The following is a 247,060-nucleotide window of genomic DNA, read 5'->3' on the forward strand; positions in this document are numbered from 1 at the left end:
TCACTAGGCCAAATGGAAAAATTTAAGCTGAAAGCTGAGTCACGCAAGCAACTGCCTTTCCTTTAGTTCCTAAGCAAATAGCTACAGATAAAGGTCAAATATCTCCACTCTATCACCTTATCTTGTGTACAGCACAGATTTATTGAGCATAAGACGAATACATAATTCACTATTCCCGTATGTGGTTTTATCTTGCAACCTGTGGATTCAGTAATGTGACCCTACACTCCCTATTTCCCCTCCAGCCTGCTTTGCCCCTTTAAATATTGAAGCCCTCAAAATCATCTTTGGAGAAAGGCACAGATCTGTCTCCTGGGTGTGTCTTCAATCGTGGCACAATAAGCTTCTAAACTGATTTGAGATTTGTCTCACATACTTTTTGTTTTACATGAGATTGAAAAAACAAACTCTCTTCTTAAATACTTAGTTCACCTTTAGCTTGAAATAGTACATTCTCTTATGTTTCAGTTAATAAAGATTTAAAATTGGCCATATTTTGTTTTCATAAATTTATTATATTAAACCTATTGATATTAAACAATTTTTAAATGCTAGAGCTATCTTTAAAAACGTTTATATATGAAAATATTAGTTTCAAATGCTTAACTTTTAAAAACACTAAATCAACCCACAGCATAAAATGACACAACAATTTATCATGTTAAGTTCATTTAATTTCAATATTGAAAAATCGTTTAGAAATCAACTTGTCTAATGCCCTCACTTTATAAAGAAATGTAAAACCACTTAGGTGGGCACAGTGGCTCACGCCTGTAATCCCAGCACTTTGGGAGGCCAAAACGGGCAGATCACTTGAGGCCAGGAGTTGGAGACCAGCCCGGCCAACGTGGCAAAACCCCATCTCTACTAAAAATACAAAAATTAGCTGGGCATGGTGGCGGGCACCTGTAATCCCAGCTACTCAGGAGGCTGAGGCAGGAGAATCACTTGAGCCTAGGAGGTGGAGGTTGCAGTGAGCTGAGATTGTGCCACTGCACTCCAGCCTGGGCAACAGAGCCAAGTCTTGTCTAAAAATAAAAATTAAAATTAAAAAATCAATTTTTCACTTTTTGCTTTAGGTTACCAAAAAAAGCTATATAACTAAAATAACAATATCCTACTTTAAAAAGCTCATGAGACTAGTTTTTCTCTAAACAAGATTCATAATTTCAGTAGCTTATGAAAGATGAACTCCAGTTACATGATTTTGTTCAGTGAAGCAATAACAAAATATTAATTTTCGGGTTGTTCCTTGAACTTCTCATCTCTCAAGTGGATCCACAATCTTTTTTTGTTTTGTTTTTAAAGACAGACTCTTGCTCTGTCACACAGGCTGGAGTGTAGTGGCCTGATTTCCACTCACTGCAACTTCTGTCTCCCGGGTTCAAGCAATTCTCTTGCCTTGGCCTCCCGAGTAGCTGGGATTACAGACATGTGCCACGATGTCTGACTAATTTTTTGTATTTTTAGTAGAGACAGGGTTTCGCCATGTTGGCCAGGCTGGTCTCGAACTTCTGAGCTCAGGCAATCCATCTGCCTCGTCCTCCCAAAGTGCTGGGATTACAGGTGTGAGCCACCATGCCTGGCCTGGATCCACAACTTTTAATGCTCTCATTTTACAAGGTTTCTAAAAGCTTTACCATTTCAGGCTGAACTTAACATGGCAAAAACTCTATCCAAGGTAAATAATGAATAAAGTATGAACTAATGATAACATTCTCAGTAATACCATTAAAAATATTAGAAAGGCAACTTTAATCAACAGAGCCAATTATTCATCTGCCTAGCCAATTCCTTAGAATTGAAGGAATAGCTTTGTCCATAAATGAAAAACAATCTAGAAAACAGAAGGCTCTTAAGTTTTCATTGGGAGCACATGTTTCTCCCTTACTAACAAGCAGCAGGAAGAATATTTATTTCCTGATTACGCATTTCCTTTACCTCATACCAATCCAAGTCTAATCCCTGGTTTTCTTTGCCACGTCCAAATCTTCATAACTCAGAACTGAAAAATGAAGCACACTCTGAAAGCTTTAAAGCACATCATCATCAGCCAGTTTTAGTTATAAAACCCAATTTAAAAGAGCTGCTTCCTAAGGTTTTATCTAAAATGAGAATTCAAATACCTGCCTTAACTCCTTCACAGGATTGTTTTGAAAAATATGAAGTATTACATGCAAAATGAGTTTCTCATATTACTAACATCCAGAGATGTTATTGGAAGTAATCCCAGAGGCTACTGGGTCAGTCTCAATACAAAAACATCCCTCAGACCTGTTAAATAGCTGCCCAATTTCCATGTGAACACATACCTTGACAGGAAGAGGACAGCCTCCTCTAACTGCCTGTCTGAATATTAGACAAGATCTCATGGGATGAACACACACTGGCCCTGGTTAAGCAAAATATTTACTCTGTATCTACAGAAATGAACTGAGTCATTTTTCAGTCTTCTCCAACCCCAAGATTATCTGATGTTTTGCCTTGTGAAAGATCACGTTCCCTTTTTCCAAAAAAAGACAGCCATAATCATGTCTGTTCTCAAAGTTAATATTTTATCACTCATTGAGCATTTAGCATGTGTTAGCATCTGTATATACATAATTTTGGACCTGTATCATTACTGATGAGAAGGCTATTAGTTTGCTGTTTATAGGTAATTTGTCCTGCTGGTTGCTTTCAAATTTCCTTAGTATTCTGTAGATTTCCAATGGCATGAACTTAACTGTAGATATACTTTTATTTATCTGCTTTGGACTCAAAGTGCTTCTGCAATCTGAGGAATTACATTTTTCATCAACTCTGAGAAATTCTCAGCTACCATTTCTCTGAATGTTGCTGCTCTTCCAGTCTTCACTCTGGAACTCCTACAAGGCTCATATTGGACTTTTCATTCTGTGTTCTGTCCCTTAACCTCCCCCATAATTTCCATTTATTTATCTGTTAATATACTCTGGTAATTTCACATATTCTCTTTTTAGCTAGGTCCAGTCTCACACCTTGAGTTTGCTTGTTGAGACAGTCTTGCTATGTTGCCCAGGCTGGAAGAGACTCCTGGGCTCAGGTGATTCTCCCATCTTGGACTCCCAAAGTGCTGTGATTACAAGCATGAACCACTGCACCTGGCCAGAGATTGTTTTTTTTTTATGACTGTTTTCTCATTTTTTATTTTTTATTTTTAGACGAACTCTTGCTCTGTCATGCAGGCTGGAGTGCAATGGCATGATCTCAGCTCACTGCAACCTCTGCTTCCCAGGTTCAAGTGATTCTCATGCCTCGGCCTCCCAAGTAGCTGGGATTACAGGTGCACACCACCATGCCCAGCTAATTTTTGTATTTTTAGTAGAGACGAGGTTTCACCATGTTGGCCAGGCTGGTCTCGAACTCCTGACCTCCGGTGATCCGCCACCTTGGCCTCCCAAAGTGCTGGCATTACAGGCATGAGCCACCAATTTTCTCATTTCTACACATCCTAGTTGATTATCAATGATACCTCAGCCTTTTTCATAATGCTGTGCTCTTTGTGGCTTTTATTCTTTTATCTTTCAAATTATTTTTAAAATATACTTTAAAATCTCATTCAAGTTTTTCTTTTAATTCAATTACGTAGGTTGCTAATTTTCCAGTCTATTATGTCTTCTGGTTTTCCCTCAGTGGCATGCTTACTTTTTTTTTTTTTTTTGGCCAAGAATTTTTTGCTTTTTAACATAGAAAGCCAGTATGTATTTACATTGATAAAGCAATTACAGATACATACACTTAAAAAGACATGACATGCTGGAATATTTTCTTAGTGATATCCTAAAACCATAATTAAATCCTTTTTCACTTCATTGAAACACAATAAATGTACATATTTAGGGTACATGTGCTAATTTAATATGTTCATGTAGTTCAAGATCAAATCCATGTAATTGGGATATCCATCACCTTAAATATTTGTCTTTTCTTTGTGCTAGGGATGGCTCTAACTCTTCTGTCTTGGGGTAAATTTCCATCTCTAAACCCAATCCCCTTGAACATTTGAATTACCCTCTTCTATCTGTTTTGAAATATACAATACACACACTTTTTATTGAGTCCTCAATTTCAGTAGGAATTGCATGTCTATGGACAAGCTGTGAGTCACAACTAGTCTTAAGTATTACTACAGTACAGTTTCTGCCAAGTACTCCAGATATGTTACATTCAGTTTTTAGCACTCCTTTAAAAGTCCTAGCTTTGTGCAGGAATCTCTATATCCATTTATACATTAAAACATTAGTCCATACAACTTATATCTGGTTTTAATATCCTTTTATCATTTTTCATTAAAAAGGTTTTAATATCCTTTTTCTAATTCTGGCACCAAGGATATTTTCCTTTCCTATACTCTTAGATTCCTCTTCTCAACTAAACATACGCTCAAGTTATTTAAAATTTACGAAGTTCATGCAATCTGCAAGCACGTTTAACATATGGCACCCAGAATAGAACAAAGTTTTCCAAAAACTGCTGCCTGGTCCGATACTGAACTTCTATTATATACATGCTTAATTGTTCTAGCTTCCACATTATACTGTTGACTCACCTTATGCTCTACTCACTTATAACTCATAGATCTTTGATGTAAGAACAACTTCTAAAATAATTTAAATTGAAAAATGAGACTTCATATTTATCCTGCATCAACTTTTTTTTTTTACGTTTTCACACAAAACTGAGTCAATACTAATCAGCAAGTGGGAACCTTTAAAACACACACCTGGCTTTCTAGGAAAAGAGGAATAAGCTTATTCCTATGTGAAATAGACCCTACTGTTTCTGCCTATGCAGTACTCCATTCTTATAACAGAATCTCTCTATTTATAAGAAATTTATTCCACATAATTCAGATGAGGATTACCCTGCCCAGCCACAGGAGGAAGCTCCCGATCCCATATCCCAGCCAAGGGGATTTGTTCAGAGATGGAAATTTACCCCAAGACAGAAGAGTTAGAGCCATCCCTAAGACTTTTCCTAAAATTTTCCAATTTAAAAAAAAAAAATGAAAAAAGGACTCTCTCCCCCTTCTGAAGTAAACACTAAATACCATGTGAGCTTAGAGATGCTGCCCCTACATAGAAAGACAATGTGCCTGAAATTAACAGAGAAAAAGTAGAGCCCAAGAGACTAGGACAGAAAGACCATGTTTTCATAATATAATTTAAGTCATTAGATGTAACTGTGAAACCTTGAAACTCTTAGTCAGAAAAAACAATATTCAGTTATTTTTCTCAAACCAGTTTGAGTCGTATTTCCGTCTTGCAAGCAAGAAACCTAACACAATGTATAACACGCTTAACTGCTCTTCATACAAAATTATCAGAGCATTATCCTATTAAACAAAAAACCCATCATCTCTTTTATAGCACTCATATCAAAATGTGTAAAAGTAGCTGCTACTTTGAAAAAGCAGGAGGTTTAGTTTGTCATGATTATAACACTGGATTCTCGTCTAAACAGACACACAATGAACGCTGAACCACATCTGCAAAAACAGACTAAAAATCACTCACTATGTTCACAAAATAATTTTGTAGCATCTAACCAAGTCTACAAATTGGCCCTAAAAAAGTCTTATCTTTTTTTGCAACCAACCTGGTTCCAAAGAATATGATCTTCTCCTTTTTTCTTAACTAACCTCTCTCCCCTTCCCCAAATTCTGGCCCGAATTCTGGGAATACATTCCTAAACTTATCCTAAATCCAGAAAACAAAAGTGATATTATATAAAGATATTTAATATTACATCATCATATATATTTTAAAATCCTTTTTAAAAATGAAAACAGCTTAAGTGCTCACCAAGAAAAGAAGAGTCAAGTAAACTATATTCACAAAATGGACCATTTACAAACACTAAAAGTGAAGTTTACAAAAGACTACGTAACATAAAAATGATTTACGTTAGAGGATTAAGTTTCAGGAAAAAAAATTACAGACACACATAATTACAACAATTCAAAAGATACCTGAATAAAAGCTTGAAGGAAATATGTAAATGCAAAATGCAATTCTGCTTTGGTGATGGCCTTGGATTACTGATTTTTCTTCTATCTTTGACCATTTTCCAACTTTTCTTCAAGGACCACGTGTTAGTTTTCTATTTAAAAGATTATAAGATCAAAGCAACGGGAAAAATTATCCAAATAGAATCCAGAAGTAGTCTTTCTTGAAATTTTCAAGTCTACTGTATATCAGTTCAAAATAATGCTCGAGGGCCTGGGCCATTGTGGGCTCCAGCAAACGTGTGGGGATGAGCAGCGAAGTGGTGGCCCTGCTGTGCTGGGCATGCAGCACGTGCGACAGACTCGGGCAGCAGAGAGGCGCTGGTGAAGGACAAGGTGCTGGACTTCCTCAAGAGGACGCCGGCGCAGCCCCAGTGCAGCTTCAGAAACGCAGTGGTGCATATCCTACAACTGCGCAGTCTCCATGACTACCTGGCCTACAAAGAGATGGACGACCTCGAGCTCCGACAGGGCATTAAGACTATTCCAACCGGCCCACCATCCCACAAGCGTACCTCAATGGAGAGTTTGTCAGGGGCTGTAACATTCTTCTACAGACGTGCCAGAATGAGGACCTGGTGGGAGAACTGAGAAAGCTGGGGATCTACTCCACCCTTTTAGATAAAAAGAAAGACCAAGATTCAAAGTGTGGCTGCCCAGGTCCTCACTGAGCAGAGATGGAGCGTTCATGTCAGAGACTGCCAGAAAAGCCTTATCGATTTTGCTTTTCGCTATTGAGGCAACAACTGCTTGCACTGATCACTTCGGTTTGTAAGCAGTCGGGTGATTTTAGTTTGTCCAGTGTTTGGGCTAGAAATATTTTATTTTGAAAACTGCAACCACTTCACTGCAGTAATTCAATGTTGTATTATAATATTGCTGTAAACAGAATTCATTCTTATATTGTCATTTATTCTTTGTCTGATTCAGGAGCTAATGGGGCTTTGGAATCATTATTCGTGACTCCTCTGCAAATGACAGTCTGCAAAGACAATATATCCCCCCAAATTTTGTGTAACTTCTGTTAAGCAAAATGATGAACAAAGAAGAAACTAATAAACGGGGTGTTGTTTTTTTAAAACAACTGCCAAGACGGGGGAGAAAAACAAAACAAAATAATGCTCAGTTCAACTTTTACCTATTCATGTCACTATCACTTCAGAAGGTGGTAACAACAATAGAAAACTTAAGCTTCAAGATGGCAGACAAAGCACATGCATTTACCATCTGCCCCTCCTGAGACCCCACTGAAAAAAACACAAAGAGCTGACCGAAATCCCGTAACAGTAAAAAGAATAAAGGAGGCCACCAACAAATAAGAGGTTTTCCATTTTTTTGGAGGAAAGGAGGATTAGAGAGGATTAGGTTGAAGATAAAATAACTAGAGAAAGCCACAGCCTAGAATCTGTTACCAGGGGCTGGAAGCCAGTCTACTTGATGGAACCTGAAGATGTGTACCCTATACTATACACAGAATTAAGGATGAGTGTGAAAAGAGGGAGATTAAAGATCTGTATATAGAATACCTAATTGTTGGTACTACCATTCTAGTCCTATAATCCCAAGCACGAGGCAGTGACCCTGGATTTGCCTCTAGCTAAAACACCAGACAGATCTTCCCTAAAGAAATCAAACTGGAACAAGCAAGGGCTTCTAGAACGACTAGATCTCTTTCTGGCATCTGAACGGCCTTCAGCCTGCCAACCAGATCCCTATCTGCTCAACCCAAGGCAAACCCTGTCAGTCACAGATTCCCCTCCCCAAGCCCTACCCACAAGAAAAAAGATCTCCCAGTCTGAATTCTCACTTGAGAAAGCCATCTAACAGGAAAACAGTCCATCTTACATTTAAAAAAATATGAGCCAGTACTAGTTAACTAGTTTGTCTTTTGAAACATGGATAACTTCAGGCTTAGCAAGCATGGTGAGGACAGAAGACCCAAGAGAAGCAAATGGAATTTAACTATTAACTCCACAGGAAACAGATAATTTAGAAGACAACTTTTAGAAAGCTCTAATATAGAGAGATTGAAGAAGATAATAAATCTTTACAAAAAGGACATCTGTGAAACAACGTATGAACTAAAGAAACAAGTATAAAAATGTTCTTGAAGATTAAACATATGTTTACTGAAAAAAATTTCAAGAGAATGACTGGAATATATAATTGAAAAAAAATTTCAGAATAAAAGTTGAAAGATTAAATTACCTATAGGTCAAAAATCACCAAAAAAAAAAAAGAAAAGAAAAAGAAAAAAAGTAGAGATTAAAAATATAAGAAAAGTAGAAAAGGAATTTTCCAAAGATTAAAAAAAAAAAAATTCACAGAATTTCAGAACATGAGTCTTCAGAGTAAGTGCCTTTACACAAGGTGGCAGCCACGGTACACCAAATCATGTTTCTCCTCTGCAAAAAGCCTGCTATGAGGAGCACAGTTCTTTAGCCTTCAGCACTCACACAAAAACCAGGTTCCTCCTGGGAGATTCTCCAAGCCAAGGACAGAACACAGCAGGGGAACCAGAAGAGAGCCATTCCTACCTAACGAGGGACTATTCTAATTTTTACCCTGGGAATTGCCACTGCCCTGCCTGAGACTTTCTCAGACATGCACTAAGACTGTTTACACCCAATCTTTCTTCCTTCTCTCTCTCCATTCACTGATGACAGACCTGAATCACTGTCCGAAGGTCCTCTCCAATCTAATCCTGCACTCTCGCCCCTTAATCCTTCACAGGTGTTCTTCCTCAATAAGTCTCTTCATTGTCTAATTCCATCTTGGAATCTGTTTCTCAGAGAACCTTAACAAAACAATAACTGAAAAGAGTCTTACATGTAAATGCATTATATTGTGATTGTCAGAACACCAAAGATAAAGGGGGGAAAAAAAGCAAGTTTCCATAGGAAAAAAATCAGGTTACCAACAAAGGGAACAAAATGAAATTTCCTTCAGACTTCTCACCAACAACATTAAAAGATAATACACTGATATTAATTGATACTTAGAAAGCAATATGCAGTAGTTCCTCTGTAACTGTGAGTTCTGAATCCACAGAATCAATCAACCACAGATCACAATATTTGGGAAAAAAAACAGACAACAATAAAAAATAATACAAATAGAGAAGAGAAGGGGCTTCAAGACAGCAGACTAGAGGCATCTGACATTTGCCTCCTACACAAAGAACCAAAATAGCACGTAGATAATCACACTTTGAATAGACCACCTAAGAGAGAACACTGGAATTGAACAGAGAAGTGACAGGAAATACCTGAGGCATGGAAGGAGAAGGAAGTCTGGCAGCCAGCTCAGCTGGGTGCCCAAAGAGGCTCTCCAGTGTAGGAAAATGGTGAGGGATCCCCAGGCATCCACATTCCCACTGCAAACTCCTGCAACATTAGCCACAGGACAGAACCCTCAGACTAGCTAGCATAAAGAGCTGCCTAGATATAGCACGTTAGCATTGCTCTAGAGAGGGAGCTCATGCCGAGTACCACACAGCCTCTGAAATCCAAGCTGTGCAGCACAGCACCATTTCAAAATCCAGCCCCACCAGACTAGGCCTTCTGCTCTAGGGCTCAACAGCCCCTGCATCTCCACACCCCTGAAGCTGCACTGATATTCCCCTGCATTCACCAGGATGACTGCAGTGGCACAGTATCAACTGGACTCAGTGGAATGACAGGGTCGCCAGCACTCTAGCACATATAGTATCCTGCACCCCAAGAATAGGGCACTGTAGCACACAAGGGAGGCTGCCCCCAGGACAAATGGAGCCAAAGTGCTGCAGGTTCCCCAGAGCCCGAAACCTGCCTGCCTAAAGCTACTGCCATTGATAAAAACCCTGCCTCCATCAACAGCAGGGCCACAGCACAACTGCGTGGCTTTCCAGTGTGCCACACTGCTGCTGCCACCAGGGACCCAAGCGTGCGCCACTGGCAGCAACTCTCTGCCCCTCAGCAGCACAGCTGCCATGCACTTGCACGCACTTTGAGAACTATTTCTGCTGTTGCCACCAATGCCAGAGGTTGAAGTTTGTCCTCCCTAGAGCCTAAGAGTTGCCTACCTGCAGCTGTGGGCACTGACAGCAACCCCATCCCCACCACCAAAAGGACAACAGTGCACTAGTGTGTGCCCTGAGGATGGGCTCTCTCCGCTCACCACAATGCAGCTGCTACCATCCAAGTGCTCTGCCAGGAAACCTAAGGGTCACCCCAATCTGTCCACCACAAACTGCACCCATGCATACCACAGGACAGACTGAGGACAGGCTATTTCCAAACACACCATCCAAGGGCATGGGGATCAGCCCATCCCATCCACCACTGCTGGCATCTGTGCACTCCTCCTAGGGGCCTGAAGATGGGCTCACTTAGCCTGCCACTAACATCACAGCTGGTACCCACTGGCACATGCCCTGAGGGCCTGGGAAATGGCCCACCCAGCCCAACACAGCCATTTCCAAAACAAGCGTGTGCCACCTGGAAACTCAAAAGTTGTCTTACCACCACTACAGACATTGCTCATGATACACACACTGCCCAGGGGCACAACGACCCACCCGCCTGGCCCACCAATGCAACTACCAGCACTCAAGAAAGTCACCCAGAAGCCCAAGAATAGGCTACTTGGACCTGTTAATACCTGTACCCGTGTATGGACACCCAGAGGCCCAAGGACAGGCACACTCAGCTCAATGTTCCCACTACTGGGCCCTGAGGACGGCCTGGCCCACCTGGCATCCCTACATGCAGCAAAACCTCACCACAGTCTCCACTAACAACTACAGCCTAAGCGACTGATGAAATCACAAACACCACTGAAGCTGCTTAAAGTCTAAGAAACTGCATAGAGACTACACTACTGCATGCACCCAGAATCAAAGCCAAAGCGCCCTACCCAACTAACAACACAGGCACACTTTTAGGAAAAAGTCTGGCCCTACAAAAGCCAATACAAAAAATCAGAAGAAGTGATTGCTATACCAGACATACAAATATCAATGTAAAGGAGACAAAAAACATAAAAAAGAAAGAAAATGTGACACAGGCAGAGAAACAAAATAATTCTCCAGCATTATATTCCAATAAAAATGAAATTTATTAAGATGCTGGAGAAATAATTCAAAATAATGTTATTAAAGCTCAGTGAGATGCAAGAGAACACAGATGAACAATACAAAGAAATCAGAAACGCAATTCAGGATATAAATGAGAAATTACCAGATAGATAGGTATGTTTAAAAACCCAGATATCCTAGAATAAAAGAATTCAATACATGAAATTACAAATACATTTGAAAGCTTCAACAATAGACTAGATCAAGCAGAGGAAAGAATTTCAGAACCTAAACACAGGCCTTTTGAAATAACTCAGTATCACACACATGCAAAAAAAAGAAAAAATAAGAAGAATGAACAAAGCCTAGGTGACGTACACAGCACCATAGTGTAACCAAATATTTGAATTCTGGGTATTCCAGAAAAAAGAAGAGAAGGCTAAAGGCACCGAAAACCTATTTAATGGCCGGGTGCAGTGGCTCACGCCTGTACCACTTTGAGAGTCTGAGGCAGGCAGATCACTTGAGGTCAGAAGTTCGAGACCAGCCTGGACAACATGGTGAAACCCCGTCTCTACTAAAGATACAAAAATCAGCCAGGCTTGGTGGCGCATGCCTGTAATCCCAGCTACTTGGGGTGCTGAGGTAGGAGGATTGCTTGAACTTGGGAGGTGGAAGTTGCAGTGAACTAAGATCATGCCACTGCACTCCAGCCTGTGCAACAGAGTGAGATTCCAACACAAAAAACAAATGAACAAAAAACCCAATTATTTTAAAAAAAGAAAAAGAAAACCTATTTAATAAAATAATGGCTGAAAAGTTCTCACATACAACAAGAGACTTAAACATCCAGATACAGGAAATTCAGAGTTCTCAAATGCGTAAAACCCAAAAAGGTATTCTCCACAGCGCATTACAGTCAAACTGTTTAAAGCCAAAACCAAAGAGAGGATTCCAAGAACAGCAAGAAAAAAAAAATCTAGTTATATAAAAGGGAATCCCCATCAAAATAACCACAGATTTCTCAGCAGAAACTTTATAGCCCAGGAGACAATGAGATAGTATATTGCAGTGCTAAAACAAAACAAAAACAAAACAAAAAAACCAAGCTATCAGCCAAGAATACTATACCCAGCAAAGCATTCCTTTGTAACTAAAGGGAAAATAAAGTCTTTTCTAGATAAGCAAAAACTGAGAAAATTCATCACCACTAGAACAGACCTACAAGAAATGCTTAAGGGAGTCCTATACATGGAAGGGAAAGGACAATATCTACCACCATGAAAATACAAAAGTATGAAACTGACTGGTAAAGCAAATACAAATAAGGAACAAAAAGGATTCAAATGTTACCACTACAAAAAAAAAAAAAAAAAAAAGCAACAAACCACAATAAACTAGAAAGAAACATGAGATATACAAAATAACCAGAAAATAATTTTTTTTTTTGAGAGTCTTGCTCTGTCGCTAGGCTGCAGTGCAGTGGCACGATGATGTTGATGATGTCGGCTCACTGCAACTTCTGCCTCTTGGGTTCAAGCGATTCTCCTGCCTCAGCCTCCTGAGTAGCTGAGACTACAGGCGCGCGCCACCACACCCAGCTAATTTTTGTATTTTTAGTAGAGATGGGGTTTCACCATGTTGGCCAGGATGGTATCGATCTCTTGACCTCATGATCCACCCCCCTCAGACTCCCAAAGTGCTGGGATTACAGGCATGAGCCACCACACCCGGCCCCAGAAAACAATTTTTTAAATGCCAAAAATAAGTTCACCACATATGAACAATGACCTAGAACAGAGAGATTAAACTTTCCATTTAAAAGGCGCAGACTGGCTGAACGAATTAGAAACCAGAACCCAACTATATACTGCCTACAAGAAAATCACATCACCTGTAAAGACACATAGACTGAAAGCTTTACTCTCCAGCTTTTTAAGCTGGAAAAAGATACTCCATGTGAAGAGAAACCAAAAGCGAGCAAGAGTACTTACATGAGATAAAACAGACTTTAAGTCAAACACAGTATACAGAGGCAAAGAAGAACATTATAAAACAAAGGAATCAATTCAGCAAGAGATTATAACAATTCTAAATACATATGTACCCAACAATGAAGCACCTAGAAGAAATATCTGAAGCAAATATTATTAGATCCAAAGGGAGAGACAGACTCCAATGCAGTAATAGTTACGGACTTAAACAAAATATTGCTCTCCCAGCATCAGACAGATCATCCAGACAGAAAATTAACAAACAAACATCAGATTTTTTTTTTTTTTTTTTTTGAGACAGGGTCTCGCTGTGTCACCCAGGCTGGAGAACAAAGGCACAATCTCAGCTCACCGCAACCTCCACATCCCAGACTCAAGCAATTCTCATGCCTCAGCCTCCAAGTAGCTGGGACTACAGGCACATTCCACCACACCCAGCTAATTTTTGTATTTTTTGTGGAGACAGGATTTTGCCATGTTGGCCAGGCTGGTCTCGAACTCCTGGTCTCAAGAAAACCTCCCACCTTGGCCTCCCGAAGTGCTGGGATTACAGGTGTGAGCCACAGCACCTGGCCAGAAACATCAGACTTAAACTGTACTTTAGACCAAATAGACCTAACAGATATTTACAGAAAATCTTATCCAACAGCTGTAGAATATACATTCTTCTCACTGGCATAGAATATTCTCCAGGTTACACCATATATTAGGCCACAAATTTCAAATACTTGAAACTATACCAAATATCTTATCAGAAGACAATGGAATAAAACTAGAAATCAATAATACTTTGGAAACTATACAAATACATGGAAACTTTAAAAAGGAACTCTGGAAACTATACAAATACATGGAAATTAAATGACATGTTCCTAAATGACAGACCACTGGGTCAGAGTAGAAATTAAGAAGGAAATAAAGAAGTTTCTTGAAACAAGTGAAAACACAAACACAACACAACAAACCCCATGTAATACAACAAAAGCAGTGCTGAGAGGGAATTTTATAGCAACAGACATCTATATAAAAGTAGTAGAAAAATTTCAAATAATCTAACAATGAACCTCAAGAAAACAGAAAAGGAAGAACAAACCAAACCCAAAATTAGAAGGAAATAAATAATAAAGATCAGAGCAGAACTAAACAAAATAGAGACTAGAAAAACAATACAAAGATTAGTGAAACAAAAAGTTGGGTATTTGAAAAGATAAACAAAATTGATAAACTACTAGCTAGACTAACCGAGAAAAAAAAGACCCAAATAAAGAAAACCAGAAATGAAAAAGGAGAAATTACAACCGATAGCACAGAAATATAAAAGATCGTCAGAGGCTATTATGAACAATATGCTAACGAACTGAAAAAACCTAGAGGAAATGGATAAATTCCTAGGCAAATACAATCTACCAAGGTTGAATGAGAAAGAAAGCAAAAATGTGAACAGACCAATAACAAGTACCAAAATTAAATCAGTAATAAAAAGTCTCCAAACAGAGAAAAGCCCAGAATGAGACAGCTTTACTGCCAAATTCTAGCAAACTTATAAAGAATTAACACCAATTCTCCTTAAACTATTCCCAAAAAAATGAAGAAGAGGAAATTCTCCCTAACTCATTCTATAAGGTCAGCATTAATCTGATACCAAACCAGACAAAAACACAACAAAAAAAGAAAACTATAGGCCAATATCTCTGATAAACATGGACGTAAAACTCAATAAATATTAATACTAGCAAACTGAATCAAAAAGCACATCAAAAAGTAATAAACTATATTCAAGTGGGTTTTATCCCACAGGTAAAAGGATGGTTCAACATATGCAAATCAATAAATGTGATACATCATATGAACAGAATAAAGGACAAAAAACAGATCATCTCAATAGATGAAGATAAAATTAAACATCCCTTCACAATAAAAACACTCAAAACACTAAATATAGAAGGAACATTCTTCAACATCATAAAGGCTATTTCTGACAGACCCACAGCTAACATCATACCAAAACGAAATTGTAAACCTTTCCTCTAAGAACTGGAACAAGACAATTTTATGACTCCTATCAAATAGAGTACTAAAAAGCCAGATGTGGTGGCTCAAGCCTGTAATCCCAGCAGTTTAGGAGGCCAAGGCGGGTGGATCACCAGAGGTCAGGAGTTCGAGATCAGCCTGACTAACATGGTGAAACCCCATTTCTACTAAAAATACACAAAATTAGCCGGGCGTGGTGGTGCACATCTGTAATCCCAGATACTCGCATGGCTGAGGCAGGGGAATCGCTTGAATCCGGGAGGCAGAGGTTGCAGTGAGCCGAGATGGTGTTATTGCACTCCAGCTTAGGCAACAAGAGCAAAACTCTGCCTCAGGAAAAAAAAAAAAACACACATAGTCCTAAAAGTCCTAGTCAGAGCAATAGCCACAAAGAAAAAAGTAAAACACCAAAGAATAAATTTAAACAAGGAGGTGAAAGGCCTTCCCAGGGAAAACTACAAAACACCAATAAAAGAAGTTAAAGAGGCTATAAACAGAAAGATCCCATACCACCATCACGGGATTGGAATAATATTGTTAAAATGTCCATATTACCTAAAGCAATCTATAAATTCAAAGCAATTGCTATCAAAATACCAACATAATTTTTCACAGAAATAGAAAAACAATCCTAAAATTCATACGAAACCAAAGAAGAGCCAGAACTAGCCAAAGCAATCCTGAGCAAGAAGAATCAAGGTGGGGGCATCACATTATCCAACTTCAAAATATATTACAAGGCTACAGTAACCAAAACAGCATAGTATTGGTATAAAAATAGACACACAGACCAATAAAACAGAGTAGAGAACCCAGAAATAAATCCATGTATTTACAGCCAACTGATTTTCAAGGTTTCCAAGAACATACATTGGAAGAAAGAACACTCTCAAAAAATCGAGTTGGGAAAACTGGATATCCATATGCAGAAGAATGAAACCAGACCCTTATCTCTCACCATATGGATTAAACTCAAGATGGGTTAAATACCTAAACATAAGGCCCAAAACTATAAAACTACTAGAAGAAAATATAAGGGGAACACTATAGGGCATTGGTCTAGGCAAAGATTTTCTGGTTAAGACTTCAAAAGCACAGGTAACAAAAACAAAAATGGACAGATGGGACTATATTAAACTAACAGGCTTCTGCACAGCAGAAGGGCAGAAGGAAACAATCAACAATTAAGAGAAAACTGGTTGAATGGGAGAAAATATATGCAAACTATTCATTCAACAAAGGGCTAATATAAAGAATACACAAGAATACACATGGCACTCAATGGTTAAAAAAAAAAAAAAAAGACAACAACAAAAACAAAAACCACAAAAGAAAAAACATTAAAACATGGGCAAAGGACATGAATTCATATTCTCAAAGACATACAAATGGCCAACAGGTATATGAAACAATGTCCAACCTCACTAATCATCAAAGAAATGGAAATCAAAGCCACAGTGAGATATCATCTTACCACAGTTAGAATGGCTTTCTTTTGGAGAAGGCTCTATTGCCCAGGCTGGACTTCAGTGGCACTATCTTGGCTCACTGCAACCTCTGCCTCCCAGGTTCAAGTGATTCTCATCCCTCAGCCTCCCGAGTAGCTAGGACTACAGGCAGGCACCACCATGCCCAGATAATTTTTGTATTTTTAGTAGACACAGGGTTTCATCATGTTGGCCATGCGGTCTCCAACTCCTGAGCTCATCCTCAGTCTCCCAAAGTGCTGGGATTACAGGCATGAGCCACTGTGCCTGGCCACAATGGCTATTAATAAGACAAAAAAAAAAAAAAAAAAAAAAAACATGCTGCAGAGGATCCAGAGAAAAAGGAACTTTTATACACTGTTGGTAGGAATGTAAATTAGTATAACCACTATGGCAAAGAGTATGGAGATTTCTCAGAAAACTAAAAATGGAACTACTGTATGATCCAGCAATGCCACCAACTGGGTCTTTATAAAAAGGAAAAGAAATAAGCATATCAAAAGAAGGCCTGCACTTGTGTGTTTATCACAGCACTATTGACAATAGCAAAGATACGTCATCAACCTAAGCGTCTATCAGTGGACATAAGAATGAAGAAAATGTGGTATAGGGGGCTGGGGCAAGATAGCCGAATAGAAACAGCTCCAGTCTAGAGCTCCCAGTGTGAGCGATGCAGAACACGGGTGATTTCTGCATTTCCAAATGAGGTACCAGGTTCATCTCACTGGGGATTGTCGGACAGTGGGTGCAGGACAGTGGGTGCAGCACACGGATTGTGAGCCAAAGAAGGGCGAGGCATCGCCTCACCTGGGAAGCGCAAAGAGGTCAGGGAATTCCCTTTCCTAGCCAAGGAAAGGGGTGACAGATGGCACCTGGAAAATCGGGTCACTCCCATGCTAATACTGCACTTTTCCAACAGTCTTAGCAAACGGCACACCAGAAGATTATATCCCACATCTGGCTCAGAGGGTCCTACGCCCACGGAGCCTCGCTCATTGCTAGCACAGGAGTCTAAGATCAAACTGCAAGGTGGCAGCGAGGCTGGGGGAGGGGCGCCCGCCATTGCTGAGGCTTGAGCAGGTAAACAAATCTGCCTGGAAGCTCGAACTGGGTGGAGCCCACCACAGCTCAAGGAGGCCTGCCTGCCAGCCTCTGTAGACTCCACCTCTGGGGGCAGGGCACAGCCAAACAAAAGGCAACAGAAACCTCTGCAGACTTAAATGTCCCTGTCTGACAGCTTTGAAGAGAGTAGTGGCTCTCCCAGCATGCAGCTGGAGATCTGAGAACGGACAGACTGCCTCCTCAAGTGGGTCCCTGACCCCCAAGTAGCCTAACTGGGAGGCATCCCCCAGTAGGGGCAGACTGACACCTCACACGGCCAGGTACTCCTCTGAGACAAAAATTCCAGAGGAACGATCAGGCAGCAACATTTGCTGTTCACCAATATCTGCTGTTCTGCAGCCTCTGCTGCTGATACCCAGGCAAACAGGGTCTGGGGTGGACCTCCAGCAAATTCCAGCAGACCTGCAGCTGAGGGTCCTGACTGTTAGAAGGAAAACTAACAAACAGAAAGGACATACACAACAAAACCCCATCTGTACGTCACCATCATCAAAGACCAAAGGTAGATAAAACCACAAAGATGGGGAAAAAACAGACCAGAAAAACTGAAAATTCTAAAAATCAGAGAGGCTCTCCTCCTCCAGAGGAACACAGCTCCTCAACAGCAACAGAACAAAGCTGGACGGAGAATGACTTTAACAAGTTGAGAGCAGGCTTCAGACGATCAAACTTCTCCGAGCTAAAGGATGAAGTTCGAACCCATGGCAAAGAAGTTAAAAACCTTGAAAAAAAGATTAGACGAATGGCGAACTAGAATAACCAATGCAGAGAAGTCCTTAAAAAACCTGACGGAGCTGAAAACCACGGCACAAGAACTACGTGACGAATGCACAAGCTTCAGTAGCCGATTTGATCAATGGGAAGAAAGGGTATCAGTGATGGAAGATCAAATGAATGAAATGAAGCGAGAAAAGAAGCTTAGGGAAAAAAGAATAAAAAGAAATAAACAAAGCCTCCAAGAAATATGGGACTATGTGAAATGACCAAATCAACGTCTGATTGATGTACCTGAAAGTGACGGGGAGAATGGAACCAAGTTGGAAAACACTCTGCAGGATATTATACAGGAGAACTTCCCCAATCTAGCAAGGCAAGCCAACATTCAAATTCAGGAAATACAGAGACCACCACAAAGATACTCCTCGAGAAGAGCAACTCCAAGACACATAATCATCAGATTCACCAAAGTTGAAATGAGGGAAAAATGTTAAGGGCAGCCAGAGAGAAAGGTCGGGTTACCCACAAAGGGAAGCCCATCAGACTAACAGCTGATCCCTCTACAGAAACTCTACAAGCCAGAAGAGTGGGGGCCAACATTCAACATTCTTAAAGAAAAGAATTTTCAACCCAGAATTTCATATCCAGCCAAACTAAGCTTCATAAGTGAAGGAGAAATAAAATACTTTACAGAGAAGCAAACGCTGAGGGATTCTGTCACCACAAGGCCTGCCCTACAGGAGCTCCTGAAGGAAGCACTAAACATGGAAATGAACAACTGGTACCAGCCCCTGCAAAAACATGCCAACTTGTAAAGATCATCAAGGCTAGGAAGAAACTGCATCAACTAACGAGCAAAATAACCAGCCAACATCATAATGACAGGATCAAATTCACACATAACAATATTAACCTTAAATGTAAATGGGCTAAATGCTCCAGTTAAAAGACACAGACCAGCAAACTGAATGAAGAGTCAAGATCCGTCAGTGTGCTGTATTCAGGAAACCCATCTCATGTGCAGAGACATATATAGGCTCAAAATAAAGGGATGGAGGATGATCTACCAAGCAAATGGAAAACAAAAAACCGCAGGGGTTGCAATCCTAGTCTCTGATAAAACAGACTTTAAACCAACAAAGATCAAAAGAGACAAAAAAGGCCATTACATAATGGTAAAGGGATCAATTCAACAAGAAGAGCTTACTATCCTAAATATGTATGTACCCAATACAGGAGCACCCAGATTGATAAAGCAAGTCCTTAGAGACCTACGAAGGGACTTAGACTCCCACACAATAATAATGGGAGACTTTAACACCCCACTGTCAACATTAGACAGATCAATGAGACAGAGAGTTAACAAGGATATCCAGGAACTGAACTCAGCTCTGCACCAAGTGGACCTAATAGACATCTACAGAACTCTCCACCCCAAATCAACAGCATATATATGGTTCTCAGCACCATACCACACCTATTCCAAAATTGACCACACAGTTGGAAGTAAAGCACTCCTCAGCAAATGTAAAAGAACAGAAATTATAACAATCTGTCTCTCAGACCACAGTGCAATCAAACTAGAACTCAGGATTAAGAAACTCACTCAAAACCACTCAACTACATGGAAACTGAACAACCTGCTCCTGAATGACTACTGGGTACATAACGAAATAAAGGCAGAAATAAAGATCTTCTTAGAAAGCAACGAGAACAAAGACACAATACACCAGAATCTCTGGGACACATTCAAAGCAGTGTGTAGAGGGAAATTTATAGCACTAAATGCCCACCAGGCAATACCATTCAGGACATAGGCATGGGCTAGGACTTCATGTCTAAAACACCAAAAGCAATGGCAATAAAAGCCAAAATTGACAAATGGGATCTAATTAAACTAAAGAGCTTCTGCACAGCAAAAGAAACTACCATCAGAGTGAACAGGCAACCTACAGAATGGGAGAAAATTTTTGCAATCTACTCATCTGACAAGGGCTAATATCCAGAGTCTACAATGAACTCAAACAAATGTACAAGAAAAAAACAACCTGATCACCAAGTGGGCGAAGGATATGAACAGACACTTCTCAAAAGAAGACATTTATGCAGCCAAAAAACACGTGAAAAAATGCTCATCATCACTGGCCATCAGAGAAATGCAAATCAAAACCACAATGAGATACCATCTTACACCAGTTAGAATGGCAATCATTAAAAAGTCAGGAAACAACAGGTGCTGGAGAGGTTGTGGAGAAATAGGAACACTTTTACACTGTTGGTGGGACTGTAAACTAGTTCAACCATTGTGGAAGTCAGTGTGGCGATTCCTCAGGGATCTAGAACTAGAAATACCATTTGATCCAGCCATCCCATTACTGGGTTACTGGGTATATACCCAAAGGATTATAAATCATGCTGCTATAAAGGCACATGCACATGTATGTTTACTGCGGCACTATTCACAATAGCAAAGACTTGGAACAAAGCCAGCTGTCCAACAATGATAGACTGGATTAAGAAAATGTGGCACATATACACCATGGAATACTATGCAGCCATAAAAAATGATGAGTTCATGTCCTTTGTAGGGACATGGATGAAGTTGGAAACCAACATTCTCAGCAAACTATCGCAAGGACAGAAAACCAGACACCGCATGTTCTGACTCATAGGTGGGAACTGAACAATGAGAACACTTGGACACAAGAAGGGGAACATCACAAACCAGGGCCCATTGTAGGGTGGGGGGGTGGGGATAGGAGATATATCTAATGTAAATGACAAGTTAATGGGTGCAGCACACCAACATGGCACATGTATACATATGTAACAAACCTGCACATTGTGCACATGTACCCTAAAACTTGAAGTATAATTTTAAAAAAAGAAAATGTGGTATATATACACAAAGGAATACTATTCAGTCATAAAAAATGAAATCACATCATTTGCAGCAACATGGATGGAAATGTTCATTAAGCGAAATAAGGCAGGCACAGAATGATAAATACCACATGTTCTCACTCACATGGGGGAGTTAAAAAACTTAACCTCATGTACACAGAGAATAGAATGATAGATACCAGAGACTGGAAAGGGTTGTTGGGTGTGAGGGGAACATGAAGAGAGGTTGGTTATGGGTACAAACATACAGTTAGATAAAATAAATTCTAATCTTTGATAATTTTGATAGTGATGACACTTAGTAACAATATTTTATATATTTCAAAGTAATCACAAAAGAGGACTTGAAATAATACCATATGTACAGAAACGACAAATACTCAAGATGGTGGATACCCCCAAATACCCTGACTTGATCATTACACAGTCTATGCAAGTAACACTCACATGTACCTCACTAATATGTAAAATATTATGTGTCGATAAAAGAAAAAGAATCAGTGGAAGAGGATGGGGTGGGGTGAAGGGGGACTGGGGAGATATTGGTCAAAGGATACAAAATTTCAGTCATGCAGGAGGAATAAGTTCAAGAGATCTATTGTACAACTTGAAGACCCTAATAGTAATATCTTAATACTTGAAAAATCACTAAAAAGATTAAATTTGAAATATTCTCAATATAAAAAATGAGTATCCAAGGTAAAATATATGTCAACTAGCTCAACTTAGCCATTCTACATGCATACATACTTCAAAATATCTTTCTGTGTACAACATATACACTTCTAGTCAATTTAAATAACCTTAAAAATGTAATTTAAAAACACAGTATAACAACTATTTATATAGCATTAATAAGTAAAATAGACATGATTTAAAATATATGGGAAGAAGTACAGTTATAGCCAAATACTAAGCCATTTTACATAAGAGACTTGAGCATCCATGGATTTTGGTATCTGTGGAGGTCCTGGAACCAATCCCCCACAGATACCAAAGAGATGACTATCCTCCAAATTCTGACCTACAATTTCATACCCTGATAAACTAACACCAATAAAAGGAAGAAGGGGTATTGAGATTTTCAGACATCAAAGGATTCACATTTTATATTCCATATACCCTTTTTTAGGATTTTACTTGAGAGTGAACTCCGACAAAACCAAAGACAAAATAAATAAAATAGAATAAAGAAATAAAAACACCAAGATAGATCAAAATTCTACAATTCACCATTAGATAATATCCTGGTTTTCTTTAAAATATAATCAATTTTGACTTTTAAAAGTGTATTAATTTGTTGCTTTGGGCCACTAATGTCCATTTACAAGAAAGAAAACACATTTGTCATAACATAATTGAACACAAAAGACCCACATAAGTTTGAGTCTTGCACCTCAAAGTTATTGGTAAAAGGAAAAAAGTTAATTAATTGAGCCATAGTTATAGAAAAACTAGCTTATTTTATTATTATCAATGCCAAACAAATCTTTAAATCAACTAAAATTTATTTAAGCATAAAGTTACTTTCACATTTGTCTACAACCACAGTAAATACAGTTCCTGGCATAAAGACACAGATTTCAGAATTTAAAGCCTCCCCATCTGCAAGATTACATATATAAAACTCCCACTATTGTTTATATAATAGTGAATTAATCAAATTGAAATAGTTATACCATCTAAAATAAAATTGAAATAATTTACTCATAAGATTCATATTTAAATCATCTTTATTTACAAAATACTATCCTGAGAATTATAATTCCATTAAGCTTCAATTTGAGCAAAAGTGTAATCACTTAAGTAACAGCAGTTACTTAAACTGAAAATGAGATCAGTCAAAATTACTTTTGAAGAGGGCAAAAATATTGTCAGGTTTCTTGCTGTCGTTCTGGATGTTCAGTAGCAGGCTCATTTGAAGGTGGAATCAAACCTGAAGGGAACTCACTTCTACCTTCAGAATGTGGGGGTGGGGGGAAAAATCCAGGTCTTGGGGGAAGGTAAGGAGGAAAACCCCTTGATGGATAGACATTTCTCACTGTTCAAAGAGATTGGTAAAAGACATTTTTTAACTTTAAGAACCTATACTATGCCCTAATAAATCATTAAGTTTATAACTTCCATTACCTATTCTGTTATTTGAGAATTGACACTAGATAATTACTTGATCTAACAAATTAATTTTTACATTGAGAAAAATATACCTCTTCAAATACAGATGACTAAAGGAAATATCATTAATTTTTAACATAATTTTTGTCGTAGCTTAACAACTGTTTTTTAAAAAAGAGGAATTATTTCAAAATATGTAAAACTTACTGTAAAAATAACATTTTTTTCTTTCATTATCAAAGTCCTTCTCAAAAAACATTTTCAAGTAATACAATTTTCAACAAACTTAAAATTCGTATCAGTGATTCCCAATTCTAATTTGATATTATAGTAAAACATTTCCAGTAATATCAAAGGCCACCTTAAAATTCCCCCAAACAAAATTCATTTTAATTCACCTTTAACTTTAAAAAGAGAAGAGGAACAAGGGAAGGAAAGACTATATGAGACATTCATAGGCATAGCCTAGTATTTGGTTACCACAAATTTATTCTGCAGAACCCTATAGTTCAAAACAGTGAAGTATGAATATAAAAGCAACATATTATTCCCTTTTTCTTATGTGAAGCTTTAAAAGAATTCAATAAATCCAAAAATTAGGTCAAACATAATACATTTTAAGTTTTAAATAAGTAGGACTACATCAGAACTACTTATGAAAAAGACTTTAAAAAATATCTTAGCCAGTAATTTTAATGCTAGAATATAAGTTTTAATTATTTTCACTAACTGCCAGAATAACCAGTTGCTACCAAATAAGGTACAGATAATTTCAGTTTTATCATAAGACCTGCAAAAAGTCAATTATTTTCTTGACTACCAAAATACAGAAATAATTCTATATTATTAAGATGAATCAAGCTGAAACCTCATTACAGTCCTCTTACGGCTGGCTGCCTTCCCAATTCAGAAAAGTAATGGTACACTCACAGAATGCTAGAAAAATTTTTCCTCCACTGTGTTACTACATTAACAGATAGTAAAATTAAATCTCTGATTAATAAAACACATATTGAGATTTTAAAAAAAAGTTTAAAAAAGCATACTTGCAAATGGAGCATGTGGTGGACCTGGGAAATCCCTTGGTGGAAAATAATCTCGAGAAGCTCCAAACATGGCTCCTGGAGGAGGTGGGGGGAAAGGAGGTCCTCTTCTCAAGAATGGGCCTCTTGTATCCACTGGAAACAATGGACCTCTGATTGGAGCAAGAGGTGGAGGAACAAAGCCAGGGCCAGTGGCTTCATTTTCAGCAGGGAGAGATGAATCAGGCACATTTAAATTCTACAACAAATTGACATATGGCAGTCACTAAAACAGCAAATTTGCAATTGTTTTCCTGAAAATCTCAGCTTAGAAGAAATCATCTCGACAGAAAGCATTCCATGCTAGTCTTAGAAAGCTCTAGAGAAAGATTCAAACAGCTTTCCACATTAATGTATCAGCTGTCACATTTTAGTTATCATAAATATTTTATTAAGTCAACAGAAAACAGCTTTAACCAACAAAGTAATAGTCTGGCTAAAGATAAAACAGAAATATAACCCAAGAGCACTAAAATATATACTATTTTATCAAATATACACTGGAAAAAAAGAAAAAGCAAGATGTCTACGTTTATATTTTCCAAAAATCAATATCTTAATAAACAAAAATATACTTTAAAATATTCAAATAAAAATCCAAGGGGGGGGAACTAAAATCTTGTTTAACTACTAAACTAACTCAAACTCCTAGTCTGCAAATTGTATTTTATCACCATAGGTTACCATCTACAAAAGAAACAGCTTTCATGCTAAGTAGAAAGTATACTAATCAAAACGAGAAAATCAGCTTTATATCAAAACCTAGATTATTAGCTCTATTTCTATTCTAGTACCATGAGATTAGAAGGATCAGGCCAGGCACGGTGGCTCAGCACCGGGCGCAGTAGCTCACACCTGTAATCCCAGCACTTTGGGAGGCCAAGGCGAGCGGATCACCTGAGGTCAGGAGTTCAAGACCAGCCTGGCCAACATGGTGAAACTCCATCTCTACTAAATATACAAAAATTAGTTAGGTGTGGTGGCACATGCCTGTAGTCCCAGCTACTCAGGAGGCTGAGGCAGGAGAACTGCTTGAACTCGGGCTGCAGTGAACCGAGATAGCGCCACTGCACTCCAGCCTGGGCAACAATAGTGAAACTCCATTTCAAAAAAAAAAAAGAAGGCTTCTGAATACATGGATACAATTCCACTCTTTCAATACTTACACCAAGATCATCTTTGGTATCATTTCTACTGGGTTCCATTTCTGAAGGCATTGACCCATCTAGACATAAAAGTTAAACCATGAAAAGTACATGATTTATCACTTTATTCCTAGAGTATTTCCAGATCACAAAATTGGTATTTTCCCACTCCCCTTATTGGCACATAAACCAGTTGGACACCAATATCCTATATTGCGGCCACAAGAACAGCTTGAGGTCCCTAGAAATTCTGGCAGACTCAGAGTTCTATGATGGCATGTGGCAGTGATTTCTCTGGCTAGTTCCTAAGCAATCCTGCTGGAGCAGCATGCTAAGAAGACATCTGGGAGGAAGCATCTCCCTCCTTCCTTCTTTTCCTCCTCCCTCCTTTTATGTTTCCCTCCTATCGTCTTCTCCTTCCTCCCCTTCTTCCTTCTGTCCTTATTCCTCCATTAAGTAAGAGAGACTAGCTACTGGAATTTAGCTACTGTTCCTAAATAAATGTTCCCGAACTTTGTTATCATCAAGAAATGCAATCCTCTCTGACCACAACTACCTCTCCTCTTGTAGCTTTCTCATTTATTCTCACTACATCTGTCCTTGGAAGTCACTGATGCTTCTGACCACTGAGTTTCCTCCCTCACTTCCTTCCCCAATTAACTAGACTCCAAAGTCCATGACTTCAGCCAGTTATAAATGTCCTTGTCTTACTGGTCATTTTTCACTTGTGCTTGACAACATTCAACTACAAACAGTAGCACTTAAAAATTATTATGCCATATTAGGTATTGGTGAACCAGTATTAAAAAATGGAAACATAAAAATTTTTAAATAGCATAGAAATGGATGTTTAATCACACATTACTTTCATTCCATTAAACCTGATTTAATGGGGGGAAAACAATTTCTAAAGCCAAACTGAAAGAATTAATTATAATTGTGTAAGACCTTGGGACTGCTTTCTTTGCTTGTTATTTTTACAGTCTGATTTTTGGCCAGACGCAGTGGCTCATGCCTCTAATCCCAGCACCCTGGAAGGCCAAAGAGGGTGGATTACTTGAGGTCAGGAGTTTGAGACCAGCCTGGCCAACATGGTGAAACCCCATCTCTACTAAAAATACAAAAATTAGCTGGGCGTGGTGGTGGGTGCCTGTAGTCCCAGCTACTCAGGAGGCTGACGCAAGAGAATCTCTTGAATCCAGGAGGCGAAGGTTGCAGTGGAGCTGAGATGGAGCCACTGCACTCTAGCCTGGGCAACAGAGACTCTGTCTCAAAAATAATAATTAAAAAAAAATAAAATAAAATACTGATTTTCCAGGCTGAGCAAGGTGTCTCACGCCTGTAATCCCAGCGCTTTGGGAGACCAAGGCAGGTGGATTGCTTGAGCCCAGGAGTTCAAGACCAGCCTCAACAACATGTCAAAACCTCATCTTTACAAAAAATTAGCCATGGGTGGTGGTGCACACCTGTAGTCCCAGCTATACTATATAGTTTACTATGTCAGAAAATCAATATTATTTTTAAAATTATACATTTAACATTATATATATTTATATATATACACACACATATATATTTAATAATATATAAATATATATGTCCTTTCCTGAGGAAACCTTTTACCAATACATTTAAATCTTGACTTTAAAAAAAATTCTATTTTCTTAATGTTGTGTACTTCTGGTTGATATACTGCATACATCTATTTCTCAACTTTAATGGGTTGCTATGAGGTAGTTTAAGTAAAACAGAGCCTGACAAATAGTAGATTGCTCAGTACATGTTAGCTATATCTAAGCATGAAATGTTTAAATAATATAACTGATTACCATATCAACAGAGCATGCATCTAAATTGTTTTCTGGTGGGTTTTTATGTATCCATTCACATTTGCCTGGCTTATTTCCCTGATTACTAAACAGGACACATGCAAGTGGACTAGAAAAATTAGAAAATTAGTCACAGAACAGAGTAAAATTTATCATCATAGGTATATGGAGTAAACCTATTTCCATGGTGCTCAAACCAACCCACCAACATATATTTGGATGCCATGTCTGTGTACAATATAAGAAGAAACATAAAACCAGGACATTTTCAGGAAAGAGATTTTGGCCTTAGGAACTACTAGAGATAGCAATTATATTCGTCTTTATTCTAACTTCCAGTTCTTTAGTGTGCCACCAAAATTTTTAAAGAAGAAAAGCACAAAGTACTTCTTACCCATTTTATCCAAAGAAGGCATATTAAAACTTCTGAGTTCTGCTGGTCCAGACAGTCTACCAGAATTAGAACAAAATCTGTCTTGCCTTTGTGGAGGAAGGGCTGAATCAGGATATGATTGTCCTAGAAAATAAGTTTTTAAAATGTCTTCATTAATGTAAATATAAATCAAGTTTACTTAAGTTTAACGTATTGAACTTAAGACTTTTGACCTGTATTCTAACACTTAAACTCATCATCTTCTTGGTTGACAACAGTAGACAATTTCAGAAGAATTGCATATTTTACTATAGGCAATAACTTTTATAGTAAACACAAGCATAATCTGCTACTTTGGATTTTGAAAGTTTCAATTACTATGTGTAAATTAGAATATGTGAAAACAGATTTTAGTTTTATATATATGTAAATTAACTTTCCATTTTAATAATGCAGGTAAGTAAATACATCAATATATCAAAAAAGACCCAGGAAACAGCTACTAAAATAAGGAAAAAGTAAAGAGAAAAAACGTAAGCACAGCAAGAAATTTACCAGAACAGGTGATAATTTGTCATCAAAGCAGAAAGAGTATCATTCAGAGGTCATCACTGTCAAACTTTTAGTAATACTGACATTTTGGAATTTAGTATCTAATACAAACCAAATGGAAAGAGACGGGTATGGTGGCTCACACCTGTAATCCCAGCACTTTGAGAGGCCGAAGCAGGTGGATCACCTAAGGTCGGGAGTTCAAGACCAGCCTGGCCAACATGGTGAAACCCTGTCTCTATTAAAAATATAAAATTTAGCCAGGCATGGTGGTGCACATCTGTAATCCCAGCTACTCGGGAGGCTGAGGCAGGAGAATCACCTGAACCCGGTGGGGCAGAGGTTGCAGTGAGCCGAGATCATGCCACTGCACTCCAACCGGGGTGACAGAGCAAGACTCCATCTCAAAATAAATAAATGAATAAATGAAAATAAATAAAAAACAAACTAAATGGAAAGCTCTCTCTGACTCAACAGATGAGTACCACTGCTGAAATGAAGAACATCTGGAGAGACACAAATTTGGACACCAACTATCTCAAGTGCTTCTACAGCCACCCTCCTTTGTCCCCAGGGGTGATTTATGATGACAATATGGTATTAGGTTGATGCAAAAGTAATTGTGGTTTAATAATTCCTGGGTCCTTGTGGAACTCATCACTCTTGAAAAAGTATAGGTAGTTTCTCATTCTTGAAAGGTGATGGCAGACTCCTAGATTAGGTATGCGTGTGTCCAACGCCAAAAATAAGGAGAACATCAAAGAAGGTGAATTGTGTAACTTTCCCCTATCCTATTACAGATATACAGGAACAACCCCAAATTGCCTCTAATTGACTTTATAGAATGAGTGTTGGATATATCACTCCTCAACTGACTCTGCCACAGGGGACCTTATTGACACATCATCTCTCCTATACAAAACCAAAGAAACCACCTGGCATCAACCAGAGTCAATAAAAAGAATTATATTTAATGAGTTCCCAATGCTCGGGAGATGTGACTGAGGAGAGAAAGATCCAGATAGTTTGAAGGCTCATTTACACTCCCTTTCAAAATCCTAGGGAGGAGCTGTTTCAAAGGGTTTGAGTTCGCCTAATAAAAGAAAAGGTCAATACCAATCACTGAGATCTAAACTCAGTTTTCCCTTTCTACTTCAAACACAAGATTAATTAAATGGTGGAGCTGGACGAGGGGATGAAATACGGAAACCTGAACACCAACTCTTTTTTAATCAGGTCTCAAGATACTACATCACTATTTTGCTTCTAAATTATATCCCCACACATCAACAACCTCAGAAATAAAAAATTTTGTTATAAATTTACTACTTTATAAACTACATGGCTATGTTGCCCTCCACTGGCAAAAGCAATTCATTCCTTAAATCTTACCAAGGCCTACTATGTGTCAGGCACAAACAATACAATGTTGGTCTTGATAAACCTCATGTCCTTGCAGTCTAATTCTGATAGAAACACATAAATACCATGTGATTAATGTCTTAATAAAAGGAAATATACATAATATAAGAGGTAGCCTATCTATTTCTGATTGCAGGAATCAGAAATGGAGTCAGAGGCAGTAAAGCTTGCCCTGAAAGAAAAGTAAAGATGAACAAGTAATCAAGGGTATTCTGGTCAATGCACATATACATATACACACATACACACACACATACACACACCCTCATATACACATATACACATACACATATACACATAATAAGATACAGCTATGTGGAAAGCATATGACCAATTAAAGACTGAACTAAACTACAGAAAGTAAGGACGTGAAAGTTCCCTTTCTTTTTTTTTTTCAAACTTTTGTTTTCTATAATAGTATTCTACCCTTGTAACAGAAGACACGATTAGAAAGAAAGAATGGAAGAAAAAAAGATAAGAAAAAAACGAATAAGGAGTGGGAATAAGTGTACAGGGCATTCTGAAGCAGTTTTGCAAACTAAGAATTATACTGCAGAAAGCAGCTACTCTCATACACTTCATTCACAGCTTCTGTTGAGGACGATGGGGAGGTATCTATTAAAACCAAAAACAGGCCGGGCATGGTGGCTCACGCCTGTAATCCCAGCACTTTGGGAGGCCAAGGCAGGTGGACTGCTTGAGGCCAAGAGTTCAAGATCGGCCTGGCCAACATGGTGAAATCCCATCTCTACTAAAAACACAAAAAAATTAGCCAGGTGTGGTGGCACAGGCCTGTGTCCCAGCTACTCAGGAGGCTGAGACACAAGAATCGCTTGAACCCAGGAGGCAGAGGTTGCAGTGAGCCAAGATCATACCACTGCACCCCAGCCTGGGCGACAAAGCAAGGTCCCGTCCCAAAAAAATAAAAATTAAAAATAAGACCAAAAGTGTGCATACCCTATTACCTAGTAATTCCATTTCCTGGACTAATCTTGAAAGAACATATGTACAAAAAGGGTGTTAGCTGCAGCACTGTTAGTAATGGTGAGATACTGGAGACACTCTAAATGCTCACCAACAGGAACTGGATAAACATATTGTGGTTTCTTTTACACTGAAATACCATACCACAATTAAGGTGATAAACTCTATATACACTAACATGGAAAGAATTCAAGTAGGTAAGGCTGATAAGGAAAGTTGATAAAACAGAACTTTTATTTGTTAAAAATCATTATTAGAACTGAAAGTTTTTTGGCTGCATAAATGTCTTCTTTTGAGAAGTATCTGTTCATGTCCTTCGCCCACTTTTTGATGGGGTTGTTTGTTTTTTTCTTGTAAATTTGTATGAGTTCATTGTAGATTCTGGTTATTAGCCCTTTGTCAGATGAGTAGGTTGCAAAAATTTTCTCCCATTCTGTAGGTTGCCTGTTCACTCTGATGGTAGTTTCTTTTGCTGTTTTAGTTTAATTAGATCCCATTTGTCAATTTTGGCTTTTGTTGCCATTGCTTTTGGTGTTTTAGACATGAAGTCCTTGCCCACGCCTATGTCTTGAATGGTATTGCCTAGGTTTTCTTCTAGGGTTTTTATGGTTTTAGGTCTAACATGTAAGTCTTTAATTCATCTTGAATTAATTTTTGTATAAGGTGTAAGGAAGGGATCCAGTTTCAGCTTTCTACATATGGCTAGCCAGTTTTCCCAGCACCATTTATTAAATAGGGAATCCTTTCCCCATTGCTTGTTTTTGTCAGGTTTGTCAAAGATCAGATAGTTGTAGATATGCGGCATTATTTCTGAGGGCTCTGTTCTTTTACACACACTAAACCCATGAATAGCTGCTTCTAGGAAAGGAAGGTAATATGCCCACGAAAGGAAGTATAATAATGTTCAATACATTTACATAGTGTGCTTTTTCTTTTTATGTTTTATTTACACATTTACACACACAAACACATATATATCTGAAGCAAATATTAATATGTAAATTCTCAAGGGTGATATCCAGGATTGTGCTATAATATCTCAATTTGTTTCAACCATTGTGGAAGTCAGTGTGGCGATTCCTCAGGGATCTAGAACTACAAATACCATTTGACCCAGCCATCCCATTACTGGGTATATACCCAAAGGATTATAAATCATGCTGCTATAAAGACACATGCACATGTATGTTTATTGTGGCACTATTCACAATAGCTAAGACTTGGAACCAACCCAAATGTCCATCAATGATAGACTGGATTAAGAAAATGTGGCACATATACACCATGGAATACTATGCAGCCATAAAGAAGGATGAGTTCATGTCCTTTGTAGGGACATGGATGAAGCTGGAAACCATCATTCTCAACAAACTATCGCGAGGACAAAAAAGCAAACACCGCATGTTCTCACTCATACGTGGGAATTGAACAATGAGAACTCATGGGTACAGGAAGGGGAACATCACACACCGGGGACTGTTGTGGGGTGGAGGAAGCGGGGAGGGACAGCATTAGGAGATATACCTAATGCTAAATGACTAGTTAATGGGTGCAGCACACCAACATGGCACATGTAGACATATGTAACAAATCTGCAGGTTGTGCACATGTACCCTGAAACTTAAAGTATAATAATAAAAGTAAAAAAAAAAAAATCTCAGTTTGTGTTGTTCACCAAGCTACCCAACCTTTCTGTGGTTTTGTTTCTTCATCTGTAAAATGGGAATAACAGAATAACACTCTTAAGAGTGTTAGAATGATTAATAAAAGGCATTTAGTCTGACACAAATACATTCTATATACAGCTTTATCAATATCTGATGATAAACTAAGCTTATTATGATGATTATAAACTATATTAAAAATATAGTATTGACTGCTTTTCATTCAAATTTATGACCATAAATTTCAAACTTATGCTCAACAATGCCCTATAATCATACTACACTTTACTAATGTTTGAGTTCTTCCACTCTCCTAAATAGCTACTGCATACCTTTTTTTCTCTTCAGATCTGACAGTCCTCTCCTCTACCACCTGCTTCAGCTAATGATCTTGCCACATCAAGAAAATTGAAACAACTGGACACCTCCACTTACCCTCCACCCAATCGCCACATCTGTACTCACTTGCTCTGCCTTCCTTCTTTTTAGAATGGATAAAGTGACCCAGCTACCACAATTTCTGCAAGTACACTCTGGATAGCATCTTTTGTGCTTAATATTCCAGGGTTTCACTTTTATAACCAGACCTTCTCCAAATATCATTAATTTCCCCTTCTAGCCTGAATTATTCCCATCAGCAAATAAATATATTATCCATCTTTTATTTATTTATTTATTTATTTATTTATTTTTGAGACAGAGTCTCACTCCGTTGCCCAGGCTGGAGTGCAATGGTGTGGTCTCGGCTCACCGTAACCTCTGCCTCCCAGGTTCAAGCAATTCTCCCGCCTCAGCCTCCCGAGTAGCTGGGACTACAGGCGCATGCCACCACACCCGGCTAATTTTTGTATTTTTAGTAGAGACGGAGTTTCACCATGTTGGCCAGGCTGGTCTTGAACTTCTGACCTCAGGTGATCTGCCTGCCTCAGCCTCCCAAAGTGCTGGGATTACAAGCATAAGCCACCATGCCCTGCCAATATTATCCATCTTTAAAAACCAAAACACCTCTCCCTCCAGCTACCATCTCTTTTTCATTCAAAGCGAAATTTTTCAAAAAGCTGTCTACATTTGTCCCTGGATCTTAATCTCTCCTCAACCTAGTCTCTTCAGGAAGACTGACAAATTAAACACAGATTTTTAAAGTTTATAAAAACACATACGGTGGCAATTTATCAACTGAATAATCATTAGAATTTATAAAGGATCATTATATAAGACATAAGTGATTAAGATATATATATTCCTAAAAAAGCGGTAGCCTAAAATTTAGGAACAACTTTAAGTAAATATCATCCTCTGAGAGGATAAAAGCATATATACAACAACTTTAGAACACCTTATTAAGTTTGTGAAGACCACAAGTTTTCATCAAAGAGATCAAAATGAGCCTTAAGACAAACTATAATTCTACCAAATGAGTCCTGTCTGAAAAAACTGTTCAGAATGTAGGACAATGGTCAGCATAAATGTCTATGAATCAGAGCCAGTGAAGTAAAAATCTACGCCTATGCCTTCAAAGCTATCCAAGGTATTTTGATCTGCTTAGCACACTTTTGTTTCCCAAGGAAAGAGTCAAAACTGTTATCAATTTAGCTGTACACTATACGTCTCTTATTTGTTCAGCTCTTTAAGAAAAAGAGTTTTTAAACATGCCAGGCTAGCGACCACACTTAACTCATGATTACACCCTCAAGGTATAGTTGCTTAGTCTCTTTGCTATGCTTACATAAAATATATTATCCAAATCAGTAAAAGACAAGCACCAACAAAAATAAGGAGAAACCACATACACACTCCTTGTTCTTTTAAACAATGAAAACTAGGAATACTAAAGCTCAAAAAGGTACGGAGGAGGGTGTGGTGGCTCACGTCTGTAATCCCAGCACTTTGGGAGGCCAAGATGGGAGGACTGCTTGAGCCAAGGATTTCGAAACCTGCCTGGGCAACATAGTGAGGTCCCGTCTCTACAGAAAATTTAAAAATTAGGCATTAGTGGTGCATGCCTATAGTCCCAGCTACTTGGGAGGCTAAAGCAGGAGGATCACTTGAGCCCAGGAGGTCGAGGCTGTAGTAAGCTGTGTTCATGCCACTGCACTCCAGCCTGGATGACAGAGTGAGATTCTGTCTCAAAACAAAACAAAATAATAAAGAAAATAAATTTTAACTGACAATTAAAATTCAATAAAATTAAAAATTCTGTTTCTCAAGTTGTACTAGACACATTTTAGGTATTTACCAGCCACATGTGCCTAGTGGCTACTGTACTGCACAGTATAGATATAAAATGTTTCTATTATTACAGAAAGCTCTATTGCACAGAGCTGATATAGAAAAAGATCTGTTTCAGTATTACATTCATTTCATTATATTAACTCATCATTGAAATACATAACTACACCTTTTTAATAATTTATTCTTTTTTATCCCAACATCTTGAATAAGATGTTCAGTAGAAATTCTTGTAAAAATGAAACAAACTATAGCACATAGATCCTAAAAATACATTTAGAACGAAAAATATAGAGTTAACATTTTAACTCCTTCCCCTTGGGAAAGCTACTAACCCACTGTATCTCTCTATCTAAATATATGCCAACAATTTTCAAACTATATATCCCAACCTGAGCTACAGTAGAAGTAGTTATCAATCAGCACCATAAGACAGGGAAATAAATAAATAAATGTATGTAGTCATCTACAGTAGGGGTCCCTAACCCCTGGGCTGCGGGCCAGTACCTTTCCGTGGGCTGTCAGGAACCGTTTGCACAGCAGGAGGTGAGGAGGGCAAGCGAGCATTACCACCTAAGCTCCACCTCCTGTCAGCTGAGGCATTCTATTCTCATAGGAGTGCAAACCCTAATGTGAACTGCGCATGTAAGGGATCTAGCTTGTGCATTCCTTGTGAGAATCTAACTAATGCCTGATGATCTGAAGTGAACACTTTCATCCCGAAACCATCCCCCTCCGTGCAACCTCCGTGGAAAAACTGGGCTCCATGAAACCAGTCCTTGGTGCCCAAAAGGTTAGGGACTGCTGATCTACAGGATAGTGACATTATCTACTTAATAAATTATGATACCTCACTTTCATTTCTAAAAGTGAAGACAAAACAAGCCAACACATACAACTTGAAAGTTTTTATGAGAATCACCTTGTTACAGTTAACCCTGGCAAAAGAATTATGTGAACAATTTAAACTACTTTCTTACCAAGCTTCTTTGATCTATAATATTCTCATTCTAGATATGAAAACACTTTTGTGTTTTTTCTTAACAACTGGAGCGCTGAGCAAGGTAAGTCACATTGATAAATTTTTGTTGCAGGTTAGTATTTATAAAGAATTTATAATGAACTGGTTATTCCCAGGACATATTTCTGTTAAAATTTTAATTGTGATTACTATACGATATGTGAATATTATCAACTCACTTATATTATTCAAGAACATTTTTTCTGCTAAAATTATAAATAAGATTTCTAATTAAACTTATGAAAAACCAAACTGAAAACTATCCCTTTATCTGAGTGTTAGTTATATCACTGTGCTCAAATTGTGAAAAAAAATCACATTATATGCTTAATACTTGTACTTTCCTGTATGTGTATGATATACAGTAAGATTTTTACTTTTTTATTTTAAAATAGATTCACAGAAAGACGCAAAAATACTACAGAGAGATCCTGCACACCCTTTACTCAATGTTTACGTCTTTCATAACTATAGTGTATTGTAACAGACAGAAAACTGACATTGGTACAACTCGTGTATAGTTCTACAACATTTTACAGCATATGTAGATTTATGTAATCACTCTCAAGATACAGAATTATTGTGCCACCAAAAACATCTCCGTCATGCCACCCCTTTATAGTCATACCCACTCCCCTCCCCACTACTATCTCAAACTCTTGCATCCACCAATCTGTTTTCTGTTTCTATACTGTCATTTCAAGAATGTTATATATGGCCAGGCACAGTGGCTCACGCCTGTAATCCCAGCACTTTGGGAGGCCGAGGTGGATGGATCACTTGAGGTCAGAAGTTCGAGACCAGCCTGGCTAAAATGGCGAAACCCTGTCTCTACTAAAAATTTAAAAATTAGCCTAGCTGGGCATGGTGGCGTGTGCCTCAAGTCCCAGCTACTCGGGAGGCTGAGGCAGGAGGACAGTTTGAATCCAGGAGGCAGAGGTTGCAGTAAGCCAAGATTACACCACAGCACTCCAGCCTGGGTGACAGAGTGAGACTCCATCTCAAAAAAAAAAGAATGTTATATACATGGAATAACACAGGATGTAAACTTTTGAGACTGGTTTTCTTCACTCAACCATTGAGATACGTCCAAATTGTTGCATGTATCAATAGTTTATTATTTATAGTTTGATTCCATTGTGATCAAAGAACATACTGTATATTATTCACTTCTTTTAAATGTGTTGAGGTTTGCTTTATGGCCCAGGATACAATCTGTCTTGTAAAATGTTCCACTGCTACTTGAAAAGCACATGTATTCTGCTGCTGTTGGGTAACTTGTTCTATAAATGTCAATTAGGTCTTGTTGATTGAGGGCACTGTTCAGTTCTTCTATATACTTGCTGAATTTTCTCTTCAGTTGTTCCATCAATTGCCAAGAGAGGGGTGTTGAAGTCTCCAGTTATAACTGGATTTGTCTTTGTTCCTCTCAGTGCTATCACTTTTTGTTTCCCATACTTTGTAGCTGCTGTTGGCATACACACATTTAACATTTGCTCTATCTTCTTGACCTCATTTTCTTTCCATTAATGTTTGCATGGTGTATCTTTTCTATCCTTTTATTTCCCACCTACTTATACTATTATATTTGAATGAGTTTCTTATAGACTGTATATGGTTATGTCACTATATAACATATAAGGTCCAAAGAAATGAAACAAGTTTTAAAAATCACACTAAAAGCCAGGCACGATGGCTCATGCCTGTAATCCCCCACTATTCAGGAGGCTGAGGAGGGAGGACCACTTGAGGCCAAGAGTTTGAGACCAGCCTGGGTAACATAGAGAAACCTTATCTCCAAAAACAATTTAAAATAAAATAAAAATTACCCAGGCATTGTGGCATGTGCCTACAGTCCCAGTTACTTGGGAGGCTGAGAGGGAAGGATTGCTTGAGACCAGGAGTTCAACGCTACAGTGAGCTATAATCACACCACAGCACTCTAGCTGGGTGACAAAGTGAGACTCTGTCTCTAAAAAAAATTTTTAATAAATTTTTAAAATCACACTAAAAGATAAAGGAGTGAAAACCAGAAAGCAAATCTCTTGATTTCCAGTCCAAATGCTTTTTCACCTAAGCCAGTCTTGTTCTAAACATGCAAACTAATTAATAGCACATATAAGAATGTTAGATGAACAGATACATTGTAGACTGTTCAACACTGTACAAAACTTTGTACACATATTATGCTTCACAGCAGAATTAGCTCTGTCCTAGTAAGGTAGCCAAATTTGTGTACTAACCTTTAATAACCATTTACATTCCAAAGAGTTTTAAAAGAAAACTTAAATAATTTAAAATCCTTATTAGTTTATAAGATTGAATCTGCTACTAAAAATAATGAGAATAAAATGTTGATTACTTGAAGAAACTAGGTGTATACTTGCTAGTAAAACCTTTAAGTAATAAGAATGTTTGGATCAAAACCACAATGAGACTCCACCTCACACTAGTCAGAATGGCCACTATTAAAAAGTCAAAATAACAGATGTTGCCAAGGTTGTAGAGAAAAGGGAATGCTTATACACTGTTGGTGGGAATGTAAATTATTAGGCCACTGTGGAAATCAGTTTGAAGATTTCTCAAATAACTTAAAACAGAACTACCATTTGACCCAGCAATCCCATTACTGGGTATATATCCAAAAGAAACTAAGTTGTTCTACAAAAAAGGCACAAGCACTCGTATGTTTATCGTAACACTATTCACAACAGCAAAGACATGAAATCAACCCAGATACCCACCAACGGTGGACTGGATAAAGAAAATGCAGTACATATACACCATAGAATACTACACAGCCATAAGAAAGAATAAAATTATGTCCTTTGCAACAACATGGATGCAGCTAGAGGCCATTATCCTAAGTGAATTAAGGCAGAAACATAAAACTAACACATTCTTACTTATTAGTGGTAGCTAAACACTGGGTACACATGGATATAAAGATGGCAACAAGAGACACTGGGGACTACCAGAGTAGAGCGAGGAGAGACAAAGGGAGGCAAGGGCTGAAAAACTGTGGGCACTATGCTCACTTTCTGGGTGATGAATTCAGTCACGCCCCAAACCTCAATATCACGCGATATACCCATGTAACAAACCTGCACATGTACCTTGTGAATCTCAAATAAAAGTTAACATTATTAAAATATTTTCTAAAAGAATGTCTGGAATAGGGCACATGAGAAAAGAGATAAGTTACAGCAGTTTTTTCTGACTATATAAGCTAAGTAAAGTTTTCTCCTTTTTCAAAGTATTTAACAGTGCAAAAATAAATGATTCCTTGTAAATATGGAACTATTTACAATCATTTCTGCTAACTCATCTTAAGTCAATAGAAATCTAAGACACTTCTTCCAAGTAGAAACATGTTAAGAAAATATATACATTTTATAAATTATGCCTAACAGACTAAATGACAGATAATCTCAAATGCAGAATCCATATTCTTCAGAAACTTAGTTATTTTAGTTGTCATTTTTTTAATGTAAGTATTTTAAACTACAATTTTTTAAAATTTAAGAAGAATCTTAAAGACAATTATTAGTGAGAAGGACTCTTCACGAGTCCCAATAAGTCAACCTTACATAAAAGAGAGGCAGATTACTTTAGAACATCACCATCTCTGTTTTACAGAAGTCATTATTTTGTTTGTTTTTTTGTGGAGACAGAATCTCACTATTTTGGCCAGCTTGCTCTAGAACTCCTGGCCTCAAGCAATCCTCCTGCCTCATCCTCCCAAACTGCTAGGATTACAGGCGTGAGCCACTGCACCCAGCCAGAAGATCATACTTTGAAAGAGAGAAAACCATGACAGGTAAAATTTATTGCTCAAGGTTACACAAAAAAGTAACAGCAATGATAAGGTTTAAAAAGCCTAGGCCAGGCGTGGTGGCTGACACCTATCCCAGCACTTTGGGAGGCCAAGGCAGGTGGATCACCTGAGGTCAGGAGTTCGAGACAAGCCTGGCCAACATGGTGAAACCTTGTCTCTACTAAAAATACAAATAGTAGCTGGGCATGGTGGCACATGCCCTGTAATCCCGGGTACTCGGGAGGCTGAGGCAGGAGAATCGCTTGAATCCAGGAGGCAGAGGTTGCAGTGAGCCGAGATAGCACCATTTCACCACAGCCTGGATGACAAAGGCGAAACTCCACCTCAAAAAAAAAAAAAGCCTAACACCCCTCATTATCATTTCATTAACTGAAACAAGACATAAAAGAAAGGAACCCTGAAATCTGTTCAGTGACCTTTTTTTTTTTTTTTTTGAGACAGTCTCTCTCTGTTGCCAGACTACAGTGCAGTGGTGCAATCTCGGCTCACTGCAACCTCTGTCTCCCAGGTTCAAGCAATTCTCCTGCCTCAGCCTCCCGAATAGCTGAGATTACAGGCGCCCGCCACCACGGCCAGCTAATTTTTGTATTTTTCGTAGGAACAGGGTTTTGCCATGTTAGCCAGGCTGGTCTTGAACTCCTGGCCTCAGGTGATCCACCTGCCTTGGCCTCCCAAAGTGCTGGGATTACAGGCGTAAGCCACCACACCTGGCCTGTTCAGTGACTATTTAAATGGCATGTACCAATGTACCAAGAGCAAACACAGAATATTTTGTAACTTTAGGTAGGAATGAAGCTAACTGAGAAATACATTTATCAGCATTACTCTAATTCATGCTAGAGCCTCAGGAGTCATTTAGCCCTTCTCACTCATCGTAAATTTTGGAACAATAATGAAAATTCCTTTACTGTGTCTGTAGAATTACCCTTGTCTATGACATTGAGATTATAGTTGACACAGGTTGGCCCTCTGTCAAACCAAAGGGATCAGATTCATTATTTGGAGATACTCTGTAGAATAGACCATATCTCTTCTATGAAGTTATCAATTTAGAAGCTCACAAATTATTGAAAAGTATGGAGACCAGGTTCCATTTCTAGTATGGTAGAGTAAACTCAGACTGACTCTCCTACACATAACTATAAACTCCAGACAATATGCAAAAAAATAACTGCCTGAAGCCCTTAAGCATGAACAAAAGCAGGAGGACTTAGAAAAGAACAGGGAGCTTGGAAGAAGAAAGGAGTAACAACCACGTATGGGGTCAGTTTTCCATTTTTATGTTTTAGCCTGATGGAAGACCACAGTGAGCTGCAGCACATAGCAGTCAAAACTCGATAAAACTTTCTTGCCTGAAGAACAAGTACACAGAGCCCAAGCCTGAGGCAATGGGATTGGGATATCCTAGAAAGGAGAAAGCTGGAAAGGTAGAGCCCAATATTCTGGGTACAATCTCTGCCCAAGTCTATGGCTGACTCCTGAGCAACACATGTGTATGGCAAATTTAAGCAGTTTTCAGCTAAGGCAAAAATAACCGAACTAATATTTGAGTCGTTTCCCACCACAGAAGGGAAAAGGTTGCAGTCTGAGCCCATCCAAGCTAATGGTCTTCTACAGCAAGACCAGTAACACTCTTAGAGGAATAGAATAGAATCCAGAATTGCCGCAATGTCTAGTATCCAATACAAACTCATCAAGAAAGAGAATGTGACCCATCCTTAAGGGAAAATATCATCACTAGAGGCCAACCTCAAGATGACCCTGATATTAGAATTACCATACAATGACTTTAAAGCAGTTATTATAAAACTAATATACTCAATGGTTTAAAAAAAATGCTTAACGAATAATTAGGTAAAAAACTCAGCAGAGAAATCAAATTATAAAAAAGGAACCAAATGATAATTTTAGACCTGAAAAATATATCTAAAATAAAACTTTTACTAGATAAGCTTAATAGCAGAATGGAGGTGACAAGGAAAGAGTCGGTAAACCTGAAGATAGATCAAAAGAAATTGTTGATTCCCAGGCAAGACGGCCAAATAGGAATAGCTCTGGTCTTCACCTCCCAGTGAGACCAAAGCAGAAGGCGGGTAATGTCTTCATTTCCAACTGAGGTACCTGGTTCATCTCATTGGGACTGGTTAGACAGTGGGTGCAGCCCACGGACAGCAAGCAGAAGTAGGGTGCGCGTCACCTCACCTGGGCAGCACAAGCGTTCAGGAAATTTCCTCCCCTAGCCAAGGGAAGCCGTGAGGGACTGTGCCGTGAAGGACCATGCAAAAACTCCATCTGAAGGTCACCAACAGCAAAGACCAATGGTAAATAAATCCAGGAAGATGAGGAAAAAACAGGCAAAAAGGCTAAAAATTCCAAAAACCAGGATGCCTCGTCTTTCAAAGGATCACAACTCCTTGTCAGCAAGGGAACAAAACCGGACAGACAATGAGTTTGACAAACGGACAGGAGTAGGCTTCAGAAGGTGAGTAATAAACTCCTCCAAGCTAAAGGAGCATATTCTAACCCAATGCAAGGAAGCTAAGAACATTGACAAAAGGTCTGAGGAATTGCAAACTAGAATAACCAATTTAGAGAAGAACATAAATGACCTGATGCAGCCAAAAAACAAGGCACAAGAACTTCATGAAGCATACACAAGTATCAATATAGCCAAAATGATCAATCGGAAGAAAGGATATCAGAGATTGAACACCAACTTACTAAAATAAAGCGTGAAGACAAGATTAGAGAAAAAAGAATAAAATGGAATGAACAAAGCCTCCAAGAAATATGGGACTGTGTGAAAAGACCAAACCTACATTTGATTGGTGTACCTGAAAGTGACGGGGAGAATGGAATCAAGTTGGAAAACTCTCTTATCCAGGAGAACTTCCCCAAACTAGCAAGATAGGCCAACATTCAAATTCACGAAATACAAAGACACTCTTCGAGAAGAACAACCCCAAGATACATAATCGTCAGACTCACCAATATTGAAATGAAGGAAAAAACGTTAACGGCAGCCAGAGAGAAAGGTCGGGTTACCCACAAAGGGAAGCCCATCAGACTAACAGCAGATCTCTCTACAGAAACCCTACAAGCCATAAGAGAGTGGGGGCCAATATGAAATATTCTTAAAGAATTTTCAACCCAGAATTTCATATCCAGCCAAACTAAGCTTCATAAGTAAAGGAAAAATAAAATCCTTTACAGAAAAGCAAATGCTGAGGGATTTTGGCACCACCAGGTCTGTCTTACAAGGGCTCCTGAAGGAAGCACTAAATATGGAAAGGAAAAACCGGTACCAGCCACTGCAAAAACACACCAAAATGTAAAAGACCACCAACATGATGAAGAAACTGTATCAACTAATGGGCAAAATAACCAGCTAGCATCATAATAACAGGATCAAATTCACACATAACAATATTAACCTTAAATGTAAATAGGCTAAATGCCCCAATTAAAAGACAGAGACTGGCAAATCGGATAAAGAGTCAAGACCCATCGGTGTACTGTATTCAGGAGACCCATCTCACGTGCATAGACACACACAGGCTCAAAATAAAGGGATGGAGGAAGATTTACCAAGCAAATGGAAAACCAAACGAAAAAAAAAGCAAGGGTTGCAATCCTAGCCTCTGATAAAACAGACTTGAAACGAACAAAGATCAAAAACGACAAAGAAGGGCATTACATAATGGTAAAGGGATCAATGCAACACGAAGAGCTAACTATCCTAAATATATATGCACCCAATACAGGAGCACTCAGATTCATAAAGCAAGTTCTTAGAGACCTACAAAGACACTTAGACTCCCACACAATAATAGTGGGAGACTTTCACACCCCACTGTCAATATTAGACAGATCAACGAGACAGAAAATTAACAACAATATTCAGGACTTGAATTCAGCTCTGGACCAAGTGGACCTAATAGACATCTACAGAAATCTCCACCCCAAATCAACAAAATATACATTTTTCTCAGTGCCACAAAGCACTTATTCTAAAATCGACCACATAATTGGAAGTAAAACACTCCTCAGCAAATGCAAAAGGACGGAAATCATAACAGTCTCTCAGACCACAGTGCAATCAAATTAGAACTCAGGATTAAGAAACTCACTCAAAACCGCACAGCTACATGGAAACTGAACAACCTGCTCCTGAATGACTACTAGGTAAATAACAAAATTAAGGCAGAAATAAATAAGTTATTTGAAACCAATGAGAACAAAGACACAACATACCAGAATCTCTGGGACACAGCTAAAGCAGTGTTTAGAGGGAAATTTACAGCACTAAAATGCCCACAGGAGATCACGCGGGAAAAATCTAAAATCAACACCCTAACATCACAATTAAAACAACTACAGAAGTAAGAGCAAACAAATTAAAAAGCTAGCAGAAGACAAGAAATAACTAAAAAGAGGGCAGAACTGAAGGAGATAAAGACACAAAAAACCCTTAAAAAAATCCATGAGTCCAGGAGCTGGTGTTCCGAAAAGATTAACAAAATAAATAGACCGCTAGCCAGACTAATAAGAAAAGAGAGAAGAATCAAATAGACGCAAGAAAAAATGATAAAGGGGATATCACCACTGATCTCACAGAAATACAAACTACCATCAGAGAATACTATAAACAACTCCATGTGAACAAACTAGAAAATCTAGAAGAAATGGATAAATTCCTGGACACACACACCCTCACAAGACTAAACCAGGAAGAAGTCGAATTCCTGAATAAATCAATAACAAGTTCTGAAATTGAGGTAGTAATTAATAGCCTACCAACGAAAAAAAACCCAGGACCAGATGGATTCACAGCAGAATTCTACCAGAAGTACAAAGAGGAGCTGGTACCATTCCTTCTGAAACTATTCCAAACAGAAAAAGAGGGACTCCTCCCTAACTCATTTTACGAGGTCAGCATCATCCTGATACCAAAACCTGGCAGAGACACAACAAAAAAAGAAAATTTCAGGCCAATATCTCTGATGAACATTGATGCAAAAATCCTCAATAAAATACTGGCAAACCAAATCAAGCAGCATATTAAAAAGCTTACCCACCACGATCAAGTCGGCTTCATTCCTGGGATGCAAGGCTGGTTCAACATATGCAAATCAATAAATGTAATTCATCACATAAACAGAACCAAAGACAAAAACCGTATGATTATCTCAACAAATGCAGAAAAGGCCTTTGATAAAATCCAACACCACTTCATGCTAAAAAAACTCAATAAACTAGGTAGTGATGGAACATATCTCAAAATAATAAGAGCTATTTATGACAAACTCAAAGGTAATATCATACTAAATGGGCAAAAGTTGGAAGCATTCCCTTTGAAAACCAAGACAAGACAAGGATGCCCTCTCTCACCACCCCTATTCAACATAGTATTGGAAGTTCTGGCCAGGGCAATCATGCAAGAGAAATAAATAAAGGGTATTCAAACAGGAAGAGAGGAAGTCAAGTTGTCTCTGTTTGCAGATGACATGATTGTGTATTTAGAAAACCCCATCATCTCAGCCCAAACACTCCTTAAGCTAATAAGCAACTTCAGCAAAGTCTCAGGATACAAAATCAATGTGCAAAAATCACAAGCATTCCTATACACCAATAATAGAGAGCCAAATCATGACCAAACTCCCATTCGCAATTACTACAAAGAGAATAAAATATCCAGGAATACAACTTACAAGGGATGTGAAGGAGGTCTTCAAGGAGAACTACAAACCACTGCTCGAGGAAATAAGAGAGGACACAAATAAAAGAAGAAACATTCCATGCTCATGGATATGAAGAATCAATATCGTGAAAATGGCCATACTACCCAAAGTAATTTATAGATTCAATGCTATTCCCATCAAGCTACCATTGACTTTCTTCAAAGAATTAGAAAAAACTACTTTAAATTTCATATAGAAGCAAAAAAGAGCCCATATATCCAAGACAATCCTAAGTAAAAAATACAAAGCTGGAGACATCACGCCACCTGACTTCAAGCTATACTACAAGGCTACGGTAGCCAAAACAGCACGGTACTGGTACAAAACAGACATATAGAACAACGGAACAAAACAGAGGCCTCAGAAATAACACCACACATCTACAACCATCTGATCTTTGACAAATCTGACAAAATCAACCAATGGGGAAAGGATTCCCTATTTAATAAATTGCACTGGGAAAAACAGTTAGCCTTATGCAGAGAACTGAAACTGGACCCCTCCCCCTACACCTTATACAAAAATAAACTCAAGATGGATTAAGGATTTAAATGTAAGAACTAAAACCATAAAAACCCTAAAAGAAAACCTAGGCAATACCATTCAGGACACAGGCATAGGCAAAGACTTCAAGACTAAAACAAAAAAAGCAATGGCAACAAAAGCAAAAATTGACAAATGAGATATAATTAAACTGAAGAGCTTCTGCACAGCAAAAGAAACTACCATCAAAGTGAACAGGCAACCTACAGAATGGGAGAAAATTTTTGCAATCTATCCATCTGACAAAGGGCTAATATCCACAATCTACAAGCAACTTAAATTTACAAGAAAAAAACAAACAACCCCATCAAAAAGTGGGCAAAGGATATGAACAGACACTTCTCAAAAGAAGACATTTATGCAGCCAACACACATATGAAAAAAAGCTCATCATCACTGGTCATTAGAGAAATACAAATCAAAACCACAATGAGATACCATCTCACGCCAGTCAGAATGGTGATCACTAAAAAGTCAGGAAACAACAGATGCTGGAGAGGATATGGAGAAATAGGAACGCTTTACGCTTTACACCGTTGGTGGGAGCGTAAGTTAGTTCAACCACTGTGGAAGACTGTGCGGCGATTCCTCAAGCATCTAGAACTAGAAATACCATTTGACCCAGCCATCCCATTACTGGGTACATATCCAAAGGATTATAAATCATTCTACTATAAAGACACATGCACACGTATATTTATTGCAGCACTGTTCATGACAGTAAAGACTTGGAACCAACCCAAATGCCCATCAATGTCAGACTGGATAAAGAAAATGTGGCACATACACACTAGGCAGCCATAAAAAAGAATGAGTTCATGTCCTTTGCAGGGAAATGGATGAAGCTGGAAACCATCATTCTCAGCAAACTAACACAAGAACAGAAAACCAAACACCGCATGTTCTCACTCATAAGTGGGAGGTGAATAATGAGAACATACGGGCACAGAGAGGGGAACATCACACACCAGGGCCTGTCTGGGGGTGGGGGGCCAGGGGAGGGATAGCATTAGGAGAAACACCTAATGTAGATGATGCAGCTGTTGAACGGCAGTTATTACCTTATTTCAAGATATTCTGCTGTGACTCTTCTGGTAAATATATGTATTTTGGTGAGATAAAATGGTCAGTGAAAAAAGACAATTACAAAAGACGGTGAATGGTACAACTGCACAGAGTGATTAAAAGAATTTGAACAGCTATGTGTGTAAGTGTATGCCCAAAAAAATCTCTAAAAGATATATACCTACAACTAAATTCTGGGAAGGACACGCTAAGGTGACAAAAGGGATTTTTCACTTCTTTACACATTTCTGTGTTGTTTGGATTTTCTAAAGTAAACATGCATTATTACCTCTATAAGTAACAAAAACAATAAAAACATTCCATTTAGGGAGAAAACAGCTTTCTATAATATGAACAATTATCTCAAATCATTCTGTCTAGATTATTTATCATTGTTGTTTTCAAAAATGTACAATGATTTTTCTTAAGAGAGAACAAACATATACTCCTCTCTTCTCCCATTCCTGGGTATCCCACATCCCAGCTGCCTTTCAAAGAGAAATAATAACTATTGTCTTTACATACCTGGCGGAGGAAACATCATCCTACGGTCCTGTTCCCATGGAGGTGACAGAGACCCAGTGTCAGAGGGAGCCCTATGAGGATCAGTTAACCTATCACAGCTTGATTCTCCTCTTTCATTGGTAATCTGATGGTCCAGAGGATTCCCTGGGCCTCGTGAGCCTAATTAAAGAAAAAAACATACAAATCTGTTTCATCTTAAAAAGTCTTATATACTTGTTTTACACATAAAATCAGTGGTTAAATCATAAATTATAAATACAAAGTCTGAAAAATAACAGTGTAGAAAGTAAATTGCTATGATTCCTATGCTTGATGTAACAGGATAATTATAAAGTAATTATAAGAACTGATTAAATAAAAAATATAATATAAAATAAATATAAAATATTTAAAATAAATATAAAATACAATAAATGATTAAATAAAAATATAAATGATTTTGTTGCTTAAACTAATACATCAGTAGTCCAAATGAGCATGATTCCTTTAAAACAATCATCTTAGCAGTTCTATATCTATTCTAGTAATTTTGCTACTAAAGTATTTTTCAGAAAAACTCTTTTGGAAATGCACTCAGATTAACTTAAGAGCCACGTAAAAAAACTGCATCTCAAAGTTAAAACGTGACTCTCTACTTCTGCCCAAATTCACTGAATAATGTTAGGAGTCAATGAGAAGATAAAAAAGATAAATACTTCGGCCCCAAAATGATTTTAAATAGCCTGATTTAAAACATTATGTACAACAGATAAACTGGCACTAAATGGCTTTTAGTAATTTCAAAATATCAAATTCACATTCAAAAGAAGAATTCGTAAGTTCTGAAGACAAGTCTAAAACGATAGTTTCAAAAACAACAGCACTGTTGAAATAATCACTTTAAATGAGCTAACATTCATTTGGATAAGAAAATCTGGTATGTTTACATTTACAAAGGGGAGTAATTTTAAAGTTTCCTTCTTACGACCACAGAAAAGATAGCACCTTAATTAAAAACCCATATACAGGGCTGGGCGCAGTGGCCCACGCCTGTAATCCCAGCACTTTGGGAGGCTGAGAAGGGTGGATCACCTGAGATCAGGAATTTGAGACAAGCCTGGCCAACATGGTGAAACCCTGTCTCTACTAAAAGTGTAAAAGTCAGCCAGGCATAGTGGCAGGTGCCTGTAATCCCAGCAACTAGGGAGGCTGAGGCAGAAGAATGGCTTGAACTCAAGAGGAGGAGGTTGCAGTGAGCCAAGATCGTGACACCGCACTCCAGCCTGGGTGACAGAGTGAGACCCCATCTCAACAAAAAACAAAACCAATATTCAATTAAAATGGAAAAGACAAATATAAAAAAATTTTGGCCAGGCACGGTGGCTCACGCCTGTAATCCCAGCACTTTGGGAGGTCAAGGCAGGTGGATCACAAGGTCAGGAGATCGAGACCATCCTGGCTAACAGGGTGAAACCCCATCTCTACTAAAAATACAAAAAATTAGCCGGGCATGGTGGCAGGTGCCTGTAGTCCCAGCTACTCAGGAGGCTGAGGCAGGAGAATGGCTTGAACTCAGCAGGAGGAGGTTGCAGTGAGCCAAGATCACGCCACTGCACACCAGTCTGGGGGAAAGAGTGAGACTCCATCTCAAAAAAAAAAAAAAAAAATTAACATTCAATAAAATATATTAATACCTCATTTATCTGTCATTGAGAGGGAAAAGGGGGTCTTCTCAAAATTATATTGTTCAGAAAACAAAAGCTTATTATTCTCAAGGAATAGCTTAAAAATAATTTTTTTTTTTTTGAGACAAGGTCTCACTCACTCTGTTATCCAGACTGGAGTGCAGTGGTGCGATTCTCAGCTCACTGCAACCTCCGCCTCCTAGGCTCAAGCAATTCTCCCACCTCAGCCTTACAAGTAGCTGGGACAACAGGCATGTGCCACCACACTTCGCTAATTGTTGTATTTTTTATAGATACAGGGTTTTGCCATGTTGCCCGGGCTGGTCTTGAACTCCTGGGCTCAAACAATCCCACCACCTTGACCTCCCAAAGTACTAGGATTATAGGTGTAAGCCACTGCACCCAGTGAACAATTTTTTTTCCATAGAAGCCTAACTAAAATAGCCAGGCGTGATGGCCATGCCTGTAATCCTAGCACTCTGGGAGGCCGAGGTGGGCAGATCACCTGAGGTAAGGAGTTCGAAACCAGCCTGGCCAACACGGTGAAACCCCATCTCTACTGAAAATACAAAAATTAGCTGGGTATAGTGGCACATGCCTGTAATCCCAGCTACTCGGGAAGCTAAGGAACAAGAATCGTTTGAACCTGAGAGGAAGGGGTTGCAGTGAACCAAGATCGTGCCACTGCACTCCAGCCTGGGCAACACAGTGAGACTGTATCTCAAAAAAAAAAATAAAAAAAAAAGAAGTCTAACAAAAATGCTTACTCTATTTCAGTACCTCCTTTAAGAGAACAAACCAAAATTAATTTTAACTTTTCTTGGTAATTTGTACAAATCAGCATAAGCATTCACATTTAATATATAGTAATCTTTAAAACAAATTTTCCATTTACTCCCTTTAGTAGAATCAGATCAACTGGCTTTTACATCAGGAGGTAACTATCATTTTTCCTTATGAGTATACATTCTATTAAATTCTATTAAATTCCCCAAATCTTTCCTTCTTGCTTCTTCATCCTAATAATTAGCTCATTAGAAGAAGAAGTCTGGGAAAGCAGAAAATGTGCAAGTCGTCAGTTAGGCTGAGTTCATCTGGAATGAAGCACAGAGATTTAAAGGAGACATTCAAAGGCTTTCCTTCCTGATTGCTTACTTCCAGAAGACCAAAGCTACAGGCCAACTGACTACCCAGTGAATATTACAAACCTAAAAATTCTAATGGTTAAAGTTTTCTATTCAAATCCAGTTACATACAATTTACTCTAAGAAGAAATTGTTTTACTTGTACTCAATATCATTCAGATATACCAGTCATCCAAACTTCAAATTAAAAAGATAATAAAAGTAAGGAAAAACAACGGGTACTCTCCAACTTCCTTTGGTGGATCATAGAAACTTTTAGTTCAGATCAACTCTGTAAGACCCGATGACAACTTACCTAGAACTTCTGTAGCTTTTTAAACAAATAGTAAAACACCCTTGCAGATAATCTAAACACACTGTATCTTTAAATTAAATAGGAGAGGAAATAGAAGAGGAGAAATCAAATGTAAATTTTAATCATTCCAAATATTCAATTGACTATAAGCAATCCTTGACTTATGTAATTCAATTTCCAGTGACTCATATTTGCAGTTTCGCCAGTTATACCCTTATTTCTAGGGCACTGTTTTTTCAGACTGCTAGCTCCTACTCATTTGTGATGTGTGAAGTTTAAAAAATAATGCTAATTAAGATTAAATTAATGAAGTGGGATAAAACTGAATAGAAAGCATCAAAACTGTAATGGTAACTACTATTTCATGTAGCTGGTTTCAATTATATTTCAATCATATTTATGTTAGTGTACAATATGACATGATATAAAATACATTTCTTAGTGTAAGCCAAGGTAAAAAATAGAGGGGTGGGGTGGACTTAGAGAACTAAGTCATAAGCTTGCAGCAGACATGTCAATGTCAAAATCAGTCTCTTTCCTGAAGTGATCAATGCAAAGCCTCCCTAAGGCTCTAAGTATCAGTCTATAGGGCAGTCCCTTTCCCTAGGAGCTTCCAGTTCAAAATCAACACAAGCAGAGGCTCTGTAGCGACCCCAGGCTGTGGCCCAATCTACTGGGGGGACTGGGAGGTGAACAGGAACAGTTCTAAGTGAAGCAAAATGAGGGTGGAGAAAGAGGATACAAACAGGATATGGGCAAAGGGAGAATATCTCATGACCATACAGTAGTAAGTTGATTTTCTCATATTCTTTGAAGGCAATTCCAAAGGAAGAGTTCCAAAAATATTTGTAGTAATGGCAGCTTCAACTAACAAGTACATAGACTTCCTGAGATACTATTTAGATGAGTAATATCCATCTGAGTATATGAACTTTGATTTGTTGGATTTAATTTGGTGTTTTTATTTAGATTCATTATGTTCCTATCTCAAATTCAATCTGTTAAAATCACTGATATAAAGGGTAAGAATGTTTCACTGGTGAAGAATGCCATCACCTCTTATAAAACACATACTTGGAACTGAAAATGTAAGACTTTTGATTTTGAAATAAACAGGGCCCTATATCTTTGAATTTCGCCACAAATTAAGGGAAACCTTTAAAGGAACTTGACAAAGAAAGTACGGTGAGAGATCAAAAAAGGAAAACTCCAGGTACACAGGAGTTTTCAAAGGTACTAGGGCCTTTTGTAACACCAGGGTGATGCTGATGAGATAAATGTAGAATAGCTAATGATTAGGCCTGAGGTACCTACAGAAATTCTCAACAACATATAAGGGGGTGACAGCAGACAATTGTGGCTTGGTTTCCCAATTTTTTTTTTTTTTTTTTTTTTGACACAGAGTCTCGCTCTGTTGCCAGGCTGGAGTGCAGTGGCACTATCTCGGCTCACTGCAATCTCCGCCCCCCGGCGTTCAAGCAATTCTCCTGCTTCAGCCTCCCAAGTAGCTGGGACTACAGGCGCCCACCACCACACCCAGCTTATTTCTGTATTTTTAGTAGAGACAGGGTTTCACCATGTTGGCCAGGATGGTCTTGATCTCTTGACCTCATGATCTGCACCCCTCGGCCTCCCAAAATACTGGGATTATAGGCATGAGCCACCACGCCCGGCCCCCAGTGTATTAACAAATGATGTACACCACAGTAAAGGTTATCATCAAAAATCTGCCTACAAGAGCACTACTGATTTCCTTGAGTCTATAAAAAGATTATTTCACTTTCTAATTTTCTACAATAAAAAGATCATGGTACTAATGTAAATTTTTTTAATTCCAAATTCTAATGCTTCATCAAAATATAATTTTATGGTGTTTCACACTTGTAATCCCAGCACTTTTGGAGGCTGAGGCGGGTGGATCACCTAAGGTGAGGAGTTCGAGACCAGCCTGGCCAGCCAATGTGGCAAAACCGGTTTCTACTAAAAATACAAAAAAAAAATTAGCCAGGTGTGGTGGTGTGCGCCTGTAATCCCAGCTACTCAGGAGGCTAAGGCAGGAGAATCGTTTGAACCTGGGAGGCGGAGGTTGCAGTGAGCCAAGATCACACCACTGTATCCCAGCCTGAGCAACAAGAGTGAAAATAGTCTCAAAAAAAAAAAAAAAATTACGTATATATATATATACATACACATATATAATTTTATGCTAGGTTATACTGTTATTGTATTTCATGCAGTCTTATAAAATTTTATATTACATCATGTAATATATAGCTTTTAAGAAGTCAAAAATATGGTTTAAAAAGATACATATCAGGCTGGGCGTGGTGGCTCACGCCTGTAATCCCAGCACTTTGGGAGGCCAACGAGGGTGGATCACCAGGTCAGGAGATCGAGATCATCCTGGCTAACACGGTGAAACCCTGTCTCTACTAAAAAGACGAAAAAAAATTAGCCGGGCGTGGTGGTGGGTGCCTGTAGTCCCAGCTACTCGGGAGGCTGAGGCAGGAGAATCGCATGAACACAGGAGGCAGAGCCTGCAGTGAGCCGAGATAGCACCACTCTACTCCAGCCTGGGTGAAAGAGCGAGACTCCGTCTCAAAAAATAAAAATTAAAATTAAAAAGAAAAATAAATAAAAAATAAAAAGATACACATCAAGTCCTTGATCAAAATGTTATCTAATATAGCATTGTTTCTAAGAGAAAAATACATCAAAATTAGATGTCATAGAGCTCCATTTCCAAATAAAAGTTATTTACAGTAAGTGCAAGGAATGCCTGTATTTTCCAAATGTTTATTTTACAGATCATTTTTAAGGTAAGTTGAGATGAAAATATAAAGTAAGGAAGAAATCTAGAGTAATAAAGATGTTTAAACAATATACCTCTTCCTCCTCCCCCTGGAAGCAAAGGTGAGAGTCTGAGTGGACCCTCCAACAAAGTTGGAGGAGAGAGAAAAGCTCTTGTTTCAGATGAAGGCCAACCCAATGGTGAAGGACCATATGGGGAATGCTCTGGAATAATTAAAACAGCATATTTAAATTCATAGTTTCACTTAGCTACACTATACAGTTAGAATCCCATTTCAACAATTACCATCAGGTCCTCCTATTGCCAATTTAAGTTTAATCTATGTCCTGAATGTATCCTTTGATTTTGCTAATACAGAACAGAATTAAATACAGACCCTGGTGTTTTCAATATTTGTCTATCAAATAGACACTTTAAGCAATAAAAACATCAACCAACTGGGAATTAATAAAAAGATCATCATAAATAATCATTTATATTAAGCAAAGGATATTGGAGATGTATCTTAGAGTTATAGGAGCATAAAGTTAGATTTTTTTTGGTTTGTTTTTACTGGCAGTATGCACCCAGACATTTCAGCTGGTGAGAGTTGCAACATAGAAGTACTCAGTTTAAATCAGGGCCAAATAGGCTGTATTGGGCCACGAATTGTTTAAATAATGCTCAGATTATGAAGAGGAGAAAAATGCATAAAATACTCTGAAGCAAGATCACAATTTACTTTTGATTCATTACCAGTAAAAAGTCAGCTTACAAATACTAATTTATCAAATCATTTATCTATAATCTATACAGCCAAGCCACCTACCACTTTACAAACTTCACCACTCTCAAATAATGGTTTTGTTTCCAAAGTCAAAAATCAAAAACAAAATACAAACAAAAACCACCAAATTAACATTTTTAAAACATGTTAAATTTAAAACATGAGTGTAGCTGGTATAATATTCAAACCAGCTACAAGAAAAGATCAAAGCATTATTTACCCTCCTTGAAACTTCTGTGTTGGATTCAGACAAAAAAACAAAATCCTACTATATACTTCACCCCAATCCAAACTTTGTTACTACCTGAAATTCGTAATAATCTAATATTTTTTAAATGTAGAAAGACTTTCATTTTAATGAAATTTTACTCTCAAAAGTGATTTTTATAACTTTCCAAGGTTATTAAAATGGAATTCTACCTATATAGAGATTTATTTTTCACTACCTTAGAAGCTTAATTCCAATTCAGCCAAAATTATTATGAAAAAATCTAAACCGTTTGCAATAGTTTGAGATCACTGTAGATCCTAACTCAACAATGGACAGAAATATTAAATATATCTTACAAAAAAAATTGGTCCTCCCTTGAAGGTAATTAAAGCAATCAAACCTCAGACTTTTTCCCACATTTTAAATTGGTACTTTTAAATAATTAGAAACTATTTTTTAATTATTAAGCAAATTCCAAAGTATAGTTAATATATAAACAGTCACAATGCTATACCATGTAAGCACTCCTTTTTCATTTAATCTCAGAGAAAATTTTTAATGAGTACCTTACTATGTGCCAAGCACTTGGCTTTTCAAGGAGCTCAAGGTACTAAATATATATCATCTTACAAAATCCCACTGAGAAATAAAAGCAACAATAATTTTCATTATTGCACCGGAAACAAAACCTAGAAACTTGTGAGTCTATGAGAAAGCTTAGACTAAAACCTTGGTTCTAAAATCTAAAATATTTATATAAATAACAGTGTTAACTTATACTAATAGAAACTATATGTGCAATATATATATATGTAAAATATGTATTTTAAATGAGGGGTAAAAAAAAAAGACTACCTCTGCCAAATGCTGTATTTGGAACATCAAGTGCATAAGGATCTTTTTCTAAAAGTTCAAATTTAAGCTCTGTTTCAGTTAATCTGCAAATAGAGAACAAACATCTCTAAGTTACCCATCCAAGAGAAGCACAAGAAAAAATGCCTCTACCAACTACAAGCTACTCTTCACTATCTTAACATCTACACAGAAAAAACAGATCCTCTAAAATCATTCTGACCAAAACACCTTTATCTCCCACTGCTTATTAACTAGGGTAATCAGTTTCTTGCTGCCCTAGAGATACTGATGTTTTGTGGAGCCTTACAATTGTTTTATTTCTTCTTCAAAACTAGACTACCATGAGTACTATATCACAGAATCGAAATTTTTGAAATACGCGTCCTCCAAGGTCAACCAGTCTATCCTTTTACAACTAAGGAAACTGAGACTAGGAGTTTAAATGATTTATTCACAATGGAAGTGCCTGGATTAAGACACAGGGTTCCTGGCTTTGAGTCATGTATGCTTTCTATTGTAACGTGACACTCATGATTCCAGTTATAACACTGGAAATCCCATTAGTTTGTCCTACTATCTTACTCGTAAACTTTTTATCCTACAAATGTGACATTTTAAAAGAATCTTATTTCTAGTTCTTTATCAGGAGATATAAAATAAAACATTTAATAATTTGATGTTAATTTCTGAGACTAGAAAAGACAAGCAAGAGGACTAAAAACTAATATTGGATAATGTTAACAGTACATTGTGACAAGAAATTATAACACTCTAGGAAGACTGTTATCATCTTCACAGAAAAGCATACTCTTCCCTGCTATTGTATATTGTAGACTTTTATTCTACCTTTCATTTTATTATTGTAAAACAACGTCACCCAATACTACAAAACCAGGAAATGAGAGATATTAATGAATATTATTCTATCTACTTATCCATTAAAAGAGGCTGATATTCTGGGCATTACTAGGTCAGAGAGATTCATCCTTTCTCTTTCCATCCATTTTTACCTCCATCCATCTACACTGGTTTAAAAAAAAATTTTAGTTACACTTTTTGCAGAATAATCTGTTAACAGTTTCCTCCAAGTGCCACCTCAGTGACCTAAGACAGTACTTCAACAAACAAAAACAACTAGACATTCCTAGTAAAACTAACAGATATCTCACAAGATATGCTGGATGCACTGCAAGTTTTCTTACTTAACCTTATAAAAGTATTACCTAATTAATGAAATAACAGAATAACTAATTTTAAATGTTCCCACTAAGATACTTACTTTTGTCTGTTGTGAGCATTTTCTTTCCTTAAATCATTGAGGTTTCTTTCAGCATTCCGAGCTGCCAACTTGAAGAAAATAACACATTTAAAAAATACATTTATATAAACTTAAAAAATCAGCAAAATATGTCAATATAAACATTCATTAAATTTTTTAAAAATATATATATATCACAGCAATGGTATACAAATCATAATCACTGAAGTAAGAAAAAGCGTAAGACTTAGACTCTGAAAGATCAGAATTTCTATATCCACTCTTTACGTAACCTCTAGTCATACGACCTTAGGCTGTTTCCTCATCTATAAATCCGGGATTATAATACCTACTTTACGGAGTTACTGAGTAGATTGAACAAGTAATGTATGTAAAAGGCCTTTAAGTAGAGTTCCTAGAACACAAGAGATTTTAATAAACACCATTTTTGTGTAGTTGAGACTTTATTATCCCCCTACCCTCAAATCTCTAAAGTTGACAGTTTGAGCCATGTCCTTGTCCCCATCCACCCTGGGGTCAAACGTTCACAGCCTCATGGACTCTAAACTCAGCCAGCCTGGATTCTATCTGATTGGGTGATTAGTTCATTGAAATGAACACTTTTTCCCTAAAAAACAAGTTAAACTCTGTTACCACGTGACTTTTCAGAAACTAATATGAGACTCTCCTATTAACTGTCTTCTGCCCAGACCCCAGTCTGCTCCTGTGGGTAGCTCAGCTCTGGAGCATGTGACAAGCTACTGCTCAGTGTCACTTTCATTCCCTCTACCAATCCCAATTCAGCTAAAAACACATCTTCTCTGTGGAGCTTCTCCCAAGCGACCTTCCTGATATATAATTCTTTAGCCTGTGGTTCCTTGGGTTTTCCTGCCTGCCCTGTGCTCTAGAACACGTGAGGACAGATATATCCTAGGTGTCATCTGGCTGTCCCGATCTTTATATCCAACTGCTTAACTGTCTCTTTGCAGCCTATACCCATGTCGTCTGAGATAACCTTTATCTACCTTAGAATACTTCACTAAATACGCAGGGGTGAGGAAGGCATGTGGAATTGTTACCTCTGGGCCTCAGCGTATTCCCTTCTTGGCCATTGTTGTTTGTGGTTTTCATTCTAATCTTTACAACTCAGTGTCTCTCTAAGATCTGTAAGATGTTCCTGCTGCCCTTCCAGAAACAGCCTGGTTACCATCTTACCCTGGGACTGTGTGTGGACCTCTCCATCTTCAAAGAGTAATCTACATCTAAGTATTTTACAAGTGGTGAGGAGTGGTTAGGTAAACTCATCTCCAAGCCCAGCTTAATTTAGTAACAAATTTTCATTTGAACCCTCAATACCAAAGCATACAGAATCTTACAACTGAGGAGGACCTAGACATTCAACATACCTAATCTCACACCCTAGGCTGGAATCTCCACTCCAACATGTCTAAGAAATATCCACCAAGCTTCACTACAACAATAACAACAGTTAACATTTGCTGGATGTATACTGTGTGTCAGGCATTTAGCAACAACCTTACATGAATGTAATCATCACAATAACCCTATGAAATAGGTACTACTGCTATCTCTATCTTACACATAAGAAAACTGATGATAGATGATGGAGCCAGGACACGAGCCAAGACAACCTAATTCCAGACTCCATGTATTCACCCACTGTGCAAACTGCCTACTGTTGAAGACTCCTAGTGACAAGTACTGCAAAGACCAGCTATTACAACAGTCCTATATGTTAGAGTGTCTTTCTTATAATTAGTCAAAATCTGCATCCTCATCACTTCCTCACACAGTTAGTTCCTCTGGAGCACAAATACACTATTTCTCAAGATGACCCTTTTCTTAATGTGTACCCAGTAATTCAACACTGACAATCAGGTAACAGAATTTTATGACTTTTAGAACTCAAAGGGACTTTCAAGATCACTTAATCTAATCCCACTGTTACACAAATAAGGAAATAGTCCCAAAGAATTTTCAGTAGCTTGTCCACAACTAATTAGTGGCAATCCAGTGCCCTGAAACAATCAATCCATGAACATTATATCACCTTCCCCATGGAGTACAAACTCCTTTCAAAGAAGCAATGCGATAAAAGCAAAGAAGGAAAAATCAGATTTTTCTAATAACTGTGTTGGAACAAACTGTTTAGTTCACAAGGAATATAATGTCACTACTTGTAAAATTAAAAGAAACTGATTTTTCAGAATACTATATTTATTTTCATCTAATTAAAATAAGCAACGTATCTTCTGAAAACAAAATACAATTTGACAAAAGAGACTTAAAGAAATTTAAAACTTACCCAATTCTCATGTGCTTTTTTCTCATGGGAAATAATCTGAAAAAGAAAGTAATTAAAATGCTACTGACAATTATTTTTCTTAAGTAAAAAACATTCACATCTACCACTGGGATGTAGCGCACAACTCAAAACTATCCCAAGCATCTCTGAAGAGTAGGCAACATTTTTAAAGCAAATTTTCATGTCTACATAATCTATTATATTTTAAAACAAAAACTGAATGTAAACACAATTAAATTTTTTGTCTAGTAAACTTTTACTTTAGGAATTGCCAGTTAACATATAACTAGCCTGACTGAGTATGAGACCCCACTGTTGATACACGTTTATGTGATGCAATCTACCTTCCCAAAACAGCAGGAGATATGGCAATTTTATTTATTTATTTATTTTTTGAGACAGAGTCTCACTCTGTCACCCAGGCTGGAGTGCAAGTGACATGATCTCAGCTCACTGCAACCTCCGCCTCCAGGGTTCAAGTGATTCTCCTGCCTTAGCCTCCCAAGCAGCTGAGATTACAGGCATGTATCACCATACCTGGCTAATTTTTGTATTTTTTTTTTTTTTTAGTAGAGACAGGGTTTTACCATGTTAGCCAGGCTGGTCTCGAACTCCTGACCTCAAGTGATCCACCCACTTCGACTTCCCAAAGTGCTGGGATTACAGGCATGAGCTACTGCACCCAGCCAATATGGCAATTTTAAAAAAGATTTCTTATCTCAGAATCTTTGGCTCCTGGGAAATGACCCACAGCCACATGCAACACCTCAAAAGAGGTGTACAACGGGTCAAGTAATTATATTCCTGCACCAGTTCAAAGAAATCAGAATTGTTTTAAATTTTATATATATATATACACACACACACACACACACACACACATATACACACACATATATATATACCTGCCCTTGATAAGAATGAATAGTTCTCTCCAATTCTTCTTCAAGATCTTTGGCTCGCTTTCTAAATGGAATGAATAATCATTCTACTATTAACATGTAATATGAAATGACAGAACATACTCTCTACTAAAAAAGTATTTATTAGAAAACCCAGAATGCTCTATTTCATGAAGGAAAAAAAAAAAACAACTCCAGAACTCCACCTTAAGAAATAATCACCTCTAACAGGTTCTACAGTATATTTTTTCCTAAACTAATTTTAACATTGATTACAACTTAATACTACTACTTGAGTTTACCTAAACCAAAAGTCACACAAATATTTACGTGGTATATTGTGTTGTTGTTTTTTTTATTTTTAAGAAGAATGATCCTAGAAGATTTATTCAGATGTTGGTGGTCATTTTTTTTTTTTTTCTTTAAACAGAGTGTCGCTCTTGTTGCCGAGGATGGGGTGGCACAATCTCGGCTCACTGCAACTTCTATCTCCAGGGTTCAAATGATTCTCCTGCCCCAGTCTCCTGAGTAGCTGGGATTACAGGTGCCCGCCACCATGACCGGCTAATTTTTTGTATTTTTAGTAGATATGGGGTTTCATCATGTTGACCAGGCTGGTCTCGAACTCCTGACCTCAGGTGATCCATCCACCTTGGCCTCCCAAAGTAAAGGGATTATATGCGTCAGCCACCATGCCTGGCCAGATGTGGGTAGTCTTAATAGAATTCTAGGAAATTAGCAATCGTTGTGAAGTAAAATGTTACTTGTTACTTTTATGAGACTAACAAGATAACTTATTTTGGATAAAACTCAAGCTTGCTCAATTTACCATTTACTACATGGTAAAATGAAGTATCACAACTATTTGGGATACTGCTGAATCTTGCCCCTTTTTTTCTCTATATTTTCTATTTCCTGGGATCTAGTAAAGATCAAACCAAGGTAAAATCTAGATTTATAGTCTTTTAAATACTTCAGAATGCTCTATGGCTCACTCTTCTTTTTGTGGCACACCTATTGAGTCACTAATATTACATACATTCTTCTCAATTGGAACCAATGAGGAAAGACCTTAAAATAAATATCTATTTATATTGACACTAACATAAAATAGAATTGTCCATATTCAAAACTGTGAGAAATTTTAAAAATCACACAACCTGAAAGAAAAACATTTTTCCTCTTTATATTTTCTGTATAATTGCTCAAGACCAAGAAATCTGAATGAAAAGTGATGAGACAAAAATACATTTTTTTGTTTGTACCACCTGTTAGATTTTAAAATGTTTTCTATTTTCATTTGATTTATTATTTTTTCTGGCATTAAGTTTTTTAGATACTCTTCCCATCCCAAAAAAGAAACCGGGAAAATGTATTTAATACCTATAGGTCTCCAGCTCTTCAGTGGCATGGCTGATCTTTTCATCTACTTTAGAAAGTTTCTCTTCTTTCTCTAACCGATAATTTTCCTCTACTGTTAATTTCCTTAAAAACAAAAAAGTTATAATTCTCTTAATACATGTCATAAGATAATCAATTCTATCTTTTTAATGTATCAAAACTGATGATTCCTGTAAAATGATTTCTAAAATACCACTGAAAACATCACCTACAAGGAAAAAAAAAGTACCTGTATAAATAAACCTGGTGTGGAATTTAATATTATAAACTGAAATTGTAAAGCACTGTGTCTAATACAGAACTACTAATAGTTTCAAGAGTTTTCTATATAAATTTGTCTTAAAAATAGGATCAAAGATATATTTAATAAAAACTATTATGACTATCACTTATTAAGTCTTTCTGTATAAACAAGCATCACATTTGCTAGTAAGAAGTCACCAATAAAATGTGTTTCGTTCATTTTTATATTGGTTAGTGATTAGGCTTCCAGGTGAGTAAACACACACACACACACATAATTATAATTACAATGAACCCAAAGTAAACAGTAGTAGTAGCAGTCCTATTTACATCTAGTTCTATTAATAATAGATAACTTATTGAGCCATTAGTATGTGCCAAAAACTGTTCTTAGACTTTTACATGTATTATTTAATTACCACAACAGCTCTACAAGAAGGGTGGTACTGTTATTCCCATCTTACAAAAACGAAAATGAAGCACAGAGAAATAATTAAACCAAAGCCTGGAGCTCATAAGCAGTGACTCTTTTATGCTATAATACCCATGTGGTTTCACTTCACATACTATTATTAACAACCTTGGTCACCTAAGAAATATTTATTGAACACCATAGGAAAACACATTTGGAGTCCTAAATGGATATCTACCCTCCTTCATGAACTTTGAGAAGGAACAAGACAAACTACTGAAGAAGTCTTGCAGTGTGGCAGTAAATGTTTTGTATTCTACACACTACATTACCTATTGCTTAGAAAGCATTCCCTAAGGTCAATCACTTTCATGGATGTTGTAACAAAATAAGTCATCTCCTTAGGAAAAGCACAAAAGTGCAACAGGCATGGATATGGAAGAGAGATGTGTTTTTACAGACTGTGTAGACTGAAGATAGCCAGAAATTCTTTGCCACCTCTCCTGATAAAAGGTGAGGTCTATGTACCTTCGCATTGCATTTGGGTGGGCCTATTAATAATATAAATTACATTGTGAAAGGAGACCTGATGATATGACTTAAAAATATCACATCTTGGCCGGGCGCAGAGTCTCATGCTTATAATCTCAGCACTTTGGGAGGCCGAGGTGGGCAGATCATGAGGTCAGGAGTTCGAGACCAGTCTGGCTAACATGGTGAAACCCCATCTCCATTAAAAATACAAAAATTAGCTGGGCATGGTGGCGTGCGCCTGTAATCCCAGCTACTCGGGAGTCTGAGGCAGGAGAATTGCTTGAACTCAGGAGGCAGAGGTTGCAGTGAGCCGAGATCATGCCACTGCACCCCAGCCTGGGCAACAGAGCGAGACTCTATCTCAAAAAAAAAAACAAAAAAAAAAAAACCATCATATATATTTAAAGTAACACATCAAGGGCCAGGCATGGTGGCTCATGCCTGTAATCCCCACATTTTGAGAGGCCAAGGTGGGCAGGATCACTAGAGGTCAGGAGTTTGAGGCCAGCCTGGCCAACATGGTGAAACCCCATCTCTACTAAAAATACAAAAAGAAAAAAAAAAATTAACCAGGAGTGGTGGCGCACACCTGTAGTCCCAGCTACTCAAGAGGCTAAGGCAAGAGAACTGCTTGAACCCGGGAGGCGGAGGTTGCAGTGAGCCGAGATCACACCACTGCACTCCAGCCTGGGCATCGCAGCAAGACTTCAACTCAAAAAAAAAAAAAAAAGGCGACACGTCAAGCTTCTAGGTCCTAACCATTTCATTTGTTTCCATTATTAAATTTGGGAAAATGGTATATCAGTCACGAAAAACATCAAGCCAACATCTAGACTCAACTTAAATTATACTATATGCAGCAAGAATATAAATTTAACACTTCACTGGTACTATCAACTCAATATTCCACTCTCAAGAAGTGCCAATGGCATAATTCATTGAATTTCAGTAACAAGTAGTTAAACTACTTGCTAGTTAATATAAACTACTTGCTAGTTAAATATAAGAAGGAAATGTAAAATATTTTAGGAATTTAAAATAATTTTAACGAATGAAATCATGTGAACAACACACACAACTAGGGTACTACTCGGTTTCCTATCCTTCCTTTAAAAAGCTAAAGAAAATACCTTTTCTTTGAAATGTTAAACATTACTCATCAAAATTCTATAAACAACCATATACTTTTTTTATTCAAAAGATACACTCAAAAATATTTTTCAGGCCGGGCGCGGTGGCTTACGCTTGTAATCCCAGCACTTTGGGAGGCCGAGGCGGGCGGATCACGAGGTCAGGAGATCGAGACCACGGTGAAACCCCGTCTCTACCAAAAATACAAAAAATTAGCCGGGCGTGGTGGCGGGCGCCTGTAGTCCCAGCTACTCGGAGAGGCTGAGGCAGGAGAATGGCGTGAACCCGGGAGGCGGAGCTTGCAGTGAGCCGAGATCACGCCACTGCACTCCAGCCTGGGTGACAGAGCAAGACTCCGTCTCAAAAAAAAAAAACAAAAAACAAAAAACAAAAATATTTTTCAGCTCAATCACTTTTATATCCAAGTTTTACTTTAATACCTTTCATTCTAACTTAAAAAGAAGGGCCCAACTCCTACGTATACTGGCTGAAAAACCCTGAGGTTATACTGTAATTCTTCCATTTTGTCAGGTTTAGTCTCTTGCATACCCTGAGCAGTCCCAAAGGGCCAAAGGTCCATAACAAATAACAACTTTTTAATTGTGAACTGAATCCAAATCATGACTGAAGTATAGAACTTGGCAGTGAATGAGCCAAGCACTACCCAGCATCCTGATCTCAAAGAAGCATTAGTACTCTCTACCAGTTTCCAAATATATAAAGTAGATTCTCATTATTTGTGCTACTTATGTTCCATAAAGTCACTATAAATCGTAAATTAGCAAACACTAGATCACTGCTCCTAAGGGTAATAAAGGGTTAGCTTCCTGCTACAGCCTCTGGTCACAACAATTTTACCAACCAATCAATATATAACCCTGTTTTTCGTGTGCTTCTGTTTAAAGATACCTTATTTAATACATATTGTTAATTTATTGACATTGAACTCACAGCCAAAAGCACTGTAATTCATGCCTAAACAAAGTTTATCTAACACATGTATTTTATCCGTAACACATATCACAGCCTTCTTGTGCTTCAAAACACTACATAGCAGTTCAGCACTATGCTTAGGGGGCATTTTAAACAGCTAAATCACCAGCAAAAAGCATAAAAATGTAAAAAATGAGGTACTAAATATACGTAAAAAGGACACTTGTTTACAGAATGAGAGCTGAAACAAGAAAGCAGAGTGTCACCTTGTTTGACCTCAGCTGGGAACATGCACATTGGGCAACTCAAATTTTTCATCATTCTGAGTATGTCCATGAATGGCTACAAAAGCTCTGCATGTACTGATCTGATTTACAAATACATTTTAGCTAGTAAGTGAATTCACAAATACAGATTCTATAAATAATGAGGAACAACTATAATAACTATCATTAAGAGCCTAAAGGAACCTGAAAGTCTTTTACATTTTATTACCCTTTATGACGAAAACAATATGTGCTATGGTACTATTTGAAAATCTAGAGTCTTCAGATATCTCAAGGGTCTTCAGTGTACTTAGGCATTTAGGCAACAGCATGCATACACACACACACTCCTTCACTCCAATATATAAAGGCACTGAACATATTTGTACATATATTCAACAAACATGTACTGAACAGTTATCACGTGTCTCATGTAGCTTTAGGCACTGGGAATACAGAAGTGAAGAAAATAATTTTCTCTCAGAGCTTATATCTAACATAAGGAAGATAAAAGAAATAAAAGCAATCAATCATCAGAGGACAATAAGAGCTATGAGGCAAAAGAAGCAGATAAAGAGTAGCAGGTATTATTTTAGTTAGAGCAGCCAGGGAAGGATTCTTTGAGGTAACATTTGAACCCAGGCCTAATAACATGAAGAAATGAGCCATTCAAATACATAAGGAAACATCATTCCAGGCAGAAGGAACAAGCACAAAAGACCCTGAGGTAAATGTGCTAAAGAGCATCAAAAAGGCCAGTGCTGGACGGAGGGTACTGAGAGGAAAAAGAACATGAATAAGCTAAAATTAAAGAGGTGGCCAAGGGTCCAATCCTGTACTGTCTCGTACGCCAAGATATAAAAGCTGTGGGTTGAGTGTGATATAAAGGCATTCAGGGATTTTGAGCACGAGAGTGACCATACTCCCAATTCACATTTTAAGGGTCATCCTGCATGTTGCAGAGAAAACACAGTGCAGGAGAAAGGGTGGAAAGAAGGAGACTACTCATAACGCTACTATAATAAGCCAAGTATTAACTGTTGATAACTTGGACTAGGCTAATATGGAAGATGGTAAAAAGTGGTCAGACTCAGGCTATAAAAAAGCTGACAGGATTTAATGACAGAATAAATAGGAGATAAAAAAGCAAGAGAGAAGTCAAAAATGGCTTGACGAGCCACCCTAAGTAACTAAGTAAACGACACTGCCATTTACTAAGACAAGGAACACTTGGGCAGAAGCAACTTGCACAGAACTGAAAAATCAGTTTTACATATATCAGAGATGGAATCAATGGGCAGTTTAATCAAGAGTGTCTACTCAGATTCCCTGCCAGTATTAGGAAGTTTAAGGCAATAATTTTCTGACTACTTACTAGAAGCTAAAGAGGATTCTGTTAACTAGCTTGGAAATTCCACCATCACTTACAATATTTTCTTTGTTGAAAAAAAGTGTTTCCAGATCAAATACCTTTCTTAAAAATAAGTTGATGAAATACAATCTAATCATAAATTGAGAACTGTCAATAATCACTACAGCTAACTATGTAACGTATATCTCTAAAGCTATTTTACTTGCTGTTCAGTGGAGTTAACATAATTTTTATTACCTGTGGAGTTTCATTTCATTTTCTTGATATAATTCAGTCATTACTTTAAGTTTCTGTTGAAGCTTCTGATTCTCATTTTCAAAATGTGTGTTTTCTGACTGCAAAGATGCTTGTTCAGTCTGAAGATTTTTAATATGCTCTATATAAAAATTTTAAGTCATAATTAAAGGAGTAAACATTTTGAGTTGCATATTAACATTTCAGAAAGATAAAAATTACTAAAAATAATAAATTATTAATAATCTAAACTCTTTCCAATAACAGAAAATCTATAAGGTATTTTGTTTACCTAAATGCTTTTATTGTTATTAGTTGATTGACACATAAAAACTGTACATATTTATGTGGTACAGTGTGATATTTCAATACAGGTATTTGATGTGTAATAATCCTATCAGGGTAAATAGCATATCCATCACCTCTAACATTTGTCATTTCTTTATGTTATGAACATTCAAAATCCTCTCTTCTAGCTTTTCAAAAATAACAATATGACAAATAAAGTAGATCTAAGAAAAAGAAATATACCGTAAGTTAACTAGCCAACCTACAGTGCTATAGAACATTAGAAATCATTCCACCTATCTAGTTATAATTCTGTATCTGCTAACTAACCTCTCCCTAACCCCCTACCCTCTATACTTCCCACCCTCATATTACTATTACTATTCCACTCTCTACTTGTATGAGATCAACTTTTTTTAGCTCCCATATATGAGTGAGAACATGCACCATTTCTCTTTCTGGTGTGGCTTATTTCACTTAAAATGGGCTCACTCATGTTGCCACAAAACAGGATCCCATTATTTTTTGATGGCTGAATAGTGTTCCATTGAGTGTATTAATATCTTAATTAAGGAGCTATATAAATTGTTTTAATTTTGGCCAGGCACGGTGGCTCACGCCTGTACGTCTCAGCACTTTGGAAGGCCGAAGTGGGTGGATCACTTGAGGCCAGGTGTTCAAGACCAGCCTGGCCAACATGGCAAAACCCTGTCTCTACTTAAAATACAAAAAATTAGGCATGGTGGGGCTTGCCTGTAATCCCAGCTACTTGGGAGGCCGAGAAAAAAGAATTGCTTGAACCTGGGAGGCAGAGCTTGCAGTGAGCCAAGATCACGCCACTGCACTCCAGCCTGGGTGACAAAGGGAAACCCCGTCTCAAAAAAAAAAAAAAAAATTCTTTTAACTTTTGTTATTATTTATAGGATTCCCAACACCTTCAACATTCTAATTCTAGCATCTAATTTTCAATTTTAGAGCTAAATGCCACTGAAGTTCTCAGGAAGGTTTTGGAGATAAGCGTTTTAAAGGGAGATACTGTAGTTCAACATTCCCTGTAAAACTATTTCCAGGTGATGAATAATGCCTGTTTTTATCCAGTAAAAACTTTATCTCTCAATAATACTTAAATTCTACCTAGCCCTCCCTTTTAAGCTAAAATTTTGACATATAAGTCAAGCCAGAAATCTAGATCTTCTCATAACAAATGCCCAAACATACTCCTAGTTTAAAACAGATCAAGACCAGAGAGAAAAATACCAAATTTAAGCTTTGTTTCAACTGCTAAACCATCTTTAAAAAAATCTATAAAAATGAATCATTCTAAATAATTATGAATGCTTTATAATTTATGCACCAATTTTTTTAAAAACCTCGTTTCTCTTCTAACTAATTACCTCAACTCTGAGCTCCTCTAAAATTGAAGTACCAACTCTGAACATCTCTAACATTAAGGTACCAAGATAATAACCTCAACTCCTCTAAGATGAAGGAAGGCATCATCTCCCATAACATGTATATGAATCACCACCACAAATCTTAAAAGACAAAACTCACTCTGCCTAAAGAGGGGAGTTTTGGAAATAGTATTAACAAGCATGAAAATTTTAGTAATTACATGTAATGGTATTTAATTATTCTAAAACCCTCATGATATGGTTTGGTTTTGTGTCCCCATCCAAATTTCATGTTGAATTGTAATTCCCGATGTTAGAGGTGGGGCCAGATGGGAGGTGATTGGACCAAGCGGGTGGTTTCTAATGGTTTATCACCATCCTCCTAGTGCTGTCTCCCCCTAGGTGATAAGGGTTCTCATGAGATCTGGTTGTTTTAAAGTGTGTAACACCTCCCCCCTTCACTCTCTTCCTCCTGTTCCCACCATGTAAGATGTGCTAGCTTCCCCTTCGCCTTCCATCATGACTGTAAATTTCCTGATGCCTCCCCAGAAGCAGAAGCCTGTACAGCCTGCAAAACCATGAGCCAATTAAACATCTTTTCTTTACAAACTACTCAGTTTCAGGTAGTTCTTTACAGCAATGTGAGAATGAACTAATATAACCCATTAAACATACAAACCAAAAGAACAGTTTACATAAATACCTAAACATTGAATGATTAAATGTATAGGAAATTGTACATAACTATCTTTCCACAGAAATTTTTTAATCTACATGAGAAAAAAAAATTCATTGACCTAGGCTTTAAGCCATTGCCAAGAACAATCACATAAAGAAATGAACGTTGGGTATTATCTCTATTAAAATTTAATCATCCCTATTGTAAAACAAACAAGCAAACTACAACCCAACACTTAGTTCTTTAATATACTTATGTACTTTTTCTTTTCTTTTTTTTTTTTTTTTTTTTGGAGACAAAGTCTCGCTGGGTTGCCTAGGCTGGAGTACAGTGGTGCAACCTTGGCTCACTGCAACCTCCACCTCCCAGGTTCAAGTGATTCTCGTGCCTCAGCCTCCCAAGCAACTGGGACTACAGGCATGTGCCACCACGCCCGACTAATTTTTGTATTTTTAGTAGAGACAGGGTTTCACTATGTTGACCAAGCTGGTCTTGAACTCCCCAGCTCGAGTGATCCACCCACGTTGGCCTCCCAAAGTGCTGGGATTATAGGCGTGAGCCACAAGCCTGGCCATATTTTTGTACTTCTACTCTAGCCATTTTGTTTCAAATTGTAACTTAAAGACCACTGTAAATGATTACCAGAAAAGGAAGAAACAATTTGGAGGAAAATCTTCATGCTATGAATAAAAGATCAATTACAGAAATTTATCTTTCAAGATCCATTAAAAAAACAAAGTTAGATTTGGAAGAAGAGTACGGGTCGACAAAGAGTCTCCAAATATTAGTCTAAGAAAAAAACAAAGATTTGCCAGGAAACTGTATTAAGGAGTGGGATAACTGGTGAACAAATTTCCTTGCTACTCTGGCACTTTCTACACACATTTTTTGAAATACAGCTTCCATGAAAGTAAGCTATCTTTTCCTTCTGTGAATCTCCCATGGTTTTTAGTACAATGCTTTACATATAGCAACATTCTCTTAAACTAATACTAATGTTTCTTGAATTCCAAAAATAATCCAATTACTAAAATCATGTGAGTAGGGATATAATTTTTTAATAACCTCTATCTTTGGTGGTTCAATCTTTTAAAACAATATTATAATTGCAGTTCACTTACTGTAGAAGTTTTTGAAAATACAGATAAGTAAAAAGAATATAAACATCTGCCTATAATCCCATATTCAGAGATAATCATTGTTGACATTTGAGTATGTCCTTCCAGTCTTTTCTGATGCAAATGTATATGGTAAATCTTTATACTTTTTATTTTTTATTTTTACAAAATGAGATGCTATTTATCCCAACTTTAAACATTTTCATACATATTGACATAACTTGTTTACTTTTTGAAAATACAAACACTATCAGCAAAATAAACATAAATGTTTCCAATTAAAACAAAACCTTCTTTTCTGCAGGTCTAACATCACTCTTGTATGTACTAATATATTACGTATGTACGTTAAAGGAACAAATCATACTGCAAATAGTACCACTATTGAAGATCAATTTTTCAATTAACAAAGACTTCAAACATTAAGTTTCAATTTGCTACTTTTTAACATCTAAAACCATTCAAACACATAACACTGTAATTCAAAGATGAATACGGTTTTACATGTTTTTTAAAAAGTTTCCTTAACTTCACATAAATATAGAGGAAATCGATATGCCTTTAGCAACAACGACAACAAAAACCAGGAATAATGTTTCACAAATACCCAACAAGAACAAAAGTTAAAAAAAATAAAACTGGATCTTCCCAAAGTTAATTCAATTAATTTTTGCCATTCTCTGCAAGGAGATGTACTTACTTAGAAAAACATTAAAAGTGTGTATGTCAATGACCTACCTGTAAGCTCTTCCTTTGTTTTATCAACTTCAGATAACTGAATATAAATTTGGTTTCTTTCTCCTTCTAAGGTTTTTAAAGAAGCATTTAACTTTAAAGAAGGGAAGAAGGAAAAAAGTAACATTAATCAGTTATACAAAAAAAAAAACCCATAAAACCTCACTATAACACCCCTTACACTTTTCAAGCGATTTTATTGTTTTGATGAAATTATCACCTGGAATACAGAAACCAATAATGCAGCTTCTATCTTAAAAAAACCAGCAAAGTCATCAATACTTGTAAGTCTCAGAACAAGGGGTAGGGAAAAGTAGTGAATGCTTTTCACTGTATGCTTAAGAAAGTGACTATTTTCATTCTATTTACTTTCAACAAAAGTTTTTATTAAAACAGCCTTCAAACTACATTACCAAGACTTCACATACATCAGCAAAAATGAGGATACCAATACTAGGGTGGAAAAGAGAAGGAATAAGCCAGAAAAAAAGGAATCTAGTATTTACTTAAAATAGGATATAGGGCAGAAGGGGTAAGAAAATACTGAGACTAGAAGAAAAAGAATGCACTGAGGGAAGTACAAGATAAAATACAGGAAACATTTTAAACATATTCTTATCTGAAAAAATGAGTACAGAACTTAGAATTTTTTATTTTGATAAATTCCAAAAATTATATGAATTTCTAAAGTTAATAATTGAAAGTAAAAAGCAATTGATGATGAAAATTCTGATAATTTTTAAATATATTTATATGGGAACAATAAAATGGACTTTTTAAACAGTTACTAAGGAGACATGAGTAATCCACGTTCTCTTTCTTCCTCCTTATTCTTTATATGTATCTAATAGCACAAACCTTAGCAGCATGAATCAGTTTCTTCAAAGCTCCTTTTGGAGGATTATCTACAGCGAAAATCAAAAGCACAACAATGATTTGAGAAAATAGTGCAATACGACAACAGACATCAAAATGATTTTATCAGTTCACTAAACCAGAAACTTATAATCCCTCTTCTTGCTACAATAAAGAATTTGGTATAAAGCAGAATGGCCTTGGACCTGCTCCCAGGAAGCTAAACAATAAAAGCACTGAAGTGTCATACCATTTAACAAGGTTCTTCAGCTCTAACTCCAAGAACAGAGTTATAACAAGGATTAGATATTCATCTAAATATAGACCACAATCGTTAACTATTCTTGGATTCTTACAGCATGCAAAATATAAGTAAAATTATAACCCAAGTTAAAATAACATTAAATAAGCATGAGTTTTCTCAAATAGAGAAAGGATTATTTTATATATAATAAAGTAGAAATGGAAAAGTACAAACAGAACTTTATATACTTATTTTAGGGATGTAATTTTTTCCAACATATTAATGTTATCACAAAAAAAATTTTTAATCACACTTTTTCCTCCTTAATAAATCTGTTAATTATGCAGGGGGCTAGGGAACAGGACATAAAAGTCTGAAGAACTACCACTGGGGTAAAATGAGAGAGGGGTACATGGCACCTCTGTACTAGTTTTAGAACTTCCTATGATGCCATATTTCAAAAAAAAAAAAAAGGTTTTTTTTTAGGTCAAAGGAATTGGTGTGAGAATACAGTAAGGGGCTATAGTGAAACTAAATTTTGCCACTTTTGCCAACTTCAGAGCACAACCAGCAATGGCCAATAACAATTTGAATGGCTAAGATTAAAAGTACTGTAACCGTCTGAACCTCTGACAAAAGCAAAAGAAGTATCCTTAAGTATTCATTTATAGAACACTTGTTTTTCAAACTAGTCATTCATCTGATTAGCTTACAGTACAGGGAAAAACAGGCATTGAAATGATTATGATGTAATTTTGAAAACAGCTATAATAAAGATATGTACAATACACAAAGAAAACAAAGGGAGGAGGCTGCAACTGTGTCTGAGTAGCTGGAAAAGACTTACTGAAAAGGCAGTGCTCCAGCTGAAGCTAAACTATAAGGGATGGTGAGAAAGGACAGTGTGTCTGACAGACAGAATGTGCCAAAGTAAAAGCATATAAAGAACATGGTGCACACAGGGAACAAAAAGGAAATAGAAGAGCTAGTCACCATTTTAGCAAAAGGAGATGAGTCATGACTTAATACCTAAGTAAGCACCATTTTCCGATTCACTGTTCATTTCTAATTCCAAGTTATCATCATCCGTTATGTCTTCTCCAAGCATAGCAGCCCAATCTTTCATCTTTAGCAAGCGTTCAGTCAGAGTCTTCACATTTAACAAACGGGAAAAATAGAGAGGGTAATGCCTTATGCTAACAGCTTTACAACTTCTGAATGTACAGTTATAGTTTAAAAATCAATCCACATAAATAACAACACAAGAGCTCTTATTTTCCACCTCTTATTAAGACATCGTAAAGCCTTGAGAAATGGTAACATTTATTGACTATTCAACTCTGCAAGATGAAAACCAAAACTAGTTATTCCCAAATCAAGTATAGTACATATTAATATTATGCAACTAAAAAGTAGTAAAATATTTTTGTATATGACATTTCTCACATGCCACAACTAACAGTGGCCTAATTAACATGAGTAAATTCTGTGTGACACCAAACACATCTGCAGTGAGATACATAATGTATAAAAAGATCGTACATTTTTACTTGATTTATTCAAGGAAACAATTAGCTGAGGAGTTCAACTGAAATAAAGACATTTATAAAAGAGAATTGGAATGGAACATTAGAGGTTTTCCAAAAGTACTTTTTGAATTTTGTTGAATAAAGAAATATTTTCTAACACTACTGATAATCAAATGACGTGTCACGTATTCCTCTGGAGGGACCCACCTAAAAATAATGTGCTGCTCTACAATTTTCACCCTTCGATCTCCTCCCTCTCTTCAGAGCTCCAGGCACAAATAACACGGTCTGTACCTTTCAGCAGAGCTTGAGGTTAGCATCTCATTCTTGTTATCTTTAAGAGAATCCCAAAGCCTTTAGGAGAGGAAGTTTAGAAAAAATAAATAAAACAATATGCCACAGCCAGGCACGGTGGCTCACGCCTGTAATCCCAACACTTTGGGAGGCTGAGGTGGGCGGATCACCTGAGGTCAGGAGTTCAAGACTAGCCTGGCCAAAATGGTGAAACCCCATCTTTACTAAAAATACAAAAAAAATTGGGCAGGCATAGTGGCACATGCCTGTAGTCCCAGCTACTCAGGAGGCTGAGGCAGAAGAATCACTTGAATCCAGGAGGCAGAGGTTGCAATGAGCCGAGATGGTGCCATTGCACTCCAGCCTAGGTGACAAGATTGAAACTCCATCTCGTGTGTGTGTGTGTGTGTGTGTGTGTGTGTATGCCAAATTCTGAATAAAACTCAGAAAGCTGGAATTTTGAAAATAGCAGCAACTTAACTAGCACAGATGCATCACTTTCTTTTTATATATACATATATTTTTATTATATTTTAAGTTCTAGGGTACATGTGCACAGCATGCAGGTTTGTTACATATGTATACATGTGCCATGTTGGTGTGCTGCACCCACTAACTCATCATTTACATTAGGTGTATCTCCTAATGCTGTCCCTCCCCCTTTCCCCCACCCCACAGCAGGCCCCGGTGTGTGATGTTCCCCTTCCTGTGTCCAAATGTTCTCATTGTTCAATTCCCACCTATGAGTGAGAGCATCACTTTCAATATGACAACATCCACATCACTGTGTAAATTATAGAACGTTAGTTTTACATATCACTGTTTGATATACTTGAGTATCTGTATTTACCAGCATTAAGATTTTTTTAGATGAGTAGGAAAAGAAAAAAAATCAAAAAATCCTTTTGTTCTTACGATTGAAGTTTCAATTAATTTTTTAAAAGTATTCCTCTCCATGGAAGTACATACACCAGTTAAAGATATTCAATTAATATATATAACTATATGTCCAATTTCTCAAACTCTTCCAACCTCCTAACAAGAGCAGATAGCATCCTGAAGAGAAACAGTAAAAACCATTATTTTTATTTCTTTACTAAATATCTAGGCTAAAATACAGAGAAGAAAAAAGGACACATAGAATATTCATATAAGTATGTGTGTGTGCATGTGTATGTACATATGACAAATCAGTAAGTCTTCAAGAAACATTTGACAATCTGGCCAAATATGTTGTGAAAATATGTTGTGAAAATAAAAGCTGCTAAAAACTAGTTTTCAAATTTCAGAGTTAGGGTAAAATTCTAGCCAACTTGGTCACTAAAACCAGTAGAGCCATTTACCTTGATGTGATTTTCTTTATCATTCAGAACTTGTTCTGCGTGTACTTTGGAGTCTTCAAATGTTACTTTCTGTTTATTAAGTTCACTCACTTGTTCTTTCCACACTTCAGCATCTTGCAAAAGCTGAAAATGAAAATTTTTAAAATGCAGCTCATCCCCTGAATCATTAAAAGATACTAAGAAGGCATTATGTAGCTACTTAAAAAAGAAAAACATGGCTCCTATTTTCAAAGAACTTTCAAAATGGGGTAGTGTAAAATAACATACACATTCTTCAACTAGTTTATATCCTATATTTATCTCAAATAAAGGTTTTCTGAGATATACATATCTTAGATTTGGTCATTTCTTACCATTCCTTATATCCCATATAAAATATACCTTACTTGCATTAAAATTTATTTTTTAAATCATTGTGCAATTTTGTACTTAAAATAACTAACCTTTAGAAATACCACCATCCTGGCCAACATGGTGAAACCTCATCTCTACTAAAACACAAAAATTAGCTGGGCACGGTGGCACGCGCTTGTAGTCCCAGCTACTCAGGAAGCTGAGGCAAGAGAATCGCTTGAACCCGGGAGGCAGAGGCTGCAGTGAGCCGAGATTGGGCCACTGCACTCCAGCGTGGCAACAGAGCGAGGCTCCGTCTCAAAAAAAAAAAAAAAAAAAAAGAAATACCATTAATCTAGAACAGATCAGATTTTGCACAAACAGTATTCTACTATATATACTTTTACAGGAAAGGAAAGCCTTTCTGAACACGACAAAAAGATCATTATAAAAGGTAAACTTGACTACAGAAAGCTTAAAAGCTTCACAAATCAAATATAACACAAATGACATTTAAAGACAAATAACTAGAAAGGAATTCTTTCCTTTTTTTTTTCTTTTCTTTTTTTTTTTTTTTAGAGGCAGGGTCTCATTCTGTCATCCAAGCTGGACCACAATCTCAAACTACTGGGTTCAAGATATTCTCTCACCTCAGCCTCCCAAACAACTGGACTACAAGCACATGTCACATACCCTGCTAATTTTTTTATTTTTATTTTTTGTAGAGTCAAGTTCTTGCTATGTTGCCCAGACTGATCTTGAACTCCTGGCCTCAAGTGATCCTCCCACCTGGACCTTCCAAATCACTGAGATTACAGGTGTGACCCACTGCACCCCACCAATAAAGGAATTTTCGTAACATTTGTAGCAAAAGGTTAATAACCTTAGCATGCAAAGAGCTCTTAGATGTCAATAAGAAAAAACAGGCAAAGAAAAAAAAGACTGAGCAGGCAATTCACAAAAGAAATGGCTCATATATATGAAAAAGTCTAAATTTATTTAGTCTTTAAAACTCTGTTCTACCAAACAGTAATTATTGGATTTCTCTGCAAAACTAAGGCTTCATTAGCATATTTCCGAACACACGAAAAACTAATCCTTTTCTATGTATATATAACAGAATCAGATGATACAGGTAAAAACAAATGAGAATTCAAGAAAAAATTCACATTTGGTGATTAGGTCATCTCTCATGAGTTAGTAAAGAGACTTAAGTACACAGTATACAGTATTAAAACATTACAGAAGGAGTGCATTAGAACATGGCATCAGTGAATACAGTTTGTTTCAAGAATTTGGATTATTACAAGGGAGTTAGACGAAAACCGTTGTAAAGAGTAAGACTGATCTAGGTGAAATATTTTCCAAGGTGGAAAAGGCCACTTTTGATCATAATATGGCAAATTTAACACAGGGTTTACCACCACTTTCTACTCAAATCTATTAAAATGCCCGAAAACAGATTTTTTTTCAAAGGCATAAACCCACAAGGAAAAAAGAGAATAGGAGACAAAAAATAATTGTAGAAGTAGAAAATGGGAAGTGTGATAAAAAGACTCGACCAACTAGAGAGAACTAAAATCTAAGCCAGAAGATAGAACACCCAAAAGTAGGCTGATTTGATATACCCTAGAAAGGCACATGATTTGAAGGCACAAATACCAGGGGTATAAGCAGGATTGGAAAAAAGGAGGACTGGCCAAAAGTCTGTATAAAAAGCAGTTGGAAAGCCTCCCATGACATAAATATATACTCATTCTCTCTCATTCATTCTCTATCTCCGTCTCTTTCACACACACACACACAGACACACACACACACACACGCAAAACCCTACAGGGTTATTCTTTGAAGAGGTGGAACCTGAGACTCCAGGACATCTATCCAGGTGAAGGTGGAAGTAACATACTGAAAACATAAAAGTATTAAGAGGAAACTGACTTACTGAACAGTCAGACACCAGCACTCTTTACCTGAGTTGCAAGACTGTTGGCCAACAGGCTTACACCTCCCAAATGGGAAATGTAGAGGACTCATCCCTGTGGAAATGCTCTTCAGATACCAACAACCGAGAATCCTCCAATTAGAAATACTCTAACCTGGCCAGGTGCGGTGGCTCATGCGTGTAATCCCAGCACTTTGGGAGGCCGAGGCAGGCAGATCACTTGAGGTCAAGAGTTCAAGACCAACCTGGCCAACATGGTACACCCCACCTCTACTAAAAACATAAAAATTAGCCAGATGTGGTGGTACAGGCCTGCAATCCCAGCTACTCGGGAGGCTGAGGCAGGAGAATCACTTGAACCCGGGCAGCAGAGGTTATACTGAGCTGAAATAGCACCCTGAACTCCAGACTGGGTGACAAAGTGAGACTGTCTCAAAAAAATATATATCCTATAGAAAAGCCCGCCAATAGCTGGGCACAGTGGCTCGCGCTTGTAATCCCAGCACTTCAGGAGGCCAAAGCGAGTGGATCACCTGAGGTCAGGAGTTCAAGATCAGCCTGGCCAACATGGTGAAACTCTGTCTCTACTAAAAATACAAAAAATTAGCCAGGCATGGTGGCAGACGCCTATAATCCCAGCTACTCGGGAGGCTGAGGCAGGAGAATCACTTGAACCCAGGAGGTGGAGGCTGCAGTGAGCCAAGATCAGGCCATTGCACTCCAGCCTGATCAACAAGGCAAGACTCCATCTCAAAAAAAACAGCAACAACAAAAAAGAAAAGAAAAGAAAACCCTGCCAGTAGCCAGGCGCGGTGGCTCACACCTGTACTCCCAGCACTTTGGGAGCCCGAGGCATGTGGATCATGAGGTCAAGAGATATGTAATGATCTGTAATTTCAGAGAACAGGAAACAATAAAAAGATATTGAAAGCTTCCAGGGAGGAAAAAAGCAGATTTCCAAAAATGTCTAATTATCTGAATAGCTTCTGACTTCTTAAAAGCAATACTAGAAAGTCAAGACAATGGAGTGACAGTGTCAAAATTCTGAGGAAAAAAAAAAAAAAATGCCAGGCCGGGCGCGGTGGCTCATGCCTGTAATCCCAGCACTTTGGGAGGCCGAGGCGGGCGGATCACGAAGTCAGGAGATCGAGACCATCCTGGCTAACACAGTGAAACCCCATCTCTACTAAAAATACAAAAAATTAGCTGGGCGTGATGGCGGGCGCCTGTAGTCCCAGCTACTCGGGAGGCTGAGGCAGGAGAATGGCGTGAACCCTGGGGGGCGGAGCCTGCAGTGAGCCGAGATCACGCCACTGCACTCCAGCCTGGGCGACAGCGAGACTCTGCCTCAAAAAAAAAAAAAAAAAAAAAATGCAAACTCGGAATATATCCAACCAAAATATCAACAAGTATGAGAAACAAGACATTTCCAGGCATGTAAGTTCTAAAAAAATTACCTCCTGTACCTCTTCCGCAGAAAGTTAACCAAAAGAATTAACCGCAAAAGAGCTTACATATGGGAAACAGAAGATATAACACAGGAGAAAGACAAGAGGAATCTTTAGGATGGGGGTAAAGTGAAGTCTTAGGATACAGAACAGAACACACACCTACAGAATAAGTTCTTATTAAACCAAGAGAGGCCCGAGAAAAAACTGCTTCAAGAAAAAAAAAACGAAATTAACAGATTAAACAAAGCATTTGAAGGCATGAGTAAGATATCTGTATCTCTAGAAGACAGCATACAGATGAACCCGGTAAGTATACAAGAAACAAAACAATTATTAACCATAAGGAAAATATTGAATAACACAGAATATGTAATAAGAACAAACCATGAGGCCAGGTGCAGTGGCTCACGCCTGTAATCCCAACACTTTAGGAGGCCGAGGCAGGCGGATCATGAGGTCGAGAGATCGAGACCATCCTGGCCAACATGGTGAAACCCTGTCTCTACTAAAAATACAAAAATTAGCTGGGCATGGAGGTGCGTGCCTGTAGTCCCAGCTACTCAGGAGGCTGAGGCAGGAGAACTGCTTGAACCTGGGAGGCAGAGGTTGCAGTAAGCCAAGATCGCGCCACTGCACTCCAGCCTGGCAACAGAGTGAGACTCCGTCTAAAAAATAAAAAAATAAAAAAAAAAAGAACAAACCATGTTGCTCTGGTGTGAGTAATAGTTGGATAACTATAATAATTTAATCACTGAAAAATTTTCCCACTGAAAAGTTACAATTACATTGGCAAAGCAGAAGAAGAAATACACGTGGGAGTATCTATGTATGTGCGGGAGAAAGAGGGCAAATGTCACATCCTTATGTGATCTGCCACCAGAACTGCTTCTGTCTTTAGACCCCAGATATATAACTTCAATAATCCTCACTCATATTCTCCATACCCTTTCAGTCTGGCTTTAAGAAGTTGGTTATGATTACCAAAATGCTAAATGCCCTGGCTTACTTTCCCTGCCCTGGGGGTAGAAGGTGCCAAAAGTATACACTTTTGTATACTATACAAAAGAGACAGACACTGAAATATGTATGGGAGGCTGTTCGGCTCTCATGCTCTCAAGGAAAAGCCTATACTTGTCCCTAGCATGGGTCAGTCATGAGGATGCCAAGAACATTTATAATTACATATTCATAAGTTGAAGAGTCCCTACAGAGCACAAACCTGTTTCTGGCTTTCCTGAAGTTCAGAATTTTCAGTCAAAGCATCTTTTATTGCTATCTTCAGTCGTTCTTCATTCATTTGAAATATCTTGAAGGTCATTTTGGCCTAAGTAAAACAAAAAATGTCAAGTTTGTAACAATTAATTTAATACATAGCTCATCTTTACACATACTCCCTACAACACAGAATTAAAGGCAAAACCATGCCAATATTAACAGCAGAGACAGCATGGTGGAGCAGAAAAAACGCTTGTCTAGAATCGGGGTCTGGTCCTGCCTCTCCCACTAATGTGCTACGACGTGACCTTGGACAAACCTCTTGTAACTTTCTATGTACTGTGCAGCAAATTTTGATAACTATTTATTCTGCCTCCCCTACTAAAATTTAAACTTCCTAGGGACTTTTTTGTCTATTAATGTTAAGTGTCAAGCAACCAGTCCTCAATATATAGTAACAGCTCAATAAACACTTGTCCATTGAAAAGATGAACTTTTCTGAAGTACTTCATGTAAAAAAAAAAAAAAAAAAAATACAAGCTGGGTGCAGTGGCTCATGCCTGTAATCCCAGCACTTTGGGAGGCTGAGGTGGGCCGATCACCTGAGCTCAGGAGTTCAAGACCAGCCTGGCCAACATGGTGAAACCCTGCCTCTACTAAAAATACAAAACTTAGCCGGGCGTGGTGGCACATGCCTGTAATCCCAGCTATTCAGGAGGCTGAGGCAGGAGAATTGCTTGAACCCAGGAGGTGGAGGTTGCAGTGAGCCAAGACTGTGCCACTATACTCCAGCCTGGGCAACACAGCCATGCTAATTCATTTAGGTATTGTTTAAAAAAAAAAAAAAACAAAATACCTGGGATCCCCTATATCTCAAATCCTATTATTATATCTTATTTCTTAATTTAAAAAAATTAAACTAAAATTATTTTCAAAAGCAACAGACCTACTAGACTAATTCAACTTACTTCAGCTACTTGTGATTTGAGGGATTTTGACTCATCTTCTAGAGACTGTATCCTTTTTGAAATATCCGCCATCTAGAAAGACAGTATCAGGCAATAAATATTTACTAAACTCTAGTTTCAAAATGCCATATGTATTATATATACTGTTAACCTAACACTTTTGCTCCATAAGTGACAGCTCAAATTAAGAAACCTTCTCAGTTTATTTAGCCATATGCTTAAAGGCATTTTATATGAACATTACATAACAATAGTATCTCATAACTTTAATATTCCATAACATTTAAGTTATATAGGCTCAAGATAAGTCCACTAACATGTTTTACTAAATAATCTCACATACATCAAGATTTCCATGAAGACAGGTTTTTTCAAAAGAAAAAGTTATAATGTTAATATACACATTAATTACAAATATACACTATGTACATGATTATTCAGTTTTTATTTACATGAGCTACTTCCATATGCATACAGAAAATTTCTATAAAAATATGCAAGAAATTTAACACAGTAACATCCAGGGGGAAGTGAAAAGAATGGATCTAGAAAATTTTGCTCTCTACAACCTTCTGTATTCTTTACATTTTTTACAATAATGTAATACTTTAACCAGTATCATATATATTTTTTAAAGCTCAGTAAATTTTTCTTATATTCTCCTCAAATAAAAAAGCCTTACCAATTCATCTTGTTCAGAATGTTTAGATTTCTCTTCTTTTAACTCTTTTTCTAGACAGAGTATTTCATCCTCAAGTTCAGAATTGGACCTGTTCAGCTTTTCACAGGTGGCCTAAGAGAGAAAGCCAACTTTATTAAACAGATACAAGAATTTTTCATTAGGGAAATCAGATGAGCATAATAAAAAATATGTACTGTAAGTTAAATAACTTTCATTTATGTATTTGCTCATTTTCATAATATCAAAATAACAGCAATTGTAGCAGTGGTCAACAAAGTTCTATAAAGAGCAAGAGAATAAATATTTTAGGCTCGTAGGCCACGCAGTCTTTGTCGCAATTACTCAACTATGCCACTGTAGTGAGAAACAAAAGCAATACTTAAATGAATGAGCATGGCTGTGTTCCAAAACAATTTTTTACAAAAAAAAGTGGAGAGCCCACTAGGCACAGTTTGCCAACCTCTGCTTAAAAGCACTATAAAGAAAAAAATGAGAAATAAAGCTAATTTAATATAATCAAACACATGACATAAAAAATCAACTAAAAAAAAAAATCAAGGCTGCTTCATGATAATATTCCACATTGAATTAAGACCTATTTTCTATGACCTTTTTAATTTAAAATGATTAGTTATTGGATTATTCCAACTGGACTTTAAATACTATAATAAACATACCTCTGATATTTGTGATCCTTCAACAAACTTGTTAGAGAAAAATAAACCAAAAGATTCAAAGATTTTAATGCAGGCCAAAATAAGAGCAAAAAAAATACATACTACATTACAGTGATTTAAAAACTTGTTTATACATATTACCCCAAATTTGAATATTTCATTCTAGGAATTCCCTGACCTGAATCAAAATTACTCTATTGGTTTGATTTTATCTACAGATTCAGCTATCATATTTTTTTAAATTGCATCACATTATAGTTTGAATTCAATTATGATTACTATTACTGAAAATACTACGCTAAAAAATTACTAAAATTGAAGAAAATTTTCCAAAATGTTGAATGCAGCTAAAAATTCAGCTAATTTTACTCCTATAATAATTCCTTACCTTGAAAATAAATTGGTGTGTAATATTTTATCCTCAGTATTACCAAGCTTGAGTAAATGTCTTTGCTACCTACTTTTTGCTCTTCTGTTAGCATGCCAAATGCCTTCTAAAATTCTTTTATCAAACTAATAAATTATGGCCGGGGGTGGTGGCTCACGCTTGTTAATCCCAGCATCTTGGGAGGCCGAGGTGGGCGGATCACGAGGTCAGGAGATCGAGACCACAGTGAAACCCTGTCTCTACCAAAAATACAAAAAATTAGCCGGGCGTGGTGGCGGGCGCCCGTAGTCCCAGCTACTCGGAGAGGCTGAGGCAGGAGAATGGCGTGAACTTGGGAGGCGGAGCTTGCAGTGAGCCGAGATTGCGCCACTGCACTCCAGCCTGGGAGACAGAGCGAGACTCCGTCTCAAAAAAAAAATAAATAAATAAATAAATTACTACTGGGAGGGTAGTTAAGACAGAGGGTCAGCAAATAAAATATAATTTCAACAAGTTCTTGAAGATAGTAATAGGCAACAAATGAAGAAAATATTAAGAAACTTATTTGGAATCCAATTTATAACTTCCTTTGGACTCTACTAGAAAATTCTGAATCATAACACATAGAGTTTCTGATGATTACAGATAGCAGTGATTGAGAACTGCCACACTGCACTGGACACTTATCAAAGGTACAAGGTCTACTGTTTTTTATTTTAATATCTGCAGACAAAGGTGTCCTCTGCTATCCTTTGTCACTACTGTGCTTTTTACAATACGTCCATATCTAAACAGTAGTAAGGCATTCCCATCACTTACCCTAATCTGTCTTAGTTTAGCTAAATTACAAATTACCATATTTTCCTTCCTTAAAAATCAACCAAATCACACTTGGCTCAGGAAAGCCTACTTTAGGCATTATCTTCCCAGACTCCTCATTCAGTGATATCATGTTGGTAGCTTGAAACTGGCCACGGTGGAAGTATTCATACTACAGAACGCAGCAAATGCTACAAATAAGGCTGCTTTTTTAAAAAAAAGGTGTTAAACATTTACCAACATACCATTACTTATAACGTAAACCTCTGGCCTAATTCTAGTTAGCTCTTAATATCCTCAAGATGAAAACAAAGCAAATATTGTCATAATTTACATAAGTTATTGTTGCCAACTATTCCTAAGTTTGTAAAAATGAATCTTATTTCTCCTTTCTAGAGCAAACTCAGTCAAAAAAGGAATGATCTCCTTAATACGTTTCCCAGGAACGACCGAATGAAGTTTCTATATAGTTCTTGATTCCTTAACATAAACATGCCTGACTCAAAACAAGTTAGCAATAAAAGCTCAAATTTTTATAATATTTTATGCTACCTACTACTGTCCCATTTCCTATATTAATCTTCTTCTTTAAGTTTTAACATCCAGAGATGCTCTTTCACATTTCTTTCAAATAGTTTTCAGAAGATACATTTTTTAAGTTTTTGTTACTTAGTACTTTTTCCCCAACTTTTAAAATTATACCATTTGATTTTTTACCTCCAAACTTTGTGCTTCTGTTGCCTCCTTCTCAAAGCTGGCATCCTTTAAAGATGACTCTACTTCATAGCCTTCATACTGAAACAGAGCAACAACACAAGTAAAAACTCTACCAATTTTATTCTAAATCTTATCTGGATAGATGCCTAAGAAGCAGACAGAATCCATTTCCACATGTACATTAAATTTACTTGGATTTACTTAGCTTTAAGTTTTTTAAATCTGACCACTATAACAAACAATGCCAGAGCAGCTAATACATCACAAACCACTAGCTCAGGCAACAAATGCCAGAACTTCACCTCTAAGAGTAAAGTCTGCTTCACAGAGAACATAGGACTATAACTCATATTAGCATCTTTTACTAAAAATGAGGTAAAAATTCTAACGGTAAGATTGCACTAAAGATTATCCAAAGATTTACTCAAAGAGTGTATTTTTATGTAAGCTGTCTAATTATGCCCCAAACAAGTAAGCCTCTTCTTTAAGCCTATTCATTAAAGAGAAATTTATAGTAACTGACCATCAAAACTTTTCACTTTTAATTCATACCATACAACAAATAAACCAAGTGGGGAATATAAAAATCTTTAAAAGGTAGGGAACAACCATCAAAAAATGAAAAGAACAATAAAACATATAATGCTATAAGATTTGGCAAAATGCACTTCAATTATTCAAAAAAAAGTGATTAAATTGAAGACTAGGTTGTTCGGGATCCACCTTTCTGGCGAGAACAAGAAAAGCTTGATGAAAAATACCAAAAAAAAAAAAAAATTATCTGTCTGAAAGCCTCAGAGAGCTATCAAAACAGTGAGAATTTGTGAGAGAAGTGGGAATCCCCAGAAAGGCAAGTCTAGTATTTGACATTTCTATTCCCCCTAGAAGAAGAGGCTGATGGGCTAAGAAACTAAGCAGAGATTTCAAGAGAATCAGAAGCTGAGAAAAAAAACTTGGAGTTCAGGACCTGCCAAGTCAGGTGAACCCTGTGCTTGGCTAAACAATGATCTGTCCAAAGATGTCTATGTTCTGCTCCCCAGAATGTCCAGGTGTGATAAAGTACCTTAAGATGGAAAGAGCATCCAGAATTATTTTGGTGGGCCCAATATAATGCCAAGGGTCCTTAAAAGGAGGAGGCAAGAGGACCAAACTTAGAAAAGAATGATATAAGATAGAAGCAGAAATTGGGGTGATGCAGTTAGGAGCCAAGGAATGTTGGTAGATTCCATATAAGACACAAGACACAGATTCTCTCCTAGAACATGCATAAAGAAACAGACTTGCTGCTATCTTAATTTTTGCCCCCAAGATTGGTTTTAAGGCTGGGCATAGTAGCTCACATCTGTAATCCCAGCACTTCGGGAGGCCAACGTGGGATCACTTGAGGCCAAGAGTTCAAGGCCAGCCTGGGCAACATAGTGAGACCCCATCTCTACAACAAAATATTTTTAAAAAGATCAGTTCTAGACTTCTGACCTTCAAAATTGTAAGAGAATAAATGTGTATTGTTTTACACCACTAAGTTTGCACTAATTTGTTACAGCAGCAAAAGGAAATCGATGTCCTTACCAACCAAAATTGGTACCTTGGAAGGGCGCAGTGGCTCACACCTCTAATCCTAGCACTTTAAGAGGCTGGATCACGAGGTCAGGAGTTCAAGACCAGCCTAGCCAACATGGTGAAATTCTGTCTCTACTAAAAATACAAAAATTAGCTGGGCGTGGTGACATGTGCTTGTAATCTCAGCTATTCGGGAGGCTGAGGCACAAGAATCACTTGAGCCCAGGAGGTGGAAATTGCAGTGAGCCGAGATCATGCCACTGCACTCCAGCCTGAGTGACATAGCAAGACTGTAAAAAAAAAAAAAAAAAAAAAAAGAAAGAAAGAAAACCTGCCTACCTTATAACAAAGTCGAAACCAAAAACAGACTAATCCTCTGAACTGAGGCCTAGCTTCCAAATATCTCAATCTGTTATTAAAGTAATCTGACCTCCCAACAAAGAAAAGCCCAGGAAGAGATGGCTTCATGGCTGAATTTTACCAAATTTTTAAAGTAGAATTATTACCAATACTTCTTAAACTCTTCCAAGAAAAACGACAGGAGGGAATATTTCTAACACATTTTATGAGTCCGGCATCACCTTGATACCTAAGCCAGACCAAGAAACCACAAAAAATAAATAAATAAATAAACAAACAAACAAACCTACAGGTCAGTATCTCTGATGAACACTGATGCAAAAATCATAAATAAAGTATCAGCAAATTGAAATTAACAATACATCAAAAAGATTATGCATTGTGATCAAGTGGGATTTATCCCTGGCATGCAAAGCTGGTTTAATATACGCAAATTGGCGGGGCACAGTGGCTCACGCCTGCAATCCCAGCACTTTGGGAGGCCGAGGCGGGCAGATCACAAGGTCAGGAGTTCCAGACCATCCTGGCCAACATGGTGAAACCCTGACTCTAATAAGAATACAAAAATTAGCCGGGCACCTGTGGTCCTAGCTACTCAGGTGGCTGAGGCAGGAGAATCGCTTGAACCCAGGAGGCGGAGGTTGCAGTGAGCTGAGATCGCGCCATTCCACTCCAGCCCAGGCAACAGAGCAAGACTCCGTCACAAAAAAATATATATATATATACACATATATATACACGCAAATCAATTAATGTGATACATCACATTCACAGACTGAAAGACAAAAACCACATGATCATACCAATTGACAAAGAAAAAACATTCAATAAAGTTCAACATCCATTTTTTTTTTCTTTTGAGAGATAGGTTCTCCCTATGTTGCCCTGGTTGGACTTGAATTCCTGGGCTCAGGCCATCCTCCCACCTCAGGCTCCCAAGTAGGTGGGACTATAGGCACACACCCTCATGTCCAGCCCAACATCATTTCTTGATAAAAACCCTTAACAGTTTAAGTACAGAAGTAAAGTTCTGGCCAGGTGTGGTGGCTCACGCCTGTAATCCCAACACTTTGGGAAGTCCGAGGAGTTCAAAACCAGCCTGGGCAACATGGCAAAACCACGTCTCTACCAAAAATACACAAATTAGCCAGGCTTGGTGGCACACACACTCCCTACTCTAGGGAGGCTAAGGTGGGAGAATCACTTGACCCCAGGAGGTTGAGGCTGCAGTGAGCCATGAGCAGGCCACTGCACTCCATCCTGGGCAACAAAGTGAGACCCTGTCTCAAAAAACTAAGTAATAGTGGCTCATGCCTGTAATCCCAGCATTTTGAGAGGCTGAGGTGGGCAGATCGTGAGGTCAGGAGATCGAGACCATCCTGGCCAACATGGTGAAACCCCATCTCTACCAAAATACAAAAAATTAGCCAGCCGTGGTGGCGCACGACTGTAGTCCCAGCTACTCAGGAGGCTGACGCAGAAGAATTGCTTGAACCCAGCAGGCAGACTTGCAGTGAGCCACTGCATTCCAGCCTGGTGAAAGAGCAAGACTTCATCTCAAAAAAATAAATAAATAAATAAATAAATAATAAAATTTAAAAAATAATGAAAAAAATAAAAAGAAAGTTCCTCAACATAACAAAAGCCATTTATGAAAAACTTACAGCAAATATCATCACCAGTGGGGAGAAACTGAAACCTTTTCCATTAAGATCTGGTACAAAGCAAGGATGTCCACAACCACCACTTCTATTCAAAAGAGTACTGGAAGGGCTGGGTGTGGTGGCTCACACCTGTAATCCCAGCACTTTGGGAGGCTGAGACAAGCGGATCACTTGAGCCCCAGAGTTTGACACCAGCCTGGGCCACTTGACCAAACACCATCTCTACAAAAAAAATACAAGAAATGAACTGGGTGTGGTGGTGCACATCTGTAGTCCCAGCTACTTGGGAGGCTAAGGTGGGAGAAACACCTGAACCTGGGAGGTTGAGGATGCAGTGAGCCATGACCATGCCACTGCACTCCAGCCTGGGCAACAGAGTGAGAACTTGTCTCAAAAAAACAAAAACAAAATACTACTGGAAGTACTATCGAGCAATTAGACAAGAAAAAGAAATAAAAGGCCTGGCATGGTGGCTCATGCCTGTAATCCCAGCACTTTGGGAGGCCAAGGTGGGCAGATCACTTGAGGTCAGAAGTTCGAGACCAGCCTGTCCAACATGGTGAAACCCTGTCTCTACCAAAAAATACACACACACACACACACACACAAACAGCCAGGCACGGTGGTGCACACCTGTAATCCCAGCAATATGGGAGGCTGAGGTGGGAGAATCACTTGAACCTGGGAAGCAGAGGTTGCAGTGAGCTGAGATTGCACTGCTGCAATCCAGCCTGGGCAACAGAGTGAGACCCTGTCTCAAAAAAAAAAAAAAAAGTAAGAAGGAAGGAAGAGAAGGATAAGGAAAGAAAAGGAAAGATATCCAAATCAGAGAAGTAAAATTATCTGTTTGGAGATGACATGATCCTGTATGTAGAAAACCCAAAAGATGTCATCAAAAATACAGATCTAATAACTGAATTCGGTAAAGATGCAGGATATAACATCAAAACAAAACTATGTCATTTCTATACACAAATAAAGATCTAGCCAAAAACGAAATCTAGAAAACAATCCTATTTACACAGCATCAAAAAAAATAAAATACTTAGGAACAAATTCAACCAAGAAGGTGAAAGATCCATACATTGAAAAGTATAAAACATTGATGAAAGAAATTGAGGCGCACACAAACGGAAAGGCAGCCAAAATCTCAATGGCATTCTTAACAGAAATTTTTTTAATCTAAATTTAATATGGAATAACAAAAGATCCCAAATAGTCAAAGCAATTCTGAGAAAAAATACAGTTGGCAGCATCAGACTAACTCATATTAAATTATATTCCAAAGCTATAATAATAAAAACAGTGTGGTACCAGTATAAAAACAAATACACAGACCAGTGGAACAGAATAGAGAGCCTAGAAATAAATCCAAATAGATATGGTCAAATTATCAATAGGGCACCAAGAATACACAATGCAGGAAGAATAGTCTCATCAATAAATGGTACTGAGAAAACTGGATTTCACATGCAAAAGAATGAAATTGAACTCTTATTTTATATAATACATAGAAATCAACTCAAAGTGGATAAAAGACCTAAACACAAAACCTGAAACTACAAAACTCCTAGAAGAAAACACAGGGAAAAAGCTCCCTGACACTGGTCTTGGCAATAATTTATTGAATATCACATCAAAAACTTAGGCTACAAAAGCAAAAAATAAGTGAACAGGACTATATCAAACTAAAAAGCTTTTGCACAGCAAAAGAAAAAATAAAATGAAAGTTCCTTTGAGGTGAAGCTGCAAGGTAAAAAAATAAAAATATACACAAGTAAACACAATAAAAAGGCAACCTACAGATTTAGAAAAAATATATCAGATAAGGGGTTAATATTCAATATTTTAAAAGACCTCATACAACTCAACAGCAAGCAAACATATAACCTGATTTAAAAACAGGCAAAGGACTTAAATAGATATTTCTCTGAAGATGACATAAAAATAGCCAACAGGTATATGAAATGGTGTTCAATATCACCAATCATCAAGGATATGCAAATCAAAAACACAATGAGATACTACCTCGTATCTGTTAGAATAGCTATTATCAAAAAGACAAGAGAGATGACGAGCATTTGTGAAGGTGTGGAGAAAAGGGAACCCTGGTACAACAAACCCCCAGGACGCAAGTTTACCTATGTAACAAAACTGCACTTGTACCCCTGAACTTAAAAGTTACAAAAAAAAAAAAAAAGGGAACCCTTTTTCTAGACAAGAAAAGAGAAAGGCATAGAACAGGTCCTTTGTCCTTTGAATAACATTGTTTTCTTCAACATTGTTTCATCATAACATAGATGAGAAAAAAAAACTGAATTCAGTATACATTGTTTCACTTAAAGTCAATTTTCAACAATCTATCAAGGACATTGAGGGCTTGCTGTACACTATTGGCAGGGATGTAGATGGGTACAGTCATTACAGAAAATAGTATGGAGACTCCTAAAGAAATTTAGAGCTACTATATCCAGCAAACCTTCTTCCAGATATTTATCCGAAAAAAATGAAACTGGCACCTTGTACAGACAGCTGCATGCCCATGTTCACTGCAGCATTACTCATAGTAGCCAATATGGAGACAATCTAGGTATCCATCAATGAACAAATGAATAAAGAAACTGTGGTATATATTTACAATGGAATATTACTCAGCATAAAAAGGTGGAGATCCTGCCATTTGCTACAACATGGATGGACCTAGAAGGCATTTTGATAAGTAAAATAAGCCAGATATAGAAAGAAAAATATTGCATGATCTCACTTATATGCGGAATTTTTGTAAAGGTCAAATACATAGAGATAGAGAACAAAACAGTGGTTAGCAGTGTTGGGTAGGAGGGAAGAAACACGTAGGTCAGAAAATACAAAGCAGAAAATACGGCCGGGCATGGTGGCTCACGCCTGTAATCCCAACACTTTGGGAGGATGAGGCGAGCGGATCACCTGAGCCCAGAAGCTTGAGACCATCCTGGGCAACATAGGGAGACCCCATTTCTACAAAAAATTTAAAAATCAGGCAAGCATGTATCATGTGCCTGTAGCCACAGCTACGCAGGAGTCTGAGTGGGAGGATTACTTGAGCCCAGGAGATAGAGGCTGCAATGAGCCAAGGTCACACCACTGCACCCCAGCCTGGGTGACAGAATGAGACCCCGTCTCAATAAAAGAAAAGAAAATATATGCGATGAACAACTTAAAAGATCTCATGTACAACATGAGATCCATAGTTAATAATAGTGTATTGCATTCAGGATTTTTGTTATATGAGTACATTATAGCTGCCCTTGAGGGGTGGGCAGGGAATGGGTAACTATGAGAGATAAAGAATACATTAATCTGTTTCACTATAGTAACCATTTTACTATACACGTATCTCATCATGTTTATACCTTAAATATATACAATAAAACTTATTTTACAGAAAAGAAACAAAGTTATCTGAAATTTCTATACCTTAAATATACACAATAAAACTTATTTTACAAAAAAGAAACTCAAATAAATAAAGCTATCTGAAATTTCCAATGTCCCTAGCCTAGCTGCCTATGAAAAGCAATAGTAGCCGGGCGCGGTGGCTCACGCTTGTAATCCCAGCACTTTGGGAGGCCGAGGCGGGCGGATCACGAGGTCAGGAGATCGAGACCGCGGAGAAACCCCGTCTCTACTAAAAATACAAAAAATTAGCCGGGCGTGGTGGCGGGCGCCTGTAGTCCCAGCTACTGGGAGAGGCTGAGGCAGGAGAATGGCGTGAACCCGGGAGGCGGAGTTTGCAGTGAGCCGAGACTGCGCCACTGCACTCCAGCCTGGGCGACAGAGCGAGACTCCGTCTCAAAAAAAAAAAAAAAAAGAGAAAAAAAAAGAAAAGCAATAGTAAATCCTCACTGAAGAGAGACGACAGCACCCACAGCTTCAAAATTATCTCTACAATTTTTATTATATTATCACTGACACCTGATATAAAATAACCTGGCATTCAAAAGGACAAGACTTGACTGAGAAACAAGAGAAAAAATGAGCACCAGAAATAGACTACTGGATAATACAGTAGTCATTAAAATAAGAAAGCATATTTGTCGGCAGCATATATTCTGAAAATCAGAAAATATAAATAACACATAAATAAAATAAGAGAGCATAGGCCAGGCATGGTGGCTCACGCCTGTAATCTCAGCACTTTGGGAGGCCAGGGTGAGTGGATTGCCTGAGCTCAGGAGTTTGAGACCAGCCTGAGCAACACAGTGAAACCCATCCCTACTAAAATACAAAAAATTAGCCAGGCGTGGCGGCGTGTGCCTGTAGTCCTAGCTACTCGGGGGGCTGAGGCAGGAGAATCACTTGAACCTGGAAGGCGGAGGTTGTAGTGAGCCCAGATCGCGCTATTGCACTCCACTCCAGCTTGGGCAACAGAGGGAGACTCCGTCTCCAAAAAAAAAAAAACCAAAACAAAACAAAACAAAAATAAGACAGCATAATGTGTAAGTGGAATTAAAAAATAAAATTGTACCAGAGAAAAAGAACTACAAAAAGAGCCACAATAAAACTGCAGAACTGAAAAAGGAAAGAGATGAAATTAAGATCTTAATGGATGGCTTAAAAGATGATTAGACATAAATGAAAACAATTGGTAACATGGAAGTTAAAGAAGAATATGTCTAGACTGAAGTGTGGGCAAACAAAAAGATGGAAACCCCAGAAAAGAACATAAGAGACAGATGAAATATAATAAAAAGTTAAACTACCCATTTTTATAGTCCCAGAAAGAAAGAACAAAAAAGGGCAAAAATAATACGTGGAAAAGTAACAATCAAGAGTGTTTCAAAACTAATAAAAGGTAGAGCACAGTGGCTCACAGCTGTAATCCCAGCACTTTGGGAAGCCAAGGAAGGAGGATCGCTTGAACCCAGGAATTCGAGACCAGCCTGGACAACATGGCAAAACCCCATCTCTACAAGAAATTTTTAAAAATTAGCTGGACTTGGTGGCGCATGCCTGTAGTCCCAGCTACCGAGGAGGCTGAGGCGGGAGGATCACCTGAGTCCAGGAAGTGGAGGTTGAAGTGAGCCAAAATCACACCACTGTACTGCAGCCTGGACAACAGAGAAAGACACTGTCTCAAAAAAAAAAAAAAAAAAAAAAACTAAACTAATAGAAGACATTAAGCCAGATTCTAAAAGCATCATAAACCCCAATAAGGACAAATAGAAAAACACCACACCTAGACAAATCATAGTAACACTGCTGAAAGCCAAAACCAAGAAAAAATGATAAAAATAGCCAGTAGGTTTCTTTTTTTTTTTTTTTTTTTTTTTTTTTTTTTTTTTTGAGAAGGAGTCTCGCTCTGCTGCCCAGGCTGGAGTGCAGTGGCACCATCTCGGCTCACTGCAAGCTCCACCTCCCGGATTCACGCCATTCTCCTGCCTCAGCCTCCCGAGGAGCTGGGACTACAGCTACCCAGCACCATGCCTGGCTAATTTTCTTGTATTTTTAGTAGAGACGGGGTTTCACCATGTTAGCCAGGATAGTCTCAATCTCCTGACCTTGTGATCCTACCGCCTCAGCCTCCCAAACTGCTGGGATTACAAGCATGAGCCACCATGCCCAGCCAGTTTCTTATCTTATACAGTTAAACTACACCTGCCTTAATGCCCTAATGACTTACCAATTCCAATACTACTTACTGAAGAGAAATGAAAATACATGCCCACAAAAAAAACTTGTAGAAGAATGTTCACAGTAACTTTATTCATAATAGCCAAGAACTGTAAATTAACATACCAGATACTAAGACTTGTTATAAAACTACAGGATATAAAAAAGCATGTTATTGGCAAAAAACAAACAAGAAAAAGCCCAACAAAATAGAAGATTTAACAGAAACAGACTCACATATATTCAGTGACTTAAGAAGATGACAGTACAGAACAACAGAGAAAAGATGGTCCTTCCAATAAATGGCATTAACTCAACACGCCCAGGAAAAAAAATGAATCTTCACACACACAAACACCCTCGACTGCCCCGTCACAGATCTGATTTCAAATGTATTAAAGACTATTATGGACTGAATTGTGTCCGCACAAATTCATATGTTGAAGCTCCAACCCCAGTACCTCAGAATGTGATTGTATTTGGAGACAAGGCCTTTGGAGGTGGTGAAAATAAAATAAGGTTGTTAGGGTGGGCCCTAATCCAATCTGACTGGCGTCTTTATAAAAAGAGAACATTTGGATACACAGATACCAGAAATGTGCAAATGCAGAGGATGTGTTTGTGTGCTCGACCTCATCAGTCAGGAAAACTCAAAAGGAAAGCACAAGGAGACACCATTGCACACCTACTACGATGGTTAAAATTAGTAAGACTGGTTAAGTGTTGAATATGAAGAGCAAGAGAACTCTCATACTCTGCAAACAAAGCATTCATAATCTTAAATTTACACAGAAGTACCTACAGTGAGAAGTATAAAGTTCTCTGACTCTAACATGAATATTATTTTCAAAAATATCTTACCTCTTTTTGAACAAGGCTAAATTTTTCAAGTAGTTTACTTTTTTCTTCAATTAGTCCAGAAAGCATTACAGCAAGCTTTTTCTCTCTTCCTAAAAAAGTCAAGTCAATATTACCACGAGTAAATTATTATAAGTTTTTACATCACAACGAGAGTTAAAGCAGAAAAAAGAACTTACCCACATAAAGCCGACTCCTAACCTGAAACAAATTTTTAACAAAAATTACATTAAAACAAATATGTTCTCAAATACATCAATTTATTTAACTTCTACTGCCAACTTAGAAATATGGGTTTCTTATTGCCTTTGTATAAATACAAGCCAAAAGTATTCTGTTTCCAATAAGAAAATAAATGCTTTTTTTTTTTTTTTTTTTGAAGACAGAGCCTTGCTCTGTCTCCCAGGCTGGAGCGCAATGACGCGATCTCAGCTCACTGCAACCTCCACCTCCTGGGTTCAAGCAATTCCTCTGCCTCAGCCTCCTGAGTAGCTGGGATTACAGGTGGTGGCACCATGCCTAGCCAATTTTCATATTTTTAGTAGAGACCGGGTTTCACCATGTTGGCCAGGCTGGTCTGGAACTCCTGACCTCAGGTGATCCACCTGCCTGGGTCCCCCAAAGTGCTGGGATTACAGGCGTGAACCACCACGTCCAGCCTAAATACTACTTATTAAAGACTCCCTATTGAAGATTCACATTGTGAATTAGCATATTAAAGGCTCTGAAATAACTTTAGTCTAAAGATATTTGTTTAATTTCATTTAACCCATTGCTCCCCAAACATATCTGACCCTAAAAAAATAATTTCAAGAAGCCCCTATTATCATATCCCCTGATGCTAATATCCAAAATAAAACACCCTGAGAAATGTCACCATAGGGCCATAGATCTGAACTGACTAAAGAAACGGTAAACCAAACCTTTTTCTTCCTTAACCTCTCTCTCAAATAATGAAGCAGGTGGGAATTCATTTGTAAAAGGATCAGCCTTAGGGCTGAGGTAACACAAACAAGTAGAAAAGAAATGAGGACTTCAATCATCTACAGAATATGGACAGACATAAAAGGGAAAACCTTTAAAAGACAAGATACTCTACAATGAGTGTAGATGAAGAATAGATTTCAGTTCCTCAGATTAAGGAACTCTCAAAAGGTATAGAAAACCATAAAGAAATTGAAAAATAGAAGTTAAGAGATAGGGAGGTCAGAAGTAAAAGGGGCAACAACTGAAAAATAGCAGTCCCAAAAATGCATTAAAAATTTCCCAAAATTAGGCCAGGCGTGGTGATTAATGCCTATAATCCCAGAACTTTCGGAGACCAAGGCAGGCAGATCACTTGAGGCCAGGAGTTCTGAGCAACACAGTGAAACCCGTCTCTACAAAAAAATACAAAAATTAGCCAAGCATGGTAGTGCACGCCTTAGTCCCAGCTGCTCAGGAGGCTGAGGCAGGAGAATTGCTTGAGCAGAGGAAGCAGAGATTGCAGTGAGCCGAGGTCGTGCCACTGCACTCCAGCCCGGGCGACAGGAGTGAAACCCTGTCTCAGATAAAATTTCCCAGAATTAAAAAAAAGATGAAGCTGGGCAGAGTGACATGGACCTGTGTAGTCCCAACTACTCAGAAGGGTGAGAAAGGATTGCTTAAGCCCAGGAGTTTGAGGCCGTAGTGCACTATAATTGCATCTGCGAATAGCAACTGCACTACAGCCTAGGCAACATAGTGAGACCCCATCTCTTTAAATAAATAAATATATATATATATATACACACACATATAAAAGATCTTACATTAAAAGATTCCAGTTGAGCATGGTGGCTCGCACCTGCAATTTCAAGACTTTGGGAGGCTGAGGCAGGAGGACCACTTGAGCCCAGGAGTTTGAGACCAGCCTGAGCAACACGAGACCCTCATCTCTTTATTTTTGAGACAGGGTCTCTCTCTGTCACCCAGGCTGGAGTACAGTGTCGCAATCATGGCTCACTGCAGCCTCGACTTCCCAGGATCACGCAATCCTCCCACCTCAGCCTCCTGAGTAGCCAGGACCACAGACGGGTGTCCTCATGTCCAGCTAATTTTTGTATTTTTTGTAGTGATGGGGTCTCACTGTGTTGCCCAGGCTGGTCACAAACCCCTAAGCTCAAGTGATCTTTCTGCCTTGGCCTCCCAAAGTGCTGGGATTAGAGGTGGGAGCCACAGCACTGGGCCTGACTCTGATTCCCGACCCTCATCTCTTTTTTTTTTAAAAAAAAAAAAAAAAAAAAAAAAAAAAAACCTCTGAATCCCTATGTAGCTTCTAACTTGTTTACTTAAAATAACAAATATGTTTCTCATATTATTCCTTCAGCCCAGTGACAAAATGAACATTCTTAGTATAGCACTGGTTACTTACCGATCTAAAACTTCTCCACAAAAAAAAGAGAACAGCAAAAAATCCAACAACAGCTGCACATATCACCAATTCCCATGGAAAACCATAAGGATTAGAATTTGGTCTCATACCTTCAGGCAGTGCTGCCACAACCTTCAAGATAAAGAAAAGTAAGTTCTTAAAAATGCACTTTTGTTAAAAATATTGATTACAAACATAGGTACAAGTTTATGTGGTCAACACAAAATGGGCTGCCAGACTAACACCAAACAGAAGGTATCAGAGTACATTTTTTTGTCAACTTTCAATCACTATCGCCAAGTAAAGAACAGCAGTATGGTGAAATGCAATTATCTTCAAACTGGAGTTCTACAGAGGTGACTTAAAGCTTCCAAGGATGACAATAAGAGAAGGCCAAGGAAAAAAACTGCGTGAACTGGGGTTCAGGTACTCTTACCCTGATTTCAACCAGTTCAGGTTTTATCTGTAAAGTATAATCAGTTCCCCAATATACAATTTCCCTACAGGAAGAAAAAATCAATTTGCAGCTTTAAAAATAAAAAGTTTGATTCAAAGCCAGCCTGGGCAACAAAGTAAGACCTGTCTCAAAAAATAAAAAAAAGTTTTGAACACCACTGGATAGAGCTTTGGGTTTGGAGTTTGAATGTCTCCACCCTACCTCTGTGAGTCCCTTCTCTTATGTGTAATGAGAATAACGCTGTCTGAACATGCCAGATAGGTGCTCAATAAAGGGTAATTACTTCTATTATCTCCTCCAAAGACCCTGATCTTCTGACCATGGCCTTTCCACATTACTTCTCCCCACAGCAGACCTTCAGCACAACACAGCCTAAGGCTTTTGCTGTTGCTTCTATATTTCACCTTTCTCTGGGTCAGCTCATTACTCATCCTTACCTAATGGGGTTATTCTGCTCTTTGTTACCAGGCCCAAGATATTACTTCATCAAAAAGAAAAGGGGAAAGGTAACGGGAAAAAAAAAAATGCCATTTTAAGAACAATCTGAAGTATGATCGGGTTTGATTCTTTTCAGGCTTTAACCCAAAACCTCTACAGCAAATCTTCCTTGTAGGCCCTTTCTGCCTATAAGAACAGTGTTTAACAGTTATTTTCCTCTCCAAAATCTTTTATAACTCTAATCCAAATATGTACTCCTTCCAAGGTACTATCTATACTTCATTAACCTGTACCAAACGAACCTGATTACACTTCTAAAAAATATCCCTTTACCCTGATCTCTGCTTCTGCCTCTCCCTACATTACCCTAGGTACCAGTTCACAGAAATCTAATATCATTACAGGCAATTAATGATAAAAAAAAATACTTATTTTTGCCACTGGGGAAAAAAGGCATTCAATACACAATACCAGGGAGAAAAGTTTTCTGCACAGTTTACACATTTTCTAAGCATCTTACTTTTAGCTAACGTATTCAACACATAAGATGCACACTACCTCAAAAACTGTGTAATCAATATGACCTATGATACTCTACTCTAAAAGGCAATTCCAAAAGCATCTCTCAGATCAAATACGTAAGTATCTTTAGTACAATAATATTTCTTAGATTCAATCACATTTTATCAGCTCTTCTCTTCTAAAAGGATATGGTAAATTCTAGTTTAAAGCACTGAGCTAGGGCCGGGCACAGTGGCTCATGCCAGCACTTTGGGAGGCCAATGTAGGCGGATCACATGAGGCCAGGAGTTTGAGACCAGCCTGGCCAACATGGCAAAACCCTGTCTCTACTAAAAATACAAAAATTAGCCAGGCATGGTGGCAGGCACCTGTAGTTCCAGCTACTAGAAAGGCTGAGGTGGGACAATCACCTGAACCTGGGAGGCAAAGGCTGCAGACCGCACCACTGCACTCAAGCCTGGGTGACAAAACAAGACTCTGGACTCTGTCACAAAGGAAAAAAAAAAAAAAGGATTAAGGAAACACAGAAATTAAGGAATAATTTTAAAAAAAAAAACTTTTTTTTTGTTTTTGAAGACGGAGTCTCACTCTGTTGCCGAGGCTGGAGTACAGTGGCACTGTGTAGGCTCACTGCAACCTCCGTCTCCTGGGTTCAAGCAATTCTCCTGCCTCAGCCTCCTGAGTAGCTGGGATTATAGCTGCCCACCACCATGCCCGGCTAGTTTTTATATTTTTAGTAGAGACAGGGTTTCACCACGTTGGCCAGGCTGGTCTCGAACTCCTGACCTCAGGTGATCCACCTGCCTTGGCCTCCCAAAGTGCTGGGACTACAAAAAGAAAAAAAACTTTAAAAAAATAAAATAAAATAAAGCCTTGGGCTGGTTAGATCTGGTAGACTGGAGAAAAGCAAAGAATCTGAGTCTTGGCCAGGCACGGTGGCTCAGGCCTGTAATCCCAGCACTTTAGGAGGCCAAGGTGGGAGGATCACTTGAGGTCAGGAGTTTGAGACCAGTCTGGCCAACATGGTGAAACTCCATCTCTATCAAAAATACAAAAATTAGCTGGGCATGGTGGCGTGAGCCTGTAATCCCAGCTACTCGGGAGGCTGAGATACAAGAATTGCCTGAACCCAGGAGGAGGCTACAGTGAGCTAAGATCACGCCACTGCACTCCAGACTGGGTGACAGAGCAAGACTCCATCTCAAAAAAAAAAAAAGAAAAAAGAAAAAAGAAAACTGAGTTCTAAAGGATTCATCTCAAATTCATTGCTCTGGTCTAAATTATTCTAGCTTTCTCAAGGAGATTCTTCACTCTTAAATTTTATCTACAACATAACACCCTATCTCACAAAAACACAGAAAGAACAACCAAATTTCTCAAATATCAACAAATATAATACAGAATTACACGTAATCTGATAAACTGGAATTTAAAGGGTGATGGGTAACCCCTCCAAGAATAACCCTCCATAAAATACGGTAGTGATTAATCACAGAACTTAAAATCTATTCCATTTCCAAAACGTGAGTACTAAAAGAGTTCAAGATTAAGCAGCTTTAAAAAAAATCAATTAAGTTGATAAAATATACTAAGAATAAACTAAAATTGTTTTTCATCTAACTTCAAACATGATATATATTAATAACAAAAAGAATGTCAACATGCATACCCTGTGAATACTTGACTACAACACAAAGTTCCACGAAGGTACACCTCTCCAAGATAAAATATTAACACCAATCACTCTCAAACTCTTCCCAAACATAGAGGAGGAAGAAATACTTCCTAACCTATTCTGTGAGGCCGGTATGTACCCTAAAAGCCAGACAAATACATCACACAAGAAAAGAAAATCAAACACCAATATATCTTATGACTACAGATGCAAAAATCCTCAAAAAAATATTGACAAACCAAATCCAGCAACATGTGGGATTTATCCCAGATATGCAAGGTTGGTTTAAAATACAATAATCTTATAAACCATATTAAGAAAATGAAGCGAAAAAAAACACACATGATCATCTCAACAGACACAGAAAAAGCATTTGACTATATCTAGCACCCTTTCATAATCAAAACATTCAACAAAAATTAGCCAAGCATGGTGGCACATGCCTGTAGTCCCAGCTCCTCAGAAGGCCAAGGTGAGAGAATCACCTGAGCCTAGAAAGTCGAGACAGCAGTGAATCATGATCATGCCACTGCACTCCAGCCTGGGCAACAGAGTGAGGCCCTGTCCCAAACAAACAACAACAAAACAAAATATACTCAACAAAGTACGATTTGAGGGAATTTCCTCAACCTGACAAGGAATATCTATGCAAAACCTACAGTTAACAGCATACTTACTGATGAAACAAAAAAAGACAGCTTTTCTCCTAATATCAGGAACAATAATGTCCGCTCTATCAACATGTATTCAACATTGTAATGGAGGTTCTAGCCAGAGCAATTAGGCAAGAAAAATAAATAAAAGGCATCCAGACTGGAAAGGAAGAAGAAAAACTGAAGATGGCATAATGCTATTCTATATATAGAGAAAATCCTAAAGAACCTATAGAAAAGTTATCAGAGCTAGTAAGTTTAGCAAAATCGCAGAATACAAAATCAACATAGAAAAATCAGTTGAATTTCTATGCAATAGCAATGAGCAACCTGAAAATGAAATAAAGAAAACATTTTCATCTATAACAGCACCAAAAAGATTAAGATTATTAGGAATACATTTAACAAAAGAAGTGCACACTGCAACTACAAAATACTGTGGAAAGAAACTAAGGTAAACTTAAATAAATGTAAAGCCAATCCATGTCCATGGGCTGGAAGACTACTTTGTTTGAGACAGGGACTGACTCTGTCGCCCAGGCTGGAGTGCAGTGGTGCGATCTTGGCTCACTGCAGCCTTGCCCTCCCCAGGCTCAGATGATCCTCCCACCTCAGCCTCCCAAGCAGCAGGACTACAGGCACATGCCACCTCGCCCAACTAATTTTTATATTTCTTTTAGAGACAGGATTTTTAGAGTGGCAGGAGGCAGCCAAATGCCTAGGCAGATAGGGGCAGGTCTCTAGTGAAACCCCAACTTCAAGCCAAAGACAGTTTAAAGCTTGAAAGCCAAGCCACAAGGTAAATCCTTGGACCAGACTGAGAACTTGCCTTCTTGTTTGGCACACTTTCCTCTGATTGATCCCCAACTTTCACCTACTTTACATATACCTACCCTTTACTAGTAAGTTTTCTTTTTCTTTTTTTCGAGACGGAGTCTCGCCCTGTCACCCAGAATGGAGTGCAATGGCGCAATCTCAGCTCACAGCAACCTCTGCCTCCTGGGTTCAAGCGACTCTCCTGCCTCAGCCTCCTGAGTAGCTGGGATTACAGACGCATGCCACCATGCTCAGCTAATTTTTTGTATCTTTAGTAGAGACAGGGTTTCACCATGTTGGCCAGGCTGGTCTCAAACTCCTGACCTCGTGATGCACCCCCATCAGCCTCCCAAAGTGCTGGGATTACAGGCATGAGCCACTGCACCCGGCCTCCTAATTAGTTGTCTACATTGTCATGCCTACCTTTGAGTGGTGTCTTTGCTTTAACCTTTTCTGCATACTCACAAACCAATCAGCACGCACTCCCCATTCTGAGTCCATAAAAGGCCCAGACCCAGCCACACAGGGGGACTTTCCCGTCTTCTGGTAGGGGAAACACCCCCTGCATTCCCTCTTTGCTGAGAGCTTTCCTTTCACTTAATAAATTCTACTCCACTCACTCTCTGCGGGCCGCATGCCTAATTCTTCTTGGTTGTGAGACAAGAACTTGGACCTAGCTGAGCTAAGGAGCAGAAAGACCACAACAGTTTCACCAAGTTGCCCGGGCTAGTCTAGAAGTACTGGGCTCAAATGATCTGCTCACCTTGGTCTCCCAAAGTGCTGGGATTATAAGCATGAACCACTGCACCCAGCTTGGAAGACTTAATATTATTAAGAGAGCAATACTCCCTAAACTGATCTACAGATTCAATGCAACCCCTATCAAGATTCCAACTGCCTTTTTTGCAGAAATGGACAAACTGAATCTTAAATTCCTAAAACTGAATTCCTAAAATTTATATAGAAATGCAAGGGACTCCACATAGCCAAAACAAGATTGATAAACAACAAGAATGCTGATAAACAAAAACAACATTGGGGGACTCATACTTCCCTACTGTATCTTACTACAAAGCAACAATAATCAAGACATTGGGTAAAAAAAATGTTTTAAAGATAATGTAGTAATGACATAGGGACAGACACAGACCAATGAAATAGAAATGAGAGTCCAGAAATAAACCCTTAAATTTATGGTAAATTATTTCCAACAGTATTAAGACAAATCAATGAGGAAAAAACAATTCTTTCAAACAAATCATACTAGAATAAGCCAGTAAGTATCCACATGCCAAAGAATGAATCTAGACCCATTCTTCATAACATATATGAAAACAAAATGACTCAAAGTGGATTGAAGAACTTCCTGTAAGAGCTAAAACTCTTAGAAGGAAGCATAACTGTAAATGTTTGTAACCTTGTCTTAAGCAACGGTTTCTTAGCTATGACACCAAAAGCATAAGCAACCAAAGGAAGAAAAGATAAATTAGACTTAATCAAAATTTAGAACGCTTATGCTTCAAAGGACACACCAAGAAAGTGAAAAGAAAATGCATAGAATGAGAGAAAATCATTCTAAATAATTTATCTGGTAAGCATTTAGCACCCTAAATGCATAAAGAATGCTTATAACTCAACAATAAAAAGACAACCCATTTTTTAAATGAGCAAAAGGAAATGAATACACATTTCTCCAAAGAAGATATAAACAATAAGCACATGCTCAACATCATTAGTTACTAGGAAAATACAAATCAAAACAACCACAAGGCCTGGTGTGGTGGCTCACATCTGTAATACCAGCACTCTGGAAGGCTGAGGCAGGAGGATCCCTTGAGGCCAGGAATTTAAGGCAGCAGTGGGCTATGATCACACCACTATGCTCCAGCCTGGGCAACAAAGCAAGACCCCATCTCTTAAAAAGCAAAACAAACAAACAACAACAACAAAAAAAAAAAAAAAACCGAGTGAGGCCGGGCACAATGGCTCACACCTGTAATCCCTGCACTTTGGGAAGACGAGGCGGGTGGATCACAAGGTCAGGAGATCAAGACCATCCTGGCCAACATGGTGAAACCCGTCTCTACTAAAAATACAAAAATTAGCCAGGTGTGCTGGTTAGTGCCTATAGTCCCAGCTACACAGGAGGCTGAGGCAGGAGAATCGCTTGAACCTGGGAGGCGGAGGCTGCAGTGAGCCGAGATCACGCCACTGCACTCCAGCCTGGGTGGCAGAGCAAGACTTGGTCTCAAAAAAAAAAAAAAAAAAAAAAGAGTGAAATACCACTTACTTGTACACCCACAAGGGTGGCAATTAAAAACAAAAGAAAACAGAAAATCACAAGCATTGGAGGGGATGCAGAAAACTGAGATCCTCATAAACTGCTGGTGGGGATGTAAAATGGTGTGACCTCTGGAAAACAATTTGGCAATTCTCAAAAAGTTAAACATATGGTAAATATGACTCAGCAACTCTACCCCAGGTACTTACCCAGGAGAACTAAAAACATATATAAAAACTTACACACAGAGCAGCATTATTCATAACAGCCAAAAAGTATTAATAATCCATATGTCCACCAACTATGACATAAATGTGATACATTCACACAACAGAGTATTTTTTCACCATAAGAAGAAATGAAGGGCCAGGCGAAGTGGCTCACGCCTGTAATCCCAGCATTTTCGGAGGCGGAGGTGGGCAGATCAGTTGAGCCTAGGAGCTCAAGACCAGCCTGGGTAACATGGAGAAACCCTGTCTCTACAAAAAATACAAAAAAAACTAGCCAGGCCTGGTGGCATGTGCTGTGGTCCCACCTATTCAGGAGGCTGAGGTGGGAGGATCACCTGAGCCGAAGAGGTCTAAGCTGCAGTGAGCTGAGATCGTGCCACTGCACTCCCCCATGGGTGACTGGGGTGAGACCCTGTCTCAAAAAAGAAAGAAAAACGAAATGAAGCTCTGTTACATGCTACAACATGGATATGCCTTGAAAACATGCTAAGAAGCCAGACAAAAGGCCACATATAGTATGACTACATGACACATGCAGAATAGACATGTTCACAGAGACAGAAAATAGATTAGTGGTTGTCAAGGGATGAGGGGTGGGAATTAAGACTGCTAATCAGAAAAAACAAACAACCCCATCAAAAAGTGGGCAAAGGACATGAACAGACACTTCTCAAAAGAAGACATTTATGCAGCCAAAAAACACATGAAAAAATGCTCATCATCACTGGCCATCAGAGAAATGCAAATCAAAACCACAGTGACATAACATCTCACACCAGTTAGCATGGCCATCATTAAAAAGTCAGGAAACAACAGGTGCTGGAGAGGATGTGCAGAAATAGGAACACTTTTACACTGTTGGTGGGACTGTAAACTAGTTCAACCATTGTGGAAGTCAGTGTGGCGATTCCTCAGGGATCTAGAACTAGAAATACCATTTGACCTAGCCATCCTATTACTGGGTATATACCCAAAGGACTATAAATCATGCTGCTATAAAGACACCATGCACACGTATGTTTATTGCGGCACTATTCACAATAGCAAAGAGTTGGAACCAACCCAAATGTCCAACAACGATACACTGGATTAAGAAAATGTGGCACATATACACCATGGAATACTATGCAGCCATAAAAAATGATGAGTTCGTGTCCTTTGTAGAGACATGGATGAAACTGGAAAACATCATTTTCAGTAAACTATCGCAAGGACAAAAAACCAAACACCGCATGTTCTCACTCATAGGTGGGAATTGAACAATGAGAACTCATGGACACAGGAAGGGGAACATCACACTCCGGGGACTGTTGTGGGGTGGGGGGAGGGGGGGGGACAGCATTAGGAGATATACCTAATGCTAAATGACGAGTTAATGGGTGCAGCAAAACAACATGGCACATGGATACATATGTAAAAAACCTGCACACTGTGCACATGTACCCTAAAACCTAAAGTGTAATAATAAAAAATAAATAAATAAAAAATAAAAAAATAAAAAAAAAGACTGCTAATCAGTAGAGAGTTTATTTTCTGGGGTAATAAAAATGTTGAACTGTGCTGACAGTTGCATAACATAGTGAATATACCAAAAAAGCACTGAAATGGACATTATAAAAGGATGAATTTTATGTTGTGTGAATATATCTCAATACAAAATAATTTTTAAAAATAAAAAAAAATTTAAAGCAGAACAATGTTGCGCCATCCTAGCCCCCGGGCCAGGGTACTCGCATTTAGCAAAGAAAAAAAAAAAAAAAAAAAAACTGTGAAGATACAACGCACCAGACTAGAGAAAACTGCAAAATCTGGCTGCATTTCTCCATGTCTCTGTAAATTGGCAGTCCTATAAAAACTAAATCTTAATTATTATTGTTTTTAGTGAAGAAAGGGAAATATGCTTCTCTTTCTATAAACCCTACCTCCATGAATAAGTTACCACAGCCAGAAACCTGGGAGTCCTTCTAGATTCCTTCTCTCTCATCCCTCACATGCAATCAATAAAGTCAAACATATTTCAGCTCTTAGAGGCTATTTCTCCACACAGTACCCTCTTTCCTATCCCTACTACTGTCACCTCTCCCTTAATCCCTATTTCAAGTTTTGTTTCCCTGACATCTAATCTACATGCTACTATCAAGAAGAGCTTAAATTTTAAACCAAAAGTCTAACTACGGAAAAGCCTTCAACAGCTCTCCAACACCTACAGCACTTGGAACCTACTTACATCTCCGGCAAGCATCATTGCACATCACTCCCTAAGCCCACTTTACACTCTAAGTAATACAGCTCCTAGTTCCCTGCACACACTGCGCTGTTTCATGCCTCCTCTGCTTAAGTTATTTGCTCAGCCTGGAAAGACTTTCCTAACGCTCAAGAAAATGTAATCTCTCCCACTCCTCAATTTCCCAAGCACTTTGTGTGTATGCTTAGGTAAGCACTTCATCAGTTTCTACTTCGTACTATTTTTTTTTGTCTTCTCTCTCTTAACAGACAACATGATGCTAGTGGCCAAAACTAAGTCTTACTCCATTTAGAATCTCCATAAAGGTACTCTTTTCTTATTAAATACAAACATGCATATGCACTAGACAAACTATGAACTCAAACACCATGGCAACACTACCTTTAATTCACATGACAAGAAAACATAATTGTTACGTGAATTAAATTCATAATTGTTATGTGAATTAAATTAAAAATAATTGCCTCAATAATTAAGTGGTCTTTTTAAAGATTGAATCCAGTTTTTAAAAACACGGCGACATAAATGCTCCTACACATATCAACAAAGATACCTAGAAACACTTAAGGAGAAAAATCTCTACAACCTAATTATAAACTAGACCTGAAAAAAAAAACAAAATTTGAACACTGGGAGTTTACTATCTCTAGACTGTACATTAACAAGACAGAAGCGAAGAACAACCTCACTCACGGTAGAGCATCTCAAAAGGGCATTCTTTACCAAAAAAAAAAAAAAAAAAAAAAAATGCAGAATCAAAATTTCAACTCCCCGCCCAACCTCAGGTGTCCTTTCAAGGTTCAACGAGAAGTTACATCACTAAATGTGACTAATTTAAAGGCGCAGTCCTCAAGTTTCTCACAGTCGAAGGAACCACGTGTCTCTGCTCAAAATAAACAACATAGCGGAGAGACTAATTAGTTTTAGGAATCGGGAAACATTTACATCTTTGCAAACTCCAGCTATGCAAGTGCTTTCTTCATCTTCCCAGAGCCCCAGGTCCTCCTCCATCACACAAAAACCACTCAAGCGCCCTACGAGCCTGACTACTGCCTCGAACACAGGCCGGAGCCGGGCAGCAGACGAGGACTGGCCTCTGGACCTCCGACCACTGCGGCTTAGACCCCAAAGCCGTTCTACTGCTTCCTTCCCCCAGCGGCTCCCGCGACCACTGCGCCACGTAACACTCAGCGCGCCTGGACTCACCCTGCGTAGCTCCTCCAGGACCAGCCCTAAATACGGTTGAGGGGTAGCCCCGGGCTCCTCCATAGCGCCAAGGCTGCTCTCGTGGTCGCCACAGTAACCCCGGCCTGTCGGGGCCACAATAAACGGCAGAGAACACACAGCCTTCGGTCCGGAACCCGAATCCGCACCCGGCAACCGGAGCGGACCACTGCGGAGCCGGCTCCGGGGGGAGCTGGGGGACGGGGGCACCCACAGGCCTCACAGGCCTACGCTGCCCATCCCGACCCTCTTGTTATACTTTACATCCTGAGGCAGCGCAGGTCCGAGCCCGACCCGCACAAGCCTGCGACGTACCCTGTCCTCGCCACCCCACCCCTCGGTTTGGTTTCGGCCGGGCAGCCGCGAGAAGGCGGGGAGGCGCGGACGGCCGCAAACTTCCCCTTCTTCGCGCAAGCTTCGCAGACGTGTCCCGGTCGTTCGCTCTTAAAGGGGCCGGCGCTCTACCTAGCGAAGCCACCCATCCCTGGTAATGGAGAGGCTTGGGACTAGAGGATGAGATTCAGCCTCATACTGTGCGCTGTCGTGTGAGCCGCACAACCCCAAAGACTAGGCTATGTCCCAAGGTCCCCAGCCTCGGGCGGCCGCGGTGGCGGCGGCGGCGAGGCTTCTCTTAGAGGCGTCTCGGCGCAACCCCGCCCCCTCGACCCAGGGGGCCGGCGCCAGGCCCAGCCCCGACACCCAAGGCTCTCCTTCCGCAGCCTCGCTGGAGCCTGCCGTCTGCGCCCTGCAGAAGTCCTGACGGCGGCGTACCCCGGGAGACCCCGGCAGCCCTGAGAAGCCAGCCGCCGCCGTCATTCCAGTCAGAAAAATGGCCTGCGGGGCACGCGCCGGTGCGCTCTGCCAACCATGTCCGGACTTTGGACTTTGGACAGGAAGGCGTCCCGGCTCAGCTGTGGTCTGCTCAGAGTTTAACCCATCCCACGCAAGAGAACCTCGATCGGGTTTCCTCGCTTACCTGAGTCACTTGGGCACTTGTTAGGCCCAGCTGTCTTCAGTTCCATTAGCGCCCAGTTACCCAAATGCTAAATCAAATCCCCGTAGACCTTGGCCTGGCGCGGCGCGTGCTGTTTTCCTCCGAGAAGAGGAGCTAAAAGTAGCACCTTGCCTTCTAAATTTAGGACCCTATTTTTAGGACCGTCGAATAAAGTGCCAAGGGCTGGACTTGTTCGGAGACGGTTTTAGCTGACGTAGGTGTAAAGGATAACCCATCTCATATATATGTCTTCCTTGCCAGATAATCATTCTCATTATATTCTGCCTTCTCACTCAGGTCTTCGGGGAAGCAACTCAAAAGAGCAGATATTTCCTCCTAAACAAATCACCCAAAAGAATTCAATAGATGAACAAAATCTTAAATCCTTGGGAAATTTTCCTGATGTAACCTCTTGTAGCAATGAATTGTTATGCCATTTAAAAAATCAAAAACTGGCCCAAGTTCACAGCAAGTGATTTTTCAGGACCAAAATGCGGCCTAGCTTTTCAGAACTCGGATTGCTATTTCTCTTTTGCCACATCAGCCTGAGGAGTTTCAGGAAATGCTAATATCAGAGTAGCCGAAATTGCTTAGTAATTCTCCATTGTTAAGGTATAAGGTATTACACAACTTTCATACGTGTTAGACAGTGTGTATTAAAATTACATTATGTGAATAGTTTATTAAAGTCAAAACAGAAGCATAATCAAACTTTTATCTTTAGAACTTCACAGACTCCTAGAATAATGTGTACGCCTCAATTGGAACATTGTATTACTCAATAAAAATGCTTCAATGTGTCTGAACATTTTCAGGAGACTCTAGAATCATTTTCAGGTTTTAGAACTTGGAAAAAACAAAAACAAACAAGAAAAAACCTCCCTTTGCCCTCCCTAAGTCACTCTATGTCCCTCTCCAATTTTCAGTAATTACCATTTCAAATATTAAAAATACTCAGAACAGAGGATAAAATGAAAAAAAAAGAAAAATCCAAGTTTCCCCCATAGCAAAAACACAGTAAAGCTTAACAAACTTAGTGCAAAATTCCAAACCTCATTTTTTTTCAGTATGCTTAATAGTTATAAACTCACCTCTTCCTCTGGACTCTTCAATTCCATTTCTTGAAAAGCTCATATTAAAATTTCCTAACATGTAAATAAAGTTCTACCAGGCACCTCATATCCTTGAGAAAGATTTCAGATTCTAATATATCCTGCACTCTTCTGTTTCCACACTGTGATCCTGTTTTGACAATTTGTGTGGTAAAGGGGTGCTACAGGTGGAGTTGTGACTACCAACCCATAACCCAATTTCATGGACCTCACTCGTTGTTAAGTATATATATATACTCACACACATATATACGCACCTATATATGTTTTTTTAAATGTCATACATATTACTACCCTCTTACAATCTATGATTGAAAAGAAAAATCCTGAATTTGATAACTGATAAAAACGAAAATGTTTTATTCTATAGCCTGTTCATATAGAGTACATGACCTCTATCATTTAAAAGATATTCAAAGACTGTCCTCCATAAGTAGACATGGGATTTTTTTGGTCTTATATAGTACCTGTTTTAAAGCAGATGTTAGAACAAATGCTGTTAGTGTTTGTGATAGATACTAGAAAACAACCGAGGACATCGGAAACATGCTAACCAGTAAACTTTGTTCACAACCTAGACAATGATTTCCCCATGAAGGGCCCCATTGCACAGCTGTAAGTACTAGTTACTCCCTTTTAATTAAACAGGCAGTGTCACAGACTTTTAAGATTTACTCCTTTGGAAGAAAATCAAAATTGTGGAGCCACATCTTTAATCTCTGTACTAATGATGTAAGAGTTGTTCTCAGAACACGTAGTTCAATCAGGAACTACCTGTTGAACAATAGCTGGGTAATTTCCATTGTATGTTCTGTGAATAAATGAAGCATTCTACTTAAGAATATATAAACGTTAGAACTCAAAGAGGCTCCTCAATTGTAAAATAGAAAAAAAAGTAGTGTTAAAAATAGAACTACCATTCGACCCAGCAATGTCATTACTGTGTATATACCCAAAGAAAGTAAATTGTTTTAACAAAAGACACATGCACTCTTATGTTCATCGCAGCACCATTCACAATAGCAAAGACATGGACTCACCCAAGGTGCCCATCAATGGTGGATTGGATAAAGAAAAGGTGGCACATATACACTATGGAATACTATGCAGCCATAAAGAATGAAATCATGTTCTTTGCAGCAACATGGATGCAGATGGAGGCCATTATCCTAGGTGAATTAACGCAGAAACTGAAAACCAAATATCACATGTTCTCACTTATAAGTGGCAGCTAAATCTTGGGTACATACAGACATAAAGATGAGAAAAATAAACACTAGGGACTCAAAAATGAGGGAGGGAGCAGGTCAAGGACTGAAAAACTACCCACTGAATACTATGTTCACTATCTGGATGACAGAATCAATAGAAGCCCAAATCTCAGCATCACGAAATAACCCTTGTAACAAACCTGTACATGTACCCCTTGAATCCAAAATAAACAAGGAAATAAGAAAGGAAGGGCCAGGCGTGGTTGGGTCACACCCATAATCCCAGCACTTTGGGAGGCCAAGGTGGGCAGATCACTTGAGGTCAGGAGTTCCAGCCCAGCCTGGCCAACATGGTGAAACCCCGTCTCTACTAAAAAATACAAAAAATTAGCCAGGCATGGTGGTGTGCACCTGTAATCCCAGCTACTTGAGAAGCTAAGGCAGGAAAATTGTTTGAACCCAGGAGGTGGAGATTGCAGTGAGCTGAGATCACACCACTGCACTCCAGCCTCAGTGACTGGGTGAAACTCTCAGAAAAAAAAAAAAAGAAAGAAAGAAAGAAAAGAAAGAGAGGGAGGAAAGAAGGAAGGAAAACAAAGGTAAAGAGAAAATAAGAGGGAAGGAAAGGAAAGGAAAAGAAGAAAGAAAAGAAAAGAAAGATGCTGGGCATGATGGCTCAAGCCTGTAATCCTGGCACTCTGGGAGACTAAGGCAGAAGGATTCCCTCGAGCTCAGGAGCTCCAAACCGGCCTGGGCAACATAGTGAGCTCTCGTCTCTACAAAAAATTTAGGAAAAAAAACAAAAAAAATCCACCAAGATCAAGTTGGCTTTATCCCTGGGATGCAAAGCTGGTTCAGCATATGCAAATCAATAAACGTAATCCATCACATAAACAGAACCAAAGACAAAAACCACATGATTATCTCAATAGATGCAAAAAAGGCCTTTGACGAAATTCAACAGTCCTTCATGCTAAAAACTCTCAATAAACTAGGTACTGATGGAACGTATCTCAAAATAATAAGAGCTATTTATGACAAACCCACAGCCAATATCATACTGAATGGGCAAAAACTGGAAGCATTCCCTTTGAAAAGTGGCACAAGACAGGGATGCCCTCTCTCACCTGTCCTATTCAACATAGTGTTGGAAATTCTGGCCAGGGCAATCAGGCAGGAGAAGGAAATAAAGGGTATTCAATTAGGAAAAGAGGGAGTCAAATTGTCCCTGTTTTCAGATGACATGATTGTATATTTAGAAAACCCCATCGGCTCAGCCCAAAATCTCCTTAAGCTGATAAGCAATTTCAGCAAAGTCTCAGGATACAAAATCAATGTGCAAAAATCACAAGCGTTCTTATACACCAATAACAGACACACAGAGAGCCAAATCATGAGTGAACTCCCATTCACAGTTGCTACAAAGAGAATAAAATACCTAGCAATCCAACTTACAAGAGATATGAAGGACCTCTTCAAGGAGAACTACAAACCACTGCTCATTGAAAGAAAAGAGGACACAAACAAATGGAAGAACATTCCATGCTCATGGATAGGAAGAATCAATATCGTGAAAATAGCCATACTGCTCAAGGTAATTTATAGATTCAATGCCATCCCCATCAAGCTACGAATGACTTTCTTCACAGAATTGGAAAAAACTACTTTAAAGTTCGTATGGAACCAAAAAAGAGCGCACATCACTAAGACAGTCCTAAGCCAAAAGAAGAAAGCTGGAGGCATCACGCTACCTGACTTCAAACTATACTACAAAGCTACAGTAACCAAAACAGCATCATACTGGTACCAAAACAGAGATATAGACCAATGGAACAGAACGGACGCCTCAGAAATAACACCATACATCTACAACCATCTGATCTTTGACAAACCTGACAAAAACAAGAAATGGGGAAAGGATCCCCTGTTTAATAAATGGTGCTGGGAAATCTGCTAGCCATATGTAGAAAGCTAACTGGCTAGCCATATGTAGAAAGCTGAAACTGGATCCCTTCCTTACACCTTATACAAAAATTAATTCAAGATGGATTAATGACTTAAATATTAGACCTAAAACCATAAAAACCCTAGAAGAAAACCTAGGCAATACCATTCAGGACATAGGCATGGGCAAGGACTTCGTGAATAAAACACCAAAAGCAATGGCAATAAAAGCCAAAATTGACAAATGGGATCTAATTAAACTAAAGAGCTTCTGCACAGCAAAAGAAACTACCATCAGAGTGAACAGGCAACCTACAGAATGGGAGAAAATTTTTGCAATCTACTCATCTGACAAAGGGCTAATATCCAGAATCTACAAAGAACTCAAACAAATTTACAAGAAAAAAAAACCCCATCAACAAGTGGGCGAAGCATATGAACAGACACTTCTGAAAAGAAGACATTTATGCAGCCAACAGACACATGAAAAAATGCTCATCATCACTGGCCATCAGAGAAATGCAAATCAAAACCACAATGAGATACCATCTCACACCAGTTAGAATGGCGATCATTAAAAGTCAGGAAACAACAGGTGCTGGAGAGGATGTGGAGAAATAGGAACACTTTTACACTGTTGGTGGGACTGTAAACTAGTTCAACCATTGTGGAAGAAAGTGTGGCGATTCCTCAAGGATCTAAAATTAGTAATACCATTAGACCCAGTGATCCCATTACTGGGTATATACCCAAAGGATTATAAATCATGCTACTATAATGACACATGCACATGTATGTTTATTGCGGCACTATTCACAAGAGCAAAGACTTGGAACCAACCCAAATATCCATCAATGACAGACTGGATTAAGAAAATGTGGCACATATACACTATGGAATATTATGCAACCATCAAAAAGGATGAGTTCATGTCCTTTGCAGGGACATGGATGAAGCTGGAAACTATCATTCTGAGCAAACTATTGCAAGGACAAAAAACCAAACACTGCATGTTCTCATAGGTGGGAATTGAACAATGAGAACACTTGGACACGGGGTGGGGAACATCACACACTGGGGCCTGTCATCTCGGGGGGGATAGGAGAGGGACAGCATTAGGAGAAATACCTAATGTAAATGATGAGCTAATGGTGCAGCAAACCAACACGGCACATGTATACATATGTAACAAACCTGCATGTTGTGCACATGTACCCTAGAACTTAAAGTATAAAAAAAAAAAAACCTAGCCAGGCATGGTGGCACATGCCTGTAATCCCAGCTACTCAGGTGCCTGAGGTGGAAGGATTGCTTCATCCCAGCAGGCTGAGGCTGCAGGGAGCTGTGATAGGGCCACTGCACTCCACCCTGGTTGACAGAGCAAGACCCTGTCTCAAAAAATAGAAAAGAGAGAGAGAGAGAGAAAAGAAAAGTGCTAAGGGGAGTAAATTTTCAAAAGACATCCATTAAATTTTCAGATTACTCTTGCCAAGGCTCCTTGTGGGGATCTGAAAGAGATACTCTCCTTCTCTTTCCATTGTTGAATCAGGAGAGTCAGTATACTAGTAGCTGTCCAAAATCTGCCTCCTTGGCTGGGCAGTCTGGACTGCGCAGAACTGCTTTTCTAGATTCCTCCTCACTGGTCAGGGCATCTCTGAAGGAAAGGTAAGAGCCCCATTCAGGGGCTTACAGACAAAAACCCCCATCTCCCTGGAAAAGAGCACCTGGGGGAAGGGGCGGCTGTGGGCAGAGCTTCTGTGGATTTAATCGTTCCTGCCTGCCAGCTGTGAAGAGAGCAGCTGATCCTAACAAGAGGGATTCTATCAGCACAGCGCACCAGCTCTGCTAAGGGGCAGACTGCCTCTTCAAGTAAGTTCCTGACCCCCTGCGCCTCCTGACTGGGAGAGACCTCCCAGCAGGGGTCGGCAGACACCTCATACAGGGGAGCTGCGGCAGGCATCAGGCCAGTGCCCCTTGATGAAGTTTCCAAAGGAAGGAGCAGATAGCAATCTTTGCTGTTGTGCAGCCTCCACTGGTGATACCCAGACGAACAGGGTCTGGAGTGGACCTCTGCAAACTGCAGCAGAACTGCAGAAGAGGGGCCTGACTGTTAGAAGGAAAACTAACAAACAAAGCAACATCAACATCAACATAAAGGACCCCCACACAAAAACCCCATCCAAAGGGTCACCAGCCTCAAAAATCAGAAGTAGATAAATCTATGAAGATAAGGAAGAACCAGCACAAAAACGCTGAAAATTCCAAAAACCAGAATGCCTCTTCTCCTCCAAATGATTGCAAGTCCTCTCCAGCAAGGGCACAAAACTGAACAGAGAATGAGATTGATGAATTGACAGAAGTAGGCTTCGGAAGGTGGGTAATAACAAACTCCTCTGAGCTAAAGGAGCATGTTCTAACCCAATGCAAGGAAGCCAAGAACCTTGATAAAAGGTTACAGGAACTGCTAACTAGAATAACTATTTTATTTTTTTATTTATTTATTTATTTATTTTTTTTTTTTTTTTTTTTTTTTTGAGACAGAGTCTCGCTCTGTCGCCCGGGCTGGAGTGCAGTGGCGCAATCTCGGCTCACTGCAAGCTCCGCCTCCCGGGTTCACGCCATTCTCCTGCCTCAGCCTCCGAGTAGCTGGGACTACAGGCGCCCGCCACCGCGCCCGGCTAATTTTTTGTATTTTTTAGTAGAGACGGGGTTTCACCGTGGTCTCGATCTCCTGACCTCGTGATCCGCCCGCCTCGGCCTCCCAAAGTGCTGGGATTACAAGCGTGAGCCACCGCGCCCGGCCGAATAACTATTTTAGAGAGGAACAAATGACCTGATGGAGCTGAAAAACACAGCATAAGAACTTCGTGAAGCACACACAAATATCAATAGCTAAATCAATCAAGAGGAAGAAAGGATATCAGAGACTGAAGATTAACTTACTAAAATAGGGTGTGAAGACAAGATTAGACAAAAAGGTATGAAAAGGAACAAACAACACCTCCAAGAAATATGGGACTATTTGAAAAGACCAAATCTGTGATTGATTGGTGTACCTGAAAGTGATGGGGAGAATGGAACCAAGTTGGAAAACACACTTCCAGATATTATCCAGGAGAACTTCCCCAACCTAGCAAGGCAGACCAACATTTAAATTCAAGAAATACAGAGAACACCACTAGGATATTCCTCAAGAAGAGCAACCCCAAGACACATAATCATCAGATTCACCAAGGTTGAAATGAAGGAAAAAATGTTAAGGACAGCCAGAGGGAAAGGTCAGATTACCTCAAAGGGAAGCCCATCAGACTAACAGCAGATCTCTCTGCAGAAATCCTACAAGCCAGAAGAGAGTGGGGGCCAATATTCAACATTATTGAAGAAAAGAATTTTCAACCCAGAATTTCATATCCAGCTAAACTAAACTTCAAAAGTGAAGGAGAAATAAAGTCCTTTACAAACAAGCAAATGCAGAGGGATTTTGGCACCACCAGGCCTGCCTTACAAGGGCTCCTGAAAGAAGCACTAAATATGGAAAGGAACAACTGGTACCAGCCACTGCAAAACCACACCAAAATATAAAGACTAATGATACTATGAAGAAACTGCATCAACTAATATGCAAAATAACCAGCTAGCATCATGACAACAGGATCAAATTCACACATAACAATATTAACCTTAAATGTAAATAGGCTAAATGCCCCAATTAAAAGACAGAGACTGGCAAATTGAATAAACAGTCAAGACCCATCAGTGTGCTGTATTCAGGAGACCCATCTCACGTGCAAAGACACACATAGGCTCAAAACAAAGGGATGGAGGAAGATTTACCAAGCAAATGGAAAGCAAAAAAAAAGCAGGAGTTGCAATCCTAGCCTCTGATAAAACAGACTTGAAACCAACAAAGATAAAAAAAAAAAGGGCCTTACATAATGGTAAAGGGATAAATGCAACAAGAAGAGCTAACTACCCTAAATATATATGCACCCAATACAGGAGCACCCAGATTCATAAAGCAAGTTCTTAGAGACCTACAATGAGACTTAGACTCCCACACAATAATACTGGGAGACTTTGACGCCCCACTGTCAATATTATGAGAGACCGACGAGACAGAAAATTAACAAGGATATTCAGGACTTGAACTCAGCTCTGGACCAAGCCGACCTAATAGACGTCTACAGAACTCTCCAACCCAAATCAACAGAATATTTTTCTCAGTGCCACATAGCACTTATTCTAAAATCGACCACACAATTAGAAGTGAAACACACCTCAGCAAATGCAAAAGAATGGAAATCATAACAGTCTCTCAGACCACAGTGCAATCAAACTAGAACTCACGATTAAGAATCTCATTCAAAACCAACTTGATTACTGTTAAAGCTCAGATAAGTTTTCTTTCTAAAATTTCTTGAATTGTTGCTTCCTTCTCTTCATTTACCTTCTCTCCTTCTGGAAATTCTATTCTTGGCATAAGTCTCTTGGCTTGTTCTATATTTTCTTTTTTACTCATAATTTCTATTTATGTTTATTTTCTTTTTTAGATAGTTTCTATATTTGAACTTTCAAAACACTTATTCAGTTTTCAGTAGTGCTGATTCCAATTTCTTCACATTTTTGGAATCTTAAAAATTAAAAATCATTTTTTCCAAAACCTTTTGCTTTCTCATAATTTCTTTCTTATATTTTTAAAAAGCTGCTTCCTTTAATTTTCCGTTGCTTTTGATGTGGTGGAATCATTTAAGAAATATCATTTTAATTTTCAAAAGAAAAATGTAGTGTTGATCCCTAGTACTTGAACATTACAAAGAAAGTATGTTCTGCACAAAATCTACCTGAAACTACAGTGAATTGGAAGAATTACCTAAAATATTTAGACAAGAAGAAAAGGAAACCTTTCACCTAAATGTAACTGGAAAATTGCTTAAATTTTCCGTTTACTACAGCTATTCGAATCTATATTATGGGTGCTTAATAGATACATTCAGATTGTTAGAATCCTAGATCTAGCAGGAACTCTCAGATTATTTAGTCCGAAGGTTATAAACTTAAAGCCCTGTAGAGACCAAGCAGTTGACGTAAATGGAGGAAAATGGAGAGTCCCTGTCTATGTAAGCAAGCACTAACCAACTTGAGTTTCTTTTTGCTCAAGAAAAATTGGCAACTATGTATCACAGTCTTCTACTGTTTCAAGAGAACCCAGAAATTCAGATTTTAATATGAGCTCACCTTTTAAATGTTGACAATTGATTCATAACTTTCTTAGACAATACAAAGCCAGTTTTGACCAGCAGCCTGTGATCTCATCTCGGCTTCTGATATTGGAGTTTTCAAACTGGAACTCCTTCCCAGACAATAAATGACTTTCCAAGATCACAAGATAATTAACATAAATTTAAATTCAATATTTTCATGTCTAAATAATTTCAACCAAAATGGTCCAAGTAAAATGTATTTGACTATGTTTACTGAGTCCACAAAAATAAGCATATTTAGTATAGACTTTATTAAATAAGCACTTTATATAAAAGTATCATGTGTTGATCAGCAAATTATCTGTTCAATTATTTAACTTCATTCATATAATTTGTGGAGGAGGGGGTTAAGAGGTCAGCAAGACATACCAAAAAGTAGAAGTGATTCCATGGGGAGTTGAGTTTTATTACGGACTATTTTGTAATTATCATTATTGTTAGGTTTTCTTTTCTCCTAACCTGGGACAGATTTCTAACTTTTTCTGTTTTTGTTTTATTTGTTTGTTTGAGACAGAGTCTTACTCTATGGCCCAGGCTGGAGTGCAGTGGCATGATCTTGGCTCACTGCAACCTCTGCTTCCCAGGTTCAAGCAATTCTTGTGTCTCAGCCTCCCAAGTAGCTGGGATTATAGATGCGCGCCACCACGCCCAGCTAATTTTTGTATTTTTTGTAGAGACGAGGTTTCACCATGTTGGACAGGTTGGCCTTGAACTCTTGACCTCAAATGATCGGCCTACTTTGGCCTCCCAAAGTGCTGGGATTACACTCAGGCCTGTAGGCCTGAGCCACCATGCCCGGCCTAACTAACGTTTAATAATCAATATCTTCAACATCAAATCATACAGAATAAATTAATGATTTCTCTGAGCTTATTTATCATGTAATGTCAACTTTCTTAAACCAAGCAAAAAAAAAATTATGTGAGGAAGAGGCCTCTGAAAGCAAAATGATGTATGTTATTAAGCCAAGTTTTCACAAAGACTCAGTGGCACCACCATCTAACAGGTCCCCCAAGCTAGAAACCTTTTAAGTTATCAGGTCCCCGAGCTGGAAACATGGTTTCCTCACTTTTCCTTATAATTCTCCATGCTGCATTCAGTCAGTCAGTAAATCCAATGATTCTATCTACAAAAGATCTATCCAATTTGTCCTTCCAATCATTTCGACTACCACCATTGGATGTTAGGCCAGAGGCTAAAAAATGTGGCTAGTGGGCCAAATCCCACTCACAGAATGTTTTTTTCTGAACTGCATGGTGTTTTATTTTACTCTGAATATTTGCCAGTATTAAAAACTGCGAGATTTCACACACAGAAGTCCAGACTTCCAGCTTTTCTTGAAAATCAGAATATCTGGGAAACTAGGCTGAAGGTAAGTAGTACCTTTATCCTTTAGACAGCGCATACAATCTCTAGTTGGCTACAGTTCTCACTTTTACCCACACTTCACTCATTTCATTTGGGTTAGTAAACCCTGATTTAGACTTTCGCCATCTCCTCATTTTCAGAACTAACGCAACAGCTTCTTGACTGGACCCCCTGCCTCTGGTCTTTACCCCTTTAATCTTCATTTGACAGCATTGATAGACTTTATAAATCAAACTTTTTCATTTTACTCCCTGCTTAAAATTCAATAGTGCCCCATCATCTACAAGATAGAGTTGAACTCCCTGTTATTTGAGCCATCTGTACTTCTTCAACTTCAGCCTATGTTCAATCAAACTCAATTGCTTATTGTGCTCCAAAGTGCCATATTCTCTCCCACTTCACTACTTTAAAAGTGCTCTTCTCAACCCAGAATGCTTATCCTTTCTCTGTCTGGCTAACTCCTACTCTTCCTTCAAAATCAGCTCAAATATGATCTTCTCTGTGACACTCTCCCAGGCTCCTTCTCCCCACCCTCTCTACCTAACACTCCCAATCAATCTACTAGGCAGCTACTCCTGCGTATCAGTAGCACCCTGCGACTCTTATAGCACTATATTAAAATTATTACTTTTTTATCTGTGTCCTCCAACTAGAGTGAGCTTCTTGAAGACAACCACTATTAAATTTCAGCTTAAAATATAAATAAGAAGATAAAAGTGCTTCCTCAATCATTTCTATCATAGCAGTAGATGAGGAAAGAAACATTTGTAAAAGGCCTCTTATATGCCAAGTACTACAGCTAGTCCTTTTGCAATATCTCATTTAATAGTAAAATTTACAAGTGAAAATAGAATTTGGAGTTTCAGTTACAGCTTGGTTAAATTTGATATATATTAGTTGCTTTTGTACTCCAACATTATACCATTTTGAGGTTACAACTCTCAAATGAATACAAACAAGTTGCTTTTCATTTTCAGTTTTTGTTGTTTTTTTTTTTTTTTTTTTAGAGATAAGGTCTAGCTATGTTGCCCAGACTGGTCTCAAACCCTTGGGCTCACTCTTCCCTTTTATTCTCCTTGTTACATTCAGTAAAAGGATCCTCCTGCCTCAGCCTCCTAAGTAGTGGGAACTCCAGGCACATGCCACAACACCCAGCTCTAGTTCCTATTATTCCTGAGTTAACTTATTTAGGACATAACTTTCCCTAATTTGAAAAATGGGGAGGGTGGAGTAAAAAGCAAACACCACTCAAGATCAACATCAACATTAGGGAAATGTTTTTAAAAATCAATATCCATTTAACAAAACATTCATATAAAGAGAAATCTTACAGGTAAGATGTCATGGAAATAGAAACATTATATAAACATTGAACAGGGAGGATTCATTCAAACATATTTTGTAGCCACTCTTATATTTAGCAAAATAGGTAAAATTATTGCAAAAGGTTTAAAAGGCAAACTTACCCTTTCTGTAAGAATTACAATTGGTGAAAATGCAGAATTCATGAAATCATAAACATCAATTTGGATTAAGCATTTCAGAATCTGAAACTCAGAAGTATCTTCTGTTGATTTATAAATAAAAATATATTAGCATGATATTATATAACTTCTGATTCTAATTTCTTCCTTAATTGATGCGTTAGAGAATAAATAACCCGTTTCTTACCTTTTTGAGAAATATAATTTTGAGAAGACAAAGAGTTATCAGTTGAAACCATCTGACTATTTAGCAGGGTATTTTCCACAGATCTGTCTGTCTCCACCAGAGCAGGCCCTTCAGTGTCTACTGATGGTTTTGAATTTTCATCACTATCTTTAGAAGATGAGAGTTCAAAATATACTTCTTCGTGAATTCTCGTAGGTAACTCTATGTTAGAGACCATATCTACAAATAAATAAAAAGAAATGTGTTTTTCCAAAATACTTGCTTTGTTGAGGGCTCCCCTTTTGCTGTCTAGGCAGGTCATTTTTCTGAACTTTTGTAGGCCATTATGATACTTCGTTAAAGAAAGGATACACTAAAACATAAATTGTATCCTGTATTAGTTCCTATTGCTAGTAAAATAAATTACCAAAACTTGGTGGTTTAAACAATGCGAATGTATCCTCTTAGAGTTCTGGAAGTCAGAAATTCTAAAACCAAGGTGTTGAAGTTGTCAAGGCTGCATTCCTTCAGGAGGCTCTAGGGCAGAATCCATTTCCTTGCTTTTTCTACTTTCTGGAGGCCTCCTGCATTCCTTAACTCATGGCCCCATCCTGCATTTTCAAAGCCAGCAGTGTAGCATCTTCTAATCTCTGTCTCTCTTACTCTGATACCCCTGCCTTCCTCTTATAAGGAGCCTTGTAATTATATTAGACACACAAGGATAATCTCTCCATTTCAAGATCCCTAATCACATCTGCAAGGTCCTTTCCACCATGTAAAGTAACATATTCTCAGGGTCTGGGGGTTAAGATATAGTCATCTTTTCGGGGGCTTTTATTCAGCCTACTACATAGCGTTTTCTTTATTCCTCAGCCAAGGAAGAATTACAAAAGCTATATATAATTCTATTCTCTACATGCCTTTTTGTCCTAAAAATTACTTTTAAAAAACCCTAAAACTAACATAACTGTCAACAATTCTGATGTACTATGTATGTATATATATAGTACATATGACTAAGAATAAGGCAACACATAGATTCCCTTCAGATTTCATTCCTGCTATGTATGCATTTGTTAAACAGAAGGTGTAATATCTAAAAAAAACTATCAGTGTGGTCCTGAAAAACAATAATAAAGAGTAGTAAGTGAATTGTTCAATGTCTAATTTTGCTCTTTGAACTTATGAGTCTTAACATAGCACTTTGACACTTTCATTTATTTATCATTGTTTAAAAGATGAAAGTCCCAATTGAGCAAACACATATCAGTAATTTAGTAATAGCACCTGTGGATAATACTTAACAAGAGCATACAAATCAGCAGTCTGAATTCAAAGGGATTATTGTACATACAGGACTCAAGTAGTGATCTACAATAATGTTTAATACTATAAGAAAAAAAGGATTATTCAATAATTACGCTCAAATTTATATGTAGCTATATTGATTATTTTAAAGTACTGTTTTAAACTGCATTTGAAATAAATATATAAGAAAAATGAATTTTCCCTATACCATTTTCATATTTAATTATATTTTAGATATTATTTACACAATTAAACCTAAGCTTTAAGATTTATATTAAATACAGATATGCTTTTCTTTATCATTGCTTATTAGCAGAATTTTAAGTCAAATAAAATAATTTTTAATATTTAACTGTACTGGGGAAACTCATTATTTAAGTATGCACAATTGGAATCCTTCTGTAAAATAGTTATTCACATTGTAATATAAATAACTGTTCCCTAATTTACCCATTTTGTAAATTCCTAAATCAGTATGTTAGTTTTCTATAAATGTGGTTATCTCAAGTCTGAGCCTTTCACAAACATAGATTCAAGATCAGCGATTCATCTTGCTTATGCACTATAATTACATCAAGTTTTCATTTGTTATTTCCTGAAAGAGTTGTTGGAATCTGAAAAGATTGGCTGTTTAACTCTTTCTCTAATATCCAGAAAATAGGGCCTGTGGCTTTATAGAAATCTCTCTTTCAGGATGCTTTTTTAAAAACAAATTTTTGCATGATCTCATGTTGCTTTTCATTCAGTTTTTATTTAATATTGTAGTGTTTTGGAATAACCCACTTTGTTAATAAATGACGTCTTTTTTCCGAAATTTAAAAGAATTTCTGAATATTTTCATAAAAGTTCCTCAAAACTAGTTAAAATTGCAGGAACATCCTATTCTCATTTAACTATTTACCAATTTTAGAAATTCTTCCAGTATCTCTATATGAAATGATAAATTTTAAATATATATATATCTCCACATATTTTTTTTTTTGAGACTGAGTCTCACTCTATTGCCCAGGCTGGAGTGCAGTGGTGCAATTTCAGCTCGCTGCAACCTCCGCCTCCCGGGTTCAAGTGATTCTCATGCCTCAGCCTCCCGAGTAGCTGGGATTACAGGGGCAAACCACCACGCCCGGCTAATTTTTGTATTTTTAGTAGAGACAGGGTTTCATCATGTTGGCTAGGCTGGTCTCGAACTCCTGACCTCAAGTAATCTGCCTGCCTCGGCCTCTCAACGTGCTGGGATTACAGGCATGAGCCACCACACCCCGCCAATATTTTCTTCAGAGAAAAAGTGTCACTGTGTTGCCCAGGCCAGCCTCAAAACTCCCAGGCTCAAGTGATCTCCCACCTCAGCCTCCCAAGTAGCTGAGACTAGAGGGTCACACCAACACTCCCAGCTGAATAAAATGTAAGAAAGTGATTTTTCTGTGAAATCCTTTTGTATTCCTTGAGTTTCTATGATTGTGCTCTAAAATATTTTTATATATCAATCTTTGGAATCATCTGGATTTCTGGATCTAATATTGTTTGGTTGTAGTCTGTCTTCCTTCTAATTACTGTGATCTGCCTTTTCATAAATATTCCTTTAGGATCTAACAAGTTCAGAACAAGAGAATTTGCCTTTTAATTCGCCTTTAACAACCTAAAAAGGTCTCTAAGCTTTTTAGTCATAAAAAGCATCACACCTACACCTTTCTCATTTGGAAAAGGGTTAGAATCTAAATATCTATATGTTGGTTGAGGATGTTGAGTAGACAGCTCAGATTTTAGGGAATGTTAAGGTATTACGTATAGTTCTGGAAATTCAAAAAAATCACCTGGTTCTAATGGAAATGTGTTTCCTTCTGAGTTTGTTGCCCTCTTCCTGTGAAAGCTTTTCTGTCATTCTAGGGTTTGTTTTTGTATTATTGGTCAATATTTGCTGCGTTATATTCTGTCCATCATAGAGTCATAACGATGGAGATGTCAGAAAGTCATAAAGTTTTCTACTTAAAATACCATCCACATGTTTTTAATCATAGGAGTTGCTAGATACCTGGATATCTAGACCTGAAAGTATTATCTTATATTCTGTTGCCCACTGTTGAACTCTCAGAATTGAGGGACTTGAAGGAGAAAGTTGAAAACTTTTTCCCTTTTTTTTTGCTTGAGTTTTCTTATTACCTTGAAACTTAAAGAAAACCCTTGTTATCAGCTGGGCACAGTAGCTCATGCCTGTATTCCCAGCACTTTGAGAGGCTGAAGTGGGAGGATCCCTTGAGCCTAGGAGTTGGGACCAGCCTGGACAACATAAGGAGACCCCATCTCCACAACATATAAAAATAAATTAGCTGGGTGTAGTGGTGCACACTTGTAGTCCCAGCTACTCAGGAGGCCAAGGTCGAGGGATAGACGGACCCTGGAGATAGAGGCTGCACTGAACTGTGATTGCACCACTGCACTCCAGGATAGGTGACAGAGTGAAACCTTCTCTCAAAACAAAAACAAAAGAAAACTCTTGTTATCATAGTTCTTCTCAGGAAAAACAAAACTACAGACCTAGAATAAGATCTAATTTAATAATCAAAACTATTTAATTGAAGTTTCCCTTAGCTGGCCAGGCACAATGGCTCACACCTGTAATCCTAGCAGTTTGGGCAGCTGAGTGGGGCAGATCGCTTGAGCTCAGGAGCTGGAGACCACCATGGGCAACATAGTGAAACCCCGTCTCTATAAAAAATACAAAAATTAGCGGCTGTGTTGGCACGTGCCCATAGTCCTAGCTACTTGGGAGGCTAAGGTGAGAGAATTGCATGAGCCCAGGAGGTCGAGGCTGTGGTGACCTGAGATCATGCCACTGCACTCCAGCTTAGACGATAAAGTGAGACCCTGTCTGAAAAAAAAAAAAAAGTTTCCCTTAGCTTAGGTTTCTCAGAAAATCATTCACATATAGTTGTACTGGGAAGGTGTTATTGGGCTAAACAGCGAATGTGAATGAGAAAATCCACACCTACCAGAATAGGAAATCAATAGACATTATCTAAAATAGGATAATCAAAGCAGGACAGTATAAAGATTCTATTTAGAAAACTCTTAAATACTAAAAAGATACTGCTTTAAAAACAAAAAAAGAAAATTACTGTCTCTGGGAAAGCAGTAGGAGTGGAGGTAGATGGAGAGAACAGAAATTGCTTTTGTCAAAAAAAAATATGCCTTAGCACTATTTCAAATTTTAAACTATTTACATACAATATTTTGATAAAAATTAAAATTTATTGTAAAATACTTTAAGATTTTCTTGGAACATCTTTAGATCTCCAATCATTGTTTTTCTGTTGAGATTTTATTTTATAATATTAAGATCTAAATTCCAGAGTAAACCGGAAATTGATGAAAAAGCTAAGTATTTTGAAAAACGTGGATTCCTGGACTTTTTCATCTGATTTGCACTTATAAAAATAAATTATGTTTAAAAATAAAATAAATGCTAATATAAATATTTTCATACCAACCTGACGGACTGTATGAACTTTTGAACATCATAACTTTTGTATTATCTGTGAGGTAATTATAAATGGAAAATTCTTCAGTTTCTTCATTTCCAATTACATTATTTTGATCCAGTATCTGTTTGGGAAATGGCAATTCTGTTTTCTTTGGAATGTTCTGGAAGTTCCAAGGGTTGTCAAAATTATACAAAAACTTTTTCAAATATGGTATAGTATCAGATTCGTCTGTTTTTTCTAAGACTGGTTTCTTGTCTATTTGATCTTCTGTTTCTATAATTTTTATCATTTCTATTTCTTGTTCTTTTTCAGGGTCTAATTCACCTGTTAGAGGATGTTCATGCTCATCTGCCCCACCATCTTCTTCATTTTTCCTGTCATCTGACATAATTTTCTCTTCCTTGGCATATGCAAAGCCTAGTATAGCAAAACCAAAATCAAGCCAACTTGGCTTGAGACTCAAGCTATCATTAGTGAGTGTGTCTTTTTTTTCTGTTAATATTTCTGTACATGGAACTGTGGCTTCTTTATCAGATGATATGGAATTGGGAAAATCTTGTAGTGGTGGATTGCTTTCTTCAGCTATTAATTCAAGCCCTGTATCCTCATCTCCAAAACCTAAATAACTTGTAAATCCACCACCAAACCAACCAGCGGGTTTAGGTTTGGGAATGTGCTCTGACTCAGATGCTAGTTCAGACTGTGTCTTTGGCACTGAATCAATTTCTGATTCAGATTCTTGCTGATGTTCTGTTTGAGGCTCACCATTATTTAATTCCTCTAGGTCATTCTCATCTTCCACTGCTATTTTTCTACTCCGAAATGAGCTTTCTTGTACAGGTTCAATAACTGATTCAAAAGCTTTCTCTTCAGCTTGTTCTCCTCCCAATCCAAACCATTCTTTGACTCCAGACACAGCTGAAGATGGTGGGACATGCACTTCTGGAATATGATCCTGTTCCATACTTTCAACAACTACTTCTTCCCAGTCTTTTGATTCACTGGTACTTCCGATATCTTCAGGAGCCTCTAATGCTGGAACTTGGTCTTCAAACAAAGTACTTTGATAAGTTGCATAAAATCCAGGTTCTATCTGAAAATCACTTTCATATATACTAGATTTTTCATCTTTATCTTCTTCATAAGGATACATATTTTCACCATAATCACTGTTTAATTCACTATCTTCATTGTCAAATGTGTAACTTACTCCAAGAAGACAAAGAAAGTCAGATTCCTAAAAGGAAAAAATATGTATATGATTAACATGAATGTACTAGAGCTCCTTGTTTCTCCCTGTGTCATTTAAAATGGATGATTATGATATTCCCAAGACACATGACTAGCTCAACAGCAGAGCAAAAACTCAAACACTTGTATCACAACTGACTTCAAGGCTAATTATGTAAACATAAATGAAAAACCTTTTACATTATGGTTTTTTGTTTGTTTGTTTTTAGAGACAGGGTCTTGCTCTGCTGCCCAGGCTGGAGCATAGCTCACAGCTTGCTTGAACTCTAGGATTCAAACAATCCTCCCTCCTCAGCCTCCCCAGTAGCTGTTACTATATCCAGCTAATTTTTAAAAATTGTGGAGATAGAGTCTATGTTGCCCAGGCCGAGCTTGAACTTCTGGCTTCAAGCATTCATCTCGCCTCAGCCTCCCAAAGTGCTGGGATTACAAATGTGAGCCACCACACCAGGCCCATTATGATTTCTTTGTTTTTAAATAGTTGAAATTTTGGGGCCGGGTATGGTGGCTCACAACTGTAATCCCAGCACTTAGGGAGGCTCAGGCGGGTGGATTGCCTGAGCTCAGGAGTTCGAGACCAGCCTGGCCAACATGGCGAAACCCCAATACAAAAATTAGCCAGGCATGGTGGTGGGCGCCTGTAGTCCCAGCTACTTGGGAGGCTGAGGCAGGAGAATTGCTTGAACCCAGGAGGCAGAGGTTGCAGTGAGCCAAGATCGCACGAATGCATTTCAGCTTGGGTGACAGAGTGAGACTCTGTCTCAAAAATAAATAAATAAATAAATAAATAAAAATTTTAAAAAATAGTTGAAATTTTTGAGAAGCAGAGGCAATCAATGCTTTCAGTGTATTCTGCAAACAAAATCTGATGAAAAGGCATGCATATCCACAAAATCTTGTACCTCCTAAGAACACACTGACTGAACGCATGTGTGCTTGCAGTGATTTGAGGTAGGGTTCTATGGTTTGACTGTGTCCCCAAAAACCGTATATTGGAAACTTAATCCCAAATGCAATATTGTTGACAGATGAGGGCTGGTGAGAGATGATCAGTCCATAAGGGCAGAATGGGTGGGATTAATGCTATTACTACGTGAGCGGGCTTGTTATCACAGGAGTGGGTTCCCTTATAAAAGGACACCCAGTTCGGCGCTTGTCTTGCCCTCTCTCTCTCCCTTTCTCCCCATCTTGCCTTCCAGTATGAGATGTTGCTTCAAGAAGATTTCTCAGCCTTCAGAACTGTGAGAAATAAATTTATTTTCTTTATAAGTTATCCAGTCTCTGGTATTCTGTTATAGCAGCACAACATTGACTAACAGGGGAATTTCACAGCGTATAGTTATAGCTCAGACAGACCGGAGACTCTAAAGCAAGCTTGTCCAACCTGCAGCCTACAGGCTGCGTGCAGCCCAGGATGGCTTTGAATGTGGCCCAACAAAAATTCATAAACTTTAAAAAAATACTATGGGATTTTTTTTGCAATATTTCTTTTTAGCTCATCAGCTTTATTAGTGTTAGTGTATTTTATGTGTGGCACAAGATAATTCTTCTTCTTCTAGGGTGGGCCAGGGAAACCGAAAGATTGGACACCTCTGCTCTAAAGCATGAAAACCTTGCTAAAAGTTGCACCAAAAGGCTGGACACAGTGGTTTATGCCTGTAATCCCAGCACTTTGGGAGGCCAAGGCAGGAGGAGCACTTGAGCCCAGGAGGTCAAGGCTGCAGTGAGCCATGATTGCACCACTTCATTCCAGCCTGAGCAACAGGGCAAGATCCTGTCTTTAAAAAAAAAAAAAAAAAAGTTAGCTAGGTGCGGTGGCCCATGCCTATAATCCCAATGGTTGGGGAGGCTGAAGTGGGCAGACTGCTTGAGCCCAGGAGTTTATACCCAGCCTGGGCAACATGGAGAACCCCTGTCTCTACAAAAAAAATACAAAAATTAGCCAGGCATAGCGGCATGCGCTGTAGTCCCAGCTACTCTGGAAGCTGAGGTGGGAAGATCACTTGAGCCTGGGAGGTTGAGGCTCCAGTGGGCTATAATTGTGCCACTGCACTCCAGCCTGGGTGACAGAGTGAGAACCTGTTGTTTTTTTTTTTAAAAAAAAAAAAGGTGCACTAAAACAATTTGACGTCATTTATTGAGATATTGCATACAGCCAGTGGAAGTGAGGATCTACTTGCTCATCTCACAGAACCACCAAATCATTAAGAAAAAACATGATGAAGACTTTTTTTTTAATCCGAATGTTAGAAATAGTGATGTGTGCTGCCTTTGGATATTACCATTATGAAATGAGAATAAAGTTTAGGTTTTTTAAAGAATAAGCTTTAGAATTGCAATTTTACAATATATACTTGGCACTGCAGTCTAGTACATGATTAAGAACAGACTCTGGAGTCAAACTCTTTGGGTTCAATGCCCAACCCTGCCATCTACTACCTCTGTGACCTTGGGTGAATTTTATGATCTTTCTATGCTTCAGTCTCCTTCATCTGTAAGATGAGGATGTTGGGGCTCAGAAATACTCCTGAAATGAAGGCATCAAAAGCAAAATTCTTTTCTGACCTTCTCCTATTCTCCACCTCTCAGTCTCATTTTCCCCTGAGGCTAGTCATAGAAAGTAGAATCCCTCTTTCCCAAGGCAGGTCATAGAAACCAGAACCCCTTTTCTCCAAAGCCAGCCATATAATCTAAAATTATTACTCTAATTTTTCCTCCTCTTTTCTATGCAAAGCTATTCATAAATTATCTGACCTACCTTATTTGATTGTAGGGCATAAGACCCCCATTCCAGGGAAGGCCCTGCCCTATAGCCAGAAAGATGCAATGCATGCTCAGCAAAGCCAAGGAGAATCTAGACCGACAGGCTTTTCTGGGTTCCTCCACTCAGTCTACTGCATTAGATCATACCCTTTTTGTTCAGTCATATCTCTACAGGGCTATCCATACTTTATTGAAGCTAAGCATAAAAATGGACAGTTTCCTCTGTATCTTTGGGTATTCATTCTTTTTCTTGTTTGTTTTTTGAGATGGAGACTTGCTCTGTCGTCCAGTCTGGAGTGCAGTGGCACGATCTCTGCTCACTGCAACCTCTGCCTCCCAGGTTCAAGCAATTCTCCTGTCTCAGCCTCCCAAGTAGCTGGGAAAACAGGCGCACACCACCACACCTGGCTAATTTTTGTATTCTTAGTAAAGACGTGGTTTCACCATATTGGTCAGGTTGGTCTCAAACTCCTGACCTCAGGTGATCCACCTGCCTTGGCCTCCCAAACTGCTGGGATTACAGGCATGAGCCACCACCCCCAGCCTGGTTCTTCATTCTGAAGTTTCCTGTGCCACGTAAAATTGTGATCAAATAAATTTGTATGCCTTTTCACTTATTAATCTTCCTTTTGCAAGTTGACTTTTCATCTGACTTTCAGAGGGAAATTTCCTCCTTGAATCCTCCAAGGAAATTGACAGTACCTATTTTACCGAGGTGTTGTGAGGATTAAATGAGTCAAGTGTTTAGAATAGTAACTGTCTCTAGTAAATACACCCATATCCCAACCCAAAGTTACAGTACCCCAGATACAATGAGAAATGTGGGCATAAAAGCCCCAAATCATCTTGCCTCTCTCTCTATTAAAGACAACTCCAAAGGGCCATTCCAGCTCCAGGGCTCCTTAGGAAATCAACTGAGACCTTCACTGCAACTACATCACAATTTGACTTATCTGTCTGCCTGGTCATGATGCTTCTTTTTTCTTTTTCTTCTTCTTTTTTTTTTTTTTTTTTTTTTTGAGACAAATTTTCACTCTGTCGCCCAGGCTGGAATGCAGTGGAGTGAGCAATCTTGGCTCACTGTAACCTCTGCCTTCCAGGTTCAAGCAATTCTCCTGCCTCAGCCTCCCAAGTAGCTGGGATTACAGGCATGCACCACCACACCCAGCTAATTTTTGTATTTTTAGTAAAGACGGGGTTTCACCATGTTGGCCAGGCTGGTCTTGAACTCCTGACCTCAAGTGATCCGCCCATCTCGGCCTCCCAAAGTGCTGGGATTACAGGTGTGAGCCACGGTGCCCAGCCAAGTCCCGCTTTTTCTTTTGTTCTTCACAGATGCTATTCCCAAGAGTACTACCCAGCAAACTTCGTGGATGCAAAGATTCATCTCAATATATGTTTCCCAGGGAACTTGACATAAGAATTCAAGGCATCTGTGTGCTACTTTGTGCCTGGCACTGTGCTAGGTGCTGGGATTCTGCAGTAAACAACAGAGAAAACTAATTGTAAATTGCAATAAATGAGGACAGGTGCAGTGGCTCACACCTGTAATTCCAGCACTTTGGGAGGCCGAGGCGAGTGGATCACTTGAGGTCAGGAGTTTGAGACCAGCCTGATCAACATGGTGAAATCCCATCTGTACTAAAAATACAAAAATTAGCCAGGCTTGGTGGCGGGTGCCTGTAATCCCAGCTACTTGGAAGGCTGAGGCAGGAGAATCACTTGAACCCGGGAGGCAGAGGTTGCAGTGAGCACAGATTGCGCCATTACACTCCTGCCTGGGCAATAAGAGGCAAAACGCCATCTCAAAAAAAAAAAAAAAAAATGCAATAAGTGCTATGAAGGAAACAAACAGCTGTGATTAAGAAGCAATAATTCCTTTAGAATCACCTTGAAAGGCCTCTCCAAGGCACTGGTTTTTATTTTTAATTTTCAAACTCAGCATACTTTCATTTCAGTTTTATTGAGGTATAATTGGTATACATAAACTGCATATAATGAATGTATGCGTTTGAACAAATGTATACACTTGTGTTACCATCACCATAATCCAGATGTTAAAACATATCCTTTGCTTCCAAAAGTTTCCTAGGAGGCACTGATGTTTAATCTCAGGCCTAATGGATAAGAAGGAACTAGCCAAGTGAAGTATTTGGGGAAAGCATTCCAACCAGAAAAAATAGCCTGTTTGGGTCCCCAGGCTGGGAAAGAGCTTGGCATGTTCTAAGAATAGTCAAAAATCCAGATTAGCCAGGATCATGGTGAGTGAGGGGAGAGTGGCACCAGAGACAGGGTCAGCAAAGGAGGCAGGAGCAGATCATGTGGGACTGTGAAGCCAGGGTAAGAAGTCTGGGATTTATTCCAGGTCCAGTGAAAAGCCACTAAAGGGCTTTAACCAAAAGAATGACATAACTGATTTTTTGTTTTTACAAGATTCATTACTGTTTGGAGAATGGATTGAAAGAGGGCAAAAGTATAGGGAAGAAGTATAGTTAGAAGGCTATTTGGTATTCTAATCAATAGATGAAGCTGCTTGTGTTGGCACACCTGTAGTCCCAGCCATTGGCGAGGCTGAGGCGGGAGGATTGCTTGAGCCCCAGAAATTCTGGGCTGTAGTACAGTTTGATTGTACCACTTCTTTCCAGCCAAGAGATGATGGTGCCTTGAATTAGGGTGAAAATGGAATTGAAGAGAAGACAATATACTCCAGATATATTTTAGAGATAGAACTGACGGGACCAATTATTATACAGTAAATAGACAGCTAATCCCAGAGTTTGTAATGGGAAAGAGCCAGAAAATAGGCAGTTTGTTTAACTAGACAGACCCACTTCTCACTGACCTTATTTAAGGTAAATTGGCTTAACCCAGAATCTGAATTAAATGAGCTAACCAAGTTTATTAAATGAAAAGTCACCTCCTGATTCCCTTGAAGCACAACATTATCATGCTCATGAAAAACTCCAACAGCAAAAGAGGAGGTACAGATATGAGACTAAGGAGTGTGGTGGAAAATAAACTTTTATCTTAGTAAGACAATAGCATGAGTAATAATATATAACACTTACTGAGCACTTAGTGCTGTTCTATGTACTTTACGTATACTCATTTATTCTTCAATATATGTAAGGTAGCACTATATTATACTCAGCACCCCCATTTTACAGATAAGGAAATTGAGGCATACCAGGCCACATAGCTTGTAAGTGGTTGAGTCAGACTTGGAACTCAGTCCATCTCCAGAATCCATGTTCTTAACAACTACACTCTACTGCCTGTCTGTTAATTGTTCAGAAAGCAAAATCTTTTACTGTCACCAAATTTGTCTTACTTAATTTTATTCAAATATTCAAGCTATTCCTGGAGTAAGTTCTCAGGCCAACTATTTTAAGCATTCACTATAAAAGGTATATAACCAATAGGCACTGATACCTGGGAAAACTGTTTTAACCAAGAAATTTTAAATTCAATTAACAACTGAGAACGACTTTACTCACTTTAGTTGACATTTGAATTTCCTCAGATATGAACACCTCTTCAATCTGGACTGCATCTCTGGGAAAATATCCAAACTCCTTTCCTTTCTGTCAAAATGAAGAACAAAGATTATCGAGGAAGAATGATCAAAGCAATAATAATTATTGAACCTAATTTTGTTCCACGTCCTTGGCTTTCATCTACTCTGAATCGCAACCATTGCTTGACTATCAACTTCCATATAAAAGAGAGTGAAATAATATTCTTTTGTTATTCAAAAGAAGAGCATTTATTTAAGGAACAAAGAGCTAAATCATGAAATGTCACTGTTTCACACTTCAGAAGGAAACCTGTTCCACTTACTCATTTTATTCGTTGTTCTGTTCTTTAACGACCTTTCTTGTCCAGGTCAACTGCAGATTTATACTAGTAGACCTGGGACATCAAAAGGCAAGGCAATGGTGGCAGTAGCCAAGCTAGATGGAGTAGTGACATATTCAATGTTTTCAGGATGTTAAAATCAGACAGGCGGTTTAAATTCTGAAGGGCCACAAATGGATTCATTATGATAGTAAAGGTCTACAAGTCCTCCAGGGAGGATTTGGTTCCATTCTACTTTTCTGGGGCTACCTTGATAACAGAGATCCTCTTAACCCGGTTCAAGCACAGGCAGATTGTGCCCCAAGGGTGAAGGCTTACACATCCACCCTCAGCCCATTTCCTAACCCTGTTAAAGTTTTAAAGAACATATTTCTTTTGGTCCTCTAATCCAGCACCGTTATACCTCAACTGTAATTTGTCCAGCTCTCCAGTTGCTACAACTGTTTGGAAACTGACAGCCTGTGGGTCCACAGCGTGGTTCCTTAAACAGCTAACTGCATGAACTAAACATCAAATGCACAAAACTAAATGTGCCTAAAACTTTACCCTGGCTCCACATATTAAACAATGCTTTTGTGTGGAACCATTATTTTCACATATAGTAAATAAAAAAGAATGCTTTCTTTGTCTATTATGACACCTAAGATGTCACTTTTTGTACGGCTGCATTGGATGCCTCCAGTGAATTCAAGATATAGATTGTTTTTTAGTTTTTGTTTTTTAATAGAGGCAGAGTCTTGCTCTGTTGCCTCGGCTGGAGTGCAGCAGTGCAATCATAGCTCACTGTAAACTCTAAATCCCAGGTTCAAGCAGTCCTTCCGCCTCAGCCTCCCTCAGCCTCCGAAGTAGCTAGGACTACAGACACGTACCACAACACCCCACTAATTTGTGTGTGTATGTGTGTGTGTGTGTGTGTGTATTCTTGCTATGCTGCCCAGGCTGGTCTCGAACTCTTGATCCCAAGTGTTCCTCCTGCCTCAGCTTCCCAAAGCACTGGGATTATAGGCATGAGCCACCACACCTGGCCTTAGACTGGCGTTTTAAAGGCACCAGAAGAGTAAGGAAAGTTGGGAACTGCAGAGGCCAGACAAGCAGTTCTGGCCAGTGACAATTAGAAGTCCAGTCCTATAGCCCCTGATGGGAAAAGCAGAATTTTTAAATAAAATCTGCTCCTTCAAACAGTGACCACAGAGGCTACACAAAAAAAGAGGTCTGGTGCATATGTAACATGGAAGTGATACATGTATCAAGTTGACCATGCTTGTTCAGCTTGGGAGTAAAAGTGCTTATTCTAGCACCTTTTCATTATAAACCATAATGATACAATCAAATATAAACCTTTTCTCAATGGAAAGTATTACTCATTAATTTTCGCATGTTATACATTCAGAGATGATTTAACCTTCTAGGAATTTCAGCACACTAAAGCTTTGGGCCAAATAAAAAGCTCTATCAGCTGGGTTTTTTTGTTGTTTGGAGTTTTGTTTTTGTTTTTGTTTGTGTTTTTGAGACAGGATCTCACTTTGTAACCCAGGCTGGAGTGCAGTGGTGCAATCACGGTTCACTGCAGCCTCTACCTCCAGACTCTAGTGATCCTCCCACTTTAGCCTCTCAAGTAGCTGGATTTACAGGCATGCACTACTACACCCGGCTAATTTTTATATTTTTAGCAGAGATGAGGTTTTGCCATGTTGTCCAGGCTGGTCTCAAACTCCTGGCCTCAAGTGATCTGCCCACTTTAGCTTCCCAAAGTGCTGATATTACAGGCGTGAGCCACCGCGCCTGGCCTGAGCTGTTATTTTTCTCTATAAAAAACTTACACACCGGCCGGGCACGGTGGCTCACGCTTGTAATCCCAGCACTTTGGGAGGCCGAGGCGGGCGGATCACGAGGTCAGGAGATCGAGACCACGGTGAAACCCCGTCTCTACTAAAAATACAAAAAATTAGCCGGGCGTGGTGGCGGGCGCCTGTAGTCCCAGCTACTCGGAGAGGCTGAGGCAGGAGAATGGCGTGAACCCGGGAGGCGGAGCTTGCAGTGAGCCAAGATTGCGCCACTGCACTCCAGCCTGGGCGACAGAGCGAGACTCCGTCTCAAAAAAAAAAAAAAAAAAAGAACTTACACACCTAGGGCCGGGCATGGTGGCTCACGCCTGTAATCCCAGCCCGCTGGGAGGCCAAGGCAGGTGGATCACCGGAGGTCAAGAGTTCCAGACCAGCCTGGCCAACATGGTGAAACCCCGTCACTACTAAAAATACAAAAATTAGCCAGGCGTGGTGGCAGGCACCTGTAATCCCAGCTACTCGGGAGGCTGAAGCATGAGCATCACTTGAACCCGGGAAGCAGAGGTTGCAGTGAGCTGAAATCGCACTACTGAACTCCAGCCTGGGTGACAGAGCGAGACGCTGTCTCAAAAAAAAAAAAAAAAAAAAAAACGTATATACCTAGCTTCCCTAGCTACCAACCTTTCTGGGGATCTCTTCAGTAACAACTCAGCCCTTCATTTGCTGAGAAAGACATGTCTTTTAATCTGATTAACTAAAACTTTGCAGTCGCTTTAAAACTTGACCATTGGCAGGGCGCAGTGGCTCATGCCTGTAATCCCAGCTCTTTGGAAGGCCAAGGCGGGTGGATCACCTGAGGTCAGGAGTTTGAGACCAGCCTGACCAACATGGTGAAACCCCTTCTCTACTAAAAATACAAAAAGTAGCCGGGCGTGGTGGCACGCGCCTGTAATCCCAGCTACTCGGGAGGCTGAGGCAGGAGAGTTGCTTGAACCCGGGAGGCGGAGGTTGCAGTTAGCAGAGATCGCGCCACTGCACTCCAGCCTGGGCAACAAGAGTGAGACTTTGTCTCAAAAAACAAACAAACAAAAACCTTGACCATTGGCAGCACTAAGAAATGACTGGGGTTGCCTAGCCATCCCATAATATGAAGTCCCTCCAAATAAATATAAAAATCTAATTTTAAAAACACTGCATGCTATGTAAAAATAAATTCAAGGCATTCTCTCAGCCATCCATCCCAACCATACTGCCTTCCCAAAAAGCCTCTTTTATAGAAATATTGGAACCACCACTGAACATGATCATTTTTGTTTGTTTAAATACGTTAAGAGTTCTTAATATATATACAGTGTTTTGAAATTCTTAACGTTTCTTTAAAGATGAAAAGCAGGTATCCTTGGCCGGGTGCAGTGGCTCACACCTGTAATCCTGGCACTTTGGGAGGCCGAAGCAGGCAGATTACTTTAGCTCAGGAGTTTGTGACCAGCCTGGACAACAGAGTGAAAAGCTGAATACCAAGAATACAAAAATACAAGAATACAAAAATTAGCCAGGTGTGGTGACACACACCTGTAGCCCCAGCTACTCAGGAGGCTGAGGTGGGAGGACGGCTTGAGCTCAGGACTTGGAAGTTGGAAGTTGTAGTGAGCTGTGATTGCACCACTGCATTCCAGCCTAGGTGACACAGCCAGGCCCTGTTTCCAAAAAAAAGAAAAGAAAAGGAAGGAATCCTTGTGCAAGTTGGTCATTTATTCCGCATTCAATTTTTAAAAGTTGTTACTTACACTTCCTGCCCACAAATCTTCCCTTTCTCCTGCAAGTTTAACATAAACAGATATCTCTTCTCCCTTAGTGAAGTTCAGGTATCGGCAGTCAGGTCCTCTGTAATCTCTCATGGCTGAGACTCTGCTTATTAAAGCTATGTAAAACATGTAAAGAAAAATACACATTTTAAATTAAAATGATATTTCTCCCCCTTTCATCTTGCTCTCCCTCAATCCATCCTATGTGTTTCCAAATGCTAATTTCTTTATATCATTTATGGCCTCAAAAACCTACATAGCCTTCCCACTACACGCAGAATCGAGTCTAAGCCTCTGGGCCTGGTATCCAAGGCTGTCCATAACCTGGTCCCATTTCTCTACTTGAAAGGACCTCTTCCTGTCCCTTCACACAGACTTGGCTACACTCAAGCTTGTTTATCCATTGTCCCTAGAACATATCATTATCATTCTCTAGTCTGTAGGAAAGGACAAAAGATAATCAGTTTTCTTCCTGGCACTTACCATATTCTAGGCATTATGATAAGTGCTCTCATATTTTTATTTTATTAAATCCTCAAAACAGATATATGAGGTAAATAATTTCACCTCAGTCTAATAAATGAGCCTTTAGTGAAGGCTCAGAGAATTGGTCACACAGCCCTAGTGGAGCCCGATTTGCCCTGAGGTTCTTCTCACTGCAAAATCCCCTTCCTTATTCGGAGCTTTTCTTTCTGCCCTTTCCCCAACCTAGACACGATTTTGCCCCCTTCATGCTTAAGTCATGTCCTGCTTCCCCTATGAGGCAGCCTGATTATTCCAGCCTACTGCAATTGCCCTTTCTCTGAACTTTAATCTTACCTATTATCCTTACAAGGCTGCATCACTATTTACTGTTTCATTTAACCTGTCTTGTCATCTTTCACTAAAATTAAATTTTCTGAAGGGGAAGAAACTTATCTTACATCTCATTTTATTCCCCTTAGGTGCATAGCCCCTGCCCCCTGCCCCACCCAACATGTAGTAGGCCCGCAATAACCATGAACGAATCACAGCCACATAAGCCAGATTCAGCAGTTCAACACATGAAGTAATATACACACCATATTATCTATTATAATTATACTAACATACGTAAAATGAGATATTTTTATTGTCATGCAATTAAAGTTAAAATAACATTATAAATTTCTATAAATTTGAATGTTCCCTTTTCATGTTCTATGTCTGGCCCTAAGGAAACGAAAATGAGATTGTAACATAAAGAGGGAAAGAAAGATTTTTTTTTTCTTTTTTTTTTTTTTTTTTTTTTTGAGACGGAGTCTCGCTCTGTCACCCAGGCTGGAGTGCAGTGGCACAATCTTGGCTCACTGCAAGCTCCGCCTCCCGGGTTCACGCCATTCTCCTGCCTCAGCCTCTCCGAGTAGCTGGGACTACAGGAGCCCGCCACCATGCCCGGCTAATTTTTTGTAGTTTTAGTAGAGACGGGGTTTCACCGTGGTCTCGATCTCCTGACCTCGTGATCCGCCCACCTCGGCCTCCCAAAGTGCTGGGATTACAAGCGTGAGCCACCGCGCCCGGCCTGATTTTTTTTTTCTTTATATATATTTTTTTGAGGCAGGGTCTTGTTCTGTTGCCCAGGCTAGAGTGCACTGGCATAATGATAGCTGACTGCAGCCTCCACCTCCCAGGTCTAAGCCATCCTCCCACCTCAGCCTCCCTAGTAGCTGGGACTATAGCTTGTGCCACCATGCCCAGCTAACTTTTTTGATTTTTTGTAGATATGAAGTCTCACTGTGTTGTCCAGGCTGGTCTCAAACTTCTGGACTCAAGTGACCCTCCCACCTCAGTCTCTCAAAGTGCTGGGATTACAGGTGCACGCCACCACACCCAGCAAAAGATTATTATGATAATAAAACATCATCTAGTAAACTTCTCCATATATTACATTATATGTCCAAAAAGTTAAGGAAGAATGTTTACTCAAAATTATTACTTAAAAGTTATTTATGTTTATACTAATAACATTTTTCATTTTTAATTTTCATGTTGCAAATTAGAAGTAATTCTCACAGCTGGGCGTGGTGGCTTATGCCTGTAATCTTAGCACTTTGGGAGGCTGAGGTGGGTGGATTCCCTGAGCTCAGGCTGGGCAACACAGTGAAATCCCATCTCTACTAAAATACAAAAAATTAGCCGGGTGTGGTGGCGTGCGCCTATAAATCCAGCAACTAGGGAGGCTGAGACAGGAGAATCACTTGAACCTGGGAGGCAGAAGTTATTTAAAGCAACTCTAATATATTGGGATGTAATTTATTTTGCACCATAAAACTAAGAAAATAAGTTCTTTAGCAATGGAATGGAAATTAATTTCCATTTATAGTAAAGAAAGCTTTATATTCAATGATATAAATAAAAAATTTATATTCTAGCCCTGATTTCAGTATTTTTACATAATAAATAACACAGAAATGATTAACATTTGGTAAAGTTTAGAAGAATAAATCATGATGGTTTGAAATAAAAACACTTTTTAGGAACGTCATGAGAATCACAAAGCTCTGAGTGTGAAACAGAAGCTAAAAAGTAGAAGTCCTTCATCAATAAAGGCCTATCAAATTAGCCTCATGTCTTTTTTTATATGAATCAATTAGATTTATCTTTTTTTTTAAATGGGCAGCCTTCTGAGCCAGAATAGGCTCAGAGACTCCTAGATTTATCTTTAAAAATAGTAAAAGAGCTGAGTAGTTTTTTAACTTCTGATATATTTCTATAGCAGACTGATTTTTGCTATTTGTATATTTGCATTAAATACTACCACAAAATGCTTTGCTTCCAACATTTCTTTTTTATACCAAGCTATACTTCATAATCCAAATATTTCTCAATGATATCAATACTCATTTTTATCATGCATGACCACAATAAGATTCTATGTCATTTCAGAGCCTCAATTTAGGAGGAGAAGAAGCGGGGGAAGCAAACTTACTTTCACATTCCAAGTCACCACATTTTTTAAGGTCTGCCAGCAGTTTTGTACTCTCCAGACACTTTGTCAGAGAAATAGCCAGAAGAAGGATTCTGTGAACGCCAAATTTCGCCATGCTAAAACAAGAAACCGGGAATCCCAAGTGAGGTTTAAGCCAATTGTTCAGGTTGCAGAGATGTCAGCCAAAACAGGAGATATTCTACTCTCTTCACTAACTATAAGAGAAAAAGGATTGAAGTTTTAAAAATCTCTTGATAACTACATTTTTCTATCAGCTTGTTGGTTTAACTTGAGAGACAAACACTGTTTTCAATCTGCAGTGTCAGGTATTCCTGTAATACGTAAGGGTTTAATAATTAACAAGGATTTTTAGTTGGACTAATGTCTTATAAAGGAAGCCCATGTAAAACTGTCTCACTTAAAGGTACCTTGTGTTCAACAGGATAGTTTTTAAGTAGGCCTCCGCAAAAGGGTAGTTACCTGCAAATACTAATTTCAGTGGATAATGTATATAGTTGTGTGCAAAAAGAGTAATAAATTATGTTAAAAGAATGGCTTTGAAATATGGTGAAAAGTATTTTTAAAAAGATTCCACTTTTATATTTAAAAACCCCTTATTGTTACTATGAAGTTAAAACTTATTTTGTTAAGAACAACAGTTAAAATGTAGTAAGTACTTACTATGTTCCAGGTACTGTCTTAAGTAAGTACTTAAATATATGATCTGATATAACCTTCACACCAACTCTCTGAGGTAGGTAATATTATCGTCCCCACTTTTGTATATAAGGAAACTGAGGCACAGAGAGATGGGTTAAATCCCTTACTCAGTGGCACATAGTGAGTGGAAAAGAAATGTTAACCTAGGCACGATGAGACCCCATACTTATAACCAACCGCTTGTTTTACCACCAAGAATCAAGTCATCTGCCACTGAAAGATGTCACTCTGTCAACAACAATACTACTCCAGAAACAGCAGGTAGAGTATTACTCCATGCTTTAAAAACTGTGTGCATATTTCTGTAAGTGGACAGAGAATGAAAGAGAGATATCTGAATAAGTGCCCCCCCACATGATAGAAGTATATAGCATGATTTCCGTTGGTATTTATTTTCTTCTTTGTAGTTTCCTATTTTGTTTGACTTTTTCTATATCGTTTGGCTTTCTTTTTTAAAAAAGAAAGCGTATATCTTTTTTGGTTTTGTTTTGTTTTTGAGACAGAGTCTTACTCTAGCCCAGGCGGGCTTCCCGGGCTTAAGCAATCCTCCCACCTCCCCTTCCTGAGTAGCTGGAGCACAGGCATGCAGGACACAGCTGGCTAATATTTTATTTTTAGTAGAGACGAGGTCTCACTGTGTTGGCCAGGCTGATCTTGAACCCCTGGACTCAAGTGATCCTCCTGCTTCAGCCTCCCAAAGTGCTGGGATTACAAGCATGAGTCACCACACCTGGCCCGTATATTATTTTTAAATAAAATAAATCAGCTGGGCGCGGTAGCGCGCGTCTGTAATCCCAGCACTTTGGGAGGCCGAGGTGGGTGGATCATGAGGTCAGGTGATCGAGACCATCCTGGCTAACACAGTGAAACCCCGTCTCTACTAAAAAATACAAAAAATTAGCCAGGGGTGGTGGCAGGCGCCTGTAGTCCCAGCTACTCGGAAGGCTGAGGCAGGATGAGAAAAGATGTAGGTTAGTTTCTTGAGTACCTTTTCCTGAACCTGGGAGGCGGAGCTTGCAGTGAGCTGAGATCGCGCCACTGCACTCTAGCCTGGGCGACAGAGCGAGACTCCATCTCAAAAAAATAAATAAATAAAATTTAAAAATAAAAATAAAAAATAAAATAAAATAAATCAGCCGGGCCCGGTGGCTCATACCTGTAATTCCAGCACTTTGGAAAGCCAAGGCAGGAGGATCACCTGAGGTCAGGAGTTCAAGACCAGCCTGGCCGACATGGTAAAACCCCATCTCTACTAAAAATACAAAAATCAGCCAGGTTTTGTGGCAGGCACTTGTAATCCCAGCTACTCGGGAGGCTGAGGTAGGAAAATTGCTTGAGCCCAGGAGGCAAAGGTCACAGTGAGCTGAGATTGCGCCACTGCACTGCAGCCTGGGCAACAGAGAGAGAGTCCATCTCAAAAAAATAATAATAATGAAAAAATAAATAAATAATAAAATAAAGCTATGAAAATCCAGTCATTTGAAGGTTGCTGTCACTCAAAAAGGATCAAAATCCCACATTGGAAATTTTTGGGTAAAACTGTAGGTCTCAGTCGATTTTGAGAAGCCATGGTTGTCCAACTTCATTCTTGGGAAAATATTTGTCTAAGCCCTCCTTTGCTGTACTTTTTCACTGTATTTGGGCATACCAGTGGGCACACAGTTGGTCTTCTGATTCTTAGGGCAGAACCCAGCACTTGTATGATGTCACACTCCCCTCTAGTGCCTGACACAAATAGGACAAATACCCAGCCCCCGAGCAAGCTAAAGTGAAGGAAGGACTTTTGCTTTCAAGATCCTAAGTAAAAGAAGTTTGTTTGTTGGTTTGTTTTCAAAAAACAATTATCAGTAGGAAGCCCGCTCTCTCAGAGCTAAGATTTTGATATCCTTCAAAAGAATCTGAGAGGGCATGCAATTCAGGATCATTTCGCTTGCAACAGAGCACTGCATAGTTGTATGCATACATACACAAAAAGGTGTAGGTTAGGCCAGGTGCCTCACACCTGTAATCCCAACACTTCCGGACACTGAGGCGGGAGGATTGCTTGACCCCAGGAGTTTGAGGCTGAGTGAGCTATTGTCACACCACTGCATGCCACCCTGGGTGACACACTGAGACCCTGCCTCTATTTTTTTAGAAAAGATGTAGGTTAGTTTCTTGAGTACCTTTGCAAATCTACAAGCTGTGTTGTTAAAGACATTTAAAGAAGGATCAGCTCTTCAGCGTCAAAATTTAGCTCAGGGTTATTTGCATATTTTATATTACCAAATCCAGTATTAAATCAAGAACATTTAGTAATTAATGTAGTTTAACTCCCTTGTTTTTGTATTAAATATTAAAGACAATGTAAAGAATTTATGGATAAATTCAGAAGTAATTGACTTAATCATGTTCTAAGTTAAGAACAGCAAGAGCCCAGCAAAATCTAAATTTGGTATTCATTGGCCTGAGGAAGATTTCAGTCAAGAAAAATTTTTGCCTAAGATGCCGGTCTGGAGAGATTTGCTCCTACTAGAAATGCTTCCACACTCGTGCTACTTAATGCACTCAGATGATCTCATTTTATGTTCAGATCATTATTTAAATTATAATTTAACAAGATATCTGAAAAGGTGGTAGCACAATGTTGATGAACTGTCTCTAACAAAGCTGGATGAGGAGATGGCACGTGAAAGGGACAAGAGCATTTGGTTAAAAGAAACCAAAGCGTGACTTTCACTGTGAAAAATAGTCACATTAACTTAGCCAGATAGTATCTAATTGCTGATGCATTTTGCAGAATATATCAAATTCATCAAATGTAATGCTAAATGTTAATACTGAGGAGGGCGTCATGGTAACACAACTCAGGAATACTGATTTGGAAGGCCTATACTATTCTTCACAAACCATACGGGAAGTAAGAGTACTTACTGCATAATGCCAAAGAATGAATCATCAGCCAGCCATGGCGGCTCATGCCTGTTACACCAGGACTTTGAGAGGCCAAAGCAGGAGAATTACTTGAGCCCAGGAGTTTGAGACCAGCCTGGGCAGCCTGAGCAACATAGGGAGATCACATCTCTACAAAAAAAGAAAGATTAAATGAGCCAGACATAGTGGCACATGCTGTAGTCCTAGCTACCTGGGAGGCTAAGGCAGGAGGATCTCTTGAATCCAGCGGTTCAAAACTGCAGTGAGTTATGACTGTGTCACTGCACTCCAGCCTGGGTGACAGAGCGAGAGTCTGTCTCAAAAATAATAAAAATAATAATAATAAAGAACCCTCAAAGCCACATATATTCAGTACCTGGAGATAGAATCACAGAGCAACCCTTTCCACGAGAATACAAAGACAGAATCATGAATGCTGCCCTTCTACTGCTTGGTGATGTTATTTCTGATACTATATATATAGTACAGTCTTCTCTCTTAGTATCTCAGATTTCCTAAAGTGGGAACATATTTCCTCCAACACCTGCCTGCTACTCCGGCAATTTATAAGACACAGAAATTTAATTAGAAGGTACTAGGATAAGGAGAACTGATTAATCTAGAGGGATTTTACTATGCATGAGGATAGGGCCTTTGGAAATAGTTCCATGGTATGATGTGTGTGCAGTGAGAGATAAGACCCAGGAGAGATTCAGATTTTAGACTTGTGGGAAAGACGTGGAGATGGCCCTCCACATCCGCTCTCCAAGGTAGGACTTTCTGCCCACCTACAGGGAGTACAGTCAGTAAACAGCCTCCACTGGCAGCTATGTCAGGGCCTGCCTCAGCTGCAGAGACCTATGCCAGCACCTGCAGAGACAAATACCCAGCTCCTGAGCAAGCTAAAGTGAAGGCAGGACTTTTGCTTTCAAGGTCCTAAGTAAAGGAAGTTTGTTTGTTTTCCAAAAACAATGATCAGTAGGAAGCCTGCTCTCTCAGAGCTAAGATTTTTATATTCTTCAAAAAATCTAATAGAGCCTGCATTTCAGGATCATTTGGCATATGACCTTACCCAAGATCACCCCTTCCTGGGTGATCCAGTGAATCTAGTGAATAAACAAGAGAGTACAAAGGCAGAGTATTTTCAGCCTCATGTGGGGCAACCTGATGGGCATTTCTCACCTAGAGCTTCCTGTTGGGTTGACTGAGTCTTTGCAGGGCCTGCATTGCAGTTTGACTTCCCACTCTGCCCAGTCCTGCTATCTGCCACTTCCTTTCACAGGTTTGATTCCTTGAACCCCAAACTCTATCTAATAGGAGTTGAAGCAAGAGGCACAGACAGGAGGAACCCAATCATGCAGGGACTTTTTGCTGTGGAAGTGTGGAGTGTGAGTTTTATTCTAAGTACAATGGGAAGCCATAGGAAGTTTTAAGGAAGAGAGTAATATGATTTGTGTTTTTATCATATAACTTTTTTTTTTTTTGCTTTGGTAACTCCTACTTATTCTTTAGGTGTCTTAGGTTCTTAGGTTAAATTATTTAATAAATAGGGCGGGGCGTGGTGGCTCACGCCTGTAATCCCAGCACTTTGGGAGGCCAAGCCAGGTGGATCACGAGGTCAGCAGTTCGAGACCAGCCTGACCAACATGGTGAAACCCTGTCTCCACTAAAAATACAAAAAAATTAGCTGGGCATGGTGGCGGGCGCCTGTAATTCCAGCAACTTGGGAGGCTGAGGCAGGAGAATTGCTTGAAACTGGAAGGTGGAGGTTGCAGTGAGCTGAGATTGCGCCACTGCACTCTAGACTGGGCAATAAGAGCAAAACTCTGTCTCCAAAAAAAAAAAAAATTACTTAATATATATATCACACAATAATTTTTTACTGAATGAATGAATACATGCATGAACGAATAAATGAAGTGATTCCTTTTCCAGAAGTCATACCTCATGACTAAAGGAAATTCTGTACTGAGTTGTGTAGCTCAACTGCTCTGGCTCTCATTTCAGAAAAAATTCGCCTGCTCTGCCGCCTGCCACCGCTGCCTGAGCCCGACGCTATGTCCAGCAAAGGCTCCGTGGTTCTGGCCTACAGTGGCGGCCTGGACACCTCGTGCATCCTCGTGTGGCTGAAGGAACAAGGCTATGACGTCATTGCCCATCTGGCCAACATTAGCCAGAAGGAAGACTTCGAGGAAGCCAGGAAGAAGGCACTGAAGCTTGGGGCCAAAAAGCCCCAAGGATGTCAGCAGGGAGTTTGTGGAGGAGTTCATCTGGCCGGCCATCCAGTCCAGCGCACTGTATGAGGACCGCTACCTCCTGGGCACCTCTCTCGCCAGGCCTTGCATCGCCCGCAAACAAGTGGAAATCGCCCAGCGGGAGGGGGCCAAGTATGTGTCCCACGGCGCCACGGGAAAGGGGAACGATCAGGTCCGGTTTGAGCTCACCTGCTACTCGCTGGACCCCCAGATAAAGGTCATTGCTCCTTGGAGGATGCCCGAATTCTACAACCGGGTCAAGGGCCGCAATGACCTGATAGAATACGCAAAGCAACACGGGATTACCATCCCGGTCACTCCCAAGAACCCGTGGAGCATGGATGAGAACCTCATGCACATCAGCTACGAGGCTGGAATCCTGGAGAACCCCAAGAACCAAGCGCCTCCAGGTCTCTACACGAAGACCCAGGACCCAGCCAAAGCCCCCAACACCCCTGACATTCTCGAGATCGAGTTCAAAAAAGGGGTCCCTGTGAAGGTGACCAACGTCAAGGATGGCACCACCCACCAGACCTCCTTGGAGCTCTTCATGTACCTGAACGAAGCCGCGGGCAAGCCCGGCGTGGGCCGTATTGACATCGTGGAGAACCGCTCCATTGGAATGAAGTCCCGACGTATCTACGAGACCCCAGCAGGCACTATCGTTTACCATGCTCATTTAGACATCGAGGACTTCACCATGGGCCAGGAAGTGCGCAAAATCAAACAAGACCTGGGCTTGAAATTTGCTGAGCTGGTGTATACTGGTTTCTGGCACAGCCCTGAGTGTGAATTTGTCCGCCACTGCATTGCCAAGTCCCAGGAGCGAGTGGAAGGGAAAGTGCAGGTGTCCGTCCTCAAGGGTCAGGTGTACATCCTCGGCCGGGAGTCCCCACTGTGTCTCTACAACGAGGAGCTGGTAAGCATGAACGTGCAGGGTGATTATGAACAAACTGATGCCACCGGGTTCATCAACATCAATTCCCTCAGGCTGGAGGAATATCATTGTCTCCAGAGCAAGGTCACTGCCAAATAGACTCCTGTACAATGAGGAGCTGGGGCCTCCTCAATTTGCAGATCCCCCAAGTACAGGCGCTAATTGTTGTGATAATTTGTAATTGTGACTTGTTCTCCCCAGCTAGCAGCATAGTGGGGCTGCCAGGCCCCAGCTTTGTTCCCTGGTCCCCCTGAAGCCTGCAAACATTGTCATCGAAGGGAAGGGTGGGGGGCAGCTGCGGTGGGGAGCTATAAAATGACAACTAAAAGATAAAAAAAATTCAATTATATCTTTCGATTAATCTCAGCTCACTGCAACCTTCTCCTCTGGGGTTCAAGCAATTCTCCTGCCTCAGCCTCCTGAGTAGCTGAGACTACAGGCAGATGCCACCATGTCCAGATTATTTTTATTTTAGTGGAGATGGAGTTTCACCATGTTGGCCAGGCTGGTCTTGAACTCCTGACCTCAAGTGATCCACCTGCCTCGGCCTCCCAAAGTGCTGGGATCACAGGCGTGAGTCACCGTGGCTGGCCCAAAGTCATTTTAAAGTTAACATTTAAGTTGAAAACATATCTGAATTATGCGGAGAATTCTTACTTTGCTGATTCTCTTCATGAGGCTTATGAATCCTTTAGCAGAATAGAAATAATATATAAGATCATTGAAAGCAAAATAAACATATATTTGTTTCTTCATCTCTGCAAGATAATGCTCCAAAAAAGGTTACCTTTGAGCATTTCCACCAGTTCAAAAGCGAGAAAGCTTAAATAGATGTATCTTGGTGGCTTTTTGTCATTAGTGAAGAATCAGATCAATCACTTGAATCTAATATTGAGGGTACAAAAAAATGCAAAATAAAAACAAATTATTAGAAGCCTCAAATGTGATAAAATACATTTAAAAACAAAGTAACTGCTTTTTAATATGTTATTTCTCATGAAAATAATTTCCATGACTCATTCTTGTCCTAATACATTGCCAGGTAACTGTCTGTCTGCTTTATGTAACTGTCCTCCAACTAGGCTTCTCCTAATGAAGTGATGGCAGAGAGGGACAGTGGGCAGGGAAGAGAAGAGCATGAGGAAGAGAAGAGAAGAGAGAAGAGGAAGGTGAGGAAGGGAGGAACAACAGAAGCCTCAGTCTCTGCAGCCTCCGGTGAGGGCAGAATGAGGTGGGAGGGTACAGTGGGGCTCTGGACTGTGACTACTGGCTTCACCTCCCCAGGTGGCTTCGTGGAGCAGACGAGAAGGGAGATGGAGTGGATTCAGCAGGTGGTGCTCTTATTCAAGCACTCATGGTTATTAATATCTTCCATTAAACCTATGTCCAGAGGATAACACTCAATGACCCGCTAGACACAAGCCTACCTAGTTTTAAAAGCAACAACAAAATGTACCCTCTGACTAACCTCAAATATAAGCGTGACATCATTTTTAAATGAGGTAATAGGCTTTATCATCTCCTTTCTTATGTTGCAACAGCACACAATATTTCTCAGTTTTAATTCTTTTTTGTCTCAAGTTTATGATATTTTAATTCATTAAACTCTTACTGATTAACAAGATACTACTGATGGGCCGGGGCGCGGTGGCTCATGCCTGTAATCCCAGCACTTTGGGAGGCTGAGGTGGGCGGATCACGAGGTCAGGAGATCGAGACCACAGTGAAACCCTGTCTCCACTAAAAATACAAAAAATTAGCTGGGCGTGGTGGCGGGTGCCTGTAGTCCCAGCTACTCGGGAGGCTGAGGCAGGAGAATGGCGTGAACCTGGGAGGCGGAGCTTGCAGTGAGCCGAGACTGCGCCACTGCACTCCAGCCTGGGCGACAGAGCAAGACTCCTTCTCAAAAAAAAAAAAAAAAAATCTCTGTGACTTAAAACAACAATGGCTTACCTCTCACTCACAAAGTCAGTCATGCAGCTTTGCTTGTTGACTTTCTTTCCTTTGGTAACTCAGGGATCTGGAGTCCTTCCATTTTGTGACTTTGCCATCTTCAGCATGTGGCCTCTGAGGTCATCACAGAAGCAAAACAGGATGTGTAGACAATCATGCATGGAATTTTATGGTCAGGTCTGAAAGTACATTCCCTCTGCCAACTCCCACTAGACAGAACCCAATCACGTGGCTATAATCTAACCGTAAGAAAGGCTAAAAGACATGTGTGCTCAGGAGGAAATGCTTCTACCACAAAATCTCTATAGCATGGCTTTATGCAAATATCTACCATTATTTCTGAACTAGGCCTGCCAAAGGCATGAAATGCTTATCTTTGCCTCTGTAATTTCAGCAGTTATCATAACTTTGTTTTTGTTTTTTTTGTTTGTTTTTGAGACGGAGTTTCATGGTGTACCCAGGCTGGAGTGCAATGGCGGAATCTCAGCTCACTGCAACCTCTGCCTCCCAGGTTCAAGCAATTCTTCTGCCTCAGCCTGCCGAGTAGCTGGGATTTATTTATTTTTTTTATTTTTATTTTTATTTACTTATTTTTTTGCATTTTTTGTATTTCACCATGTTGGCCAGGCTGGTCTTGAGCTCCTGACCTCGACTGATCCACCCACCTAGGCCTCCCAAAGTGCTGGGATTACAGGCATGAGCCACCATACCTGGCCATGACTTCTTTAAATGAACATTAAACTGTGATTTTGTTCACATTGATAAGTACTGAACAAACAACTGTGAGTCTGAGGTCATGTTCACTGACAATATGTAGACTGTAACTTTCCATATGGCCTGTTAAGTGCTGAATCATATACTTGTAACTCTCAGCAGAGTAGAGGTAAGACTGATATCTTATGAAAGGTAGGGAGTTCAAGAGGTCGAGTGACTAAATAGAAAGTCACTTCCCAACTCCACCTGGAAAGTAAGCCAAAGGAGCACTTGGAGTCAGCCCAAGAATCTTCTCAAAAAGTAATTTTGCTTTTGCTCCAACACAAAAAGATAGAGCCAAAAACCTCTAAATCAGCATTGTCCGATAGAAATAGAGAGTGATGAGAGGCTGAGGTGGGAGGATTGCCTGAGCTTAGGAGATGGAGGCTCAGTGAGCTACGATTGCGCCACTGCACTCCATCCTGGGTGACACAGCAAGACCCCGTCTCTAAAGAAAAAACAAAAACAACAAAAAAAGAGAGAGACAGAGTGAGCCACATATGTAATTTTCTAGTAGCCACATTTTACTTTGTGTGTGTTCATTCCTTTTTATTTTTGAACTGTAGTCCATTTGTATGAATATACAACAGCTTGTTCATCCATTCTCTAGTTGACGGACTTTTGGGTTATTTTCAGTTTTCGGTGATTATGGATAAAGTCCCTAAAAATATTTGCATACAGGTTTTTTTCATGTAATTTTTTTAATAATAAATTTTGGCTATACAACTTAGGAACATACCACTGGGGAATTTTTCCCTGCTATTTTAAAAAATAACTTCAACTTTTATTTTAGATTTGGGGGTTCATGTGCAGGTTTCTCACATGAGTATATTGCGTGATGCTGAGGTTTGAGGTAAGAGTGATCTCATCAACCAGGTAGTGAGCATAGTACCCGATAGGTAGTTTTTCAGCCCTTGCTCTCCTGATATGGTTGGGCTGTGTCCCACTCAAATTTCATCTTGAACTGTAGTTCCCATAATTCCCACGTGTCATGGGAGGTACCCAGTAGGAGGTAATTTAATCATGGGGGTGGTTACCCTCATGCAGTCCTCAAGACAGTGAGTGAGTTCTCATGAGATCTGATGGTTTTACAAGGGGCTTAAACTCTTTTGCTTGGCACTTCCCCTTGCTACTGCCATGTGAAAAGAATGTGTTTGCTTCCCCTTCTGCCATGATTGTAAGTTTCCTGAGGCCTTCTCAGCTGTGCTGAACTGTGTGTTAATTAAACCTTTTTCCTTTATAAATTACTTATTCTCGGGTGTGTCTTTATCAGCAGCGTGAGAACGGGCTAATACACCCACTTCCTTCTTTCCTCCCTCTAGTAGTCCCCACTGTCTATTGTTGCTACCTTTATGTTCATATGTACCCAAAGTAGTGGCTCCTACTTATATATGAGAACATGCGGTATTTGATTTTTTGTTCCTGTGTTAATTCATTTTGGATAATGGCCTCCAGCTGCATCTATGTTGCTACAAAGGAGATGATTTCACTCTTTTTTTTTTTTTTTTGATGCTCAACAGGATCTCACGTTTATTGAGAAGTGATTAATGGTAAAAAGAAAGGCAATGCCCTTTCCTCATTGGCTGAACAAGAAACTGAAGAAACATTCACTACACGTTTTACAGTATTTTTCTCTTCCAAAATGCATTTCTGTAAACGAGTTTTTACCACTGTTCTTAGCTTTGAAATCAAACTAATCCTGACTTAATCAGTATAATGTACAAGAACAGAACATTTCTTAGGACTCCTAGTACTTTACTTTGAGTAACAAAAGGTCAGAGAAAATGAACCACCCTTAAAGACACAACCTTGGGTAACACTGTTATATTCCCCTAGACAAAAATTCTTCATAAAAATGTTCTTCCAGTTCAGAAGAATAAAATCAAATTCCCACTTTCTGGGGTGGATGCCCAAAACCTTCACAACTCAAGTGTTCTCCAAGTGCAAATGTCAAAATGGCAGGAGGAAAGTGTTTAAAAATTAGAGAAAACTGTATGCACTTACGGACTTAAAAATCCAAAAAACATAGTAAAAAGACAAAAAAACAAAGCATTATGCTCTGAAATCACAACCAAAGCCAAAATAAAAGGGACGTTTTTCACCTAAACTACCTAGAGGGATTTTTTGTTTAGTTTTTTCTTTTTCTTTTTTTTTTTGCTATTTTCCAGTTAAGTCCTATGTCTTTTGTGAAATTCCAATACTTAAACTGCAAGTCTGCAATCGTCTCTGAAGTCAGTGAAATTAAGAAAAAAGTCCTAATTCTCTTGAAGGTCATTTTTTCCTCTTAGGATATGCAGATGCAACCGTTGCTGCAGTCTGTGTAGAACTACCGTTTATTTCCCACGACCTTGACGTTCCTTTTTAACACTTTCTTCTTCCTCTTGGCATTTCCCATAGTGTGAGAAATCATCAAAAATGGAAGTGGTGTGCTTGTAGCTGGCTATAATTTTCAACACCTGCTTAGCCTTTTCCAGAGGCACTTCCTGAGTGTCCCTAGAGTTGGTCACTGGTTTATTCTCGTTGTTCTCTAGGCGAATGTGTCGCAGTTGGCTATTGGGAACATCCTTCACAAAAATCCACCTGACATCAAAACGACCCTTCCAATTGTCCTGGGACCACATACCTGCACATGTGTTGTAGTCCACAGCAGATTTCATTCCTGCAATGCCACAGAAGTGTCCACTGCCATTGACACTGAAAAGTAAGTAAACGGGGCCTTTCCCATTCATGGAACGATAAGCAGCATCCAGTCTTTTGTTACCATGCTCTGTGCTGCACCAAATATGATACTTAATGGAATACTCAATATCGTCCTCAGAGTAGCTCTTAATGATGAAAACGCAGCCATGTTTCAAATTCCAGTCAAAATCTTTGGGGTTGTAGTTATTAATGGACCGAAGCTTCTCCAACACTGGGTGGGGTTCTGAAGGAGTGGATCCAGAACCAGCCTGAGACTGCCCTACTCCATTACCATCCACCCCATTGTGACCGAACCCACTGCCATGGTTCCGAGGTGCTACCCAGTGGGTTGGCTGAGCTGCCTGTTGCTGGACTGAAAGCTGGGCAGGCTGTGGTGGAGGTGGAGGCAATGGCTGTGTCTGTTGCCCTACTGATGCCTGAGCCACTGGTGGGCTATTGTTAGCCTGCTAACCTACAGGCTGAGGAGACCCCTGGGTTGGCTGACCTATGTTCTGAACCAAAGCCTGTAAGGGGGCTTTTGCAATGGGACCCTTGTTATCTTAAGTTCCAATATCCATATTATGCTTTATCGGGGGTGGCAGAAGACTTGACCCTGCAATGCCATTCTTGGTCTTCAGTTTAGGTTGCTGTTTTGCAGGCTTGCTAGCAATATCAGCCCAAGATGCTGGTTTTGGAGGAGCAATGGTGGCTGGAGGCAAACTGTTGGAAGGCACGATATTACTAGTAATGGACCCACTACCAACAGCAGAACCTACAACTTTTGGAACATTGCTTGCAACTTCTGTGCTACCCAACTTCAGTGCTGCCATCCCTTGGTCTATAGTATTCATGCCATGAGCCTTACTGAGGGTCTCACTGGCAAAAGCTGACTGTCCATCAATCATGGCTCCACCTAAGGAGCTAGGTGCGATTTCACTCTTTTTTTATGGCTGTGTAGTATTCCATGGTGTACATGTACCACATTTTCTTTATCCACTTCACCTTTGATGGATACCTAGGTTAATTCCATGTCTTTGCTATTGTGAATAGTGCTGTGATGAACATATGAGTTAGTACCCATATTTTTTAAAGTAAAAAGAAACAGGTGAAACCAACTTCAACATTATATTTTACTTAAGTCACTATATACAAGATATTATTTAATATTATTGTATTCATTGTCTATTTGCTGCTGTAACAAATTACTACTAACAGTAAATTAAAACAAACTTACTTCTTTATTCATTTGGACTTTTTTGTTTTAGTTTGTTATTTTGGAGACAGGGTCTCACACTGTCGCCCAGGCTGGAGTGCAATAGCATGATTATGGCTCACTGCAGCCTCAATCTCCCAGGCTCAAGCGATCTTCCCATCTCAAGCCTCCCAAGTATAGGCATGCGCCACCACGCCTGGCTAATGTTTTCTTTTTTTTTTTTTTTTTTGGTAGAGACAAGATCTCACCATGTTGCCCAGGCTAGTCTTAAACTCTTTGGTCTGAAGTAATCCAAGTGATCCACCTGCCTGGGCCTCCCAAAGTGCTGGGATTACAGGCATGAGCCACCACGCATGGCCTATTCATTTGTTCATTCATATTTATATAGGTCAGAAGTCCAATATAGGTCTCACTGGGCAAAAACCAAAGTGTCTGCAGGACTGCATTCTATTCTAAAGTTCTAGGGGAGAATACATTACCTTGTATTTTTCAGCTTCTTAGAGGCCCCCTTCTTCTATTTTCAAAGCCAGTAATGTTGCATCTCTGTGTCTTTTTTCTTTTTTTGAGGCAGGGTCCATCTCTGTCACCCAGGCTGGAGTGCAGTGACACAATCATGGCTCACTGCAGCCTCAACTTTCTGGGCTCAAGTGATACTCTCACTTCAGTCTGCTGAGAAGCTGGGACTACAGGTGGGCACCACCATACTCAGCTAATTTTTTTTTTTTTTTTGAGACGGAGTCTCGCTGTGTCTCCCAGGCTGCAGTGCAGTGGCACTATCTTGGCTTACTGCAAGCTCTGCCTCCCGGGTTCACACCATTCTGCTGCCTCAGCCTTCCGAGGAGCTGGGACTACATACACCGCCATCACGCCAGGCTAATTTTTTGTGTTTTTAGTAGAGATGGGGTTTCACCGTGTTAGCCAGGATGGTCTCGATCTCCTGACCTTGCGATCCACCCGCCTCGGCCTCCCAAAATGCTGGGGTTACAGGCGTGAGCCACCGCGCCCAGCTAATTAAAAAAATTTCTTTTGGAGAGACAGGGTCTCAAACATCTGGGCTAAAGTGATCCTTCCACCTTGGCTTCCCAAAGTGCTAGGATTACAGGTGTGAGCCATGGTGCCCAGCCTCTATGTCTTTTTTCTGTAGTCACATCTTCTTTTCTACTGTTAAGGACTCTTGTAGTTGTATTGGGCCTACCCAGATAATCCAGCTTATTCTCACTGTTATAAGGTCAGCTGATTAGCCACCTTAATTCCATCTACAGCCTTGATTCCCCCTCGCCATGTAATATATGAAACATATTCACAGGTTTTCAAGATGTGTACATGGAGATCTTCAGTGGGCCATTATTCTACCTACTATGATTATCAATATAAAAATTATTAAGACATTTTACATATTTTCATTTTTTCATGCTATGCCTTTGAAATCTAATGTATTTTAACTGACAGCATTTCTCAATTCAGAATAACCACATTTCAGGCGTTCAATGGCTACATATAACCAACGGCTACATATCAGACAGCATAGTTCTAAATAATAACTAATATTTATGAGCACTTTTGTAGAATAGTGCTATCCAATACTAGTTTTTATATTACAGAAGCGTTCTGTATTTGTGTTATCTACATGGTTATTTAAACTTAAGTTATTTTAAATCAAATAAAATTTAAAATTCAATTCTTCAGTCAAACTAGCCACAATTCAGAGGCTCAATAGTCACATGTGGCTAGTGGCTACCATATTGAATAACACAGGTACAGAACATGGCAGCAACATTTCAAGTCTTAAAAAGTGTTAACCATATGCTCATATCAGTCATTAATTTTTTTTCATATGAGCATTAAAGCAACCACAGAGCATCTAACTTGAGCAATATATCTTTCTAGTATACTCTTCAGGATAAGAAGAGTTGCAAAATGTACACTTAAGCAACTGAATGAAATGACTTTCTTTATAGGTTTAACTGTCAATTCATTGAAAGTGGAAGAGCTGGCCGGGCGCGGTGGCTCAAGCCTGTAATCCTAGCACTTTGGGAGGCCGAGGTGGGCGGATCACGAGGTCAGGAGTTCAAGACCATCCTGGCTAACATAGTGAAACCCTGTCTCTACTAAAAATACAAAAAAAATTAGCCGGGCGTGGTGGCGGGCACCTGTAGTCCCAGCTACTCGGGAGGCTGAGGCAGGAGAATGGCGTGAACCCGGGAGGCAGAGCTTGCAGTGAGCCGAGATGGTGCCACTGCACTCCAGCCTGGGGGACAGAGCCAGACTCTGTCTCAAAAGAAAAAAAAAAAAAAGAAAGTGGAACAGCTAGTGTTTTTAGTGGCTTTATAGTTTATAAAACATTTCACATAGATCAGAGATTTTTTTTTCAGTGAGGATGTGTGTTTATCATGTGTTGGGGGTGGGTACAATGAGTTCTCTATTCAGGTAGGATTGGAAGCTGGCTCAGAGTTCATCCAGTCCAGTCTCCTACAGGTATAGAAGTGCCCTGATAAAATCTCAGAGCTGGCTGTCCAGTCAAGATTTGCATACCTCCAGAAATGGGGCTCTTACTACCCCTCACAGTAGCCCATTCTGCGGTCAGGCACCTCCAATGGTCGGCATTTTCCTTCCAGCAGCCTCTTTCTTGGGTTGCGGGGTGGGCAGATACTGTCACTCCAGCCTAACCCTCAGGACAAGAGAGGCAGCTGGGTTGGGAACAGAAGCAGAAAAAGCGATAAGTTAAATCCAAGAATGAACAGAGACATGGAAGGATGGGCAGGGACATTCCTGGGGTGCCGGCAGTCTCTAGCTTGATCCAGGAGGCACTGGGGAGGAGGTTGCTGATGGCAAGATTCTAGGCAGGAGGTGACTGTCAATGGCCCTCTGATCCCCGGTATATTTTTCAGGCCTGAAGCTGTAGGGAGGGGGTGGCTCTGTAGGAGTCAGGCTCCGAGTAGGCTTCAGAAGCACCTCACGGTTGGGGGGTGGGGAAGCAGAGAGGGATGCTCTGACGCTCTCTAGGGGGATGATGGAGGGCAGTTCCCGGGGCCCCCGGCAATCCTTCAGGGCGTCTGGGTCCAGGTCTCTGCAGTTGGGACAGAAGCGCTTAGCCAGGTCACAGATGCACAAGAGGGGCAGGATGACCAGGAAGATGATGACGAAGATCCTCAAGGGGCCAGGGAAGAACTCTTTCTCCTGGCAGCAGCTGTCGCCACAGCATTTGAATCCTTTGGGGCAGGCGAAGGAGAGACCACATTTAGCTGCAACATTTTGGGGGCCAGCCAGCAGGCTGAGCAGCAAGGTGGGCGTGAGACCAGGGACCCTAGATATTTTTTCTTTTTTTTTTTTGAGATGGAGTCTCGCCCAGGCCGGAGTCCAGTGGCATGATCATGGCTCACTGCAACCTCCACACCTCCCCAGTTCAAGTCATTCTCCTGCCTCAACCTCCTGAGTGGTTGGGATTACCAGTGCACGCCACCATGCCTGGTTAATTTTTGTATTTTTAGTAAAGACAGGGTTTCACGATGTTGGCCAGGCTGGTCTCGAACTCCTGACCTCAAGTGAGCTGCCCGCCTTGGCCTCCCAAAGTGCTGGGAATACGGGCGTGAGCCACCGCACCTGGCCAGAGATTTTTCTTTTTTTTTTTTTTTTTGTAAAGTCTCAGCCTGGGCGACATAGGGAGACCCTATGTCCACAAAAAAAAAAAAGCTGGGCATGGTGTCATGTGTCTGTGGTCTCAGCTACTCAGGAGGCTGAGACAGGAGGGGCACCTGAGCCCGAGAGGTCAAGGCTGCAGTGAGCCGAGATTGTGCCACTGCACTCCAGCCTAGATGACAGAGCAAGACTCTGTCGCAAAAACAAAACAAAACAAAAGTCCGGTCAATTTCCTCAGTTTTTCTGAAAGAAGACATATAGGAAACAGCACGAGGAGATAGAAATTGACACAAGCACAGGTTTATTTTGTCCACTTCCAAGGCGCCTACCCATGCTGGGTTTGCCTCACGCGGATAAGAATAGCCATTCAAGAACAGCCAAGGTAAAACCAGCCACATTCTTTCATATTCCAAATTGCCAGTGCCTCCTCTAAATCTTAAGTTCTGCTTCTAAAATAGTGTATGCCAACACAGGGGAAGGAGTGGGAATGGGAGTAGATTTTCAGTCTCAAAATAACCTGTAGTATGATTTGGGGATTTTAGAAAATCACACTATTCACAAGCAAAATAAGCATGGTCTTAATATTCCTTGCTGTATACTCTTAAATATCAAAAAGCAGAAAAATTATACATCTACAGTGATGGCTGGAAACAGTTGATACTTGTATAGTATCAGACCGCAGTGGTCTTCGTGCTCCCCTCACGTGGAAGTGAGGAGAATGTAGTGCAGTGCAGGGTGAAGATTACACTTATGTCACATTGCTAATGCTGATTTGCTGCAGTGGAAGCATTGGAAGACTCCACAGGTGTTCACACAGTGAGGTATCTGAAAAGGGACTTTGCCACTTTATGAACCAGAGTTTCTTTACTTTTGAATACAAGAGAAACCATTGTTTCCTACAAATCTGATAAACTACCAAAAGTAATCATGCTGCATGATACATTTTGTTTACCAAATGGCCAACACTGAGGGATGGTGTTATGATCTATAACATATAATCTAACATATGTGGCCGGGCGCGGTGGCTCACGCCTGTAATCCCAGCACTTTGGGAGGCCGAGGCGGGCGGATCACGAGGTCAGGAGATCGAGACCATCCTGGCTAACACGGTGAAACCCCGTCTCTACTAAAAATACAAAAAATTAGCCGGGCGAGGTGGCGGGCGCTTGTAGTCCCAGCTACTCAGGAGGCTGAGGCAGGAGAATGGCGTGAACCTGGGAGGCGGAGGTTACATTGAGCCAAGATCGCGCCATTGCACTCCAGCCTGGGCGACCGCGAGACTCTGTCTCAAAAAAAAAAAAAAAAAAAAAAAAATCTAACATATGTTATGATCTATAACATATGATACAGTTATGATCTATAACTGATGGTGGAAATCCACCAACAGTTACAGAATATAAAACTTCTTTAATGGCAAATATGGATACTTAGGGAGGTTACACAAAGCAGGAGTTAATACAGCATTATCCCCACAATGTGTATTTATCAAGGTAATTCATTAGCTAAGGTTGCAAATAACCCATAAATCTCAATGGCTTAACACAACAAAAGTTTGTCTCTTCTTCACACTGCAGTCTGATGTGAACTGTCCTTTAAGCAGCTAACCAGTAGCTAAACCATCTGGAAGTTGAGTTATCCAAGGTCACCATGGCAGGCAAAAAGAACTAAAGAACTCAATTAAAAACTAGGCCTGGACGGGCCCAGTGGCTCACGCCTGTAACCCCAGCACTTTGGGAGGCCGAGGCGGGCGGATCAGGAGATCGAGACTACGGTGAAACCCCGTCTCTACTAAAAATACAAAAAATTAGCCGGGCGTGGTGGCGGGCGCCTGTAGTCCCAGCTACTCGGAGAGGCTGAGGCAGGAGAATGGCGTGAACCCAGGAGGCGGAGCTTGCAGTGAGCTGAGATTGCGCCACTGCACTCCAGCCTGGGCGCGAGAGCGAGACTCCGTCTCAAAAAAACAAAACAAAACAAAACAAAACAAAACAAAAAAAAGATCGTGCCATTGCACTCTAGCCTGGGCAACTAGCAAAACTCTATCTCAAAAAAAGAAAAATTGTAAACAACTTAGAAGTCCATCTCTAAAGTATTGTTAGTTATAGAATGTCTGTTTGCTTTCAAAGAGAACAAATAACCTTGTCTTCAACAAGACAAATGTATTTTTTTTTTTTTTTGAGACGGAGTCTCGCTCTGTCGCCCAGGCTGGAGTGCAGTGGCGTGATCTCAGCTCACTGCAACCTCTGCCTCCTGGGTTCAAGAGATTCTCCTGCCTCAACCTCCTAAGTAGCTGGGATTACAGGCGAGCACTACCATGCCTGGCTAATTTTTGTATTTTTAGTAGAGACAGGGCTTTTCCATTTGCTCGGGCTGGTCTCGAACTCCTGACCTTGTGATCCGCCTGCCTTGACCTCCCAAAGTGCTGGGATTACAGGCGTGAGCCACCACGCCCAGCCGACAAATGTATTTTTCACACAAAATTGCAATGAGGATAGGAGGTACGATGAATATGTTTCGCAAGATCATCCAGATTCCTTCTGTGACTTTAGTCCACTTTTCTCCTTTATGTGGTCCATCCTTACCACTACCAAACACATGCTACAGTTGGTAAAAGGAAAAGTAGAGCCTGACCTGGAAGTTTCCTCATAACTTCCACTCACATGATAGCCATGCCTAGCTGAATGAGCCAATGAGAAAAGTAGTTTGTACATAAGCAACATGTCTCCAGCTTGGAGACTATCTAATAACCAAAGGAAGAAGGTAAAAAATGGATTTCAAAGACTATTATCCCTTCCCATCAGAGATACTGATTAAAGTACACTACATCATTCAGTGAAAAACTCTGCAGCCATTAAAAATGAGAGACAGGCCAGGTTTGGTGGTTTACACGTGTAATCCCAGCACTTTGGGAGGCCAAGTCGGGAACATCACTTGAGAACCGGAGTTAGAGACCAACCTGGGCAATGTTAGAAGACTCTGTCTCTAAAAAAAGTTGGTGGGGTGTAATGGTTTGCCTGTTGTCCCAGCTACTTGGGAGGCTGACGTGGGAGGATTGCTTGAGCCCAGGAATTTGAGGCTGCAGTGAGCTATGATTGTGCCAGTGCACTCCAGCCTGGGTGATAAAGCAAGACCTAAAAAATATGTATTATTATACATTATATATATAGTCATTGTTATATAAAGTTGTATTTGGCAGTGAGTGAAAACTGCAACTACAAACATAGGATAATTCTATTTTAAAATTATGTGTGTTATGAATATATATAGGTATACATGTAGGCACCTGTGTGTATGTGTTTGTATTTATGTATTAAATACACATATTTGAAAATATAGAGTTGTCTGGGAAAATGTTCCCTAATGTATAAATGGCAGTTATTTCTGGAGAATAAGATTGAAAGTGAATGTCTATTTTATAGTTTTTCTTTTATACAAAACAATGAAAAAAAATTTTTTTGAGACAGGGTCTTGCTCTGTCACCCAGGCTGGAGTGCAGTGGCGCGATCATGGCTCACTGCTGCCTTGACCTTCTGGGCTCAAGCGATCCTCCTACCTCGGCCTCCCAGGTAGCTGGGACTACAGGTGGGCACCACCACACCTGGCTTTTTTTTTTTTTTTCTTTTTTTTTAGAGACAGGGTTTCGCTATGTTGCCCACGCTAGTCTCGACTCCTGAACTCAAGGGATCAGCTTGACTTGGACTCCCAAAGTGCTGAGATTACAGACATGAGCCACCGCACCCAACCGAAACATTTTTTAAAGCAAAAACATACACGATTTAAAATAAAATATCCAGAAATAACTGCTTCAAACTTGCTTTTAAGGTCAGTTTCAAAATTGCTTGAGAATAGGCCAGGCGAGGTGGCTCATTCCTGTAATCCCAGCACTTTGGGAGGCTGAGATGGGTGGATCATGAGGTCAGGAGTTCAAGACCAGCCTGGCCAAGATGGTGAAACCCTGTCTCTATTAAAACTTCAAAAATTAGCCAGGCGTGGTGGCGGGCGCTTGTAATCCCAGCTACTTGGGAGGCTGAGGCAGGAGAATCACTTGAAACTGGGTGGCAGAGGTTGCAGTGAGCCAAAATCCCGCCACTGCACTCCAGACTGGGCGACAGAGTGAGATTCTGTCTCAAAAAAAAAAAAAAAAAAAAAAAAAAAAAAATAGCCAGGAGTGGTGGCGGAAATCCCAGCTACTTGAGAGGCTGAGGCAGGAGAATCGTTTGAACCCAGGAGGCAGAGGTTGCAGTGAGCCGAGATCTTGCTATTGCACTCCAGCCTGGAAGGCAAGAGCAAAACTCTGTCTCCGTCCCTGTAAAAAAAAATTGCCGGAGAATAAAGGTGAAGCTCACATATTATTGGAGAAAATTTGGTTAAGCTCTGAGAGTAATTAATTAATTTAGGCAAGATGAGAAAAGTGCTCTTATTGAAAGACATTATAAAGTGATGGATTTAATATACTCAAAGACATAAGAAAACATAATTGACTCTGGGTGGTTGGGGGAAGGGAAATGAGGAACACATTAAATAAAATTAGAGGATACCTTAATTTTTTTATCACATTGTATTTATTTCACTAGATAAGTTCATAAGTGTTTGCTATAATTTTGGCTATTTTTTCTTGTCTGAAATATTACATAGTAAAATGTTTTAACTGGATGACAAGTAGAGATAAAGTGAATTCTGTTTGAAAAAATTACATACTAATGAATTATGACTTTGCTATGGTCTGAATATCTGCGTCTCTCCCAAATTCATATGTTGAAATTCTAACCCCCAACATGATGGTATTAGAAGGTGAATTACAAATTGTATTGACTTATTTTGCTTATTCTTTGTCATATTTAAATTTATGATAACTGAGAAGACATTAATTTGCAAAGAAAATACATTTTTAACAAGATACCTGAAATTTTCAGTGAACTTGGAGTTAACTAGGAAAAATGCATAGTTCTAGCCAAACCTACTACAAGCAAAACTTCAGGAGTAGTAGCTGGCACTGAGGCTACTGTGCACTTGAAATGTACACCCAGCTTGTGTAACATTTTCCAAGAGTACCTCTCATCAAAACTTTTGCTTCTAAAGAGTTTTCTATATTTTTAATTGGAGGTTTTTTGTTTTGTTTTGTTTTTGAGATGTGGTCTCTGTCGCTCAGACTGGAGTGCAGTGGCATGATCTTGGCTCACTGCAACCTCCACCTCCTGGGTTCAAGTGATTCTCCCACCTCAGCCTCCCAAGTAGCTGGGACTACAGGCATGCACCACCACACCTGGCTAATTTTTCTATTTTTAGTAGAGATAGAGTTTCGCCATGTGGGCCAGGCTGGTCTCAAACTCCTGACCTTAGGTGATCTGCCCGCCTCGTCCTCCCAAAGTGCTGGGATTAAATGGCAGATTCCATATGTGAGGAGGTGTGTACACATACATATGTAAACAAAATAACAGTGGTTTGAATATTCATTGAGGGGAAACATGTGCAATTCTGACATAAATTAACTAGAAAATTTATATAAAGAAATTATACAGAATTCAGAATAGAGAGACATAGAAATGTGAAAGATTCAAAAATACTTAGAACAGATTGAGGTATAACATGTCTAAGCTGAATTCAAGGAGAAAAGACAGAATGGGACACAAGCAATATTTGAAGAGATGTTGGTTAAGAATGTAAGCCCCATGAGGGCAGAATTTTTTTTCCCCAATAGTGTATCTCTAAATCTAGACTAAAGCCTGATATATAAGTACTTTATAAATATTTGTTGAATTATGTTGGATTCTATTTCCAGTAATATGAGAAACTATACACTTACATAAACCATCCCGCTGAAAACATTCAAAACTGGGTAAAATGTAAAAATAAAATCTTCTTAAAATTATTTCCGAGATCCCAAGGAAACTTTTGTCAAATTAGAGGCAGAAGATGAAAAAGGAGTCTTTGCAGAAACTAATTTGTGTGTAGTTTTAAATAAAATCTGAAACTTCAAAAAACAAAGAAGTTTTGTGGTTGAGCTCATCCTTTTACTCCATTTGGGGGCATTTTTTTCCCTACATGTAAGAGGTATTTTGGAGAACAAGTTGAAACAGCACTAGTTATGGCAAATACATTAAAATCTTTCAAAGGCCACACTATATCCTCTACTCTCTTCTACCCCACCCTCCACCCACAACTTAAAAAAAAAAACAAATCCTCCATTGAAATTTCCCCCCTTCTTCATGAAAAAATCTGCAGTAACAGGAAAAGGGGATAGCTGGAATAATAATCTTTTTATTTGTTTATATTGAAGAATAAGGTTTTGTTTTGTTTTGTTTTGTTTTGTTTTGTTTGAGACAGGGTTTTGCTCTGTTGCCCAGGCTGGAGTACTGTGGCACAATCACCATTCACTGCAGCCTTGAATTCCCAAGTTCCAGTGATCCTCCCACCTCAGCCTCCCAAATAGCTGGGACTACATACAGGAGTGCACCACCACAACCAGCTTTTTTTTTTTTTTTTAATTTTTGTAGAGAAGGTGTCTCGCTATGTTGCCCAGGCTAGTCCTGAACTTCTGGTCTCAAGTGATCCTCTAGCCTCAGCTTCCCAAAGCGCAGGGATTACAGGTATGAGCCACTGCATCTGGCCTAAAAGTCTTGCTGTCTGGTAGAGAAAGTCTTCACTTTGTTCTTCAAGGTTGTTTTAGTTCTTTACCTTTTCTGTTCCTACGGACATTTTAGAAACAGCTTGTCCATTTTCTCATACCTCACCTCCCTCTTCCTACACACACTGCTGAAATCTATACTGGAATTATATTGAATCTGAAGAACTTGATGAAATATTAACATCTTTATTATAGTGAATCTTCTAAGGATTGAGCCTGTTACATTCTTCTACCTATTTCTTTTAAAAATTGTCTCAATCTTTTATGGTCTTCTGCGTAGACAGTTTTCATTTTTGCTTTCCAATCTTCCTCCCATCTATTTCATCTTCTTGCCTTATTGCACTAAGATGGTTCATCCAGTAAAATGTTGAATACAGGCAGGAATAGTGGATATCTTATTTTGTTCCCAATCTCAAGGGGAAAGTGTTCAATATTACACCATTGTGTATCCTCTTCATATATGGCTGGACTTAATCTTCTAATATTTTGTGTAAGATGAGACTGTCATGTGGCTTCTCAACACAAACAATGGAATGCAGAAAACATAATTAAAACAATAATTGGTGAAAGAAAATACTCACCAATAGAGATCCAAACTGAACAAATATATCCTTCACAAAGGTAGGTGAAGTAATTTTATGACAAACAAAAACTGAGATAATATCACCAGAAGATCCACATTAATGGAAATTCTAAAAGATGTTCTTCAGGCTAAGAAAATGTGGCATGTATAAGCAATGGAATACTATTCAGGCATAAAAAAGAATAAAATCCTGTCAAATGCAACAACATTGATGAGCTGGAGAACATTACATTAAATGAAATAAGCCAAGAACAGAAAGACAGAAAACACATGACCTCATTCACTCATATGTTGAATCTAAACAAAACTGATCTCATAGAAGTTGAGAATAGAATAGTAGTTACCAGAGACTGGGGAGAATAGGAGGAGGGGGTAAATGGAAGGACGTTGGTCAATGGGTACAATGTTACAGTTAAATAGGACTAAGTTCTGGTACTCTGTTGTACAGTAGGGTGACTATAGCTAACAATAAGGTATTGTTTTGTTTTTTGCTTTTTGTTTTGAGACAGGGTATCACTCTGTCACCCAGACTGGAGTGCAATGGCACAGTCTTGGCTCACTGCAACCTCTGCCTCCTGGGCTCAAGCGATCCTCTCACCCTGTCTGCCTGAGTAGTTGCGACGACAGGTGCATGCCACCATGTCTGGCTAATTTGTGTTTTGTAGAGCTGGGGGTTTTCCCAGTTGCCCAGGCTGCATTGTGTATTTCAAATAGCTGGAAGAAAGGATTTTGAATGTTCTTACAATAAATAAATCATAAGTTGCTGGGTGTGATAGCTCAAGCCTGTAATCCCAACACTCTGGGAGCCTCAAGCCCAGGAGGTCGAGGCTGCAGCAAGCCGAGATTGCACTACTACATTCCAGCCTAGGCAACAGAGCAAGATCCACAGATTTAAGAAGGTATGAAAAGCAATGTTAAAAAGCAGTATTCAATAAATGAATACTGAATGTTGTATAAATCAATAATAATGTATTGTGAGGCTTAAAATATAAGTAGACAAACTACATAGAAAAAGTACCATAAATGGACTAAAATGTTCGAAGGCTCTTGCATCACGCATGGATGTGTGTTGTAAATTCTAGGAAAACTGAAAACCACTGAAGCAACTGTAAAAGAATGCACAAGTATCAATTTAACAGAGGGAGATAACAGATTAATAATTATCATCCAGTTCAAAGGAAGAAAAGAAAAAGAAACACAAAATAGGCAAAACACAAAAAAAGGCGGGGGTGAGGGCAATTAGCCAGGGCTCAGTAGCTCACACCTCTAATCCCAACCCTTTGGGAGGACGAAGTGGATGGATGTATTTAACTGGATCGCTTGAGCTCAGGAGTTTGAGACCAGCCTGGCCAACATGGCGAAACCCTGTCTCTACTAAAAATACAAAAAATTAGCTAGGTGTGATGGTGCAGGCCTGTGGTCCCAGCTGCTTAGGAGGCTGAGGCAGAAGAAGCACTTGAGCCTGGGAGGTGGAGACTGCAGTGAGCCGAGATTGCACCACTGCACTTCAACCTGGGTGACAATGAGACTCCCGTCTCAAAAAAAAAAAAAAGGCAATTAGTAAAATGCTAGATTTAAACCTAAACGTGTCAATAAACTTAAGCAGACTGCCAAGACAAAGGCTGTCCTATTTTTTTTTTTTTAACCTGCTTATAAGACACATTGTTAATAAAAGTATTACAGAAAGCTTGAAAGTAAAAGGATAGGAAAAGATAAACCATAGCAACATTATCCCAAAGAAAGGTTAAGTAGCTATACTAATGGCAGGCAAAGTAGACTTTAAGACAAAAGCCTTGTTTGGAATACAGATACATGAAAATTCCAAAAGGATTAATTCATAAGGAAGATAAAGCAATTTTAAATATATATGCACCTACTATAATAGCCTCCAAATACGTAAAATAAAAATAGAAAGGAGAGGCCGGGCGTGGTGGCTCACATTTGTAATCCCAGCACTTTGGAAGGCCGAGGCGAGTGGATCACGAGGTCAGGAGTTCGAGGCCAGCCTGGCCAACACAGTGAGACCCGTCTCTACTAAAAATATAAAAATTAGCTGGGCATGGTGGCAGGCGCCTGTAATCCCAGCTACTCAGGAGGCTTAGGCAGGAGAATCGCTTGAGCCCAGGAGGCGGAGGTTGCAGTGAGCCAAGATGGTGCCACTGCTCTCCAGCCTGGGCGACAGGACAGAACTAGGCTCCATCTCAAAAAAAAAAAGGGAGAAAGATAAATCCACAAATCACAGTGGGAGATTTTAACATTACTTCCCTTGGTATGTGATAAAACAAGCCCACAAAGACTTGGTAAGGATATAAAACATTTAAATAATACAAGTAATAAAATTGACCTAATTGGCACAAGCTAAACTGCATATAATAGCTAAAGAATCAACTTTTTTCTCAGGGCCACATGCCTATAGTTTCCAAACTTAATCATATGCAGGGCTCAATAGCAATTCTCAACAAATTTTAAGTGATTGAAACTATACAGAGAATGCTCTTTAAAGAAAGTGGAATTAAGCCAGAAATAGATAATAAAAAGGTAATTAGAAATTCCCATACATTTGGGATTTTGTTTGGTTTTCAAAAGTTTTACTATGATGTGCCCAAGTGTGGTTTTTTTTTAAATTACTTATTTTTTTGAGATGAGGTCTCATTCTGTCACCCAGGCTGGAGTGCAGTGGCACAATCACAGCTCACCACAGCCTCAACCTCCCAAAGCTCAGGTGATCCTCCCACCTCCACCTCCGGAGTAGCTAGGACTACAGGTGCCCTCCACCATGCCAAGCTAATTTTTGTATTTTTTGTAGAGGCAGGTTTCGCCATGTTGCCCAGGCTGGTGTCGAACCCCTGGGGCTCAAGCGATCTGCCCACCTCAGCCCAAAGTGCTAGGATTAGAGGCATGAGATTCACCACACTTGGCCAGCTGTGGTTTTATATTGAGAAATAAAAATAAAATTCTAGGTCCCCAACTGAATGGACCCCCTCTTAGCCAAGGAGACCCCAGAGAAACCTGGGAAACTGAGTTCATAGCTATGAGGGGATGAGAGGTCCAACATGCCTCATTATATGTACTCCCTCACCAAATGCCATTAGACTTTCCTCCCCAAGGGCTAACCAGAAAGCAGCCCTTTCAAGACGCCACATTGATAATGTCGATTACTAGCTTATCTCCCCAGGGGGAGAACAAAGACAAGATTAATCAGTCCTTCACCCCTCTGCTTCCTCTATTCCTATTTCTTCAAATGTTCACCTTACCTTATGTAAAATGTAGATTTACTGGGCACTAAATAAAGTCTCATAAGTCTGTAATCATTCATCTCGCTGCCACCCTCACCCTCCTCAGACTTTTAAAGGAAAATGTATAAATACTAAACCTCCTGAGAACCTCTTTGGAAAAGAATAGGCACAGATACATCCGTGAAACAAGTTTTCACAAGTTCTTTTTCCGCTGGGCATGCCCTCAAGCTAGCTCAATAAACCTCGATGACTGAGACTTACGCCTCAGTCACTTATTTTGGTTGTCGATATTTATCCAACTTGTGTTCAAGACCATAGGCTTGTTGTGTTTCCCCTGTTGTAGCAAATCCTCAGCCATTTTCATTGACTATTACCTCTCTGAATTACTTTACCATTTTCCTCCCTTGCACACACTGCTCCAGCCACAAGGCTCTTTACTGTTTATTGAAAGGTCCAGTCTTGTTATTCCTTTGCTTGGAATTCTCCTCCCTCATATCCAAATGGCCTGCGTCTTTACCTATCTGATCTCTAAACATCACCTCAGCGAGGCATTGTGACCATCCTACCAAAAACTGCAAAGCCATCCCACTTCAGAACTCCTAATCTTCCTTCCCTACTTCCTCTCTGTAACATTTATCACTCTCATTTGGCCGTTTTGTGTCCCTCCTGCAAATGTAGGCTCTATGCAGGCAGAAATTTTTGTTTTGTTCACTGTTGTAACTCAGTAATGAGAACAGTACCTGGAATACAACGTATGCTCAAGAGCTATTAAATAGCTTTTCTTTATTCTTCCAGGTCATTTCACCTGCAAAGCCTTCCCTGGTGACCCAATTATCACATCATTTGCATGAGAATAGCATTTTCTTGGGGGGGGGGGGGGACGGAGTCTCACTCTATTGCCCAGGCTGGAGTGTGGTGACACAATCTCGGCTCACTACAACCTCCACCTCCCAGGTTCAAGTGATTCTCCTGCCTTAGCCTCCCTGTAGCTGGGACTACAGGCATGTGCCACCACACCAGGCTAATTTTTCTATTTTTGTAGAGACAGGGTTTTGCCATGTTGGCCAAGCTGGTCTCAAACTCCTGACCTCCAGTGATCTGCCTGCCTCAGCCTCCCAAAGTGCTGGGACTACAGGCGTGAGCCATCACGCCAAGCCTAGCATAGCCTAGCATTTTGCATTTCTAACACAAAGGTCAGCAGCCTTGAACATACTGCTTTGTGCATATGTACCTATAAACGGAAACACATACACAGGGCTGTGAGAACAAAGGCCCAACAGGCATTAACAGAAAACTTAAATTTGAAGGGTGCATTTATTTTGTGGCCCATTCCCCACTCACCCCTATTTCACTCTGGAGCACCAGGGGATACTGAATTCCACAATAAAAGATCATTCCTTATAGTTAACGTGCTGGCCGTCAAAAAGCAAATTTTTGGAAAGGTCAGGATTGTTTGATGTAGAGTCCAGAACATCACAAATGGCAGGTCTTAATACAGAAAACTAGACGAAAGGATTGTGATTTGAGGGAGGGGTACCTGGATGAAAAAGAAGTATGAGGGTATGAAAGGCAACTAAATTCACATAAATAAAAAATTAGAAGAGAAATAAAAGCCCTTTTTAATCTTCATTATATAATCTCGGTTCCTAGATAACTTTGTTCTTCATCCATCAAAACAGAGATATATAACATATTCAAAGAAGTAACACTAGTTCACTAAGACAACAAAGATTCTTAAAGGGTTGAGCTGTATCTGAAATCGCCAAAAAGGCTGAGTAATTTGACAAAGAGCCCCAAATAATTTTGATGCCTCCATACTCCTTTTCAGATCTACTATGTACAAGCAGCACTCTGGTCACCCTTTAGCTGCACAGCACACAAAATATTTACAAAAAATGTCACAGAAACTGTTGTTTCCATTATTTGGAAGAAAACGAGGACAAATTTCAGGATCTGACTTGGCTCATTGTTTCAAACAAACATATTTGGATGCGCTGGAAGAGAAGAAAGCAAGTGGGAAAGAGAGACCAAGTCACAACACCAAAGATTTTTTTTTTTTTTTTGATGGAGTCTCGCTCTGTCGCCCAGGCTGGAGTGCAGTGGCACAATCTCGGCTCACTGCAACTTTCGCCTCCCAGGTTCACGCCATTCTCCTGCCTCAGCCTCCCGAGTAGCTGGGACTACAAGTGCCCACCACCACACCTGGCTAAATTTTTTGTATTTTTAGTAGAGATGGAGTTTTCACGTTAGCCAGGATGGTCTTGATCTCCTGACCTCGTGATCAGGGGCCCGCCTCAGCCTCCCAAAGTGCTGGGATTACAGGCATGAGCCACCGTGCACGGCCAACACCAAAGATTTTGGGACAGTCATGGCAAGGAGTGGCAGCTGTTACAAATTTGAATAGGGTAGTCAACTGGCCATGGAAAGTGGAGTTGCAGGCATTTGAGTATCATAATTTCTTTTAGTATAATTATTTAAGTTCCTTTTTTGAAAAGAGTGGCTGGACATGGTAGCTCACACCTGTAATCTTAGCACTTAGGGTGGCCAAAATGAGAGGATCGCTTAAGCTCAGGAATTCGAGACCAGCCTGGGCAACAGGACAAGACCCTCATCTCTACTTAAAAAAAAAAAAAAAAGTCATGCTAGCTGAGACAAAGACAGGCGTAAGAAAAACATTCTCAATGGCCTGAACCCGGAAGGCAGAGCTTGCAGTGAGCCGAGATGGCGCCACTGCACTCCAGCCTGGGTGACAGAGCGAGACTCCGTCTCAAAAAAAAAAAAAAAAAAAAAAAATTCCCAGATGATACCTCTTATTTTCACCAAGTCATAGTCTCCACCCCGCTGGCTACAGTGGTATCGAACCAAATACAGAGCTACATTTTCTGGGCTATGTGATTTAATAGCATTCATTTTAACCTCAAAAAGGGAAAATGGGTTGGATTTGTCCAGTTGGATTTCAGAAGATATTTTAAAGTTTGACTAGTCATAAAAAAATTCTTACACAATATTAGCCATAAAAGAAATTCTTGTTTATGTACTTTAAACCCACATCTTAATGACTGACTCTAATAGCACTGGCCCATGTAATCACTACTCTTTCCTTCTGAACTTATGTCAATACATTATTGGTGTGGTGGATTTTGCTTTGTCCAAATTACCTGAGTAATCATGTAAATCGTTATCATTCTACAGATAGTGTGTAGGACCCTAGATTGGAAATACAGCTCACTGAAGTTCAAACTGTATTTTGGTGGTTACCCAAACCTTGGTATCTTAAAAGATGTTTCCTTAATAGCCCCTTAGACATCTCTGCCAATTTTTTTTTCTTGAGACAGTCTGTCACTAGTATGTAGTGCTGTGGCACCATCAAAGCTCACTATAACCTCAAACTCCTGGGTTCAAGCAATCCTCCCACCTCAGCCCCCCAAGTAGCTAGAACTGCAGGAACACACATGGCTAAATTTTTCTATTTTTTGTAGAGAGCTATTCTTACTGATGCCCAGGTCAGTCTTGAACTCCTGGCTTCAAGCCATCCATCCTCTAGCCTCAGCCTCCCAAATTGCTGGGATTACAGGTGTGAGCCATAGCACCCAGCCTGTCTTTCCTAATACAGCTCTAAACTGATTTCAGTCCTAACTTGCCATCTCTATCCCCTTTCAGCTCCTAGGTTTTTCATAAACACTACTTGGGTTCTTTTGTTATTTTTTAGACAGGGTCTCTCTCTGTCACCCAGGCTGGAGTGCAGCAGTGTGATCATAGCTACTTCGCCTCAACCTCCTGGGCTTAAGCAATCCTCCTGCCTCAGCCTCCAGAGTAGCTGGGACTCAGACTCATGCCACACAATCAGCTAGTTTTTCTTTTCGTAGACAGGTTTTTGTCATGTTGCCCAGGCTGGCCTCCAGCTCCTGGGCTCAAGCAATCTTCCCACCTCAGCCTCTAAAGTGTTGGGAATTACAGGCCACTGCACTCAACCATAAACACTACTTTGTTATCTCCGGTAGGAATACTACATGTTGGCCGGGCGCAGTGGCTCATGCCTGTAATCCCAGCACTTTGGGAGACCAAGGCAGGTGGATCACAATGTCAGGAGTTCCAGACCAGTCTGGCCAACACAGTGAAACCCCCAACTCTACTAAAAATACAAAAAAAAAAAAAAAAATTAGCCGGGTGTGGTAGTGTGCGCCTGTAATCCCAGCTATTTAGGAGGCTGAGGCAGAATCGTGTGAACCCGAGAGGTGGAGGTTGCAGTGAGCCGAGATCACGCCACTGCACTCCAGCCTGGGTGACAGAAAGACCCTCCATCTCAAAAAAAAAACAAAAAACAAAAAAAACAACAACAACAAAAAAAGACTACCGCATGTCTTTTCCCCCTGGGAAACTGTCATTACTTTTATATTCTAACTTATTCCTTGTGTCTTTTCAAGTGCACAGTTCCATGGTTCAAGGATAAAGCACTGATCGGAAACAAAAAAATCTAAAATCTTGTATTTAAAAAATTAAAACTTCCAACCTAAAAATGAATACCACGTAAAAATGTTAGTACAATCTGTTATTAAAATTCCTGTGCTCACTTCAGCAGCACATACTGAAATTGGAACACAGGCCAAGAGTAGTGGCTCACGCCTGTAATCCCAGCACTTTCAGAGGCCAAGGAAGGAGTATCACTTGAGCCCAGGAGTTCGAGACCAGCCTGGGCAACATAGTGAGATCCTGTCTCTACAAAAAAATAAAAAATTAACTGGGCATGGTGGTGCACACCTGTAGTCCCAGGTATTTGGTAAGTTGAGGTGGGAGGATCCCTTGAACCCAGGAAGTCAAGGCTGCAGCCAGATGGTTTGTGCCACTGCACTCCAGCCTGGGTGACAAAGGAAGACCCTGTCTCCCAGAGAAAAAAAAAAAACAGATTAAAATGGCCCCTGCACAAGGATGACATGCAAATTCATCAAGCATTCCATATAAGAAAAATTCCTTTCATACACTGTGATCAGTAGCACTTAACTGAAATTACTGAAAATTACTCCTTTCCCCTCAAGCATTCATTATACCCCCATTACTACCCCTCCAATAGTAGAGCTTCAAGCCAATACTAGCCTTTTCTATAAGCGACATGAATATTGTTCAGATTTTCCAGGTACTAATCAGTGGACAAAACTCAATTTGTACAAAGGATTTTAGTGCATACAAACTGTCATCAAATAAGGTGCTTTTTAACCAGGTTAAATTTTATGATCATCCCTTTAATTCACTATTTACCAACCTCTTTCCTGCCAGGGCACACAGGAAATGAAACATTTTGCTGGATAAGCCACAGATGAAGATACTAGTGATGGAACTGGCTCACGGATACAGATTGCTGTGCAAAGCTCTATGCATTTACTGTTTTAATAATTACTCCAATAAAAGGATTTTTAAAAAGAGATCTTTTAACACAACCACTTACACAAGTGAGTTATATACACACAAAAACTAACTGGAAATACTTCTTCACATTTTCACTGTAACCATTTACTTGTAAAGGGAAGGCATAATGAATATTCAAAGTCAAGGCTAAAGCTACAGTGTTAAACTCAAAAAAGGTTGCAATTTAAGTGCTCTCTTGTATAAAGCATCAGAAAGTTAATACAAGTACTAGTCTTAAGCAGCCACAGAAGTCTAAGCCACATTTATTTCCACATGTATAGTAATGGGCAACAGATACTCCAAGTTCATACAAATTTGTAAAACAACAAAGTTAATAATCACTTGGTACACTTGTGTGTTATCTTGCTTACATATTAAAACCTAGATGAACTTCCTTCATTTTGTGGACTTCCATACAATACTTCCTTAAACAAAATTCTTGAAAACACATATCGGCATGTTTCAGTTAGAGCCAACACAAAGTTAAGACAAGACACAAACTCAAAAACCAAGTTTGAAAGATACTTTTCTACCTCCCTCCCCTAGAAAGAAGTGATTTTAACAGATGTATGTTGTATCACACAAGTAACCATGAAGACAAAAGAAAGACGCTCCCATCATCAGGAAGAAAATGCCAACCAGATCATACTGTTTAGTTATCTACCAAACATATGGTTAAAATGTGAGAAACGGGGGAAAATGCTTAGATTAAAATAACAAGGGAGAATAGAAAATAGCAAATGATTTTAAAGAGAACTGTTCCCCCTCAAAGCTGCAAAGCTCTGACTGACAACTCAAAATTGTCCAAGGCAAATAAAAATGAGGAAACCTTCAAAAACATTCTAATCACGTGCAGTATCTAGTGTTAAAAGCTGAAAATGATAAAGAAGATATTTATTATACAACTGTCAACGAGGACATCCCAAAAATAATGAAATAAACACACATTTATTTCTACAAAAGCAATGTATGATACAGAATTAGAAGGGAACAGACTTAAAGATTTGCCTATTAAAATATACAGATTCTTACTGAAGAGTATAGGATATTTAAAAAAGATGACAAGGGATGTTAATCTTTTTTTATTATTATCATTTTTACATATTTTGGAACCTCACATAATTTTGATAAATAACTCTTACAAAATTATGCAAAAAGTACAAGAATGTCTGGTAAACAAACAGTCTGTATTTTCCAAAAAGATTTTTTACAACATGCAATTCTTAAGGCAGCATCCCCCTTACAAGGAAAGGTAATCCTTTTATATCAAGAAATCTTCTGCTGCAAAGAATGGCTAAGAAAGCCTGGCTTCTTCCATTAACGCCTTTTGTCTTTCCTGTCTGATTTTCGGTCTCTTTCACTTCTTGAAGATCTTTTGCCTGATCGACTACTCTCTGATATAGACCTCTTTCTGTCGGACCGGGAATTCTTATCCTTTGATCCTTTTGTATCTCTACTACTACCACCTTTTGAAGATTTGTGACTTCTTTCTAGTCCTGAAGTATCCCTTCTCTTCCGATCCACGCTCCTTCTGTGCTTTCTATCTCTATTATGTCCCCGGCCCCTACTCCGACTTCTACTCTCACTACTACTACTAGTGCTGCTGCTACTATCTCTGCTGCTGCTGCCACTTGTACTGGAGCTGCTACTGGAACTACTTCGACTGCTACTACTTCCACTGCTGGAACTACTTCCACTGCTGCTACTGGTTGAACTGCTACTAGAACTGCTACTGCTACTGCTTCGACTTCTACTCTTGCTTGTTTTATTTCTAGCTCGACCTCTACTTCTGCTCCTAGTTTTGGTTTTGCTCTTGCTCTCTGGATGTACTGTCAAGACTGGCTCTACTGGTACCTCAGTGAGTTTTACAGACTCTACAGGAAATTCCTTCCTCTCAGGTAGTAAATGCCCTTGCTCCTGAGTAACTTGGGGTGTTGGCTGTAAAACAGCTAATGACAAATTCTCAGGCTGAGAGGGAGGCTGGGACTGGAGTACTGGTTGGGACTGGGATTGAAGCTGAAGCTGGGGCTGATGCTGGGGCTGATGCTGAGGCTGAGCCACAGGCTCAGGTTGGGGCTCAGATTCTTTTTCTTTTTCCTCAGACTCCTTTTCCATGTCTAAAGCACTGACATTCTCTTTCCCAGGAGAAAGGGATTTACATTCTTTATCTGGCTCAATTTCAAATTCCATTTCTGGTTCCAATTCTTTGCTAGCTTCATTTTCTGAAGGTTCTACACTTTCAACTCGATCAGTTTCCATTACCTCCTGGTCAGCAATCACATGTTTGACATTCTCAACCATCTCTAGCACATCCATAACTTCTTCAGGCTGACTATCCTGCTGCTTCTCACTTTCCCTTACCTCAGTTTCCTCCTCCATCTTAACCTCCATTTCCTGTTTTTGTTCTTCCTCCTCCTGTTCTTTCTCTGCATCACTATGAACAATCGCTATTTCCTTTTCCTCTTCCTCTCCTGCTTCCTCTATTTCTACATCATTGTGCTGATTACCTGTCTCCTCCAACTCTTCCTCTCGCTGAGCCACCTTACCCTCTTCTTGTTCCGCCTTCTGTTCTTCATTACGCACCACCTGATGCTCTTTTTCCTTCATTGATTGTCTTCTAGGCCTAGCCTCCATTTTATTTATTTGTTCTGCAAATTCGATACGTCTACCTTCAAATAAAGCTAAAGAATAAAAATTTACATGTGTAAAATTTACTGATTAAGAAAATTCAAAGCCACAATTTTACAACTGGTCACAAATTGTTATTAAGCTTCATCTGAATTTGTTTTTGTAAAGTTATGACAAACGATTATGGCAACTAAGTAACCACAAACTAACATAAAATTATAAAAGCAAAGATCCATGGGAAATCTACATACTAGAAATTGTGGCAGACAGAACTAGACATTTTCTAACTGATAAAGAAGAAAACACATCAATCTTTATGTCTGATGAAAAACAATAAAACTTCTGTAAAACAGAACCAGTTTTGAGGCATAAAATCATATATATTAATTTTTCTGATCCCAAAGAGACAAATCATCTTAGCAGTGTCTATCCTTCCACGTGTTTTCCATCTAGAAACTGAGTTGGTTTTCACATTTGTCTTATTAGCATTTTATCAGAACAATAGAACGCAAAAAAAAGTAATTTTATATAAATGCTTAAGGAATACAGATGCATAAGCACTGTCTATAACTTTCCCATTAAACTCTATCAAGATACAAATATTCCTATACTACAAACTCACCAGCATCTCAGAATGTATCTTTTTTTTTTTTTTTTTCTTTTTGGGATGGAGTCTAGCTCTGTTGCCCAAGCTGGAGTTCAGTGGCACCATCTCGGCTCACTGCAACTTCCGCCTCCCAGGTTCAAGTGATTCTCCTGCCTCAGCCTGCCAAGTAGCTGGAATTACAGGTGCCCACCACCATGCCCAGCTAATTTTTTTTGTATTTTTAGTAGAGACTACAGACGGGGTTTCACCGTGTTAGTCGGGATGGTCTCAATCTCCTGACCTGGTGATCTGCCTGCCTGCCTCAGCCTCCCACCCAAAGTGCTGGGATTACAGGCATGAGCCACCACGCCCGGCCTAGAATATATCTTATTTAAAAAAAAAAAAAAAAAAGCAGGCTGGGCACGGTGGCTCACGCTTGTAATCCCAGCACTTTGGGAGGCCGAGGCGGGCGGATCACGAGGTCAGATCCAGACCATGGTGAAACCTCGGCTCTACTAAAACAAAAAAAATGAGCCGGGGGTGGTGGCGAGCGCCTGTAGTCCCAGCTACTGGGAGAGGCTGAGGCAGGAGAATGGCGTGAACCTGGGATGCGGAGCTTGCAGTGAGCCGAGATTGCGCCACTGCACTCCAGCCTGGGCGACACAGCGAGACTCCGTCTCAAAAAAAAAAAAAAAAAAAAGCAAATACAGCAAACCAATCACTGAATCATGATTATTTTAGAAAACAAACGTGTGCATATGAACATATTACCTTACCCACTATGAACAATTCAATGGACCTCTTCACATACTTACCGTTCATTTTTCTCTGTGACTCTTCTATTAGTTTTTGGGTAGCTGGACACATTCTTCCAGGAATATAAAACAAATGGGGCTTTGTCTTAGTTCTTATATATTTAATTATTTTGGCATTATGTTCATTCCATTCTTCTTGCTAAAGAAAAGGTAAAAGGTCAGTGCTTTTGTAAACACAAAGGATTACCCATCTTAGAATTCCAAATTACCACTCACCAGCTGCGCAAGCTCAACTTTCTGTTCCAAAAGCCGCAGTTCTGTCTGTTTAGCACGCCTCTCTTCAAACAGTTCTCTCCTTTCATTTTCAACCTGCTTTCTCTCTTCTTCTGCCTGAACTTCAAGTTTTTGTTCAATTTCCTGGCGCCGCTTTTGCTAAAAGTTAAGTAGCCTGCTTTAATATTTACGTGTTGAAATAGTTACAAGACAAGGAATATGAGATTTCAGTTCAATTATGATAAAAAGTTATTACACACACTAATTACGTGAAACATTAGAGGCAGGTAGATCATCTGAAGTCAGGAGCCAACACCATCTCTACTAAAAACACAAAAAAATTAACAGGACTTGGTTGCACGCACCTACAATCCCAGCTACTTGGGAGGCTGAAGCAGGAGAATCACTTGAACCCCAGAGGCGGAGGTTGCAGTGAGCTGAGATCACGCCACTGCACTCCAGCCTGGGCAAGAAGAGCCAAACTCCATCTCAATTTTTTTTTTTTTTTTTAACTATCTGCAGGCCGGCCACAGTGGCTCACACCTGTCATCCCAGCACTCTGGGAGGCTAAGGTGGGTGGATTGCTTTGAGCTCAGACCAGCCTGGGCAACATGATAAAACCCCATCTCTGCCAAAAAAAAAAAGGTATCTGCATATGCTTCACACTTTTTTTTTTTGAGATGGAGTTTTGCGCCTGTTGCCCAGGCTGGAGTGCAATAGTGTGATCTCAGCTCACTGCAACCTCACCACCAGGGTTCAAGTGATTCTCTTGCCTCCTCCTCCCAAATAGCTGGGATTACAGGCGCATGCCACCACAGGCGGCTAATTTCATATTTTTGGTAAAGACAGGGCTTCACTATGTTGGCCAGAACTCCTGACCTCAGGTGATCCACCTGCCTCAGCCTCCCAAAGGGCTGGGATTACAGGCGTGAGCCACTGCACCTAGCTGCATCAGATTTTCAATTCAGGATACCAACTAACTAGAAGTTAGCACTTGGTACTGACTGTAATTTGTCTTTAAGGAAATGGAGCCTTGAGGCTTTTTTTTTTTCACATTATCTAAATTTCAAGCTTATTAGCTACGATATCAACAACTGTTATATTCCAACACAATGTTTAAGTAAGGCTGTTCTATAAAAAGTTAAACCAAGTTTTTACTTGGCTTTCAGGTTTACAATTAAGTCTTAAAAGAGCTTTAAGGCTTTTTTAAAAAAACATTAATCTACTACTTTGATAACTTAAATACATGATGCAAAACAAAACTTGGATAAATACCCTTTCAGTAGCAACAGTGGATTCTTGTTTAAATTTTTGAAGGGTACCCATCAACAAGCCAAATATTCGCCGGTTCCTAAAGAACAGAATAAGAAAATTTACTGTCAACAGGATCCATTTCATTTAAACCCATCATTTTCTAAGAAATACTACAGGACACTTGAACAATCCCTTGATTTTCCTTATAACTGCATTATTTCACTAGAGTTTTTTTCCCCCAGGGAAATACCTTTGCTTTCCCTTTTCATCCATATTTTGATCCTGGATAAGGTCTCTACGTGTGCGCTCTTTGGAGGTAGCTACAACTGAAGACTGCAATGCTGGCTGCAGAAAAAGAAAATCTCAGTAATTTACCTAGCATATGAGTGGTGTGCTTTTAAATGTAGTAAAGTGAAGGTATTACATTCATTTAAGTTCTTTCAATCTCAATACCTTTTTAACATCATCATCCTCTGGGTCGCTTTCCTGGCGTGATTCTCTTCTGGTCCGACGCTCCCCGCCCAGCCTGTCATAGAAAATATTAATTTTTATGAGACAGGGTTTTACTATACCACTCAGGCTGAAGTGCAGTGGTGCCACCACGTTCACTGCAGCCTCGATCTCCCAGGCTTAAGTGATCCTCCTGCCTCATCCTCCCAAGTCGCTGGGACTACAGGCGTGAGCCAGCATGCCTGGGTAACTTTTTTGTACTTTTTGTAGGGATGGGATTTCACCATGTACCTAGGCTGTTCTGCAACTCCTGGGCTCAAGCAATCTGCTGGTCTTGGCTTCCCAAAGTGCTGGGATTATAGGGATGAGCCACTGTGCCTGGCCAAAAATTAATTTAAACGACCACTGAGGTATTTATGTAACTGCACACCAAGGGCAAATGCCTTCTCTTTCTAGGACTTGTTTCCAGAAGCTTTGTTCTATCAAGTCTCCATCCCATTTTATTCTTTCCTCCAGCAGAGAAAGGATACAATGTGTGAACTAACGCCCAAACCAAATTTGCTCTCCTGTATTTTCTAAGTATATCAAACTGGTTAAGCTTTTCAAGTACAAGTCAGAAGAAATGGTACTACTTGACAATGTTGCCAATTTTACTCTTCACATGACCTTTATTTTGATAAAATTTAGGTTATCATGAGTGCGTTTTGAGGGAACTGAGTCAACTGTTCAGTTAAATACCAACAGAACTTGGGGGGGAGTGGCATACTACTCAATTTTAATATTGCTCAAACAGAATTATTATTAATAAATATTTATATTTGTGTGGTACCTCAGAAACTAAAGAAGCCTTCAGGAATCTTTTTTAAAACCTACCTACTGACTGCCCCTTCAAGGTCTCTCTGTTTGGCTGGGGGTCCTCCTCCACTATCTGAGAATCCACGCCTGAAATTTAAAATGTTCAACATAAAGCACTTGAAATACAAGATAAATGGTATTTCCATTTGACAAGAGAATATGGTTAAACTTTTAAAAATCTTTCCAACTAATGTAGCCTTAAACGGGCATTCATTCCAAAATGCTTTTATAGTGTTACTTTATAAGAATTAAGTTCACTCAGAATTGGTACACCTGATATATTCTTCAACCTCCAGTCTTTCAGGATAACTATATTTATACAGAAACCTAGTCTATTACAACTTAAACAAAACAAAGACGACAAACACTGGGTTATTGATTTTATCACAGGTTTTGTTCAAACCAACATATTCAGTACAGTACCAGTAGGTTGAGCATGAGTAAAGTCCAAAGGAAATCTTACCTCAGTAATAAACTACCACGTCCTCTACCTCCACCAGGACCAGAAAGGGCCAGCAATCTGGCTTGGATGGGCCTGTAAGAGATTTACGAATCAGTACAAGACCATAATGTAGACACACATAGTTGCACCCAAATACTTTCAGAGATGTGAATCATAAGGAGAAAAATCACAAAAGTTCCAAAAAGATAGTTTCAAATAAATCCAAATGTCTGAAACAGGGCAGGAAGTACTATTTCATTTAACTTCCTCGTTTCTCCAGGACCTATGTCACAGAAATTATATTCACCTCGATGCCCCCACATATTAACAAGCCTGGATCAGGTCCCCATCCCGCCATCCCCGAGGAGACTGCACGTGGGCAAGAGGCTGGGGTGAGGCGGCGGGTCGCGTCCCGGCAGGGTCTCGGGGCCGGCCCCGGGCCAGCCCCGGGCCGGGTGTCCGCCGGAGCGGGAAGGGGCTTTGTGCTGCAGTTCCGGGCCTGCAGGGCCGAGGGCGGGAATCAGCAGTCTGGGTCTTCCCACAGGCCGAGAAACCATGCCGGCGCACCCAGGCCTCGCTCTCCTTCCTCAGGGACCTGAGACCAGCGTCTCTACGGTGGGGGCCTGGGGCCTCTCCACCTCTGCGACAACAGGATTTTACCCGCCGCCCCGCGAACAGGCCTCGAGGTTCCAGCCTTCTGAAGGCTGGCCGCCCTCCCCGCCCCCAATTCACCCCGACCTGAGGGCTGCCTCTCCGAGCTCCGAGTTCCCGTTAGGCCCTTACCTCACGTCATTCGGATCCCGCCCGGTGAGCTTGCGAATATTCTCATCCACGTTCTTAAGGCTCTCTTTGGCCTTTTCTAGCTGTTCCTGCAAAGTTCTCACTGCGACCGCCATCTTCTCCCTGCAGCAGGCTTGAGACTGCTTTACAGGCCGCGCCGAGATATACCGCGCCGCCGAGACACGAAAGGACTGACAGCCGGGCTCAGCCAATGACGATGAGGGTTGTTTTCCGGCCTCAACCACTCAGCGACCGGAAGGGGGAAGAACCTTCAGCCTTTGTGACTCTGAGCCAATGAAAAGTCAGCCAGGCAGTCACCTCCCTCCCCAGTTATCTGCGGGTGCCTGGATCCCGCTGCTAGCGCAGAGTCGGGGCGGGTTTCACAATCCGTGAGTTCTCGGAGACTTGGGCTCGCGATCCTGCAGTTCTGGCAAGGAGAGCGCGGAGTTTTCCAGGCCTTTTAACCTATGATGTAATGTGCCTTACACCGTTTTAACGTGATCACATCAGAGTGGGACTTAGCCAAACCTCCTTTTCCTCCTTACCCTCACCTTGGTTAATGATTTAATTAGGAAAGGGCGCGGCTATTCTGTTGGTGCGCATGCTCAAAGAGGGGGTGGATGCGTGCCTTCCTCTAGTAGGTTAATTTTTTTTTTCATGCGGCGTCTCGCTCTGTCGCCCAGGCTGGAGTGCAGTGGCACCATCTCGGCTCACTGCAACCTCCGCCTTCCGGGTTCAAGCGATTCTCCTGCCTCAGCCTCCTGAGTACCGGCGCGCGCCAACACGCCTGGCTAACTTTTGTATTATTAGAGACCGGATTCCACCATGTTGGGCAGGCTGGTCTCGAACTCCAGACCTCAGGTGATCTGCCTGCCTCGACCTCCCAGGGTGCTGGGATTACAGGCGTGAGCCACCACGCCCAGCCTGATTCGGTTAAAGTGAGCAGAGGGAAGACAAAAATGAAAACTAGGAAAAGTCATTAATCATAATGGCTAACGTTTGTTAGGGGTTGATCTTGTTCCCGACCCTCTGTGAAACCCTCTACATGCCTTATTCCTCACAAACTGAAAGTGTGGATAAAATGCCTGTTACTACTGATAAGGAAATTGAGACTGGAGATAATATAACTGTCCTTTGGTCACGTCAGTTGAGAATCAGTCTCTGATTAGACGCTGAGCATCTATACTAGAGAAAAAACAATGGCGAGACAGACAGGCAGTCATGGTTGAGGTAGCCTCTTCACCTGGCCTAGAGCTGGTTAAGACCAGGCCTAAGGGAGCAGCCCTGTTGTTAGTGGTGTCTGTGTGCTGTCCCGCTTCTGGTTCTGCCCTACCTGCACTGCCAATGTGGGAACTAGTTTTGTTCCATAAATATATATACAAATTGAAGCTCAGAAAACATTTTTTCACAGGCCGGGCACAGTGGCTCACGCCCGTAATCCCAGCATTTAGGGAGGCTGAGGCAGATGGATCACTTGAGGCCAGGAGTTGGAGACCAGCCTGGCCAACATGGTGAAACCTCACCTTTTTTTTTTTTTTTTTTTTTTGAGACGGAGTCTCGCTCTGTCGCCCAGGCTGGAGTGCAGTGGCGCAATCTCGGCTCACTGCAAGCTCCGCCTCCCGGGTTCACGCCATTCTCCTGCCTCAGCCTCTCCGAGTAGCTGGGACTACAGGCGCCCGCCACCACGCCCGGCTAATTTTTTTTGAATTTTTAGTAGAGACGGGGTTTCACCGTGGTCTCGATCTCCTGACCTCGTGATACGCCCGCCTCGGCCTCCCAAAGTGCTGGGATTACAAGCGTGAGCCACCGCGCCCGGCCGAAACCCCACCTTTACTAAAAATACAAAAATTAGCCGGGAGTGGTGGTGCACGCCTGTAATCCCAGCTACTCGGGAGCCCGGGATTGCACCACTGCACTCTAGCCTGTGCGACAGAGTGAGACTCTGTCCCAAACAAACAAAAATACAAAACACTTTCCCACAGAAATAATGCTGTAAATAATCTCAGCCAGGCATCTATCTTCCTTGTACAAAGCATTAGTGGGCCCAGTGTATTAATTAACTCAAGCTACCACTTTAATCCAGCAATCTTTTAGAGCTTCCATTGTGTATCAGCAGTAAACTAGGGTTTGAAAATAAAGCCTAGAACAAGATAGTTGTGATTCCTGCTTCTGTGGGGTTTGTAGGCTTCCAAAGGAGCAATGATCATTCATTAGTTCAACAAATACTGAGTGCCCACTATGTGCCAGGTGCTATTCTAGGCACTTGGGTATATCAGTGTACAATAAAGATCTCTGAGCAAGTCCAGTGGATTGTGCCTGTAATCCCAGATACTTGGGAGACTGAGGTGGGAGGATCACTACAGCCCAGGAGTTAAGACCAGCCTGGGCAACATAGCAAGAATCCTGTCTCTAAAAATAAAAATTTAAAAAATTGTACTGGGAGGCCGGGCGTGGTGGCTCACGCTTGTAATCCCAGCACTTTGGGAGGCCGAGGTGGGCGGATCACGAGGTCAGGAGATCGAGACCACGGTGAAACCCCGTCTCTACTAAAAATACAAAAAATTAGCCGGGCGTGGTGGCGGGCGCCTGTAGTCCCAGGTACTCGGAGAGGCTGAGGCAGGAGAATGGCGTGAACCCGGGAGGTGGAGCTTGCAGTGAGCTGAGATTGCGCCACTGCACTCCAGCCTGGGCGAGAGAGCGAGACTCCGTCTCAAAAAAAAAAATAAATAAATAAAAGTAAAAAATAAAATAAAAAATTGTACTGGGGAGGCTGAGGCGGGATGATTGTTTGGGTCCAGGAGTTTGAGACTGCAGTGAGCTGTCATCACAGCACTGCACTCTAGCCTGGGCAACAGAGTGAGACTCTGTCTCAAAAATAAATAATAAAGGCTGGGCACGGTGGCTCACGCCTGTAATCCCAGCACTTTGGGAGGCCCAGGTGGGCGGATCACCTAAGGTCAGGAGTTTGAGACCAGCCTGACCAATGTGACGAAACCCCGTCTCTACTAAAAATATAAAAATTAGCCAGGGGTGGTGGCATGCACCTGTGATCCGAGCTACTCGGGAGGCTGAGACAGGAGAATTGCTTGAACCTGGGAGGCAGAGGTTGCAATGAGCCCAGATTGCACCATTGCACTCTAGCCTGGGCAACAAAAGTGAAACTCCATCTCAAAATAAATAAATAAATAAATACATAAATAAATACATAAATTGTATAGCATATTAGAAAGCGAGAAGTACTATAGAAGAAAAAAATGTAGAGATGAATAACGGGGATGAAGATTGACAATTATTTAATTCTGATTGTAAGCATACTTAGCCTATTGATCTTATTACAGGTCTGTGTACAACCTTAGGCAGTACTTGAGGCATGAGTGTGATAATAGTAGAGCCTATTCAGCAAGTGTAAGAATGTTTGCATGTATGGTCGGCCCGGTAACCCCAGGATTTTGGGAGGCCTTGGTGGGCGGATCACTTGTGGTTGGGAGTTCGAGACCAGCCTGGCCAACATGATGAAACCCTGTGTCTACTAAAAATACAAAATTAGTCCTGCGTGGTGGCAAGTGCCTGTAGTCTCAGCTGCTTGGGAGGCTGAGGCAGAATTGCTTGAGCCCGGGAGGTGGAGGTTGCATGCAGTGAGCCAAGATCATGCCACTGCACTCTGGCCTGGGCAACAGTGAGACTCTGTCTCAAACAAAACAAAACACACAGCTGGGTGCAGTGGCTCAAGTCTGTAATCCCAGCACTTTGGGAGGCCTAGGCAGGTGGATCACCTGAGGTCAGGAGTTCGAGACCAGCCTGACCAACATGGAGAAACCCTGTCTCTACTAAAAATACAAAATTAGCTGGGCGTGGTGGTGCATGCCTGTAGTCCTACTCGGGAAGCTGAGGCAGGAGAATCACTTGAACCTGGGAGGCGGGGTTGCAGTGAGCTGAGATAGTGCCATTGCACTCCAGCCTAGGCAACAAGAGCAAAACTCTGTCTCAACACACACACACACACACACACACACACACTCTCTCTCTCTCTCTCTCTCTATTCTTGCTTCCATAGGATCTATTCCTAAGAGCCTTGACAATTTAACTTTATGGAGAAGGAGCAGTAGGATGCTGTGTTCAATAGTTAGTAGGTCCTCATTAAATATCAGTTTCCTTTCTATCCAAAAACGTACTTTAAAAGCCTCATGTTATTGTGGTTGGAGAAGTCCACTTTGATACATTGGCCATTTACTTACTTTTTGACTTGTGTGGTGGACTTGGACTCCTTTTTCTTGATGGTAGTGATAAGGGCAAGAATGTTATCTAGACATAAAAGACCTGATTTCACATAAGGGAAAATTTAGTGCTGGAAAAATTAAGATTGCCATGGCAAAATACTCTTCAAAATTACACAATTTAGTGTTTTCAAAGGCTTAAGTAGAACTTTTATGCTGGATTTATGTGATGAATGGAATAAACTGATTCAAACATTAGAAGGGACATGTTTAAAAAAAAAAACTACCACAATTAAAATTTTGGAACATGATCTTAAATTCCTGTGAAAGGGCATGAAGAGGGTGTGTGTGTGTGTGTGTCTGTGTGTGTGTGTGTTTTGTTTTTTGAGACGAAGTCTCGCTCTGTCGCCCAGGCTGGAGTGCAGTGGCATAATCTCTTCTCACTGCAACCTCTGCCTCCCAGGCTCAAGTGATTCTCCTGCCTCAGCTCCCCCGAGTAGCTGGGATTACAGGCACCTGTCACCACGCCTGGCTAATTTTTGTATTTGTAGTAGAGACGGGGTTTCACCATGTCGGCCAGGCTACTCTCAAACTCATGACCTCGTGATCCACCCCTCCCCCCCTGCGCCTCGGCCTACCAAAATGCTGGATTTTACAGGCATGAGCCACCGTGCAGTATGTTAATCTGGGGGAAAACAACAGGGACAATTGGGGAAAAAATTTTGTTTTGTGAATTACCAAGGAAAGAACTAATCACAGGCTAAGCAACATGCTTAAGTTTGAATTAACCAAATTTAAGATGTGCATACTATGATGTAGCATGTGTATTTATTTGCACGTGCAATGGGACAGTTCCTACAGTTGTCTCACACTGCTGTAGATTATTAGCAACTCCATCCTGCAGTGGCATCGCTTTTCTGAATTCTATAGCACTTTTCACCTAATCCTCTGATTACTCTGTATTTTCCGGTTCAAGTGTATCTTGTTTTTCGTTTGCTCCACTTCCCTTGTCCCTTGCACCCCACTAACAGGAAAATTCCTGGTGGTCAAAATGGCTCTAATTCTTTTTGTATACCCGGGCTTAATTCAATAGGAATTGGGATAAGTTTTCAATATTTAAAAAATTTGCACTCTGAAAATTTATATTTTAAACTCTTTCTACAACTTTTCATATTTGAAGAACATATGGCAGGAAGTGGATGCTTTTGATGAAGTCAAAAGAAATTCTTGTTAATTTTTGTAACTTCTATTGCTAATTAACAAGGAGGTGGCCGCGGGAGCTTTTTTTTTTTTTTTTTGAGACGGAGTTTCACTCTTGTTGCCCAGGCTGGAGTACAGTGGCGCGATCTCAGCTCACCGCAACCTCTGCCTCCCGAGTTCAAGCGATTCTCCTGCCTCAGACTCCCGAGTAGCTGGGATTATAGGCACGCGCCGCCAGGCCCCGCTAATTTTGTATTTTTAGTAGAGACGGGGTTTCTCAGGCTGGTCCGAACTTCCGACCTCATGTGATCCACCCGCCTCCGCCACCCAAAGTGCTGGGATTACAGGCGTGAGCCACCGCGCCCGCGCCAGGCGGCAGCTTTAAGTCTTAATTTTATCTTGCTCTTCCCCCGACTTCGTGGCGGGAGGGGAACCTTCTTCATATCTGGGCGCTGGCCTCTCCGGCTTTAGGAGACAGGAACTCAGTGATCATAGAGCTGGCCGAACGCCGGGGTAGAGGGGACAGGAAGTTGTTTTTTTCGCCCCAGCCCAGCAGCCGGATCGCATCTCTGCTGGTTGGCTTTGGTTGGAGCTCCCATCAGACTTTCGTTTGGCCCTAGGACTTGGTAGCCCCGAAGTGTGGGCTCTCTCCGGTACCAGACTCATTTCAGTACCAGCCTTTGGGAAGCCGTGTGAATACCTCGGTCTCTTAGCCACAGGGACAGAATGGCGGCCTGACGGAGCCGCGGCGCCGGCCAAGTCGCTGAGGCGCGAGCTGGAACCCCCAGACCAGCTCAAACGGGAGCCAAAACTCGAAGCTTGGAAGAATCAGCAGGAAATGGCGGATGAGGCGTTGTTTTTGCTTCTCCATAACGAGATGGTGTCTGGAGTGTACAAGTCCATGGAGCAGGGGGAGGTGGTGAGTGGCTGCCACACGCCCTTGAGGTCCTTTTGCGGTGACACACTTTGTTTCCCCTCAGTGCTTTCCTTCAACCCCTGTCCCATCGCCACCCGATGCCTCCCGAGGTGTACACAAAATGGTCCACCTCCAGGTGTCCTAAACCCTAGAACCTGTTAGTTGTCTCCTTTGAACCGTCATCTTTCATCGTTTTCTCTTTCGTATCTTCTTCTATTTGATTCCTTTTTGTCTATTCCCGTACGTTTGTCTTACACGCCACAAATTTTGGTACTTTTAGTGTTGTCCCTGCCATTATTTACGAGAGGGTTAACTGCAGAGCTGATTTTGGCACCCCTGCTTAGTTTTGCTGGCACCTCCAGCACTTGAGCCATGCACTGGACAGACCTGTCCCAACCTGAGAAGCCTGTCCCTCCTTCCTCATTCCTAATGCTCAGTACAACTCCACACAACTTGAGAACTGAAGCCTAATGAAGGTTGAGTTTGCAAGGGAAAGTTTGCAGGCGTTAGGATAATTAGGGAACATAATTTAAATTAATTATTTCAGAAAGTATTTATGTAGTGCCCTTATGTCAGAGCGATTTCTAGGTGCCAGGGATGTAGTAGTGAATGAAACAATGGCCCCATCCTTGTAGAGATTTTTTTTAAATTTAATTTAATCCTAAATGTGATAGTATGTAGCGGTTACTTCTAATATGTGGGAGTGCTTATTCAATCATTGTGGGCCTGTCACTACTGACGCTGCTAGATAAATAAAATAATACTCCTGCCTCACAGTATTTAGGGAATAGTGATTTAATGAATAGTTAACACTGAGTATTGGCTGGTAGAATCATGGAGTTGTAACGGATTTTAGAAATACTCCAAAGTCATGCTCAAGTCAGGAGCCCTTTCCTTAATGCTATTGATAAAAAATGAGTGGAGAGTGGGGATAGGAAATGTATACTAGGCAAAGATAAAGAGGTAGAGGTGTGAAAGAGTGGTGGATTTAAATACACTTAAGCATTTCTTTGTGACTAGACTGAATAGAGAGTGAAAAGAATTGAGAGGTGAAGTTAGAAAGCTTTGTGTAATTAAAGAATTCGGATCTTTTCAAGGGAATATTTTTAAGGAAGGGAATGATGTGGACCATTTGCATTTTGGAAAAGTAATCCAGTGTTTGGGCTAGAGAGGGAAGATCCTTGTAGGGGGAAAATCCTTTATTAGGGGAGTCACTGCAGGAGATGATGACGATCTGAATTAAGACAGGGATAGTGAGAAAAGTAGATAACAGATTTGAAAGGTAGAAAGTGGAATTCTGTAGGCCTTGTTTAAGGATGGGAGTGGGAGTTGAAAATTATCGTCAGGTTTTTAGCTTGAGCAGCTGGGTTGGATGGTGGTACTATTAATCAGAAAAGGGAATAAAGGAGAAGAAAAAAATAAGGAGGTAAGATAATGAGTTATTTCGGGGCAGGTTGAACTTTTGAGGTGCCTGTATGGCATCCAAAAAAAGGTACTGCCAGTTTGCACAAGAAGGATAGGCAGGATACATTTGGAAGGTTATTGGAAATGAAGCGAATTCTATTCTTATTCAAATGACCCATCTATAATCGATATTTTTTCAAGTTACGAACTTCTGACTTTATTATTGACATCAATGTTTACTGTTTGTGCAAAGCTAGCCTTCCTTTTCCCCCTAGAACAATTAACACACCCCTTTTACTTTTTTATCATAACCCCCCGGTCCCCCCAAACCACTTCTGTATTCAGTTCTCTTTATTCTCCCCTCCCTTCTTACCTTTCCTCTTCTTTTTTTTTTTTTTAAGATGGAGTTTTGCTCTTGTCTCCCAGGCTGGAGTGCAATGGTGTGATCTCAGCTCACTGCAGCCTCCGCCTCCTGGGTTCAAGCGATTCTCCTGCTTCAGCCTCCTGAGTATCTGGAATTACAGGTGCCAGCCACCATGCCTGACTAATTTTTTTGTGTTTTTAGTAGTGACAGAGTTTCACCCTGTTGACCAGGCTGTTCTTGAACTTCTGACCTCAGGTGATGTGCCCGCCTTGGCCTCCCAAAGTGCTGGGATTACAAGCATAAGCCACTGCGCCTGGCCCTTTTCTGACTCTTGTCTAGAATAATATTTTTTCTTCTTTTTAAAATATCTTTTTTTTGGCCGGGCGCGGTGGCTCACGCTTGTAATCCCAGCACTTTGGGAGGCCGAGGCGGGCGGATCACGAGGTCAGGAGATCGAGACCACGGTGAAACCCCGTCTCTACTAAAACTACAAAAAATTAGCCGGGCGTGGTGGCGGGCGCCTGTAGTCCCAGCTACTCGGAGAGGCTGAGATGGGAGAATGGCGTGAACCCGGGAGGCGGAGCTTGCAGTGAGCCGAGACTGTGCCACTGCACTCCAGCCTGGGCGACAGAGCGAGACTCCGTCTCAAAAAAAAAAAAAAAAAAAAAAAAAAAAAATATCTTTTTTTTTTTTTTTTCCAGTGGGTTAATCTTAAATAAAATGAACAGAGCTGTTCTACTCAGGCCTGATAATTTTAAGAGATGGACTAATCATACAAGAGAAAGGAAGTTCATAGTTTTGAATCATTTAAGCTAAAAATAACTTTTTCTACTGCAATGTATTTATGATGGGAAAATTAAAAGTACATAATAAGCAAAAATTATATAAAAACAGTTATGTGGTAGTCTTCATAATCAGAACCTACACTGAAATATGGGTATATGAGGGTTCACATTAGTGTCCATACTTTGAGTGTGCTTGAAATTTTTCGTCATGAAAAATGTAAAAGATACATAATCCTGTCATCCAGAGGTGATTTTTAGAGATTTTTTTCAGACATAAAAAGATCTGTAAAAACCATGTTGTTTATGTCTGAGAAGACCTATAAAATCCATTTCTCGCTGACAGGATTATGTGTCTTTTTTGTTGTTGTTATGAAAAGTTTTTTTAAATGAAATAAAGTTTTATAAATTTTCAGTATAGTAAAATAAACTTCCATAAGATTTGAGGTGAGATAAAAGAAAGAAACAGTGTTCTAACCCTCCAAATCAAGGTTTTTCAAACTATGCTTAAAGAGGAATTCTCTTAAAATGGACTAATTGGGCATTTCTCAATTTATGGTGAATGGATTTTGAAAGGCTAATGGATAAAATGTTCTCAAGTTGAATTTTTCTTAAAAATTTGGTGCCTACTCAAAAGTGCATGAACAAGTAGCAAAATTAAGTAGTAGGGCTTAATTCAAAAGCTCATGTGATCATAGTATTTGAGAGTGTCTGCATATAAGCATATTGTAACTGCCCAATGGGTTCTTCTTCCCTGCTGCCCAGGTAGAGCTGATCTATCAAGACAGGAGAATTGCAATAAGGAGTTTATGTATAGCTGCTAAATGGGAGAGCCGAGTTTTATTATTGCTCAAATCAGCCTCCCCAAACATGCAGAGTCTAGGGTTTATCAAGGATAGTTTGGTAGGCTGGGGGCTGGGGAATGGGTGCTGCTGGTTGGTTGGGGATGCGGTTACAGAGGTGGGGGCCAGAGGACCAGTTGGAGTCATCCGAAATGCAAAAGTCTGAAAAGACATCTCAAAAGGCCTTTTTTAGGTTCTACAGTAGTGATACTACTTACAGGAGTAATTGGGGAAGTTAACAAATCTGTGACTTCCAGAATAATGTCTGGTTATCATTTAACTACCTACATTTTAGCAGAGTTCAGGCCCCTCTCATAATCCTAACCTTATAGTCTTTCATTAGTTTTGCAAAGGTGATTTAGTTTCAGGAAGGGCTATTATCATTCTTGCTTTAAGATTACACTATAAACTAAATTTCTCCCCAAGTTTGCTTGGGCTGCATCCAGGAATGACCAAGGGCAGTTTGGAGGTTAAAGGCAAGATGGAGTTGATTAGGTGAGATCTCTTTTACAGTCATGATTTTCTTACTGTTACAATCTTTGCAAAGGTGGTTTCAATAGTTCCTGCTAATAAATATGTTCCTAGGTGATTCTACAGAGAGCAGATTATTCCAAAAAGAGCATCATGATTTACAGACACTTATTCTAGCTGAACTTTTTTTTTTTAAGAGACGAGTCTCTGGGTTATTGTGGTGGCTCACACCTGTAATCCCAGCACTTTGGGAGGCTGAGGTGGGAGAATTACTTGAGCCCAGGAGTTGGAGACCAACCTGGGCAACATAGTGAAACTGTGTCTGTATTTAAAAAAAAAAAGAGGCTGGACACAGTGGCTCAGGCCTGTAATCCTAGCACTTTGGGAGCCCAAGGCAGGCAGGTCGCAAGGACAGGAGTTCCAGGCCACCCTGGCCAACATGGTGAAACTCCGCCTCTACTAAAAATGCAAAAAATAGCTGGGCGTGGTGGTGCACGCCTGTAGTCCCAGCTACTCGGGAGGCTGAGGCAGAAGAATCACTTGAACCCAGGAGGCAGAGGTTGCATTGAGCTGAGATTGTGCCACTGCACTCCAACCTGGGCGACAGAGCAAGACTCCATCTCAAAAAAAAAAAAAAAGAGAGAGAGAGACACAAGGTCTTGCTCTGTCATGCAGGCTGGAATGCAGTGTTGGGACTTTGGCTCACTGCAGCCTTGACCTCCTGGGCTTAAGTGATCCTCCCACATCAGCCTCTCGAATAGCTGGGGCTGTGGGCATGCTACCATGTCCAGCTAATTTAAAAAAATTTTTTTGTAGAAACAAAGTCTTGCTATGTTGCTCAGGCTGGTTTCAGACTCCTAGTCTCAACTGACCCTCCTGCCTCAGCCTCCAACAGTGCTGGGATTATAGGCCTGAGCACTGCACCTGGCCTCATCCTAAGCATTTTCAAGAAGTGTGGAGAATAGCAGAAAAGCCAAAGATAGTGATACGTACAGTAATAGATGTATGTACAGAGTTTTATGACAGCATAGGGCCTAACGAAGTTTCAGGGAAGGCATCTGGGAGAATGTAATACTTGATCAGAAATTAAAGAATGTGAAGGCCGGGCACGGTGGCTTACGCCTGTAATCCCAGCACTTTGGGAGGCTGAGGTGGGCGGATCACAAGGTCAGGAGATCGAGACCGTCCTGGCTAACACGGTGAAACTCCTTTTCTACTAAAAATACAAAAAATTAGCTGGGCATGGTGGCGGGCGCCTGTAGTCCCAGCTACTTGGGAGGCTGAGTCAGGAGAATGGCGTGAACCTGGGAGGCAGAGCTTGCAGTGAGCCAAGATCGCGCCACTGCACTCCAGGCTGGGCAACTGAGCGAGACTCCATCTCAAAAAAAAAAAAAAAAAAAAAAAGAATGTGAAGTCTAGGGAATAGCACATACAAAGGCAGGGAGACAGAAGAGAACATGGCACTCTGGAGTTGCTGCAGAAATTTCAGAGTGGTAAAAGGGAAGGATATTTGTGAATCTGGTTAACTAGCCAGGAGTCTTTAAGGAAAGGACATAACCATGATGCCATGCTAAGGAGTTTGGACTTTATTTTTTGTTTGTTGGTTGGTTTGTTTTGAGACAGAATCTGGCTTTGTTGCCTGGTCTGGAGTGCAGTGGCTGGATCTTGGCTCACTGCAACCTCTGCCTCCTGCACTCAAGCCATCCTCTTACCTCAGCCTCCCGAGTAGCTGGGACTATAGGTCCATGCCACCATGCTCACCTAATTTTTGTATTTGTTTTAGAGATGAGGTTTCACTATGTTGCCCCGGCTGCCCTCGAACTCCTAAGCTCAAGCAATCCTTGGCCTCCCAATGTACTGGGATTTACAGGCAGGAGCCACTACATCAGGCCTGGACTTTATTTTGAGGAAAGGGGAATGGGTGCTGAAATTCCAGTAGAGGATAACATGATTTTTTTTTAGACGGAGTTTCGCTGTTATTGCCCAGGCTGGAATGCAGTGGAATGATCTTGGCTCACTGCAACCTCCACCTACTGGGTTCAAGCAGTTCTCCTGCCTCAGCCTCCCGAGTAGCTGGGATTACAGGCATGCGGCACCATGCCCAGCTAATGTTTTGTGTTTTTAGTAGAGATGGGGTTTTTCCATATCAGGCTGGTCTCAAACTCCCGACCTCAGGTAATCCGCCTGCCGTGGCCTCCCAAAGTGCTAGGATTACAGGTGTGAGCCACCATGCCTGGCCGAGAATAACATGATTTTTTTTAGAAATCTACTTTAGTAGAAGTTATACTACCAGAAATATAGAAGATGACACAAAGTAGGAAAAAAATGAGACAAGACTAATTGGAAGGCTGTAGCTAAAAACCAGGAGAGAAATGATAAGGCTTTACTTAAGAAGTAAGGGTAGAGAGAGAAGATGAATTTTGAAAAGCTTGTAAAAGATAGGCTCCACTGGACTACAGTGCATGGGGGGTTGGGAGCCCAGGGGTGAAGAAAAGGGAAGTTTTCTGGTTGGAGTAACTAGGTGAGTGGTGGTGCCATTAATGAAGTTAGGAAATTTTGGAGGCAGAGCAGGCTGAAGACATTAATAAAATGAATATCATGTTGAATATGCATACTTCGAAGGTCCTGTGGGACCACTAGATGTGTATGCCCAATAAAGTCTGTACTAGAAACGCAGATTTAGTAGTCACAGCACCATAAGCAGAGTGCGTGGTTCCTTAGAAGAAAGTTTAGCAAATAATAAGGCCTATGGTTTCCCTACTGGGAGACAAACAGCCTTCAGAATATACAAAAGTCCCTGCCTTTTTGGAGCTTTATTTTGGCAGAGAGGGGAGCAAGGGGCACATGGGCAATATAAAATAGTAAAACGTATAGTATATTAAATGGTGAAAGAAATTCTGTGGAGACAGATTAAGCAAGGAAGTGGGACTGAGCATCAAAATCAATTATTAGAAGGCTTGTTAAAGCTGATTAGTGGCCCCATACCCAGAGTTTCTGATTAAGTAAGTTGGGAGTGGGACTAGAGAATTTGCAAGTTCCCATGTGATGCTGATGTTGCTGGTCTTTTTTTTTTTTTTTGGTGACGGAGTCTTGCCCTGTCACCCAGACTGGAGTGCAGTGGCATGATCTCGGCTCACTGCAGTCTCTGCCTCCTGGGTTCAAGCGATTCTCCTGCCTCAGCCTCCTGAGTAACTGGGACTACAGGTATGTGCCACCATGCCCGGCTAATTTTTTGTATTTTTAGTAGAGATGAGGTTTCACTGTGTTAGCCAGGATGGTCTCGATCTCTTGACTTCGTGATCCGCCCGCGTCAGCCTTCCAAATGCTGGGATTACAGGTGTGAGCCACCACACCCAGCCAACACATTTTTAAAATCACTAGGATAGAGAGTTGCCAAAGGGGTATGATGTTGCACTTTTAAATAAGATGGTTAAAATGGGCCTAAGATGGTGACATGAGAGTAGACTCAAAGGAAGTAAGGGAGTTGGTTGTGTGAATATCTGGAGGAAGAGTTGATGCAAAAGCCCCTGGAATGTGCCTGGCATGTTTAAGGGACGAGGCAGAGTGAGTCTGCAGAAGGTTGAAGCCAGAGAGGTATGGGGTCTGGATTGTAGAGGACAGTCCATCAGTCATCCATAGGATTTGGATGTGTTCAGCATAGAGGTAGTATTTCAAGCCTTAAGATTGAATGAGATTGTCAAAGGAAGAGCAAAGCAATCTCATGATTTAAGGCAAAGTATGATAATCAGCTAAGACACTGAGAACTGGGAAGCCTGGATGATTCTGAGACATTTTGAAGCAAGGAACAGTAGAACTTAGAACAGAAAGCAAATGACTCAGGGAAAAACATCAAAGGTGATACCAGGTTTTATAACCTAGGAGAGAAGAATGATTGAAATGGGGATAAAAGGGAGACGAAGAGTAATTAGGAAGAGGATTTGATTTCTGAAAATCAATTATGAGCAGTAGTTCCCTGTTTATCCTATTGCCTTGTGAAAATGATTAGTACTTGCCAGGTTCAGTGGCTCACACCTGTAGTCCCACTGCTTTGGGAGGCCAAGCCAGGAGGATATCTTGAAGTCAGGACTTTGAGACCAGCGTGGGTTGACCCCATCTCTTAAAAAAAAAAAAAAAATAGCCAGGCATGGTGATGTGCCTGTAGTCCTAGGTACTTGGGAGACTGAGGTGGGAGGATTGCTTGAGCCCAGGAATTTAAAGCTTCAATGAACCATGATCTCGCCAGTGCACTGCAGCCTGGGCGACAGGGCAAGACCTGTCAAATAAATAAGTAAATAGCAGTTTGGTCCTTTGTTGGAGGAACGTCTATTCTTTGCTTGGACACTGCGGTTTTTCCTTGGGCAGCAGAAGCAGTGTGGCGATTGAAGAAGTGACCTAAAACTTTGACGTTAGGTAGAAGCAAATGGCCCAAGCCAAGACAACTGCTTATAAATCCACTGGTGGGAACCCCTGCTCCTAACAGCAGGGTATTAAGTGTCCCCTCTACCAGTCTGGTGAAGAAACCTCATTGCTACGGGCCTGGGGACTGTGGCACTTCTAGAGATTCTCGTTACCAGAAATTGACCTAGCTTCTCATCTGGAAGCTGCCTTTCCAGAGGTTGGTGAGAGAGATCACCCAGGATTTCAAAACCAACTTGAAGTTTCAGGGCACAGTCATTGGGGTGCTGCAGGAGGCTAGTGAAGTGTACCTGGTGGGTTGGTTTAAAGATGCTAATTTGCGTGCCATCTATGGTGAGAGAGTTGGCTCTCATGCCCAAAGACATCCAGTTGGCTCGCCAGACACGGAGAGCGCGAGCTTAAGTGAAGGCAGATTTTAAGGCATTTTATATAAATTCTGTAAAATACTTTGGTTTAATTTGTGACTTTTTGGTGAGAAATTATTTATAATATGTTGCATTTGTGCTTAAGTTATTCCGTCTTTTGGGATGAATGTGAAAAGTGACTGTTCATAGACCTCAGTGATGTAAGCACTGTTGCTCAGGAGTGACAAGTTGCTAATATGCAGAAGGGATAGGTGACATTTCTTGTTTCTCATGACGCATGTTTCTGTATGTTAATGACTTGTTAGGTAGCTATTAAGGAATTAGAGTTGATAAATAAATGTGTATAGGTTTCTTTTGCAATATAACTGGTTATGACTTGATCCAAGTGTTTAACATTTGGGACTAAGTCTGACCATACATTACTGTGATAGAATGTGGGCCTTTTCAGGGGTGAAGATACAAGCCTTAACCACAGTATAACTTATAGTTTCCTTAAACAAACAAACAAAAACCTAGCATGGAATACATTATGTGCATTTATAATAGCTATTTTAAATATTGTAGTGTCAACATTTAAAAATAAATTGTTTTACATTCACAAATGGTGGGGAGTCTTGTCATTAAGGTGTGTGTAACTTAGAATCCACTTGGTTTTCTCCTAACTGGACTGCATTTGTTTTCATAGTAGTAAAATGTTATGTGTATTACACCTTGCATAAGTCCTCATTCTACTACGTGTTAACTAACCCTCTAGCTGATAATGCAAATGCTAACTGTGGGATTTTATTTATAAGAACTCTAGAATAAATACCAGTTATTCGTACCAACATCAGCTGTTACTAATACTCTGAAGTAGAACTTTTCATTGTGTTGTGGTTGGTCTCATAAGTAGGTTGGATTTTTCTCCTCTTCTAAGACAAAACAATAGTGAAATTATTTTCTTTCTCTTTTCTCTCTTTCTGTCTCTTTCTCTCTTTCTCCCTTCCCTTCCCTCCCCTCCCCTCCTCTTTTCTTTTCTCTTCTCTTCTCTTCTCTTCTCTTCTCTTCTCTTCTCTTCTCTTCTCTTCTCTTTCTTTCACAGGGTCCCTTGCTCAACCTGTTGCCCAGGCTGGAGTGCAATGACATGATCATGGCTCACTGCAGCCTCAACTGACATGATCATGGCTCAGTGCAGCCTCAACTTCCTGGACTCAAGCAATCCACCCGCATCAGCCTCCAAAATGGCACATGCTACCATGCCCAGCTATTTTATTTTTACTTTTAGTAGAGATGTGGTCTTGCTATGTTGCCCAGGCTGGCCTTGAGCCATTGAGCTCAAGTGATCCTCCTGCCTTGGCCTCCTAAAGTGCTGGGATTACAGGCATGAACCACTGCGCCTTGAGGGGTTTGTTTGTATTAAAAAACTTGGTGTCGGGGAGGAGCACAAAGCTTCAACCCATTGAACCTCTGCCAGTTAAGATGGTGTTGGGTTAGGTTACATCTGGTTACTATCCTGGGAAAATCACTTCTATAGAGATGGCCTTCCAAGTGGTTTTAAAATGTATCTTTCTGTCTGAGTGCGGTGGCTCATGCCTGTAATCCCTGCACTTCGGGAGGCCAAGGCAGGTGGATTGCTTGAGGTCAGGAGTTTGAGACCAGCATGGCCAACATTTTGTATTTTTGTATTTTCTCTCCTAAAAATACAAGAATTAGCCAGGCATAGTGGTGGGTGCTTATAATTCCAGCTACTTGGGAACCTGAGGCAGGAGAATCACTTAAACCCTGTAGGTGGAGGTTGCAGTGAGCCGAGATGGCCCCACTATACTGCAGCCTGGATGACAGAGCGAGACTCCATCTCAAAATACATTTAAAAAATGTATCCTTCTATTGAAGTTTTTAGGTTAATTATGTATATGTTGACTAAATTATGAATTAAGTTGTTTATCAAAAAAATAAGTAAAAAGCAAGTAAAGTAAGTAAAAGTAAAGTAAAATAAATAAAATCAACCTTATAATTCACTTTTTCTTAAACTGTTTCAGGGAAAAAAAGTATAAATGTTTACATTAATATTTTTAACCAATCTTGTAAAACAATTTCTGAATACTAACATCCTAGCATTCTAAACGTATTTAAAACTATTGTTTTTTAAAATAGGAAAACGGACGATGTATTACTAAGCTGGAAAACATGGGGTTTCGAGTGGGACAAGGATTGATAGAAAGGTGAGCAGGTTGGATTTGAAAATTTTCTTGCAGGTAGGTTATAGACAAAGATGATCTATTTCAAAAGATTGCATAAAACTTGAGATATTTTAATTTTAATTCCTGAATGTTATTTCTTCTCTTTACTTCAAAAATTAAAATTTCTTTTTAGATCCAATGCCATTTAACTCGTTTATTCAAATTTTATTTTAATGTTTAAAGAAAATATATATTTTATATATTTTAGACTTTCTTCCTGAAGTTATTTTAGACTTTCTTCCTGAAGCTACTGAGCAACTATCTAAAATCTTACTGCATTTTCAACTTAAGATCTACTAGGTTCTTTAACTTGCATAGAATTTTTAAGTACATAGGATTGAAATAACTATAGTCTATGTTTATGCATGTAATTATCTTTGAACTTATAAATCAGTTCTTTTTAGTATTTCTTTCTCACTACCTGAATAGTTAAACTCTGAATATATTTTATATAACAATGTCATGATAATGCTCAGCTCTTTGTTCTTTTGTGGTTTTTTTGATGTGCTAGAATGCATTGCACCTGAACTTGTGGCTATAATGTTAGACTAATTTGAGGCCTCATAATTTATGTAACAATGTGAATCTGTTGAGATGGGATCATGTTGCTTGGTGCTTATGACTTTATTAGTGTTAATAAATGTTCAGCCAGGTGTGGTGGCTCATGCCTGTAATCCCAGCACTTTGGGAGGCCAAGGTGGGGGAATCTCTTGAGCTCAGGAGTTTGAGACCAGCCAGGGTAACAAAGTGGGACCCTGTCTCTACAAAAATATACAGATTAGCTGGGCGTGGTGACATGTGCCTGTGGTCTCAGCTGCTAGGGAGGCTGAGGTGGGAGGATAGCTTGAGCTTGGGAGGGAGGTAGACGTTGCAATGAGCCGAGATCATGCTATTGCACCTCTAACCTGGGCAACAGCCAGCCAGACCCTGTCTCAGAAAAAAATTAAAATTAAAATTAAAAAACCCAATAAATGTTCAGTGCTGTTCTGGCATTTGGAAATTAGTTAATAATTAGTCCCTCTTGCTTTTTTTGGAGGATAAATACTGTATTACTTCTAGTTGATCTCTTTAGGTTTACAAAAGATACTGCAAGGTTCAAGGATGAGTTAGATATCATGAAATTCATTTGTAAAGATTTTTGGACTACGGTATTCAAGAAGCAAATCGACAATCTAAGGACAAATCATCAGGTAATTAAATAATTAAGGCCTATATTTTAAAGTCCTTTAACTTAATATAAATATCGTATTTTAGTGACTTATTTAAAACCTAATTTATGGTTAACTTTGGAATATTTTTATGTTATCAATACGTTATTAGTTTTTTTCTTCTAATAGTGTGAACTGAATAAAGACAAAGGGACAGTTATCAGTAATGATAGCTGTTCCTTTTACCCAATTACATGCTATGTTAAGTTTTTTAAAGTAGCAAAAGTCAGGGTGAGAATAGCTTTTAGTATTTGGTTCCTTAGTTACTGTTAATTAGTGGTAATAATATGCAGAACCACAAATATATCACCTTTCTGTCTTTAGAGTCATTTCTGTTTTTGAAGAAGAAGAATTTGGATTATTTTAATTATTTTTATATACAGACAACTCAACAGTGTACATTTAACCCAGTTTGGTGCCAAGTTCTTTAGCCTTTGCGTTTTCCTGCTTGGCATTTCAAGCTACAGACTTGAGACCCAGGACATTGCCTCCCCAGTGACAGCGGATTTCATTGTGTCTGTCGTAATTGGTTCTGATAGCTTCCACCAGCTGAACCTAAGCTCCATTGTCCTCCGAGTTAATCTGTGTAAAGGCGACAGTGGTGCAGGTCTTCTTGTGGACTAGACATCCCAGTCTTGCCTTCCCCTTGATAATGCGGTAAGGGACCCCCATTTTATGACACAAGGCAGGCAGGAAGACAGCCGCCTTGATGGGATCCACATAGTGTGCAGTCACCACCAGCTGAGCCTTCTTGTTCTCCTCCAAGGTGGAGATGGTGTTAACTCCTGCTGGGAGGACAAGTGGTCACTTTGTGGGGACATCCCCTTTGCCTGCAGCTTTCTTTTCAGCCTGGGCCAATAGCCTCTGCTTATTTTCTTGCTTTGTCTTTGGTCTGTACTTGTGGGCCAGTTTAAGCAGCTAAGTAGCTATTTGGCGGTGCAGGGCCTGGGTGAACTGGTTAATTGTAGGAGGCACTTTTGGCTGCTTACAGAGGATGGTTTTGTGCCACTGCAACCTGATATAGCAGGGCCATTTCACGAAGTGAGTGAGGTCCGTTTTGGATGGATGTCCTGTCCAATGCCAGAATTCTTAGGCCATTTCTCAAGCAGAGGATTCACCACTTTCTTTTTTTTTTTTTTTTTTTTTGAGATGGAGCCTTGCTCTATTGCCCAGGCTAGAGTGCAATGGTGCGATCTTGGCTCACTGCAACCGCCGCCTCCTGGGTTCAAGCCATTCTGCCTCAGGCTCCCAGGTAGCTGGGACTACAGGCATGTGCCACCACTCTGGCTAATTTTTGTATTTTTAATAGAGGTGGGGTTTCACCATGCTGGCCAGGCTGGTCTTGAACTCCTGACCTCAAGTGATCCGCTTGTCTCAGCCTCTCAACATGCTGGGAGTACAGACGTGAGCCACCACGCCCGACCAGGATTCACCACTTTCTTGGCCTCCTGTTTCTTCATGACAGCAAGGGCCAGAGCCACCTCCTTCCCCTTGGCCTTTCCTTTTGACATCTTGGGTGGCAGGAAGAGATTCTTTATAGTCATTTCTAAGGTCTAATTTATAGAGCATTTTACTCTTAAATAACTCCTGGATTATTACTGCCATCATATTTCTTACTCTTAAAAGATTTTCTTACTACAAAATTAATAGATTACATAGAAAACTATGTATTTATTAAAATTTTAAAAGGGAGACAGAGTCTCGCTTTGTTGCCCAGACTAGTCTTGAGCTCCTGGACTCAAGTAATTCTTTGGCCTCAGCCTGTTGCATAGCTGGGATTATAGGTATGCACCACCACTCCCAGCTTCATTAGATTTTATTTTATGAACTTCAAGGAAATACTTAGAGTAGATTTGGAATTTTGATTAAGTAAAAAATTAAAGAAATGTATCTGGTACTCTCAATAGGATGATAATTCATTTATTTATTTATTTTTAATTAGAGACGGTGTCTCACTATGTTGTCCAGACTGGTCTCAAACTCTTGGGCTCAATGGATCCTCCCTCCTTGGCCTCCCAGAGTGCTGGGATTACAGGTGTGAGCCACTGTGCCTGGCCTAGAATTCATTTTGTACCAACTTTAGCTTGGAATTACTGGAAATGCTAATAGGAAGAAATGACTATGATTTTTTTACTGTTTAGACATGATTTACTTATATATATCAGCTGGCTGGACATGGTGGCTCATGCTTAGAATCGCAGCATTTTGGGAGGCTGAGGCAGAAGCATTGCTTGAGCTCAGGAGTTGGAGACCAGCCTGAGCAACATAGTAAGAACCTATTTCTATAAAAAACTTAAAAAAAAATTTCACCAGGCACATTGGTATGTGGCTGAGGTTTCAGCTACATGGGAGGAGTTCCAAGGATACAATGACCTACTACACCTTTGCCTGGATAACAGCGAAATTCTGTCTCTTAAAGAAATAAAGCTGGGCACGGTGGCTTACCCCTGTAATCCCAGCACTTTGGGAGGCTGAGGTGGGCAGATCACCTGAGGTATGGAGTTTGAGACCAGCCTGGCCAATGTGGTGAAACCCTGTCTCTACTAAAAATACAAAAATTAGCCAGGCATAATGGTGCACGCTTATAGTCCCAGCCACTCAGGAGGCTGAGGAAGGAGAATTGCTTGAACCCGGGAGGCAGAGGTTGCAGTGAGCCTAGATCACACCACTGCACTCCAGCCTGGGTGACAGAGCAAGACTCTGTCTCAAATAAACAAATAAATCCGGGTGCGGTGGCTCATGCCTGTAATCCCAGCACTTCAGGACGTCGAGGCGGGTGGATCACTTGAAGTTGGGAGTTCAAGACCAGCCCTGCCAACATGGAGAAACCCCGTCTCTACTAAAAGTACAAAATTAGCTGGGCGTAGTGGCACATGCCTGTAATCCCAGCTACTTGGGAGGCTGAGGCAGGAGAATCGCTTGAACCCGGGAGGCGGAGGTTGCGGTGAGCTGAGATCAAGCCATTGCACTCCAGCCTGGGCAACAGGAGTGGAAACTCTGTCTCAAAAAAATAAATAAATAAAAATAAAAATTAGGTCGGGTGTGGTGACTCATACATGTAATTTCAGCACTTTGGGAGGCTGAGGCAGGAGGATTACTTGAGCCCTGGAGTTCAAGACCAGCCTAGGCAACATAGGGAGACCCCCTTTGTACAAAAAATTAATAAAACTAGCCAGTGTGGTGGCGTGTGCCTGTGGTCCCAGCTACTCGGGAGGCTGAGGCAAGAGAATTGCTAAACACCCAGGCATTTGAGGGTGCAATGAGCTGTGATTGCACCACCACACTCCAGCCTAGGCAACAGAGTGAGAGCTCATGTCTAAATAAATAACTATACAAACAAACAAACGGCTTATTTCATGTGGACATATATTAATGATTCCATCGTACTAGACTATGAGTTTTTAAGGATAGGGACTATGTCTCATACAGTCTTTTTATCTTCAGTGTATAAAACCGTTCAGTAGATATTAGTGTTGTGAAAATACTGAACTCGTAACTTTTCAGCTTGAACATTGCAAAACTCCTTCATTTAAACAAAATTTGACGAGGCTGGGCACGTGAGCTCGTGCCTATAATCCCAGCACTTTGGGAGGTCAAGGTGGGCAGATTGCTTGAGCCCAGGAGTTTGAGACCAGCCTGGGCAACATGGCAAAACCCCATCTGTACAAGAAATATAAAAATTAGCAGGGCATGGTGATGCACGCCTGTAGTCCCAGCTACTTGGGAGCCTGCGGTGGGAGGATTGATTGAGTCTGGGAGTTGGAGGCTGCAGTGAGGCGTAATTGTGCCACTGCATTCTACCCTGGGCGACAGAGGAGACCCTGTCTCCAAAGAACAGAAAAAGAAAACTTGGCCAATGGGAAGGAGACTTTTAATAACTTTAAAAAACACTTAAATTGTTTCATAAGAATAAAATAATTTGAAGGACTGCTAGCTACACTGACTGGATGTTTTTTCTATTTTTGGAACAGGGCATCTATGTACTTCAGGACAACAAATTTCGCCTGCTTACTCAGATGTCTGCAGGAAAACAGTATTTAGAACATGCATCTAAGGTATTTAATGGAATAGAAGGTTGGGGTTTCTGTTAATAGTAGGACTACAGGGAAAAGTACAATGCTAATCATAACAAATTATTGAATTAAAAATATGTTTTAAGGTGTTCTTTTTTGTTTAAAGAGTTTTCTATGAAATGAGAGACATGTTACAATAACACTAAACTGTAGCTAAATAGTCATAGAGTGACCAATTAAAGAAACACGGGCCGGGCGCTATGGCTCACGCCTGTAATCCCAGCACTTTGGGAGGCGAAGGCAGGTGGATTACCTGAGGTCAAGAGTTCAAGACCAGCTTGGCCAACATGGTGAAACCCTGTCTCTACTAAAAATATGAAAATTAGCTGAGCATTGTGGCGAGCGCCTGCAGTCCCAGCTATTCGGGAGGCTGAGGCAGGAGAATCACTTGAACCTGGGAGGCAGAAGTTGCAGTGAGCCAAGATCGTGCCATCTTTGCACTCCAGCCTGGGGTACAAGAGCGAAACTCCATCTCAAAAAAAAAAAAAAGAAAAAAAAGAAACACTATAAATAACAGTGAAATGTAGATGTATGGTAGATCACTTCTTTTTTTTTTTTTTAAGACAAAGTCTTGCTCTGTCATCCAGGCTGGAGTGTAGTGGTGCAATCATGGCCTATCTTGACCTTGACCCCCCAGGCTCAAGTGATCCTCCCACTTCAGTCACCCAAGGAGGTAGGACTGCAGGTATGGACCACCATGCCTGGCTAATTTTTTAAAAAAATTTTTTGGAGATGGGATCCCACGATGTTGCCCAGGCTTGTCTTGAACTCCTGGGCTCAAGTGATCACCTCACCTCGGCCTCCCAATGTGTTGGGATTACAGGTGTGAGCCACTGCATCCGGCCTGATTGCCTGTTTTCTATATTTTTGGGGTATCCAGGCTCTAATTACATTTTTATGGTTAATGTGTATATTTTCTCCCTTTTTTTTTTTTTTTGGACGGAGTCTCGCCCTGCTGCCCAGGCTGGACTGTAATGGCGCCATCTCGGCTCACTGCAACCTCCACCTCCTGGGTTCAAGTGATTCTCCTGCCTCAGCCTCCTGAATAGCTGGGATTACAGGTGTGCGCCACCACCATGCCTGGCTAATTTTTTGTATCTTTGGTAGAGACGGGGTTTCACCATGTTGGCGAGGCTAATCTCAAACTCCTGACCTCGTGATCCGCCCACCTCAGCCTCCCAAAGTGCTGGGATTACAGACGTGATTACAAAAGCCTCCCAAAATGCTGGGATTACAGCCTCCCAAAGTGCTGGGATTATAGGCAGCACCTGGCATATTTTCTCTTTTTTACTAACTTCTCAGTTTAATATTTCTTGTTCTCACTTAACTTTTTGGGATCTTGGTTTCTTCAGCTGTGAAAAGAGTAAGTTGGACCAATTCAGTGATTTCTAACTATTTTGAGTTATGGACATCTTTGGGAATTGGAACACCTTTCCCCATAAATACGCACATATACATGTTTTTTTATTTTCATAGGGGTCACAAATTCCCAGATTAAGAACTCTTGGGATAAACAATCTCTAAGATCTCTTCCAGCTTAAAATTTCATGACTCAGATCTAGGTACTTATTAGTACCCATTTATGTATATTATTTATAAGATAATATTTTATATTATTCGTAGATAATGTAGTGTGTTGAACGTCATGCAGTATAGATGTGGGTAATCAAAAATTCCCTGAATTGCTAATTTTTCAATCCAGTTCTTGTCATGACTTTTGGTTTTGTAGCTCAGCCCTATTCCCTTTCTTTGTTTCTATATGACAGGGTTTCTCAACATCCAAACTGTTGATACTTTCAACCAGATAATTCTTTGTTGTGGCAAGCTGTAAGTCTTGAACAAGTCAAGATTCTTGGTTGTAAATAGAGGGAAGAAATTCTGCTTGTAAGCTAACACAATTGATAAGCTCAAAAAATAGGCAATAACCAGGGTAGGTTAAGGCAGCCAGTAAGATAGCCAAGTCACTCCACAGAATGTATACTTAGAATCCTGCAGACAGCATGGACTGTAGACGCAAACTACCTTTACTGCCTCCAGAACTAATTCTGATCTGTTTCTGGCTTGTTTTTGTCACTGACTCTAGATTCACAGTCCTGGACTGGAGTACTTAATTGGCTGAGCTTAAGTCTTAAGTCCTACGTCCATGCTTTAGTTTCCAGGGAGCTGGGAAATCTATCAATATTTTTCAGTAATTTGAACAGTTCTTCCAAAATCTCTTTTTAAACAGGAATGACTTACTGATGATAAATCATGTAATGTTGTATTTATCAATAGCTTTACTATTTTAGTAAATCCTTACTATTTTTAATGATTTTTTTTCCTTTTAGTATTTAGCATTTACATGTGGCTTAATCAGAGGTGGCTTATCAAACTTGGGAATAAAAAGTATTGTAACAGCTGAAGTGTCTTCAATGCCTGCTTGTAAGTTGAATTCACTTTTCTTACAAATGTTTTAGTAATTTGTTTTCAGGTCTGGTTTTTTTTTTTTTTTTTAATTTAACTGAGAGGAAATTTAAAATGCTGAAACTTGCATTTTAGTTTTATCAGTGTAACATTTAGTGTAGTAATATGTAGCATACTATATTCATATTCAGTAATTTTTGAATAATGGACTAAAATCCAAATTTATAAGACAAGGGATGATTTTTAACTTTTCTACAGTTATTCAAACTTTAACTTTTTTAAAGATATTCTTCTGAATATCTCCTGCAGTGTTTAATTTCCCTAGAACATTGAAAATGCTATTTTTTTTTTTTTTTTTGAAATGGAGTCTTGCTCTGTTGCCCAGGCTGGAGTGCAGTGGCGCGATCTCGGCTCACTGCAAGCTCCGCCTCCCGGGTTCACGCCATTCTCCTGCCTCAGCCTCCCAAGTAGCTGGGACTACAGTTGCCTGCCACCACGCCCAGCTAATTTTTTGTATTTTTAGTAGAGACGGGATTTCACCGTGTTAGCCAGGATGATCTCAATCTGCTGACCTTGTGATCTGTCTGCCTCAGCCTCCCAGAGTGTTGGGATTACAGGCATGAGCCACCGCGCCCAGCCTGAAAATGCTATTTTTAAACAATTGTTTGGGATATATCTATTATATCAAGCTAAGTAAAACCAAATACTCTTTTATCACTAAATGTCTCCCTAAAGATCTTTTCACCAGAGTTACCAACCAAGAAAAAAATGGACTTGAGCTTTATTGTATTTCCTTTCAATTTACAATGATCATTAGCCGTGAAATACTGTACCCAAATGTAGGATTCATAAAGAAAAACAAAAGTGCTTACTCACAAACCATATAATCATCCCATAAAAATAGAATTGACTGGCCAGGAGTGGTTTCTCACACCTATAAGCTCAGCACTTTGGGAGGCCGAGGTGGGCGTATCATGAGGTCAGGAGTTTGAGACCAGCCTGGCCAATATGGTGAAACTCTGTCTCTACTAAAAATACAAAAATTAGCTGGGCGTGGTGACGGACGCCTGTAGTCCCAGCTACTCAGGAGGCTGAGGCAGGAGAATCACTTGAACCCAGGAGGTAGAGGTTGTAGTGAGCCAAGATCGTGCCACTGCACTCCAGCCTGGGCGACAGAGCAAGACTCCATCTCAAAAAAAAAGAAAAAATAGAATTGACTTTATTGAATATTATGAAGAATGAGAAAAAGTTTTTGACATAGCAGATTCCTTGACTGAAACTATTTCCTATGTAGAACAGAAAATTGATGTTTAGACTTGTTTTCTTTGTATCTAAAATCAAAGAATTATTTGTATTTTTTTTTTTTAGGCAAATTTCAGGTGATGATACAGAAGCTGTAGAACATACTGAAATGCAAGGCTTCAACAGTGTAAAGATATAAATTATTCATGTAAAAGTATTTCAAGTAGTGATGATTTAATTACATTGTTCGATGTTTGTACAGGAGTAAGCATGTATTTTTATCAATTTAACACAGATCAAAGGAGATAAAGGGACATTCTGCCATGACATACACTTAACCAAAACTATTCAAAATGAAAACCTGATTTCAAATAACCAGACACCAAGATGTAGGGCCCTTATTTTCAACCTTTTTATTTGATTAGAGTGATATGTATTTAGCCATAGATGGAGAAACAAAGCTCAGGGTTTGTTGAATTAGCAGGAGAGAAAATTATGTACCAACAGAATTATTTGTGATAAGAATGAACAAATTTTGATGAAGTATGACTTTGTTTTATTTTAAAAAGCAAACATTCTAATTTTTTTATTTTATTGCTTATAATTTATTAAGAATGTTTACACCTGTATAAGGATTTCATATATACATTGTATGTGTATATATATAAATACATATATGACTGCCTAAGTTGTTTATAAATTTAATTTCGCTTTAATAGGTTTCATTCCTTCAGAGCTCCATTAATGTAATCAAAATGAAATATAGATTAGTTTAAATGTAAATTCAGTGACTCTAGGGCCAAAGAATATTAGGTATGTTTGGAAAGAATTTTTGTATTTATTCCTGTTACAGTTTTGACTTTCAACTTCTCTCCCCATGCATGGAAGTCCTGGTAAAGGGCCTAACATCTTTATTCCCTTTTTCCTCTTCCAGCTGAGCAGAGTTGGATAATTGAATTAGTTATTCTGACATTCTTTGGATCGTGTCATCTTAGTGGTTTGGGGTCAGTGCTCATCTGATATATCTTTCTTATCACCTCTTCTACTTACTTTCTCTTACTTAAATTATCTGGCATAAGCAGTTATCTCCAGCTTTTGTTAGAACCTTGCATGTTGATTACTAAAACTATACTTTGTTTCCCATTTATTTATTACCCTTTTGCATGTATTTGTGTGACAGGGAACTCTGCAGCAGGGAGTGACTGCCACACCAAACGAGATGTTTCACTGGGTACTCTGCCATAGAAATGGCAGATTAAGAAGATTGACTAAACCAAACATTATATTAAAAACACAAAATAAAAACTATAAAAATGTACTTTAGGACATTAAAGAAAACTCAAGTTAGAAGCATACCATTTTGCTTTCATGGAAGGGTACAGTATTACAAAGATAATTTGTTTAACTTGATTTATTAAATTCTAGTTATGTGCCCTATAATGATGTTTCAGTCAGTGACAGACCTCATATATGGCTGTGGTTCCATAAGATTACAATACTGTATTTTTACTGTACCTTCTTTATGTTTAGATATGCAAGTACTTACCATTGTGTTACAGTGTCCTACAGTATTCACTACAATAATATGCTGTACAGGTTTGTAGCCTAGGAGCAATAGGCCATAGCTTAGGTGTATAGTAGATCATACCATCTAGGTTTGTGTAAGTACACTCTGTGACTGTACAATTTAAAATCTCCTAATGATGATGCATTTCTCAGAATGTATCCCCTTTGCTAAGCAATGCATGACTGCAATCCTAATTCTCACATGTTTTGGGGAAAAAATTTTAATTTTGAAAAAATTTAGGAAAGTTCCTACCAAATATACATATATAAAGTTTATTAAAAGTCATAATGACCCAGGAATAGCTAATGACACAGAGGTAGATCAAAATAGAACACAATAGAGAACTTCAAAATAAAACAGGTGTGGGAATTATGTGTGTGAAAAAGGTGGGTTCAAATAAGTTGGTTTGTTAGACATTCATATGCCTACCCATCAGCCATTTCGTTCTCCCTTCCTTGCTGACAAAGCCCCATTTTTTTTTTTTCTTTTTTTTGGTCTAAAACTCTGTATGGCTACCTTGTGCTGTAGAATAGGGTGCTTCCCTAACCTAGAGAGGGTGAATGTTGATTAGATTCTGTGCCAATCATGGTAATTGGTTTACTTGATCATTTGATGGAATCTCGGCTAATGAGAAAAAGGAAGCCTGAAGGTTTTGAATAAGAAATTTTCTGTTGCTCTTAACAATTGATACAAGATAGGAATTTGCTGGCATCCCTCTTCTCCTTCTCAGTGAAGATATGTGATATGGATGTTTGAAGCTAATCTGCAACAGCCTTCTGATGGCCATGAAAGGACAAGTATGGATATGAAAGCTATCACACTGAGGATAGCGGGATGTAGATAGAAAGCACCTGAATTGTGCTTCTGAATTAACCAATCCGGGAACTGGTTTACCTTTGGACTTTTTGTTATGTGAGATATTCTTTATATTGTTCCATTCATTTTGGGTATATGTATATTGTTACTTGTAGCCAAAAAGAAACCTCTCTTAGTAGGAACAAAGGGAGAGTTAGGTTATTCAAAAAGTAGTATGGGACAATTGAACACCTTTTTCTGCGGGAGTAGGTGGGGAGAAACTTAAAGGTTCACTTGTAAAACAATAAAGTACTATAGAAAATATGATAATACTTTTGTGATTTTGTGGTGGAGAAGGCCTTTCCAACACACAAATGTAGGAAATCATAAAGGAAAATTGTAAAACAAAACAAAGAAATGTAGTAAAATCACTTCAACAAATAGTGTTGGGAAAACTGGACATCCACATACAAAAGAATGAAATTGGATTGTTGCCTTAATGCCGTACGTAGAAATCAACTTAAGGCCGGGTGTGGTGGCTCAAGCCTGTAATCCCAGCACTTTGGGAGGCCGAGGTGGGGCAGATCATGAGGTCAGGAGTTCAAGACCAGCCTAGCCAAATAGTGAAACCCTGTCTCTACTAAAAAAAATACAAAAATTAGCCGGGTGTGGTGGCGGGCGCCTGTAGTCCCAGCTACTTGGGAGGCTGAGGCAGGAGAATCACTTGAACCCGGGAGTCAGAGGTTGCAGTGAGTTAACATGGAGCCACTGCATTCCAGCCTGGGTGACACAGTGAGACTCTGTCTCCAAAAAAAAAAAAGAAATCAACTTAAAATGGATTGAAGATTTAAAAGTAAAATCTGAAACTATACAATCCTAGCAGAAAACGTAGGGGAAAAGCTTCGTAATGTTGGTCTTGGCAATGCTTGGATAAGACACCAAAAGCAGGCAACAAAAGCAGAAATAGACAAGTGGGACTACATCAAACTAAAAAGATGCACAGAAAGGACAGTGAAAAGTTCAACTTAGGGATGGAAGAAAATGTTGCAAGCCGTATACACTCGGCCCTTTCTATCTTGACGGCTCAACCAAGAATTCAACCAATCTTGGTTTGAAATATTTGAAAAAAACAAACAAAAAACAAAGGCAAGGCCGGGCTCAGCCTGGAATCCCAACACTTTGGGAGGCCAAAGTGGGCAGATCACCTGAGATCGGGAGTTCAAGATGAGCCTGGCCAACATGGCAAAACCCTGTCTCTACTAAAAATACAAAAATTAGTTGGGTGTGGTGGCACATGCCTGTAGTCCCAGCTACCCAGGAGGCTGAGGCAGGAGAATCTCTTGAACTGTGGAGGTGGAGGTTGCAGTGAGCCAAGATCATGTCACTGCACTCCAGCCTGGGTGACAGAGTAAGACTCCATGTCCAAAAAACAAAAAGAAAACCAAAGACAATATAAAACACATTTTAAAACTACAGTATAACAATGATTTACGTAGCATTTACAGTGTGCTTGGTATAAGTAATTTTTTTCTTCTCTGTATTGATCACGTGGTGGGTATAAGTAATCTAGAGTTTTTTTGTTTTTTTTTTTTTTTTAAGGCAGAGTTTTGCTCTTGTTGGCCAGGCTGGAGTGCAATTGTGCAATCTCAGCTCACCACAACCTCCGCCTCCTGGGTTCAAGTGATTCTCCTGCCTCAGACTCCCAAGTAGCTGGGATTACAGGCATGCGTCACCACACCCGGCTAATTTTTTTGTATTTTTAGTAGAGACAGGGTTTCTCCATGTTGGTCAGGCTGGTCTCAAACTGCCGACCTCAGATGATCCACCTGCCTCAGCCTCCCAAAGTGCTGGGATTACAGGCGTGAGCCACCGCACCCAACCTAGAGATGATTTAAAGTATATGGTGGGGTGGTGGCTTGCACCTGTAATCCCAGCACTTTGGGAGGCTGAGGTGGGCAGATCACCTGCGGTCAGGAGTTTGAGACCAGCCTGGCCAATATGATGAAACCCTGTCTCTACTAAAAATACAAAAATTAGCCAGGTGTGGTGGCTGGTGCCTGTAATCCTAGCTACTTGGGAGGCTGAGGCAGGAAAATCAGTTGGACCCGGGAGGTGGGGGTTGCAGTGAGCCAAGATCTCACCACTGCACTCCAGCCTGGGCGACAAGAGTGAGACTGTCTCAATCAATCAATCAAGTACACAAGAGGGCAGAGCAGGCCAAGCAGGCTGGGTGCAGTGATTCACACTTGTTAGCCAAGCACTTTAGGAGGCCAAGATGGGATTGAGCTCAGGAGACCAGTCTGGGAAATGTGGCAAGAGCTCATCTCTTAAAATAAATAAAAGTTAGCCAAGTGTGTACTCCCAGCTTCTTGGGAGGCTGAGGCAAGATGGTTTTTTGAGCCTGAAGGACTTCATGAGCATGGGAGGTTGAAGCTCCAGTGAACTGTGATAGTGCCCTTGCACTCCAGCCTGGGACTGGCAAGATAAGGGATTTTCTTTCTCCCTGGGTATGTTCAACCTGTGAATGTACACAATGACGGGGTCAGGGTATAGAGTTTATATGAGGGCTTAAGAAATTTGGCTGAGGGCCACATTTCATGTTTTTTAACCACAGTAACATAAATGACATAACAAAAAGTTTGCATTGCAGAAAGCACAATTTTAAAAAATAAGGAAAATTATTTACAGTGCATACCACATAAACGAATATTTGCAATTTTTTTTGTAATAATAGAGATGGATCTCCCTATGTTGCCCAGGCCAGTCTCGAACTCCTGGGCTCAAGTGATCCACCTGCCTCAGCCTCCCAAAGAGCTGGGATACAGGTGTGAGCCACCGCTCCCAGCCAAATATTTGCGTTTTTAAAATGCACGTATAACTTTAAAACATATAATTTAACTCAGCAATTCCACTTCTACAAAGTTAACGTAAGTAATTAAATGAGTATGAGAACTTGTATATATAAGGATTTTCACTATTTGGTTAAGTGTCCATTGATAGTACTTCATTAGATTATGATGCTAACAGCCAGGCGCAGTGGCTCACACCTGTAATCCTAGCACTTTGGGAGGCCGAGGTGGGTGGATCATGAGGTCAGGAGTTCGAGACCAGCCTGACCAATATGGTGAAACCCCGTCTCTGCTAAAAATACAAAAATTAGCCAGGGGTGGTGGCACACACCTGTAGTCCCAGCTACTCGGGAGGCCGAGGCAGGAAAGTTGCTTGAACCCGGGAGGTGGAGGTTGCAGTGAGCCGAGATCATGCCAGTGCACTCCAGCCTGGGTGACAGAGGGATACTCCATCTCAAAAAAAAAAAAAAAATTATGATGCTAACGGCCAGGCACGGTGGTTCATGCCTGTAATCCCAGCACTTTGGGAGGCCGAGGTGGGTGGATCACCTAGGTCGGGAGTTCAAGACCAGCGTGACCAACATGGAGAAACCCCGTCTCTACTAAAAATACAAAATTAGCCGGGCGTGGTGGCACATGCCTGTAATCCCAGCTACTTAGAGGGCTGAAGCAGGAGAATCGCTTGAACCTGGGAGGGGGAGGTTGTGATGAGCCGAGATTGCGCCATTGCACTCCAGCCTGGGCAACAAGAGCGAAACTCCGTCTCAAAAAAAAAAAAAAAAAATTATGATGCTAACATACAAGGAAATTCTGTGCAGCTGTTAAAAAGGATGAAATAGATTTACATGGAAAGATGTTAACTGGTACATTAAGAGAAAAAGTTTTGCTACAGGATACTGCACATGTAATATTTAAGTATATATAATGAATATATACATAGTATCAAAAAGACTGAAAGTTAAAAGTAAATTATACAGTAGTTCTCTTGAAATTTTTTTTTCTTTTTGATACGGAGTTTGACTCTTGTTGCCCAGGCTGGAGTGCAATGGCGCGATCTTGGCTCACCACAAACTCCGCCTCCCGGGTTCAAGCAATTATCCTGTCTCAGTCTCCTGAGTAGCTGGGATTACAGGCATGCACCATCATGCCCTGCTAATTTTATATTTTTAGTAGAGACGGGGTTTCTTCATGTTGGTCAGGCTGGTCTCGAACTCCCAACCTCAGGTGATCCGCCCGCCTCAGCCTCCCAAAGTGTAGGGATTACAGGCGTGAACTACCATGCCTGGCCAATTCTCTGGAATTTTTGACATTAAGTTTCTATATTATTTGGGATTTTTATTTTAGTTTTATTTTTTTGAGAGAGAGTTTCACTCTTATTGCCCAGGCTGGAGTGCAATAGCACGACCTTGGCTCACTGCAACCTCTGCCTCCCGGATTCAAGTGATTCTCCGGCCTCAGCCTTCTGAGTAGCTGGGATTACAGGTGCCTGCCACCACGCCTGGCTAATTTTTTGTACTTCTAGTAGAGATGGGGTTTCACTATGTTGGCTAGGCTGGTCTTGAACTCCTGACTTCAGGTGATCCACCCATCTTGCCCTCCAAAGTGCTGGGATTACAGGCGTGAGCCACTGTGCCTGGCCTATTTGGGATTTTAAAATAATCTTTCCCCCAATACAGATTTTTTTATCTGGAGTGGGAAAACATGATAAAACAACCAGTGATTTTTAAACTTTTTTGGAGTCCTGGGATTCCACAGGGTGCCTGATATGGTTTGGCTGTGTCCCCACCCAAATCTCAACTTGAATTATATCTCCGAGAATTCCCACATGTTGTGGGAGGGACCCAGGGGGAGGTAATTGAATCATGGAGGCTGGTCTTTCCCATGCTATTCTTGTGATAGTGAATAAGTCTCACGAGATCTGATGGGTTTATGAGGGGTTTCCACTTTTGCTTCTTCCTCATTCTCTCTTCCTGTTGTCATGTTAAGAAGTGCCTTTTGCCCTCTGCCATGATTGTGAGACCTTCCCCAGCCATGTGGAGCTGTAAGTCAAATTAAACCTCTTCCTTTCGTAAATTGCCCAGTCTTGGGTTTGTCTTTACTAGCAGTGTGAAAACGGACTAATGCAGTAAATTGGTACCAGTAGAGTGGGGTGTTGCTGAAAAGATACCTGAAAATGTGGAATCGACTTTGGAACTGGGTAACAAGCAGAGATTGGAACAGTTTGAAGGGCTCAGAAGAAGACAGGAAAATGTGGGAAAGTTTGGAACTTCCTAGAGACTTGTTGAATGGCTTTGCCCAAAATGCTGATAGCGATATGGACAATAAAATCCAGGTTGAGGTGGTCTCAGATGGAGATGAGGAACCCCTTGGGAACTGGAGCAAAGGTGACTTTTGTGTTTTAGCAAAGAAACTGGTGGCATTTTGCCCCTGCGTTAGAGATTTGTGGAACTTTGAACTTGTGAGAGAGGATTTAGGGTATCTGGCTGAAGAAACTTCTTTTTTTTTTCTCGACAGTCTTGCTCTGTTGCCCAGGCTGGAGTGCAGTGGCACGATCTTGGCTCACTGCAGCCTCCACCTCCCAGGTTCAAGCAATTCTCCTGACTCAGCCTCCGGAGTAGCTGGGATTACAGGCACACGCCACCATGCCTGGTTAATTTTTGTATTTTTTTTAGTAGAGACGGGGTTTCACCATGTGGGCCAGACTGGTCTTGAACTCCTGACCTCAAGTGATCCACTCGCCTTGGCCTCCCAAAGTGCTGGGATTACAGGCGTGAGTAACTGCACCCGGCCTGGCTGAAGAAATTTCTTTTTTTCTTTTTCTTTTTTTTTTTTTTTTTTAGACGGAGTCTCGCTCTACACTCTATTGCCCAGGCTGGAGTGCAGTGGCGTGATCTCGGCTCACTGCAAGCTCTGCCTCCCGGGTTCATGCCATTCTCCTGCCGCAGCCTACTGAGTAGCTGGGACTACAGGCACGCACCACCATGTCCAGCTAACTTTTTTGTATTTTTTTAGTAGAGACGGGGTTTCACTGTGTTAGCCAGGAAGGTCTCGATCTCCTGACCTCTTGATCTGCCTGCCTCGGCCTCCCAAAATGCTGGGATTACAGGCGTGAGCCACCATGCCCAGCCAGCTGAAGAAATTTCTAAGCAGCAAAGCATTCAAAAGGTGACTTGGGTGCTGCTAAAGTCATTCAGTTTTAAAAGGGGAACAGAGCATTGACGTTCAGAAAATTTGCAGCCTGACTATGATAGAAAAGAAAAACCCATTTTCTGGGGAGAAGTTCAAGCCAGCTGCAGAAATTTGCATAAGTAGCAAGGAGCCTGATGATAATCCTCAAGACCATGGGGAAAATGTCTCCAGGCCATGTCTGAGACCTTTATAGCAGCCCCTCCCATCACAGGCCCGGAGGCCCAGGAGGAAACAGTGGTTTTGTGGGCCAGGCCTAGGGTCCGCATGCTATGTGCAGCCTAGGGGCTTGGTCCTTTTGTGCAAGCTGCTCCAGCCATGGTTGAAAGGGGCCAATGTACAGGTCAGGCTGTGGCTTTAGAGGTGGAAGCCCCAAGCCTTGGCACCTTCCATGTGGTGTTGAGCCTGTAGGTGCACAGAAGTCAAGAATTGAGGTTTGGGAACCTCCACCTAGATTTCAGAAGATGTATGGAAATGTCTAGATACCCAGGCAAGTTTGCTGCAGGTGTAGGGCCCTCATGGAGAACCTCTGCTAGGGTAGTATGGAAGGGAAATGTGGGGTTGGAGCCCTCACAGAGTCCCTACTGGGGTATCATCTAGTGGAGCTTTAAGAAGAGGATGACCATCCTCCAGACCCCAGAATGGTAGATTCACCTGCCATTGCACCATGCACCTGGAAAAGCCACAGACACTCAACACCAGCCTGTGAAAGCAGCCAGGAGGGAGGCTGTACTGTACCCTGCGAAGCCACAGGGGTAGAGCTGCCCAAGACCATGGAAACCCACCTCTTGCATCAGCGTGACGTGGATGCGAGACATGGAGTGAAAGGGGATCATTTTAACATTTGACTGCCCCACTGGATTTTGGACTTGCATGGGGCCCACAGCCCCTTTGTTTTGGACAATTTCTCCCATTTGGAATGGCTGTATTTACCCAATGCCTGTTACCCGCATTGTATCTAAGAAGTAACTAATTTGCTTTTGATTTTACAGGCTCATGGGGGAAAGGACTTGCCTTGTCTCAGATGAGACTTTGGAGTGTGGACTTTTGGGTTAATGCTGAAATGAGTTAAGACTTTGGGGGACTGTTGGGAAGGCATGATTGGTTTTGAAATGTGATGACATGACATTTGGAGGGGCCAGGGGAATGGAATGATATGGTTTAGCTGTGTTCTCACCCAAATCTTAACCTGAACTGTATTTCCCATTATTACCACGTGTTGTGGGAGGGACCCAGGGGGAGGTAATTGAACCATGGAGGCTGGTCTTTCCCATGCTATTCTCATGATAGTGAGTAAGTCTCATGAGATCTGATGGGTTTATCAGGGGTTTCTGCTTTTGCTTCTTCCTCATTCTTTTTTTTTTTTTTTTTTGAGACAGATTTTTGCTCGTCACCCAGGCTGGAGTGTAATGGCCCGATCTTGGCTCACCGCAACCTCCGCCTCCCAGGTTCAAGCAATTCTCCTGCCTCAGCCTCCCGAGTAGCTGGAATTACAGGCATGCACCACTATGCCTGGCTAATTTTTTTGTACATTTTGTAGAGGCTTCACTATGTTGGTCATGCTGGTCTCGAACTCCTGACCTCAGGTGATCCACCGGCCTTGGCCTCCCAAATCCCAGGCTCACACCTGGGATTACGGGCATGAGCTACCCTGCCCAGCCCTTCCTCATTCTCTCTTGCTGCTGCCATGTAGGAAGTGCCTTTTGCCCGCCATCATGATTGTTAAGACCTTCCCCAGTCACGTGGAACTGTAAGTCCAGTTAAACCTCTTTCTTTTGTAAATTGCCCAGTCTCAGGTATTTCTTTATCAGCAGTATGAAAACGGACTAATACAGTGCCCTAGGCTGGGAGCTGGGTGGGGGTAGGGGGATAGCCCTGAAGCTACAGGAAGTCAACAGGTGCAGCTGGTAAAGACCTTTTGGTTTAAAATATCTGCTTCTCTGGTTTAAAATGTTTATTTCTGGCCAGGCACAGTGGCTCACGCTTATAATTCCAGCACTTTAGGAGGGTGAGGTGGGTGGATCACCTGAGATAAGAAGTTCAAGACCAGACTGAAGAACATGGCAAAAGCCCGTCTCTACTAAAAATACGAAACTTAGCCCGGCATGGTGATGGGCACCTGTAATCCCAGCCACTCGGGAGGCGGAGGTTGCAGTGAGCTGAGATCACACCATTGCACTCCAGTCTGGACAACAGAGCAAGACTCTATATCAAAAATAAGTAAATAAATACAATGAAATGTTTATTTCTATTTGTCTCTACCGTCCTGAAAAATGGCTTTATGCCAAGGTAAGTCATTATAAAAATGGTTTCTTGGTTAACTATTAGAGATTCTCTAGCTTGCTAGTAGAGGTGTAACTGCATTAATTTTTTTTTTTTTTTTTTTTTTTTTTTTGGAGATGGGAGTCTTGCTCTGTTGCCCAGGCTAGAGTGCAGTGGCGTGATCTTGGTTCACCGCCACCTCTGCCTCCCGGGTTCAAGTGATTCTGCCTCAGTCTTCTGAGTAGCTGGGATTACACGTGTCTGCCATCATGCCTGGCTAATTTTTTTGTATTTTTAGTAGAGATGGGGTTTCACCATGTTGTGAAATGTCCAAGCTAGTCTCGAACTTGTGACCTCAGGTGATCCATCTGCCCCGGCCTCCCAAAGCGCTGGGATTACAGGCATGAGCCACCACTTTGGCCGAAATTTTTTACATCTCTTGTCTATTGCACATGCAAAATTGCCTTTTGTCTTGTTTTGTTTTCTGAGATGGAGTCTTGCTCTGTCACCCAGGCTGGAGTGCAGTGGCACAATCTTGGCTCACTGCAACCTCCACCTCCCAGGTTCAAGCAATTCTCCTGCCTCAGCCTCGTGAATAACTGGGATTACAGGCACACACCACCATGCCCAGCTAATTTTTGTATTTGTAGTAGAGACAGGGTTTCACCATGTTGGCCAGGCTGGTCTTGAACTCCTGACATCGTGATCCACCCACTTTGGCCTCCCAAAGTGCTGGGATTACAGGTGTGAGCCACCACACCCAGCCACCTTCTTCTTAATGTTACCTAGTTCTCAGTAATTTTATTCTCTATGAGTAGAATGCCTAAGTGTATGCCCAGCCACGTTATGAGAGAAATGTAAAACAATTGACACTTTACTTCTATTAAAGCAATCCCCAACCCACTCCCCAAACCCCCACCCCAAGCATCATATCAGCAAAAAATGTGAGGCTATAACACAGCTAGCTGTGGTACAGGTTGGTAATCTAAACCCTTTATAGTAGACTGCTGGCTGCCTACCCAATATCCACTCTCCCCTTTTAAAATAGAACCCCACTTTTGTTAGGAGTAGCAATGTGTCCAGGTACATCTTCCAGCATTCTTTACAGTTAGGGCTGGTCATATGTCATAATTCTGGCCAATGAGATATCAAGTTGAAGGTTTCTTAAAATGCTCTGCTCCCAGATATAAACAACAAGAAGGGGTGGTGCCATTTCCCTCCCTGGAGTGTAGATGTGAGGCAAGAGATAAAGAAACCATACTTCATAAACAAAAAGATGAAAACTGCATACTCAAATGATGAAAGAGAAATCTGGATGGAGCCCAGAATATTTAAGACATTGTAAAGCTGCTGCACCATCCTGAACTTCTCACACCAGAATTATATGAGAAACAAAAACAATTTTAGAAACCTCAGTTTAGCCAAGTTTTCAAATGCAGTATTAACTGATAGACTCTTATGGCTTGCCTACTTTTGGGAACTTTTGATCAAAGGAAAACAGTTTGGGAAAAAAACGTTGCATACATGAAGATATCTGTGCAGCATTTTTTTATATTAGGTTAGCACTGAAAATAAAACTAGATATCCAACAATGAGGAAATTTCTAAGTACTTAGGACTGCAGTTTTATAGTGAGCTTTATGTGCCGGGCACAGTGGCTCATGCTTGTAATTCCAACACTTTGGGAGGCAAAGGTGGGTGGATCATTTGAGGTCAGGAGTTTGAGACCAGCCTGACCAACATGGTGAAACCCTGTCTTTACTAAAAACAAAAAAATTAGCTGGGTGTGGTGGTGCATGTCTGTAGTCCCAGCTACTCAGGAGCCTGAGGTGGGAGAATCACTTGAACCCGGGAGGTGGAGGTTGCATGAGCCGAGACTGTGTCACTGCACTCCAGCCTGGGCAACCGAGCGAGACTCGTCTCGAAAACAAACAAAAATAATAATAAAGTGAGCTTTATGAAGACATTACAGAAAAGATTCAAATATAAAATGACCTCTGCTCTAATTATAACTAATGGCAAAACTGTTGGTTGTCTGATCCATGGTAATTCCCAATCCCCATTTTCCTTTCCCACCTTCCATTAGTGAGACTGGAAAGGCTTACAACTTCATTTTCCCACTTTCCTGGGAACAAGGGGTGATCATGTTGTACATTTATGGCTAGTAGATGAACACAAGTCTGATCTAAATTTCTAGAAAAGGTTTTATGTTTATGAGAAAAGGATCAGATGTGGAAGGCCCTGCTTCTCCTTCTTTTTGTCTTGAATACAGACACAGTGGCTTGAACTGCAATGGCCATCTTGTTTCCATGACGGAAAGGCTAAAGGAATCTGAGACCCTGATATCACTGAGTCACTAAACCAATGCCAGTGGCCAGCTCCTTTAGACTTCTTGTTATCTGAGAAAAAACCCTATTTGAAGAACCATTGCCACTTGGATCTTTTGTGTTACTTATAGCAGAAAACATTCCTACCTGATATAGAAATAGATAAGTTATAAGTGACATAAACAAATTAAAACAGTTGACCTGTTATTTTTGAAAGTGGTTTGTTAGATAAAGTTCTACTTGTGCAATAAAGCATTTAAAAATAAAAGTATTGAGGCCAGGCATGGTGGCTCATGCCTGTAATCCCAGCACTTTGGGAGGCCGAGGCGGGCAGATCACCTGAGGTCAGGAGTTCAAGAGCAGCCTGGCCAACATGGTGAAACCCTGTTTCTACTAAAAATACAAAAAGTAGCCAGGCTTGGTGGTGGGCGCCTGTAGACCCAGCTACTCATGAGCCTGGGGCAGGAGAATCACTTGAACCCGGGAGGCAGAGGTTGCAGTGAGCTGATATCCTGCCACTGAACTCCAGCCTGGGTGACAGAGCGAGACTCCGTCTCAAAGAAATAAAAAAAAAAGTGCTGAGCTTAAAGGGAAAAATGTTTGATTAATTTTATTGCTGACTATGAACACATTTGCCATTTAATCCAGATTATTTTAATTCTGATGCTAAGGCCATCCATTGTCTTTTGATAGTCAAACAAAATTTTAGTAACCAAAACATATTTTCAATAAAATTTTATATGTATATAAGTAAATAACAAAACAACAAAAAACAAAAAAAGAACAAAACAGCACCAAGAACCTACGTAAAATTTCATCATACAATTTCTATGCAAGCTGCTTGATTACAGAAAACTGTTCATCAAAAACTGAGTGGGATTTTCCATTGATATTTCAGATATTCAAATCAATACAACCCATATTCTGAGTATCAGTCTGAGTTGCACAGGTTAAGATGTGAACCCTTCACATAGTGTTGAAGATGTGTTGCAATCTGTACTTGAATTGGCATTGCTTTCCTCAGAGTTAGGCTGCCTTCATGAGAAATATCTTCTATCCCTGAGAGATCAGCTACATCAAGATGGCTCATCAGCTAAATCACGTTGGTCAAAATACCTAGGAAAAAAAAAAAAACTATTTATGTATAAAGATATTAACTGTAGCACTATTTTTAATAGCCAAAGACCATAAGCAACCCAAATGTCCATCAATAAGAGACTGGTTAAATAACGTATAGTATGTCTACATAGTGGAAAATTATGAAGCCATAAAAAGAGAAATGAGGGAAATATTTATACTGCTAAAGTATGAGGAAAATATTTATACTGCTAAAGTATGATTTCCAGGATTTATTAAGTAAAAAAAAGCAAAGTACAGAACAGATTGTTCTGTATGCTACCTTATGTGAGTATGTGTAGGATTGCAAATATACGTGTTTGTTTATATTTTTCTTTTCCTTTTTTTTTTTGAGACAAGGTCTCACTCTGTCACCCAGGCTGGAGTGCAGTGGCATGATCATGGCTCATTGCCCAGACTGGTCTTGAACTCCTGGGCTCAAACAATTCTCCAGCCTCAGTCTCTCAAAGTGCTGGGATTACAGGCATGAGCCACCACAAGTGGCCTACTTATACTTTTAAAAAGAAACAATGAATGAAAAGATAAAACAAAAATTAGTAATAAAATGGTTAACTAGAGGAGAAAGGAGAAAAGAGGATAATGAGGATAAAGATGGATGCTAAAATACTCCAAATGTACCTTGAATTATAATTTTAACTTTGGCAAGGTAACTATTTTATGTAATTATAAGATTAAATAAAAAGGAAAATCACTAATCAAATTCTGTCATGGCTCACTGCATTCTTGAATCCCTGGACTCAAGCAATCCTCCCACCTTGACCTCCCAAAGCACTGGGCTTACAGGTGTGAGTCACTGTGCCCGGCTTTCTTTTTTTCTGTTTTCTTTTTTTTTTTGAGATGGAGTTTCATTCTTGTTGCCCAGGCTGGAGTGCAATGGCACGATCTCAGCTCACTGCAACCTCCGCCTCCCAGGTTCAAGCGATTCTCCTGCCTCAGCATCCCGAGTAGCTGGGATTACAGGCATGTACTACTGTGCCCGGCTAATTTGTATTTTTAGTAGAGGCGGGGTTTCACCACGTTGGCCAGGCTAGTCTCGAACTCCTGACCTCAGGTGATTACCTGCCTCGGCCTCCCAAAGTGGTGGTATTACAGGCATAAGCCACCATGCCCGGTCCTTTCTTTCCTAAACTTTCAAATCTTTATGTCTTCTTTTGTAAAGCTGTTAGCTTCAGAACCTTTTGTAGTCTAGAACTTTTTCCATTTTTATCTAACTTTTTGAGGGCAAAAAATACACTTGAATGTTTTTGCTTTCATAATTGCATAATACTGTAAAATCTCAACTGAGGCAGTCGGAAACTATACTTGTCTCAGGTTTCATTAATTACTGGTTTGCTGAGCCACCAATTACTTGACCTTTCTGAATCTGTGTCATTATCTGTAAAAGGAAAAAAATCAAGTCCAACAGAGCTGAAAGGAAAAAATTTATTAAAACAAAAACAAACAAAAAAAACCACAACTCTGATCTATTGTAAAGAGTAGAGATACTATACATAAAGTAAGTAGGGCAATGCTATATCATCTCATTTAACTGCTACTACCAACAGATGAGGTAGGTATTAGCTTCATTTGTGATCAGCATAGTTTTAAAAGCGTAGTTTCGGAGTCAAAGTTGCTTGGGTTTGGATCATTACTCTAACACTTACTAGCTTTGTGATGGTAGTAATATTACTTAACCTCTCTCTGCCATGGTTTCCTCATCTGTAAACTGTTAAGAGTACCCACCTTAGAAGGATTAAATGGGTTCCTCACTAAGAAAAATGCTTGGCACAAATTGCCCAGTAAATGTTAATTATCATCAGCAGCATAATTGTTGTAGATCAAGAAACTAGATATTGAATATGTGAAAATATGGAAACAAGATTACTTGCTTTCCCAATATTTAAGTATATTATAAAGCTTTAAAAAGGTACTGGCACTGAAATAAAAACACTGATCTATGGAACAAAAATATGTCCAGGAGGAGACCTAAAATAAATATGTGTGTGTTTTACTGCCTGGCCAATAATGGTGAAACTCTGTCTCCACAAAAATACAAAAATTAGCCGGGCATGATGGCCGGTGCCTGTAATCCCAGCTACTTGGGAGGCTGAGGGGGGAGAATTGCTTGAACCCGGGAGGTGAAGGTTGTAGTGAGCCGAGATGGCGCCATTGCACTCCAGCCTGGGCAACAGAGCGAGACTCTGTCTCAAAACAAAACAACAAAAAAGGTTTTCAAATAAATTCCGAGAATTTCTATGTAAGAAATGAAATAAAACAGATACTAAGTTAAAATATGCCACAACTGAAAATGAACACAGGACACAGGCAATTAAAAAAAAATGCAGGCTGAGTGCAGTGGCTTTACACCTGTAATCCCAGCACTTTGGGAGGCTTAGGTGGGAGGGTCGCTTGAGCCCAGGAGTTCTGAGACCAGCCTGGGCAACATAGTGAGACCCTGTCTCTATGAACAATTTTTTTAAATTAGCTAGGTGTGGTGGTGCTTGGTTGTGGTCCTAGCTACTCAGGAGGCTGAGGTGGGAGGATTGCTGGAGCCCAGGAAGTTAAAGCTCTAGTGAGCTGCGATTGCGCCACTGCACCCTAACTATAGCAACAGAGTGAGCCTCAAAAAAAAACCAACCAAACAAAAACCAAATGTAATAAATATGATCTACCCTCACTGATATACAAATAATAAAGAAGCCAAGGATTAACTATACCTGCTAACCAAGCAGATTAATAAATTCAAAGCAGGAACCCTCTCATCATCTTTGCTATCCTAAAAAAAAAAGAAAAATTTAAATATTGTCTGTTCCTATTACTTTTGAAATAAATTTCCTATTAAGATGTAAAACATGAAACATGAAAACTTTATTATATGACAGTAATCATCATGTGGAAATAGGAGCCCTCAAAGAAAAAGCAGAAAACTGTAGAGTTAATGATTCCTTGAGAAACATCTAAGACTATCTTTTAAATAAAGATTCTGAATAGCGAAAAAAAAGAGTTGAGGGATCTAAGGGGGATAACTTGGGGGAAATTTTTCCCTGGTTCCTACTAAAGGAATAATAAGAATCCTGTGTCTTAACTGTATGGTGATGAATATATATATATATATTCATATATGTATTATATATGTGTCTTAACTTTAGTGAATATGTATTCATATATAATAAATATTAATATAATACATATATGAATAAATATATTTATCACTGTAGTCAAGACACAGGATTCTTATTGTTCCTCTCTATAATGCAAACAATATATGTGAGGATATATATATAGAATATATATGAGTATATATAATGTATATTCATCACTGTACAGTCAAGACACAGGATTCTTATTGTTCTTATATATATATTCAGTACTGAATATATATATTCAGTACTGAACATATATGTATTCATTACTAAATATACATGTATTCAGTACTGAATATCTATGTATTCATTACTGAATATATATATGTATTCAGTACTGAATATATATGTATATGCCAGGCGCAGTAGCTCATGCCTGTAATCCCAGCACTTTGGGAGGCTGAGGCAGGTGGATCACTTGAAGTCAGCAGTTCGAGACCAGTCTGGCCAACATGGTGAAACCCTGTCTCTACTAAAAATACAAAAATTAGCCAGGCATGGTGGCGGGTGCCTGTAATCTCAGCTACTCCGGAGGCTGAGGCAGGAGAATCACTTGAACCTGGGAAGCGGAGGTTGCAGTGAGCCAAGACCGCACCATTGCACTCCAGCCTGGGTGACAGAGTGAGACTCCATCTCAAAAAAAAAAAAAAAAAAAAAAAAACAAAAAAATGGCCGACGCTACAGCAGCCATCTTGGATCATGAGATGAACATGAGGATGAAAGCCACATATGACAAAACTCAAAGGTCTGGGTTACTGCCATCTTAGTAAAAATCTAATTTTTTTACCTACTTTTTTTTGAGACAGAGTCTTGCTCTGTTGCCCAGGCAGGAGTGCAGTGGTGCAATCTCAGCTCACTGCAACCTCAGCCTCCTGGGTTCAAACGATTCTCCTGCCTCAGCCTCCTGAGTAGCTGGGATGACAAGCGCCCACCACCATACCTAGCTAAATTTTGTATTTTTAGTAGAGATGGGGTTTTACCATTGTTGGCCAGGTTGGTCTCAAACTCCTGACCTCAGGTGATCCACCCGCCTCAGCCTCCCAAAGTGCTGGGATTATAGCCCGGCCCAGACTTCTTTATCTCAGAAAACATTTCCACATTATTTAAGCTACTATTATTTTGGGCTTTACAAATCTAATTGCCACCAATAAAATATTCCATGTGTTTTCCTATTTCACTGAACTCCTTCTTTACCACCACATAAATTGGTGGGTGCTTTTAATTTTAAACAGTAAGTTGCAACTTACCACTAAGAGCCTCACTTCAGAGCACCTTCTTGCAAGCTGCCGAATCAGTGAATGAGCCTCAGGTAATAAAGGCTTTTCAAGACAAGCCAATAAAGCATAAAGCCATCTTCCCTAAAAAAAAATTCAAAAAAGTAATATTTAGACAAATACTGAACCAGAAGTTTGTTTTTTAAATGTCCAATGTTATGCCTGATGATCTGCTATGAATAAATTCATAGAACATTTAACTATATTATGTTTGGGTATAGACAACAAAGCCTCATTTGGAGAGCCAGGTGTTATCTCTTGTATCCTATAATTACAGACACAGGACATTGGATACCTCAAAATATTCCCTGATCTCCAAAGAGTTTGTTTCAGATATTCTTATGATAGGAAGTTCTAATTTGTAAGCAGAACACTACATTAAGATGAATATAAATACTGGAAAAAATTAAGATACTTTTTTTTCTTTGTTCTGTATGGACAGATATAGAAATCATTTTATAATTGTATAATTTTGTCCTCTGGGGACATACAAAGAAACTATACTACAGATGAAATAATCTTTTGACACTTCTATAAATACTATGACAGGCTGAATGTATCCCCACTCCCTTTTAAAATGGGGTTTTCAGTTACAAAATGAATACATACTTGATGCAGAAAAACTGTGAAGAATACCACAAGCACAAGAAAAAACAAAGCTGCAGTCCCAACATTCCAGATCAAACTTTGATTCACTTTAAAAATGTTCTTGTTTTTCCTATTCGTATGTACAACTTTGTTTTTTTTTTTTGAGACAGAGTTTCGCTCTTGTTGTCCAGGCTGGAGTGCAATGCCGCGATGTCGGCTCACTGCAACCTCCGCCTCCCGGGTTCAAGCAATTCTCCTGTCTCAGCATCCTGAGTACCTGCAATTACAGGCATGCACCACCACACCCGGCTAATTTTGTATTTTTAATAGAGACTGGGTTTCACCGTGTTGTTCAGGCTGGTCTCGAACCCCTGACCTCAAGTGATCTGCCTGCCTTAGCCTCCCAAAGTGGTGAGATTACAGGCGTGAAGCACCGTGCCTGGCTGTACAACTTTTTTTCAATACAATTTCATCAGTTGTAATATCATCTTGTAGCCATCTTTTTTATTTCTAATACATAATAAAATGTTTACCATGTTGTTTTGTCCTTTTTTTTTTTTTTTTTTTTTGAGATGGAGTCTCGTTCTTTCACCCAGGCTGGAGTGCAGTGGTGCCATCTCAGCTCACTGCAACCTCTGCCTCCCAGGTTCAAGCAATCCTCCTGCCTCAGCCTCCTGAGTAGCTGGGACAACAGGCGCCCGCCACCATGCCCAGCTAATTTTTGTATTTTTAGTAGAGATGGGGGGGGGTTTCACCATGTTGGCCAGGCTGGTGTTGAACTCCTGACCTCAAGTGATCCGCCCACCTCGGCCTCCCTAAGTGCTGGGATTACAGGAGTAAGCCACCCCACTCAGCCATCCCTTCTAGTTAAACAAGGGAATGTTAAGTGTCTTGTTGAGAGTATTTAATAACATTCGCTTGTTTAATCTCATTTAACAACATGGGGAAAGTTTATTAAGTATTGCAAGTAAAATGGTGACAAAGGGTATGTATATTCATCAAGGTTTTTCAGATATGATCACCAGATTGTATCCTGGAAAGGTTATACCAAATTTGTATTTCCACCAGTAGTATATACAACTTTGTTTATTCTGAGCAACATATCACTTCGGGAAACCTAAAAAGTATTAGGACAAAATTTAAATAGCAATTTATACAACACACTAAATGGGTTCCTCAGGCAAACTCAAATCAATAGTTAAGACTTTTTCTTACAGAAAAAGATTCAAATCCAGGTTTCTTTTACAAATTGTGGAATTCTTTTTCTATAAAAAAAAATTATACATTTCAACCTGACTCAAATTTTAAGGGATACATTTATTATGTAAAGCTAGCATTTAAATTAAATATTCTCTACCCTTGTCCCAGCTACTCAGGAGGCTGAGGCAGGAGGATTGCTTGAACCTGGGAGGCAGAGGTTGCAGTGAGCTGAGATGGCACCACTGCACTCCAGCCTGGGTGACAGAACGAGACTCCATCTCAAAAAAAAAAACTTGTCTGCAATGAGATAAGGAGTTTGTACTTTGTACCAGGATATACATCAACTCTTTCACTGACTTTTTTTCTCCAAGACTTTCTCAATGAAGGAAGCAGTATGTTGATTTTACATTCTAGTGTTTCTTATTTGACCACAAACAAGTATAGTTCACATTATACATATATATACACACACATATATATATACACACACACACACATACATACACATATATAAATATAAATACTGGCTGGGCGCAGTGGCTCACGCCTGTAATCCCAGCACTTTGAGAGGTGGAGGAGGGCAGATCACCTGAGGTCATGAGTTCAAGACCAGTCTGGCCAACATGGAAAAAGCCTGTCTCTACAAAAATACAAAAATTAGCCGGGTGTGGTGGCAGGCGCCTGTAATCCCAGCTACTTGGGAGGCTGAGGCAGGAGAATCACCTGAAACCAGGAGGTGGAGGCTGCAGTGAGCCGAGATCGCGCTACTGCACTCCAGCCTGGGCAACAGAGGGAGATTCCATCTCAAAACAAACAAATAAATTAAATAAATAAATACTGTAGCATCACATCAAGTACAGTCATGCGTCACTTAATGAAGGGGTATATATTCTGAGAAATGCGTTGTTAGGTGATTTTTGTCCCTGGATGAACATCATAGAGTATACTTACACAAACCTAGATGGTATAGTCTACTACACACCTAGACTATATTGCATAGCCAATTGCTCCTAGGCTACAAATCTATATAGCACATTACTATACTGAATACTGTAGGCAACTGTAACATAATGGTAAACATTTGTGCATCCAAAAAAACTATATATATATTTTTTTAAGATAGGGTCTCACTCTGTCACTCAGGCTAGAATGCAGGGGCACAATCATGGCTCACTGCAGCCTCAACCTCCCTGGCCTTAGGTGATCCTCCTGCCTCAGCCTCCCTAGTAGTTGGGATTACAGGCATGAGCCACTGTGCCTGGCCACATCTAAACATATTTAAACACTGGAAAGGAGCCGGGCTCAGTGGCTCATGCTTGTAATCCAAACAGTTTGGGAGGCCAAGGTGGGAGGAACACTTGAGCCTAGGAGTCTGAGATCAGCCTGGGGAACATAGTGAGACCTCGTCTCTATTTAAAAAACACAAAAGGCCGCACACATGGTGGCTCATGCTTGTAATTCCCAGCATTTTGGGAGGCCAAGGGGGGAGGATTATTTGGACTCAGTTCAAGACCAGCCTGGACAACACAGTAAGACCTTGTCTCTAGTAAAAAAAAAGAAAAAAAAACTGGGCATGGCTACATGCGCCTGTAGTCCCAGCTACTCAGGAGATTGAGGCAGGAGGATTGCTTGAGCTGAGGAGATCAAGGTTGCAGTGAGCTATGATGGTAATACTGCACTCCAGCCTGCGTAACAGAGCGAGACTTTGTCTCAAAAAAAAAAAAAAAAAAGTGCAGTAAAAATACAGTATTATAATCCTATAGGAGCACCATTGTATATGTGGCCCATAGTTGACCCAAAATGTCTAATTTTTGCCTACATTATGAAAAGAAAAACATGCAATACTACCAATTCCGGAGTAAAGTCTCTTTCTCCAAACCAATTACTCAGATATTCCAAGACACTAGTTACTGTTGCCTAAAAAAAAAAGAGGGGGTGGAGTTGTATTAATAATAAAACATGAATTCAACATGTTTCATTAAGTTTATTTAGAAAGCAACTCTGATGTTAAAAATGGCTTCATTCTTTAAACTTTCAAAGAAAGCTAATTAGTTTGACTCTAATTAGTTTGATTAGACAGCTTATCCAATGAGGATTTTTTTTTTTTTTTTTTGAGATGGAGTCTCACTCTGCTGCCCAGGCTGGAGTGCAGTGGTGCGATCTTGGCTCACGGCAACCTGTGCCTCCCGGGTTCAAGCAATTCTCCTGCCTCAGCCTCCTGAGTAGCTGGGATTACATGCATGCACCACCACATCTGGCTAATTTTTGTATTTTTAGTAGAGACAGGGTTTCTCCATGTTGGTCAGGCTGGTTGAACTCTCGACCTCAGGTGATCCACCCTCCTCGGCCTCCCAAAGTGCTGCGATCACAGGTGTGAGCCATCGCGCCTAGCCCCAGTGAGGCTTTTAAACAAATATTTTCACACTTTCAAATATCAACTAACACCTTGGTTTAAATCCTAGGATTTAGTTTGTAACTATTAATAATTTAGTTTGTAACTACTTGAAAGACTTCACAAGGTTAAAAAAAATGTATCTGTGGCCAGGCTCAGTGGCTCTTGCCAGTAATCTCAGCACTTTGGGAGGCCGAGGCAGGTGGATCACTTGAGGTCAGTTTGAGACCAGCCAGGTCAATACGGTGAAACCCCATCTCTACTAAAAATACAAAAATTAGCCGGGCGTGGTAGTGAGTGAATGTAGTCCCAGCTATTCCGGAGGCTGAGGCCAGGGAATCCCTTGAACCTGGGAGGCGGAGGTTGCAGCGAGCCGAGATTGTGCCACTGCACTCCAGCCTGGGCAACACAGTGAGACTCTGTCTCAAAAAAAAAAAAACAATGGCACACCTGAGGTCAGGAGTTTGAGACCAGCCTGGCCAACATGGCAAAACCTCGTCTCTACTAAAAATACAAAAATTTGCCAGGCATGGTGGCGGTACTCGGGAGGCTGAGACAGGAGAACTGCTTGAACCCAGGAGGCAGAGGTTGCAGTGAGCTGAGATCCTGCCACTTCACTACAGCCTGGGCAAAAGAGCGAAACTCTGTCTCAAAAAAAAAATATGTATTTGTAAAACTACCATCAGTTGGCCAGGTGCGGTGGCTCACGCCTATAATCCCAGCACTTTGGGAGGCCAAGGCGGGTGGATCACAAGGTCAGGAGATTGAGACCATCCTGACCAACATGGTAAAACCCCGTCTCTGTTAAAATACAAAAAATTAGCTGGGCCTGATGGTGTGCGCCTGTAGTCCTAGCTACTAGGGAGGCTGACGCAGGGGAATTGCTTGAACCTGGGAGGTGGAGGTTGCAGTGAGCCGAGATCGTGCCACTGCACTCCAGCGTGGCGACAGAGCAAGACTCCCTCTCAAAAAAAAAAAAACCATCAGTTTATTTCCAAATTCAAATTAAAATCAAAGTATGAATCTGAAGAAAAAATTAGGTGGAGAAAAATCTGTTTTTAAACTATACAGATGGATTTATCAAACTCTTGAAAATATTCTCTGGTTTATTCAAATACAGTTGATGGTTACAACAAAAATGACACTGATGGAATTTAGTATGACTGCTACAATATCTTAATGCAAATGATTAAGTAACACTGTCAGCTTGTGTATTATTTCCAATAGAATATCACCCACACAAAAAATTGTTGGCTGGGCCCAGTGGTTCACCCCTTTATTCCCAGCACTTTGGGAGGCTGAGGTGGGAGGATCGCTTGAGCTCAGGAGTTCCAGACCAGCCTGGGCAACACAGTGAGACCTTGTCTCTACCAAAAATAAACAAACAAAATTAGCCAGGCATGGTAGCACATGCCTGTGGTCCCAGATACCAGGAAGCTGAGGTGGGAGGATTGCCTGAGCCCCAGAGTACAAGACTGCAGTGAGCCAAGATCACATCACTGTACTCCAGCATGGGCAACAGAATAAGACCCTGCCAAAAAAAAAAAAAAAGGCTTCCAAAGGTACCCAATGCTATGTGAAGATAAAATTAAATTTTTATTTGCTTTTTAAATGAATAACAGAGTCCTCATTCCTAAAAAACTGAAGAACCAAACTCCCTAATTCTCCCCTTTTGATCCAAGAAATCATATATTTCAATCTTTCTTTTTTTTTTTTTTTTTTGAGACACAGTCTTGCCCTGTCTCCCAGGCTGGAGTGCAATGGCACGATCTCAGCTTACTGCAACCTCTGCCTCCCAGGTTCAAGCGATTCTCCTGCCTCAGCCTCCCGAGTAGCTGGGATTACAAGTGCATGCCTCCACGTCCAGCTAATTTTTGTATTTTTAGTAGAGACGGGGTTTTACCATGTTGGCCAGGCTGGTCTCGAACTCCTGACCTTGTGATCCACCCGCCTTGGCCTCCCAAAGTGCTGGGATTACAGGCATGAGCCACCGTGCCCAGCCCATATTTCAATCTTAATAGAATGTATAGGACATCTAGAACTAGAAATAGCAATCTAATCTTAGTACAGATGTCCCTGAACTTGCAATGGGGTTATGTGCTGATAAAAACATTGTAAAGTTGAAAATTCCTAAATTGGCTGGGCATGGTGGCTCATGCCTGTAATCCCAGCACTTTGGGAGGCCAAGGTGGGTGGATCACTTGAGGCCAGGAGTTCGAGACCAACGTGGCCAACATGACAAAACCCTCTCTCTAATAAAAATACAAAAATTAGCCAGGCGTGGTTGGAAAAAAAAAAATCCTAAACTGAACCATTGTAAGTCAGGGACCTTGTATTTAATTCAGACCCCAGAATCTAAGACTTATAACTGAAATCTACAGAAATGAATACTCTAGCACCATGATTAAGACAGAGCATGAACTCTGGAGTTAGATCTACTTGGCCCTGAATCCCAGTACTGCCATTTACTTGATGAAAAACCACTTGCAAGTTACTTAACCTCAAATGCTGTCTCCTCATCTATAAAAAGTAGATATCAATAATAACTCTCCATAGAGGGTTGTAGTAAGGCTTACATAAGAACCATTAAAGAGCTTAGGACAAAGTCTTGCATACTGTAAGAATTCAGTATATGTATTAACAATTCAAATACTTTCACACACAATGCAAACAGAAGAATGCATATATCTCTATTATTAATTTTACCTGATTCATTCTGCTAACAATACTAAGCAAGGGAGGAAAACCAATCTGAAAGAAAAAATGAGAGTGAAATTTACTAAATGGTATTATAAGGAAAAGCTTCATTTTTTTTTTTTTCAAACTGGTGAATTTCTTGCCACACTGTTGTTTAGAAACAAAGAACAAATAAAAGAAAATTCTCTCATTGTCCATAACAATAAGACATTCCGGAAACTACTATGTTTGTAATGTGGAAGAAAATAACGTCTTAAAATTTGAATATGTAATTTTTTTTTTAGATGGGGTCTCACTCTGTCACCCAGGCTGGAGTGTAGTGGCGCGATCTTGGCTCACTGCAACCTCCGCTTCCTGGGCTCGGGTGATGCTCCCACCTCAGCCTCATGAGTAGCTAGGACCACAGGTGCATGTCAACACGCCCAGCTAATTTTTTTGTATTTTTGGTAGAGATGAGGTTTTGCCATGTTGCCCAGGTTGGTCTGGAACTCCTGAGCTCAAGTGATCTACCTGCCAGGGCCTCCCAAAGTGCTGTGATTACAGGCATGAGCCACCTCACCTGGCCTGAATTTGTAAATTTTTAAATAAAGTATGATTTTAGTAACTAAAATGTTAAAGACTAAAAGTTTTTTAAATGATAGGACTTGAAAAAACTAACTTACTAAGTATATCCAGTAAAACTGTAACATTGATGACATTAATATGTTGTACACACCATTTCAAAATCTTCAGCTAAAGCTAATATTTTCAAGAATTAAGGACACTTGAATTAGAATGACATTTTTCAAACCAAATTTGATTCAGTTTTTAAAAGTCTGCTTTGGAGTCTGAGGCTGTGATTCCTAATTATGAAAATACCACTGATTTGTGAGAAACTTAAGAGGATATACATTAAATGTTTACTTCCTTAAGGGTTTTTTTTAACATGGTATATTTTACTTGTATGTATTCTCTGAAAATAAGCTAAATAAGTAAGTTTTAATACTTTATAAATTAAAAACCATTTTTGGCCAGCCATGGTGGCTCATGCCTATAATCCCAGCAGGAGGATTGCCTGAGCCCAGGAGTTTCAGGCCAACCTGGCAACATGGCGAAAACTTCTCTCTACAAAAAAATTTTTTTAAAAAATTAAAAAACTTATCGCTACAAAAAATTTAAAAATTAGCTGGGTGTGGTGGTGGGTGCCTGCTGCCCCTCCTATGTTGAAGGCTGACGTGGGAGGATTGCTTGAGCCCAGGAGGTTGAAGCTGTAATGAGCTATGACTGCAGTACTGCACTGCAGCCTGGATGACAGAAGAAGACCCTGTCTCAAAAAAAAAAAAAAAAAAAAGAAAGAAAACTATTTTTGAAATGTAGCATATGTTAAGGATATCATCCAAGAGATCAATGGTTATATAGAAAGAGTACCACATTAACTTCCCTAAGATTTGAGTCAATTTATACTCCTGTACCACATCTAAGAGTGCTTGTTTTCCCAGCTCTTGTCAATATGGTGTATCAAACTTTCTTGGCCAATATGTTACCTGAAAAATAGCACCTTGCCATAGTTATGTTATACTTCCATTACAAGTGATTTTTGGCACCTTGTCATATAAGAATAATTTTATTTCCTTTCTGTGAGGTATGTATATCCTTTGGCTATTTTTTCTTGGGCAGGGGAGGGGTGATTCTTGGTCTTTTTATTGATTTTTGGGGCTCTTTACATTTTTGGGAAAAAATAGTTTTAAATGTGAAAAACACAATGTGGCACCATATAGCAAATAATAAATACCTGTTGAACCGAAGAGAACGACATGCTATAGGGAGTAAGCGCTAATGCAGAGGCACGCACTGGATTCTAAAGGAACACCTGCAAACTTGGGGGCAGGTAAATCCTGAAGGACAAGGAGTTGGCTACATAACTGATGATTACAGCCACATGAATTTTAAAGATATCCTCAACATTTCATCTTCAGAATAGGTGATTTACTTTATTTTTTACAGGCCCATGAAGTGATAGATGTGATTATGCATTTTAAAGCACCTAATTGTGTCGATTTCCATTTTTTCCCTGGCTACTCATAACACTGTTTGCCTGATGCCTCATCATTTAAAAAAAACCCTGAATCTTATCCAACTCACAAAATGATTACCAAGCCAAACATAAGGGATATGAAGCCAAACTCAAAAAAGTCACAGTAAATTGTTTCAGAAACTAAGCTGTTTTGTTAGGGTGAAGAGCTAATAAACTAACTCTGGGTTGGCAAACATTTTCTATCAAGAGTCATACAGCAAATATTTTAGGCTTTGCAGGCCACATAAAGTCTCAGCCACATATTATTTGTTTCTTTTTTAGTCTTTCAAAACCTAAAAACAATCGTTAGCTCACGGATATAAAAAAGGCCATGAACTGGAGTTGGCCCAGGGTAGAGTTTGCTGACCCCTTATATTAAGTGGTACACCAAAATTAAAATGCTTTCTGTTCTGTTTATCCACAAAGCCCTTACTTGTACATAATCTATTCCAGGACTTTCATTTGTGGCTGGTCCCACAGCTCCATCAGAACATAACTTTTCACCCAGACAAAATTTCTTCCAGCCTTCTTCATCTGCAGATTTTGGCTAAAAGAAAAAAAAAAACTGATTTATTCCTGTGTATTAATTGTTACACTGAACAGTAAAAAAAAAAGAAGTTAAGGCCTTCCATATTCCGATTACCTCAACCCAAAGATAGGGTGCCAGTTATGGGGAGAATCTGTGTCCCCAAATTTGTATGTTAAAACCCTAAACTCCAGTACCTCAGAATGTGACTGTAATTGGAAACAGGGCCTTTAAAGAAGTGATTAATTTAAACTGAGGCCATTAGGGTGAGCCCTAATCCAATCTTACCAGTGTCCTTGCAAGAGGAAATTTGGATTCACAAAGAGACACCAGGGACTCCCACACACAGAGGAAAGACCGCGTGAGAAAACAGGAAGAAGGTGGCCCTATACAAGCCAAGGAGAAAAGTCTCAGAGGAGACCAATCTTAGGCCGGGTGCAGTGGTTCACGCCTGTAATCCCAGCACTTTGGGAGGCCGAGGCAGGCGATCACATGAAGTCAGGAGTTTAAGACCAGCCTGGCCAACATGGCGAAACCCCGCCTCTACTAAAAATACAAAAAAATAAAAAAATTAGCTGGATGTGGTGGCGCACACCTGTAATCCCAGCTACCCAGAGGCTGAGGCAGGAGAGTCGCTCGAGCCCAGGAGACAGAGGCTGCAGTGAACAGAGATCGTGTCATTGCACTCTAGTCTGGGCAACAAGAGCGAAACTCTGCCTCAAAAAACAAAAAAAAGAGACCAACCTTGCTGCCACCTTGTTCTTGGACTTTCAGCCTTCAAGACTGTGAGAAAATAAATACGTTTCTGTTGTTTAAGCCACCTAGTCTGTTATGGCAGCCCTGACAAACATAGTGCCTAAGTGGCTATACAATACGTGGGACATGTTGTTTTTCCTTATTATTACATTTTTTGAGACAGGGTCTTGCTCTGTCACCCAAGTTGGAGTGCAGAGGTGTGATTACAGTTCATTGCAGCCTGAATCTCCTGGGCTCAAATAATTCTGCCACCTCAGCCTCTTGAGTAGCTGGGACTACAGGCACATGCCACCATGCCTGATAATATTTAAATTTTTTTTGTAGAGATAGTTGTCTCACTATGTTGCCCAAGCTGGTCTCAAACTCCTGGCCTCAAGCAATTCTTCTGCTTTGGCTTCCCAAAGTGCTGGGATTACAAGTGTGAGCCACTGTGCCCGGCCAAGATGTGTTTAGTTTGGACAAGACTTTAGTGGACACTGACAGACAATGGTGTGTCCGAAAGAGGATGATAAAGACAGAAATAAGTATGGGGGAAAAAATGCACCAAGAATGCTTAATAGAATGAAGGATATTTATCCCATGTAAAGAGACGTGATTACATATTTCACATATTTGAAGGGCTGTCCAATCAAAGAAGAAACAGATCTACTCATGCTGCCAGACAGAAAAAGCAGGACTATTTGGGAGAAGCATTCAGCTCAATATAACCTCCTTAACAAAACAACTTTTGTTTGTACATATCACCTTGCACATTACTCCGCATAGGTGCATTTTTCCCCCCTGGGGATAAGTAGCTTTCATTAAATCCTTAGGATGAATCACCTGAGGTCAGGAGTTCGAGACTAGCCTGGCAATATGGCGAAACCCCGGTCTCTACTAAAAAATACAAAAATTAGCTGGGTGTGGTGGCAGGCACCTGTAATCCCAGCTACTTGGGAGGCTGAGGCAGAAGAATTGCTTGAATCTGAGAGGCAGAGGTTGCAGTGAACCAAGATTGTGCCACTGCACTCCAGACTGGGCAACAAGAGCAAAACTCCATCTCAAAAAAATAAATAAAATAAAATAAAATATAATAAAACCTCAAGATGAACATGAGACCACTACAAAGTTAAACCCTATTGTCTTGGAATAAGATATCTACCTTTTCCCAACACTCCATTAGGTCAGAAGCTGTTTCTGGTTCAGTTAGTACTGAATATCCTGATTATTAAATATAGCACATGCTTGATAAATTATTGGATCAATTAATAAACAAATGTTTATGTTTTCACACAGTTGCCATCACAGTGTACTTTATTTTTTTAAATAATTTAAATAGAGACAGGGTTTTGCCATGTTGCCCAGGCTGGTCTTGAACTCTTGAGCTCGGGTGATCTGCCCGCCTCAGCCTCCCAAAGTGCTGGGATTACAGGCATGAGCCACTGTGCCTGGCTCAGAGTGTACTTTAAAACATTTTCATTTTATTACTTATATGATGTATGCATTTGCCATGATAAACATTTAAAATTGCTACATAATATTGCACTGTTCTGACTGACCATAGTTTATTGAATCGATTATGTTAGGTCATTTCCATTTTTGACAAAATTTTATCAAGTCATAATGTTACTGATGTGGCTTCTTTTTTAGTTAGTGGGCATGCACCCAAAAGGCCTTCCACTAATTAAGAAAAAAATATATTTACCTACCTAGCCCCGTCCCTACTACATACACACATCCTTGGTACTAGGAAGGCACCACTGCATAGTCAAAGGCACACAGGCTTTAGCGACAGACCAACTTGGGTTTGAACCCTAAGCACACCTTTTGTGTGTTTATGTGCACATGCTTCTTTGATAGAAGGACTAGCTATACCTTTTACAAGTTAAATGACCATTGGCAAGTGATAAGTTACTTCCCTTCACGCTTTTCCTGGAGCAGAGCTTCCAAATGGTATGCAGAAGCATACAGAGATGACATATACTGAATCAGCTTTCGGCTGGTTTCAGGAAGAATATGCAAGCAGTCATTTATTCTAATGTGTCACCATGTAAAAGATATCAGGAAGCACTGCCTAAAGGAAGCTTCTAAAATCTAAAATCTATGAACTACCTGAAACTAAAATCTTGTGCATAGGTACATTTTTTTTCCCTCTGAAGATAAATAGCTTTCATTAGATTCTACGAAAGAATATGAAGTCCCCTAAAAGGTTAAAAACTACTGTCCTGAGACAATGTATCATCTTTCCAACTCCTTTTTTCATTTGGTAGTCCTGATATATCTACTAAAGGGCTTAAAATTATATCTAAACTGATAAAATATAGCACATATGCATGACAATATACATGACAGGTTTCACTTATATGTCACTGGAATTGCAACACAGACTCATCACATTAAGCAGAAGCAGAATCCATTCACAAGTTCTGTAAACATGTGAGTTTACTGCATGGCATCATCACCTCATCAGGAAAATCCATTAAGCCTTTATTCAGTTTTTTTTGTAAATATTGAAAATGTATTTATTTCCTAGAAAGTAAATGTCCAGAAGAATCCTTAAAAACTTGTGAAAGTTTAACAGTCACTTATCCAAAGTCCCCTAAGATACTGTGGATTAAAATTGACATGAAAGGCTGGGTACAGTAGCTCATGCCTGTAATCCAGCACTCAGGGAGGCTAGGGCAGGAGGATCACTTGAGCCCAGGAGTAAGAGGCCAGCCTGGGTAACACAGGGAGACCTTGTCTCTACAAAAAATGTTACCAATTAGCTGGGCATGGTGGTACATGCCTTAAGTTTGAGCTACTTGGAAGGCGGAGGTGGGAGGATCACTTGAGCCCAGGAGGTCGAGGCTGCAGTGAGCCATGACTGCACTCCAGCCTGGGAGACAGAGCAAGACCCTGTCTCAAAAAAAAAAAAAAAAAAAAAAAATTGTCATGAAAATCTATACTTTCCAGGCTACTAATGTAATGGAATTGTTACTATTAATGGTATATTGAAGAGAATGAAAATAACACTGACTAGGCAAGTGAATCTTTAAAGACTGGAAGTAAATATAGACTCTTTCAATCAGGTGTACATTGTACATCTTAAAACTGAGAAACTTACATACCATTGTCACATTACTATCCAACTGTTGTGATTTCCAGTGACTTCTATGTTTGTTCACATTCTAAAGGAAGAAAACTTAGACATTAGACGGTACTCTTTAAAAAATGGATATTTGAAATCAGTTTCTGCACAAAATTGTAACCATCTAAAACTTGGAAAATGGGAAAGGTGGGAGGGGGTGAGATGTAAAAGACCACGTATTGGGTACAGAGTACACTCCTCGGGTGACAAGTGCACCAAAATCTCAGAAATCACCACTAAAGAACTTATCCATGTAACCAAAAACCAGCTGTTCCCCAAAACTATTGAAATAAATAAATAAAAATAAACAAAACTTAGAAAATATTTCAAACTGTATTACGTCTAATGATTATAAAAATAATTTGGTAATTAATTCATGAATATTCTGTATACTTTAGGATCATAAATTTTATTTTTCCAGCTACAGTCTAAGAACAGAAATAAATCCAATAGGGGCTTAATTAGATTAAATATGACACTTACCTGTCGAACAGTTGAAAACTGTGCCACTTGTTGCTGTTGCCATTGAAGTGTTGGAGAATAACCTTCAGGGGCGGGTTGGCATCCTGAAAGCTAGAGATCAAGTTCACAAATATTAGGATCAACATTAGTGTCAAAACTAGAATCTCACGCCTCTGCAAAGCAAAAGTAAAACCAAGATAAAGTGTATAATAAAATAAAGATTATACAAGAAAATAAAATATTTTTGCAAATGTAAAAAAGTAGGCATTTCACTTTACTATTTATATCTCGGTTAAAAACATTAGGGAAAGAGCCTTAGTCACCTTAATCAGAGAAATCTGGAAAGGTTTATAGTTGGAGTTTCTATGAAATCTAAATGATATGAGCCTGGAGGATATGATCTAGTCCTACCTGCCTTTCTAGAATAGCAAAACAGAAACAAAAAGAAAGATATACCACAAATAAAGAATTCTGGTATGAAATACAGTTAGATAGAAGGAATGAGTTCTAGCGTTCAATAGCACAGTAGAGTGACTACAGTTAACAATAATTAATTGTATATTTCAAAACAGCTAGAAGATTTGAATGTTCCCAAAACAAAGAAACGATAAATGAGGTGATGGATATCCTAATTACTGATTATTATACATTGTATGCATGTATCAAAATATCACATGTACTCCATAAATATGTACAATTATTATTGCGCCTGCATGATAAAGCATGAAATTATGATTATGTATCAATAAAATTAAAAATAAGAACTTTGGTATGGGCAAAATGTACTTAAAGATGCTTAACTTTAAATTGTCTACTTCTGTTTTCTTTTTTTTTGAGACGGAGGAGTTTCGCTCTTGTTGCTCAGGCTGGAGTGCAATGGCCATCTCGGCTTACCACAATCTCCATCTCCTGGGTTCAAGCAATTCTCCTGCCTCAGCCTCCCGAGTAGCTGGGATTACAGGCATGTGCCACCACACCCGGCTAATTTTGTATTTTTAGTAGAGATGGGGTTTCTCCATGTTGGTCAGGCTGGTCTTGAACTCCCCACCTCAGGTGATCCGCCTGACTCAGCCTCCCAAAGTGCTGGGATTACAGGCGTGAGCCACTGCGCCCAGCCATACTTCTGTTTTCTAAAACAGCACATATAGCCTGAGCAACATATCAAGACCCTGTCGCTACAAAAAATACAATTAGCTGGGCACGGTGGCACATGCTTGTCGTCTCAGCTACTGGGGAGACTGAGGTGGGAGGATAGCTTGAGCCCAGGAACTCGAGGCTACAGTGAGCTATGATCGTGGCACTGTACTCCAGCCTGTGCAACAAAGCGAGACCCTGTCTCAATCAATCAATCAATCTATCAAATTAGGTATATTAAGACATTCTGTTCCATTAAATGTCCATCAACTAAAAAATCCTGAAGAGGAATTATAGGAAAAATTATAGTGACTGAATGAAAATTTCCTGATTACAAATATCAATTAGAGAAACTACTTTGAACACGAAAAGGAAATTACTATCAACTATTTAAAATGCCACTCTCTCAGGCGCCTGTAGTCCCAGCTACTCGGGAGGCTGAGGCAGGAGAATGGTGGGAACCCGGGAGGCGGAGGTTGCAGTGAGCCGAGATCACGCCACTGCACTCCAGCCTGGGCGACAGAGCGAGACTCCGAGACTCCGTCTCAAAAAAAAAAAAAAGAAAAAAAAATGTCACCCTCCTTTCAGCTTAGGTTAAATAGCACCTCCTTAGAGAGACCTTTGCTGGCCAGGCGTGGTGGCTCACACCTGTAATCCCAACACTTTAGGAAGCGGAGGCAGGCAGATCACTTCAGGTCAGGAGTTTGAGACCAGCCTGGCCAACATGGTAAAACCACGTCTCTACTAAAAATACAAAAATTAGCTGGGTGTGGTGGCACATGCCTGTAATCCCAGCTACTCAGGGGGCTGAGGCAGAAGAAGCTCTTGAACCTGGGAGGCAAAGGTTGTGATGAGCCGAGATTGTGCCACTGCACTCCAGCCTGGGCGAAAAATTGAAACTCAAAAAAAAAAAAAAAGGGAAAAAGAGAGCCCTTCTATGATTCCTCTATCTACAGTAGTTCTGTCATTTATTGATTATTATATATGCTTATTTTCTTCATAGCAATAATCACAATATGTAATTATTTGTTTGCTTGTTTACTTTGTCTTCCTCAGGAAAGTATGTAAACTCTGCAAGGGTAGGAACCTTTTTTGTCTTATCCTCTGTTGAATTCCCAGTGCCCGGCACAACCTAGTTGTTTAATTAAAGATGTGCTGGATAAATAAATGAAAATGTCCACAGTGTGCAAGTAGTTATAAAAGTGTAAGGCCGGGTATGGTGGCTCACACCTGTAATCCCAGCAGTTTGGGAGGCAGAGGTGGGCGGATCACGAGGTCAAGAGTTCGAGACCAGACTGGACAACATGGTGAAACCCCATCTTTACTAAAAATACAAAAATTAGCTGGGTGTGGTGGCGGGCGCCTGTAATCCCAGCTACTCGGGAGGCTGAGGCACGGTAATCGCTTGAAACCGGACGGCAGAGGTTGCAGTGAGCCGAGATCGCACCACTGCACTGCAGCCTGGGCAACAAGGTGAAACTCTGTCTCAAAAAAAAAAGTGTAAGACATCTGGGTTTCTATTCTTAAAAAAAGGGAGACTTGGTCAAATTCAGAACATGCAAAGCACACTAAGATTAAACACCAATCCAATAACTGGAAAAAGGTTCCTTAAAAAATAAAGGGGCCAGGTGAGGTGGCTCACGCCTGTGATCCCAACGCTTTGGGTGGCAGAGGAGGGAGGATCGCTTGAGGCTAGGAGTTCCAGACCAGCTGGCAACAGAGACTCCCTCTCTATAAACAAACAAACAAGCAAAAAATAAAAGATAGCATAAGTAACCCATTTAAAGACTCCTTTGAAAGGACTGGTAATGTCCCTGAAGTAAGATGGGCAAGCCTCCACAAAGGCTAGAGTTACAGAAAGCCTCTTTAGAGGCAGTAAATGCCAATTGTCTTGCTGAAGGAAAAAGTACAAGCGAATGTCTAACTTTGCAGGGAGTAGTCAAATCTTACGTCATAATTGATACTGTCAGATACTATAGGAAGAGCGTTAGTCTTTTAATTGGGGGGTTGGGGGTAATCTCCAGACGGTTAATAAAACTCACAGAAATATTCACACTTTGCTTCCTTTTCAACTTCTTTGGGTCAATTTGAGCTACCACAACATCTGGACATTGAGCTGCTTCGATCCTACAAATAAGTAATAAACGGGATAAATTAAATTTCTATTGTGCTTTGCTCAGGTGTAGTAAAACGAGCGATCCACTTCCACAGTTCATTGTGAAATCAGAAAAAAAAATTCAGACTTCCAATTGAGGTACTAAACAATATATTTCTGAAATTATCTGGATTGAAAACAAATCCAAGAGCACACATCTTGATACGTGCAATGACGTTCAACAGAAACTCGCCCACGTTAGGATGTAATACAGAATCCTGAATAGACCCGAACTCGCAAGAGACCGGAACGGGAACAGAGCACCGGGGGCTGTACCCAGGGGCAGGGCAGAAGACCAGCCCACCCGCCCAGGGCCAAATCACTCACTGGACCCGCCTCAGGTATTCTTGAGGCGTCCTCGGGGGTACCGAGGGATCGAAACCTTCCGTCAAGTCGCAGGGCTCTACCGGCAATAGCCGAGGCATCAACTCTTCCACTGCGGACTCCGCTGGTACCCACGCCATGGTTTTCAAACCAGCCAGTTCCGCTCAGCGCATGCGCCCATTCTAGGTCACAGCGCAGGCGCACAAATAGACACCTTAGGCGCAGAGCTGAGCAAGCGGCAGTTTAGGGAGCGTTAACTGCGCATGAACAAATTGCTGCTTGCCTCAAGGTTAATGCTCCGGTGGTGTAATAAAAGATCTGAGAATTTAATTCCTAGCTGAATTGGTTCGAACGCGTTTCTGGGTCTTTTACCCTCTGTTTTGTCTTCTAACGCTGGGTGAAGGCCGAGGGTTAGCAACTTTTATGCATCCCTAGTGGTGAGGGATACTTAAAAATGCTTTTTGAATTAATGAACAATATTACTGTAATTATCATTCAAGGAGCTCTAAATTCTTAAACCGTTCATAAACACATTTTCTCATTTGATACTTAGAACAATCTTGTGAAGTGGGTGGTAATATTCCGCTTTCTTAGGGCAAGGACTGACTTTCCAAAGGGGAAGAACCAATTCCAACCTAGATTTATGGGATGCCAAATGAACGAAAAATTAATTTTCTACAGAAATTTCTAGTGCTTGACCACTTCAAAGATCACTGTATGTTTATTTGGAATGAATATTACTCCTAGAATAGCCAGCACTTTTAAATTTTTGTTTTAAAGAAAAATCTCTTCGTTTAAATACAAATAGTGAAAAAAATGAAACTAATGCTAACACCCAGAAATTCACAAAAATGTTAGGTCAATCTTGTTAGGTAGATAGTATTATTATCTCCATTTCATAGATGAGGAAACAAGGCAAGAATGTGCAAGAAACAAGCATAACATCTGATTATTTCTAAACAAATACAATTGATTGAATACAATTGACTTTTATTTTCTAACACCGATGTTTATTTTAAAAGGTTTAAAATTTTTTTTTAATTTATAGCACTGCCTTTAGTTTGCAAGGAATTGATTTCAAACCAGGATGTAAGTCTAAATTGAAGATAAAGTGAGGATAGTCCTTAGCTTATTTAAGTACTTAATGCTTAGGAACTGTAACTAAACAATTGGGACACTTGGAAAGATATCGCCTGGCTGCAAACTACAGTTATTTGGTTAACAAATTTTCACTGGTTTTGGGAAAAACAGACTTAAAAGAGAATAGGGAGAAATACTCCTGTCCTCCAACATTTTGGTGATAATCAAGGACAAATTTGAAAAAGTAAGTAGTGACATGAGGACTAAACTGATTTTTTTTTTTTTTTTTTTTGGGACGGAGTTTCGCTCTGTCCCCAGGCTGGAGTGCAGTGGCGCAATCTCGGCTCACTGCAAGCTCCGCCTCCCGAGTTCACGCCATTCTCCTGCCTCAGCCTCCCGAGTGGCTGGGACTACAGGCACCTGCCACCACGCCCGGCTAATTTTTTGTATTTTTAGAAGAGACGGGGTTTCACCGTGTTAGCCAGGTTGATCTCGATCTCCTGACCTCGTGATCCACCCGCCTTGGCCTCCCAAAGTGTTGGGATTACAGGCGTGAGCCACCGCGCCCGGCCTTATTTTTTTATTTTGCCCAAATTGTATCTAAGGAGTCTGGGGAGTCATGCCCTACAAATCATAAATTCTCATCACACGGGTTTTATTTAACCCTATATATCATGATTTACTTTTCAACCTTACTTCAGCATGACATTACGAGACAAAGAAGAAAATAAAAATATTTTACGCCAAAACATGTTTCTTTGCCGTATTTTGAAATGGCCCTGCAAAGCTGTTCTTTGTGGGGGAAAATTTGCATCTGTAAAGAATCTTGGCCAGACGCAGTGGTTCATGCCTGTAATCCCACCACTTTGGGAGGCCAAGCTGGGCACATCACCTGGGTCAGGAGTTCGAAACCAGCCTGGCCAACATGGTGAAACCCCATCTTTGGTAAAAATACAAAATATTAGCTGGGCATGGTGGCGGGTGCCTGTAATCCCAGCTACTCAGGAGGCTGAGGCAGGAGAATCGCTTGAATCCAGGAGGCGGAGGTGGCAGTGAGCCGAGATTGTGCCATTGCACTCCAGCCTGGGCAACAAGAGCAAAACTCCATCTCAAAAAAACAAAATAAAATAAAATATTACCCAGCCTTGACCTCCCGGGCTCAAGTGATCCACTCACCTTGGCCTACCAAAGTGCTGGGATTACAGGTGTGAGCCACTAGGCCAGGCCACAAATACATTTTTTTTAATTTTTATTTTTTACTGTAAATTATTAGCATTTTCTCTCAATTTTTTCTGGAGAAAAGGTTACCTTGCCAATCAACTACCAATGGAACAATGGCTAACATTGGAGTTTGTGAATAAGTATGTGTCAGAACTATGCATGGATTAAGGAAGAAAGGAGACAATAGGAGAATGGAACAAAGGTTGTCCTGGGAAATAATAATAAATTATTTTCCAAAAGAAGAGGTAATAATATAGCTTCGTGCTACTTCAAATCTAATTTTATTTAAAAGAATTAGTAATGATTTTCCAGCAGAGTTTTCAGAAATTGCGCTAAGTATTTTTTAATGCTTCAGTGAAATATAGAACACATGAGATAAGCTATATTTGGTTGATGAAGTTATTCTGAAAAAACGCTTACTATTTGGAAAGGTGAACTTCTGAAACTACAATAACATTTCATCTATTTCCAGGAAGAAATATTCCTAAGGTACTGAACTACTTCTAGTGCCCTGTTTTTAGAGATTTATCGCCTGTTTTTAGTTTATGATGGAAAAATTCTTGTTTCAGTGTTTCTCACACGATTGGTTAGCTGTAGGAGTTACGTGAGGATTGTGAAAACAGAACATTCTGTTGTGTGTTTATTGATGATGTGGCTGTTTATTGATGATGGAGGCATCTGTTAAGTCAACCTTACACAGCCAACTGCAGTTTATCTTTGTCTCTGTGTTTTCTTTTCTTTTATTATTTTCTTTCTTTTTTTTTTTTTGAGACAGAGTCTCGCTCTGTCACCCAGGCTGGAGTGCAGTGGTACTGCTCACTGCCACCTCTGCCTCCCGGGTTCAAGCAATTCTCCTGCCTCAGCCTCCTGAGGAGCTGGGATTACAGGCACCCGCCACCACGCCTGGCTAATTTTTGCATTTTTAGTAGAGATGGGTTTTGCCATGTTGGCCAGGCTGGTCTAGAACTCCTGTCCTCAGATGATCTAGCTGCTTTAGCCTGCCATGCCTGTGTTTTCTATCCCTTTAAGTGGCTCAGTTATTCTCAAATGTTAGTGTGTATAAGAATCATCTGGCTGGACATGGTGGCTCACACCTGTAATCCCAGCACTTTGGGAGGCCAAGGCAGGCGGATCACTTGAAATCAGGAGTTTGAGATCAGTGTGGCCAACATGGTGAGACCCCTGTCTCTACTAAAAATACAAAAAATTAGCTGGGCATGGTGGTGTGCGCCTGTAATCCCAGCTACTTGGGAGGCTGAGGTGGGAGAATTGCTTGAACCCAGGAGGCAGAGGTTGCAGTGAGCCAAGATAGCGCCACTGTACTCCAGCCTGGGCGACGGAGCGAGACTCAGTCTCAAAAAAAAAAAAAAAATCTGGAAGAAATTATTTAAAATATAGAGTCCTGTATTTTACAGCTCTTTCTTCCAGAGCTTCTGTTTCTGTTGATGGGGTGTGGGGCTAAGAAACTGACATCTTAAGAGGCATTCTAGGTGGGATTTTTTTTTCTTTTTGAGACAGAATCTTGCTCTGTCGCCCTGTTGCCCAGGCTGAGTGCAGTTGCGATCTTTGCTCAATGCAACCCCCGCCTCTCCTGTGTTTGAGCAAGTCTTGTGCCTCAGCCTTCTGAGGCCACCACGCCTGGCTAATTTTTGTATTTTTAGGAGACACAGGGTTTTGCCACATTCCAGCTCTCCGGCGCTGTTTTTCTCTTTCTCAGGGCTAAATCTTTTACATGGATTATCTCGTTTAATCTTCACGATACATGGCCATTTAAGTGGTAGTTACTATTGTTATCTTCATTTGCAGGTGAAGAAACTGTGCAACATGCCCAGATCATACAACAAGGAAGCAATGGAATTGAGATTCTATCCTGGGCGTCAAGCCATTGCTCTAAATCTCCATGCTGCACAAGATACAGCTGAGTAAAGATTAGTAAGAACAAAAAAAAGCAACAAAAAAAGACAAGTCCCAGGGAAGGTTCCTGTGAGTCTTTATGACCACTGGCCATAAATTAGAGAGAGGCAATGAAGATTAAATGCAGAGAGATCCATTTTGCTTCCTAGTCTTAGTACATTGCCATCTAGGCATGAGTAGTCTCCTTATCTCCGTTGTCTGAGAATGCTATCCTCTGGCTCTGAGGCCCAGAGCCACTAAGAGAGAA

The 247,060-nt window shown here is 40.1% G+C and overlaps 6 protein-coding genes and 3 pseudogenes across 34 annotated transcripts; 3 read left to right on the forward strand and 6 right to left on the reverse strand.

Annotated features, from left to right (window-relative positions):
* The first annotated feature begins 963 nt into the window (after positions 1–963).
* On the forward strand, positions 964–6,699 carry LOC129490614 (glutaredoxin-related protein 5, mitochondrial-like; annotated as a pseudogene).
* Positions 6,700–22,829: 16,130 nt separating this feature from the next.
* On the reverse strand, positions 22,830–148,690 carry MIA2 (MIA SH3 domain ER export factor 2). 16 transcript variants are annotated; one of them, XM_063609280.1, is made up of 30 exons: positions 148,421–148,690; positions 139,643–139,758; positions 136,678–136,811; positions 132,746–132,832; positions 125,241–126,471; positions 120,469–120,687; positions 120,264–120,364; positions 96,367–96,498; positions 94,154–94,175; positions 93,978–94,066; positions 83,881–83,958; positions 81,301–81,411; positions 80,619–80,690; positions 79,655–79,759; positions 74,707–74,829; positions 72,570–72,690; positions 71,300–71,346; positions 70,445–70,535; positions 66,231–66,369; positions 61,085–61,186; positions 59,705–59,765; positions 58,800–58,835; positions 56,495–56,562; positions 55,216–55,298; positions 53,458–53,586; positions 47,468–47,626; positions 27,905–28,027; positions 25,703–25,761; positions 24,501–24,735; positions 22,830–23,380 (listed from the first exon to the last, which is right to left on the reverse strand). In XM_063609280.1, the coding sequence occupies exons 1-30, from the start codon at positions 148,441–148,443 to the stop codon at positions 23,214–23,216; spliced, it is 4,263 nt and encodes a 1,420-aa protein (XP_063465350.1). In that variant the 5' UTR covers positions 148,444–148,690; the 3' UTR covers positions 22,830–23,213. The 16 variants fall into 16 exon arrangements, with proteins under 16 accessions (XP_063465350.1, XP_055147433.1, XP_063465351.1 ...); XM_055291458.2 differs by lacking the exon at positions 148,421–148,690 and adding an exon at positions 143,276–143,421 and having other exon boundaries at positions 139,643–139,857; XM_063609281.1 differs by lacking the exons at positions 53,458–53,586; positions 148,421–148,690 and adding an exon at positions 143,276–143,420.
* LOC129490518 (argininosuccinate synthase-like) lies at positions 145,299–146,806 on the forward strand. Its single transcript, XM_055294420.2, is given in 2 exon segments — positions 145,299–145,508; positions 145,510–146,806. Coding segments are annotated over 2 exon segments (1,233 nt in total). The 5' UTR covers positions 145,299–145,332; the 3' UTR covers positions 146,567–146,806.
* Positions 148,691–150,671: 1,981 nt separating the features above from the next.
* Positions 150,672–155,638, reverse strand: LOC129490615 (YTH domain-containing family protein 2-like; annotated as a pseudogene).
* A 214-nt stretch (positions 155,639–155,852) lies between these two features.
* LOC129490616 (transmembrane protein 92-like) lies at positions 155,853–156,386 on the reverse strand (the record flags this gene model as incomplete). The annotated part of the gene is made up of 1 exon (XM_055294483.2): positions 155,853–156,386. A coding segment is annotated over one exon (534 nt), but the record flags the coding sequence as incomplete, so codon positions are not given.
* Positions 156,387–172,789: 16,403 nt separating this feature from the next.
* PNN (pinin, desmosome associated protein) lies at positions 172,790–180,726 on the reverse strand. Its single transcript, XM_055291470.2, has 9 exons — positions 180,569–180,726; positions 179,807–179,878; positions 179,362–179,430; positions 178,492–178,564; positions 178,289–178,383; positions 178,060–178,135; positions 176,788–176,943; positions 176,572–176,710; positions 172,790–175,223 (listed from the first exon to the last, which is right to left on the reverse strand). The coding sequence occupies exons 1-9, from the start codon at positions 180,679–180,681 to the stop codon at positions 173,860–173,862; spliced, it is 2,157 nt and encodes a 718-aa protein (XP_055147445.1). The 5' UTR covers positions 180,682–180,726; the 3' UTR covers positions 172,790–173,859.
* Positions 180,727–180,901: 175 nt separating this feature from the next.
* Positions 180,902–209,370, forward strand: TRAPPC6B (trafficking protein particle complex subunit 6B). Of its 9 annotated transcripts, none has more exons than XM_055291481.2 (6): positions 180,902–181,037; positions 197,673–197,740; positions 198,831–198,948; positions 202,938–203,021; positions 205,367–205,460; positions 207,619–209,370. In XM_055291481.2, the coding sequence occupies exons 2-6, from the start codon at positions 197,706–197,708 to the stop codon at positions 207,702–207,704; spliced, it is 417 nt and encodes a 138-aa protein (XP_055147456.1). In that variant the 5' UTR covers positions 180,902–181,037; positions 197,673–197,705; the 3' UTR covers positions 207,705–209,370. The 9 variants fall into 9 exon arrangements, with proteins under 9 accessions (XP_055147456.1, XP_055147453.1, XP_055147457.1 ...); XM_055291478.2 differs by lacking the exon at positions 180,902–181,037 and adding an exon at positions 185,595–186,898 and having other exon boundaries at positions 206,811–209,370; XM_055291476.2 differs by lacking the exon at positions 180,902–181,037 and adding an exon at positions 186,301–186,898.
* Positions 199,369–200,477, reverse strand: LOC129489185 (large ribosomal subunit protein eL8-like; annotated as a pseudogene).
* A 10,930-nt stretch (positions 209,371–220,300) lies between the features above and the next one.
* Positions 220,301–242,842, reverse strand: GEMIN2 (gem nuclear organelle associated protein 2). 6 transcript variants are annotated; one of them, XM_055291471.2, is made up of 10 exons: positions 242,602–242,842; positions 242,162–242,246; positions 239,007–239,096; positions 238,504–238,563; positions 234,566–234,679; positions 232,089–232,133; positions 228,839–228,907; positions 225,176–225,286; positions 223,503–223,561; positions 220,301–220,785 (listed from the first exon to the last, which is right to left on the reverse strand). In XM_055291471.2, the coding sequence occupies exons 1-10, from the start codon at positions 242,736–242,738 to the stop codon at positions 220,746–220,748; spliced, it is 810 nt and encodes a 269-aa protein (XP_055147446.1). In that variant the 5' UTR covers positions 242,739–242,842; the 3' UTR covers positions 220,301–220,745. The 6 variants fall into 6 exon arrangements, with proteins under 6 accessions (XP_055147446.1, XP_055147449.1, XP_055147447.1 ...); XM_055291474.2 differs by lacking the exon at positions 228,839–228,907 and having other exon boundaries at positions 242,602–242,797; XM_055291472.2 differs by lacking the exon at positions 232,089–232,133 and having other exon boundaries at positions 242,602–242,795.
* Between the last annotated feature and the right edge of the window lie 4,218 nt (positions 242,843–247,060).

The sequence above is a fragment of the Symphalangus syndactylus genome, chromosome 9, assembly GCF_028878055.3.
Source record: "Symphalangus syndactylus isolate Jambi chromosome 9, NHGRI_mSymSyn1-v2.1_pri, whole genome shotgun sequence".
In the NCBI taxonomy this organism is placed as follows: Eukaryota; Metazoa; Chordata; class Mammalia; order Primates; family Hylobatidae; genus Symphalangus; species Symphalangus syndactylus.

Excerpts from the sequence above, each read along its gene's own strand:
- MIA2 (XM_063609280.1), bottom strand. The coding sequence starts at position 148,443 with ATGACTGACTTTGTGAGTGAGAG. Across the intron at positions 120,688-125,240 it reads AAGTTCATACAGTCCGTCAG|ATATGGTCTCTAACATAGAG; the intron begins GTTGGTATGAAA and ends ATTTATTTGTAG. Across the intron at positions 24,736-25,702 it reads ATACCAAAGATGATCTTGGT|AATTTAAATGTGCCTGATTC; the intron begins GTAAGTATTGAA and ends AATTTGTTGTAG.
- PNN (XM_055291470.2), bottom strand. The coding sequence starts at position 180,681 with ATGGCGGTCGCAGTGAGAACTTTGCAGGAACAGCTAGAAAAGGCCAAA. Across the intron at positions 176,944-178,059 it reads CCACTGTTGCTACTGAAAGG|CAAAAGCGGCGCCAGGAAAT; the intron begins GTATTTATCCAA and ends CTTAACTTTTAG. Across the intron at positions 176,711-176,787 it reads AAGTTGAGCTTGCGCAGCTG|CAAGAAGAATGGAATGAACA; the intron begins GTGAGTGGTAAT and ends CCTTTTCTTTAG.
- TRAPPC6B (XM_055291476.2), top strand. The coding sequence starts at position 186,818 with ATGGCGGATGAGGCGTTGTTTTTGCTTCTCCATAACGAGATGGTGTCT. Across the intron at positions 186,899-197,672 it reads CCATGGAGCAGGGGGAGGTG|GAAAACGGACGATGTATTAC; the intron begins GTGAGTGGCTGC and ends TTTTTAAAATAG. Across the intron at positions 197,741-198,830 it reads GGACAAGGATTGATAGAAAG|GTTTACAAAAGATACTGCAA; the intron begins GTGAGCAGGTTG and ends TGATCTCTTTAG.
- GEMIN2 (XM_055291471.2), bottom strand. The coding sequence starts at position 242,738 with ATGGCGTGGGTACCAGCGGAGTCCGCAGTGGAAGAGTTGATGCCTCGG. Across the intron at positions 239,097-242,161 it reads AGCAAAGTGTGAATATTTCT|CTTTCAGGATGCCAACCCGC; the intron begins GTGAGTTTTATT and ends CTTGATCTCTAG. Across the intron at positions 220,786-223,502 it reads TTAATCTGCTTGGTTAGCAG|GTATTTTGACCAACGTGATT; the intron begins GTATAGTTAATC and ends TTTTTTTCCTAG.